General features: G+C 42.3%; 1 protein-coding gene across 2 annotated transcripts; it reads right to left on the reverse strand.

The window, feature by feature from the left end:
* Positions 1–6004: 6004 nt before the first annotated feature.
* LOC113565372 (NPC intracellular cholesterol transporter 1) lies at positions 6005–242794 on the reverse strand. 2 transcript variants are annotated; one of them, XM_026987126.1, is made up of 12 exons: positions 242726–242794; positions 224971–225090; positions 208576–208746; positions 195463–195619; positions 168172–168248; positions 159460–159678; positions 117899–118091; positions 95783–96102; positions 89577–89867; positions 43677–45066; positions 24143–25009; positions 6005–6235 (listed from the first exon to the last, which is right to left on the reverse strand). In XM_026987126.1, exons 1-12 carry the CDS (start codon positions 242777–242779, stop codon positions 6153–6155), a joined length of 3942 nt encoding a protein of 1313 aa, XP_026842927.1. In that variant the 5' UTR covers positions 242780–242794; the 3' UTR covers positions 6005–6152. The 2 variants fall into 2 exon arrangements, with proteins under 2 accessions (XP_026842927.1, XP_026842928.1); XM_026987127.1 differs by lacking the exon at positions 242726–242794 and adding an exon at positions 242130–242159.
* Positions 242795–267623: the final 24829 nt, after the last annotated feature.

Below are 267623 nucleotides of genomic sequence, written 5' to 3' on the forward strand. Positions count from 1 at the left end.
AAGATTCCCAGTTAGTGGCTTTTTGTCCAGTGTGAATCAGTTGAGCAGGGATAATGCCATCTTTCCCCGCAGACTTGTATGGTTTGAAGCTTTTGATTGCCCAGGAAATGGCTTAGCAGGTTCGTGATATCACTTGAGGGATCGGAAGGACCCCCGAAGTAGTGTGGTCTGTTTTCATCGCAGCTGGGAATCTGAAAAGTTACTCACCGTAACTCACACTTACATTTGTGTCCGTGTTCCCCCATTGGGTGTGGTGAGCGTTGGCATCGCAACCAATTAGCAGGCTGTCCTACCTTTCGTTGTCGCTGGCTAGGTTGCGAACAAGGTCGTTGGTCCTTATGGGTCATATGGGATGACATCAGCCTGAGATTAATCCCTTTTATCTCCAGGCTTGCCGCCATGTTGTCGCCATCGCTATAATTATAAAGCAGAAAGATATTTAAGTGCTTTCTTGCAAGTATGCAGGTACGGGTTTTACCTTCATTTTCCTTCGTCGACCAAACCCCTTGTTTCCTACCACCCAAGGCGTCCAAGCGGAGTATGAGGGCAGTCGATGCTGCTTTTCAGTAGTGAAGATTGATTTGAAGAATCCTTAGGACCATCATCAATACTCTCCACCACGGTTATATCTGCGTCCGAGTCGTCTGATACCCTCTCTCGGCACATCGATTCGAAGTCGAACATCAGCTCCGTCTCCGAAGAGAAGACTTCTTGGTCCGGCGCTTTGGAGCGCTCTGCCATCACCCAGGCGTCTCCTGCGAGCGCTGCCTATTAGATTGGGGAACCACATTTTTCTGCTCTAAGGTGAGCTCCGGGAGCACAGGGAGTATTGCTTGGCTGCCTCTCCAAGGTGTCAGCTTTGGGTGTTGCCTTGCCACCCACTCCGTATTCGGGATGGGACCCCCCCCCAGGTTCGCACAGGCACCTTCCACCGTGCGGGTATTCCCTGATGTACAGCTGGTAGGGCCAGGTCTTTGGGCCGATGCCTTCCCATGCTTGGAATTGCTCACAGCTGGGGTTTGGGGAGTGCCACCCTAATTTTTTTTTTTTGTGATTTTTTTTGTTTTGATTTTTATTATTGTACATCTTCTTCCAACGAGATGCAGAGAAGGGGTCAGCTCGGGCAGATATCCACGTTACCCGGGTAAGGCATCTGTTTGAGATGCCAAGCTTTTTTGGCACCTATGTATTTCAAAATAAAAAGAGATTTTGGGTTAAACTTTATAATTCGTATTTAATCTCGGTGGCTTAGCGGAAGCCGATTGCTTGCTATTGCCAGATGAACCTTATGCGAGATCGATATGCAACCAATGCGCAGAGGGGTTAGCATAGAACTAAAACTATAGACGACGGCGTTAGATCAAAGTGACTGCCGAAGTGGCGGCAGCAGATCAAAGTAGTTGCCGAAGTGGCGGCGGCAGAGAGCCCCTTTAGCGGGAGAGCGCAGCAGCTCTGCAGAAAGTCAATGCTTTACAACATATGTAGGCGGCTCTCTATGCTCATACAATAATAATAATTTTAAAGTTACGGTTATTCTTCAGCGGCTGGCCCGAACAGCATCATTAGAACAGGTGGCTGCCAAGTCCCTGAGCCCTCCGTTAGCGACTGGGCTAGTTTTTATACCGGGCGGCCCCCAGACAGGCTGTCTCTCTTCACGGGTCGAGTAACACAGCACCACTTAGTGTGGGGGTTAGGGTGTGGGTAGGTAGTGTGTAGGGATGGGCGTGTGTGAGCTACTTATTGAGGCGGCACCACAAGCTCATCGTCAGTGTTGCTTCTTTGCGAACGCCCGCTGGCTGTCCGGGACTGCCGTAAGGGATGCCCGCTTATTCGCAGCTGACATACCGAGGTAGGCCGTTCGCTATCCGCAAATCGCGACCCATCCGGTTGCCTCAGCTAAGCCCCCTTTGAGCCACCTCACGAGCTCATCAGGCCAGATACTTGGGGCTTTAAAATTGTTTAATAATTTTTGTTCAAGGATTATATTATTTTAAAAAACTTGTTGAAATCTGTTATCTGTTATCTGTTAAGTATCTGGCGCCTGATTGAATTCGCCTTTGGAATTCATAAAAGCTGATTGATTTAGCTATAAATCCTATCCAAACTATCCGGAAAATTCAATTCAAATTTTGACTTTAAAAACTCGGGAAAAGCCGAAATAAATTCATTCCGAGTGTTTTGTATTTGTTGTTTATGTATGTAAATAAATTAATCTTCGTTTGTTGAAATTAAGGGATAAACGGTTAAGGTACAGCAAACAAAAAACAAAAACAAATTAATAAACAATTTCAAAGAACCAAATCTATCCGAAAAATTCGGTTTGGTTCACAGCGTCGCAAAAAAGTTAAATTTTGTTGAGTATTGTAAGCGGCGAGGTTCTACTCCGAACACCTTTTTTTAAATAAATTGACTGCTTTCGTGTATTCTGTGCCGTTTCGCATTTTACTAGATTAAGCCAAAGTGTACCTATATTTTGCGTACGTTCGCGACCACATGTTTATTAAAAATCTTTAATGAACTATGATTTGATAATTCAACGGTAAAATGTATGTTCAGTGGGTTCCGATCGGTATTTAACGTTAATACGCGGCACTAGGAGGTTTAGTTAAACGGCTCACCGTAGCCTAATAGCCGCTAGTATTCAGCGACACGACAAAGAGTGCGTACGAGAGAGACAGAAAATCACTCTGAGCGTGACGTCGGGCGCTGCGTAGCCACTGCAAATTGATTTGTTCCTTTTGTCTATACAAATTATCCGATCTGATCCAGATTTAGCAACCGGATAGATATGGTCATTCTCTATGATTGTGCGTTTTTAGTTTTCTCGAATCTGCAATCTGCAATCTTTGTGGGGGCGGAAGGGTGTGGGGAGAAATTTCGAGATATACGTTTTATAGTGAGATCTAACAAGAGTGCGGATACAAAATTTGGTTGCTCTAGCTTTAATAGTTTCTGAGATTTGTGGATGCCCCAGATTTTCGTCCTTTGCGGTGGCGGAAGGGGGTATGGCGAAATTTTGACACGAGACGGTCAAGTTCCGATATCACAGGAGTGTGGATACCAAATTTGGTTGCTCTAGCTCTTATAGGTTCTGAGATCCTTGAACTCACATTTTGCAATTGGCAAAACCGACCATGAAACCTGTGTGTTAGAGAGAGACAGAGCGAGAATGAATTGGTTTTCTTGATTCTGGTTATAATAATTATACGATCTGTTTCAGATTTTGCATTCTAAAAGTCTAAAAAAGTCATCCTCTACGATTCTGCGTTTTCTGTTTTCTCGTATCTTTGAAATTGTAGATGCCACAGATTTTCGACCTTTCTGGGGGCGGAAGTGAGCGGCGCTAATAGGGACGGACAGAGAGACGGGGCTCAATGGACTCGGCTATTGATGCTGATCAAGAATATATATACTTTATGGAGTCGGAAACTTCGGGACTTTACACACATCCACTTTCCCCACAAATCTAATATACCCCTATACTCTTTTTGAGTATCTGGTATAAATATAGGTATTAGATTGAATTCGAAAAAACCCCTTATTATCACTAGTTCTATTCGTTCCTCTTCGCTAAGACGATGTGAGTTCGTTTCGTGTGTGAGGGCACGCAGTGAACCAGTCGGTCTACTCTTACATACATAGTGACCGTTGGTATCCAATTCTAGAAAAACACAAAAGTGTCACGTTTAAAACAAAGTACACTGGTCTGTGATTTTTTCATTTCCGTGGTACTGTTTTTTTTTCTATTGCAAAAGTCGATTTTTTGTTTCATTGAATTCCTCATATATTTTAGTTTGTAAATATATTTGTTGTTAACTTACATATGGAATAATTATATATAACCTATAAGTGTATGTATACATATTCGACAATTTTACACCTTAACCAATTAACTTTAAAAATAATCCACTGTTTATTGCAAGTATGGTATAAAATTATAAAATTCCAGAAAGTACTGTATCGTGTTCAGTTGGATGTTCACATTGACGTCTGAGCCTGGCTTGATTCAACGGAGCACCTACAAAAATGTGTATTTTGTATTTAATAATTAAATTTAATATAACAATTTAAATTAAATAGAAAAATATCAAAAATATATCAATAGCACAGTGGGACAAAATTAACAATATTTGGTTATAGGCCCGTTTAAATACCACCGCGTTTTGAGGGTTTTCTGAACTTTCATAATTTTCCCTCGCCATCTATTTCAGCGACATCCGAAATAAAGACGATTTAAAAATATAGATTGTTTATTTATAAGCAAATTTTATATGATTTTTAATTTGTGTCCATACAGCGGGTATATATATAAAGCCAAAGTTAAAGATTTGTACCATTTTTAAAGTTCCTTAAATTTGATCATTTTTAAACAAATTTTGTTTGTGTTGTTCTTTTAAAACTTTATTTTCTTAGTGACTTTAGCTCTAAACTAAACTCTTAAACTTAAAATTTTCCAATAAATGAGAGAACTCGGGAAAAGTCAAAAAAAATGTATTTCTTGTGCTTTATTTTTCTTGTATTGTATATTAATTGGGCGTCGTTTGTAAAAATTTATGTGTAGTTTTTACATATTCTTGCATGTGTAAGTGACCAGCTGTGAATTGTAAGTGAATTGCTTGGGCAGTGTGAATTTGATATTCAAGTGAGGGGGTCACGCACCAGAAACGTTTTGCCTGTGAAATGACAAAAGAGGCAGAAGACGGTGCAGAAAATTACTCAATTTAAACATCATATATTTCAATATTGACTAATTCAGGTGATCTCTTTTCTCTAAACCATTTTAGTGTCAGACTTTTCTTTACACCAAGTAACCCTAATATTACTCAAATTAATCATCAGATATTCCAATATTAAATCGGTTGACTAATTCAATTGTTTTCTTTTCTCCAATCCGTTTTAGTTCAGACTTGCCTTTAGATCAAATAAACTTAACTCGTCTGCTAAGGTTTCATTCATGCTAGTGACCGCAGAACCTTCGTTCAGAAAGGCAGAACAAAACCATAGAGCTCTGCTCATGCGCCTTTTATATAGAAGCCGGTGAATACATTAGGTACAACCAATTGAAGCAAAGTTTGCTTTCCCTCACATGCTATCATTCATTTTTAAGCTCTAACTGGGCGACTGTACTGTACCCGGACTCATGCTGTAGGCGGCAGTGTTAGGAATTCTTCTGAGGAAGCCCAAGTTCTATGTGGTCCGACTATAAGACTGTGTTAGCTAGGATCAAATCAGTTCAAGTCAGTTCAGTCAAGTTCCGATATCACAGGAGTGTGGATACCAAATTTGGTTGCTCTAGCTCTTATAGGTTCTGAGATCCTTGAACTCACATTTTGCAATTGGCAAAACCGACCATGAAACCTGTGTGTTAGAGAGAGACAGAGCGAGAATGAATTGGTTTTCTTGATTCTGGTTATAATAATTATACGATCTGTTTCAGATTTTGCATTCTAAAAGTCTAAAAAAGTCATCCTCTACGATTCTGCGTTTTCTGTTTTCTCGTATCTTTGAAATTGTAGATGCCACAGATTTTCGACCTTTCTGGGGGCGGAAGTGAGCGGCGCTAATAGGGACGGACAGAGAGACGGGGCTCAATGGACTCGGCTATTGATGCTGATCAAGAATATATATACTTTATGGAGTCGGAAACTTCGGGACTTTACACACATCCACTTTCCCCACAAATCTAATATACCCCTATACTCTTTTTGAGTATCTGGTATAAATATAGGTATTAGATTGAATTCGAAAAAACCCCTTATTATCACTAGTTCTATTCGTTCCTCTTCGCTAAGACGATGTGAGTTCGTTTCGTGTGTGAGGGCACGCAGTGAACCAGTCGGTCTACTCTTACATACATAGTGACCGTTGGTATCCAATTCTAGAAAAACACAAAAGTGTCACGTTTAAAACAAAGTACACTGGTCTGTGATTTTTTCATTTCCGTGGTATTGTTTTTTTTTCTATTGCAAAAGTCGATTTTTTGTTTCATTGAATTCCTCATATATTTTAGTTTGTAAATATATTTGTTGTTAACTTACATATGGAATATTTATATATAACCTATAAGTGTATGTATACATATTCGACAATTTTACACCTTAACCAATTAACTTTAAAAATAATCCACTGTTTATTGCAAGTATGGTATAAAATTATAAAATTCCAGAAAGTACTGTATCGTGTTCAGTTGGATGTTCACATTGACGTCTGAGCCTGGCTTGATTCAACGGAGCACCTACAAAAATGTTTATTTTGTATTTAATAATTAAATTTAATATAACAATTTAAATTAAATAGAAAAATATCAAAAATATATCAATAGCACAGTGGGACAAAATTAACAATATTTGGTTATAGGCCCGTTTAAATACCACCGCGTTTTGAGGGTTTTCTGAACTTTCATAATTTTCCCTCGCCATCTATTTCAGCGACATCCGAAATAAAGACGATTTAAAAATATAGATTGTTTATTTATAAGCAAATTTTATATGATTCTTAATTTGTGTCCATACAGCGGGTATATATATAAAGCCAAAGTTAAAGATTTGTACCATTTTTAAAGTTCCTTAAATTTGATCATTTTTAAACAAATTTTGTTTGTGTTGTTCTTTTAAAACTTTATTTTCTTAGTGACTTTAGCTCTAAACTAAACTCTTAAACTTAAAATTTTCCAATAAATGAGAGAACTCGGGAAAAGTCAAAAAAAATGTATTTCTTGTGCTTTATTTTTCTTGTATTGTATATTAATTGGGCGTCGTTTGTAAAAATGTATGTGTAGTTTTTACATATTCTTGCATGTGTAAGTGACCAGCTGTGAATTGTAAGTGAATTGCTTGGGCAGTGTGAATTTGATATTCAAGTGAGGGGGTCACGCACCAGAAACGTTTTGCCTGTGAAATGACAAAAGAGGCAGAAGACGGTGCAGAAAATTACTCAATTTAAACATCATATATTTCAATATTGACTAATTCAGGTGATCTCTTTTCTCTAAACCATTTTAGTGTCAGACTTTTCTTTACACCAAGTAACCCTAATATTACTCAAATTAATCATCAGATATTCCAATATTAAATCGGTTGACTAATTCAATTGTTTTCTTTTTTCCAATCCGTTTTAGTTCAGACTTGCCTTTAGATCAAATAAACTTAACTCGTCTGCTAAGGTTTCATTCATGCTAGTGACCGCAGAACCTTCGTTCAGAAAGGCAGAACAAAACCATAGAGCTCTGCTCATGCGCCTTTTATATAGAAGCCGGTGAATACATTAGGTACAACCAATTGAAGCAAAGTTTGCTTTCCCTCACATGCTATCATTCATTTTTAAGCTCTAACTGGGCGACTGTACTGTACCCGGACTCATGCTGTAGGCGGCAGTGTTAGGAATTCTTCTGAGGAAGCCCAAGTTCTATGTGGTCCGACTATAAGACTGTGTTAGCTAGGATCAAATCAGTTCACAGAAAATTCAATCAAATGTAAGACACATAGTCGATGAGAAAATTGAAGCCAAAAGGCTGGAGGATTGGCATTGGGTGTCTATCAATGATAATCCTGGAAACTTTGGCACCAAACTCAGAGCTGGAACATGAGAATCCTCATTCAAGAGGACTAAAGCCATCTAAGAGGTGGATCTAGCAGCTGCAGATGGAGGAGTTACACAAGGTGTTTATTTATCAGCCAATGTGGTGTTCTGGTGTTCTCTCTGGCTTCATTTACGAGAAGTTGTCTACGATCATAGACAATAGTGGAATGATTCCCATGATGGGCGTATTAATATTGCATATGCAGTTGGAGAAGAAAATAGGCGTTCAAAATAAATGCCCCAGTAGAATTACGTCACAAAACTGCTTGTGCAACATTACCAGGAAATATAGACAAATCAAAAGCAAAATAAGATAATAGCAGAAATGCGAGGTCAGTATTACATACCGCACTGCCGACAGGAGAGTCGCCGCGTAACTTTGAATTTGAGGACTTGAAAAATACGAAGTGCTTGACATACTCTGTAAGTACGCCCATTATCGTATGTGGGAATCGACTTAATGGGTCGGTTGTAAGAGGCAGAAGTACCGAGAAACGCTTGATATGCTTATTTACATGCTTTGCAATAAGGGCAATTAACTTACAGATTGACAGTGTCCCGATACATGTATTCCGAACAGATAATGGTAATAATATGGTGGAAGCTGATGGGGTCCTATAATAACTGAAGGTCTAGATCCGAAAAGATCGAATGGCTGCTTAACTGCCCGTGCAGAAGGGTGTTGGAAACGATTGGTGCAAAACGTAAAAAGGGCCATCGGGCCTCATTGTTTAGAGAAAGATAAACTCTAGAGGAAGACATACTGTATAGCCTAATGTGCAACGATGAAAGCATAGTAAATTCCAGACCGCCAGACTTGTCTTTGGATCTACAGACCTACAAACGATCCCATAACCCCTAACGAAAGGACTGGCATATTGCTTAGCCGATGTCACTCAGTTTGGAGCAAGAAGCTCAATGAGTATCTACCGGACTTACGCAGACGGATGAAGTGGCATCAACCAGTGGCACCACTGGTACTTTTTTTCTTCCAGATCTTGGTAAATCTTGTGCACAGTTACAAACTTGATCTTCAATTTGAGGTATTGTTGAAACTAATAAGCGAATAGTGAAAAACAACATGCAAGCAACGCAGAATTTCTCAAGCTTTCTAACGGTGCATCGTTAGCATGATCAAAAGCTCGCACTGCAAGAAAATTATAAAAGTGTGCAGTTTCTTTTTTTAATATTCCTTATGACGAAATCGAAATCCAATTTAAAAGATTGTTTTGAAATCTTAATAAAGATAGTATATGAAATAGCTTCTGCTATGGTAGAGAGAATCTGAAGCCTTACTAAAATCCATCAAAATTAAGTCCATTTGCAAGCAGCTTTGAAAGTCTCGGTTGATTGAAGACGGAAACTTGAGAAGGTTAGTCCATATTAATTAATAAATGTCCACCACGAGCAGAATAAATCCTAAAAGCGGAGGTAAGGAGGGAACGCGTTTGACGTACGTTTTGATTTAATTTTTGGGATCGTTACGGAAATTATTATTACATCGGGAAAGATATTAATAATGACTATGAACGGTGAGGAATGGAGAACGAACAGAAGAATATTGAGCGAAGACAGATAGAGAGCCAGTTTTTAAATACTTTTTATAGAGCCAAGTTTTTTGTATTTTGAAGGTAGAAAAAATACTTTGACAGATAGGAAATTTTAGACCATACAGGTACAGTGAATTCAGGAACATATGTTTAAAGGTCTGACAATCGGAAAAAACTGAACAACTGACCAATCAACTGGCGAGAGATGTAAATGTGCATCATGTGCAATGTGATTGGTAAAATTTGATTTTCAAAAACACTTTATTCGACTTGATGCAGTTAAATTGGTATTGATAATATAATTATGATCTTCTCAGCGCAACGTAGAGAAGATACAAAAGCATTAATGGCAGAGAGGTAGTTTAAATAGACCTCATTCCATGGATGTTACTAAAAGGGAACGAACTGGACGAAAAATCTGTTTTTACTGCAATCAGAAAATGAAGGACAGTCCATTCTATATGTCAAGCGTTAAAATCAAAAGAGACACTATCAGCATGTATTTGGGTCAATTTACCATAAGACTGCGCATGTTCTGATATTGAATATAGAAAAGAAAATTTAGTTATTCTGGCTTAAATAGAGCTGCTAGCTATTGCATAAGCCGGTCGTATTTTTCTCGCTCCTTCTCTGACCTCTGTTGAAATATCATTCAACATTGTAGTCATTTTGTTTTGGTATATCATCTAATCTCTTTAATATTGATTATCAATTGTGTTGATCAAATACAAAATTGACTCATGAACACCTGTTAGCCTATTTTTGGAAAAATGTAAAATGAACGAATTTGTCTAACAGCAGCTATTAAACAGCAGAACTGAAGGCCCTAGTTGCTAGTGCTCGAATAGTTTTTTAAGTTAATATTTTATATTAGCTTTAAATTTAATAAATAAATAAATAAATACAATATTGCTATTGCTTAATTATTTCAAGCAATTTTTTATTGCTTTTATCCAATCTGTTTTTGATTATAGTTTCTTCGGTGTGCACAGTTCTCATGCATCAGCTTTTGCACCGCCTACACTCTCTCTTGAAAGCATAAAAGCGGGCTTGCTGCTCGCATTCTTGCTCTCACCCTCTTTGGATTGCCTATATTCTCCCTCTTTATGGACTATTCTTTTGTTGTCTCTGCATTAGTGAGTTTACTGCTCGTTCCATACACTTCGTTGGTTCGTCTGCTCTGAAATATTGCCGCTGCTGCTGATTGTCGGGCTCGCTCTGCTGTCTGCTCTCTCATTTCGCTTGCGCTCTCACTCTGTGCTTTTATTATTCGGCCATTATTAAAATGGCAGTGCAAAGAAATGCGAATTCGGTGGTGTAATTATTGGCGATTCATTCCTTAGCTGTTGGCTGTGTGACAATTTTGGCCACATAAAATGTGCTTGTGGTGGAAATTTTAGCCGGCTAAACGATCTGATCTCGAAACGTATGGGTATGTCTTGGTCATGTTTGGCTTGCCGGGAGATGGAGAACAAAATTCGCACTTTCATGAGACAGACTCGAGCTGGATTTCTGGATGTCCGAAAATAATTCGTGGCTCCCAACGAGAAATTTCTAGCCCAAGAATTGCAGTTTTTTGTGCTCAATCTCTTGAGCGAATCGCTTAGACGGAAAATTCCGCCTAATGATACCAATCCCTTGCAACCTTATCTGAATGGTACGCCTGCTTCCCACCTCCAGCCATCGCAACCATTTTTTACTCCGTGTGGTTATGCCTCGCCGTTAGCAGTAAATCCGCCGAGTACATGTACCGAGTACCGAGTAATGTACATGCTTCGAGTATCCAAGTTCCCATCAGCATCAATCCCATCCCTGCAGTTTCTGCTGCCGTCACTTCTGACGTGGTGAGTGCTCCTAGTGCGGGTGTGTTGGTTGCTGGGGATGTCCTGCCAATTCCTGCTCCACCCGTTGCTGCCAATGCTCCAGCCCCAGGGCCAAGATCTCTTTTAGGAGTGGCTCCACTATCACATTCTCGCTCTTCAACTTAGAGCACTGTCCCTCGGAAAGCAATATTTGTTTCACGTCTTATTCCTGAGGCTACAACGGAGGATGTTAAGCAACATCTTTCCTCTAAATTTAACGCTTCACCTGATAATATAGTTGTGACTAAATTTACATTTAAACATAAGCGCAACAAATTATCCTTTGAAATTCTTCTCCCTGATTCTTTAGTATTTAAATCTCTTGAATAGTCAATGGCCTGAGCATACAATTATGCATAAGTTCCTTCACAAAGATTCGAACCCGAGTAACAGAATTACCGAGCCTGCTGCTCCAAAAAACTGATATACCATTTTTCTTTTCACTATCAGAACGTTTGATGCCATCGCTTTTACCGAAACCTGACTTAGCTCTTCTATCATTGATCACAAAATTTGCATTGATAGTTACACTATTTATATAATGGACCGCCCATATTTCGCTGGTTGGGTTCTGATTGAAGTCAAATCTGATTTCTCATCTGAGCTATTCCCATTCAATAATATCCATGGAATTGAATTATTTGCAGTCAAAGTTCGTGTTAGTTCGGTATTTTTCTATTTAACCTGCTCCTACATTCCTCCCAGGTCTGATGGGTGCATTGCGATGACGATAACCTGCTGTCTCCGGCTCTGATGCACTGGATTTACATCTCGGTGGCACGACCAACTCTGCTGTATGGAGTCTTAGTGTGGTGGCAAGCTATCAAGCGTTGGTCCAAGGAGTTTGACGACCCGTACGTTATGAAACAACTGTATATCTCGTTAGTACGTCCGATATTGAAGTATTGTTCTTGTGAATGGAGCCCCCAGTATAAAGAGCAGCAGTTTATTATTGAATACGTGCAAAAGAAATTTGTAATTTTTGCTCTTCGTAACTTAAACTGGGACTCGGGTAGAATCTTGCCACCCTACCGATCTAGACTAAATCGTCGTTGCACCATCGCAAAATATGTAATGGGGTAATGTTCGTGCACAAGCTCCTTCTCGGGATTGTTGACTCCCAAACTCTCTTGGGTCAGATTGACTTAGCCGTTCCATTTAGACCTACCCGTACTTTTAGGCCAAGCCGCTTACCCATATGTAGGTCTAATTATGCCCAACATCAACCTTTTAGGGTTATATGCCACAACTATAACTCCGTCTGTCACACCTTATCCCCTAAACTATCCCTTAAGCTAATAGCATTTAATATTTATAATCACTTAAATTCAACTAACTTTTAACTTCAACTAAATTTGACAAACTTTTAACTTCTCTTCTTTCCTTCTTTTGTAACTAAGATCCATTATTAGCAGGTAATTGTTTATTTTATTAAATAAATAAATAAAATTCTTGGAAGAAATTCGTACATAATGGTATGGTCAGGGTCGAAGTCGGGTAGAAGAATTTTAAAGGAGACACTACGCTTATGTTTAAAACTAAACTTAGTTAGAATGAAGTCATCAGGGGTACTTTGAGATAGATTTTGGACGTTGATATTCAATGACTGCATCTTTCAAGTGGCGATGCAATTACTGCACCATAAAGTGTCCCGTGTTTCACCAGCAGGAGGCTGTTACGTGCGGATCCCAGGCAAAACGCAGCCCTCCTCCCGCCCAACCGACCGTATTAGCCGAACCAAAGGCGAAAATGCAGGAAAGATAGCTGGTAGACTAATATGCAAGGAAAATTAAAACTAAACTTTTTAAGAGAACTACAAATACAATTACTAATTACAAGACAGGTACGTGAGTATTAGTATTTTAATAAGAGTAAGGGAATTAATGGTGCTTATAATTTGGTTGAGAGAATTATAATCCGCGCATAAGACCCTAATCGGTTCACGCAAGGAATAATTCTATCTAAGTGGAAGGGACAACGATAGTTTCTTGTAAATTTAATAGGAATCGTGAAGTTTATGCGGCTCAACAGATCAGGGCTATCTACTTAAACCTTGATCGAGTTACGACTACGATTAACTAAGGATGGAATGTTTATTATTAGCAATCTACTAGGGTAAAATGGCAATCTCAGGCTCGCATCCCAGTTAAGGGATGACGACTAAAGGTCGTCAAATTCCTTCCTCCTTTCTGTTTATAAACCCAAGGCCTTATTTACCATGGTAGAAATGTGTTCAGTAATATAACACGAAGATCATCCACCAGGATAATTCTCTCAAGAGAACCACTGCATAGTGTATAGGGAGCCAAAAAGGAGCTACAACGATGAAATGTCATTACTGTGCGCTTCGAGACATGACTGACACCATGACACCATGACTGAAAGTTATTGAGATTGGAATCAAAGCGGGAATGAAATGATATGTCCCTGTACAGGACACAGAGTTTAACATCATCCGCATACATGAACACTCGAGAGTATTTTAATACCGAAGAAAAGTCATTCATAAAGAGTGTGAAAAGTAAATGGCCTGTGGTACTCTTTCAGACCTGAAACATATGTAGGTGGCTGGAAATCGACCTCAGGAGGTTGCAGAGTCGAATGTTTTACTATAGTCGGTGTAAATAATATAACCTTAACATACTGTTTACATTACCTTAAAAACCTTTAATGATGAAAGAGGTAAACTCTAACAAATTCGTGGTGGTTGGTGGAGTTGGTTGGTGCTGAGTTGGAGATAGAAGTGACTTGCAGAAAATTTGCCGGTGCCGAGTTAGAAAGTTCTCAAACATTTAAGGAATACCGGATAACTTCGATATACCTCGATAGTTCTTTGAATCAGACTTGCTACCTTCAAGTTTAAGCGATTTCTTCCAGATCGGGGGGAATCATGAATAATCGATGAACAGGGTAAATAGTTTAAGCAAGGATACACACAGAACCTCGGGACAGTACTTGAGTACACAGCTGAGAATTCCGTCAGGACCCGGTGAAAAAAATGGCTTGCTTTCATTTAGCAAGGAACTGAAAATGCCGTTCGACCTCGGTAAAGCGTATGAGTACCAGAGTGAGAGTGCTGGGAAATCGGGAATTTTTAAAAAATTTGTCAAAGAGATCGCCGATTGCGTGATTAATTTTTGCTGTTTACGAAGCTGTAAAACTGTTTGGGGTCCTGAGAAAAACGTAATCTGCACCGAAATCGAGGTAAGAGAACCAACTTCTTGGAATTTTTTAGTAAGTCTTGATTTTAAATTTTTTTAGACTGGATAAGTCTTTGGTAAACCAAGGGCGGTCCCAGATTCTATCGGACAAGAAAGCGGGACACAAGAATTTAAATAGCTGTCAAATGTATTGTACAAAATTTGTTTGCCCTTTATAAGATCAGTGCACAAGTACAAGGCGGACCAACAAAAGTTCCTAATGTGATCCAATACAGTTGGTCCTCTATCGAAAATCGTTTACCGAACATCAAACAGGTCCTGGCAAATTAAATTGAAAGTCCACTGCAAACAGAACCCCTACTGATCGTCGAGACGTACGGTGTTTTTTAAAATTTTTGTATCGAGCTGTGAGAGCCTCGGAACTAAGAATGTCCGGCTTTAACCAGGTTTTGATGAACACAATACCGTGGGTAAAATGCTACTACAACAGAAGAAGTAAGTTTTTGAAATGGTTGGAAATATAACGAAAAGATGAGGATGGCACATTTGGCTGATTTTAATTTGGAAGAGTTAGGGGTAAACTATTAGTCTTCTCAACTTTAAACTCTTTCACCACTAAATGCAAAAGGCAAAACAATTGTCAAATTGAGTTGGGGAAACGCTTATCTTAAATGAAGCTATCTCCTTGGCTTAAGAGAAGTTAAACTTCCCTACCTTTAAAACAGTGCTCGGCACGCAGATATTCAGATGTTGTTCAGTGAGCTTTTTTGCGGGTGAAACCGGTTTATTGCATCACACTGTGAAAAATTATTCGTTCTTTGCAATTATTTCGTGCCAAAACTTTCGTGTTAAATAAAAATTGAAATTTTGTATTATAATGCCTTTCAATTAAAAATATATTACATTTACATGGAATAACAAAACATATTATGCAGTGCTAATCGCCATCCATATTTTCCATTTTCCAAAATATGTTCTTCCCATTTTTCGTTAACAATTTTTTCTCCCAGTGTGGTATCAAAAAGTTGCGCAGTGTGTTGTTCACGCTCTACTAAAAAAGCCAGACAACAATAGCCGAAGCCGCATTGCCGAGGCCAAACGAAGACTTGCTGCTTTTTTCTACTGTTCGCGAGCGGCAACGCAGCTGTAGACACTTTTTCCTATGCACAATAAGTAGGGGCGTGCTTTAAATTGACGACTTTTATTTTGCTTTGCATAAAGGCAGTAACATCATTAGAGGTGAGGTCAGGGGCCAGTCGTGAGACAAAAACTTGCCGCTTTGATGGGATCCCCACTAGTGGTTTTGGGACCACAGGCCTGGTATCTGGAATGGCAGTATCCGGTGGTCTGGGACGTCTATTTACTGGTGGGATCGAAATGGATGTAATAGGTAATGAGTTTGCAGACTTGACGTACACGGACGCTACTGACTTTTCTGGCTGCATTTTCACCGAAATGATAAATTCGGCTACCAAATCTGCATCGCCAGCAGCTGTCGGTGCCCTGGAAGTGGGAAACAAAATCAACTGCTGCACACTTGGAGTGGTCGGGGTCAGTTTTTCGGAAACGAGCCGCTGAGCCACTTGCTAATCGGAGACTCCATGGCTAACAATCGATCGTATTGCTTTTCTAAACCAACGGTCAGCTCCTTAAAGCCATTCCGCTTCTGCTTCATAAAAATATTATGTCTTTCTCAACCGCACGGCATGCCTCGCAACTGCAGTGCAAACCATTAAGTGCACTACGCTGTCATGCACGGCATGCCTCGCAACTGCAGTGCAAACCATTACGTGCACTACGATGTCGCATAGCCACAGGCACACTCGGCTTATCAAGGGTAATCTCATTTTTATAAGTTTATTTTGCTGCTTTTGCAGATCACAGAGAATTCCATTAAAATATTTTTTTGTGTTAGGCAGCTTTAAAATTTAGATGCCACATCAATTAACCAGATAAAATCATTCAGCGAAATTAGTAAAATGAGAGTAAAGAGCAGAGCGGTTATAGTAAAAGCTAATAACATAGTGCTACTACTTAGATAGTTTTAAGAGCGAGAGAGGAAGAACAGTTATTTGGGTTCGGATGATAGGGAAAGAGTGATGACTAAAGCAAGCGCTAAGCTGATCCGTTAATCCGTCATCCTCCGTTAAGTCCGTTGTGGCTTCAAACTTGAGACGGAAAGATAGGTTTGCAAAGAAGCACTGCCAAGAATGGTACCACAAATTTCAGTTCTATCGGCCAGAAATACTATAACAACAAAGTACGTGAGACTGCGTGTGCACCCATACAATAAAATACGCTGGAACCACAAAAGAAAACAGAAGAAAACTCTGAAAACGAAAAAGCATGCAATCACATATTTTTGTGAGAATATATTCGGCCAAGCTCCGTTTTTCACTTTTACAAAAGTTTTCCGATTTACTTTTGAAATCCTATAAATTGCGGATTTTTATACAACAAAACGAACCTTAATTGCAAAAGGAAAAAAATATATATAACCTAATATATATAAATATATATAATATAAATATATAATAAATAATATAAATATATATAACCAAAGACTATACAATACCAAGATGTTGCAAGAGGAACAAATTCTTTGTCAATTTTCGTTTGACGCTTCATGGTACGGGCGCGCGGGGCTATTACTTCAATTCTCTTTTACGCTAGCTTCGCCTCCGAAATGCTACTCGGCTTCGTCAATGCCTCGGTCAGCGTCGAGTCGGTGTGTCTCGAGAGAAAGAATACAAAAACCAAATATGAATCGTCTGCTTGCCGAAACCGTAGGGCAGCGTGGTCGCTGATGTCTTTGGGGCGGCACAGTGGAGCGGAAATAGTAAAAAAAAATTGTATGAGTGCTTTAGATAAATTTAATGTACGCATCTAATAGCGAATTTTCCAATCGAATTTTCAAGATAGTTTTAGTTTAGGAGATATAAGCACTCAAAGTTTAACATTTTTTCAGTGTGCAAATATTTATTGAACTCATATTCACTAATTCAACTAATTTAGCAAGCTGAGACGGCCAAAGGTCCCACTGTGCCGCTCCAAAGACGGCGATCCGCGACCACCGCTTCGACGGTGCTGAGGCTCGAGAGTCCAGAATTGCCGAACAGACGAAACCGATGGGCAGCGGGTTCGCGGTAGAGACGAAGTACAGGCGAAAAGGGAATTGAAACCCCGCGCGCTCCCTCGTGCCTTTTGGGCTCTAATGTTAGGACCCGCCATAGAACAGCTTTTTGGTCGCTCATGCAACATCTTGGTATTGTATAGTCTTTGATATAACTTAATGATACACTCACGTTCGTTCTCTTTCGTAGATCAGACCCGTTTTTTTTTGCGCTCCGCATATTTTCCCTTAATTTTGCATACACAGCCGGTGTTTTCATAAATAAACTTTAATTAACTTCCTAACCAGCCTACAATCTGGAAATCTGTTCTATTCCGCGAGTGAATGCCATTTGATTTGGGTTTAAACATTATTTATTTAACTTCTTATTTTTCGGCGTCGGCTTGTCGTGTTTTGTTGTTGCCGTGAGTACGCATTACATTGCATTACAGCTCTCGTCTCTCGTTTATCACCTCAACATCAATAACTGTTCTTTCTCTCTCGCTCTCCTACCTTTCTGTTCAGTAGCTCTCTCTCTCTCTCTCGCTCTCATTAGCTGCTGCTGCAACTGTTCTCCTCTCCTCCTATTAGTGTTTGTCTGGCACACTTGTTTGGTAGCCATTTGTTTTAAAATATTATTGGAATTTAACTTTGTTCAAATTTGTTGTTATGGAGTTTTCTGTGGTATGTGCCAAAAAATCCTGTCGGAAAGTGGTCACCCATGATCAGCCGAGTATCCCCTGCTGCCTCTGCGATAGCGTAGTGCACGTAAAATGCGCTGGGCTTACGGGCCTCGTGGGCGATGCCATATCGAAACGTAATGGCTTGCACTACAGTTGTGAGGCATGCCGTGCGGTTGAGACTGACATGGTCATATTTATGAGGCAGACGCGGAAGGGTTTTAAGGAGCTGACCGCATAACTAGGAGGAGGCCTAGGCCTCCCATAACTCTTACAAATCATAACAGTGTGCCACCCTCAACCTCAACTTCCTCTTCCTCATCGTCCCGTCCTGTTTCCACCTTTTCAAAAAAACTAACTTCTCTTTTAGTAACGTATCAGAATGTTGGAGGCTCACGTAGTGAGCTCAGCATTCTTTTCCGGGATAGTGTTGCATTTGTTTCCCACGTTATTGTGTTTACTGAAACCTGGTTAAGCCCGGACATTCTTAGTTCCGAGGTTTTGGCAGGTCGGTACACAACTTTTAGAAAGGACCGTTCGTCTCTACGTGCAGGAGGGGTTCTGATTGCAGTGGACTCTATCTTCACGTCGGAGCACTTCACAGCAGGGACCGTAAATAATCATTATTTTCTTTTTTTTTTAATAAAAAAATCTCTTATTTTTAATGGACCTAGAAAAACACTATTTACACCAAAATCTTTATTTTTGTACAATCTCTGCATTGCCGCCATGATTTGTAAACTTTTGATTTTTTACGATTTTCTTCACAGATAATCATTATTTTTGAGTAATTTGATAAAACTTAGGATTAATCATTATTCTTGATCAAAAAAAATAAAACTCAAAAATAATGATTATCAATGATTTTTATTTTTTTCGCTTAAAATAAAACTCAACAGGAATTTCCCCCCTCAGGTACGACTATGAGCAACTAGCTTTCCTTATCTTTTATTTGTTATTGATACATAAATGCAGTAGTAACGTAGTTTAAATAAATACAAATATATATATTTACATAAATAACACAAATAAATGCTGAGATTTATTTTGAGCGAAATATAATATATAAAAATTAATATAATATATTAATTTATTATTTTTTAAATTTATTTTCAAAAAGAAAATTTTAGCGCAGGGTGTAGCTTTGTGGTCCTTTGACAAGGATATGCAATAATATTGGCGAACATTCTAACACAGAGGCCGTAAATTCCTGTTGAGTTTTATTTTAAGCGAAAAAAATAAAAATCATTGATAATCATTAATTTTGAGTTTTATTTTTTTTGATCAAGAATAATGATTAATCCTAAGTTCTATCAAATTACTCAAAAATAATGATTATCTGTGAAGAAAATCGTAAAAAATTGAAATATGATCATTACCAAGTAATTTTTATTATATAACTTATAATGATTACGGTCCCTGCTTCACAGTCCAGGTTCAACCGGAACTGGAATTCCTGTGTGTAAAACTGATTCTTCCCGCTTTCACTATATTCATTACTTGCTAGTATGTTCCATCATCTTCGGATATCTCTATTTATGAGCAGCATTTGTCCGCTTTAACTGCTGTCTCTTCATCGGTTTCAGATAAAGATCATATGATAGTTCTTGGTGACTTCAACTTGCCAAGAACAGTTTGGTCTTCGATAAACGAGTCCAACTGTATTGGATCGGTCGAGTAGGCTACCTGAACGTGTCCGTTGCTTTCGTAAAGAGTCTACGAAGCTTAATAATCTAATTAGGGATTTTGATTGGTCCGCTTTGTACTTGTGCACTGATGTCATAAAAGGAACAAACATTTTTTACAATGCTCTTGGCACGTTTTGGATTCCTGTGTCATACTTTTTTGTCCGATTAGATCTGGAAAACCACCTTGGTTTACCAAAGAGTTATCCTGTCTAAAAAAATTAAAATCAAGACTTTATAAAAAATTTAAAGAAGTTGGTTCTCCTACTTCTCACTGTCGCTATGTAACAGCTCGGTCAAACTTTTCAGTTTTTAATGCACAATGCTATAAGAACTACCTATCTCGATGCAGGATACGTTTTTCTCAGGACCCTAAACAGTTTTACTGTTTCGTAAACAGTAAGCGTAAAACGTCCGCACACCCATCCTCGCTATAATTTTGTAATACGTCGTCAAATAATGATCAGGCAATTGCCGATCTTTTTGCCCAATTTTTCAAAACCACCTATTCTGAGGAAATCTACTCTGGTCATCCGTACCCATACGGTTTACCGAGGTCGAACAGCATTTTCAGTCCATTGTTAAGTGAATGTTCTTTACTTCATGATCTTCGACTAGTTAAGCCGGTGTTTTCAACGGGTCCAGACGGGGTTCCAGATTGTGTACTCAGGTACTGCACCGAGGCTCTGTGTGGACCATTATATCTCCAACTTAGCATGGATTTATAAAGCGGCGATCAACCACCACGAACTTGTAAGAGGTTACCTCTTTCATTATTAAAGGCTTTCAAAGTAACTTACAGACGGATGTTATTTACACCGACTTATGACATTTCATCGTTTTAGCCCGTTGTTGGCTCCCTATACCCTATTTGGTGGTTCTCTTGAGAGAATTACCCTGGTGGATGATCTTGGTGTTATGTTAGACCCCAAGTTAAAGTTTTCTGAACACATTTCTACCATGGTAAATAAGGCCATGGGCGTGCTTGGGTTTATAAAGATGTGGTCAAAGGAATTTGACGACCCCTATATGACAAAGACTCTCTATACCTCGTCTGATCTTAGAATATGGCTCTTAACGGGGGCCTTAACTGGGATGAAGGTGTGAGACTCCCATCTTACTCTAGTGGACTGCTATTAGTAAACCTCCCATCCTTAGTTAACCACAGAAAAATGCTTGGTGTGATTTTTATGCTCAACTTGATCAGGGGTGACATAGACAGCCGCATAAACTTCACGATTCCTATTAGACTTACTAGAAATTTAATACCGTTGTTCCTTCCACTTTGTAGATCGGATTATTCCTTGCATGAGCCGTTTATTAAATTACTAATCCTTACACACCTTTCTAGTAATTAGTAGTTGTAGTGCTATTTTAATTTTTTTGTTTATTTTGAATGCAAAGTTCTCTTAGTAACTTTAGTGCTAATTTTCCTCGAATTTTAGTCTATCAGCTATCTTTCCTGCATGCTCGCGTAACAGCCTTCTGCTGGTTTCGGACGGGCCACTTGACGGTGCAGTAATTGCATCGCCTCTTGTAAGATGCAGTTATTGCATGTCAACGTCCAAGCATTAACATAAACTTAACACCTATATCGAGGTAATTTAGCTAGTGCTTTCTTTATAAATAATTTTATTTTAACCCAACCTCAAATTTTGGCTCGGGAAAAATTGGCCAGGACAACAAAAATGTTCGTTTTGATGCAAAAACAGCTGATTTGGTTGGCATGAAATAAATTTTTGCGCATAACAGGACCAATTTCCATGTAACAGCTCAGACTGTGCTTGTAGAATGCGCTTAACAGAGCATTTGGGTAAGCACAGTTGTTTCCCGCCCCATTTAATTCGGACTTAAAAATGTAAGTGCAGAAAATTAATTTTGTATTCTAAAATTACCGAAATGACTTCACAAATCTGAAATCTTGATCATCGGCAATTTAATTTTCAATTTGCATGCTGTTACTCACAGCTCGTCAGACATGTTAGATACGCAAATGTTGCATCTAAGATGTCTAGGTCTTCTTAGATCACGTCATTTCTGCAGTCGTTTTGCAAGCAAAAATAAAAGACATTTTAATCACGCTGTATTTTTACAAAAGCAGCTAGGTCAGCTGTTTTTGTTTGCCAGAAACGATGAAAAATGAAACATATCGAGCACCTTAAAACGAAAACGAAACGTTTTGGCTGAAAACAGCAGTACGACCATAAAACAAGGGTGAATTCTAATCGTTTCCACAGGAATATAATTCTTGATTTGACTAGTCAATATTTTCGCTCGTCTGAAAATTATTACAAATTATACTTTTTAGAACGCTAACAGTGAATTGAAAAAGAGCAATCTTACCTAATTTTTTTAAAAACCATTCTTATTGTTGCGCGTGAGTTCCGAGAATTGTCCGAACAATAAAGCCTCCTCAGATCGGGATTTTTCGGGGGATTTGGCAAACCACTAGAGTAAAAAAGTCTAGAGTTTTCTGTGGCAACCCGGTTTATAACCTTTGATAAAGTTATTGTTAGATTAAATAAGAAATAAATAAAAGCCACTCAGAAAATTTAAATCGAAGTCTGCGGTATTCGAGTTCAGAACAGTGGGTGAAGAAGTGGGAACTGAAACCTCTTCTTCCTCGGCCCGACAACTTCATCAGAGTCTGCTGAGTCGGTATAACATTGCCAATAGTTTCTTTGTTCAGTTTCCACTATCGCATATTTATGTATATCTCTAATATTTCATACGTGAGAAATGAGTTTCGTGCCTGCCTTGCTAGTTCGTCTGCGGGACAACTCTTATCAATGTAACTGTGTCCGAGCACCCATATTAGGCAAAGACCGAACTTGTCTGTGATCTTGGTTAGAGATGTTTACTTAATCGCTACTTGAGCCTATATAGAGGTAGGTTTGAAGACAATGGGAATGGATTATCTGATTGCTACAACATCTGCTTGAAACACACTCAAGTACTCCGATCTCAAGGTCTAGTAGATAAGATCATTTATTATTATTATACTGTATTTTCAATTTGTAAGGGCGGTAAGCGCAAAGAACAAAAAAAATTATATGCAGATAAAACTGAAGTAACCAAAGTATTTTTTTAATTTATTTGAGATTTCTTAATGAATCTTTTGAAACTAGACTTTAAGGCTTAAAACCAACCATTCGATTTCTTAAATTTTTAATTGTATCAGTCGGATAATCCGAAACATATATATATATAGGTATTTAGAAAATTGGTTAGCACGAAAGGTTACCACTTTAGTAACCAAGCCAACTTTTTTCTAGTTGATTAGGGGCTTTAAAAATGTTTAATGAATTTGGTTTTATAAGAGCTACTACTTCTTTCTTTTCACATAGCATAATTATATGACATCTGGTTGTAATTAACTTTGCAATTCCGAAAAGCTGACATTTGAACTGCATAGTTTGGAACTTCAGCTTATAGTCTGTGAAATATTAAGCTTTCAAATGCAAAATTTAAAATTTTAAGCGATATTTTTTTGGAAATTTTAAGAAAAGCCAAACAAAATGGGTTTAATTTTTATATAAGCGAACTCGCCACGTTTCGCTGTGGCGCACATTGTGTATGCACGGATAAGAAATGAGAAACAAAACAAAGCAAACCTTTTATATAAGTTTAATTTTCGAAAACTTATAGGTATAAAATTTGTTTGGTTGTCCAACACGGAAACACGCAATATTCCGTTCCACCTTGCAGTCCGAAACGATGTTTTACGGCACGTGTTACGCACGTGACTACCGCTACCGTTTGCGAGTAAACTCGTAAACTTTAATGCACCACAATACTCACAAGCAACGTCCATATAATTAATGCGTAGATTCTGCACCTTATCCGTACATCCAAATTTTTTAAACCGATACCTTTAACGCATATAATCGTGCAACACTATATATACGCTTCAAGCCAAACCGAATTTTTCCGATAAATGTTGGGCTTTTAAAATGTTAAATGAATTTTGGTTATAGGTGTGGGTTGTTTAAATTTGTAAGCTGGTTTTCTAACTTTTTGTTCAGATGTTTTGTGGTATTCAAATAACCTAAGTACAATCAAGTAATTAAGTACCTATACAGCCTCTTGTATATAGCATCTGGCTATATAAAAAGATAAGGCACAACCACAAAACAAAATTTTAATTTTAACAATGTAAAAAAAAAACACCATCTAAAAAACTTTAATTCATTAAACATTTTAAAGCTCAAAATCCATCAGATTTCGGTTTGGTTCGAAGTTTAAACACAAAGTTCAACGCACCTGTACAAATAAAATATAAAAGCACAAGAAATTCCTAAGTTTCTTAAGTCAAAGTTCAAAAAAAAAATACCGCAATCTAAATAGTTAAAAAAACATTTTTTGAAAAAAATAACTAAAGCATTAAAAATGTTTAAAACTTTTAAACTATCAGAAAAGTCTTTTGGTTCCTTGAGTAAATAAAAAGTTAGACTTTGTTGCCTAGTTTAATATGGAAATAACATATTTCGAAATTGCTTAAACAAAGAACTTACCGATATAGCTCAATAAAACCGGCAAGAAGATAAGACCATGAGCTGCTCCAATTACAACAATTCCAAAATACATACGAAAATAGAAAACTTGAAAGATTTGACTTTTAGCAAACGCCAGCACTAAAATGCCTGCAAACTTGGTAAGAGTTATACCAGAAAAAATTGAACTACCCATTTTCGTTAAACTATCAGAAGCTCGACTTATTTGAGTTGTATCTTTGGAAAGAGAAAAACTGTGCACTAAGTGCGAACAAAATTCTACTGATATTCCAACTGCCATAACAAGATTAACTAATGATACAGCATTCAGAGATATTTTCCAATAATACATTAAGCCTCCTAGATCAATGACAATCATGGTTATCGTGATAACAACCACCAAAGCGGAATGTATGTCAAAACCCATTAATATGAATGTAACTATAAAAATAGATAGAACAGAAATTCCCATGCTTTTCAGTGTATCAGCCCACATTGTTAAATATTGTTCATAAAAAACATAAAATACTGAGTACGGAAAAACTTCGACATTTAGAGCTGATTCGATAGGTACACCAAAGGAGATTAATCTGCCTTGCAACATTTGTGTTATATTTTTCGAAATCTTTCTAGCTGACTGTAATGCTAAGAAATAGTCTTCGGAGCTTTTAAGTATGGTATGGTAAGCCATAAAATAGGAGGCATCAACTTGTAGCTTTTTATGATCAATCGAATATCTAATAGCTCCGTTATATGCAGCATGACCAGCTTTGGCACATGAGTCGTCCGGATTATCCTTTAAAAAAAATGGCAAGTACTCTCCAAAATCATGTTCGTCTGGCCGTTGAAGAGAATTTTTTCTTATTTCGCAAGGTGTACACGAAGTATCTGAAATTAAAAAGTTATTTTGAATTAAATACCAAATAATTTTCTTATCAATGTTGTGTACAATTTAAATATATAACTAATTGATATCTGTAAAACGATTTTTTTTAGGTTCTTACCTTACTTGCATTACATTACATTATTTACATTAAAAGGAACGATACTCCGGTTACATATGCATAATATAGCCCTGCATGAATCCGCAGAATCACAGCTATATTCATTCCCCTTTAATGCGTTCGATCATTATCATATCATTATCCTGCCCTCAGATTCGAGTCAAATTCGAATCCCCCCGAATTCATGAAAACCGAATCCGATCACTGCGGATTAATATCAGCACGTTTCGAAATGAAATGAAATGACTCAAAACTACGGTAATAGCCTCTTGTAAATGCGTGGACACGTTGTAACGATTTTACGCAGAATATTTTCATTTTTTGTATCGAAATATAGGAAAAAATTTAAATCGGTTGAGGTTAGAATCCAAAGTGGAGAGGCGAAACGGATGTTTCAGCCTCCATAATTTCTGCTGCTGCTGGGAAAAAGGAGAAAGTAAGGACGTGTAATCTATAAAGAAGTCTTCATTTTCTTTAGTCTTCGAGCTTGACGAAAAGAAATCAGATGCAACAAACTTCAAATTTTAGAATCGGAAGCAAAATGGAGAGTTTATTCAAATTGTTGAAAGATGCATCTGCCTGTATTTATTCATTTTTTATTTTCTTATTTATTTTTTCTTAGAAGAGTCTGGCAGCACTGGATGGCTGACAACAGCAGGATCAGCATCAGCAGAGAACTTGGCCGAGCGAAAGGTTGAGTCAGCGGATGTATTGCCAACACCGCAAACCGGGACAGAGCATATATCCTCTGGATGATATATGTCGTTCTCTTTCGTTGTGATCAGACGTGTTTTTGTTTTGCGCTCCGCATTTTTTCCTTTTTTTTTGAATAAACAGCCGGTGTTTTCCTAACTAAATTCTAATTATACTTCCTAACCAGACAACGATCTGGAAACCTATTCTATTACGCGAGTGCATGCCTTTTGATTTGTGTTAAAACATTATTTAACTTTTTATTTTTCGGCGTCGGCTTGTGTTGTGTTGTGTTGTTGCAGTGAGTGAGTATTGCATTGCAGTCCGCTCTCGTCTGGTAGCTTTTGTTGTTTTATCTCTCTCTCGCTATCACCTTAACTTCAATAACTGTTCTTTCTCTCTCGCTCTTTAAACTTTCTGAGCAATAGCGCTCTCTGTTTAGTAGCTCTCGCTATAACCGCTCTCCACTCTGCTCTCTTTTTTTTACCAAATCCGCTTTGAGCGTTGTCTGGCACATTGGACTGATACCAATTTGTTTTGCAAATAATTGTAAATTGTACTTGTGTCATTGGACTGAAAACAGTTTGTTTTGCAAGTAATTGTAAATAAATAAATAAAGTTCCAACCGTCACTCAGCCGCGCGCCGCCGAAAAACTGGCTCCGACCACTCCAAGTGTGCAGCAGTTGATCTCGTTTGCCACTCCAAAGGCAACGACAGCTGCTGGCGATGCAGATTCGGTAGCCGAATTCATCGCCTCGGAGAATGTGCAGCCAAGTACGTCTGCAGCGTCCGTGTCCGTGGTGTCCGCAAGTTCGCTAGTTGTCCCGTCCATCCCGATCCCACCAGTAAATAGACGTTCCGGACCTCCGGATATTGCCACCACAGGTACTAGACCTGTGGTGACTAAACCACTGGTGGGAGTCCCACCAAAACGACCAGTTTTTGTTTCACGGCTGGCCCCTGACCTCACATCTAATGATGTAATTGCTTTTATTCAAAGCTAAATAAAAGCCGTGGGTTTAAAGGTGGAGAAATTTAACTTCTCTTATGCCAGGGAGATAGCCTCGTTTAAGATAAGCATCTCCCAACTCAATTTGACACCATTTGCTCCGCCAAATTTTGGCCGGAGCATTTGGTGCTGAAGGAGTTTAAGGCTAAGAAGAAGAATAGGCCCCCCATATCGCTTCCAAATCTTTCCAGTGTGCCACCCTCAACCTCAACTTCCTCTTCCTCAACTTCCCGTCTTGCTTCCACCTTTCCAAAAAACTAACTTCTCTTTTAGTAACCTATCAGAATGTAAGAGGCTTGCGTAGTAAGCTCAGCATTCTTTTCCGGGATAGTGTTGCATTTGCTTCCCATGTTATTGTGTTTACTGAAACCTGGTTAAAGCCGGACATTCTTAGTTCCGAGGTTTTGGCAGGTCGGTACACAACTTTTAGAAAGGACCGTTCGTCTCGACGTGCAGGAGGGGTTCTAATTGCAGTGGACTCTTACTTCACGTCAGAACACTTCACAGTCCAAGTCCAACAGGAACTGGAATTCCTGTGTGTAAAACTGATTCTTCCCGCTTTCGCTATATTCATTACTTGCTCGTATATCCCACCTTCTTCGGATATTTCAATTTATGAGCAGCACTTGTCCGCTTTAACCGCTGTTTCTTCCTCGCTATCTGATAAAGATCGTATGATAGTTCTTGGTGACTTCAACTTGCCAGGAACTGTTTGGTCTTCGGTAAACGAGTCTAGTATCCTAGTGCCCATGTCACGACATGACTTTGTTGACGGCTTGCTTGACCTGTCCCTGTCTCAAGTCAATCATGTGAAAAATTCCTTGGGTCGATTGCTTGATCTATGCTTTGTATCGGATCCGACCATAGTGTTGTTAACCCGAGCCCTTCCGCTCACTATACCTGAAGACGCCTACCACCCTACTTTCGAGGTGTCGCTAGAAATAGGACCAACTGTATTGGATCGGTCGAGTAGACTACCTGAAGGTGTCCGCTGCTTTCGTAAAGCCGAGTTTGCGAAGCTTAATAACCTAATTAAGGATTTTGATTGGTCCGCTTTGTACTTGTGCACTGATGTCACAAAAGGCACAAACATTTTTTACAATGCTCTTGGCACATTTTTTGATTCTTGTGTCCCGCTTTCTTGTCCGATTAGATCTGGCAAACCCCCTTGGTTTACCAAAGAGTTATCCTGTCTAAAAAAATTAAAATCAAGACTTTATAAAAAATTTCAAGAAGTGGGCTCTCCTACTTCTCACTGTCGCTATGTAACAGCTCGGTAAAACTTTTCAGTTCTTAATGCACAATGCTATAAGAACTACCTATCTCGATGCAGGATAAGTTTTTCTCAGGACCCTAAACAGTTTTACTGTTTCGTTCTCTTTCGTAGTGATCAGACGTGTTTTTGTTTTGCGCTCCGCATTTTTTCCTTTTGTTTCGAATAAACAGCCGGAGTTTTCCTAACTAAATTCTAAATATACTTTCTAACCAGACAACAATCTGGAAACCTATTCATTTACGCGAGTGCATGCCTTTTGATTTGTGTTAAAATATTATTTAACTTTTTATTTTTCGGCGTCGGCTTGTGTTGTGTTGTGTTGTTGCAGTGAGTGAGTATTGCATTGCAGTCCGCTCTCGTCTGGTAGCTTTTGTTGTCTTATCACTCTCTCGCTATCACCTCAACCTCAATAACTGTTCTTTCTCTCTCGCTCTTTCAACTTTCTGAGCAATAGCGCTCTCTGTCTAGTAGCTCTCGCTATAACCGCTCTCCACTCTGCTCTTTTTGTTTTTCTTACCAATTCCGTTTTGAGCGTTGTCTGGCACATTGGTCTGATACCAATTTGTTTTGGAAATTTTTAATTTTTTTTGATTTTAATTTTTCTTTGCAAATTTTCTTAAGAAAATATTTAAATAATAAAAATAAAATGGAATTCGCTGTGGTCTGCGCCAAAAAACCTGCAAGAAGCAGATCACTCACGATCAGCCGAATGTCCCCTGCTGGCTCTGCGACAGCGTAGTCCACGCAAAATGCGCGGGATTTTCTGGCCTCGTGAGCGATGCTATAGCCAAACGTAATGGCTTGCCAGTTTACCAGTAAAGGTTTCTTCGGGAGTACCACAGGGCAGCCATCTAGGCTCCACACTCTTTATTAATGACTTGCCTTCAGTATTAACATACTCTCGAGTACTTATGTATGCGGATGATGTTAAACTCTGTGTCCAGTACAAGGACATTTCATTTCATTCTCGCTTGCAATCCGATCTCAATAGCTTTCAGTCATGGTGTTGTGCAAACTTGTTACACCTTAATGCCTCGAAATGCAAAGTTATGACATTTCATCGTTCTAACCCTTTGTTGGCTCCCTACACTCTAATTGGGGGTTCTCTTGAGAGAATTACCCTGGTGGATGATCTGGGTGTTATGTTAGACCCCAAGTTAAAGTTTTCCGAACACATTTCTACCATGGTAAATAAGGCCATGGGCGTGCTTGGGTTTATAAAGAGGTGGTCAAAGGAATTTGACGACCCCTATATAACAAAGACTCTCTATACCTCGCTTGTTCGTCCGATCTTAGAATACGGCTCCTGTGTATGGTGCCCTCAGTACAAAGTACACCAGGACCGTATAGAATCAGTACAGAAAAACTTTTTACTCTTTGCTCTGCGGGGCCTTAACTGGGATGCGGGTGTAAGACTCCCATCTTACACTAGTAGACTATTATTAGTAAACCTCCCATCCTTAGTTAACCGTAGAAAAATGCTTGGTGTGATATTTATGCACAACTTGATCAGGGGTGACATAGACAGCCCTGATCTGTTGAGCCGCATAAACTTCACGATTCCTGTTAGACTGACTAGAAATTTTATACCGTTGTTCCTTCCACTTTGTAGATCGAATTATTCCTTGCATGAACCGTTTAGGGTCTTATGCTCGGATTATAATTCCCTCTACCATATTATATCCTCCACTAATTCTCTTCCTCTTATTAAATTACTAATCCTTACACACCTTTCTAGTAATTAGTAATTGTAGTGGTATTTGTATTTTGTATTTTATTGCATGCTTAATTTCTTAATAAGTTTAGTGCTAATTTTCCTCGAATGTTAGTCTAATATCTATCTTTCTTGCATGCTCGCGTTTGGTTCGGCTACGCACCGCGCGTCATGCGGCAGCGCCCCTCGGTCGGTTGGGCGGGAGGAGGGCTGCGTTTTGCCTGGGATCCGCGCGTAACAGCCTTCTGCTGGTGTCACACGGGCCACTTGACGGTGCAGTAATTGCATCGCCTCTTGATAGATGCAGTCATTGCATGTCAACGTCCAATAAACAGTAAGCGTAAAACGTCCGCACACCCATCCTCGCGATCATTTTGTAATACGTCGGCAAATAATGATCAGGCAATTGCCGATCTTTTTGCCCAGTTTTTCCACCACCTATTCTGAGGAAAGCTACTCTGGTCAACCGTACCCATACGGATTACCGAGGTCGAACGGCATTTTCATCCCCTTGTTAAATGAATATTCCCTACATCATGATCTCCGACTAGTTAAGCCGGTGTTTTCACCGGGTCCAGACGGGGTTCCAGGTTGTGTACTCAGGTACTGCGCCGAGGCTCTGTGTGGACCTTTGCTTAAACTATTCACCCTGTCCATTGATTCCTCTTGCTTCCCCCTGATCTGGAAGGAATCGTTTATTATTCCTCTCCATAAAAAGGTAGCAAGTCTGATGCAAAAATCTATAAAGCTATAGCAAAGTTATCCGCTATTCCTAAAATGTTTGAGAAAGTCTTAACTTCGCACTTGCAACACCTTTGCAAGTCACTTATATCTCCAACTCATCATGGATTTATAAGGCGGCGATCAACCACCACGAACTTGTTTGAGTTTACCTCTTTCATTATTAAAGGCTTTCAAGGTAACTTACAGACGGATGTTATTTACACCGACTTTAGTAAAGCGCTCGACTCTGTAAACCATTCCCTTTTAGCACATAAACTTGACCTTTTAGGGTTTCCGCCCAACCTCCTGAGATGGATTTCTAGCTATCTTTGTTCTAGGTCTCAAAGAGTCCTCTTCAAAAACTCCCTCTCTTTACCAGTAAAGGTTTCTTCGGGAGTACCACAGGGCAGCCATCTAGGCCCCTTACTCTTCACACTCTTTATTAATGACTTGCCTTCAGTATTAACATACTCTCGAGTACTTATGTATGCGGATGATGTTAAACTCTGTGTCCAGTACAAGGACATTTCATTTCATTCTCGCTTGCAATCCGATCTCAATAGCTTTCAGTCATGGTGTTGTGCAAACTTGTTACACCTTAATGCCTCGAAATGCAAAGTTATGACATTTCATCGTTCTAGCCCTTTGTTGGCTCCCTACAGCCTATTTGGTGGTTCTCTTGAGAGAATTACCCTGGTGGATGATCTGGGTGTTATGTTAGACCCCAAGTTAAAGTTTTCCGAACACATTTCTACCATGGTAAATAAGGCCAGGGCGTGCTTGGGTTTATAAAGAGGTGGTCAACGGAATTTGACGACCCCTATATAACAAAGACTCTCTATACCTCGCTTCTTCGTCCGATCTTAGAATACGGCTCCTGTGTATGGTGCCCTCAGTACAAAGTACACCAGGACCGTATAGAATTAGTACAGAAAAACTTTTTACTCTTTTCTCTGCGGGGCCTTAACTGGGATGCGGGTGTGAGACTCCCATCTTACTCTAGTAGACTACTATTAGTAAACCTCCCATCCTTAGTTAACCGTAGAAAAATGCTTGGTGTGATATTTATGCACAACTTGATCAGGGGTGACATAGACAGCCCTGATCTGATGAGATCGTAGATGTAGATCGGGGCTATAGTGAACGTCGCTCGTCGTGTATACGAAACGGCGTGCGTGGACTCGGGGTGGGGTAGTGTCGGTGCCTCGGCTAGTTGGAGTGAACTTACGCAATCGGGTGTTACTTTGATAATTTGACACTTTATTATAATTCTTAGCACTTTAAATGAACTTAGTTTAATTGGTCGCTGGTGTGTCTTGTAGGTTCCGGGTACAACGTCTGTACTCCGAACCAGGTCTCTGCGCAAGCTTTTTGTACAACGTCTGTACTCTGAGCCGGGTTTCTGCGTAAGCTTTGGTACAACGTCTGTACTCTGAGCCGGGTTTCTGCGTAAGCTGATTCTTGGTTCTCGTCGTCATCTTTTTATAGGCCCGTATTGCTGGGTCTGCGGGTTTGAAAGTACACTTCCGCGTCGGGGTGCACTTTGCCGTTCTTGGTGATCGTCGCAGACTTTCGCCGTGTCATCTTTGTGCAGTTGATGAACCCGGAAGACCGCACTTGGCCGATGGCTTGACCTGGAATGGGGAAAGTCTTCGCGTGACCTGCTGTCTTTGGTCAGCGTTATGGAGTTGGCGCGTGTTGATCGGTGGTTGCATGTGGAGAGGGGGTGTTGGTTGCGGGGTGTGGTGCGATACGCTCATTATAAGTCGGGGGACGGATTGTATCGAACCCTTTTAGGTTCGTTACACGTTTTTGTGGAATTACACTCCTTTACCTGATGAGATCAGCTTAGATAATTGAATCTCAACATCCAGAGCATTGAATTGAGTGCACGCATGAAGACTGTGTTGCTCGTGACAATATACACAATAACGAATAGGTGTGTTTGGCACGTCAACATGATGAGAAACTGCACGACGTTTATTCAGCACCATGTGTGTATCATGTATTAGCTTTGGATCTTGACAAGACTCAGGCGTATTTAGAACGTCAACATGATGAGAAACTGCACGAGGTTTATTCAGGCGACTTATCTCTGCTGACGAAATACGACTCTCCGCTGGCGGAAAACTTATTTCCAGTGGCGGGAATTCTATATCCGCTTGCGGAAACCTTTTCTCCGCTGAAAGACATCTTATCTCCGCTGGCAGACAATTTATCTCTGCTGACAAAATACGTCTTTCCGCTGGCGGAAAACTTATCTCCGGTGGCGGGAAATTTATATCCGCAGCCGGAAAACTTTTCTCCGCTGATAGACATCTTATCTCCGCTGGCAGACAATTTATCTCCGCTGACGAAAAAAGATTTTTCCGCTGGCAGAAAACTTATCTCCAGAGAGGGAAATTTATATCCCCTGCCGGACAACTTATCTACGCTGACGAAATACTTGTTTCCGGTGGCGGGAAACGTATATCCGCTGGCGGACATCTTATCTCCGCTGGCGGCAATTTATTTCCGCTGACGAACTACGTTTCTCCACTGACAAGCTTCGTTTCTCCGCTGACGAACTGCGTTTCTCCGATGGCAGAAAACTTAGCTCCGGGGTCGGGAAATTTGTCGCTAGCCCAAGCTTCCTTGCATTCAGGTTCTAGCTTTGAGAGCGAGATATGGACCAGCCACACATCGCGGCTGTCGCATTTCAGCGCATGTAGACCACGTTTACTTTCGTCGGCAGAGTCGACTATTTTACGCAATTAGGTTATGCTTGAAGTCTTTGCGGCAACGAAAGAAAGTTTTGGATGAACGAGCGAGCAATCAGTGACTTTTTGGCATCAGAGACAGCGTTGCACCATGCAGACAGGATTTCAAATAATGAATCTTTTGGCACTTGGAAACTCTACTCTTCTTGTCGACTGAGCCTAAGAACAAGTCACTAAACTGACACTAATCCTCGTATCTACCCGAAAACGTCGGAATGCCAATTTATTTGCAATGCAGCTCGACAAGTCCCGAATCTTCTCCAGAAGTACAGTTTGTCCCTCAAGTAGCAGTAGATGTAAGTTGTCGTGCTCATTATCGTGACTGCTCCGGTAACGTATGGCTTCAGTGAAAAGACTATGCGAGCTAAAGAACTTTTTCTCATATTCGGGGATATCCAAATCCGGATCCACGTATGCATCTTCATCATTATATTGGACCATATTACAACCGGTCGGTCCAACATGTGCTCTAATGTTTGCACAGAAGCACATTAATGTAGAAACTCTTGAGCCTTCGTAGCTATGCGAGTTATTTGAGATTTTCAGGCACCACGTTGCTGAAGTATACTGCACGGGGGCCTTCATGACGAACAGCGGTCAACGATATCACTCAATAGATAAAATAAAATCAGACGCGGAGATCCGGCCCGAAGCACCAAAATTTGCTAAGGTAATGAATTAGTGGAATGCAGTCCACAGTCCAGTATAATTGTTAATAGTTTTTATTCAATAAATTTACAGGTTTATAGGTTATATGAATAGCGGGGGTTTTTTTGCAGCGGTACAGCGATATGCAGGCAGTTGGTTGTGACTTAAAAGGGAAGAAAGTCAAAGGGAATTAAAAGATCATGCGATGCGACGGTCCAGTTCAAAGCGGTACGCATCGTTGTATGCGTGTGCAGCTGCGGGCTTTAGCTATACGTGTGATAACATTACAGCTATGTTTTGGACATGAGCAATAACAACACAGCTATGCGCGTAAAAATATTTACCTAAGCGGTGCAATACACTCATGAGCGTATGAATAGGGCAGTTGTAGTATACATGAACATTGAACTACAAAACTACGAGGTTCATTTCTCAACAATCACTATATTTGACTTCTGCTATTTTTGGGGAGAGTACCTAAGTCTAGTAATAGCATTGAAAAGCTGGCTATGATAATTTTCGCAGGTGATTTTCGGGGCTTTTAAGATTTCGGTTGTCCGAAATTTAATGGGCTCTGAAGGTACTTGTAAAGTTTCACATAATGACGATGCGAGCACAAATGCGTCAGTGTGTTAGTGGCAGGTTTAAGCTAAACACATTTAGCAAATTAGCTGCAAACGTACTTTATATATCTTCATCACTGCGGAACCAGTTTTGTGGTTGGTGACAGTTTCTCTATGTAGCGACGTTGGGCGTCTTCTTCTTTTCTTTTTAGAGCATTGGTGAAATTGCCTGTACCATCTTTTGGCAGTTGCTTTGAAGATAGCGATCTGTACGACTTTCGCAATCGTCGCTTTTTATATAAGTACCTTTCATATAAGTGTAACTTTTCAATACTTGGCGGTATAAAATGTGTTTTTGTTTGTTGGTGCGATTCTACTATGTTGCTGGTTTGGATCTATGGGCTGATGCGCAGGAGGAGGACTTTTTTAAAAAGCTTTGAAAGACAAGTAAGCAGGCTCATCACTGGTTATGAATTAGTGGACTGTATAATCTTTTAATATATTGAGCTTATTTATTTTCATATATTGGTTATTTAATATGGGTGATTATTATTATTAATAATCACTGATTATGTTACACATGTATATGAATAGCGGGGGGTGTCTATGATGAGGCGGTATAAACTATGCGTGCGGTTGGGTTCATCTAGAGATTTCGACTAACTTCCACTCCACAAAAGAAGTCGAGCCAAAAGAGAATTGAAAGACCAGGCGATGCGACGGTCCAATGCAAAACGGTACACATCGTTGTATGCGTGTGCAGCTGCGGGCTTTGGCTATACGTGTGATAACATTACAGCTATGTTTTGGACACGAGCAATAACAACACAGCTATGCGCGTAAAAATAATTACCTAAGCGGTGCAATACACTCATGTCCGTATGAATAGGGCAGTTGTAGTATACATGAACTTTGAACTACAAAACTACGAGGCTCATTTCTCAACATACCGGCCCCCCTAAACGACTGTAATAGATCTCTTCTAAGCACCTCGGGCTGTTTTGACGGCTCGAACCCTCTCGTCTTGGCCAGGATGAATTTCGGTGATTCGCCCAAGCAGCCACTTGCTATGCGGTTGATTCGGCTCCTTCAGTACCACGAGAGTGTCCACGGTTATGTCGTTGGATTCCTGCTACCATTTCGTGCGAGGTTGCAAGGAAGTAAGGTATTACAGACTCCAACGTTTCCAGAATCCTTGAACCTTGGCTTGCAGTTGTCTCCAACGCTGCAGTCTATTAATGTTGACGTCTAACAAGGACGGCTCCGGCACCGACATGTGAGGTTGACCTGTAAGAAAATGAGCGGGGGTAAGGGGATCCAAGCTGTGATCGCTGGGCGCGCACAGTGGGCGAGAGTTGACTAAACCTTCGCTTTGAGATACAGCTATCCGTTGCATTTCCGTTAGTTCCTTTCTGGCTCCATGGAATGTTGTGCCAAAGATGGCAAACCAAGCTTTGCCAAACTTCGACCTGCTGATGTCTTGATGTTAACTGGGCCAGCGTAATCCAATCCAGAATATAGAAAGCAGCGGGTGGGCTGAACGCGAAAGGCGGGAAGATCAGCCATGAGTTGTGTGTTCGTTCCTTTGCGCTGGAGGAAACAGTTGAATACAATTTTGCCTACTATGATACAGGCTCCAAGGATCCAATACTTCTGTCTTAGCGTGTGGAACATAAATTCGACTCCAGCGTGTAAGGATGTGACGTGCTGGTGTCTAGCTAATAAAACAGCGACTGGTTATTTCTTTGGAAGAAGTATGGGATGTTTTGCATCATAGGTTGCCATCGAATTTCCAATTCGTCCTCCTACGCGCAGAATTCCTTGGTCGTCAACAAATGGAGTGTAGTGAATCAACTTGGATTTTTGAGAAAGGGCTTGTCCAGTGCTCAGCTGTCTGTACTTTACTTGGAAGAACTCCATCGGGACATGTTTGATTACCCTAGAGCGGGCATATTCAAGCTCCCATGACGATAAAAACGATGTCAGGCGGTCCTTGCAACGAAGTCGATGTACAAAACAAAAGCAATAGCTAATTGTCCGCAAGAGATGTGACCAGGAGGAAGCTTTGTTGATCATACAATTAAGATCATTTCCTTCATCGGAAATGTGTAGATTAACTTGGGGCTTGACCTTTACTTCCATCCGCTTAGCGTCCTCAGTCGACAGTGCGAACTTTGTGTTAGCAGGTGGCCAAGTGCGATGTTCTACCAGATCCTTTAGTAGAAGTCCGCGTGATGCACGGCATTGTCCTCAGTGCGAATGTGTTGCCAGCAGCTACGTGGGCAAGCTTCCAGAATCCCAGCAGTGCGATTGCCAACCTAAGTGTTCCAGGTCCGTGGGGGTGATGAGAGCCAATGCAGTCCAATTTCTGAGTCGGACCAACACGATATACTGGAAATAGCAAGAGTTAGAGCTTGCGGCAATGTGGGCCCCATCGGCGGAGCACAATCCTTTCTCTGATGTTGGACGATGTACACGCCATCGTTTCTGCGGGTGTGCGTATGAACGAAGTATTTCTCAGCGTGCTCACTAGCATCGATGGTAGCGTTACTTGGTTTAACTTGTTCCTTATCCATGATCGTTCGAACTAAAGAGTCCAGATCCTCGTGAGCTTGATGTGCTAGTGCGTGGGTGTAAGCATCACTAATGAAATGGTAGCTGCCTGTAATGACCCTACCAAAATTAGTATGAAGTGCAATAGCATATTCTAAGCCAAACTCTTCTCGTTGTCCAGTTTAAATGTTCCAAAGCTGATCAGCTCCTAAAATCACGTCGATTTCGCCTGGTTTACCAAATTTAGGGTCCGCTAAGAGTAGATCACGAATCCTTTTCCACATCGGTGTGTTCGACTCGATCCGCTAGGCTGGAATCGAGGAGGTTAAAGTGTTCATAATCAGACCTGTGACCACCACTGAGGCTGAGCTTGTGCGGGAGAGCAACGTGAATGTGGTGCGACCTCCCTGTAACCCCAGCAGGGTTTTGCGCCTAGACCAACCACTGGTATATGAGCATGCGTGCGCGGCAATCCGATTCGTTGAATAAATGATTCGGCGACCATCGTTATAGTTGAACCAGTATCCAGCAGTATCCTGCAGGTTGTCTCGTTGCCCCTGGAGTCGACTATAGTGGCCAAAATCGTTGGCAATATAGCGTGACCATTGGCACCGAATTCCCTCTCCAATGTATGGTGGCTGACCACGGCAGGATCAGCATCCGCAGCGAACTTGGACGAGCGGAAGGTTGAGTCAGCGGATGTATTGACAGCAGCGGAAACCGGGACAGAGCGTATATCCTCAGGATGGACAAGAGTGTGGTTCCTCAACTTACACAGACGGCACATGTTTATGGAATTACACCTATTTAATTGATGAGATCGGCTTAGACAATTGAAGCACAAATTATTATCCATTGCGAACGTGCGGCAATCCACAACATCAAGAGCCTTGAATTGAGTACACGCATAAATAATGTGTTGCCCGTGACAATATACACAATCGCGAACATGCGTCTTTGGCTATACATACATAAAAAGTCCCAATCCATTATGGATATTTCCAATGGATCGCGCTACCCAAGTTCAGCGGAGACTATACATTCCATGTTCACAGCTGTTATTGATAGTGAAGCTGAGCTGACTTCTATCGAGAAGTTACAGCATTTGCGGGTGCCATCTCACATCTTCGCGTGTTGTAAACGCTGGCTACTAAGGAGGTAATATTTGATTGCATCATCGTCCACGCACTCTGGAAGAATTTGGACAGGCAGAGATGTCGTACCCTTGAAGGAATTCATCACTCCATGCAATGGCAAGATGGTCAGGTTGGAAAGTCGAGGAAAACCGTGAGTACGCATCATCGAAAATCGTTTGTAGCATCCTGCGCTCGTGTTTCCTGTGTGTTGTGTGAGGGCACGCATCATATGATTGCCAATAATCAACGGTTCAAAACTCTATCGCCGAATGATCGTCACCAGGAAGCGAAGAGGCTCTTGTTATGCGTCAATTGCGTACTGTTTCTTCAATTGAGCCGCAGCCAAATCATACCGCCATGGTTGCATTGTCGCCCTCCTCGCAGCAAGCTAATATATTCCAGCATCCATCTGATCATGTTCTGTTAGCCACCGTCGTCGTTCTCGTACTCTCGACGTATCATGCTCCATTCCGACAGCATGCGTTCCCAAAACTCATCCAATCGCTCTGGAGCAGACTCGTTTTTTTTAGATCTGGGCTATTGAGACGATTTTTGACGATTTTAGCCGTGAGCTTCGGGTTACCGTCTTGCTTGAAAGTAATCTCCAATATGGGTCAACAATATTACATATTTGTCTATAAAATTTGACAAATTGTTTTCCAAAATATGAAGACAATATTCTTTCATCAATATACCATCGATTTAACCAATTGGACAACGTTCCATGAGTGGACGCTCTGCACACTACCGGTCTGACAGCGGTTGTTAACCAGAAAAAACCTACCCTGTCTGACAAAAAGTACAGCGTGTCTTAAATTTAGCGAGGGGCACAGCAACTGGACTAGGGAAGATTGGAAGAAGGTAATTTGGTCAGATGATACCAAAACAAACCGTTTCCAGCCTGATGGAAATGAATACCACTGGAACCGCCCAAGTGGAAAGCTAAAATATCATCAGTTCAAGGAAACAATAAAGCACTAGGTGGAAGCCCGACAGTGTTGGGCTGCTCCAATTGGTGGAAAGTTGAACATGTATCTATACGTGCTCGCCACTGTATATATAGGCGGACCATAGGAGATATTTCGGATCAAATTGAGCTTTCAGGAGGCCACAACAGTTGGCAGAAACAAATATTATTTAATTCGGATCTAGAGGTAGAGCTTGGAGGCGACCACTCGCACAAATAACTGCACACAAGTTGGAACACCGAAGAGTTGTACTTATCTATGGAAATTGGACTGAGGTTGACTTCTCCTTTTTATACCCGATACTCAAAATGAGCATTTGGGTACATTAGTTTTGTGGTGTAAATGGATGTGTGTAACGTCCAGAAGGAATCGTTTCTGACCCCATAAAGTATGTATTTTCTTGATCAGCATCAATAGCCGAGTCCATTGAGCCCTGTCTGTCTGACCGTCCCTATCAGCGCTTAGTGCTCAAAGACGTCAAGAGCTAGAGCAACGACATTTTATATCCGGACTTCTGTGATATGTCACTGTTACAAGTATATTTCAAACCTTTGCCCCGCCCACTTCCGCACCCACAAAGTTCGAAAATCTGTAGCATCCACAATTTTGAAGATACGAGAATGACAATATCTTCTAGACTGAAGAATCTGAACCAGCCCGAATGAATACCAAATTCATTCTCTCTCGCTCTGTCTCCTGATCCACACTTTTTATGGTCGGCTTTGCCTATTGTTAAAAATGAGCGCCTAGATCTCAGAGACTATTAAGGCTAGAGTAACCAAAGTAAAGTAACCACACATTGTCGCTCAATGTAGCCATACTGACTATGTATCGGGTATAAATGTAGAGTTGCGGTCGCCGCAGCATCTCACAACGTTCCCCCTCGTTTATAATGCGAAGACCCGGCTCGAAGGACCTACGCTAATATCGAGCCGTAGTTATCCAACGAAGAGTATGGGCGGTATTGTAGAATAACTCCAAGCAGTCGTCGTATTAAGAATTGCAGGTAGTGTCGATAAGTGCATATATATGTCGTATATTTCTGTGATTCGTGTAGTATATAGGGCGGTTGAAACGGGGAACTTAACTGCCTCTAGCTTAAATGCTAAGAAAATATCGAGCGCCGTGCGGATAGCAAGAGCGCACAAAGCCGAGAAAACGAGAGCGGGTCAGAGGGCGATGTAACTGGCGCAAATAGCGGTACCCAGCAGCGATAACAGGCTGTTAACATAGAATACTAAAAGCGCGGTTGCCCTGTTACAGCTGTTCCCCACTTATAAAAATGTACTAATGCTAAGTGTTTGACAGTCCAGGTTCAACCGGAACTGGAATTCCTGTGTGTAAAACGGATTCTTCCCGCTTTCACTATATTCATTACTTGCTCGTATATTCCACCTTCTTCGGCTATCTCTATTTATGAGCAGCATTAGTCCGCTTTAACCGCTGTTTCATCTGCGCTATCAGATAAAGATCATATGATAGTTCTTGGTGACTTCAACTTGCCAGGAACTGTTTGGTCTTCGGTAAACGAGTATAGTAACCTAGTGTCCATGTCACGACATGACTTTGTTGACGGCTTGCTTAACCTGTCCTTGTCTCAAGTCAACCATGTGAAAAATTCCTTGGGTCGATTGCTTGATCTGTGCTTTGTATTGGATCCGACCTTAGTGTTGTTAACCCGAGCCCTTCCGCTTACTATACCTGAAGACGCCTACCATCCTAATTTCGAAGTGTCGCTAGATATAGCACCAACTGTATTTAATCGGTCGAGTAGGCCACTTGAAAAAAGAGTTATCCAGCTTAAAAAAATTAAAATCAAGACTTTATACAAAATTTCACGAAGTTGGTTCTCACTCTCGCTATGTAACAGCTCTGTCAAACTTTTCAGTTCTTAATGCACAATGCTATAAGAACTACCTATCTCGATGCAGGATACGTTTTTCTCAGGACCCTAAACAGTTTTACTGCTTCGTAACCAGTAAGCGTACAATGTCCGCACACACATCCTCGCGATCATTTTGTAATACGTCGGCAAATAATGATCAGGCAATTGCCGATCTTTTTGCCCAATTTTTCAAAACCACCTATTCTGAGGAAAGCTTCTCTGGTCATCCGTACCCATACGGTTTACCGAGGTCGAACGGCATTTTCAGTCCCTTGTTAAATGAATGTTCTTTACTTCATGATCTTTGACTAGTTAAGCCGGTATTTTCACCGGGTCCAGACGGGGTTCCTGGTTGTGTTCTCAGGTACTGCTACTCTTCACGATTTTAGCCGTGAGCTTCGGGTTAACGTCTTGCTTGAAAGTAATCTCCAATATGGGTCAACAGTATTACATATTTGGCTATAAAATTTGACAAATTGTTTTCCAAAATATGAAGACAATATTCTTTCATCATTATACCATCGATTTAACCAATTGGACAACGTTCCAATAATTGGACGCTCTGCACACTACCGGTGTGATAGCGGCTGTTAACCAGAAAAAACCTACCCTGTCTGACAAAAAGTGCTGCGTGTCTTAAATTTGGCGAGGGGCACAGCAACTGGACTAGGGAAGATTGGAAGAAGGTTATTTGGTCAGATGATACCAAAACAAACCGTTTCCAGCCTGATGGAAATGAATACCACTGGAACCGCCCAAGTGGAAAGCTAAAATATCATCAGTTCAAGGAAACAATAAAGCACTAGGTGGAAGCCCGACAGTGTTGGGCTGCTCCAATTGGTGGAAAGTTGAACATGTATCTATACGTGCTCGCCACTGTATATATAGGCGGACCATAGGAGATATTTCGGATCAAATTGAGCTTTTAGGAGGCCCCAACAGTTGGCAGAAACAAATATTATTTAATTCGGATCTAGAGGTAGAGCTTGGAGGCGACCACTCGCACAAATAACTGCACACAAGTTGGGACACCGACACCACTTGACGGTGCAGTAACTGCATCGCCCCTTGAAAGATGCAGTCATTGCATGTCAACGTCCAAGAAAAAAAATTGGACTGGGGTTGACTTCTCCTTTTTATACCCGATACTCAAAATGAGTATTTGGGTATATTAGTTTTGTGGTGTAAATGGATGTGTGTAACGTCCAGAAGGAATCGTTTCTGACCCCATAAAGTATGTATTTTCTTGATCAGCATCAATAGCCGAGTCCATTGAGCCCTGTCTGTCTGACCGTCCCTATCAGCGCTTAGTGCTCAAAGACGTCAAGAGCTAGAGCAACGACATTTTATATCCGGACTTCTGTGATATGTCACTGTTACAAGTATATTTCAAACCTTTGCCCCGCCCACTTCCGCACCCACAAAGTTCGAAAATCTGTAGCATCCACAATTTTAAAGATACGAGAATGACAATATCTTCTAGACTGAAGAATCTGAACCAGACCTGATCATTATTATAGCCCGAATGAATACCAAATTCATTCTCTCTCGCTTTGTCTCCTGATCCACACTTTTTATGGTCGGCTTTGCCTATTTGTAAAAAATGAGCGCCTAGATCTCAGAGACTATAAGAGCTCGAGTAACCAAATTTGGTATCCACACTCCTGTGATATCGAACCTGCTCAAGTGTATTTCAGAATGTTGCCCCACCACCTTCTGCCCCCGCAAAGGACGAAAATCTGTCGTATCCACAGAACTCAGAGACTATTAAGGCTAGAGCAACCAAATTTGGTACCCACACTCCTGTTAGATCTCACTGTTACAAGTTTATTTCAAAATTTCGCCCCACCCCTTCCGCCCCACAAAGAACGATAATTTTTGGCATTCACAATTTAGAAGATACGAGAAAATTAAAAACGCACAATCATAGAGAATGACCATATCTACCAGCTTGTCGAATCTGGGTTCGATCGTACCATTATTACAACCAAAAGGAAGAAATCAGTTTTCAGTGGCTACGCAGCGCCCGACGACACGATCTGACTGATTTTCTGTTTCTCTCGCACGCACTCTTTGTCGTGTCGTTCAATATAAGTGCCGTCTGGTGGCATACTGGAGGATAGGCATACTGACTATGTATCGGGTATAAATGTAGAGTTGCGGTCGCAGCAGCAGCTAACGTTCCCCCTCGTTTAGCTTAAAGTTATCATTGAAGAATATTCTTACAACTGCATTTTGGCAGATATGCATTTTTCCTATAGTACCAATATATGGAATATTTAGTTCTGCTATGCGGGTGATTTGGTCGGCTTTAAAAACGCAGTATCTCTGATCCCATGAAGAACCCCGTGTATACATATTATTGAACAGCAGAATCGATATAGCGGTGCCCGTCAGTCCGCATGTTTCTACGCAAACTAGTCCCTCAGTTTTTCAGCTTTATATCTACAACTTTTCATAGATGCTTCGTTTTCATTAATATCTATCGGAACACCCACGATCTGATCGTTTAATCAGATTGATAATCGTATGCATTTGACAGTCAATATAAAATAAGTAGAATTTCAATTTTAATATATATTTTATGTGTGTACATAGTATATGAAGTCGTTAAATAACTTACCTTGATGAGGACAGAAGTCTCCATTTTGTGGGCTATATTTGCAGCACGTAGATGATAAAGACCAATCAAAATAATCATCAATCCAACTAGATGCAGGTCGAGCAATATATGTTGCGTTTGACTGTCTGCTCGCTAAATAAATTTGAGTTAAAACGCTATCATCATTGCAAAATCGACCTGAACAAACTGAATTTTGAACCAAACTTTTTTCATATGTTAAGTTACCTTTAAGGACAAAATACACTGGTGGACCAATGTTAAGATGCTTATTCAATGATTTAAAATAATGAAGAACAAAGCTGTCTTCAGGCATAGCCAGTTCCTGATCTAGCCCAATATCAATCCTAGGGGCAATGGCAATACTAACACATAGCCAGGCAAAAAATATAATCATTACAAGAACTCTAACAATCTTTTTCATTAGAAATGGAACATAGACACTTTTAAAAAATTTGTACAGAAGCCCTTCGCTGTTATTAATAATATCAGATTTTTTTCCTTTCAAAAAACAACATATGTCTAAACGATTTTCTTCTTTTCGTTTAGTATCCAAAGTAAATAAACTAACAAAGCAAGTAATTTGTAATAGGAAATCAATTATTAAGGCGATACCTGCATATAAAGCAAAAGCCTTTACAGCAGGCATATCAGATAGGCCACCAAGAAAAAAACAAAAGCTTTCACTTAGAGAAGTTAGAAGCATACTTGGTCCAACACGACCCAAAATTCGTCCTATTTGCTGTTCATGCAGCTCATTGAGTTTTCGATGGTCTCTTTGATGAGTTTGAACAAGAATAAAAATGTTGTCGACTCCGACAGCTAATACTAAAAATGGTATTACTTCTACAATAATTAGGGTAGCAGGAATACCCGCATATCCAAATATTCCAACAGAAGAAACTACTGAAGCTAATACTATAATAACACCACCTAAACCAAGTGTTATTTTACTATCAATAAAAGTTCTATTAAATTCTTTAACATGGCCGAGCGATATTGCAATATACATAAACATAATTAAATATGAAACTAAAATTGTTAAAACATCTGATCGGGATTCTCTATTTAACTCGTCTTCTATTGACCTCTCAGTTGTAAAAGCTATATCCATGAAGTCACTTATGTTGTTTTTTTTATAATTACTCATAAACTCAACAAAAAAAGTCTCCCACCGCAGCGCATTTTGTAAATCTGTTCGTTTGTGATGATTTTTTACTAAAAACGTCAAAATTAAAGCATTTGCTAATTCGTATTTTGTGTTTCCGGAAAGTTGCTCTCCGGGTCTTAAAAATCCACCTAAAGCAATTGCAGGATCTACAGGCCCACCATAAGGAGCCAAGCATAAATATGGATTATTCGTGCATTGATATATCGCATCCAAATAAGTTACCTGGAAATAAACAAAAATATTCCTATTAAACATTTCGTGAGATCTTTCTTTTTTTATTTAGAGTTGTATTTTATTTATAAAATAATAATAATAACAAAATTTGATGTTTACTATTACTTTTGGAGCAACTTATACAACAGTCAACAGTCAGGAAAAATTATGATGATTTAAAAAAACAATAAAAATAAATGCGTGTTATCAAGGTTGAAGAATTTGGAGGGGGAAATTATTTGGTTCAATTATCAGTTCAGGTTTCTAGAGGTAGAGGTCCTATTAGATCATCCTGTTGTGCAGGTCGACTGGGTGTATTCTGGCCAGCCTACGACGGTATCTTGTTCTCGCAAGACGCCTCGCCAGTATATTAGGGTGGCTTCAGAGCTTACAAATATGGTTCTTGATTGTTGATAACATCACCAACAAGTGGTACGTTAAGGTCCTTGGGAATGTCCCGGTTACGGATATACTACTCAGCTCCGGAGATCGTACGCAGAAATTTACTCTGGAATGTCATGATCCTCGCAAGGTTAGTTTTATCGGCAATCCCATATACCTGAATGCCGTACTTCCAGGCAGGTGCTAGTATGGCTTTGTATATCATAACTTTGTTTTTTAATCTGAGATTGTTGCTTTGTTTAAATAGCCAGAACATTTTCTGGGCCTTACCCACCAACTTGCTCCTCCTGACTGTCGAAAGTTAAACTGAATGCACTTCAGTGTAACTCCGAAGTATGTGTGATTCCTACGCTGCTCCACGAGTTTCCCAAGCATGAAGACACTAGGGCTAGAGCCCATTCTTAAAGTGTGCGACACCGCTGCACACTTATCAGGCTTCATGGAGATGTTCCATCGGCAGGCCCAGTTTTCAAATAGCTTGACGTATTGCTGTAGATTGTCTGTGGCATCATAATCACAGCTAGCCCTCGAGAGTACTGCTGTGTCGTCAGGAAATGTTGCCACCTTGAGGGTCTGCCCTGGTTGCCTTCAGACTGTAGAGGGATTTGGCATGTTGTGGGTAAATAAGCAGTACAGTGTCGGCCCAAGCACGCTGCCTTGCGGTGCTCCTACCATGATGGTCTTGGTCAAAGAAGTTACACCATCCTAGACTACACGGAACGTCCTCTCCGTCAGAAAGCTTTTGATAACTTCATACAACTGAGGCTTGAGCATCTCTTTGATTTTAGCGAGTCGTCTCTCGTGACAAACTCGGTCGAAAGCCTGCGAAATATCCAGGTAAACAGCTACTGTGTACAGCTTGTTTTGGAAGCCGTCTAGTCTGTGTTCCACTATCCTGTGTAGCTGTTTGGGTGTGCCGTGCTAAAGTCTGTACCCAAATTGGTAGTTTGGCAGGGCTGTTTTTACCAGCGGCGACAGTACCCTTCGTAGGATGCAGCGCTCAAACATTTTGCCAAAATTCGAAAAGATACTAATTGGTCTATGGTTACCTAGGTCTTCTTGTGGCTTTCCTGCGAAAGTATGCGAAAGTATGCTAATCTCAGCGACGCGTTAAAGATTAGCAACAGATACAGAATCGCTGTTTGGTAGCGCCTTTGCCACAACATTGTCAATCCTATCGTCGCCAGGGACCTTCTTGGACTTGAGTTTCTTTATGTCTTTCGAGATTTCTTGAAAAGTGATTGGCGCCACAGGGACCTCCATCTGGTGGGTCTCATTCAGCCTCTCAGAGACCATCATTGCTCTTCTACTAGATGTCGTCCGGAATGGTGTTATTCTTTCTTCCAAGTTCGTCGCAAAAGCCTCCACTCTGTCCATTGCTGTTCTTGCCTATGAGCCGTCAGCCTTCCTTACCAGAAAGCGAGGTGTAGGTTGCCGCTTGTAGCGTCCGGTGGTCGATGTTTTTTCTGAAACATCCATGTTTTTGCAAGACACCCCACATTTTGTTTGAGAGAGGCTCTTGAATTTTTAATTAAACGACTACCTGACAGATTCTCGAGCTACGAAACCAGAACTGTTGCAAGAGTTGCCAGAGCTAAAAAACTTGTACCGCTTCATAACTTTTTCCGCTGCCTTCTTTTCGTTCTTCCTCTTCCTGGCCTATAGCTGCCGTTCGCCCTGATTAACCCTTTGCTCGGCGCTGTTAATGTTTGTGCTGTTAACGTCTGTGCTGTTAGGCGCAGTGATATTTAGAGCTGTTAGACGCAGTGATATTTAGAGCTGGCACTGCGGTTTCTGCCGTAACATTCCCCCCTTCGCAAACTTCGTCGCTTGTGGTGATGTTTGCCAAACTTCTGGTTACGCCTTGATCCATTAGTGGGTTCGTTGTCCTCACGTCTAACTTGGCCAGTTTAGCTATTGGCCGAGTTATCAGTCCAGATGCAGTGCGGATCACCGCGCTTCGGGCGATCCCGTCCTTGGCTACTCGAAGGTCCATGATGACGCCTTTCCTCCACTGCACCTTGGGGCTTGTTTCGTCCGCTAGAACCACGACGTCTCCGAGTTGGATAGGGTTGATTGGGGGTCCATGCCATTTGGTTCGTGGCGTCAGGCACGGTAGGTACTCCTTCAGCCATCGTTTTCTAAAGCTGTCCACGATCAAGCATAGCTCCTATTGCGCTGCTGTCGCTCTTTGCTGCCATCGAGCTGGTCTCTGCTCTCAGAAAGTGATTCGGTGTAAGTACGTCGGCTTCCGGACACTCCAACGGCACGTAAGTCAGGGGTCGGGAATTTAGCATATTTTCTATCCTTGCTAGTGCTGTTCTCAGCACTGGTTCTTGTACGTGTGTCTCCTCTAATATTTCGGCTAGTATGGATTTCACCGATCTGATCATCCTTTCCCACGCACCTCCCATGTGGGGTGCTCCTGGGGGTATGAAGGACCATTCTATTTGCGGGTACTTGGTTTCCAGTTCGTTCGGTAGAATTCTTTCAATTTCTTCTCGTAGTAGGCGGCTGGCTCCTCGGAAGTTCGTCCCGTTGTCCGACACGATTCTCTTGGGGACTCCTCGACGGGCTACGAACATTTCCAACGTTAGCATGAAGGCGTCTGTTGACAGGGAGTTTGCCAGCTCGATGTGTACTGCTCGCACGGTGAGGCACGTGAATAGTACTCCCCATCGTTTCTCGCGTCGTCTTCCTACGTTTACCTCCAGTGGTCCGAAGTAGTCGATACCTGTGTTTGTGAATGGCAATTCGTTGATTGCTAGCCTCTCTGGTGGTAGGCTTCCCATCTCCGGCGCCTCTGGAAGCGCTCTTTTATTGCGGCATCTTTGGCAGGTTTTCGCTACGGCGCGAACTCTTGCTCGCAGTCCTGGTATGTGGTACAATTGTCGCATCTCGTTGACGACGATCTCGGTAAGCTGATGCTGAAACTTCCGATGGAAATAATCAATGAGAAGATTAGTGACGTTATGTCCTCCGGGTAGAATTACTGGCCGTTTCAGGTTCCTCGTTATGCCGTACGCCTGTTTCATCGAGGTACGGCGATAATTTGTAGATCGAACTTTTCTTACTCACGATTCTTCCTTGTCGTAGAAGAGCCGTTCGCTTTCTTCGACCTGTTCATCCCAGCCTACGCCCGACCTCCACACGTCCTGCAGTATTATCTTTGCCTGTATAATATAGAACCCCAATAGTCCTAAGGGATCGAAGATGGTCATGACTGTACGTAGAATTGACCGCTTCGTCACAGTTTTCGTTTCGTCGTATATGTCATTCCGAAACTTATTGACGAAGGTGAAGTAATCATTCCTTGGATGCCACCACATACCAAGCACTCGTTCTCGTCTTGTCGAGTCCGTCATCTCGATGGGTCGTTCTTGATGATCTCCATCTCCTGAGAGCGCTCTCATCACGGTGCTCGAGTAAGATATCCATCCTCTCATCTCGAAGCCTCCTTCTTTGTGTATGTTCCTCACTGCCAGCGCTAGATGGACCATTTCGTCTTCTGAGTCACAGCTTTAGAGCCAGTCATCTATAAAGGTGTTGCGAAATATGGCCTCTACTTCCTCTCTTTGTTCCTTGATGAACCTTTCTGCGTTCCTATCTCTCACGTAGGTCGTTGCTGCTGGGGAACAAGAAGCACCAAAGGTCATTACGCTCATTACGTACCTATCCGGTTCTCGACTGGTGTGACCATATCTCCAGAGAAACTGCTGTGAGCTTTGATCCTCCGAACGTATCCTAACCTGGTGAAACATTTCTCTAATATCTCCACAGATGCCAATAGACTTCTCTCGAAAGCGCGATATTACTCCTACCAGCGATGGCAATTGGTCGGGGCCCTTTAGTAGCATTGAATTTAGAGCGATGCCTTCCACTTTGGCTGCTGCATCCCACACGAGTCATAATTTGCCTTTGTTCGGGTTCTTACTCACGAATACGGGCAGATACCAGGAGCGTTTGCCTTCGACCATTTCATCTTTTTTGAGTTTTCGGACGTAGCCGATGTCTTCGTACCTCTTAATCTGTTCGTTTACGAACTCTCGTAGCACTTTATCGCGTGTCATACGAGATTCTAGGCACCGAAGTCGTCGCATTGCCATCTCTCTGGAAGAAGGAAGTTCCACGTTGTCGTACCGCCAGAGAAGTCCTGTCTCCCATCTCTTCATTTCGCTGCTAAACCTCGTGGAATTTTCCAGTATTGTTTTTGCTCTTTCGTCCTCTTTGGACCTGAGTGTGCCCTTCGCCATGTTTATGCCAACCGCGTCTAATGAGAAACTCTCTTTTACAAGAATGTCCAGCTGTGGGTGTTTATTACATTCGCATACGTGCATTACCCGCGGACTCGCTGGCCCGTCGCCCTTTCTGCGGCCATAAACAGACCACCCCAACCTTGACTTGGCGGCGATAAGTTCGGAATTCTCGCGTTCTTTGACAGTCAGTGGCACTCCAAGTTTCACGTTGTCCAATCCGATGATCAATGACGCTCTCACGTCCTTGTAGCTGACTATCGGTAGCTTTTCCAGGTGCGAATGGGATCTTAGGATTGAGTCGTCCAGCGTCTGCTTCGGCAGATCCAGGTTTTTTTACTGTTCTCACGTTTTGAAGCGTGAATCTGCGAGCCACATTGTCCCTTGGAGAGATCGCTAGGCTTATCCATTTGGATTGAGATTCTCTCTGCGTGATGTCTCCAGTCCAGCGTAGGCATAGCTCGTCCGAGGGGCCATCGATACCTAGTTTTTCCGTTATCTCCGTCTCGATTAGGGTACAGGCGCATCCTTCGTCTATCAGTGCGAACACTTGCATTTGGCCGTTCGGTCCATACAATGTTAAGGGGACATATCTAAACAACGCAGCTTCGTTCTGCATCGTGTGCAGTACCGTAGTGCTTTCCTTCGGCCTATTCTCTACCCTAGAGCTTTGCTGGTTACTGTTGTGGAGGAGGAAATGGTGCTTTCTCGAGCATCCGTCGACGGAACATACTCTTGTTGACTTACAGTGCCTTATAAAGTGTTTGCCAAGGCACCTCCAGCATAGCTTATTTTCTCTGACGAAGTTCCATCTACCTGGCCCTTCTAGCTCCAGGAACTGCTTACAGTCCACAGTGGGCCAGCGATCCCATTTTTTGACGTAAATTAAAATAATAAAGCTGGAGACTTCAAATTTTGTACACAAAATATTATCGACGTGTATATATATATATCTTAATTTTAGACCGATCCGACCACGCCCACACCAAACGCCCATAAAAGAAAAGATTCGCTGATATTGATTTTTAACACGTAGTCCATTATAATAGAATATGTTATTAAAATTCTTAAAAATTAATATTTTTACACTTAAACTTAATACTTAGAGGGGGATGAATGTTGAAGTTTTTCAAAGTACAACGAATTTATAATTAATCTTCTCCTACATCCATTTCTATTGAAAATGAATTTTCATTATCGTAATCCGATTCGTCACTTTCACACATACCAGAATAAGTATCAGTTTCTAGGGAAGCATTATTGTTATAATAAATATTTTCTCTTACTTTGTTGTAAGCTGGAAGAAGATCACACGATTTGCTATTGCTGAGATTGCGAAAGTTGTTATATTGGCTTTTAGTTAATGAATTTTCAAGCAGATATGCTAAAGCCTCATCCGCCGTTAGTGTTACCGACTCATTTTTTACGGTAAAAAGATTTTTCTTTACCGTATTGGGGTTTCTCGGAGTAAGAAATGTGTCTTTCAACGGGGTCCAGCATTTACATATTCAATTGGTGGGCGTCCAACTGATCTTGATGTTGAAGTCATGGAATTCGATGACGACGTTCTTTCAACTTTGATAACCATCTTGGACAAAAGCGATGAGTTATGCTTTTTCTTAAATGCTTCTCCCGCATTTTGCCAAATACTTTTTCTCCGTGCTTATTTTGTATGCCTTCAGTTCTTCGAAAATCCAACTCGAAAGTGCTGCGGCGATTCGATTATTCTCAATGTAAATACTGAGCAGCTTTTCATAAGTGAACTCCACCTCACCTACAAATAAATTAAAATACGCACACCGGCGCAAAATGGCGCAAAAACGAGTTTTAGGATTATTTTATACACAGTTTGCACTACAATATTACATAATTACTTTCTCGCACAATTGCGCACAAAATTAGTTATTGACCATAAAAGACGGGCACATTGGTTAAGTATTCTCTACCTTTGGACGACACAAATTAATAAAAACAAAAACATATTCAAAAACATGAGCACAAATGTGTTTAATATAAAAACTCTACATACCCTGGCCTTTCTTTTCCATTAATTTGATTTCAGTTTTTGAACTTAGTTTCAATTTGGTAAGCTCTCAAAGTAAACAAACAGTTTCCAGCGTTTTTTACTATCGATTGCAGGTTATCAAACAGCTGACTTTAAAACATTGCAAAAGGGCCAGAGATGCATTAAAACAAAAAAGATTTTTGATTTTTTTTAATTAATGTATATACTAATTAAATGTAAAATTAAAATTAAGTTTCATTGACATGCATTTTTTCGAATTAACGTCGAAAAATGGGGTCGCTGGCCCACAGTGCAGTACTCCAATTTGTGGGCCCCATTGCACCTACGGCAGGGCGGTTGTGCGCTGCTATCATTGTGCACCATAAGCCGGACTCTTGGGTTCTTCTCCTTCGTGCAGACTTCTTTCTCGGATGCTACTGGCATCACGGTGCTTGCGCACGATGTGACTCGGAATAGCCAATCGTCGAAAACAGCGATATTTACCCTCGGAAGTCCAGCGCTTTGTCTGGCCCAATCCAGTTTTAAGTCGAATGGGAGTTTCTCCACAAGGTCACGAAGTAACATTGGGTCGTTCAGATAGGCGGACAGTCCTATCGCGTCAACAGTAGCGCGATAGTTTTCACCGACAGCGCCAGGCGCACTAGGCTTTCGATGCTGCTCGATTTCACAGACGGCTCCATTCTTAGCTTCGTCTGTAGGGTGTGATATATGGCCTCTGGTCGGCCATATAGCATTCGAAGAGTCTCGATGGCTAGTCGAACTGTTGCGGGCATCATTAATTTTCCTCGTACTGCTTCCAAAGCGGCACCTTTCAGGCACTTTTGCAGCCTCATGAGATTCTCTTGATCGCTGAGTCCGAAGCGTTATGTAGATTGCTCGAAGTTTACTATGAACATGTGCCATTCCTCGGGGTTTCCAGAAAAGCATGGTAGATCCTTGTTGATGACTTGTCTTGTGGCTATCTGGGATGCTGTCAAGCATCTCTCCGCCCCCGCTGGCGCGACCGCTTGATTACTCCCGTACGCGTACGGGTCCGAATATTTCGACTCGTACTTGGGTAATACTGTGCAGTCGGGGCGTGAATGAAGGGGTTTTGCCCATGCAGGTTGGTACCCGGCGCCGGTGCGGCCATTGGATGCCACATAGCGCCGACTGGCATTGTCTCGTTCGGATTCAGCCCAGTAGGCATTCCAATCCGCGTTGCTTCCGTGGGTCCTGGCATGTGGACTCCGGTCCAGTTGGGAACTGCTCTGTCCCAGCCTCCGTTGGTTACCGTGGAGCTCATGAGGGCTCCTGCTTCCTCCAGGCAGTCTGGAATGCGTCGGGATGGAGCGCGTTCCCTCGAAGGCCGCGTACGTCGGCCTTCCTAATGCATCCGCTCTCTGCTGAGCGAACGTTTCCCAGTTATCTAAAAGGCTCGTTCTTGGTGAAAAGGCTTGATCCACCCCTCCTCCTTGGTTGGTATGCTCTGGTGCTTGATGGCTCGTCGGGGCTGTGGTGGACACGTTAGGTGTGGCCGTTGTTGCCGCCGAGATCACATCTATATATGTATCCCTAACGCGATGAGTTTCCCTTGCACCTCCCTCAGTCTCAGAACACGCACCAAGCATCTTTTCCGGCACATATATTTCTCCTAATCCACACGGGGTCTCACCGCCAGATTCCGACTGCTGACCTTTGACGCCGTCCATTTTACTCCGGTGTCTTTTTTTGTACAGTCCTGGTTTGTGGTTATACACGAACCTCGTGTCGCTCGAATGTAAGAGATTAGCCTTTCTGCCCAACTGTATGAGGATATCTCACCTGCAAAGTCGAATCCCTCGTGACGCAGCTGACTGCGTCGCACGCCGATCTTCTTTCTGTCGGTCGTGATTATTCGACTTGCTCTCCGTTGAGCAGGAAAAGTTTTTTAGAATATTGCCGCGCCGGGCAACGCCTCCAAATCTGGGGCCGTACGTTTGATAAGCCTCCCGCGTTCAATAGGCCTCCCGTGGTTTGTTCTTCAAGTTGGTTTTATTCAGGTGTTTCATTTACAATATCGGGGCGGGGTGTTAAACTATGGGAGCTAGAGCTAAAAAACTTGTACCGCTTCAGTAAACTTTTTCCGCTGCCTTTCTTTTCGTTCTTCCTCTTCCTGGCCTATAGCTGCCGTTCGCCCTGATTAACCCTTTGCTCGGCGCTGTTAATGTTTGTGCTGTTAACGTCTGTGCTGTTAGGCGCAGTGATATTTAGAGCTGTTAGGCGCAGTGATGTTTAGAGCTGCCACTGCGGTTTCTGCCGTAACATCTATAAACATCTCCATCTATAAAAAGCCAACAACACCGCATTCTCCTATAGATTCGACAAAATTAAACTTTTCATTTCTGTAAACGAAAATAGCAACTAAACCCAAGACAAGCAGGTCTGATGCAATAATTTTCTTAAGACAATACCTGGAAAAATGCTATCTTTCAGAGAAAGAGGATCCTCTAATCTGCTGGAAGGTATCAATAGATTTTTAATAAGTAACAATAATATAATAATATATGCTTAATATATACACAAGTAATAATAATATTGTTTTTTTATTTAGATGACCACAGATGATGAAATGACCGCCCTACAAGAGGTGGCTAAAAAATTCTTATGCGTTCCGGCCACATACACTGCGTCGGAGAATACATTTAGCAAAGCTGGGCAGACCGTGTCGGACAGACGCTGCTGTTTAAACCCAAGGGTTTTGGAAAAGTTTATGTTCTAAATGTTGGCTCTAAAATCAGACTAACGAAACCTTTGTAAAAACTTGTATTTGTTAGCCACCATTGTAACCATTGAAAGTTTGATCTCGACTTTGATTTTTATAACGATTGAAAATTTGATATAAGTGATATATAAGCCCTCAAAAGAATCCTTTGTAAAAACTTGTATTTGTTAGCCACCATTGTAACAATTTAAGTTTTGATCTCGACTTTGATTTCTATAACGATTGAAAATTTGTTTAGTAGTTATAAGTGATATAAACATTTGTATATTTAACAAACCTTGTCTATACTTTTCTTTTTTAGTTACCTATACCTACATATCATAAAACAAATAAATATTTCGAAAACTAAACAATCAGCCAGGCTCCGTTTTTCACATTCACAAAAGTTTTCCGATTTACTTTTGAAATCACATAAATTGGGGCTCTCTTTTTCCCATTCCGCAAGATTTCATCGTTTTCAAAACGAAAACATTTTCGTTGACGAAATGAAAAGTAAACGGCTTTTTATACAACAAAACGAACCTTAATTGCAAAAGGAAAAAAATAGATGACTTATTGATGCATTAACATAAACTTGATACCTATATCAGGGTAATTTAACTTGTGCTTTCTTTATAAATAATTTTATTTTAACCCAACCTAAAATTTGGCTCGGAAAAAACTGGCCACAGCAACAACAAATTTCGTTTTGGTGTAAGCAGCTGACGCATTCCGATTTGGTTATCGGAACGTTGGCAATTATTAAATTTTTGCGTATAACAGCACAAATGTGCATGTAACAGCTCAGACTGTGCTTGTAACATGCGCTTAACAGAACATCTGGGTGAGCACAGCTGTTTCCCGCCCAATTTAATTCGGACTTCAAAATGTAACATATCGATAAAAAAAAATATGTGAAAAATGGAACACCTTAAAACGAAAACGAAACGTTTTGGCTGAAAACGTAATCCGCAAAAGTAAATGAAAAACGGAGCCTGCCTGAATGTATGGACTTTTTATATACATAAATTTAACCTAATAAGGCCCGCTTAGTGACATTCTTGCCAATTTATATGTATCTATCATGGGCTTTTAAACACCCATCGGTCGTTAATGGGTTAATTTCATTTGCTCTCAAAACATCGAAAACATCGATGCTCGCAACCATCGATGTTTCTCCAGCTCTAGATTGCTGAGGATAGATCAATATATGAAGAAGTCTAGGCAGGAGAGCATGGATTTTCGAAAAGGTGGGTAGTAGGTGGGGAGCAGCAATGAGCATCTGAATTGGCCCCAATTGCACAGCGTGATGTTGGTAGTGGGAAATATCCTTCTGAACAAGTACAGCTGCTCCTCCTCTGGCCTTGTTGGATGGGTGGTCGAATCTGTAAAACTCGTATCCGTAGAGCGTGTAGTTTTTTTCTTTTTCGTTACGGCGGAAAGCATCCGCGAAGGATATCCCGCGCTGTACTGCCATTGATGGGACATTTCTCACCTTTTTGGCATCTTGGTGTTTGCGTAGAGACTTTCACGGCGGATTGGCGATTTTCAAGCATCATGACGTAGATCTTGCAGGATCTATCATATGCTGCATGCTTTTCACTGCAGTTTGAGCATGAGAGGTCGTCCTCGGTCATGGCGTTGCATTAGGGGCTACCTCTCCAGTGGTCCTCGGCGCATCTGCCACACACTGGTCGCTTTAGACAATAGTTTTTCGTGTGAGTAAATTCAAAGCAACGGAAGCACTGCCTCACGCTGTTGTTTTTGTGGGACAGCTCCATTTGCAACCGTTGTCTGCCGATTCTAGCGATCTTAAGAGCTTCCTTGTTGTTAGAGGTCTCGGCGAGGTCAATAAACCAGACGTTTTGGTTGGGTGGTTCCTGCTTGACTCCATCAGCGCTGATGAAAGGGCTCTTTCTGGACTTTGGGTGTGCAAGTTGACCACTCGATGTCCCAACTTCTCAAATGTAGATGCTGCAAGATTTTTTGCCGCCACCCCGAAGTTTCTGTCCTCGGACAGGCAGAAATGGGTGTACTGCACCCGCAGTGAATTTAGGATCCTAATTATCATTCTATGGGTGTCAACGTCCTTTGCGTAAATACGGAGGTCCCCTAAGGGTGCCGTGCGGAAGTTTTGGCGAAGTTTTACCTTTTTGTGTGAATAGATTAAAAGCTCAGATCCACGACGTTTCTTGGACGACAATAAGAGGCTGATGTTGTGGTTGACGTGATAGCTGTCGTGACGGTCGAAATGGTAGTGGTTGGTGGTCCAAACCCTTGCAATTTTCTTTGTTTTGTTCTACATATTTTGATACGTTGTATACACGTGCAATAAAAATTATGTACCTTAAAAAAATATTCACTGAAGAAAATGTTGAAAAATACGAAGAAAAATCTGACGTTTCTATTATTTTTCCATAATTGTACAAAGAGAATAAAGAGGATATTTTATTCGTGTCGACGCAATGGTATTCCTGTGCAAATACCTAAGAATAATTAAACGCCAAACAACTAATTTTTAAAACAAAATTTTTCACAAAATATTCATGTTTTCATATGGTTGTTACGCTGATGATGCTTTAAAATGTGTTAAAATATTGCTGTTAATTTTTATTGCTTGAAACACACCCGGAACTTTGTGAAACGATTAAAAATTCTCTTTGTAGGTGCACTGACGTTATGAACGGCATTTTAAACAAAGTATTTGACACACTTTTTAATGCATGTGATCCGCTCTCTTGTCCGATTCGATCTGAATGGTCATTTCTAAGAGATGTGTCCCGAACTAGGGGTGGGGTTGCTCATGTCACATCGTGACAAAAAACGGTTAAGCCGTTTTGGAAATTTTTTAGTTTGTTTAGGAGTGCATAAAAATGAACCAAAATAGTTTTCGGTTTAATACGATTTTTTGTGGGGGATGGTATATACTGTGATACAGATTCGAAGGGATAGCGAAAGGTTCGAGTTATGTTTACGAGCCCGAGTTTTAAATTAATAAAACCAGAAAACGCCACAACCAGTGTGTGGCAGATATTTTCGCTTATTGAAAAGGATGAAGAGCTTATCAACTACGTGTGCTTGGTGTAGAGAGCAAATCAAAAAACCTTTGAAACCTATGTCAACAAACAATTGAACGAATTTGTAACAATTTGTCGAGAAAGGGAGCAGCATTTAGGGAAAAGATCTGCTGCCATTAAATGTATTTGTCGATTCCGCGGTCAATGCTGCAGTTCAAATTATAAATATATTGAATTTAAAAATAAATTGAAATTAACTAAGAAGAGGCCGTCAGCCATCGGGTGCTACAAGGAGATAAACGGATGACGTGTCGGCTTGTCACAACTGTAAGCTCGGAATGGGACACAGGCGTCTCGGGTTCGTGGCTTGCCCTGAATCAGAGACGACTGTGCCGCACCCGCCGTAACTGTACACACCGGTGGAAGTGCGACTATACTCTCCTCGTGAGGGCGTCTGGAAACAGGTCCTGGTATGGTCATGTCTCTGCCAGGCTGCTGGCTAATTGTAGTCGGGCGGAGAAAAGAAAACTTTCAGTGAAATAACCCCAATCAAAGGTGACACTGTCATATGCCGAGGGATGCATGGCCGAGGAGTGCTCGGTCGCTAATATGTGGTCTCTGGATACCTGCCGACCTCCAGTTTAAATAGAGCTTCCCGGGGCACGGGGTGACTAACTCCTTCCCACCTACTCGTGGGACCAACAATGCCAAAATCAAAAATAAATACCAAAAACACCGCAAAGGAGCTCGGTACTCCTCTTAAAGTGCCGGATGGAAATACCATCCCTCTTCAACCGCATCTGGGAAACCAGAAGTGGAGCCCCGGAAGACTCCTAGCATTGAGACCAAGCCTGCGGTGTCGGACGTAGCATCAGTGGTGTCGGATGACATCCTGGATGGCTCTGTGTCTGACGTGAGCGACTTTGCTAGGGATCTCAACCACATCGAGGTCGGGAAGGAACTGGACTCCTCGACCACGACAAACCAATGGTGGAGCCATTGCGTTGCTCTCTTGCTCCACCTAGCGAGAGATGGAGCCGACATAGTCCTCATTCAGTAGCCCTGGATCCTCGGAAACAGAGTCTCCGGTCTGGGGACTCCTGACTATAAGCTATAGTACGTAGCTGACACCGCAGGTAAAATTCATACCTGCATTCTAGCAAGAAGAGAGTTTCACTTATTTTCGATCCCAAATTTCAACAAAGAAGACTAAACAGTGGTGAGCCTCGAAGGCCAGGGGCGCTCCCTGCGGATCTACTCCACGTACATGGGTCACGACCAACCCAACCCCCTCCACATGCGCTCCAGACGATAATCGCAGATTGTGATGCCAAGGACACCGGCCTGATCGTAGAGTGCGACGCCAACGAACATCACTACCAGTGGAGAAGCACTGACACAAACGAAAGGCGTGCGTATCTTTTCAGTTACCATCTGACCAAGGCAGGCAAGCCCTCGCACACTGCGCCAAGAGATTTCAGAACCATTAGTCTATCGTCTTTCCTTCTAAAGGCGATGGAACGGCTCCTATGGCTGCACAGTCTGATCTCAGAGTCCCAACATGCCTATCGGAAAGGAAGATCCACCGAAACGGCCCTACACTCGATCACATCGATCATCGAAGCGTCCCTTAACTTTAAGGAGGACAACTTGGTGGCCTTCTTCGACATAGAAGGCGCCTTTAATAACATCCTTCCGACCGCCATCACTGGCGGACTGACGGGCCTGGGGGATGATTTCCGGACGGTGAGCCTTATCGATCAAATGCTACAATGCAGGACGGTTGAGGCATCACTTGGGACGTCAACGTCCACCAGATTTGTCAGCAGAGCCACACCACAGGGCGGAGTCCTCTCGGCCCTCCTATGGAACGCGCCAGTTAACGAACTGCTGCGGGAGATAGAGGGGCGTGGCTGACGCGTTGTGGCGTATGCGGACGATGTTGCCATAGCATTCTCCGGTCAATTTTCGCAGACGTTGTGTGAGTGCATGACAAGTACTCTCACGAAGATGTCGAGATGGGCAGATAAATGCGGGTTGGGAGTCAACCCGTCTAAACCGCAACTTCTGCTCTTCACTAAGAAGTACCAAGTTCCGGTACTGACTCCCCCAAAACTCTGTGTGGGGAACCGCTAGCCTTTAGCAAAAATGCCAAGTATGTTGGCCTAATCTTCGACAGTAAGCTCGATTGGATACTGAGCATAGAGGCTAGAGTAAAGAAGGCCACAGTGGCCCTCTATACATGGAGGAAAGTGGCTATACACCGCCATCATACGACCAATCATGCTATATGGAGTGGTAGTATGGTGGCCAGCCCTAATGAACTTGTCTCAACATACTCAGTAGAGTTCAACGCATGTCAGAGCTATGCATAACTGGATACCGTGCTGGACCTCCTCCCCGTAGATCTCATGGGAAAGAAGGTGGGAACACTTTCCGCCCTCAGAATGAAATAAGCTAAAGAAGCGGCTTAAATAATAGCGAAAATACCTATCGGCTGGGCTCGCTCAGCTTGCGTTTCGTTCGTGTGTCGTTCGTGCCCCTATTATAATAGGGGAGTTAATTAAAACATTGGAGCATCGTTCGTCTTCGTCGTCGCTCAGTTTGCTTACCCAGTTCGTTCGTGTGAAAGACTTCTCAAACGTCATTCTCTTAAATTTGTGGAATTTTTTTCTGGACGTTGACATGCAATGAATGCATCTTGCAAGAGGCGATGCAATTACTGCAGTCAAGTGGCAGTCTGAAACCAGCAGAAGACTGTTACTCACGCATGCAGGAAAGATAGCTTTTAGACTAATAATCGAGGAAAATTAGCACTAAATTTACTAAGAGAACTAGGCATGCATTCAAAATACAAATATCACTAAAATTACTAATTACTCTAAAGGTGTGTAAGGATTAGTAATTTAATAACAGGAAGAGAATTAAATGAAACATTGTTTGCCGCTTTGTCTTCGGGTCAAAAGTTGTTTTAACTGGCATTATTCTGCGCGCGATTAGCATTTGTTTGCCGTACGCATCGTACGCTTTTTATCGTGGTTCGAACTTGATACGTCGAGCCAAAGCTTGGCTGTTTGTGGCGTGTGCTTAGAACCGTTCAAAGTGCTTTCGGTCAAGTGTTTTGAGTCAAACCTAATCCGTTTATGCGTTGATATTGTTAAAGAATTTATGCGCTCTAAGTTCGAAATTATTCTGTTTGATCGCAGTGCATTTAATTCCAGCATTTTATTGCCGCAAAAGCTCTTAATTACCTCTGCCCTCAATTGGAATAAAACTAGAAATAAACTGAGCCAACGTTTATTTAAGTTAATCAAAGCCAAAGCCGGACAGAAGTGATCAACACACGTGTCTCCGTGGAAAAGTAGGAAAAACGGTAGTTTCAAGAGTTCCTCTATGGGTAAAAATTTGTTTTTTTCTTAGCCCTTGTGATTTTGTTTCTGTTTCGCCCATAGGGCCCTGGCCACGATCGGCAGCCCACCCTCCAAAGTTCTGCACCCATACCATTGCGGTGCATAGGGGTCATAGAGAAAAAAAATTAATAGTAGAAAAACGAAACCTTCCGAATATTAATTTCATTATTTCTTATATTCTATTTCCTATTCATATACACTCTCGTTTATATAAACATACATGTATCTATAACTTTTCTCTCTATCCTTTATAGATTAAGCCACATTTTTCAATTCCATTAATTTTGTTTGCTCTCATTGATTTGCCTACTGGTTAAAATTAAATACTTTTGTTAATTTGGTAGGAAAACTTGTGTTTGCTAGTTGTTTCCTGATTATGTGGTAGAATACATAGTTTTGAGTACCAAAAAATATACTGAAGTTATGTTAGCAATAAATACGGAATAGATTTATAATTTCTTAGTGACATGGTGACGTAATGGGGTAGGGTGAGAAGTATAAGGATTTCTAGAACCTTCTCACAACTGAAAATAATGGTAATTGGGTAAAGAATCGTGTGGGTCGACTACCAACTCCAAACTTCACGCCACCGACCTTTTTGAAACTGACATACGAAAGCCCCTAGTACCTTCTGGTACGCCCTATGTATAATTGTGCCGTTTACTTTCCGTGTATGATAGGAATAGGCATATTGTTGTCTTCGGAGTTAGCTCCCTGTAGAGTCACGGGATTCTGTTTTTTTAAGTTTATGTAGTAGGAGTCGACACGCGGTCAAACGAGCCCATTCCCCAAGTTACCGAATGAGCACGGAACCAGAGAATACCAACCGGCAGGGATTTCGACATCACCTCCGATCCATGCCCTACTGACATATATATCTAACGTTATATTACACAGCTTCAAAGAAATAGGAAAACCAAAGTTCAACATGTCTTCGACCAGCAATAAAAACACCAGGTCGTCTATGGATGGATACCAATGTGCATATATTGGGGCCATACCTGTGGTGGAGCGGTTCGACTTCGCAAGGGACACACTATTGCACAGATATGGCGCTTCGAATGCAAATCAGAGTTCAGACTCTCAAGGTCAGGACAATATTTTTGGGTTCTCAGGAGCATTACGAACCAGCAGCCTGATAACAAGTGGACAATTTCGGTGAACGTAGAGTTGGCAGATCCAGCGTTCCATCGACCTCAATAGATCGATATGTTGCTTGGCGCAGACTCATTTTTCGAGTTGTTGTGCAACGGGCAACTCAGACTCAATAATGGAGTGAAAACTCTCCTGGGATGGGTAGTTTCTGGACGAAGCAAGCAACAACAATAAGAAGCTGCGTGTTATCTCGCAGCTTCGTCAAAAGAAGACATGGAGTTGGGAGGCCTTGTTAGATACTGTTCCAGAAAATAAAAACATAGTAAAATATTCAGCAGAACAAATTGCTTGTCAGGACCATTTTGTAAAAAACGTGTCCAATTTGAGTTCAGGGCATTTAGAAGTTCGCCGGCACTTCAAATCTGATCCCATATGCGTGGATCTTCGAAGTGGCTAAGTGCCGATTCTTATCGTTAGAGCTTAGAAGTCTGAAAGAACGTCAAGCTCGGTCATACGTCTCCAACAGCCTATATTATTCCACCAGGACCGCACTATTTCATACCACATCAATGCGTTCTGAAGTGTGATAGTACCTCAACCCAACTTCGAGGCGTTTGATGATGTACAGATTTTTCGTTTAGGTACTGTCACGTACGGAACGGCTTCAGTTCCATTTCTTGCCATCCGTTGCTTGCAAGAACTTAGAGTTCGTCATAGAGGCAAACATGAGATCGGTTCCGTCCAAGTTTTAATGGGTGTTGAGGATTCATTGCCCAATCAGATATCTTTTCATTTTTCGTCGTACACTAAATTTGAGTATTTGCCTATGTGTACCGGTTTTTGAACATCGGCAGGGAAAAAGAGCGCTCCAGGGAGGTAACTGTAAAGGAGTTGCAGAAATCGTCCCTCAAATTGATGGAGATGGTTCAACGAAAAAGGCGCATGCTCCTCTACCTCTCGATGCCAAGTTTCCAATTCTACTGCCCGCCAAGAGTCACTTAGTTAAACTTTTTTTGAGAAATTTGAACTTAAAAAATTGTCATGCCAATCCAAAGACACTAGTTAGTCTGCTAAGACAGAAGATTTGGGTCGTAAATGCACGTCAGGAATGCACTCAGCTAGTTAGAGATGCATCCACTCTTTTCGCTACAAAGCGAAATTGATGAGTCAGATCATGGGAAATCTGCCGGCAGACAGGTTTAGAAAAGATCGTCCATTCCTGATTTGTGGCGTGGACTTCTGTGACCCTACTATCGTCTCGCTTCAGATTCGAGGACGTCCGCGCATCAAAATGTATATCGCGGTATTTGTTTGTTTCCCTTCCAAGGCCGTCCATTTATAACTTGTCCCGGAACTGTCAACTAATTGTTTTTTTCTGTCGTTTAAAAGCTTCGTCGCAAGATTTTTTTGTTTGCGCTCCGCATATTTTCATTTTGTTTTGCATAAACAACCGGTGTTTTCATAAATTAACTTTAATTAACTTCCTAACCAACCTACAATCTGGAAATCTGTTCTATTCCGCGAGTGAATGCCATTTGATTTGGGTTTAAACATTATTTATTTAACTTCTTATTTTTCGGCGTCGGCTTGTCGTGTTTTGTTGTTGCCGTGAGTACGCATTACATTGCATTACAGCTCTCGTCTCTCGTTTATCACCTCAACATCAATAACTGTTCTTTCTCTCTCGCTCTCGTAACTTTCTGTTCAGTAGCTCTCTCTCTCTCTCGCTCTCATTAGCTGCTGCTGCAACTGTTCTCCTCTCCTCCTATTAGTGTTTGTCTGGCACACTTGTTTGGTAGCCATTTGTTTTGAAATATTATTGGAATTTAATTTTGTTCAAATTTGTTGTTATGGAGTTTTCTGTGGTATGTGCCAAAAAATCCTGTCGGAAAGAGGTCACCCATGATCAGCCGAGTATCCCCTGCTGGCTCTGCGATAGCGTAGTGCACGTAAAATGCGCTGGGTTAACGGGCCTCGTGGGCGATGCCATATCAAAACGTAATGGCTTGCACTACAGTTGTGAGGCATGCCGTGCGGTTGAGACTGACATGGTCATATTTATGAGGCAGACGCGGAAGGGCTTTAAGGAGCTGACCGCATAACTAGGAGGAGGCCTAGGCCCCCCATAACTCTTACAAATCATACCAGTGTGCCACCCTCAACCTCAACTTTCTCTTATTCATCGTCCCGTCCTGTTTCACCCTTTTCAAAAAAACTAACTTCTCTTTTAGTAACGTATCAGAATGTTGGAGGCTCACGTAGTGAGCTCAGCATTCTTTTCCGGGATAGTGTTGCATTTGTTTCCCACGTTATTGTGTTTACTGAAACCTGGTTAAGCCCGGACATTCTTAGTTCCGAGGTTTTGTCAGGTCGGTACACAACTTTTAGAAAGGACCGTTCGTCTCTACGTGCAGGAGGGGTTCTGATTGCAGTGGACTCTATCTTCACGTCGGAACACTTCACAGTCCAGGTTCAACCGGAACTGGAATTCCTGTGTGTAAAACTGATTCTTCCCGCTTTCACTATATTCATTACTTGCTAGTATGTTCCATCATCTTCGGATATCTCTATTTATGAGCAGCATTTGTCCGCTTTAACTGCTGTCTCTTCATCGGTTTCAGATAAAGATCATATGATAGTTCTTGGTGACTTCAACTTGCCAAGAACAGTTTGGTCTTCGGTAAACGAGTCTAGTAACCTAGTGCCCATGTCACGACATGACTTTGTTGACGGCTTGCTTGACCTGTCCCTGTCTCAAGTCAACCATGTGAAAAATTCCTTGGGTCGATTGCTTGATCTATGCTTCGTATCGGATCCGACCATAGTGTTGTTAACCCGAGCCCTTCCGCTCACTATACCTGAAGACGCCTACCACCCTACTTTCGAGGTGTCGCTAGATATAGGATGTATTGGATTCGCAATACTTTTAGAGGGCCAAAAACATAATAGGAGGCCAACTTGGGAAGATGACAAATAAAAGTCCTGTCGCAAAGGCATACTGGGCTCAGTTGCAAAACTTACACCTCAAACACGGATGTCTATACCGAGCATGGGAGATTGAGGGTGGGATAACCTTCTTTTGGTATCCAAAAAAACGAATCAGATATTTCAATAAAAAGTAGTAAAATGGATGCAGAACCGGAAACTTAAGCATCAACAGAATAATCAATAAGATTAAAAAACGATTCTTTTGGGGTGGTTGTCAGGAGTCGTCGATGTGACCGTTGTGCTATGGCAAAAGGAGCATCTACTAGAGCCGTTTGAGAGTAGTGCAATGGATATAGTAGACCCATTCCCAGCCAGTGACAGTGCAAATAAATATGTGCTCGTGGTAATTGATTATTTTAGCAAGTGGTCAAAAGTATATCCGAGCCTAAATCAGGAAGCATCGACAGTGACGAACGTGTTTTTTAATTGGCAAGTGGAGATGGATAACGAAGATAAAGAAAAACTGCGTTCCCCATTGGTGATGGGCTATGGCAATTTTCAATAACAAAATTCGGAGTACTAATGGAATTATATTCTGACCAAGGTAGTAATTTTGAATCTTACACATTCAAAGAACGTTTTAACAGAACTTTATAGGAGTATCTTAGGAAAGTCGTCGACGCAAATCTGAAAAATTTGGTGAGCTAATTTCAATATTATATTATTTTATTATTTTTATTATTTTATCCTCCGATGTCACCGACGACGTCGGCGGCTGCATTATTTGGGAACGATTTAAGGCTTCCGGCTGGTTTGAAATTCGGCGTAACCACAACATTTAATGAAACAATCAATAATGGAGATAGAAGGGACCAGTCGAACGAGATTCAAAAATTCATAAAAAGTCACATCCAATTAATGAATGAAAGAACAGATGCCCGATATGATCTGAAGGCTAACACTGAAGAGTTTCACGTTCGTAATTCTCTCAGTTAGTGCGCAACTATTCGATCCGTTGGGATTGCTGATCCCCATTGGCATGACGTCCAAAATTCTCCTCCGAAGACTTTGGCACTCTAATTGGAATGGGATGAAGCGATGGTGCTCAGCTGTTCAAGTTAACGGTTTAGAATAATCGAAAACAGTCAAGTCTGTTGTCGATTGCTGGAAGCAAACGCTAAAGACGCTACCAAGGCTTGAACTATACGCCGCCACTCTCTTGGCTCAGTTTCGGTCATAAGTCAAACAAGTTCTTGACAAATGCAGAACCGAGAGCGTGTATTTCTGGAAAGACTCGTGCCTTCGCTGTATAATCCAGCGGACTAGGCGTCTCGTGGATGCGACGTCCCTGAACTCCTTGAATCATTTTGGCAAAAAGGTCCGAAACTTTTATGTTAGCCTGAGCTTTTTTGGATGCAAGGGACTCGGAGGTAAAAAAGTCCGCCCAAGTTTTAATTGTACTGATTTCCAAATCAGATCTTTTCTCGTTTTTCATCGTTCATTAAATTAGTTTGAGTATTTGCGAGTATTGTGTACCGGTTTTTGAACATCGGCAGGGAAAATGAGCGCTTTACGGAAGTAACTGTAAAGGAGTTGCAGAAATCGTCCCTCAAATTGATGGAGATGGTTCAACGAACACTTGAAAAAGGAATCGGCTCTGTCGCCAAGCCTGCAAATGATGGCCCCATTTGTCCAAAAGATGTCAGAAAAAAGGCGAACGTTTTCACTTATCAAGGTGGGAGGCAGGTTGTTGCATGCTCCTGTGCCTCTTGATGCCAAGTTTCCAATTCTACTGCCCGCCAAGAGTCACTTAGTTAAACTTTTTTTGAGAAATTTGAACTTAAAAAATTGTCATGCCAATCCAAAGACACTAGTTAGTTTGCTAAGACAGAAGATTTGGGTCGTAAATGCACGTCAGGAATGCACTCAGATAATTAGGAGATGCATCCACTCTTTTCGCTACAAAGCGAAATTGATGAGGCAGATCATGGGAAATCTGCCGGCAGACAGGTTTAGAAAAGGTCGTCCATTCCTGATTTGTGGCGTGGACTTCTGTGACCCTACTATCGTCTCGCTTCAGATTCCAGGACGTCCGCCCATCAAAGTGTATATTTGTTTGTTTCCCTTCCAAGGCCGTCAATTTAGAACTTGTCCCGGAACTGTCAACTAATTGTTTTTAAAGCTGTCGTTTTAAAGCTTCATCGCAAGACATGGCCTTTCGCATAGGATGTATTCCGACAGCGGCACCAACTTCGTCGGAGCCTGAAACGAGCTGAGGAAGCTGCAGAAAGCATTCGAGGTACAGCACCCCAGCCTGCGGACGTTCGCAGCGGAGCAAGGGGTGGACTGGAAGGTCATCCCCCCCACGAGCACCGCACTTCGGTGGTTTGTGGGAGGCGGCGAAGCAAATCGTCGTCCGGCAGATCGCCGACACCGCGTGCACGGATGACGAGACTCGGACGGTGTTAGCCAAGGCAGAGGCCATTTTGAGAGGTGCTCACGCCAGGCCATTGTTTGATCGGCCAGGCCGTTCGCTCGCTGCCGCAAGGGTTCGAGCCAGACGCACTGAGCAGCGGTACCACCCTTACCCAGAGGTGGCAACTGCTTTCAGAGCTCAAACGTCGGTTCTGGCAGTCCTGGTCCAAGGACTACGTCCACAGTCCAACGACAGGCGTCGTCGAAAAAACGGATGGAAAGGTCAGGGTAGCCGAGGTGCGGATAGGAGGGGACGTAATTAAGCGCCCAATTCACAAGTTGGCTTAGCTGCCAATAGGTTGAAGTCCGGTCATTCAAAGCCGCCAGAATGTCGACAAAATTTGAAATAAATTTAAATTAGAATAATTTAAAATTAACTAAGAAGAGACAATGAAGTCGTTACATCAGTACACATGTATATTGTTTAGAGTTTATCGTTAAAGCATGAAGTTTGAACCATCCCCTAGATGGTTACCATCGATCCTAACTCTGGGAAAGCTTATTGGGTGGGTTATTCCTGATCTTGTGGACATGTTTCCGCCCGTGTCGCTTGGTAATTTAGTAAAACCAGCCTGTAAAAGAGTCTTAGGATTAAAAAATGCCGCCAACTTTTATTGTTTATTGTTTCGAGTTTATAGTTCAACTATGACCAGCTAAACTGTGTAGAAAGAAGAATGTAAAAATCGTCAAATTATCTGCTTCTGGAAAGTTAGCTAACACAATTCAAGGCTGAAGAAAGTTGACTTAAATTATTCATCAAAGAAGATTTGACGTTGGAAGAGCAAGTATCAAAGGAAAAAAGATGGAAAAATATATTTTAATAGCGGCAAACGCTACGGAAAGATTCATGGTCGGAGTAGTTTGAAGGACAGGGAGAAAGACGGAGAGGAAAGTAATACCTAGTCGAGCGGGATGGAACAGCAATACTGATAAGGCCAATGAGGGCCGAGGATTTAACCTCATCTAGCAGAAGTTTATGGAGAAAAAGAATTCCCTGACAAGTCCTACGGCTTTCAAGAGAGTGCAAGTTAATAAGACGCAGCCGACTCTTATAAGAAAGAAGATGACGAGAGGGGCCCCAATTAAGACCGCGCCGGGCAAAGATAAGGAATTCTTTTTGAACGGACTCAAGCATATCTTGATATTTTTAGTAGTGGGGTCACCAGATACAGGAACCACATTCCAAAATAGGCCGGGCAAGAGAAACGTAGAGTAGTTTAGTGGTATTGGGGTCAGAAAATTTTTCGACCATCTTTTCCCAGGAAATGTTATTAATTTTAAAGTGAAAATGGTAAGGCCTATTGCGATGGAAGGTCACGACGTTGCATTTGAAAATTTTAAGAGGAAAGAGCGTAGAGATCCGATTGAAGGAATAACGGGGACACAGGATCGACATTAGGACTCCTGAATTAGTTAAAACCAATTAGTTAATAAGGGCCCGATATTTACACCAACATAACTTATTCACGCAAAATTCTACAGTATTCGTAGGTAAGAAACACCTAAAATATAAAAGTTGAGATCTATTTATTTATTTATTTTAATTAACAATTATCTGCTAATAATGGAGCTAAGGAGGAAAGAAGATAAGTTAAAAGTTTGTTAAATTTTGGTGATTGTAAATATTACATTCTATTAGCTTCGGGGATAGTTCTGACATAGGGGGGAATAGATATGACAGAGAAGTTATAGCTGTCGTTTATAAAATATGTTACGTATGGGTAAGCGGATTGGCCTATAAGTACGGTTAGGTCTAGATGGAACGGCAAAGTCAATCTGGCCCAAGAGAGTTTGGCAGTCAACAATCCCGAGAAGGAGCTATAATCAGCAACATTTTCCATCGGTTTGCCGGCATTAGCAACCTACTCATCGATATTACGTGTGTTTTTCTTTGAAATCGTCGTCCCGCTTTTAGGTGTTTGCAAACATTGACGTTATTGCGGACTCTGTAAACGACATTGCACTGCCCGCAGATAAAAACAGGGTTTATTTGGAGTGTAGTAGTGTCACTACTATATGCTATTAGGAGGGCTTGAGCAGATCGAGTACTTGTACGGCTTTTGTAAGACAGTGAACAACGATCGCGATGGTTTGAAGATCATGTCCTGACCCTGAAGACTTGGATATATTCGTAAAACACTAGATTTGGTAACCGTACTGCAAACACAGAAATGGCATGAGAGACACAATGATAAATTGCTGTTGGTACCGTCTCGTCTTTCAGCTTTCAGTCGAAGAGTTTCATCTAAAGAGTCGAAAAATCGATCATCTCTGTCGCTTTGATGATCTCAGGTCAACTGGAAAGCCAAGCAAATGCATTTATTTATCTCGCACTCAATGCATGCTCTTCTCGTAAGACTTTCTGTGTTTTTGCAGTTGAGCAGTTAGTACCGTGTACTGCATTAATAACCATAGGTGTTCAAACGTGCCTGCTGTGCCTGATGAAGCTTCAACTTCGCCAAACCATTAGGTCACTGGGTGCGGATTAGAGGTCTGCATGAATGGCAAAAAATCAGAATTCGAATTTACAATAGGCAAAATTACTTCAACATTCAAACGACTTGGCACGAATTTAATGCATTGAGGGAGGAGCTCTTTTCGAACTCATTCGAATACATTCTATTTTTTTGCAGTTACTTTTGGGGCTCACCCAGTGGTTTAAACTTTTGAGAAGAAAAATAGATATATTTGTGGTTAAATGATAAAATAGCTTTTTTGTGCAAGTTTTGCTTAAGGTTTCAATTTTAATTTTAATTTAATTGTTTAATTTAATGATTTTTTAATTTAAATATTCAGATTTCCGGCTAAAATCAGTTTTTTAGAGCTACATAGCTGTTCGGGCCAGCCGCCGTCACTTGTCATTGTCACTTTAGACAATAGACGAATAAGCAGAGTGAGCCGCCTATGCATTGCGCTGCTGCGCTCTCTCGCTAAAAGGACTCTCTGCAGCCGCCACTTCGGCAATTACTTTGATCTGCCGCCGTCGTCTATTTTTAGTTCTATGCTAATCTCTCGCTGGATTGGTTGCATATCGACCTATCTCCTAAACATTTATCCGGCCGGGCAAAAGAGCAAGCAATCGGCTTCAGCTAAGCCGCTTGTATAAATAAATATTATAAAGTTTAACGAAGTTTTGTTGTTTTAATTTGGAAATAAATAGGTGGCAAAAAAGCTTGGCATCTCAAACACCAGCTATAATATAGCTGTTTTGAAAACAGTGCCAGCAAAGTCCTTTAAAGAAAAGAAGAACATGTCCCAGCGACGAATGAATGAGCAGTCAAAAATTTGGGTAATTGGAATGCTATGTTATACGCATTCATTTCGTTTTGCTTACTCCTTCATTCTAACTCGGACAACTGAATGCTGAAAACAACGAAGCCAACATGCAGTCGCATTGATATATATACATACATATATATTCATTCATATTCGCAGTCATTCAACTCAATTTAATTCTAATGCATTATGTTTTGAATGAGCCATGCATTTTTCTAGAGCATCGTCGATTCCCTGCAAACGCTCTGCAAAGATTATTTCGCCAGGGGATTTAATAATTTCCTGAGCATATCTTAATAGATCCGAGCTCTGCTCAGACTTAAGTCAACCCCCTTCTTCATTTGCTAAGTCTAACATTATATGGCTTGACTTCCACCGATTAGATCTCGAGCAAGGCGTTGCATACCTTCAGGATGGAGCATATAAATAAATAAATTCACCAGAACTACTGGTCCCTATGGAAAGAAGAACGATATTAGAACTTAATTCCATAAATCATAGCTAGTGGTGCAGCTTAATGTAATTCTTCATTATAGTTTGCTAATTGCACTGCCCACTGTACGAAACGTTAATGCATATGCTTACATATACATATGAAAGCAATATTTGTTTCTCGTCTTATTCCTGAGGCTACAACAGAGGATGTTAAACAACATCTTTTCTCTAAACTTAACACTTCGCCTGTTGATATAGTTGTGACTAAATTTACATTTAAACATAAGCGCAACATATCATCATTTAAAATTCTTCTCCCTGATTCTTTACTATCCAGTTCTCTAGAACCGTCAATATGGCCTGAGCACACAATTGTGCATGAGTTCCTTCTCAAAGATTCGAACTCGAATCCAAGAATAACCGAACATGCTCCAAAAAACTGATGTACTATTTTTCCATGCACTATCAGAACGTTCGCAGTTTGCTGGGAAAATTGCGTCAAATTCATACTAATAGCGCGTCCTTTGATTTCGATGCCATCGCGTTTACCGAAACCTGGCTTAACTCCTCTGTCAATGATCATGAAATTTTCATTGATAGTTACACTATTTATAGAATGGACCGCCCATCTTTTGCAGGTGGGGTTCTGATTGCAGTTAAATATGTTTTCTCATCTGAGTTATTCCCATTTAATAACATTCACGGAATTGAATTTGTTGCAGTCAAAGTTCGTGTTGGCTCCGCATTTTTCTATTTAACCTGCTCTTACATTCCTCCCAGGTCTGATGCTGCGCTTTACTTACACCACCTCTCAGCAATTAATATTGTTGTTTCTGCATTAGGGTGCCATGATCGAATTATTGTCATGGGGGACTTTAACCTCCCATTTCTTTCTTGGCTGCCTTGTGATGACGCTAACCTGTTGTTTCCCAATTGCCATAATGACTTTATCAATGGGCTAACGGATAGTTCCCTTGTCCAAATTAATGCCGTTAAAAACATGAGGGACAGACTTCTTGACCTCGTTTTTGTTAACGATGGTTCTCTTGCTACGGTATCTAGAGCAAGTCTAATATCTCTCCCTGAAGATTCTTACCATCCAACTTTGTTGATATCACTAGAGTGTACACAATCTGGATGTGTTGACAGTTCCATGGCTCCTTGTCACATGAAGTGTTTTCGCAAAACAAACTTTATCGATTTAGATCTACATCTCTCGCGTGTTGATTGGTCGTTTCTTTATTCATTACCGAACATAGATGCAACTGTTAACTCGTTTTATAGTTCTATTTACTCCGCCCTAAATACGTTTGTTCCAGATATCACTGTACCTGTATCGTCCAAGCCTCCTTGGTTCTCCAAGTATTTATCATACTTAAAAAATAATAAATCCCGGCTCTATAAAAAGTACCAGAAGTCGGGCTCCACGTTGACTTTAGCTCTATACTCCTCCGCTCGCTCTCTGTTCCTTGCCGTCAATAGTCAGTGTTATAATCATTACCTTTCACAATGTAGTAGAAACTTTCGTAGTGACCCTAAAAAATTCTATTCGTTCGTTAACTCTAAGCGCAAGTCAAACGTTTTTCCTCCGTCCCTTCATTACCAGAACAAAACAGAAGCTTCTGCTGTTGGTATTGCAAATTTATTCGCTAACTTTTTCCAAACAACGTACTCGTCTCATATTTACAACGCATCCACTCCCTATCCGTACCAGCTACCTCAAGCTAACAGCATTTTTCTGCCCTTTTTCGAGGAAAGCGTTGTTCTGGAAGGTTTGTCATCTATGGACAACATTCAAACGACTTGGCACGAATTTAATGCATTGAGGGAGGAGCTCTTTTCGAACTCATTCGAATACATTCTATTTTTTTGCAGTTACTTTTGGGGCTCACCCAGTGGTTTAAACTTTTGAGAAGAAAAATAGATATATTTGTGGTTAAATGATAAAATAGCTTTTTTGTGCAAGTTTTGCTTAAGGTTTCAATTTTAATTTTAATTTAATTGTTTAATTTAATGATTTTTTAATTTAAATATTCAGATTTCCGGCTAAAATCAGTTTTTTAGAGCTACATAGCTGTTCGGGCCAGCCGCCGTCACTTGTCATTGTCACTTTAGACAATAGACGAATAAGCAGAGTGAGCCGCCTATGCATTGCGCTGCTGCGCTCTCTCGCTAAAAGGACTCTCTGCAGCCGCCACTTCGGCAATTACTTTGATCTGCCGCCGTCGTCTATTTTTAGTTCTATGCTAATCTCTCGCTGGATTGGTTGCATATCGACCTATCTCCTAAACATTTATCCGGCCGGGCAAAAGAGCAAGCAATCGGCTTCAGCTAAGCCGCTTGTATAAATAAATATTATAAAGTTTAACGAAGTTTTGTTGTTTTAATTTGGAAATAAATAGGTGGCAAAAAAGCTTGGCATCTCAAACACCAGCTATAATATAGCTGTTTTGAAAACAGTGCCAGCAAAGTCCTTTAAAGAAAAGAAGAACATGTCCCAGCGACGAATGAATGAGCAGTCAAAAATTTGGGTAATTGGAATGCTATGTTATACGCATTCATTTCGTTTTGCTTACTCCTTCATTCTAACTCGGACAACTGAATGCTGAAAACAACGAAGCCAACATGCAGTCGCATTGATATATATACATACATATATATTCATTCATATTCGCAGTCATTCAACTCAATTTAATTCTAATGCATTATGTTTTGAATGAGCCATGCATTTTTCTAGAGCATCGTCGATTCCCTGCAAACGCTCTGCAAAGATTATTTCGCCAGGGGATTTAATAATTTCCTGAGCATATCTTAATAGATCCGAGCTCTGCTCAGACTTAAGTCAACCCCCTTCTTCATTTGCTAAGTCTAACATTATATGGCTTGACTTCCACCGATTAGATCTCGAGCAAGGCGTTGCATACCTTCAGGATGGAGCATATAAATAAATAAATTCACCAGAACTACTGGTCCCTATGGAAAGAAGAACGATATTAGAACTTAATTCCATAAATCATAGCTAGTGGTGCAGCTTAATGTAATTCTTCATTATAGTTTGCTAATTGCACTGCCCACTGTACGAAACGTTAATGCATATGCTTACATATACATATGAAAGCAATATTTGTTTCTCGTCTTATTCCTGAGGCTACAACAGAGGATGTTAAACAACATCTTTTCTCTAAACTTAACACTTCGCCTGTTGATATAGTTGTGACTAAATTTACATTTAAACATAAGCGCAACATATCATCATTTAAAATTCTTCTCCCTGATTCTTTACTATACAATTCTCTAGAACCGTCAATATGGCCTGAGCACACAATTGTGCATGAGTTCCTTCTCAAAGATTCGAACTCGAATCCAAGAATAACCGAACATGCTCCAAAAAACTGATGTACTATTTTTCCATGCACTATCAGAACGTTCGCAGTTTGCTGGGAAAATTGCGTCAAATTCATACTAATAGCGCGTCCTTTGATTTCGATGCCATCGCGTTTACCGAAACCTGGCTTAACTCCTCTGTCAATGATCATGAAATTTTCATTGATAGTTACACTATTTATAGAATGGACCGCCCATCTTTTGCAGGTGGGGTTCTGATTGCAGTTAAATCTGTTTTCTCATATGAGTTATTCCCATTTAATAACATTCACGGAATTGAATTTGTTGCAGTCAAAGTTCGTGTTGGCTCCGCATTTTTCTATTTAACCTGCTCTTACATTCCTCCCAGGTCTGATGCTGAGCTTTACTTACACCACCTCTCAGCAATTAATATTGTTGTTTCTGCATTAGGGTGCCATGATCGAATTATTGTCATGGGGGACTTTAACCTCCCATTTCTTTCTTGGCTGCCTTGTGATGACGCTAACCTGTTGTTTCCCAATTGCCATAATGACTTTATCAATGGGCTAACGGATAGTTCCCTTGTCCAAATTAATGCCGTTAAAAACATGAGGGACAGACTTCTTGACCTCGTTTTTGTTAACGATGGTTCTCTTGCTACGGTATCTAGAGCAAGTCTAATATCTCTCCCTGAAGATTCTTACCATCCAACTTTGTTGATATCACTAGAGTGTACACAATCTGGATGTGTTGACAGTTCCATGGCTCCTTGTCACATGAAGTGTTTTCGCAAAACAAACTTTATCGATTTAGATCTACATCTCTCGCGTGTTGATTGGTCGTTTCTTTATTCATTACCGAACATAGATGCAACTGTTAACTCGTTTTATAGTTCTATTTACTCCGCCCTAAATACGTTTGTTCCAGATATCACTGTACCTGTATCGTCCAAGCCTCCTTGGTTCTCCAAGTATTTATCATACTTAAAAAATAATAAATCCCGGCTCTATAAAAAGTACCAGAAGTCGGGCTCCACGTTGGCTTTAGCTCTATACTCCTCCGCTCGCTCTCTGTTCCTTGCCGTCAATAGTCAGTGTTATAATCATTACCTTTCACAATGTAGTAGAAACTTTCGTAGTGACCCTAAAAAATTCTATTCGTTCGTTAACTCTAAGCGCAAGTCAAACGTTTTTCCTCCGTCCCTTCATTACCAGAACAAAACAGAAGCTTCTGCTGTTGGTATTGCAAATTTATTCGCTAACTTTTTCCAAACAACGTACTCGTCTCATATTTACAACGCATCCACTCCCTATCCGTACCAGCTACCTCAAGCTAACAGCATTTTTCTGCCCTTTTTCGAGGAAAGCGTTGTTCTGGAAGGTTTGTCATCTATGGACAACATTCAAACGACTTGGCACGAATTTAATGCATTGAGGGAGGAGCTCTTTTCGAACTCATTCGAATACATTCTATTTTTTTGCAGTTACTTTTGGGGCTCACCCAGTGGTTTAAACTTTTGAGAAGAAAAATAGATATATTTGTGGTTAAATGATAAAATAGCTTTTTTGTGCAAGTTTTGCTTAAGGTTTCAATTTTAATTTTAATTTAATTGTTTAATTTAATGATTTTTTAATTTAAATATTCAGATTTCCGGCTAAAATCAGTTTTTTAGAGCTACATAGCTGTTCGGGCCAGCCGCCGTCACTTGTCATTGTCACTTTAGACAATAAACGAATAAGCAGAGTGAGCCGCCTATGCATTGCGCTGCTGCGCTCTCTCGCTAAAAGGACTCTCTGCAGCCGCCACTTCGGCAATTACTTTGATCTGCCGCCGTCGTCTATTTTTAGTTCTATGCTAATCTCTCGCTGGATTGGTTGCATATCGACCTATCTCCTAAACATTTATCCGGCCGGGCAAAAGAGCAAGCAATCGGCTTCAGCTAAGCCGCTTGTATAAATAAATATTATAAAGTTTAACGAAGTTTTGTTGTTTTAATTTGGAAATAAATAGGTGGCAAAAAAGCTTGGCATCTCAAACACCAGCTATAATATAGCTGTTTTGAAAACAGTGCCAGCAAAGTCCTTTAAAGAAAAGAAGAACATGTCCCAGCGACGAATGAATGAGCAGTCAAAAATTTGGGTAATTGGAATGCTATGTTATACGCATTCATTTCGTTTTGCTTACTCCTTCATTCTAACTCGGACAACTGAATGCTGAAAACAACGAAGCCAACATGCAGTCGCATTGATATATATACATACATATATATTCATTCATATTCGCAGTCATTCAACTCAATTTAATTCTAATGCATTATGTTTTGAATGAGCCATGCATTTTTCTAGAGCATCGTCGATTCCCTGCAAACGCTCTGCAAAGATTATTTCGCCAGGGGATTTAATAATTTCCTGAGCATATCTTAATGGATCCGAGCTCTGCTCAGACTTAAGTCAACCCCCTTCTTCATTTGCTAAGTCTAACATTATATGGCTTGACTTCCACCGATTAGATCTCGAGCAAGGCGTTGCATACCTTCAGGATGGAGCATATAAATAAATAAATTCACCAGAACTACTGGTCCCTATGGAAAGAAGAACGATATTAGAACTTAATTCCATAAATCATAGCTAGTGGTGCAGCTTAATGTAATTCTTCATTATAGTTTGCTAATTGCACTGCCCACTGTACGAAACGTTAATGCATATGCTTACATATACATATGAAAGCAATATTTGTTTCTCGTCTTATTCCTGAGGCTACAACAGAGGATGTTAAACAACATCTTTTCTCTAAACTTAACACTTCGCCTGTTGATATAGTTGTGACTAAATTTACATTTAAACATAAGCGCAACATATCATCATTTAAAATTCTTCTCCCTGATTCTTTACTATCCAGTTCTCTAGAACCGTCAATATGGCCTGAGCACACAATTGTGCATGAGTTCCTTCTCAAAGATTCGAACTCGAATCCAAGAATAACCGAACATGCTCCAAAAAACTGATGTACTATTTTTCCATGCACTATCAGAACGTTCGCAGTTTGCTGGGAAAATTGCGTCAAATTCATACTAATAGCGCGTCCTTTGATTTCGATGCCATCGCGTTTACCGAAACCTGGCTTAACTCCTCTGTCAATGATCATGAAATTTTCATTGATAGTTACACTATTTATAGAATGGACCGCCCATCTTTTGCAGGTGGGGTTCTGATTGCAGTTAAATATGTTTTCTCATCTGAGTTATTCCCATTTAATAACATTCACGGAATTGAATTTGTTGCAGTCAAAGTTCGTGTTGGCTCCGAATTTTTCTATTTAACCTGCTCTTACATTCCTCCCAGGTCTGATGCTGCGCTTTACTTACACCACCTCTCAGCAATTAATATTGTTGTTTCTGCATTAGGGTGCCATGATCGAATTATTGTCATGGGGGACTTTAACCTCCCATTTCTTTCTTGGCTGCCTTGTGATGACGCTAACCTGTTGTTTCCCAATTGCCATAATGACTTTATCAATGGGCTAACGGATAGTTCCCTTGTCCAAATTAATGCCGTTAAAAACATGAGGGACAGACTTCTTGACCTCGTTTTTGTTAACGATGGTTCTCTTGCTACGGTATCTAGAGCAAGTCTAATATCTCTCCCTGAAGATTCTTACCATCCAACTTTGTTGATATCACTAGAGTGTACACAATCTGGATGTGTTGACAGTTCCATGGCTCCTTGTCACATGAAGTGTTTTCGCAAAACAAACTTTATCGATTTAGATCTACATCTCTCGCGTGTTGATTGGTCGTTTCTTTATTCATTACCGAACATAGATGCAACTGTTAACTCGTTTTATAGTTCTATTTACTCCGCCCTAAATACGTTTGTTCCAGATATCACTGTACCTGTATCGTCCAAGCCTCCTTGGTTCTCCAAGTATTTATCATACTTAAAAAATAATAAATCCCGGCTCTATAAAAAGTACCAGAAGTCGGGCTCCACGTTGACTTTAGCTCTATACTCCTCCGCTCGCTCTCTGTTCCTTGCCGTCAATAGTCAGTGTTATAATCATTACCTTTCACAATGTAGTAGAAACTTTCGTAGTGACCCTAAAAAATTCTATTCGTTCGTTAACTCTAAGCGCAAGTCAAACGTTTTTCCTCCGTCCCTTCATTACCAGAACAAAACAGAAGCTTCTGCTGTTGGTATTGCAAATTTATTCGCTAACTTTTTCCAAACAACGTACTCGTCTCATATTTACAACGCATCCACTCCCTATCCGTACCAGCTACCTCAAGCTAACAGCATTTTTCTGCCCTTTTTCGAGGAAAGCGTTGTTCTGGAAGGTTTGTCATCTATGGACAACATTCAAACGACTTGGCACGAATTTAATGCATTGAGGGAGGAGCTCTTTTCGAACTCATTCGAATACATTCTATTTTTTTGCAGTTACTTTTGGGGCTCACCCAGTGGTTTAAACTTTTGAGAAGAAAAATAGATATATTTGTGGTTAAATGATAAAATAGCTTTTTTGTGCAAGTTTTGCTTAAGGTTTCAATTTTAATTTTAATTTAATTGTTTAATTTAATGATTTTTTAATTTAAATATTCAGATTTCCGGCTAAAATCAGTTTTTTAGAGCTACATAGCTGTTCGGGCCAGCCGCCGTCACTTGTCATTGTCACTTTAGACAATAAACGAATAAGCAGAGTGAGCCGCCTATGCATTGCGCTGCTGCGCTCTCTCGCTAAAAGGACTCTCTGCAGCCGCCACTTCGGCAATTACTTTGATCTGCCGCCGTCGTCTATTTTTAGTTCTATGCTAATCTCTCGCTGGATTGGTTGCATATCGACCTATCTCCTAAACATTTATCCGGCCGGGCAAAAGAGCAAGCAATCGGCTTCAGCTAAGCCGCTTGTATAAATAAATATTATAAAGTTTAACGAAGTTTTGTTGTTTTAATTTGGAAATAAATAGGTGGCAAAAAAGCTTGGCATCTCAAACACCAGCTATAATATAGCTGTTTTGAAAACAGTGCCAGCAAAGTCCTTTAAAGAAAAGAAGAACATGTCCCAGCGACGAATGAATGAGCAGTCAAAAATTTGGGTAATTGGAATGCTATGTTATACGCATTCATTTCGTTTTGCGTACTCCTTCATTCTAACTCGGACAACTGAATGCTGAAAACAACGAAGCCAACATGCAGTCGCATTGATATATATACATACATATATATTCATTCATATTCGCAGTCATTCAACTCAATTTAATTCTAATGCATTATGTTTTGAATGAGCCATGCATTTTTCTAGAGCATCGTCGATTCCCTGCAAACGCTCTGCAAAGATTATTTCGCCAGGGGATTTAATAATTTCCTGAGCATATCTTAATGGATCCGAGCTCTGCTCAGACTTAAGTCAACCCCCTTCTTCATTTGCTAAGTCTAACATTATATGGCTTGACTTCCACCGATTAGATCTCGAGCAAGGCGTTGCATACCTTCAGGATGGAGCATATAAATAAATAAATTCACCAGAACTACTGGTCCCTATGGAAAGAAGAACGATATTAGAACTTAATTCCATAAATCATAGCTAGTGGTGCAGCTTAATGTAATTCTTCATTATAGTTTGCTAATTGCACTGCCCACTGTACGAAACGTTAATGCATATGCTTACATATACATATGAATGCAATATTTGTTTCTCGTCTTATTCCTGAGGCTACAACAGAGGATGTTAAACAACATCTTTTCTCTAAACTTAACACTTCGCCTGTTGATATAGTTGTGACTAAATTTACATTTAAACATAAGCGCAACATATCATCATTTAAAATTCTTCTCCCTGATTCTTTACTATCCAGTTCTCTAGAACCGTCAATATGGCCTGAGCACACAATTGTGCATGAGTTCCTTCTCAAAGATTCGAACTCGAATCCAAGAATAACCGAACATGCTCCAAAAAACTGATGTACTATTCCATGCACTATCAGAACGTTCGCAGTTTGCTGGGAAAATTGCGTCAAATTCATACTAATAGCGCGTCCTTTGATTTCGATGCCATCGCGTTTACCGAAACCTGGCTTAACTCCTCTGTCAATGATCATGAAATTTTCATTGATAGTTACACTATTTATAGAATGGACCGCCCATCTTTTGCAGGTGGGGTTCTGATTGCAGTTAAATATGTTTTCTCATCTGAGTTATTCCCATTTAATAACATTCACGGAATTGAATTTGTTGCAGTCAAAGTTCGTGTTGGCTCCGCATTTTTCTATTTAACCTGCTCTTACATTCCTCCCAGGTCTGATGCTGAGCTTTACTTACACCACCTCTCAGCAATTAATATTGTTGTTTCTGCATTAGGGTGCCATGATCGAATTATTGTCATGGGGGACTTTAACCTCCCATTTCTTTCTTGGCTGCCTTGTGATGACGCTAACCTGTTGTTTCCCAATTGCCATAATGACTTTATCAATGGGCTAACGGATAGTTCCCTTGTCCAAATTAATGCCGTTAAAAACATGAGGGACAGACTTCTTGACCTCGTTTTTGTTAACGATGGTTCTATTGCTACGGTATCTAGAGCAAGTCTAATATCTCTCCCTGAAGATCCTTACCATCCAACTTTGTTGATATCACTAGAGTGTACACAATCTGGATGTGTTGACAGTTCCATGGCTCCTTGTCACATGAAGTGTTTTCGCAAAACAAACTGTATCGATTTAGATCTACATCTCTCGCGTGTTGATTGGTCGTTTCTTTATTCATTACCGAACATAGATGCAACTGTTAACTCGTTTTATAGTTCTATTTACTCCGCCCTAAATACGTTTGTTCCAGATATCACTGTACCTGTATCGTCCAAGCCTCCTTGGTTCTCCAAGTATTTATCATACTTAAAAAATAATAAATCCCGGCTCTATAAAAAGTACCAGAAGTCGGGCTCCACGTTGGCTTTAGCTCTATACTCCTCCGCTCGCTCTCTGTTCCTTGCCGTCAATAGTCAGTGTTATAATCATTACCTTTCACAATGTAGTAGAAACTTTCGTAGTGACCCTAAAAAATTCTATTCGTTCGTTAACTCTAAGCGCAAGTCAAACGTTTTTCCTCCGTCCCTTCATTACCAGAACAAAACAGAAGCTTCTGCTGTTGGTATTGCAAATTTATTCGCTAACTTTTTCCAAACAACGTACTCGTCTCATATTTACAACGCATCCACTCCCTATCCGTACCAGCTACCTCAAGCTAACAGCATTTTTCTGCCCTTTTTCGAGGAAAGCGTTGTTCTGGAAGGTTTGTCATCTATGGACAACATTCAAACGACTTGGCACGAATTTAATGCATTGAGGGAGGAGCTCTTTTCGAACTCATTTGAATACATTCTATTTTTTTGCAGTTACTTTTGGGGCTCACCTAGTGGTTTAAACTTTTGAGAAGAAAAATAGATATATTTGTGGTTAAATGATAAAATAGCTTTTTTGTGCAAGTTTTGCTTAAGGTTTCAATTTTAATTTTAATTTAATTGTTTAATTTAATGATTTTTTAATTTAAATATTCAGATTTCCGGCTAAAATCAGTTTTTTAGAGCTACATAGCTGTTCGGGCCAGCCGCCGTCACTTGTCATTGTCACTTTAGACAATAGACGAATAAGCAGAGTGAGCCGCCTATGCATTGCGCTGCTGCGCTCTCTCGCTAAAAGGACTCTCTGCAGCCGCCACTTCGGCAATTACTTTGATCTGCCGCCGTCGTCTATTTTTAGTTCTATGCTAATCTCTCGCTGGATTGGTTGCATATCGACCTATCTCCTAAACATTTATCCGGCCGGGCAAAAGAGCAAGCAATCGGCTTCAGCTAAGCCGCTTGTATAAATAAATATTATAAAGTTTAACGAAGTTTTGTTGTTTTAATTTGGAAATAAATAGGTGGCAAAAAAGCTTGGCATCTCAAACACCAGCTATAATATAGCTGTTTTGAAAACAGTGCCAGCAAAGTCCTTTAAAGAAAAGAAGAACATGTCCCAGCGACGAATGAATGAGCAGTCAAAAATTTGGGTAATTGGAATGCTATGTTATACGCATTCATTTCGTTTTGCTTACTCCTTCATTCTAACTCGGACAACTGAATGCTGAAAACAACGAAGCCAACATGCAGTCGCATTGATATATATACATACATATATATTCATTCATATTCGCAGTCATTCAACTCAATTTAATTCTAATGCATTATGTTTTGAATGAGCCATGCATTTTTCTAGAGCATCGTCGATTCCCTGCAAACGCTCTGCAAAGATTATTTCGCCAGGGGATTTAATAATTTCCTGAGCATATCTTAATGGATCCGAGCTCTGCTCAGACTTAAGTCAACCCCCTTCTTCATTTGCTAAGTCTAACATTATATGGCTTGACTTCCACCGATTAGATCTCGAGCAAGGCGTTGCATACCTTCAGGATGGAGCATATAAATAAATAAATTCACCAGAACTACTGGTCCCTATGGAAAGAAGAACGATATTAGAACTTAATTCCATAAATCATAGCTAGTGGTGCAGATTAGTGTAATTCTTCATTATAGTTTGCTAATTGCACTGCCCACTGTACGAAACGTTAATGCATATGCTTACATATACATATGAAAGCAATATTTGTTTCTCGTCTTATTCCTGAGGCTACAACAGAGGATGTTAAACAACATCTTTTCTCTAAACTTAACACTTCGCCTGTTGATATAGTTGTGACTAAATTTACATTTAAACATAAGCGCAACATATCATCATTTAAAATTCTTCTCCCTGATTCTTTACTATCCAGTTCTCTAGAACCGTCAATATGGCCTGAGCACACAATTGTGCATGAGTTCCTTCTCAAAGATTCGAACTCGAATCCAAGAATAACCGAACATGCTCCAAAAAACTGATGTACTATTCCATGCACTATCAGAACGTTCGCAGTTTGCTGGGAAAATTGCGTCAAATTCATACTAATAGCGCGTCCTTTGATTTCGATGCCATCGCGTTTACCGAAACCTGGCTTAACTCCTCTGTCAATGATCATGAAATTTTCATTGATAGTTACACTATTTATAGAATGGACCGCCCATCTTTTGCAGGTGGGGTTCTGATTGCAGTTAAATATGTTTTCTCATCTGAGTTATTCCCATTTAATAACATTCACGGAATTGAATTTGTTGCAGTCAAAGTTCGTGTTGGCTCCGCATTTTTCTATTTAACCTGCTCTTACATTCCTCCCAGGTCTGATGCTGAGCTTTACTTACACCACCTCTCAGCAATTAATATTGTTGTTTCTGCATTAGGGTGCCATGATCGAATTATTGTCATGGGGGACTTTAACCTCCCATTTCTTTCTTGGCTGCCTTGTGATGACGCTAACCTGTTGTTTCCCAATTGCCATAATGACTTTATCAATGGGCTAACGGATAGTTCCCTTGTCCAAATTAATGCCGTTAAAAACATGAGGGACAGACTTCTTGACCTCGTTTTTGTTAACGATGGTTCTATTGCTACGGTATCTAGAGCAAGTCTAATATCTCTCCCTGAAGATCCTTACCATCCAACTTTGTTGATATCACTAGAGTGTACACAATCTGGATGTGTTGACAGTTCCATGGCTCCTTGTCACATGAAGTGTTTTCGCAAAACAAACTGTATCGATTTAGATCTACATCTCTCGCGTGTTGATTGGTCGTTTCTTTATTCATTACCGAACATAGATGCAACTGTTAACTCGTTTTATAGTTCTATTTACTCCGCCCTAAATACGTTTGTTCCAGATATCACTGTACCTGTATCGTCCAAGCCTCCTTGGTTCTCCAAGTATTTATCATACTTAAAAAATAATAAATCCCGGCTCTATAAAAAGTACCAGAAGTCGGGCTCCACGTTGGCTTTAGCTCTATACTCCTCCGCTCGCTCTCTGTTCCTTGCCGTCAATAGTCAGTGTTATAATCATTACCTTTCACAATGTAGTAGAAACTTTCGTAGTGACCCTAAAAAATTCTATTCGTTCGTTAACTCTAAGCGCAAGTCAAACGTTTTTCCTCCGTCCCTTCATTACCAGAACAAAACAGAAGCTTCTGCTGTTGGTATTGCAAATTTATTCGCTAACTTTTTCCAAACAACGTACTCGTCTCATATTTACAACGCATCCACTCCCTATCCGTACCAGCTACCTCAAGCTAACAGCATTTTTCTGCCCTTTTTCGAGGAAAGCGTTGTTCTGGAAGGTTTGTCATCTATGGACAACATTCAAACGACTTGGCACGAATTTAATGCATTGAGGGAGGAGCTCTTTTCGAACTCATTCGAATACATTCTATTTTTTTGCAGTTACTTTTGGGGCTCACCCAGTGGTTTAAACTTTTGAGAAGAAAAATAGATATATTTATGGTTAAATGATAAAATAGCTTTTTTGTGCAAGTTTTGCTTAAGGTTTCAATTTTAATTTTAATTTAATTGTTTAATTTAATGATTTTTTAATTTAAATATTCAGATTTCCGGCTAAAATCAGTTTTTTAGAGCTACATAGCTGTTCGGGCCAGCCGCCGTCACTTGTCATTGTCACTTTAGACAATAGACGAATAAGCAGAGTGAGCCGCCTATGCATTGCGCTGCTGCGCTCTCTCGCTAAAAGGACTCTCTGCAGCCGCCACTTCGGCAATTACTTTGATCTGCCGCCGTCGTCTATTTTTAGTTCTATGCTAATCTCTCGCTGGATTGGTTGCATATCGACCTATCTCCTAAACATTTATCCGGCCGGGCAAAAGAGCAAGCAATCGGCTTCAGCTAAGCCGCTTGTATAAATAAATATTATAAAGTTTAACGAAGTTTTGTTGTTTTAATTTGGAAATAAATAGGTGGCAAAAAAGCTTGGCATCTCAAACACCAGCTATAATATAGCTGTTTTGAAAACAGTGCCAGCAAAGTCCTTTAAAGAAAAGAAGAACATGTCCCAGCGACGAATGAATGAGCAGTCAAAAATTTGGGTAATTGGAATGCTATGTTATACGCATTCATTTCGTTTTGCTTACTCCTTCATTCTAACTCGGACAACTGAATGCTGAAAACAACGAAGCCAACATGCAGTCGCATTGATATATATACATACATATATATTCATTCATATTCGCAGTCATTCAACTCAATTTAATTCTAATGCATTATGTTTTGAATGAGCCATGCATTTTTCTAGAGCATCGTCGATTCCCTGCAAACGCTCTGCAAAGATTATTTCGCCAGGGGATTTAATAATTTCCTGAGCATATCTTAATGGATCCGAGCTCTGCTCAGACTTAAGTCAACCCCCTTCTTCATTTGCTAAGTCTAACATTATATGGCTTGACTTCCACCGATTAGATCTCGAGCAAGGCGTTGCATACCTTCAGGATGGAGCATATAAATAAATAAATTCACCAGAACTACTGGTCCCTATGGAAAGAAGAACGATATTAGAACTTAATTCCATAAATCATAGCTAGTGGTGCAGATTAGTGTAATTCTTCATTATAGTTTGCTAATTGCACTGCCCACTGTACGAAACGTTAATGCATATGCTTACATATACATATGAAAGCAATATTTGTTTCTCGTCTTATTCCTGAGGCTACAACAGAGGATGTTAAACAACATCTTTTCTCTAAACTTAACACTTCGCCTGTTGATATAGTTGTGACTAAATTTACATTTAAACATAAGCGCAACATATCATCATTTAAAATTCTTCTCCCTGATTCTTTACTATCCAGTTCTCTAGAACCGTCAATATGGCCTGAGCACACAATTGTGCATGAGTTCCTTCTCAAAGATTCGAACTCGAATCCAAGAATAACCGAACATGCTCCAAAAAACTGATGTACTATTCCATGCACTATCAGAACGTTCGCAGTTTGCTGGGAAAATTGCGTCAAATTCATACTAATAGCGCGTCCTTTGATTTCGATGCCATCGCGTTTACCGAAACCTGGCTTAACTCCTCTGTCAATGATCATGAAATTTTCATTGATAGTTACACTATTTATAGAATGGACCGCCCATCTTTTGCAGGTGGGGTTCTGATTGCAGTTAAATATGTTTTCTCATCTGAGTTATTCCCATTTAATAACATTCACGGAATTGAATTTGTTGCAGTCAAAGTTCGTGTTGGCTCCGCATTTTTCTATTTAACCTGCTCTTACATTCCTCCCAGGTCTGATGCTGAGCTTTACTTACACCACCTCTCAGCAATTAATATTGTTGTTTCTGCATTAGGGTGCCATGATCGAATTATTGTCATGGGGGACTTTAACCTCCCATTTCTTTCTTGGCTGCCTTGTGATGACGCTAACCTGTTGTTTCCCAATTGCCATAATGACTTTATCAATGGGCTAACGGATAGTTCCCTTGTCCAAATTAATGCCGTTAAAAACATGAGGGACAGACTTCTTGACCTCGTTTTTGTTAACGATGGTTCTCTTGCTACGGTATCTAGAGCAAGTCCAATATCTCTCCCTGAAGATCCTTACCATCCAACTTTGTTGATATCACTAGAGTGTACACAATCTGGATGTGTTGACAGTTCCATGGCTCCTTGTCACATGAAGTGTTTTCGCAAAACAAACTTTATCGATTTAGATCTACATCTCTCGCGTGTTGATTGGTCGTTTCTTTATTCATTACCGAACATAGATGCAACTGTTAACTCGTTTTATAGTTCTATTTACTCCGCCCTAAATACGTTTGTTCCAGATATCACTGTACCTGTATCGTCCAAGCCTCCTTGGTTCTCCAAGTATTTATCATACTTAAAAAATAATAAATCCCGGCTCTATAAAAAGTACCAGAAGTCGGGCTCCACGTTGGCTTTAGCTCTATACTCCTCCGCTCGCTCTCTGTTCCTTGCCGTCAATAGTCAGTGTTATAATCATTACCTTTCACAATGTAGTAGAAACTTTCGTAGTGACCCTAAAAAATTCTATTCGTTCGTTAACTCTAAGCGCAAGTCAAACGTTTTTCCTCCGTCCCTTCATTACCAGAACAAAACAGAAGCTTCTGCTGTTGGTATTGCAAATTTATTCGCTAACTTTTTCCGCTAACACTCCGCATCCGTACCAGCTACCTCAAGCTAACAGCATTTTTCTGCCCTTTTTCGAGAAAAGCGTTGTTCTGGAAGGTTTGTCATCTATGGACATATCGTTTTCTGCGGGTCCAGATAAGGCACCAAGTTGCATCTTAAAACACTGTGCCCAGTCCCTTTGCAAACCCTTGACCTTTGTCTTCAATCTCTCTTTGGAACAGTCTTGTCTCCCAGTAATTTGGAATGAGTCCTATATCATTCCGCTTCACAAAAAAGGTTCAAGATCAAACATTGAAAACTATCGAGGTATCGCAAAGCTTTCCGCCATCCCGAAACTTCTTGAGTTCCTGGTCACCTGGCAACTGCAACATCTTTGTTGCAGCTTGATATCTCCGTCGCAACACGGTTTTTTCAGACATCGTTCAACATCGACTAACCTTCTTGAGTTTTCTAACCTAATCCACCGTGGTTTTCAAATTGGTTTGCAGACGGATGTAGTTTTTACTGACTTCAGCAAGGCATTCGATTCTGTGAACCATGCTCTGCTTATTCACAAGCTCTCTCTATTAGGGTTCCCAACGAATCTTCTAGATTGGATTTTGTCCTATCTCTCTAACCGTACTCAACGTGTTTTGTTTTCTAACGTGTTGTCAAATACTGTTAATGTTACTTCAGGTGTGCCACAGGGAAGTCATCTGGGCCCGCTTCTGTTTATTTTATTTGTGAATGACCTTCCTCAAGTTATAACATACTCTACTACACTTATGTATGCTGATGATGTCAAAATCTGTCTTTCTTACTCTGATTGGTATTTGCACACACGCCTTCAACTTGATCTAAGTGAACTACTATTGTGGTGTTCAACTAATCTTCTTTTTCTGAACCTTTCCAAATGCAAACTTATGACATTTTACCGTCGCGCTCCTCATTTTGTCCCATATGTTCTAGGAAATCATGTCCTTGAGCGAATTTCGAGTTCAAATGACCTCGGAGTCCTTTTTGATCATAAGATGTGTTTTAACACCCATATAGCTGCAACTGTAAATAAAGCCAAGGGTGTTTTAGCGTTCATCAAGCGTTGGTCCAAGGAGTTTGACGACCCGTACGTTACGAAACAACTGTACATCTCGTTAGTACGTCCTATATTGGAGTATTGTTCTTGTGTGTGGAGCCCGCAGTATAAAGAACAGCAGGCTGTTATTGAATCCGTGCAAAAGCAATTTTTAATTTTTGCCCTTCGGAACTTAAACTGGGACTCAGGTAGAATCTTTCCACCCTACCGGTCTAGGCTAAATCTTATTGACCTGCCGTCGTTGCACCATCGCAGAATATGCAATGGCGTAATGTTCGTGCACAAGCTCCTTCTTGGGACTGTTGACTCCCAAACTCTCTTGGGTCAGATTGACTTGGCCGTTCCATCTAGACCTACCCGTACTTTTAGGCCTATCCGTCTACCCATATGTAGAACTAATTATGCTGATTATGCCATAATTATAACTCCCTCTGTCAAACCCTATCCCCTGAACTGTCTCTTAAACTAATTGCATGCAATATTTATAATCATTTAAATTTAGCTAACTTTTAACTTATCTTTTTCCGCCTTTAGTAACTAAGTACCATTATTAACAGATAATTGTTAATTTAATAAATAAATAAAAAAAAAAAAAATGCATGGCAGTAGCCTATGTTATGCCGTTCTTTCGAATCTTTATCTCCCCGTTTTTCGTTTTCTTCTCACAGCAGAATTTAAGCTGTTCTCTCGTTCTTTCATTTTTGGATCTTATTCACAATTCAAGGGCACAAAATACTATAGCTCTTATAATCTGAGATATATGGGCCAAACAGGACGAACGGACTGATTCGGATATTGATGTTTGATCAAATATATATATTTTTTATGGGGCTGCATATACCAAAACAAATTTAATAAGATCAGATAATTTGTATAGCCAGACTGATAGTCTTTATCTTCCTTTCATCATACCGTGCTTAGCGAGATTTAAAATTGTTCATAGAGAAACACGCATGAAAAGAAACGGAGTACCTTGTATTTTAGTTTTCGTCATTATGTACTTACATTGAACCCATTATCTTCCTCTGTTTCTTCTAATCGACTTAAATCATCTTGAAAATATCCCCATATAGACTGAATAATGCAATCTGAGGTATTAATATCACTTTTCTCATCTGATAATGGAGCATAGCATATATCATTTAGAAATGTTCCATTTGCATTTATATTTTTGATCTCTTCTTGAAGATTAAAAACCACAGTAAGGAAATCTTTATGAAACACTGGGCCAAATGTAATAGGTCCGTTTGATGTTTTATGTATTATGTTTGGTAGGTTTACAGCTTTGATTATAATCTGAAAAAAAACCATAATTTAGTCAGTATGTTATATCGGAATTAAGTTATTGTATATAATATACATATATCGAATGCGAAGAAAGAAAGATTATATAAACTTTATGAGGTCGGATATGGTAGAGATATATTTTTAAATTCGAAGATAATAGGTCGTTAGGTGGAAAGATGATAAACAAAGTTCAAGAATTATAATTTATAATTAACATTAGAACATGAACATGACTAGCGGTGTGGTTCCTCTTTTTCCTATCTCCATGACAAGTAACCAATTGAACTCTCTCACTCTCCCCTCCCTGCATTATCCAATAAAAACAGTTGCCCGGAACAGAGCACCGCAAATTAGCTGCTTGCCAAATAGCAGCTTGTCCTGCTAAGCGTTTTCTCGAAGCTCTCTCTTCGTCATCTGCGCTGGGTTTTATTTAATCGAAGTAATTAGTCGTCCGATTGGGGATAAAAACCAGTATCTCCACACCAGTGCTGGCATAATTTCCGAGCCAATATAAGCTAGATTCAAAAAATATATTCCACAACTGGCTAAAACCGAAAATAAATAAGCTACAAATTAGGCTAAAGACTAAATAGACTTTAAAAATAATTTTGTGGTTTTAGTGTTTTGATTTCAATAAGCAATAAATTAAGAACATCGTCAACTTCGATATTATATCCTATCCTCTTTTGAAAACGAAATAAAATGGTATTTGGTAAATAGTAAAATCTCTTCGCTCGTGCGTCAACCATATCTCACATGCTTCAGAAGATAAAAATACGACGATGACGACCGAAACGTATTTTATAAAATACCCATATGTATACATGTAGGTTTGGCAGCCCTTTAACCAGCTGATGAGTACCGATCTATCGCTTGGGATAGTGAAAGCTCACCGAGGATCCCTACAATTTGCGGGCTCGTCTTGGTTAAAATCACAAGTGAATTTTTATTTGTGTAAAAGTTGCCAATACCATCAAGTTTTGAGCATTGTGAAATTACGACGAACGAAGCAACGAAGATCAGGCGAAAGTAGTTTCCGAGAAGCTGTAGTGAGAAACGCAGTAAAGAGGATGAAGAACGCAAAACGACTCCATTCGTTTTCGTCCAAAGTGCAGAGAGCAGATTACCTCTGCTCGACGAAGAGCTACAAAACTACAAAACGACGAGGCTACAGAACGACGCAGAGACGAAAACGACGCAGACGACAACGACAAAAAGAAGGCAAAGACGAAGATCAAATCGTTTGTCTTCGTGTATTGGAAAATCTCACACATGATGTCTGTATACGCAAGTATAGAATTGATTCAACGAAAACTATATTTTAGCTATATATGCATATATGTTATATATGAGAATAAGCGGTGCGCGCTATTATTATTTTTTGTACCTATGATAGGTTCTCTCTTCTTCTTTTTAACTTGCTCTCGACTTCTATTGGATTCTCTCGCAACTTTATTCTGTACTTTCGGGAAAATTCTCTTTATTTTGCTCTATAATCCATCATTTGTTGTTCGTTATTTTTATACCCGATACTCAAAATGAGTATTGGGGTATATTAGATTTGTGGTAAAAGTGGATGTGTGTAACGTCCAGAAGGAATCGTTTCCGACCCCATAAAGTATATATATTCTTGATCAGCATCAATAGCCGAGTCGATTGAGCCATGTCTGTCTGTCCGTCTGTCCGTCCCCTTCAGCGCCTAATGCTCAAAGACTATAAGAGCTAGAGCAACGATGTTTTGGATCCAGACTTCTGTGATATGTCACTGCTACAAAAATATTTCAAAACTTTGCCCCGCCCACTTCCGCCCCCACAAAGGGCGAAAATCTGTGGCATCCACAATTTTAAAGATACGAGAAAACAAAAAACGCAGAATCGTAGAGAATGACCATATCTTTTAGACTGCAGAATCTTTGTCCATGTACCGCAGTTGCTTTTTAATTTTATTATTAATACTTTGTTGTTCCATCTCAATTTTAATTGAAACGAAGGGGAACGTTATGAATTGCTGCGGACACCGCAACTCTACAGTTATACCCGATACTAAGTCAGTATGGCTCTCCTCCGGCAGACGCCGCTAATATTAAACGACACGACAAAGAGTGCGTGCGAGAGAGACAGAAAATCAGTCTGAGCGTGACGTCACGCGCTGCGTAGCCACTGCAAATTGATTTGTTTCCTTTGGCTATAAAAATGATCTGATCTGATCCAGATTCAGCAATCTGATAGATATGGTTGTTATCTATGATTCTGCGTTTTTAGTTTTCTCAAATCTGCAATATTGTGGATGCAACAGATTTTCGTTCTTTGTGTGGGCGGAAGGGGGTGGGGCGAAATTTTGAGATAAAGGTTTTATAGTGAGATCTAACAGAAGTGCGGATACCAAATTTGGTTACTCTAGCTTTAATAGTCTCTGAGATTTGTGAATATCCCCAGATTTGCATCCTTTGCGGGGGCGGAAGGGGGTGTGGCGAAATTTTGAAACAAACTCGTCTCGGTCTGATATATTAGGAGTGTGGATACCAAATTTGGTTGCTCTAGCTTTTATAGTCTCTGAGATCTAGGCGCTAATGTTTTACTCTAAGCAAAGCCGCCTATGCTACGTGTGTGTTAGAGAGAGACAGGGCGAGAAAAAATGAAATTGTTTTCTTGATGCTGGCTATAATAATAATACGATCCAGTTCAGATTCTGCAGTCTAAAAGATATGGTCATTCTCTACGATTCTTCGTTTTTGGTTTTCTCGTATCGTCGAAATTGTGGATGCCACAGATTTTCGCCCTTTGTGGGGGCGGAAGTGGGCGGGGCAAAGTTTTGAAATATTTTTGTAGCAGTGACATATCACAGAAATCTGGATCTAAAACATCGTTGCTCTAGCTCTTATAGTCTTTGAGCATTAGGCGCTGAAGGGGACGGACAGACGGACGGACGGACAGACGGACAGACAGACATGGCTCAATCGACTCGGCTATTGATGCTGATCAAGAATATATATACTTTATGGGGTCGGAAACGATTCCTTCTGGACGTTACACACATCCACTTTTACCACTAATCTAATATACCCCAATACTCATTTTGAGTATCGGGTATACAAATCTATATACGAAGAAACGATCAATATAACTGGGGAAGAACAGACCAAGCAAACAATTTTAAAGAATTTCGTGAAAAAATTAAGATTTTTGAAAAGTTCAGTGCGAATCAGGTACGCTAAGGGAAAACCAAAGTATGAGTTCGGTAAAAATCAAGGCATCAAGTTTTAATCGGGCTTTTAAGAATATCGAAATTGGTAGTTATTGAGAAATTAGCCACTTAGTTTACTTAAATGTTCATTTATATTACGACTGCCTTAATCATATACTCATGATTGTATTGTCCCGCTTAAGTAACTATTTTTACACGCATAGCTGTGTTGTTATTGCTTATGGACTGCGGACTGTAATCTACTAACTCATAACCTTAGCAAATTTTGGTCCTTCATACCGGATCCCCGAGTCTGATCCCCGCTGAACCCCGGCGCTACTCGACCCAGCAGGACTACTACACCCAAGATTCTCCTCCTGAACCGCAGATGGATAAGAGCTCACTAGTTTTTATGGAACTGCAGAGTTCTGTAACTGGCCTCATAACGGCAGTATCAGGTATCCAGCAATCCCTCGACCAATTGTGTAATCGCAAACCTTTAGAAGACCATAACGCTGTCAGACCAAAGGATTGGATTCTGGAACGTAGCCGTAGTCTGGCTCAGTTTTTACAGCGGCCTAACATTGACATTGACAGAGCCGACTACTCAAGCAGTAGGGCCACAGGAGGCTGTACTCATTCGGAAGGATATCTCCCACTACCACCAACACGCGACGGTCATGTTTTCAACACTGCGCGGAGAGATTCTCATTGCCATAGTCTATCTGCCCCCTTCGATTCCCTGGTCAAGAACTGATTTCGACAATCTTCTGGCACAACTGGGTTAGAAATGTATCATTGGTGGAGACTTTAATGCGAAGCACACGCTTTGAGACAGTCACAGAGGAGACCGCAGAGGGATGACCTATTGCTCGGCACAAATTCTGGCGACAGGAAGACCTACCTACTACGCACCGATTCGGATATCCATACCCTCCCGCTTAGACTTATTCATATATCGATATATTCCCAGCAATCAGCTCACTACCCGTGAAGAGCATGTCCTCAGATCCAACTACCTGCCTCTCATTGCTTCATTATCGAGCACTCCGCAGACGATCCCAGCCATGGGAGGCAGTTGAAGCTTAACTTAAACGTTCCCCTGATCAAGGAAATTCTAGGCAGCTCAGGATGCAGATGTTGCAATGGACACTCTTGTGGCCAAAGTCTGTGACGCTTCTGCAGCTGATGCTACGTCGAAAATCGCAGAATGGAAGCCAATGAGGCAGCACTTCCAGTGAGATTGAAGGGCTGCTCCTACTCAAGAAACGACTCAGACGCGAGTATATAAGCACCAATAACCCACAAGAGTTTTCACGAGAGTGGCAAACCGAGTAAGAATGGCAAACTAGCAATACAGAAGACCAAGATCATGGACTGCTAACGGAGGCGACAGCAGACGCAAGCTCCAAGTACGCTCCCTGGAAGCTGACGGCACATGGGCGAGATCAGCAATGGACAGAGTAGAGGCCTTTGCGGCGAATTTTGAAGAAAGGTTCACATCTTTCTGTACGAGAGACTTAATGGGACCAGATGAAGCTCCCTGTGGCGCCTATTACTTTCCAATCGACATTATCGTTCCAAAGGTACACAGGGTGATTGTTTACCTTTTGATGATCTTCAACGCATCATTAAGCCTAGCTTACTTCCCCAAAGCCTGGAAATGTGTTTGTTATTACATCCAGAAAAGCCACCGGAGGACCTCAAAAACTATACACAAATCAGCCTCCTCTCGACTTTTGGCAAAACACTTGAGCGTTGCATCCTGGAAAGGGTTCTGGAATCTTCGCAAGTCAAAAGAGTCATCCCAAACGACCAATTTGAGTTCAGACTCAAGCATGGAACACTGGATAGAGACCGAGTAGGGCACGACTAGGGCACGAGGAGTTGCTCGCAAAGCTCAAAGTGCTGTGCCCCCAACTGTTCGAATACAAGATGATGATAGTTCTTCGACGAGAGGCAGAGGCAGTATTAGTGCCAACTCTATACAACCTATTTACACATGATAGCAACTTTTGCGGACGGCACTGCAGTTCCATCCAGGGCTAACTGTGTTTATGATGACACCAATAACCTTCAACGATACTTAAAAAGGTTTGAAAATTGGGCTTGCCGCTCCATAAGAGAGCGGTGGTGATCCGCACCTTAAAAAGAGGAATGTGCCCTGCAGTTTTTTTTTCGGGGAAGGCTGCTAGACCAACGAAGACAATATAAACACCTAGGAGTCGATTGGTACATTAGTAACTATGAAAAAGCCAAGGACCTCAGTGTCCCCCCAGTTGACGATGTTATAAACGCTAAAGCTACTAGATACACATCGAAATTACGTAATCACCCAAATGTCTTGGCTCGAAGACTATTAAGATTCAGAATCAGGCGTAGACTTAAACGTACCACCTACCATCCAATTTGATGTCTACCTTAACGGCCCGCATTTTCGTTTGAATAATCCTTGTAACTGAATTTTTTCCTTGACTGTTTCATAAGTTGCTTCAGAAGCAACAGTCCACAACATAATTGTATTTTTTCTGTTAAAAGTTCACCAGATGGGATAATTGTTTTTTTTTACTGGGCACTCTGTGCACTGTTCAGGGCTCTAGTAATTAAGTGTCGTTTAAGTTTTGTATAAATCAATGAATAAGCGACTGCAGCTTAGCCAAACCTTCTAATGCCGCATTTTACCAATAAGTTAAAAGGGTATACAAATATAGGTGCAAAAATAAAAACGAAAATTACTTACTTGTTCTATCCTAAAGAATGGTTCGAATTTGGTGTCAAAAAAATCTCTTTCAATTCTAGATTTGGAATTTGGTGAAGCCCAAAGTTGAACTGGATCTGTTGTAATTTGTATAAACGTTATGCCATATCCCAGGATTGAAACTAGAAAAGCACCGGCAAATAAGGTTATCCATGGATAGCTTGCAAAAAACGTTCCCCATTTGGTAAATACTTTTTCCAAGAAATGTTCTGTTTTATCGCCCAGATTTTCAAAAAATGACGTATTCTTTCGGAAATTTGTCCTATTAGAAACTTCGTTAACATCGATTGTCAGGTTTTCATCTAAAATGATAGAGAAATAAAATCAAACAAATTAAAGAGTTGCGGTAAAATAGGCACAGTGTCGCTCAACTCAATAGGTTCAGCAATTTTTAAAAGTAAAGTCGCTATATATTTTCAACCAACTTTTCTATTTATATAAAATACATTTTTTTATAGATTGATTCATTGTTAATAAAAAAGAAACTTTGAAAACATTACAAAAAATGCCTAATTATTTTAGCTTAACTGAATAGGCTCAAGAATTTAAAAATTGAATTTTAAATTAAGAAATAAAAATTTGGTTATTTTTTACATAAATATATACCTATTAAGTATAAGTTAGTATTTAGTAGTACCAATTTGACTTGATACTACTTCATATACGTAGTCGAAAATGTAAAGCATGGAACCTATGCAGACGAAGCTCATTGAGGCTATTGACCCTTTCTGCTGGCTAAATTTTTAACTTCTGAACGAAATAAGATATCTTCATAAAATAAACTGCATTTGAAACGCCATTAAAATTATGTAAAGGAATATTCTAAGAACATAAACAAAAGTATCTCAGTATTATTCAGGAATATATTTTTCTAAAGTCAGGTCCAAGCTCAAAAACAACACAAAAACGAGGGGGAACGTTGTGAGTTGCTGCGTACACCGCAACTCTACATTTATACCCGATACTTAGTCAGTATGGTTCTCCTCCGGCAGATGCCGCTAATATTAAAAGACACGACAAAGAGTGCGTGCGAGAGAGACAGAAAATCAGTCTGAGCATGACGTCGGGCGCTGCGTAGCCAGTGCAAATTGATTTCTTGCTTTTGGCTATAAAAATGATCCGATCTGATCCGGATTTAGCAACCGGATAGATATAGTCATTCTCTATGATTCTGCGTTTTTAGTTTTCTCGAATCTGCAATATTGTGGATGCAACAGATTTTCGTCCTTTGTGGAGGCGGATGGGGGTGAGGCGAAATTTTGAGATATACGTTTGATAGTGAGATCCAACAGAAGTCCGGATACCAAATTTGGTTACTCTTGCGTTAATAGTCTCTGAGATTTGTAGAAACAAACTCGTCTCGGTCCGATATCTTAGGAGTGTGGATACCAAATTTGGTTGCTCTAGCTTTTATAGTCTCTGAGATCTAGGCGCTAATGTTTTACTCTAAGCAAAGCCGGCTATGCTACGTGTGTATTAGAGAGAGAAAGTGCGAGGAAAAATGAAATTGTTTTCTTGATGCTGGCTATAATAATAATACGATCCAATTCTGCAGTCTAAAAGATATGGTCATTCTCTACGATTCTGCGTTTTTGGTTTTCATATATCTTTAAAATTGTGGATGCCACAGATTTTCGTCCTTTGTGGGGGCGGAAGTGGGCGGGGCGAAGTTTTGAAATATTTTTGTAGCAGTGACATATCACAGAAGTCTGGATCCAAAACATCGTTGCTCTAGCTCTTATAGTCTTTGAGCACTAGGCGCTAATAGGGACGGACAGACGGACGGACGGACAGACGGACAGACAGACATGGCTCAATCGACTCGGCTATTGATGCTGATCAAGAATATATATACTTTATGGGGTCGGAAACGATTCCTTCTGGACGTTACACACATCCATTTTCACCACAAACCTAATATACCCCAATACTCATTTTGAGTATCGGGTATAACAAGAGGGAACGTTGGGAGTTGCTGCTGCGACCGCAACTCTACATAGTCGATACACAGTCAGTATGGCTCTCCTCCGCCAGACTACGCTAACATTGAACGACACTACAAGGAGTGCGTGAGCGAGAGATAGAAAATCAGTCAAAACGTGTCGTCGGGCGCTGCCAAGCCACTGCAAATTAATTTGCTTTTTTGGTGATAATAATGTTCCGATCTGATCCAGATTCGGCAATTTGGTAGATTGGTGATTCTGCGTTTTTAATTTTCTCGTATTTTCCACAGAAGATGTCCCAGATTTTCGACCTTTGTGGAGCGGAAGGGGCTGGGGCGAAAGGTTTTTTTTTAGACCAGTACAAGAGATCAGTTTTTAATTGAGTATTGATAACAATGAATACCTAACAATAGATACTTAAATCTCATACGTCAACTTCCACCTGAAAGTTGCAGAATGTCAATAAAAGTTAAATATATTTCTGCACCCTGAAACAATTCTCGACTTTGAAAGGTCTGGAATATTCTCTCATTTGCGTTTTTATATTTATATTATTCTAAGCGTTTACAAAATTCTGTGACCTTTGTCACCTCTTTTCGACTGAGGCGACGATATAGCATTTTATAGATATACACCAAATAGTTATCATTCTTGACAGTGAAAAATTTTGATTCGATGATCCTAGTACACGCGGATCCCCAGCCACAATGCTCGCAGACCGCCGAGTCAATTATCTCGTTGTGCTTCTTGATAAGATGGCGTCTGATCCTGATACGGTGGAATGTTAATGGGGCGTTGAAATAGAGGAGAAAGTGCTGTAGATATTGGGAATTAATGAAGATCAGTTAAATAATTTAACTTGTTTTAAACTTTCATAAAGAACTGCACTTCAGTCAGAAGTCTTGGCTGTCTTCCTTTGTCAGATTCTGTTATAAGACTTTACACGTTGTGATTTCAAACCACCAGCAAACTGCCGAACGAGCCTTTTGCGAGAATCTCGTACTATGCTCTTAAACGAGCACGCATGTAAGCTTGTGTACGAGTGATACATTTTTCCTTTCGTAAAACCATCGCAAAACATCTCTCAAGGGAGCAAAAAATTAGTGATACCGATTGTACCGCAAACGAGCTTTCTAGCGAGTGGTTAAGTGGGCGGTTAAAATTCCGAAACTGTATGATAGCTGGGTTATAACAGTAGCAGCGCCACGTCTGAATTAGTTTGTCTTATTTTCTGTTCGTGCCTTGATAGTGTGCCTTGCGTTATGTGTTGATTTAATTTTTTGAATTAAGTTTTATCAAAGAAGGTTCGGAGACGCCCGTAAACAAAAATTGACAGTGCCACTTTTTCTAGCTAATAATTTCGACTTGAAGGCATTTCATAAAGAAGAGCGGTCTTTTAAGCATTTGGTGATAACTCTATGACATTCGACTTTGCTACGAAGAGAGAGAACGCCAGAACCGAAGATCCTTGGATCACTCGCATAAAATTCGTTTGCGACACGTTCGTTGCATGCCACATCTAAGTATATACTGTATGGTTATTGTCCCAGCTCAACTGGAAAGCCACTGCTCTAACGAATATCTGTAGCAGCCACAATTTTGAAGATACGAGAAAACCAAAACGAATCAAAGAGAATGACCATATCAAGCAGACTGCCGAATCTGGATCAGATGGGGTTATTATTATAGCCAGACGAAACAAATGAAATTTATGTGGCTACGTAGCGTGGCCACGCTTACTCATTTTCTGTAGGTATCTTTCTCACGCACTATTTTTCGAGCATTATATGCGCTCCCTGGCGGAGGGGAGCCATAGTGATTGAGTATCGGGTATAAATGTAACTGCGACTCACAACGTTCCCCCTTGTTTTTATACCCGATACTCAAAATGAGTATTGGGGTATATTAGATTTGTGGTAAAAGTGGATGTGTGTAACGTCCAGAAGGAATCGTTTCCGACCCCATAAAGTATATATATTCTTGATCAGCATCAATAGCCGAGTCGATTGAGCCCTGTCTGTCTGTCCGTCCGTCCGTCTGTCCGTCTGTCCATCCCCTTCAGCGCCTAGTGCTCAAAGACTATAAGAGCTAGAGCAACGATGTTTTGGATCCAGACTTCTGTGATATGTCACTGCTACAAAAATATTTCAAAACTTTGCCCCGCCCACTTCCGCCCCCACAAAGGGCGAAAATCTGTGGCATCCACAATTTTCAAGATACGATAAAACCAAAAACCAGAATCGTAGAGAATGATCATGTCTTTTAGACTGCAGAATCTGAATTGGATCGTATTATTATTATAGCCAGCATCAAGAAAACAATTTCATTTTTTCTCGTCCTGTCTCTCTCTAACACACACGTAGCATAGGCGGCTTTCCTTAGAGTAAAACATTAGCGCCTAGATCTCAGAGACTATAAAAGCTAGAGCAACCAAATTTGGTATCCACACTCCTAATATATCAGACCGAGACGAGTTTGTTTCAAAATTTCGCCACACCCCCTTCCGCCCCCGCAAAGGATGCAAATCTGGGGATATTCACAAATCTCAGAGAGTATTAAGGCTAGAGTAACCAAATTTAGTGTCCGTACTCCTGTTAGATCTCACTATAAAACGTATATCTCAGAATTTCGCCCCACCCCCTTCCGCCCCCGCAAAGGACGAAAAACTGTTGCATCCATAATATTGCAGATTTGAGAAAACTAAAAACGCAGAATCATAGATAACGACCATATCTATCAGATTGCTGAATCTGGATCAGATCAGATAATTTTTATAGCCAAAGGAAACAAATCAATTTGCAGTGGCTACGCAGCGCGTGACGTCACGCTCAGACTGATTTTCTGTCTCTCTCGCACGCACTCTTTGTCGTGTCGTTTAATATTAGCGGCGTCTGCCGGAGGAGAGCCATACTGACTTAGTATCGGGTATAACTGTAGAGTTGCGGTGTCCGCAGCAACTCACAACGTTCCCCCTCGTTTTGTCTATAACAAAGCTTTTTTTCTTTGTAAACCGAAAAAATTTTTAACGGCGAAATGAAAAGTAAACGGCTGTTTATACAGCAAAACGAATGTTAAGAAAAAATAGATGACTTATTGATTCATTAACATACAATTGACATCATTACCAGGGCAATTTTGGGTAGGAAATAATTGGTCAGGGAGCTGAGAAACTGCCTTTTGTGGTTGGAATTTTAATGGGCATTGTAAAGGTCGTTGTTGTTGCCCGTCAGTGGTAGGGCCCTGGGCACTCCCCGAATTACTTTGCAATGTGCGGCTTGAGCATAATATTGCAGAGAGTGTGCTCTGGCAGTTTTTTTATACCCGATACTCAAAATGAGTATTGGGGTATATTAGATTTGTGGTAAAAGTGGATGTGTGTAACGTCCAGAAGGAATCGTTTCCAACCACATAAAGTATATATATTCTTGATCAGCATCAATAGCCGATTCGATTTAGCCCTGTCTGTCTGTCCGTGACGTCCTCAAATACTATAAGATCTAGAGCAACGACATTTTATATCCGGACTTCTGTGATATGTCACTGCTACAAGTATATTTCAAAACATTACCCCGCCCACTTCCGCCCCCACAAAGGGCGAAAATCTGTGGCATCCACTAATTCTAAGATTCGAGAAAACTGAAAACGCAGAATCGTAGAAGATGACTATATCTTCGAGAGTTAAAATCTGAACCAGATCGTTAATTATTATAGCCAGAATCAAGAAAACAATTTCATTCTTTCTCGCTCTGTCTCTCTCTCTAACACACAGGTTTCATGGTCGGCTTTGCCAATTGCAAAATTTGAGTTCAAGGATCTCAGAACCTATAAGAGCAAGAGCATCTAAATTTGGTAACCACACTCCTGTAAAATCGGACCTTGACCGTTTCGTGTCAAAATTTCGCCACACCCCCTTCCGCCCCCGCAAAGGACGAAAATCTGGGGCATCCACAAATCTCAGAGACTATTAACGCTAGAGTAACCAAATTTAGTATCCGTACTCCTGTTAGATCTCACTATTTGGACGTTGACATGCCATGACTGCATCTTTCAAGAGGCGATGCAGTTACTGCACCGTCAAGTGGCCCGTGTGACACCAGCAGAAGGCTGTTACGCGCGGATCCCAGGCAAAACGCAGCCCTCCTCCCGCCCAACCGACCGAGGGGCGCTGCCGCATGACGCGCGGTGCGTAGCCGAACCAAACGCGAACATGCAAGAAGGATAGCTATTAGACTAACATTCGAGGAAAATTAGCACTAAACTTACTAAGAAGCTAAGCATGCAATCAAAATACAAATACAAATACAAGTTGTGCATAAATATCACACCAAACATTTTTCTACGGTTAACTAAGGATGGGAGGTTTACTAATAATAGTCTACTAGAGTAAGATGGGAGTCTTACACCCGCATCCTAGTTAAGGCCCCGCAGAGCAAAGAGTAAAAAATTTTTCTGTACTGATTCTATACGGTCCTGGTGTACTTTGTACTGAGGGCACCATACACAGGAGCCGTATTCTAAGATCGGACGAAGAAGCGAGGTATAGAGAGCCTTTGTTATATAGGGGTCGTCAAATTCCTTTGACCACCTCTTTATAAACCCAAGCACGCCCATGGCCTTATTTACCATGGTAGAAATGTGTTCGGAAAACTTTAACTTGGGGTTTAACATAACACCCAGATCATCCACCAGGGTAATTCTCTCAAGAGAACCCCCAAATAGGGTGTAGGGAGCCAACAAAGGGCTAGAACGATGAAATGTCATAACTTTGCATTTCGAGGCATTAAGGTGTAACAAGTTTGCACAACACCATGACTGAAAGCTATTGAGATCGGATTGCAAGCGAGAATGAAATGAAATGTCCTTGTACTGGACACAGAGTTTAACATCATCCGCATACATAAGTACTCGAGAGTATGTTAATACTGAAGGCAAGTCATTAATAAAGAGTGTGAAGAGTAAGGGGCCTAGATGGCTGCCCTGTGGTACTCCCGAAGAAACCTTTACTGGTAAAGAGAGGGAGTTTTTGAAGAGGCCTCTTTGAGACCTAGAACAAAGATACCCTAAAAGGTCAAGTTTATGTGCTAAAAGGGAATGGTTTACAGAGTCGAATGCTTTACTAAAGTCGGTGTAAATAACATCCGTCTGTAAGTTACCTTGAAAGCCTTTAATAATGAAAGAGGTAAACTCTAACAAGTTCGTGGTGGTTGATCGCCGCCTTATAAATCCATGCTGAGTTGGAGATATAAGTAACTTGCAGAGATGTTGCAAGTGCGGAGTTAAAACCTTCTCAAACATTTTGGGAATAGCGGATAACTTTGCTATACCTCCATAATTTTTTGTGTGGACCCGGTGAAAACACCGGCTTAACAAGTCGAAGATCATGAAGTAAAGAACATTTATTTAACAAGGGACTGAAAAACTGTTTAGGGTCCTGAGAAAAACGTATCCTGCAACGAGATAGGTAGTTCTTATAGCATTGAGCATTAAGAACTGAAAAGTTTGACCGAGCTATTACATAACGAGAGTGAGAAGTAGGAGAACCCACTTCTTGAAATTTTTTATAAAGTCTTGATTTTAAGTTTTTTAGACTGGATAACTCTTTGGTAAACCAAGGGGGTTTTCCAGATCTAATCGGACAAGAAAGCGGGACACAATAATCAAAAAATGTGCCAAGAGCATTGTAAAAAATGTTTGTGCCTTTTGTGACATCAGTGCACAAGTACAAAGCGGACCAATCAAAATCCCTAATTAGGTTATTAAGCTTCGCAAACTCGGCTTTACGAAAGCAGCGGACACCTTCAGGTAGTCTACTCGACCGATCCAATACAGTTGGTCCTATTTCTAGCGACACCTCGAAAGTAGGGTGGTAGGCGTCTTCAGGTATAGTGAGCGGAAGGGCTCGGGTTAACAACACTATGGTCGGATCCGATACAAAGCTTAGATCAAGCAATCGACCCAAGGGACGGTCCTTTCTAAAAGTCGTGTACCGACCTGCCAAAACCTCGGAACTAAGAATGTCCGGCTTTAACCAGGTTTCAGTAAACACAATAACGTGGGAAGCAAATGCAACACTATCCCGGAAAAGAGTGCTGAGCTTATTACGCAAGCCTCTTACATTCTGATAGGTTACTAAAAGAGAAGTTAGTTTTTTGGAAAGGTGGAAGCAAGACGGGAAGTTGAGGAAGAGGAAGTTGATGTTGAGGGTGGCACCCTGGAAAGATTTGGAAGTGATATGGGGGGCCTATTCTTCTTCTTAGCCTTAAACTCCTTCACCACCAAATGCTCCGGCCAAAATTTGGCGGAGCAAATGGTGTCAAATTGAGTTGGGAGATGCTTATCTTAAACGAGGCTATCTCCTTGGCATAAGAGAAGTTAAATTTCTCCACTTTTAAACCCACGGCTTTTATTTTGCTTTGAATAAAAGCAATTACATCATTAGATGTGAGGTCAGGGGCCAGCCGTGAAACAAAAACTTGTCGTTTTGGTGGGACTCCCACCAGTGGTTTGGGCACCACAGGCCTAGTACCTGTGGCGGCAATACCCGGAGGTCCGGAACGTCTATTTACTGGTGGGATCGGGATGGACCGGACAACTAGTGAGCTTGCGGACACTACGGACTCGGACGCTGCAGACGTACTTGGCTGCACATTCTCCGAGGCGATGAATTCGGCTACCGAATCTGCATCGCCAGCAGCTGTCGTTGCCCTTGGAGTGGCAAACGAGATCAACCGCTGCACACTTGGAGTGGTCGGAGTCAGTTTTTCGGCGGCGCACGGCTGAGTGACGGGTGGCACTTGCAGATCCCGCTGAGTGGTCTTTTTACGCCTCGGAGACTCATTCAGCAGTTGCAGACTGACAAATTGAGACTCCTTGGCTTGGAGCCGATCGTATTGGTTTTTAAAGCCAACGGTCAGCTCCTTAAATCCCTTCCGCGTCTGCCTCATAAATGCCACAATGTCATTCTCCATCGCACGGCATGCCTCGCAACTGTAATGCAACCCATTACGTTTGGCTATTGCATCACTCACGAGGCCACAAAATCCAGCGCATTTTGCGTGCACTACGCTGTCGCAGAGCCAGCAGGGGACAGTCGGCTGATCGTGGGTGATCTGCTTCTTACAGGTTTTTTTGGCGCAGACCACAGCGTATTCCCTTTTTATTATTAATTTAATTAATAAAGAAAATTTGCGAAAAAAAGAAAATTTCCAAAACAAATTGGTATTATACCAATGTACCAGACAACGCTCAAAGCGGAATTGGTAAAAAAAAGAGAGCAGAGTGGAGAGCGGTTATAGCGAGAGGTACTGAGTAGAGAGCGCTATTGCGAAAGTTTAAAGAGTGAGAGGTAAAGAGCAGTTATTGAAGTTGAGGTGATAGCGAGAGTGATAAAACAACAAAAGCTACCAGACGAGAGACGAGAGCTGTAATGCAATGTAATTTACTCACGGCAACAACACAAACACAATAAGCCGACGCCGAAAAATTTTAAGTTCAATAAATAATAATTAAACACAAATCAAAAGGCATGAACTCGCGGAATAGAATAGATTTCCAGATAGTAGGTGAGTTAGGAAGGTATTTAATGTTTATTTAAGAACACACCGGTTTTTTATGTAAAACAAAGGGAAAATATGCGGAGCGCAAAACAAAAACGCGTCTGATCTACGAAAGAGAACGAACGAACTTTGATGGGTGCAGCTCTTACAAGCAGCTGGGAGACAAGTACAAAATCTACGAAAGAACGCTCGCAGATGATGGCGGTTTGGCCCCGAAACAAAAAGACTCACAGCCATTCGGAAAGAGGTCCAATTTCACCAAATATTAAAGGAAGCAACACTGCTACAATTGTGGATCCCAGGAGCATCTACGCAATGATTGCCGAGATGCATTAAAGTGTTTCCGCTGCAATCAGACTGGACACTTGTCTAAGGATTGCCCGAGTGCTGCTGCCGTAAACGTTGCATACGAGGACAAACGCCTGAAGTCTCTCAAAATTAACGACGTGCAAGTCAAGGGGCTCCCTATTAAATATGTCTGTGTTCGGGAAACTGAGTGGTGTCCATCTGCAAGCCAGTTTATCAACTTTGAGGGGACTTGGAAACAACATCACACGCTCCGCTGGGCAGTTTATGGCAGAAGTGGAGATCGACGGAATGCGTCTGGCACAAAAATTCCTTGTGGTGGCCAATCATGCCGTCGGATGCGAATTGTTGCTTGGACACGACTTTATATCCAAGTTCACAATTACATCAACGGCAGGAGGATATAAGTTTTCTCCCCTGCCAGGGAAAGAAACTGTGGACACCAAACAGATAAGTATTTACAATGTGGTCGAAGCAAATAATGATATACACGTTCCATCGCAGTTCAGAGACGACGTCCAATCAATGATTCAGGAAACTTTACTGAAAAGAAGCAGACTGCAGAGTGCCCGATCATGCTGAAGATCGTGCTGGACGAGAAAATAGCGCCGTTTCGACATTCGCCAAGTCGAGTGGCCATCAGCGAAGCCGACGTTGTCAAGCAGCAGATCGATGAATGGGCCAACGCTGGGATAATACGACGCTCATCATCAAATTTCGCCAGTCGGACTGTAATTGTCAAGAAAAAGGATGGGAGCAGCCGGGTCTGCGTGGACTATCGTCAGTTGAACAAGATGGTCTTGAAAGATTGCTTTCCCGTTCCAATCGTTGAAGAGGTGCTGGAAAAACTGGAAAATGCGAAGGTGTTCACCATCATGGACTTAGAAAATGGGTTCTTACAAGTTCCTTTGTATAACGAAGTAAGACTTCTTTGAGTTCAACCGTGCACAATTCGCAGTTCGGTTTGTGCAATTCGCCAGCAGTTTTTATCCGTTTAATATGCTTTGTATTTCAAAACCTTATAAATGAAAACGTTCTTGACCTGTACATGGACGATATCGTTATACACGCTGAAACTGACGAATGCCTGGGAAATCTGAAGAAGGTTTTTGATGCAACAGCTGAATACGGGCTGAAGATGAAGTGGAAGAAGTGCCGATTTCTGCAGTCGACCAATACATTTTTGGGTCATCAAGTTGGAGTAGGTGAAATCAAGCCTGGATTGGAGAAAACCGACAACAAGTTCCCGATGCCGAAAAACATAAAGGCTGCGCAGCCGTTTTTAGGATTAACTGGGTTTTTCCGTAAATTCATAAAAACCTATTCGCTAATCGCCAAACCACTGACCAATCTGCTGCGAAAAGATGTCCCGTTTAAATTGAGTCTGGAGGAGCAGCAGGCGTTTTCTACATTAAAAGAAGCATTGGTGAAAGAGCACTTTATCGGAGAAATGCAAGAACCGAGATACACACTGATCAAAGGACGGGTTTGCAGCGGCGTTGTTAGTATTCGTCAGTACAAACTTGGAACCAACTTTAAGCTCGTAACGGATTGCGCTGCTTTCAAGCAAACGTTGAGCAAGAAGGACGTTCCGCGGGAGGTAGCCCAATAGGTCCTGTACCTGCAGGACGAGGACTTCGAGGTGGAACACAGACCAGGAGAACGGCTGAAGCATATGGATTGCCTGAGTAGGTACCCAATTGATGTAATGATGGAATCTTCGGAAGTCAATCCTATGACAACTTTAAGTTGAAAGCTGGTCTCGTATACAAGGTGGTGCAAGGCACGGACTTGTTGGCAATACCGAAGTCATTAGAAAAAGAAATAATAAACGACGCTCACAACGCAGGACTTTTCGCCGCACAAAAAAAATGCATACCGTACAGCAGAGCTATTGGATTCCACATCTGGAAGGAAAAGTAATACAGATCATAGGAAACTGTATGAAATGTATAATCTACAACAAAAAGCTTGGCAAAAAAGAGGGATTTCTGCATCAAATCGACAAAGGATCACAGCCGCTGTATACTATACACGTGGATCACCTTGGGCCTATGGATGCTACTTCAAAGCAGTACAAGTACATCTTCGCAATGGTTGATAGCTTCAGTAAGTTCGTATGGATGTATCCCACAAAAACAACAGGAGCAGACGAAGTTCTCAAGAGTTAAGGGAGTGGTCTGATGTATTTGGTAATCCGGCACGCATAGTAAGCGATCGTGGAGCAACATTTACATCTTCAAGCTTTGAGGAGTTTGTCAAGGAAAAGAACATCGAACACATATGGAGCACCACAGGGGTACCAAGAGGAAACGGACAAATTGAACGCGTAAACCGATCTATTCTGAGCATCATTTCCAAATCGTCGTCGGAGGAACCTGGAAGATGGTATAAGTTCGTACCGCGAGTTCAGAGGGCTATTAACAGCACTGTTCATGTGTCTACAAAGCGTTGTCCATTTGAGCTGATGATCGGGGTAAAAATACGTTGTGGACCGGATAGCGACATACTTCAGCTAATATAAAAAGAGATGGTTGATAATTTTGAAGACGAGAGACAAAAGATGCGACAAGAGGCAAAAGAAAATATTCAGCAGGCCCAGGACAGATACAAGGAACAATTCGATAAAAAGCGGAAATGCGAATACGGATACAAGGTCGGAGATCTCGTAGCCATACGTAGAACACAATTTGTAACCGGAAGAAAGATGGCCAGCGAATTCTTAGGACCATACGAAATAACCAACGTGAAACGAGGCGGACGCTATAATGTTCGGAAAGCAGCAGACGTCGAAGGACCAAGCAATACGACCACAACCAACGATAACATGAAACTATGGAGATTTTCTGTAGAAAACGAGGACGCATGGTCATCAGGGACTGATGGCTAATCAGGAAAGAGAAGGCCAGCTGGCTTATTGAGGGGGCAGCGGGGTTAAGCAACAGCAGTAATAACAGCAGCAGAGGAACAGCTGATGAACAGGAACCGCAGTAGTAACAGCAGCAGATCAACAACGGACAGCGAAGAAGATAGAGTCGCAGCAGCAGAAATCAGCCGAGATTAAGCAGTAGCCCTAAAAATTGTTGTTCTCACACTACCACTGCTCAGACTACCGCGTTTAATAATATCAATAAGCTATTTCTAAATAATATTTTACATACATACATACATATGTTTACTTATTACCACCAATTTCAGGTCTCTCCATTGTGTATTGTGTCTGTTGTATTTTTTTCTTTTTTTAGCCTTAAGCGATTTAAAATTCGAATTAAGATTTAAAATATGTATCTCTAGGTGCGAACTCTTTTTATTTCCCGTCATTGCTTGTTAGTGGTTCATTTGAAAAACATCAGCTAACTATCGCATAGAAACGTGCGGTTTAGGAATCCAAAATGGATGGTGGACTAACAATGAAATTTCCGGAACGACGAAATCATACGGACCATCCCCGAAAAGGATGGTGAATAGTTGTATTTTGGTTGCATTTGCAGTTTGGTTGTATTTTTATACCCGATACTCAAAATGAGTATAGATTTGTGGTGAAAGTGGATGTGTGTAACATCTAGACGGAAGCGTTTCCGACCTTATGAAGTATATATATTCTTGATCAGCATCAGCCGAGTCGATTGACCCTTGTCTGTCTGTACGTTCCTATGAGCGCCTAGTGCTCCGAGACTACAAGAGCTCGAGAAACGACATTTTGTAACCAGACTAATTGACTTGTAATTCTATGGAGACAGGCACAGTGTCCAGGCGACTGAACTTGTACTTGCGATGACGATCGGAGTAGATGCGATTTCTGCTATGCAGACGAGCCTCTTTCGCAGCTCTCGCCGGTGAAGAACGATGAGAAAAGAGGGATGCAGCGACTAAAAGCGTTGGAAGAAGTAACCAACCAACATAGCTGCGCTAGGTTCAGAAATTTATTCCCTGGCATTGTCATAGGGCATTGCCGAAAAATCCTGCGTTTAATAAGCGATGATTTCGTTCCTTTCGTAGTGATCAGACGTGTTTTTGTTTTGCGCTCCGCATTTTTTCCTTTTGTTTTGAATAAACAGCCGGTGTTTTCCTAACTAAATTCTAATTATACTTCCTAACCAGACAACGATCTGGAAACCTATTCTATTACGCGAGTGCATGCCTTCTGATTTGTGTTAAAACATTATTTAACTTTTTATTTTTCGGCGTCGACTTGTGTTTGTGTTGTTGCAGTGAGTGAGTATTGCATTGCAGTCCGCTCTCGTCTGGTAGCTTTTGTTGTTTTATCTCTCTCTCGCTATCACCTCAACTTCAATAACTGTTCTTTCTCTCTCGCTCTTTAAACTTTCTGAGCAATAGCGCTCTCTGCTTAGAAGCTCTCGCTATACTCTGCTCTTATTTTTTACCAATTCCGCTTTGAGCGTTGTCTGGCACATTGGTCTGATACCAATTTGTTTTGCAAATAATAGTAAATAAATAAAAATTAAAAATGGAATACACTGTGGTCTGTGCCAAAAAAACCTGTAAGAAGCAGATCACCCACGATCAGCCGAATGTCCCCTGCTGGCTCTGCGACAGCGTAGTGCACGCAAAATGCGCTGGATTTTCTGGCCTCGTGAGTGATGCTATAGCCAAACGTAATGGCTTGCATTACAGTTGCGAGGCATGCCGTGCGGTGGAGAAAGACATGGTAACTTTTATGAGGCAGACGCGGAGTGGCTTTAAGGAGCTGACCGTTGGTTTTAAAAACCAATACGATCGGCTCCTAGCCATGGAGGCTCAGTTTAGCGGTTTAAAACTGCTGAATGAGTCTCCGAGGCGCAAAAAGGTCACTCCGCGGGATCTGCAAGTGCCAACCGTCACTCAGCCGTGCGCCGCCGAAAAACTGACTCCGACCACTCCAAGTGTGCAGCGGTTGATCTCGTTTGCCACTCCAAGGGCAACGACAGCTGCTGGCGATGCAGATTCGGTAGCCGAATTCATCGCCTCGGAGAATGTGCAGCCAAGTACGTCCGCACCGTCCGAGTCCGTAGTGTCCGCAAGCTCACTAGTTGTCCGGTCCATCCCGATCCCACCAGTAAATAGACGTTCCGGACCTCCGGGTATTGCCGCCACAGGTACTAGGCCTGTGGTGACTAAACCACTGGTGGGAGTCCCACCAAAACGACAAGTTTTTGTTTCACGGCTGGCCCCTGACCTCACATCTAATGATGTAATTGCTTTTATTCAAAGCAAAATAAAAGCCGTGGGTTTAAAGGTGGAGAAATTTAACTTCTCTTATGCCAGGGAGATATCTTCGTTCAAGATAAGTGTCTCCCCAACTCACTTCGACACCATTTGCTCTGCCAAATTTTGGCCAGAACATTTGGTGGTGCAGGAGTTCAAGGATAAGAAGAAAAATAGGCCCCCCATAACTCTTAGAAATCATTCCATTGTGCCACCCTAAACTTCCTCTTCCGTCTTCTCGTCCTGCTTCCACCTCTCCAAAAAACTAACTTAAATTTTAATAGCTTGTCAGGATGTTAGAGGCTTACGTAGCAAACTCAGCATTGTTTTCCGGGATAGTGTTGCATTTGCTTCCCACGTTATTGTTATTACTGAAACATGGTTAAAGCCGGACATTCTTCGTTCCGAAGTTTTGGCAGGTCGGTACACAACTTTTAGAAAGGACCGTTCGTCTCGACGTGCAGGAGGGGTTCTGATTGCAGTGGACTCTATCTTCACGTCGGAACACTTCAAAGTCCAGGTTCAACAGGAACTGGAATTCCTGTGTGTAAAACTGATTCTTCCCGCTTTCGCTATATTCATTACTTGCTCGTATATCCCACCTTCTTCGGATATTTCAATTTATGAGCAGCACTTGTCCGCTTTAACCGCTGTTTCTTCCTCGCTATCAGATAAAGATCATATGATAGTTCTTGGTGACTTCAACTTGCCAAGAACAGTTTGGTCTTCGGTAAACGAGTCTAGTAACCTAGTGCCCATGTCACGACATGACTTTGTTGACGGCTTGCTTGAACTGTCCCTGTCTCAAGTCAACCATGTGAAAAATTCCTTGGGTCGATTGCTTAATCTGTGCTTTGTATCGGATCCGACCTTACTGTTGTTAACCCGAGCCCTTCCGCTCACTATACCTGAAGATGCCTACCATTATACTTTCGAAGTGTCGCTAGATATAGGACCAACTGTATTGGATCGGTCGAGTAGGCTACCTGAACGTGTCCGTTGCTTTCGTAAAGCTGAGTTTACGAAGCTTAATAATCTAATTAGGGATTTTTATTGGTCCGCTTTGTACTTGTGCACTGATGTCATAAAAGGCACAAACATTTTTTACAATGCTCTTGGCACATTTTGGAGATTCCTGTGTCCCACTTTCTTGTCCGATTAGATCTGGAAAACCCCCTTGGTTTACTAAAGAGTTATCCAGACTAAAAACTTAAAATCAAGACTTTTTAAAAAATTTCACGCGCTATGTGCTATGTAATAGCACAATGATATAAGAACTACCAATCTCGATGCAGGATACGTTTTTCTCAGGACCCTAAAAAGTTTTTCAGTCCCTTGTTAAATAAATGTTCTTTACTTCATGATCTTCGACTTGTTAAGTCGGTGTTTTCACCGGGTCCACACAAAAAATTATAGAGGTATAGCAAAGTTATCCGCTATTCCCAAAATGTTTGAGAAGGTATTAACTCCGAACTTTCAACATCTTTGAAAGTCACTTTTATCTCCAACTCAGCATGGATTTATAAGGCGGCGATCAACCACCACGAACTTGTTAGAGTTTACCTCTTTCATTATTAAAGGCTTTCAAGGTAACTTACAGACGGATGTTATTTACACCGACTTTAGTAAAGCATTCGACTCTGTAAACCATTCCCTTTTAGCACATAAACTTGACCTTTTAGGGTTTCCGCCCAACCTCCTGAGATGGATTTCTAGCTATCTTTGTTCTAGGTCTCAAAGAGTCCTCTTCAAAAACTCCCTCTCTTTACCAGTAAAGGTTTCTTCGGGAGTACCACAGGGCAGCCATCTAGGCCCCTTACTCTTCACACTCTTTATTAATGACTTGCCTTCAGTATTAACATACTCTCGAGTACTTATGTATGCGGATGATGTTAAACTCTGTGTCCAGTACAAGGACATTTCATTTCATTCTCGCTTGCAATCCGATCTCAATAGCTTTCAGTCATGGTGTTGTGCAAACTTGTTACACCTTAATGCCTCGAAATGCAAAGTTATGACATTTCATCGTTTTAGCCCTTTGTTGGCTCCCTACACCCTATTTGGTGGTTCACTTGAGAGAATTACACTGGTGGATGATCTGGGTGTTATGTTAGACCCCAAGTTAAAGTTTTCCGAACACATTTCTACCATGGTAAATAAGGCCATGGGCGTGCTTGGGTTTATAAAGAGGTGGTCAAAGGAATTTTACGGCCCCTATATAACAAAGGCTCTCTATACCTCGCTTCTTCGTCCGATCTTGGAATACGGCTCCTGTGTATGGTGCCCTCAGTACAAAGTACACCAGGACCGTATAGAATCAGTACAGAAAAACTTTTTACTCTTTGCTCTGCGGGGCCTTAACTGGGATGCGGGTGTGAGACTCCCATCTTACTCTAGTAGACTACTATTAGTAAACCTCCTATCCTTAGTTAACCGTAGAAAAATGTTTGGTGTGATATTTATGCACAACTTGATCAGGGGTGACATAGACAGCCCTGATCTGTTGAGCCGCATAAACTTCACGATTCCTATTAGACTGACTAGAAATTTTATACCGTTGTTCCTTCCACTTTGTAGATCGAATTATTCCTTGCATGAACCGTTTAGGGTCTTATGCTCGGATTATAATTCCCTCTACCAACACTAATTCTCTTCCTCTTATTAAATTACTAATCCTTACACACCTTTCTAGTAATTAGTAATTAGTAATTGTAGTGGTATTTTCATGTTTATTTTGAATGCATGTCTAGTTCTCTTAGAAACTTTCGTGATAATCTTCCTCGAATATTAGTCTAACAGCTATCTTTCCTGCATGCTCGCGTAACAGCCTACTGCTGGTGTCGCACGGGCCACTTGACGGTGCAGTAATTGCATTGCCTCTTGAAAGATGCAGTCATTTGGTCAACGTCCAAATAAAATTTTTGCCGAAATATCATGCATTTTATTAGTAATGATTTTTCCCGAAAAATCATGCATTTTATAAGTGATGATTTTTCCCGAAAAATCATGCACTTAATAAGCGATGCTTTTTTGAAGAATCATGCATTTGATATACAAAAGTTAGCTTTAATCCAAAAAATTAAAATTATTCCATTTCCTTTTCCATTTATTTTCTTTTATATTTTTTTAAGGTACTACTAAGCTAAAAATAACAATGTTTACTGTAGGTCAGCGGTGGCCTGTTCATTTACTCCAACAACAAAAACACGCGCAAAAATACGTCCCTGCTCGAGCCAAGCCGCACAAATAAGGGTTAATTTTGTTGCTTTTGTTTTATTGTGTGTTTTGCTGCTGGACTGCTCACAAATGTCGTGCCACCGTAGATTATAACAATTTATTTCGCTAATACCAAAGACTATACAATACCAAGATGTTGCATGAGGAACAAATTCTTTTTCAATTTTCGTTTGACGCTTCATGGAACGGGCGCGCGGGGCTATTACTTCAATTCTCTTTTACGCTACCTTCGCCTCCGAAATGCTACTCGGCTTCGTCAATGCCTCGGTCAGCGTCGAGTCGGTGTGTCTCAAGAGAAAGAATACAAACACATAATATGAATCGTCTGCGTGCCGAAACCGTAGGGCAGCGTGGTCGCTGATGTCTTTGGCGCGGCACAGTGGGGACTCAGCCGAAATAGTAAAAAAAATTTTATGAGTGCTTTATATAAATTCTAATAGAGAATCTTCCAATCGAATTTTCCCACTGTGCCGCTCCAAAGACATCGGCGATCCGCGACCACCGCTTCGACGGTGCTGAGGCTCGAGATTCCAGAATTGCGGAACAGACGAAACCGATGGGCAGCGGGGTCGCGGTAGAGACGAAAAGGGAATTGAAACCCCGCGCGCTCCCTCGTGCCTTTTGGGTTCCAATGTTAGGACCCGCCATAGAACAGCTTTTTGGTCGCTCATGCAACATCTTGGTATTGTATAGTCTTTGCTAATACGGATTTACATTCTATTTCTTTATTCTTTGTTTATTCCCGAGCATAAGAGAAGAATAAAGTATAATGTGAATGCAGCGAAACATTAATATAATTTGAACACAGTTTTTCACAAATTTGATTTTTTATACAATTGAGATTTTCTTTATTTACCACGTGCACAACACATATTATTAATTATTTAAACACTGAACTTACCTGATAATAGTAACAATCACAAAACTTGTGCGCACTTTGCGCATAATATGACGATTGCAAATAGCAAATGCAAAGCGAACAAAGAAAAAGAGTTCTGACGACGCAGGAGCAAAAGAGAAGAAAAGAAAAAACGAAGTTCTCTTCTTCTGCGCACGGTCGGCAGAACCGAATAACGTTCGGCACGCGCGGAAAAGAAAGAAACAAAAGAGCAATCAAAGGGTTTGATTTGGCTGGCTTCAACGCCTAGATGACATTGTAGATTACATTCGTCATCGCTCACTGCTGGTACTGCAGGGTTTTGTGCTGCAATGGGCAGGCGCTTAACCGAACAGACATTCTACATACCCCGGCCTTTCGGATACATTTTTTACATTCACTTTTTTTTAATTTACATCGTTTATAAGCTAACAAACTCAGAAAAGTTTATTTTTTTGTTTATTCTTAGGAGACCAAAATGATTAGCTAACCTTAAAGCTGTGCACATTTTTAACGGACTGCTCTATGGGAGAATGCTATAGTTGGGATTCGAACATGTTCCTACTCTTTTTTTTATACCCAATACTCAAAATGAGTAAACTAAGCTTCTTCTTTGGACTAATGCGTACCTTTGCAATCGTTCTCAGCGTGTGTGCTCCCAATCTTCTCTTTCTAAACCAGTTTTTGTCTCTTCGGGTGTGCCGCAAGGTAGCCAACTCGCGCCCTTATTATATAACCTCTTAACCAACGATCTTCCCCAAGTTTTAACTAATTCACGAGTCCTAATGTACGCTGATGATGTCAAGCTTGTTTTTCCTACTGCGACCCGGTGTCACCGTTATTTCTTTAATTGGATCTCGACGCTCTCAACAATTGGTGTATTATTAATGCTCTTCCTCTTAACATTTCTAAATGTAACGTCATGACCTTCATTCGCAACAAGCGTTACCTTTTTGATTTCACAATTAACAAGATTTCCTTGGAACGCCTGTACAAAGTTAATGACTTAGGCATTATTTTCGTACCTAACTTATGTTTTAATCCGATATATCCGCTATTTCACACAAAGCCAAAGGAGTCCTTGGTTTTATCAAAATATGGTCGAAGGAATTCTCTGAACCCTATAAGTACTACTAAACTACTCTACATTTCTCTTGTAAACGTTTCACGGTCGGCTTTGCCTATCGCAAAAAAGTGCGTAGATCTCAGAGACTACAAGAGCATGAGCAACTAAATTTGGTATCCACACTCCTGTGATACCGAACCTGCAAAAGTATATTTCAAAATTTTGCCCCACTCCTTTCCGCCCCCGCAAAAGACGAAAATGTGTGGCATCCACAGATCTCAGAGCCTATTAAGGCTAGAGCAACAAAATTTGGTATCTACACTCCTGTTTGATCTAACTGCTACATGTGCATTTCCAAATTTCGCCCCATCCCCTTCCACCCCTACAAAGTACGGAAATCTGTGGCATCCACAACATTAAAGATACGAGAAAACTAAAGACGCACAATCAAACTACCGTTTTATCTCCAATTTATCTTCCATTTTTGAACTCTTCGAAAAATTATTACTTCTCAGCTTCAACACTTTTGTAGTTTTCTGTTATCAGAATCACAGTACGGATTTGTAAAACGTCGGTAAATTTCGTCTAACCTCCTTGAAATTTCGTGCCCACCGTAGATTATACAAATTTATTTCGATAATACGGATTTATATTTTCCTCCTATGTAACTGCCAGATTTGCAAAGCAATGTCAAACTGGCGCAGTTTATACTGATTTTAGTAAATTTTTTGACTCAGTTAATCACAATCTCCTCATCCACAAACTATCTCTACTAGGATTTCCGACTAAACTTCTTCTCTGGAGTAATGCGTACCTTTGCAACCGTTCTCAGCGTGTCTGCTTCCAATCTTCTCTTTCTAAACCATCTCTCTTTCTAGCCATCTCAGTCCCTTAATATTAAACCACTTTATCAATGATCTTCCCTAAGTTTTACCTAATTCACGAGTCCTAATGTATGCTGATGATGTCAAGCTATGTTTTTGATACAGCGATCCTGTGACCCCGTTATTTCTTCAATCGAATCTCGACGCTCTCAAAAATTGGTGTCATGACCTTCCATCGCAACAAGTCTTACCTTTTTGACTTCACAATTAATAAAATTTCCTTGGAACTCCGGTACTCCGGGGACTTAGGTATTATCTTCGTACCTAACTCATGTTTTAATTCTCATATATCCGCTATTTCAAATTAAGCCAAAGGAGTCCTTGGCTTTATCAAAATATGGTCGAAGGAATTCTCTGAATCCTATACTAGTAAACTACTCTACGTTTCTCTTGTACACGTTTCGTGGTCGGCTTTGCCTATCGCAAAAAGCGCCTAGATCTCAGAGACTACATGAGCATGAGCAACTAAATTTGGTATCCACACTCCTGTGAATTTCAACCTGAACAAGTGTTTTTCAAATTTTCGCCCCACTCCTTTCCGCCCCCGCAGAGGGCTAAAATCTTTGGCATCCACAAATCGCAAAGACTATTAGAGCTAGAGCAATCAAATTTTGTCTCCATACATCTGTTAGATCTAACTGTTATAAGTGTATTTCAAATTTCCGGCCCAGCCCCTTCCGCTCCACAAAAGAAGAAAATCTGTAGCATCCTTAACATTGCAGATACGAGAAAACTAAAAACGCACAATTATAAAGAATGACTATATCTACCAGATGGCCGAATCTGGATCAGATCGGATCATTCTTATAGCCAAAAGTAACAAATCAATTTGCAGTGGCTGGCTACGCAGCGATTGACGACATGTTCAGTCATGTTTTCTGTCTCACCCGCACTCTTTGTAGTTCAATGTAGCCATACTAACTATGTATCGGGTATAAATGTAGAGTTGCGGTCGCAGCAGCAACTCAACGTTCCCCCTCGTTTTAGTCCATGGATCAAGCCAATAAAAATAAAAAATACTTACCTATTATCGAATCTTGAGTAAATACAAATGATCCCATGAGGAAAATAAAAACTCCTACAAAATAAACTGATGACATTATTACGACATAGGCATCAAATCCGGCTATTTTAAATTGCTCGGGAAATTCGGTTTTTGGTGGGGCTTTCGGGCAAGATAATTCACAGTCACTGCACGAGCAAGCAGGTAATAAGCTCTAGAAAGAAATTATAAAATATACTAATTATATTTTTTCATTATTATTATATAAAGCTAATAAATAGTTAAAACTAGGTATTAACAAGGTATAGGGCTATAGCTACTGAGGTCTTAAGCTCGCTATGGTATTATTATACACTTGAGTATGTATGAACTTATATACATATGTACAGGGTTGGTTTTATACGATATTGCGTTGGAGGATGTTTTATCCATGTAGTGGGCATTGGTGGATCTTGTGTGCCCTAGTCTCAGTCTGTTTACGATGACTTGGTGTCTTCTGTTAAGGTTGTTTAGGTTTTTGGAGAGAGGATGAGTGGAAGATAGATTGATAACTTTTTGGTGCCAGGGGGATGTCTTAGTGAGGAGGTTTGTTTGTTTCGATAGGAGGATTTTCATAAGGAATAGTGAGATGTCGTTAGAATTATGATTGGGGGTATATATGAGGGGTTGTTTGAAGGTAGTTTTGGCTGCGGTGTCAGCAATTTCGTTCCCTTTTATGCCAATGTGACTAGGTATCCAGATAATTGTTATTTTTGGGAATAGTTTGGTGACGAGGTTACGGATTGTGGTGGGGTAGTACGAGGAATTGTTGGGATTGGTAATTGCGGAAATAGAGGAGAGTGAATTTGTGCAGATAGCGTATCTTCCGCGTTTGTTGCGGATTAATAAAATGGCTTCGTGGATAGCTATAATTTCGCTGGAAAGTACTGAGGAGTACTGTGGAAGTAGTCCGGATTGTATGGTTGATGTCTCACTGCAGATCCTAGCTAGTAATGCCTGCTGCTTTGGACCCGTCTGTGTATAGGAAGGTGTGTTGATGGAGCTCGGATTTGGGGGGTGGTGTTTTTATCGTGTTTGGATAGGGTGATGTTGATTGATTTAAGGATGGTTGTCATGTTGAATTTATTGGTGTTGGAGGTTTTAATCAGGGAGAACGGTATGGGAAATTTGTTTGGCTCTGTCAATATTGCTTAGCAGTCTGTGTTTTTCTTAGGTTTTTTGGGAGTGAGTTTAGGGGGGTGTCTTTAGAGTGGATGAGGTTTTTGAATATTTTGCCTTTTAGAAAATCTCGCTTGTTTTCCAAGGTGTGTATGTTGGCTTCGGATAAAAGGTTGTTAGTGAATGTGGTGCGGAATGCACCCAGGGCGGCTCTTGTTGCTGCATTAATCATAGTTTTCAGGCGGTTAAGCCGGCTTTTTGGTGCGTAACCGTATATGGGGAGGCAGAAGTCTACTCTGGATATGATTAGCGATTTCATAATTTGTACAAGTGTTGAGGTGTGACAGTTGTATTTTAAGGACGAGAGGTGTTTGATAATGCCCAGTGACTTGGCAAGGTCTATTTTGAGTTTATTGATGTGCGAATTCCAGTTGTATCTGGAGTTGAGTGTGAGGCCTAGTAGTCTAAGTGAGCTGTTTTGGTTGATGGATGTGTTGCCAGTAAGGAATTTTGGTTTGCAGTTATGTTTCCGACATATGTGTAGGAGTTGACTTTTGTCTTTGGAGAGGTCTGCTCCTGACTGAGTGCACCAGTTGTTTATTTGGTTGAGGATTGTTTGGATGTCGGTTGTGGGGCTTTTCCTTTTGCTGTGTTGGATGATAAGGAGGAAGTCGTCGGCGTATGCACTGAATTTGATCTGCTTGTGAAAGGATAAGATTTCGGAGAGTGGGTTGTACGCTATAAGAATTATTTTATTGTTCAAAACAAACCACCATAACCTTTTTGCCACTATCTTATCGAGCATTTAGGCTAGGCATGAGTTAAGTGATATAGGTCTGTAGGATTTTATGTCTGTTAGTGGTTTTTGTGGTTTCAGAATCGAGAGGACTAGGCTGAGTTTGAGCGATTGAGGGATGTATGAGTCGAGTATTCTGTTAAAGTGGTTTATTATTCTGATTTAAAGGGTGGGGGTGCGTTTTTTAACATTCAGTAGGAGATTCGGTCGTGACCCGGGGTGTTTCCTTTCAGGGACTACAGAGAGTGAGAGAATTCTATAAGGTTAATTTCCTTTTCGAATTTAAAGTGCTGATGGAGTTGGAGTATAGTTAATAGGGGCTGTGTGAGCGATAGTGAGCTTCTTCTGACCACGTGTGGGCGAAGGATTTGGCTATTTCGGTTTGGTTGGTTGTGTTTGTTTGGGTGTGTGGGTTAAAGATACTGTGAATGTTTTTGACAGGGTAGAGTCCGCAAAGTCGTGTGCTGTTAGACCATATTGTGGATGCATCTGAGTTAGGGTGTCTATATATCTGGTCTGATGAGCTCGTGAGGTAGCTCAAAGGGGGCCTAGCTGAGGCCACCGGACGGTTCGCGGGTTGCGGATGGCGAACGGCCTACCTCGGTAGGTCAGCTGCGAATAAGCGGGCATCCCTCACGGGAGAGTACCGAAATAAGCAGTCCCGGACAGCCAGCGGGTGTTATCTAGGTAGCAGCACTGACGATGCGCTTGTTCTAATGATGCCTTACCCGGGCAACGTGGATCTCTGTCCGGGCTCACCCCTCCCTTTCTCTGCATCTCGTGGGAACAAGATGTACAACAACAAAAGTAAAAACCAAAAAAAACATTAAAAAAAACAAATGAGTGCGGCGCTCCCCAAACGCCCACCGGGAGCAATCCAAAGCACGGAACGGTAGCGGCCCAAAGGCCTGGCCCAACCTGATCTACAGCAGGGAATACCTGTAAGGTGGAAGGGGCCTATGCGAACCCGAGGGGGTCCCATCCCGAATCCGGAGTGGGTGGCAAGGCAACTCCCGAAGCTGACACCATGGAAGGAAAGCTAAGCAATACTGCGGCCGCCCGACCTTCTGGTAAAGCGGAGGCGGTTGACCTTCCGTCGACAAGCGCCCAAGCCAAACGATACACCTATGCCGAAAAGAGGAGTACAGGGCACATACTCCGTCGGCAACACGCCAGCAGTGAAGCCAGCCCATAAGCCGACTGGCTGAAGAAGGTGGAATGGGAGAGGAAAGAGGGAAGAATCCCAAGGAGTCAGTGGAAGTGGGTGGAAGCGGCACTGGCCGACCGCTGCTTCGACCTCCTCGACAAAGACCCAGGACCACCGCCAGTTTGCATGGACATGGGGTGGTTCCAGGGCAACGTCAAGATAATTGCCTGCGAAGGCGAGCGCTCCGTACAGCTTTATAAAGCGGCGGTGGCGCAGGTCGGCGATGTCTATGCTGGGGCGAAACTCGTCGCAGTCGACTGGAGCGAGGTGCCCAGAGTTTGGGCCAGAATTTGGGTGCCGGCTACCTTCAAGGAGCCAGAACGCATCCTCAAGATGTTGCAAAGATGCAACCCAGGACTACCGGATTTTAAAATCCGTACCTGCATACTTGCGAGAAAGCACTGAATTATCTTTCTGCTCCATAATTATAGCGATGGCGATAACACGGCGGCAAGCCTAGAGCTAAACGGGAATCATCTCAGGCTGGTGGCGTCCTATATGGCCCACGAGGAGAATGATCCTCCCAACGACCTTGTTCGCAAAATAACCAGCGACAGCGAAAGGACGGACAAAGATCTACTTATAGGTTGCGATGCCAACGCCCACCACACCCAATGGGGGAACAAGGACACGAATGTAAGGGGTGAGTCACTGTTCAGCTGCATCCTGACCTCAAATTTATTCATTTGCAATAGGGGCAACAGCCCCACGTCTATAATTAAAAAGCGGCAGGAGGTCATTGACCTCACGCTAGTGTCAAACAAACTGCTAGACACAATCAAGAACTGCAAAGTCCTAGGAGACCACTCTTTCTCAGACCACAGGTATATCGAGACGATATTATCCTTCGAGATCCCCAAACCCACCGACTATAACAACCCCAGAAAAGCCTACTGGGAAAAATATAGCATAACCCTGGAGAAACTACTCCCTCCTAACGCCCCTAATTGCCCGAACACGGAAGACAGCCTAAACCGTCTTGTGAACAGGTTTACGGATGCGTGCAACAAAGCCTTCAAGGCAGCATGCCCTTCTACCAGACCAAGGAGGAAAAAGAAACCCCCCTGGTGGTCTAAGCAACTAGACACCCTTTGTAGAACTTGTAGGACTCTATTCAATAGAGCCACAAGTGCTAAGGAGGATATTCACTTGGCAGACTATAAAACCAGTCTATACAAAAAGGAAACGAGGAAGGCTAAAAGAGCCTCCTGGTAAAAATTTTGCTCCGAAATCGAGAAAACTTCGGAGGCTGCAAGACTCCGGAAAGTTCTCTCAGAAACTACCCCTTCGGTTGGTTACCTCAAAAATAATGATGGTACGTGGACCAACTCCAGTGAGGAGTCCCTACACATTCTGCTCGACACGCACTTCCCCGGATGCACAGCCACCGAGCCGACGTACCTCCTAGGAGAGCGATCGGTAGAATCGATGGTCCATATTCTTACAAAACGGGACATGAGTTGGGCAGTAAACAGCTTCAACCCGTTTAAATAGCCAGGCCCGGACCAGGTAATCCCGGCCCAACTTTAGAAGGCCGGGGATACGGCCATCAACTGGCATAGTATCTTCAGGAAGATACTGGCGGTAAGCACAATACCGCAAGCATGGCTTAAGGCTAGGATAGTTTTTATCCCTAAAGCAGGCAAAGCCTCACACTCAACCCCGAAAAACTTTAGACCAATCAGTTTATCGTCTTTCCTACTCAAAACCTTTGAGAGACTTATCGGGTTACAATTACGGACAACCATAAGTCCCCAGCTGTACTCAAGCGCGCAGCATGCCTACCGGAAAGGAAAATCCACGGAAACGGCACTTCATGAAGTGATCTCGAGTGTAGAAAAATCGCTGCATCTCAAAGAATACTCACCAAGAGCTTTTCTCGATATCGAGGAAGCCTTCAACAACGTCACACCGGGCGCCATTACAGAAGCCCTGACTGACCTGGGGGTGGACCGTCACTTGGTGAAGCTCATTGATCAATTGCTCATACGCAGGACTGTGGCATCATCGATGGGATCGTCCACCCAGTCAAGGTATGTCAACAGAGGAACCCCGCAAGGGGGAGTTGTGTCTCCTCTTCTGTGGAACATGGCAGTCAATAAGATTCTATGCGACCTGGAAGAGGGGGGCAGTAAAGTAGTGGCATACACGGACGACGTTGCAATTATCTTCGAAGGGAAATACCACCAAACACTATGCGACCTAATGACCGCAAAGCTTACTCGATTGTCCGGATGGACAGAATCGGGCGGATTGGGACTAAATCCCTCGAAAACGGAACTCGTGTTATTCACAAAAAAATACAAGGTCCCGCCCCTCAACACCCCAATACTAAATGGATACAGGCTCTCCTTCAGCGACAGTGCCAGTTATTTAGGGTTGGTAATTGACAAAAAGCTTAACTGGAACCTGAATGTCAAGGATATGGTGAAGAAGGCAACGACAGCACTCTACACTTGCAAAAAAGCTATTGGCCTAAAGTGGGGCATGAACCCAAGCATAGTCCTATGGATATATCTGACAATAGTCAGACCAATAATACACTACGGAGTTACAGTCTGGTGGCCTGCCCTAACAAAAAAGACGATCACCAATCAGCTAGGCAAGGTTCAGCGAACGGCCGCCCTCTGCATCAGTGGAGCTCTTCGAACTATACCAAATGATGCGCTAAACGCCATGTTATGCCTCCAGAGCCTTGACCTTGCAGGAAAGGAGCGGGCAGAAATGGCAGCAATACGTCTTAGGGACTCTGAACAATGGGTACCTGAACACATAGGTCACTCATCTATACTATATAAAAACAACATGGTCCCAGTAAGAACGGATGGCTCAAAGCTGGACGGCAGGGTTGGAGGAGGAATCTACTCTGAACAGCTAAACATAAGGCAATCTTTCAGGCTTCCGGATCACTGTAGCGTCTTCCAAGCGGAAGTTACAGCAATCAGGGAGGCTCTGTACTCCCTTCACACGGTTACCACCACGGCAACCAATCTAAACATCTACAGTGATAGCCAAGCTGCGATCAGATCACTTAACGCGATCTCCTGAACTCAGCTACTGTGGCGAAGTGCCGCAGATCTCTTCACGAGATGGCTCAGCAATATGGGTCAGCCTTATATGGGTCCCAGGCCACCGGAACACCGAGGACAACTGCATAGCGGACGAGCTGGCCAGATCTGGTACTACGACCCTCTTCTCCATGATAAGGACGATATTTGTATGCCTATGGCCACCTGCAATCTCATCATAAAAGAGCAGTACATGCGACTAACAGACAACAAGTGGCAAATAGGGCCAAATAGGGTCTATGGCCGACCATAGATAAGAAGCGCACCTCAGAGCTCTGCAAACTAGTCAGGGAAAGGTGCAGCGCAGTCATACGTTCCCTCACAGGACACTGGCTAGTAGGCACCCACGCAAGTAGGCTGGGTGCCCCATACAATGATTTCTGCCGCAGCTGCAGAGACGAGGACGATGAGGAGACAGTGGAACACCTGTTCTGTTCCTGTCCAGCTCTCAGCAGATGGAGGCTGCATCACTTGGGCTCCGCCTTTCTAAACGACATCTCGGAGATGTCCACGCTATGTCCCAGAAAGATCGCAAACTTTATAAGAGCATCTGGATGGGACAACTGTTGACATGAAATCTCACTGCAGGGAGGGAATCACAACGGTCCGAAACCGGTGACCCTGGCAGCCACCTCTACCTAACCTAACCTAAATTATAAACGATTCCTTCCAGATCGGGGGGAAGCAAGAAGAATCAAAGGTCCACACAGAGCCTCGGCGCAGTACCTAAGTACACAACCTGGAACCCCGTCTGGACCCGGTGTAAACACCGGCTTAACTAGACGAAGATCATGAAGTAGGTAACATTCATTTAACAAGGGACTAAAAATGCCGTTCGACCTTGGTAAACCGTATGGGTACGGATGACCAGAGTAGCTTTCCTCAGAATAGGGGGTTTGAAAGCAATCGGCAATTGCCTGATCATTATTTGCCGACGTATTACAAAATGATAGCGAGGATGGGTGTGCGGACTAATCGGACAAAAAAGCGGAACACAATAATCAAACAAGGGGGAACATTGTAAGTTATTGCGGAGACTGCAACTCCACATATATACCTGATACGAAGTCAGTATGGCTCTCCCCCGGCAGACGCCGCTTATATTAAGCCACGCGACAAAGAGTGCGTGCAAGAGAGACATAAAATCAGTCTGAGCGTGACGTCGGACGCTGCGTAGCCACTGCAAATTGAAATACAGCTATTAAAAAGCCCGTTTAGCTCGTATTTTTCCAAATTATTAATTGAAACTTACGTTTCATAAATTTATTTTATACTCTGTTCCTTCCTATAGGGGGGAAATCAGAATTTTGTTTTCGCTACCTTTAGCTGTCAGTGAACTAGACACTTGTTCAGTCTCAAAGAAGCTGGTTTAACTCCGTGCTCTTACCACAGAGGGGGAAACAACGGAGAGTCTCGAAGGAACAAAATGTTAATGAGGGAAGCCAAACTATGGAAAGCATCCACGTTTGCTCACTCGGGAATCCTGACAAGACTTTCGCAATTACCACAGATTTTGGTGGCCAAAATACTTCCCGTGCGAATATCAATACGAAATTTTGAAATCAGCTTTCTGTTCTGTGGACGTTAACAAGCAATGACTGCATCTTTCAAGAGGCATTTTGGGAATAGCGGATAACTTTGTTATACCTCTGTAATTTTTTTGCGTCAGACTTGCTACCTTTTTTATGGAGAGGAATTAAAAACGATCTGGTCTGATGAGCTTGTGAGGTAGCTCAAAGGGGGCCTAGCTGAGGCCTCCGGACGGGTCGCGGGTTGCGGATAGCGAACGGCCTACCTCGGTAGGCCTCAGCTGCGAATAAGCGGGCATCCCTCACGGGAGAGTACCGAAATAAGCAGTCCCGGACAGCCAGCGGGTGTTAGCTAGGTATCAGCACTGACGATGTCCTTTAGTCGAGGAATCCAACTTCATCTAGGGTAGGTATCGTGTATGGATGGGAGTGTGTGAGCTACTTATTGAGGCGGCACCACAAGGCAACGATGATCTTTGCTCGGGCTGACCTTTCCCTTTCTCTGCATCTCGTGGGAACAAGATGTACAACAACAAAAATAAAAACCAAAAAAACAAATGAGTGTGGCGCTCCCCAAATGCCAACCGGGAGCAATCCCAAGCACGGAAAGGCAGCGGCCCAAAGGCCTGGCCCAACCGGCTCTACAGCAGGGAAAACCTGTAAGGTGGAAGGTGCCTGTGCCTACCCGAGGGGGTCCCATCCCAAATCCGGAGTGGGTGGCCAGGCAACTCCCGAAGCTGACACCTTGGAAGGAAAGCTAATCAATACTGCGGCTGCCCGACCTTCTGGTAAAGCGGAGGGGGCTGACTTGCTGTCGAAAAGCGCCCAAGCCAAACAATACACCTATGCCGAAAAGAGGAGTGACGGGCACATACTCCGTCGGCAACACGCCAGCAGTGAAGCCAGCCCATTAGCCGACTGGCTGAAAAAGGTGGAATGGGCTTCGGCCGTGCTCCCGGAGTTCACATTGGAACAGAAAAAGGTGGCTCCCCAAGCCAAGAGGCAGCGCTCGCAGGAGACACCGGGACCGGCAGCAAAGCGCTCCAGAGTGCTGCCAAATGTCTCTTTTGTTCAGATTGCCAAGGTGGCTTTCGATATGACCCACGAGGAGGATGATCCTCCCAACGACCTTGTTCGCAAAATAGCCAGCGACAGCGAAAGGACGGACAAAGACCTACTTATATGTTGCGATGCCAACGCCCACCACACCCAATGAGAGAGCAAGGACACGAACGTAAGGCGTAAGTCACTGTTCAGCTTCATCCTGAACTCAAATTTATTCATTTGCAATCGGGGCAACGACCCCACGTTTATAATTAAAAATCCCCAAGAGATCCCCAAACCCACCGACTATATCAACCCCAGAAAAGCCTACTGGGAAAAATGTAGCACAACCCTGGAGAAACTACTCCCTCCTAACGACCCTAATTGCCCGAACACGGAAGACAACCTAAACCGTCTTGTGAACAGGATTACGGATGCGTTCAACAAAGCCTTCAAGGCAGCATGCCCTTATACCAGACCAAGGGGGAAAAAGAAACTCCCCTGGTGGTCTAAGCAACTAGACACCCTTCGTAGAACTTGTAGGACTCTATTCAATAGAGCCACAAGAGCAAATGAGGATACTCACTGGGCAGACTATAAAACCAGTCTAGCACTATACAAAAAGGAAACGAGGAAGGCTAAAAGAGCCTCCTGGCAAAAATTTTGACCGAAATCGAGAAAACTTCGGAGGCTGCAAGACTCCGGAAAGTTCTCTCAGAAACTACCCCTTCGGTTGGTTACCTCAAAAATAATGATGGTACGTGGACCAACTCCAGTGAGGAGTCCCTACACATTCTGCTCGACACGCACTTCCCCGGATGCACAGCCACCGAGCCGACGTACCTCCTAGGAGAGCGATCGGTAGAATCGATGGTCCATATTCTTACAAAACGGGACATGAGTTGGGCAGTAAACAGCTTCAACCCGTTTAAATAGCCAGGCCCGGACCAGGTAATCCCGGCCCAACTTTAGAAGGCCGGGGATACGGCCATCAACTGGCATAGTATCTTCAGGAAGATACTGGCGGTATGCACAATACCGCAAGCATGGCTTAAGGCTAGGATAGTTTTTATCCCTAAAGCAGGCAAAGCCTCACACTCAACCCCGAAAAACTTTAGACCAATCAGTTTATCGTCTTTCCTACTCAAAACCTTTGAGAGACTTATCGGGTTACAATTACGGACAACCATAAGTCCCCAGCTGTACTCAAGCGCGCAGCATGCCTACCGGAAAGGAAAATCCACGGAAACGGCACTTCATGAAGTGATCTCGAGTGTAGAAAAATCGCTGCATCTCAAAGAATACTCACTAAGAGCTTTTCTCGATATCGAGGAAGCCTTCAACAACGTCACACCGGGCGCCATTACAGAAGCCCTGACTGACCTGGGGGTGGACCGTCACTTGGTGAAGCTCATTGATCAATTGCTCATACGCAGGACTGTGGCATCATCGATGGGATCGTCCACCCAGTCAAGGTATGTCAACAGAGGAACCCCGCAAGGGGGAGTTGTGTCTCCTCTTCTGTGGAACATGGCAGTCAATAAGATTCTATGCGACCTGGAAGAGGGGGGCAGTAAAGTAGTGGCATACGCGGACGACGTTGCAATTATCTTCGAAGGGAAATACCACCAAACACTATGCGACCTAATGACCGCAAAGCTTACTCGATTGTCCGGATGGACAGAATCGGGCGGATTGGGACTAAATCCCTCGAAAACGGAACTCGTGTTATTCACAAAAAAATACAAGGTCCCGCCCCTCAACACCCCAATACTAAATGGATACAGGCTCTCCTTCAGCGACAGTGCCAGTTATTTAGGGTTGGTAATTGACAAAAAGCTTAACTGGAACCTGAATGTCAAGGATATGGTGAAGAAGGCAACGACAGCACTCTACACTTGCAAAAAAGCTATTGGCCTAAAGTGGGGCATGAACCCAAGCATAGTCCTATGGATATATCTGACAATAGTCAGACCAATAATACACTACGGAGTTACAGTCTGGTGGCCTGCCCTAACAAAAAAGACGATCACCAATCAGCTAGGCAAGGTTCAGCGAACGGCCGCCCTCTGCATCAGTGGAGCTCTTCGAACTATTCCAAATGATGCGCTAAACGCCATGTTATGCCTCCAGAGCCTTGACCTTGCAGGAAAGGAGCGGGCAGAAATGGCAGCAATACGTCTTAGGGACTCTGAACAATGGGTACCTGAACACATAGGTCACTCATCTATACTATATAAAAACAACATGGTCCCAGTAAGAACGGATGGCTCAAAGCTGGACGGCAGGGTTGGAGGAGGAATCTACTCTGAACAGCTAAACATAAGGCAATCTTTCAGGCTTCCGGATCACTGTAGCGTCTTCCAAGCGGAAGTTACAGCAATCAGGGAGGCTCTGTACTGCCTTCACACGGTTACCACCACGGCAACCAATCTAAACATCTACAGTGATAGCCAAGCTGCGATCAGATCACTTAACGCGATCTCCTGAACTCAGCTACTGTGGCGAAGTGCCGCAGATCTCTTCACGAGATGGCTCAGCAATATGGGTCAGCCTTATATGGGTCCCAGGCCACCGGAACACCGAGGGCAACTGCATAGCGGACGAGCTGGCCAGATCTGGTACTACGACCCTCTTCTCCAAGATAAGGACGATATTTGTATGCCTATGGCCACCTGCAATCTCATCATAAAAGAGCAGTACATGCGACTAACAGACAACAAGTGGCAAATAGGGCCAAATAGGGTCTATGGCCGACCATAGATAAGAAACGCACCTCAGAGCTCTGCAAACTAGTCAGGGAAAGGTGCAGCGCAGTCATACGTTCCCTCACAGGACACTGGCTAGTAGGCACCCACGCAAGTAGGCTGGGTGCCCCATACAATGATTTCTGCCGCAGCTGCAGAGACGAGGACGATGAGGAGACAGTGGAACACCTGTTCTGTTCCTGTCCAGCTCTCAGCAGATGGAGGCTGCATCACTTGGGCTCCGCCTTTCTAAACGACATCTCGGAGATGTCCACGCTATGTCCCAGAAAGATCGCAAACTTTATAAGAGCATCTGGATGGGACAACTGTTGACATGAAATCTCACTGCAGGGAGGGAATCACAACGGTCCGAAACCGGTGACCCTGGCAGCCACCTCTACCTAACCTAACCTAAATTATAAACGATTCCTTCCAGATCTGGGGGAAGCAAGAAGAATCAAAGGTCCACACAGAGCCTCGGCGCAGTACCTAAGTACTCAACCTGGAACCCCGTCTGGACCCGGTGTAAACACCGGCTTAACTAGACGAAGATCATGAAGTAGGTAACATTCATTTAACAAGGGACTAAAAATGCCGTTCGACCTTGGTAAACCGTATGGGTACGGATGACCAGAGTAGCTTTCCTCAGTATAGGGGGTTTGAAAGCAATCGGCAATTGCCTGATCATTATTTGCCGACGTATTACAAAATGATAGCGAGGATGGGTGTGCGGACTAATCGGACAAAAAAGCGGAACACAATAATCAAACAAGGGGGAACATTGTAAGTTATTGCGGAGACTGCAACTCCACATATATACCTGATACGAAGTCAGTATGGCTCTCCCCCGGCAGACGCCGCTTATATTAAGCCACGCGACAAAGAGTGCGTGCAAGAGAGACATAAAATCAGTCTGAGCGTGACGTCGGACGCTGCGTAGCCACTGCAAATTGAAATACAGCTATTAAAAAGCCCGTTTAGCTCGTATTTTTCCAAATTATTAATTGAAACTTACGTTTCATAAATTTATTTTATACTCTGTTCCTTCCTATAGGGGGGAAATCAGAATTTTGTTTTCGCTACCTTTAGCTGTCAGTGAACTAGACACTTGTTCAGTCTCAAAGAAGCTGGTTTAACTCCGTGCTCTTACCACAGAGGGGGAAACAACGGAGAGTCTCGAAGGAACAAAATGTTAATGAGGGAAGCCAAACTATGGAAAGCATCCACGTTTGCTCACTCGGGAATCCTGACAAGACTTCCGCAATTACCACAGATTTTGGTGGCCAAAATACTTCCCGTGCGAATATCAATACGAAATTTTGAAATCAGCTTTCTGTTCTGTGGACGTTAACAAGCAATGACTGCATCTTTCAAGAGGCATTTTGGGAATAGCGGATAACTTTGTTATACCTCTGTAATTTTTTTGCGTCAGACTTGTTACCTTTTTTATGGAGAGGAATTAAAAACGATCTGGTCTGATGAGCTTGTGAGGTAGCTCAAAGGGGGCCTAGCTGAGGCCTCCGGACGGGTCGCGGGTTGCGGATAGCGAACGGCCTACCTCGGTAGGCCTCAGCTGCGAATAAGCGGGCATCCCTCACGGGAGAGTACCGAAATAAGCAGTCCCGGACAGCCAGCGGGTGTTAGCTAGGTATCAGCACTGACGATGTCCTTTAGTCGAGGAATCCAACTTCATCTAGGGTAGGTATCGTGTATGGATGGGAGTGTGTGAGCTACTTATTGAGGCGGCACCACAAGGCAACGATGATCTTTGCTCGGGCTGACCTTTCCCTTTCTCTGCATCTCGTGGGAACAAGATGTACAACAACAAAAATAAAAACCAAAAAAACAAATGAGTGTGGCGCTCCCCAAATGCCAACCGGGAGCAATCCCAAGCACGGAAAGGCAGCGGCCCAAAGGCCTGGCCCAACCGGCTCTACAGCAGGGAAAACCTGTAAGGTGGAAGGTGCCTGTGCCTACCCGAGGGGGTCCCATCCCAAATCCGGAGTGGGTGGCCAGGTAACTCCCGAAGCTGACACCTTGGAAGGAAAGCTAATCAATACTGCGGCTGCCCGACCTTCTGGTAAAGCGGAGGGGGCTGACTTGCTGTCGAAAAGCGCCCAAGCCAAACAATACACCTATGCCGAAAAGAGGAGTGACGGGCACATACTCCGTCGGCAACACGCCAGCAGTGAAGCCAGCCCATTAGCCGACTGGCTGAAAAAGGTGGAATGGGCTTCGGCCGTGCTCCCGGAGTTCACATTGGAACAGAAAAAGGTGGCTCCCCAAGCCAAGAGGCATCGCTCGCAGGAGACACCGGGACCGGCAGCAAAGCGCTCCAGAGTGCTGCCAAATGTCTCTTTTGTTCAGATTGCCAAGGTGGCTTTCGATATGACCCACGAGGAGGATGATCCTCCCAACGACCTTGTTCGCAAAATAGCCAGCGACAGCGAAAGGACGGACAAAGACCTACTTATATGTTGCGATGCCAACGCCCACCACACCCAATGAGAGAGCAAGGACACGAACGTAAGGCGTAAGTCACTGTTCAGCTTCATCCTGAACTCAAATTTATTCATTTGCAATCGGGGCAACGACCCCACGTTTATAATTAAAAATCCCCAAGAGATCCCCAAACCCACCGACTATATCAACCCCAGAAAAGCCAACTGGGAAAAATGTAGCACAACCCTGGAGAAACTACTCCCTCCTAACGACCCTAATTGCCCGAACACGGAAGACAACCTAAACCGTCTTGTGAACAGGATTACGGATGCGTTCAACAAAGCCTTCAAGGCAGCATGCCCTTATACCAGACCAAGGGGGAAAAAGAAACTCCCCTGGTGGTCTAAGCAACTAGACACCCTTCGTAGAACTTGTAGGACTCTATTCAATAGAGCCACAAGAGCAAATGAGGATACTCACTGGGCAGACTATAAAACCAGTCTAGCACTATACAAAAAGGAAACGAGGAAGGCTAAAAGAGCCTCCTGGCAAAAATTTTGACCGAAATCGAGGAAACTTCGGAGGCCGCAAGACTCCGGAAAGTTCTCTCAAAAACTACTCCTTCGGTAGGTTACCTTAAAAAGAATGATGGTACGTGGACCAACTCCAGCGAGGAGTCCCTACACATTCTGCTCGACACGCATTTACCCGGATGCACAACCACCGAGCCGACATACCTCCCAGGAGAGGGATCGGTAGAATTGATGGAACATAAGTTGGGCAGTAAACAGCTTCAACCCGTTTAAATCGCCAGGCCCGGACCAGGTAATCCCGGCCCAACTACAGAAGGCCGGGGATACGGTTATCAACTGGCTACATAGTATCTTCAGGAAGATACTGTCGGTATGCACAATACCGCAAGCATGGCTTAAGGCTAGGATAGTTTTTATCCCTAAAGCAGGCAAAGCCTCACACTCAACCCCGAAAAACTTTAGACCAATCAGTTTATCGTCTTTCCTACTCAAAACCTTTGAGAGACTTATCGGGCAATTTACAATTACGGACAACCATAAGTCCCCAGCTGTACTCAAGTGCGCAGCATGCCTACCGGAAAGGAAAATCCACGGAAACGGCACTTCATGAAGTGATCTCGAGTGTAGAAAAATCGCTGCATCTCAAAGAATACTCACTAATAGCTTTTCTCAATATCGCAACCCCGCAAGGGCAGTTCTGTCTCCTCTTCTGTGGTACATGGCAGTCAATAAGATTCTATGCGACCTGGAAGAGGGGGCTGTAAAGTAGTGGCAAACGCGGACGACGTTGCAATTATCTTCGCGGGGAAATACCCCCAAACACTATGCGACCTAATGACCGCAAAGCTTGCTCGATTGTTCGGATGGACAGAATCGCGCGGATTGGGACTGAATCCCTCGAAAACGGAACTCGTGTTATTCACAAAAAAATACAAGGTCCCGCCCCTCAACCCACCAATACTAAATTGTTACAGACTCTCCTTTAGCGAAAGTGCCAACTACTTAGGGTTGGTAATTGACAAAAGGCTTAACTGGAACCTGAATGTCAAAGACAGAGTGGAGAAGGCAACGACAGCACTCTACACTTGCAAGAAAGCTATTGGCCTAAAGTGGGGCATGAACCCAAGCATAGTCCTATGGATATATCTGGCAATAGTCAGACCTATATTACTGTACTGAGTTACTGTCTGGTTGCCTGCCCTAACAAAAAGGACGATCACCAATCAGCTGGGCAAGGTTCAGCGAACGGCCGCCCTCTGCATCAGTGGAGCTCTTCGAACCACACCAAATGATGCGCAAAACGCCATGTTATGCCTCTAGAGCCTTGACCTTGCAGGAAAGGAGCGGGTAAAAATGGCAGCAATACGTCTTAGGGACTCTGAACAATGGGTACCTCAACACATAGATCACTCATCTATACTAAATAAAAACAACATGGTCCCAGCAAGAACGGACTATCAAGTTCCAAGAGAGCACACGGAGACTCTATTCAGCATAATCATCCCTCATAGAGCCGAATGGCTCGAGGGACTCTTCGGCCCAGACGGGGCCATAAGCATCTTCACGGATGGCTCAAAGCTGGACGGCAGGGTTGGAGGAGGAATCTACTCTGAACAGCTAAACATCAGGCCATCTTTCAAGCTGTAGCGTCTTCCAACCGGAAGTTACAGCAATCAGGGAGGCTCTGTACTGCCTCCACACGGTAACCGCCACGGCAACCAATCTAAACATCTACAGCGATCGCCAAGCTGCGATCAGACACTTAACGCGCTCTCCTCGAACTCGGCTACTGTGGCGAAGTGCCGCAGATCTCTTCACGAGATGGTTCAGCAATTTGCTATCAGCCTTATATGGGTCCCGGGACATCGAGGGCAACTGCATAGCGGACGAGATGGCCAGATCTGGTACTATGACCCTCCTTCTCCAAGATAATGAGGATATTTGTATGACTATGTCCACCTGCAAGCTCATCATAAAAGAGCAGTACATGCGACTAACAGACAATAAGTGACAAATAGGGCCACGTTGTCGCACAGCTCGGCAAACATGGCCGACCATAGATAAGAAGCGCACCGCAGAGCTCTGCAAACTAGGCAGGGAAAGGTGCAGCGCAGTCATACGTTCCCTCACAGGGCACTGGCTAGTAGGCACCCACGCAAGTAGGCTGGGTGCCCCATACATAATTTCTGCCGCAGCTGCAGAGATGAGGACGAGGAGGAGACAGTGGAACACCTCTTTTGTTCCTGTCCAGCTCTCAGCAGAAGGAGGATGCATCACTTGGCCTCCGCCTTTTTGAACGACATCTCGGAGATGTCCACGGTATGTCCCAGAAAGATCGATAACTTTATAAGAGCATCTGGATGGGACAACTGTTGACATGAAATCTCACTGCAGGGAGGGAATGATAAGTGTGCCGGGCTCCGAGCGAGCTTGGCAGACGCCTCTACCTAACCTAACCTAGAGTGTATATGGGTTGTAATTGCTTTTTTAAATTTTGCATTTGCTTTTTATACCCGATACTCAAAATGAGTATTGGGGTATATTAGATTTGTGGTAAAAGTGGATGTGTGTAACGTCCAGAAGGAATCGTTTCCGACCCTATAAAGTATATATATTCTTAATCAGCATCAATAGCCGAGTCGATTGAGCCCTGTTTGTCTGTCCGTCTGTCCGTCCGCCCGTCCGTCCGTCTGTCTGTCCGTCCCCTTCTGTGATATGTCACTGCTACAAAAATATTTCAAAACTTCGCCCCGCCCACTTCCGCCCCCACAAAGGACGAAAATCTGTGACAGCCACATTTTTAAAGATACGATAAAACCAAAAACCAAACGCAGAATCGTAGAGAATGACCACATGTTCTAGAGTTCAAAATCTCAACCAGATCGTATAATTATTATAGCCAGAATCAAGAAAACAATTTCATTCTTTCTCGCTCTGTCTCTCTCTAACACACAGGTTTCATTGTCGGTTTTGCCAATTGCAAAATATGAGTTCAAGGATCTCAGAACCTATAAGAGCCAGAGCAACCAAATTTGGTATCCGCACTCCTGTGATATCGGACCTTGACCGTTTTATGTCAAAATTTCGCCACACCCCCTTCCCCCCCCGCAAAGGACGAAAATCTGGGGCATCCACAAATCTCAGAGACTATTAAGGCTAGAGTAACCAAATTTGGTATCCGGACTTCTGTTAGATCTCACTATCAAACGTATATCTCAGAATTTTGCCCCACCCCCTTCCGCCCCCACAAAGGACGAAAATCTGTTGCATACACAATATTGAGGATACGAGAAAACTAAAAACGCAGAATCATAGATAATGACCATTTCTATCCGGTTGCTGAATCCGGATCAGATCGGATCATTTTTATAGCCAAAAGGAAGAAATCAATTTGCACTGGCTACGCAGCGCCCGACGTCATGCTCAGACTGATTTTCTGTCTCTCTCGCACGCACTCTTTGTCGTGTCTTTTAATATTAGCGGCATCTGCCGGAGGAGAGCCATACTGACTTAGTATCGGGTATAACTGTAGAGTTGCGGTGTCCGCAGCAACTCACAACGTTCCCCCTCTTTTTATACCCGATACTCAAAATGAGTATTGGGGTATATTAGATTTGTGGTAAAAGTGGTAAAAATGTGTGTAACGTCCAGAAGGAATCGTTTCCGACCCTATAAAGTATATATATTCTTGATCAGCATCAATAGCCGAGTCGATTGAGCCCTGTCTGTCTGTCCGTCCGTCCGTCTGTCCGTCTGTCCGTCCCCTTCAGCGCCTAATGCTCAAAGACTATAAGAGCTAGAGCAACGATGTTTTGGATCCAGACTTCTGTGATATGTCACTGCTCCAAAAATATTTCAAAACTTTGCCCCGCCCACTTCCGCCCCCACAAAGGGCGAAAATCTGTGGCATCCACAATTTCGACGATACGAGAAAACTAAAAACGCAGAATCGTAGAAGATGACTATATCTTCTAGAGTGCAAAATCTGAACCAGATCGTATAATTATTACAGCCAGAATCACGAAAACAATTTCACTCTTTCTCGCTCTGTCTCACTCCAACACACAGGTTTCATGGTCGGTTTTGCCAATTGCAAAATATGAGTTCAAGGATCTCAGAACCTATAAAAGCCAGAGCAACCAAATTTGGTATCCACACTCCTGTGATATCGGACCTTGACCGTTTCCTGTCCAAATTTCGCCACACCCCCTTCCGCCCCCGCAAAGGACGAAAATCTGAGGCAACCGCAAATCTCAGAGACTATTAAGGCTAGAGTAACCAAATTTGGTGCACACACTCCTTTAAGATGTCACTATAAAACGTATATCTCAGAATTTCGCCCCACCCCCATCCGCCCACACAAAGGACGAAAATCTGTTGCATCCACAATATTGCAGATTTGAGAAAACTAAAAACGCAGAATCATAGATAATGACCATATCTATTAGATTGCTGAATCTGGATCAGATCAGACCATTTTTTTAGCCAAAAGGAACAAATCAATTTGCAGTGGCTACGCAGCGCCCGACGTCGCGCTCAGACTGATTTTCTGTCTTTCTCGCACGCACTCTTTGTCGTGTCGTTAAATATTAGCGGCGTCTGCCGGAGGAGAGCCATACTGACTTAGTATCGGGTATAACCTTAGAGTTGCGGTGTCCGCAGCAACTCACAACGTTCCCCCTCGTTTATTCTATGTTGGTGGTGTAGAGTTTGAGTTTATTCCATTTAGTGACTTTTTCTCTTTTAAGAACTGTTAGCTCTTTGTTCTACCAGGGAACGGTACGGGGTAGAGAGAAAGTGGTGTTTTGAGGGATGGAAGATGGGTGCTTTGGATTATGATTTTTTTAATTTGTGCGTTTTCCCTTTTAACGTTGTCGCTTGTTTGGGTAGTGGAGTTGAATTTATGGGTGTGTTTTTGGTAAAGATCCCAGTCGGCACTTTTTAGTTTGAAGGACTGTTGAAAATTCGGAAGAATTTTTCCAAGTTAAACTTTATGATGACTCCGGTCCAGCGGGCTATAGTTGCGACTTTTACTTTAAATTGTCAGGTAATTTCTGAAGAAATAAAATAAGTGCTCGACTTCAAAGCATTTATTCGACTGGTCGCAGCCAGAGATAACAATAACTCCCCGACTCCAAAGCCGTGCCGATCTTGCATGCTCAGAGAGCAGTACAAGAGCGCGGCGTGTGAAAGCAAAAGCTCTGCTCACAACATCGCACACGCTAAGGTAGGGTAATTAAGATAGTCTGCTGCAACAACTATTTTGAGATAAATTTTGGGAGGGATGGGTTGTTGTAAAGAGAGATTAGTATGGGGAAGTGGTCGCCACCGTGGAGGTCGTCTATTACTTCCCAGAGGAGCTCTGGGTGAATTTAGGTGAATGTTTTATGTGTTTAGAAGTGCGCGGCGGATTTTTCGTTTAAGAGAATATAATTGGAATGGTCTAGAAAAGATGCTAAGGTTTTCCCTCTTAGGTTGGCCTTAGGTGAGCCCCAGTAGGGGTTCCATTAAAGTCTATTAGGTTGCGGGCGTAGAAGTGTATGTTTGGAGAGATGTAGGAGGATATGATGTTGGCTTTGGATTTGATGTTGACACCTACTGCGTCAAAGTCGGAGTTGAGAGGAATTTTGGTGTGGAGTTGTGAATGAGGATGGCTGTGCCTCCAAATGCATTAATGTGGTTACTGCTGCAGTATAGTGAATAGTTGGTTGGGATAGGGAGAGAGTTGGGGTTGGATATGTGAATAGTTGGTTGGGATAGGGAGAGAGTTGGGGTTGGATATGTGGGTTTCTTGTAGGACTACAATTACGCGGTTGTATTATTTCATAAGTCTTTGCAGTTCTATGTAGTTTTTTTTTGTAGCAGTGCATGTTCCATTGGATTATTTTAAGTTGCATAGTAGTGTTTGTATTTACTTAAAGAGGCTTGAAATTAATATTTATACTATTACTATTATTTAGAGTTCTTCTTCGCTGTATTAGGTTAGTAAGAGTGTAGCTGGATAATGAAGCTAGGCTTGCAGTTTTTGTTTTTCCCGACTTATCTTTAGCCTTGAGTGGCTTGGTAACTAGGTTAAGTTTATCCTTATCTTTAGTTTGGCTACGGAGCTTTCGGTCAGTATCTGGGATAATTTTGTAGTTTATGGTTTTCGTAATTTCCTCGAAGTCTGTGTTCATAGCCATTTCTTTTTGGGTGGGTTGCTGGGTTGGTTTGGTTAGGTGTGTGTTTGAGTCTGAGATGTCTGCGTAGTTAGTAGTTAGCCTTTTTTTCTGTGTTCTGAGTGTTGTGTGATGATAAAGGATGGTTCGGGATCGATACTACTGCGGTTTGTGGTTTTGGTTGTTGATGATATGCAGCTATCTCGGCGTATGCTGTGGATTGGTGTGTGTTCCGCTGAAAATATATTTTTTTCCAGTTATGAAGTCCACATTCTCGGGAGGAATTCAGGGCATTTGGGGTCTAGTAGGCTGTGGTTATTTTGGTGGTGTTGTGTTTGCAGTTGCTGCAGAATTTCGGCTTGGAGCATAAATCGTCCTCAGCGGGGTGCACTTCAGAGCAGTTTTTGCAGATTTTGGTGGTTGTGCAGTATTTAGTTGGGTGACCAAATTTCTGACAATTATTGTATTTGAGGGGGCGTAGTGTTTGGGGGCGAACTTTTACTTTTAATCTTTGAAGATTATAAGTCCGGTTTCTTGAAGCAAGTCGTCTTTGAGTTTGAGAAATTTGGTTGCGTCGATGACCTTTTGTGCTTTGAGTTAGATTTTGAGGGTTTTTTTTTTTTGAGTCTTCGGCAGAAATTTTATTTGTCCGAAATTTATTTTATTCTTTCTCTCACTTTCTCTCTCACACACTTTTAATCATGCAGTGTGCGCCCTCTGTCCTTTAGTGTTTTTTGCAAAAAGCGCTTGTCAAGGTGGATTTAGTGTTTTGTGAGTTCGTTTAAACATTTTCATAAGTCGCACTAATAGTTGTACTTCCTTGATTACCAGCAATCCCGGCCTTATATTTGCAATCTGATTCTTAATATCTTTACAGTGGACTTTATTAAAGCCGATGCTTCCTTGGCATATTTAAATAACATCCTGCGGCAATGGTGTAACAGTGTTATCGTCTATCCCTATTGTTTGCTTATATGCACTATGTCCAGAATACCCATCACAGCCTCATTTGCTGATCAATGTGAGATTTTGCGGCGACTCTCAATCTAATGTGATCCACCAAATTTTGAAGTTTTACTTCCGCTGATACCTCCGTTACTTTTCTGGGGTATGGTACTCCTTCTGTTTAGCTTCTCCGTTTCTCAAGGTCTCCACATACTGCGAGTTTGCTGACTCGAGAGTACACCGATTAGCAGTTTTAAACAATCTAATCTGCTTAATAAATGGTTATTCAAAGACCTAATTTTGGCTGACTTATTTGGATTTAGTGAAATTAAATTTCATGGTCACTGGAGGTTAGACGTACATTGGCTCCCACGCCTAAAATCACCACCGCAACCTATAGTGTCTTTCTTTTTGGCAGCTTTAAAATACCAGTAGGTGCAGTTTGTACTTATGGCCTGCATCGATCATTGAATACCCTATAATCTTATCAAGCTGAGCTATAACTGAGCATCGATACAGTGTCAAAACCAGGGACCGTAATCATTATATGTTATATAATACAAATTACTTGTTAATAAGTTCAATATTTCAATTTTTACGTTTTTCTTCAATGATAACCATAAATTTGGGTAATTTAATAAAACATAGACTTAATTATTACTTTGTAACAAAAAAAAAAATAAAACAAACAAATAAAATTTCCCTCAACAAATTTTCCCTCAAAATGTATGGGTGCACACTAGGTTTCCACTTATTCGTATGGGCGAAAAAAATGTGTCGGAATCAAAGGAATCAGGGTCTAAAAACGTACCTTTTGGTACAAAACAATAAATATAAAGTTTTAGCCCACTTATATATATATATATTAGTATATACTATATCGCTATACTCAGATTGAATTTTTTGTGATTTAAAATATTAAAGTATAATTCACCTAAAATTCCAGCTTGTTTGGTTTACATTTAAGCCAGCAATAAATAGTTATCATTCTAAAATACCTTTGGAAATATTAAACCGATCAACAAATTTAGAAGAATTAGGTCATCACAAAATCAGATAGCCTCTATATAATAAACGCTGGAATCAAATTCTTTAAAAATAAGGCGTTTTGGAGATGTTTGTTTTATACCAAAAGGAAAATATGTAGATCCTGAGACCATTGAAAATTACACTTTTATAAATAAGCGCAACATTCGTTATGTATATATTTTATTTTTCATTTTGAATATTAAACTAGCTCTTCTGATATTAGGTGTCTACCCTAAAACTGCTAAGGTAAAGGGCATGTGACCCCAGAAATCGAAAATAAAATAGTCCACAAACGCCTGCATTTCTTAAACCTATAATTACAGAATATTAAAATACGCTCGAACTACAATAGAAAACAGAAACCAAAAAATATTCAGTTCTTTCCATACATTCGTCGAAGACGGAGGTGTCGCGCATTGAAGTTTCCAAATAATCACAAAGTGCATTCTGTGTGCTTATCTCGCACGAGAATCTATTTTTAGACACTGCCTAGCGGTGTCGGTAACACGAGATCAACAAAGAACAGTAAGCGAAGTAAGCTGTCGTACAGCGGGCAAGCTTTTGCCCTCGACCTGCGCGCAGCCGCAAACGAAGGGCAACAAAAGCTCAACTTTTCTTAGCAGCAAGAATTCTTGATGCTAGGCAATCACAAATTTGTAACAAGCAAATTTCGTGAAGTGCCAAAAAATGGACGTAGACTCACCTGATCATTCCCAGCTTAGTGATAAGCTTTCAGCGACTGATAAGATGAGGAAAATAGCTGGTGCACCTGCAGAATTGCGTGCCAGCTTGGCTAAAGATCTATATAAGGCAATTGGAACGCCTAACTACAATAGTAGCTTGATCTCAACGATTACAAGCACTCTTACCACGAGCACACTATCTTTTTCAACATGGAACTGTCAAGCGAATTACTCAATGGCAAATACCGTAACTGGCAGCATATGTTCTGTACCGAGCACCTCGAGGGCTGAGGCGTCTACTTCAGGCTTAGCCAAAAAAGTATCCCAAGGAAAAGATTGTACCTTTCAGATGCCGATGGTCTCTATTAGTAAAAAGCAAAAAAGAGCTGATAAAGTTTCAAAAACAATTCAAAAAACTACACACCCAGATATTCCAAAAAATCACCCATTCAAGGGCCGCCAAAATTTTACACCTGTTACTACCCCTTCAGTAGCACTTCTAAATAATCGCTATGCTGCGCTATCTAAAGAAGCTGAATCTGTCATGGAACTGGACGAAGAAGAGCAACATGGGCTAGTAGCAAACGAAGCTAGCAATGAGCAGCAGCCAAGCATAGTGCCTAAGCCTCCAGCTATTTGCGTGCCGCAAGTGAATAAAATGGACAAACTCGAAGACGCCCTCAATTCTGTAATTCCAGCTGATATAACATTCGCACATCCAGATTTGGAGTTTCGCGTATATATGCAAAAAATTCCCAAGCTTTTCGAACAGTTATTGATATGCTGACGAAGCAAAACTGTGAATTCTGGCACCATCAGTTGGGAGAGGATACGCCGTACAGATTGATTATTCGAGATATCTATCCAAATGTACCAAAACACTTAATTGAGCACACGTTCACCGACAAGGGCTTCACAGTCATGAACATCTACTGCCCCAGGAAGCCAAACTGGCGTAATATTGAAATAAATGAAGAGGATTATCATGAAATAAATAACTTAAAAACAAGACAGAGTATGTTCTACGTGAACCTAAAGAAAACATCAAATATTGCAGAGGCACCTAAGATTACTCAAATTGGAAGGCACAGAGTAACAGTAATTAAAGCAAAGCACAGTAAAGAATTGGTGCAGTGCTTTAGATGCCAAGATTTTGGACATACGCGAAACTACTGCCTTAAAAAGACAGTCTGTGGAAAATGCTCTGGCGACCACTATACTGGATCAAAATCATGCGAACTAAGTCCTAGTAACAAATCCATTTGTGCAAACTGCGGCGAAGATCACCTATCTAGCTATAAAAGTTGTTCAGTCAGAATTGAACTGAGCAAGAAGCTTAAGCCGACAGCCAGACTACCAGAAGATGGAGTGCCTGCCAGTAGCAAAAATAAAAATCACCCAGTCAGATCGCAAGTCATCTCAAATGCCAATGTGAGGAGTGGGTTCTCCTATGCAGACATAACAAGACCGCGTGCAGAGAAAAATATTAACGTAAACACATTACCTGACAGCTCCCGGTTGTTTAATGGTGCTGAATATCAACATTTTAGTAGCAAATTCAAAATATTAGAAAAAGCTATAAACGACCTTAATAGTAGAATGGATCAAATGTTCAAACTAATACAGGATACAGGAGGCAAACAAAGCCTTCCGCGACCTGGTACAGAAGCTTATTTCAAAATGAACAAGCTTCAATTAAAAATCGGATTATGGAATGCACGAGGTCTAGTCAAGAACATTGAACAACTTTGACTTTTCCTTAATGCTAATAAAATCGATGTAATGTTGATAACAGAGACACATTTGCGCCCTGGTCTGAGAGCATTCGTACCAGGATACGACCAATATTACGCTGATCATCCCAGTGGAACATCGAAAAGTGGCTCTGCTCTGTTCATACGATCGTCCATTGCCCATGCTTAGAACGAACCTACGTCCAGGATAAACATACAAGTTGCCAGCGTGAGTGTGCCGACTAATGTTGGATGCATCAAGATCTCCTCAATATACCTGCCACCCAACCAACCTTGGAGTACAACTGATTTTGAACAACTTTTTCTTAGCCTGGGGAACAGATTCATAGCAGGCGGTGACTTTAACGCAAAGCACCCATGGTGGGGTAACGTCAGATCATGCTGTCGAGGGAAGCGATTGCAAGAGGCCATCGTCAGTAGCACATGCGAAATCCTTGCCACTGGCGAGACAACTTTCTTCTCATACAACACTCGCCTTACACCTTCTGCTCTCGACTTTTTCATTGTCAACGGGATTGCGTAGCTGCGGCTGTCAGTCGAAATTAAATATGAACTCTCCTCGGATCACCTGCCAATTGTAGCATCAGTGCATCATTCTCCTCAAATCAAAACTATGAAGCAACAAATTCTCCCTCGAGGCTATTGCGTTGAAGTATTTCAAGCCGAACTAGATAGTTGAATCAACCTCAACACGGAAAAAAAAAGTCCCGATGATATAGAAGATGCAATCTCGATATTTATGAGAAACGTAATATTGGCTGCATCTTCTGCTGCGCCTGTAAACCAATGTTCACCAAGCCAAAGACGACAAGATACTCTTCCCCCGAGTGCCGTTGCACTCCTGCGCCTGAAAAGAAGAGTAAGAAGAGAGTATGCGAGAACGGGTGATACTCGAGTTCATCACATCTACTTGAGACTATCAAACCGATTGCAAAAGGTTCTTGCAAAAGTCAAGCAGACGAGCATTGATAACATTTTAGAAAAAGCTGGCCCCGATGCATCTTTCAACTATATACTCTGGAAGCTTACAAGCCGATTTAAAAGAGTAGTCATGCCTAAATCGCCAATTAAAAATCCAGCAGGCGGTTGGTGCTACTCCAGTCAGCAAAAGGCTGATATTTTCGCAGACAGTTTAGAGCAAAGATTTAAGCCATTTAATCTTACGTCTGCTGTTACACGAATGGCCGTCGAGCTACAATGGAAATGCCATTTCAAATGTCCTTGCCAGCAAGCCCAGTCCAAGAGGTGGTGCAGCAAATTAAGAAGCTGAAGGCAAAAAAATCCCCTGGTGAGGACCTGCTGGACAACAGGACTTTAAAACTCCTGCCTAAAAAAGCCCTGCTATTTATAGTGCTGCTCCTCAACAGCATTCTTAGGATAGGACACTTTCCTACCTGCTGGAAGACGGTGCTAATCTCCATGGTACCTAAGCCAGAAAAACAACACACAGAAGTCGATGGCTACAGACCAATTAGCCTGCTTTCAGCGCTAGGGAAGATGACGGAAAGAATGATACTGAGCCGCATCATGCAGCTTGAACCTGTAAAGCAAAGAATTCCAAAGTGGCAGTTTGGAGTTAGAAAAGGTCACGGCACGCCAGAACAACTTCATCGTGTGGTCCACTTCGCGCTTGATGCAATGGAGCAAAAAATGTATTCGGTAGCTGTGTTTATGGACATTCAACAAGCGTTTGACAGGGTGTGGCATGATGGCCTCCTCTTTAAGCTGAGAAACATATTGCCGCCGCAGCTATTCCAGCTGGTGAGTAGCTTTCTAATGGACAGAAGTTTTAGTGTTGTTGTAAATGGGGCAAAATCATCGAAGAGCCCAATCTGTGCAGGCGTCCCACAAGGCAGCGTTCTTGGACCAACGTTATATACCCTATATACAGCCGATATGCCTTCCCCAATGGTAATAACTGGGTTGGACGAGGACGATGTGTTGATAGCAACCTACGCGGATGACACTGCAGTGCTGACCAGAAGTCCAAGCATAAATCTAGCTACGGAAGCTCTGCAACAATATGTGAGCAGCTTTGAGGTCTGGGCTCAGAAATGGACCATAGGCATCAACAGCAGCAAATGTGCTAATGTTACTTTTGCTACGAGAACACTTTCTTGCGGAGGCATTAATATGCTGGGCTCCACACTTACGCACAAGAGCTCGTACAAATACCTAGGTGTTGTACTCGACAGGTCACTAAATTTCAAAACCCATACTACCATGGTTCGACAGTCGGTGATGGCGAAAGCGGGAAAGATGGCGTGGCTACTTGCACCAAGAAATAAGCTGTCGCTGTCACGATATACAAGTCCATCCTCAGCCCCATATGGAAATACGCACTTCAAGTTTACGGCATCGCGGCAAAAACCAACTTAAATAAAATTAGAGTTGCTCAGTCAAAAATTCTACGACGAATATGCAATGCTCCATGGTAAATGCGAAACAGCGACATCGAGAGGGACCTAAAGGTTTCCAAAGTGGGCGATGTTATACAATTACATGCAGCAAGGTACTTGCAACGACTTGGTGGTCACCCTAATGCGCTAGCCAGACGTTTAATTAACCCGCCAAGGAAAAGAAGACTCAAAAGGTGTCATCCACTGGATCTCCCTACTAGATCCCTCCTATAACATCTCATTAACTTTTTGTAAATATTGTAAATCATGTATGTACCTACTCCATATATGTAACATTAAGTTTATGTATGTATCTCTTGTGATCAATTGTTTTTCCCCTTAAATGTAAAACTAGATTAAGTTGCCACAAAAGGTAGCAGTAGTCTTGTTAAAAAAACAAATTTTCCACTTTAAAAAAAAAAAAAATATTCCAACCTTTGAAAACGAAAAAAGCATACAAGCACATATTTTTTTGAGAACATATTTAACCAGGCTCGGTTTTCACATTCACAAAAGTTTTCCGATTTACTTTAAGTGTAAATTGGGGATCCCGTTTTCACATTCCGCAAGATTTATTCGTTTCGTCAAGGAAAATGTTTTCGTTTTGAAAAGTAAGAAATCTTGCGGATTTGAGAACGGGATTTTACTAAGTGTTGCTGGGCTGGCTGGCTCATGATGACGCGGCGGGAGACAAACCCCAGAGCCGCAAACACTGTAAGACAACGCAGAAAGTTCGTTTGCGACATGTTCGGTGTATGAACTGACACATCTAAATACTGTATGGTGAGTGGTGAAATGCTCAGTTTTCTATGAATTGTATTGTATATTCTTATACTATGTGTGTTTTCTGTTATTCTGTTTTTATTTTTTTAGTTTTCTCGTATTTTTTTAATTGTGCATGCCACAGATTTTATTCTTGAGGGGCGTGGCATAATTTTGAAAAGGTAAAAATCGATGGATAAAATGTTAAGGTGCTTTTTAAGAATTCCACAGTTTAATAAAAACAGGTGTAAGATACTTAAGTTAACTGAAATATCAGTTTTGAAAAATTAAAGAAAAAAAACCTCGAAAAACAAAAACAAAATCATTAAAGTTTTTAAAGCGCCAAATCTATCCGAAAAAGTCGATTTGGTTTCAGCGTATTTTGAGTCGAGAACACCAAAATGCCTGCTACATTTCCTATGATGTCCATCCGTGATCTGCGTTTTTGTGAATTTTTCATTAAAACGTTTCCTGTTTTTAGATCGTTATACACATATTCGAAGTGTTGAACCATGGAGTTGCATGCCGGAACATTTTTTAGTTCAGGGCACATGTGTCGTAACTCTGACACTCCAACAGACATTAGTTGCACATCCTCCCAATATGGGTCCATGTCGTAGTATACGATCATGGTCAACACAGGAGTTGCTATTCTTGATGTTCCATGCTTCTCATAGAATATTCCAGGCTTGTTTGCGTATGTCACATTTATTGACTGTGACATTGCTAATGGAAGCATGAGCAACAGAACTAATAATCTTTATGTTAGGTAACAATATTCTTGCTTATCCTTGCTTATCCTAATCTGGTCTTTTGACTCGGATCTTATGGTGGATCGAAATTGGTCCACAGTAGTCGACGCCTGCATTGAAAAATGGGCGGGCTTGTGTGACTCTTTGTGCTGGAAGATTGCCCATGATCTGGTGCATCAGCTTTGGGCTAGCCTTGGTGCATCTAACAAGTGAATGATGCTTCTAGCCATTGTTTTGTCATTGATGATCCAATATTGTTGTCGTGCAATCGCCTTTAATGCTTGAGCAGCATAATGCATGTTCTCCTCATAGAGTTCACGCAAATGATTTTGACGATTGGGTCATTGTATGGTAGCAAAACTGGGTGTTTTGCGTTGTATGGAAGTAGAGCTTCTTCAAGTCTACCACCAACTGGGATGAGCTCATCGTCTCCCAGAAAAGGAAATAAGGATATGATCGAGCTCTTTCTATCCACAGTCTTATAGCGTTGTAACTGATTTAACTCTGCTGTAAATTCGATGGATGTTGGATGGTTCGCAGGATTATATTGCGGGCATGATTTGTAGCATTGGCATGTAGTTGTAGCAGAAGCGTAACATACATGCTACAATGAGTTGCAGCTTATAAAACGAGTTGCTTTGTCTGCATGAATATAATTCGACCCAAAGTGCGTTGATGCGGTTGGCATCTGGCTCTTATGTGCTCGTCCACACAATTTGTCCTTCTTCGGCATCTAAATGAGTATTCACGCTGTGGTGCACCTAGAGCCTCACTAGTGTCTCTCCTAGCTTGACATCGCTTACAATGTCTTCTTTGGGGATTCCTTGAAGAAGTTGCTCATTGTTAGAGCACCACTTTGGCAATTCGAATCTGGATGGTAGCAATATCTTATTTAGTTCGAATATTCTATGAGAAGCATGGAACATCAAGAATAGCAACTTCTGTGTTGACCATGATCGTATACTACGACTTGGACCCATATTGGGAGGATATGCAACCAATGTCTGTTGGAATGTCAGAGTTACGACACATGTGCCCTGAACTAAAAAATGTTCCGGCATGCAACTCCATGGTTCAACACTTCGAATATGTGTATAACGATCTACAAACAGGAAACGTTTTAATGAAAAATTCACAAAAACGCAGATCACGGATGGACATCATAGGAAATGTAGCAGGCATTTTGGTGTTCTCGACTCAAAATACGCTGAGGAGATGACTCAAGTAATTAAAAAGGGAAAACCAAAAGTTTGGGAACGGCAATTGACTACTATCAACGGAGAAAGAGGGTCATATCACAGTGATCATCAGACTCAAGCGTATTTAGGAGTATTAGCAAAATTAACCCAGCTCACGACTATTGTATAACGAATGCAGTCCGACATATCTGATGTCCTAATCGGTATTCATCATCGGAAAATAAGCCCCACGCTGGTGTGTCTGAGCTGGTGTCTGGTGTCTCCCGACCAACAAAGAGACTAACTAGACTAGATATGGGATCATTTGCCACAGGTTCAAATGCTGCCGGTAACAACGAAAGAGGTGATTTAATTATACAGAATCATGTGAGTCGAAGGCATCCCGACTGCAACACACGTCATCTTCAAGGTTACGATACCTCTGGTTTCAACAGTTCAGCTCGAAGTCATCAGCATCATACCAATTCTTTTCTGGGATTCAACAAGTTGGAGTCTGTTTGACCTCAGAACTACCATAGTAACTGTGAACATCCACCGAGACCAGTTCATGGGCACTACTTAAGAGGAATTCCGACGTTGTCCTAAAATACACAACGAGGAGATCATCTGTTTTGACCACCAGACGATCTTCAATGTTGACAATCGCTGCGAGTCTCAACTGCTTAACAATAAAACAGCAACAATATGTCAGGTAACACACACAAAGGCTGGCATGGAAAACTCAGCATCCAAATAAATTGATCTTCGCAACGCATTCTAAAACTAACCTTCAAGCAGTATGCAACGAAGTTGTCAACCATAACACTGGAATGAACTGGCCTACTCACCCTGTAGCACCACCTTCAGCACCACAATCAACGAAGTAAAACCGACTTGCACTCGGTTTGGTAACATACGCCCATCGAAAACATCATCCTCGCCACCAATGTGGCAACTGAAGAATCAGACATCAGACTATCTTCAAGAACTTGATGATCTACGTCAGCAACTATCATCAGCACCATCAAATCACTGCCTATGCAATACTAGCAATATCAATTCTATTGATTACTGCCTACATTTTCCAAAAGAAGTATCCACTATGGAAACCAAGACCATCAAATCACGATCCAGCCATGTCATCACTCCCTATTCCCCGTACAGGCCGATTTGCCATCAGCCTTGGGGATTGTTGAACACCAGTTCAAAGGCCGGGAGAATGTTCAGTCACAGACATATACTTACTTACTATTACAGAATATATAGTGCTCTCTCATACGCAAATACTCATAAATAACAAGGAACCTGTGCGTTCGTTCCCATACAATAAGAGTACCTTTGCCAGCTATATAAGGATATGCATTTATTCAATAAAATTCAGTATAAGAAACAGTACCACAACTGCCTATCACTCATTTTCCATCACATCTTTAGGCCCTCCTTTGCGCACTGTAGACGGTTTATGTACCGTATGAAACCCAGGTTCCTTCACACATATACACATTAACACAGCATATGCACTTATTTAAGGCACACGAGGATTCAGTAATGTTAAGTTTTGTTATATTGCGATGATAATAAAACCATTGTAGAAATTTGAAAAAGGACATCGCTTTTCAAAACACCGCATGCATAAAAGCTTTCCAAAGCACCCAGATCATATGATCATACGACATAAAATCTTATGTGGATGCTAAATACTGTGGAGTTGGAAATAATGCGTTCAGTGCCTGATAAACTCTTCCATATTAATTTGATAGAAATCGAAACGTTAAGTTTCTAGTTGCTTACGTTTCTACGCATTGAAATTAGTGGAAGCATTGTAAAATCTATGCCTAAATGCAAGAAAAATGTTCTGCCAAGAGATCTCTTGGAATTGCCGGAACCAATCGTCTCCTTTTTCGGATAACGATCGTAAACTAGATAGAAATTGTTTCCAGTGGACTGCTCCTCCGAACAACAATAAGTGAAAACGAGGAGCAACGTTGTGAGTCGCCGCAACGGCCTGGACTCTACATTTATATCCGATACTCAGTCAGTATGCCTCCCCTATTATTCGACCGACAAAGAGTGTGAGGGAGAGACAGAAAATGAGTAAGCGACGTCGATCTGATCCACATCTGCAATCTGAAAGATATGATCATTCTCTATGATTCTGCGTTTTGGTTTTCCGGTATCTTCAAAATTGTGGATGAGGTCTGAAGATGGCGTGGCAAAATTTTAAAGCAAACTTTATTCAGTGTAATATTACAGAAGTCTTATAGTCTCTGAGAACTAGGCGTCAAATAAGACGGACGGACAGACGAACAGACACACATGGCTCTATCGACTCGTCTATATATCGACTCGTCTGATCAAGAATATATATACTTTATGGAATCGGAAACGCTTGCTACTTTCCCCACAAATCTAATATACCCCTATACTCTTCTTGATTGTCGGATATAATTATATAAAACTAGCTGGAAATTGTTTCCTATAGTCTGTGCAGTCAAAGAACGGAACCAGTAAATAAATTCAGTAAATAAATTACTATCATCAATTCTACTTTTCAATCCTGAATAACATGTCCTACTTTATCTTGTCAAATCGAATCTGACGAACGATTGCTGGTATTCTTTAATTTTATTATTATGATTATTCGGAACCCGCTCCGCACCTCCCAATCTCAATTATAAAGAACTCAGCTGATTACACTATGAAACACCACATTTTCGCTTTAAACCAAATCGACTTTTTCGGATAGATTTCGCGCTTTAAAAACTTTAATGATTTTGTTTTTGTTTTTCGAGGTTTTTTTCTTTAATTTTTCAAAACTGATATTTCAGTTAACTTAAGTATCTTACACCTGTTTTTATTAAACTGTGGAATTCTTAAAAAGCACCTTAACATTTTATCCATCGATTTTTACCTTTTCAAAATTATGCCACGCCCCTCAAGAACAAAATCTGTGGCATGCACAATTAAAAAAATACGAGAAAACTAAAAAAATATAAACAGAATAACAGAAAACACACATAGTATAAGAATATACAATACAATTCATAGAAAACTGAGCATTTCACCACTCACCATACAGTATTTAGATGTGTCAGTTCATACACCGAACATGTCGCAAACGAACTTTCTGCGTTGTCTTACAGTATTTGCGGCTCTGGGGTTTGTCTCCCGCCGCGTCATCATGAGCCAGCCAGCCCAGCAACACTTAGTAAAATCCCGTTCTCAAATCCGCAAGATTTCTTACTTTTCAAAACGAAAACATTTTCCTTGACGAAACGAATAAATCTTGCGGAATGTGAAAACGGGATCCCCAATTTACACTTAAAGTAAATCGGAAAACTTTTGTGAATGTGAAAACCGAGCCTGGTTAAATATGTTCTCAAAAAAATATGTGCTTGTATGCTTTTTTCGTTTTCAAAGGTTGGAATATTTTTTTTTTTTTTAAAGTGGAAAATTTGTTTTTTTAACAAGACTACTGCTACCTTTTGTGGCAACTTAATCTAGTTTTACATTTAAGGGGAAAAACAATTGATCACAAGAGATACATAAATAAACTTAATGTTACATATATGGAGTAGGTACATACATGATTTACAATATTTACAAAAAGTTAATGAGATGTTATAGGAGGGATCTAGTAGGGAGATCCAGTGGATGACACCTTTTGAGTCTTCTTTTCCTTGGCGGGTTAATTAAACGTCTGGCTAGCGCATTAGGGTGACCACCAAGTCGTTGCAAGTACCTTGCTGCATGTAATTGTATAACATCGCCCACTTTGGAAACCTTTAGGTCCCTCTCGATGTCGCTGTTTCGCATTTACCATGGAGCATTGCATATTCGTCGTAGAATTTTTGACTGAGCAACTCTAATTTTATTTAAGTTGGTTTTTGCCGCGATGCCGTAAACTTGAAGTGCGTATTTCCATATGGGGCTGAGGATGGACTTGTATATCGTGACAGCGACAGCTTATTTCTTGGTGCAAGTAGCCACGCCATCTTTCCCGCTTTCGCCATCACCGACTGTCGAACCATGGTAGTATGGGTTTTGAAATTTAGTGACCTGTCGAGTACAACACCTAGGTATTTGTACGAGCTCTTGTGCGTAAGTGTGGAGCCCAGCATATTAATGCCTCCGCAAGAAAGTGTTCTCGTAGCAAAAGTAACATTAGCACATTTGCTGCTGTTGATGCCTATGGTCCATTTCTGAGCCCAGACCTCAAAGCTGCTCACATATTGTTGCAGAGCTTCCGTAGCTAGATTTATGCTTGGACTTCTGGTCAGCACTGCAGTGTCATCCGCGTAGGTTGCTATCAACACATCGTCCTCGTCCAACCCAGTTATTACCATTGGGGAAGGCATATCGGCTGTATATAGGGTATATAACGTTGGTCCAAGAACGCTGCCTTGTGGGACGCCTGCACAGATTGGGCTCTTCGATGATTTTGCCCCATTTACAACAACACTAAAACTTCTGTCCATTAGAAAGCTACTCACCAGCTGGAATAGCTGCGGCGGCAATATGTTTCTCAGCTTAAAGAGGAGGCCATCATGCCACACCCTGTCAAACGCTTGTTGAATGTCCATAAACACAGCTACCGAATACATTTTTTGCTCCATTGCATCAAGCGCGAAGTGGACCACACGATGAAGTTGTTCTGGCGTGCCGTGACCTTTTCTAACTCCAAACTGCCACTTTGGAATTCTTTGCTTTACAGGTTCAAGCTGCATGATGCGGCTCAGTATCATTCTTTCCGTCATCTTCCCTAGCGCTGAAAGCAGGCTAATTGGTCTGTAGCCATCGACTTCTGTGTGTTGTTTTTCTGGCTTAGGTACCATGGAGATTAGCACCGTCTTCCAGCAGGTAGGAAAGTGTCCTATCCTAAGAATGCTGTTGAGGAGCAGCACTATAAATAGCAGGGCTTTTTTAGGCAGCAGGTCCTCACCAGGGGATTTTTTGGCCTTCAGCTTCTTAATTTGCTGCACCACCTCTTGGACTGGGCTTGCTGGCAAGGACATTTGAAATGGCATTTCCATTGTAGCTCGACGGCCCTTCGTGTAACAGCAGACGTAAGATTAAATGGCTTAAATCTTTGCTCTAAACTGTCTGCGAAGATATCAGCCTTTTGCTGACTGGAGTAGCACCAACCGCCTGCTGGATTTTTAATTGGCGATTTAGGCATGACTACTCTTTTAAATCGGCTTGTAAGCTTCCAGAGGGTATAGTTGAAAGATGCAATGGGTAGGGAATGGGATACATTCCTTAGTAGTATTAATAGCTACCACTCGTTTCAGTGGCTCCACCATATTTTACAAAATTTGGCCAAAAAATGATTTCCCATAGTAAAGACTATAATCTGTTGTGATGACTCGAATTGCTAACCAAGGGCACAGCGAACCAGATGACTTCCAAAGAATATGAGTGGATGTTCATAAACATCTGAGAAAGGCATATGATAGAAACCAAAGCACGTATAACCGTATAATGTATAACGGTAGAAGATACGACCGTTCTAGATTGGGCAAGAGGTTATCAAAAGAAGTTTTAGTTGAGTATAGCTACAGATAACTTGAATGCTAAGTTAGCTCCAATTGGTACCAAAACGAGTTATCAAGGATCTGGGTCGATCGATTTACCTTCTGGAAGATGTGAATGGCAAAGAGTTGTAAAACCATTTCCTTTTTATACCCGGTAATCGAAAAGTATTGGGGTGTATTCGATTTGTGGGAAAAGTGGATGAGTGTAACGCCCAGAAGGAAGAGTTTCCGACCCCATAAAATATATATATTCTTGATCAACATCACTAGCCGAGTCGATATAGCCATATCGGTCGATCCGTCATCATGAGTGTCTAGATCTCAGAGACTATAAGATTTAGAGCAACTGAAATTTCGCATTTCGTTTTTCTTAAACAAATTTGTTGGAAATGAACGGCTGCGCACTATACGCTTTATTTAATAAGCTCATATGATCTGGGTGCTTTAGAAAGCTTTTATGCATGTGGTGTTTTGAAAAGCGATGTCCTTTTTCAACTATCTACAATGGTTTTATTATCATCGCACTATAACAAAACCTAACACTACTGAAGCCTCGTGTGCCTTACATAAAGTGCATATGCTGAAAATGTAATGTAAGTGTCGTTCGCCCAAATAATACCATCCGTTTAAATATAAACGTACATGCATACGAAAGGCGCTCCAATACACTTAAGCCACAAGAACTACACCAAGAATTTATGCGAAATAAAGAAAAGGTTTTATTTTACAGCTCCCATTTTTTGTCTCAAATTAGTTCTATATGTCAGTGTTTTAATACAACAACAACCAAGCTATGAAAATATATAGTCAGCGAAATAATTTTAAAATCTGAAATCATCTCCAAAATGTCCTGCTCATATACTTAAGCCACCTCAAAAAAAAATGGTTAAAAAAGTTCAAATTTGCCCACTATTCCTAGTATTTTTAATAAAACTACTTTAATATTTAGTAGGATGACCTTTCTGCTTAAGAAAAATGGAGCAACGCCTTGGTATTGAATCTACAGGACGTGCGCACTGATGAGGGGTGATTTTCATCCATTCTTCCTGTAAAATTCGGCACAAATCCTTTTAATTGCTGTTTTTTTTGCGCAACGACTTGGTTTAGAATTCCCCACAAGTTCTCTATAGGGTTCTAGTCGGAACTCTGCGGAGACCATTACAAAACATTGATTCCCTCTTGGTTAAGCCACGACTTGACTATCCTGCAGCAATGTATCGCAGCAATGCAGCAATGATGTTAAACTCTGTGTCCAGTACAAGGACATTTCATTTCATTCTCGTTTGCAATCCGATCTCAATAGCTTTCAGTCATGGTGTTGTGCAAACTTGTTACACCTTAATGCCTCGAAATGCAAAGTTATGACATTTCATCGTTTTAGCCCTTTGTTGGCTCCCTACACCCTATTTGGGGGTTCTCTTGAGAGAATTACCCTGGTGGATGATCTGGGTGTTTTGTTGGACCCCAAGTTAAAGTTTTCCGAACACATTTCTACCATGGTAAATAAGGCCATGGGAGTGCTTGGGTTTATAAAGAGGTGGTCAAAGGAATTTGACGACCCCTATATAACAAAGACTCTCTATTTCTCGCTTGTTCGTCCGATCTTAGAATACGGCTCCTGTGTATGGTGCCCTCAGTACAAAGTACACCAGGACCGTATAGAATCAGTACAGAAAAACTTTTTACTCTTTGCTCTGCTGGGCCTTAACTGGGATGCGGGTGTAAGACTCCCATTTTACTCTAGTAGACTACTTTTAGTAAACCTCCCATCCTTAATTACCCGTTGATAAATGCTTGGTGTGATATTTATGCACAACTTGATCAGGGGTGACATAGACAGCCCTGATCTGTTGAGCCGCATAAACTTCACGATTCCTATTAGACTGACTAGAAATTTTATACCGTTGTTCCTTCCACTTTGTAGATCGAATTATTCCTTGCATGAACCGTTTAGGGTCTTATGCTCGGATTATAATTCCCTCTACCAACACTAATTCTCTTCCTCTTATTAAATTATTAATCCTTACACACCTTTCTATTAATTAGTAACTGTAGTGGTATTTGTATTTTGATTGCATGATTAGTTTCTTAGTAAGTTTAGTGCTAATTTTCCTCGATTGTTAGTCTAATAGCTATCTTTCTTGCATGTTCGCGTTTGGTTCAGCTACGCACCGCGCGTCATGCGGCAGCGCCCCTCGGTCGGTTGGGCGGGAGGAGGGCTGCGTTTTGCCTGGGATCCGCGCGTAACAGCTGCTGGTGTCACACGGGCCACTTGACGGTGCAGTAACTGCATCGCCTCTTGAAAGATGCAGTCATTGCATGTCAACGTCAAAATATACCGTAAAGAGAAGGTACGTACGAATGTTATGCTAAAACTTGGTCTTACAGATATGTACCAGAGTGTCCTTCCTTAGAGTTCCCGTAAACCCTTTGCTTATTTTGTTTGTTAGTGTAATTCCACTGCTAGACTTACGAATTGATCATGATAACGGAGCCGCCACCCGGTGCTGCTTTGAGATTGTTGTACCCACAAGATAAATCCGTCTTTAGCCTTATCATCGTCAACGGGCCTGCTGACTTCGATGAACTCAGCGAATACGGCTCAGACATGTCTTCAACGTTCAATGCGTTAACTCAGCTTTGAGCAAAAATTCCAATCCTTCCATGGTCCCAGCCGATCTGTAAAGCTTTAATGATGAGCATATGTACTGCCCATAATTACGTAAATTGATGCGACGACTTTCTCAAAGAATTAAAAAAAAAGCAAATGGGAGCTTGCGTCTGTAGGGAAAACATTAACTTAAGGGAACAAATCCGAAAAGTTCTCATTCGATGGTTGCAGTTGAAGGCAGCAATTCGAGAGAACAGATTCTGCATGGTTGTCCATTATTTTTAGGTTTAGGACAGGTTTGCAAAGGCCATCTTTTGTAAAAGCTAAATATCTCTGCTATAACTGTTTGAAATGCGGTTACTTGAGCAACAAGTGTAAGTCCCCATGTAAACAATACAAAGGTGATCAACACTCACTACTCCATTTACAAGGTACTATCGGGACCTTTGCGCACAGAATGGGGAGAATAAGAGCTCTTCCAACGACCATGATAACACCGCGGTGACTTGAAATAACATTGCCCAAGCAGAGTCCGCCAGAGGAAGAGCGAAGAGGAGGAGACATCGGGGGCACATGTTTTGCATGATGAACGTAAAGTGGTAGTTTTGGCGTAAGTCCATAGTCCATAGGACCAATGTCCTATAAGAGCTAGAGCAACGACATTTTGTATCCAGACTTCTGTGATATGTCCCTGTAACAAGTGTTTTTCAAAACATCGGGCCCACAAAGGACGAAAATCTGTGGCATCCACAATTTTAAAGATACGAGAAAGCCAAAAACGCAGAATCAAATGAGAATGATCGATATTTTCTGGACTGCAGAATCTGAACCAGATCGTATCATTATTATAGCCAGAATGATGAAAACAATAAAATTTGGCATCCACACTCCTGTGATATCGGACCTTGACCGTTTTGTGGGGGGCTATTGTCTCGAAAAGTATATGAGGGCGGAAGGCAATTTCATGACACTGAGACCCTAATTGACGCCATTAAATCAGAACATTTTTACAAGTCCTTAACAGATCGAATATATGCAGTAATATAACACCAAGGTGGGACTTCCAAATACTAACTTATACTTCATGGTTATTTTTGTATGTTAGAAACAGCCAAAGATGTGCTTTTTGAATTTTTTAATTCCTGAACCTATTCAGTTGAGCTAGAATAAATAGGCATTTTTATACCCGATACTCAAAATGAGTATTGGGGTATATTAGATTTGTGGTAAAAGTGGATGTGTGTAACGTCCAGAAGGAATCGTTTCCGACCCTATAAAGTATATATATTCTTGATCAGCATCAATAGCCGAGTCGATTGAGCCCTGTCTGTCTGTCCGTCCGTCCGTCTGTCCGTCTGTCCGTCTGTCCGTCTGTCCGTCCCCTTCAGCGCCTAATGCTCAAAGACTATAAGAGCTAGAGCAACGATGTTTTGGATCCAGACTTCTGTGATATGTCACTGCTACAAAAATATTTCAAAACTTTGCCCCGCCCACTTCCGCCCCCACAAAGGGCGAAAATCTGTGGCATCCACAATTTTAAAGATACGAGAAAACAAAAAACGCAGAATCGTAGAAAATGACCATATCTTTTAGACTGCAGAATCTGAATTGGATCGTATTACTATTATAGCCAGCATCAAGAAAACAATTTCATTTTTTCTCGCCCTGTCTCTCTCTAACACACAGGTAGCATAGGCGGCTTTGCTTAGAGTAAAACATTAGCGCCTAGATCTCAGAGACTATAAAAGCTAGAGCAACCAAATTTGGTATCCACACTCCTAATATATCAGACCGAGACGAGTTTGTTTCAAAATTTCGCCACACCCCCTTCCGCCCCCGCAAAGGATGCAAATCTGGGGATATTCACAAATCTCAAAGACTATTAACGCTAGAGTAACGAAATTTGGAATCCGCACTTCTCTTAGATCTCACTATAAAACGTGTATCTCAAAATTTCGCCCCACCCCCTTCCGCCCACACAAAGGACGAAAATCTGTTGCATCCACAATATTGCAGATTCGAGAAAACTAAAAACGGGGAATCATAGATAACGACCATATCTATCAGATTGCTGAATCTGGATCAGATCAGATAATTTTTGTAGCCAAAAGGAACAAATCAATTTGCAGTGGCTACGCAGCGCCCGACGTCACGCTCAGACTGATTTTCTGTCTCTCTCGCACGCACTCTTTGTCGTGTCGTTAAATATTAGCGGCGTCTGCCGGAGGAAAGCCATACTGACTTAGTATCGGGTATAACTGTAGAGTTGCGGTGTCCGCAGCAACTCACAACGTTCCCCCTCGTTTGTAATGTTTTTGAAAAAATTAATAAATAGCCTTTAAAAACGTGTCCGGGATACCACAAACTTTCTTGCTATATTTACAATGAATAAATCTATAAAAAAAAAATGGTTTCATATAAATCGGTAAGTTGGTTAAAAAGATAAAGCGGTTTGTCTTTTGAAAATTATTGTACCTATTCAGTTGAGCGGCACTGTATGTATATATGTAGATAAGTAGAAAGTTAGATAAGAAAATGATTGCTGCAGTTTGGAATTGGCCTCGTCCACAAAATAAACTCGAACTACAAATGTTTTGGGACTACCACATGGTTGAATAGGTCGCCAAATTTATACAGCAAAGTTGTGCAATTGATGATGACAAAAATTTTCAGAAACGGGTAGTGCTTAAAATTAAAACAAACCGTTGTGGTTGAAAACGTAAAACGCAAAAGTAAGTGAAAAAGTAAGTACGCCCTCCTGATACACAAATTAGCACAGATTTGTTTACGGATTCGCATGTTTCAATTAATCTACATAAAAGTAATTGGAGGTAATTGTCGAAGGCAAAAAAATCGACTTTTCTAATCGAAGAGAGCTGTTAATAGTCGTACACAGACTCAAACACTTACACAAGTTATTTGTACGAGCAACAATTTCAGGCAGTGTTTGGATGGCTAGTAAATGTAAAGGATTCCGAAGGACAGTTCCTCCAATAGATCTTATAAAACTTAAAACAAGGTGAATAATTCCGAACGACAGTTCTCCTTATAGTTGCTATAAAACTTAGCCACTCTTATAAAAATGTTCATACTGTATCTGATAAAATGGAGATTTTAATGGAGATTTTTCATCACCTAGCTCTTAAAGCAGCTGTAGACTAAAAAGTAGTTTTTGCGCGTATACTTACTACTCGCAATACTCATGACTGCATAATTAGGTAGACGTGGGGTTCTGTGTAATAATACAACTTACATTTATCGCTTTGTTACAGGGAAAAGTGTGTGGGTTTAATGGCACAGTTCCATTTATTGAAGCATTTGTTGGGTGTTGAATATATGTTATTTGAAATGGAACATATATGTTGTTTACATCTCCCATATAATTAAACCACTTTGAAGGACTACAGCGTGATGCAGGATAAGCTCCACACATTAGATCAAGTGCTAATTGACCGGTTTGTGGCACAGAAACCTAGGAACAGAGAAATAAATAATTAACAATTGACCACCAAAACTATCCCGATTAAAATAATATACATATAATCCTCTTTTTGCTTAAGTTACCCATAAGATTTTCTTGATACAGTCATACATGTTTTTTTTTTTTTTACTATTTTTCATGAACTATTTATTAATCTTTATATGAATAAGTCAAAAATGTATTCCCACAAGATTCTATGTTTTAGCGAGGCTAACACTGAGCTTGACCCTGTAACACATATTTATCCGTTTTCATATTCCGCAAGATTTCTTCGTTTCCTCGACGAAATTAAAAGAAAACGGCTTTTTATACAACAAAGCGAAATAATTGCAGGAGGAAAAATATATAACTTATTGATGCATTAACGTAAATTTGACACCATTGCCAGGACAATTTAGCTTGTGCCTAACCTCAAATTTGGCTGACACTATCCCGGTAGAGAGTTCCAAGCTTACTGCGTAAGCCCCCAACACTCTGATAGGTTGCTAAAAAAAAAGTTAGTAGTAGTAGAAGTCAGTAGTATTAGGACGGGAAGATGAGGATGAAACATTGCTCTGATTTTGATTTGAGAGAGCTATGGGGGGCCTCTTCTTCTTAGCCTTGTATTCTATTACAACCAAATGATCTGGCCAAAATTTGTTTCAACAAATGGTAACGAATTGAATTGGTAGACGCTTATCTTAAGGGAGGCTGGCTATCTCCCTGTCCTTAGAGAAGTTAAATTTCTCCACATTTAAGCCGACGGCTTTTGTTTTCGTTTATATAAATGCAGTTACATCCTTAGATGTGAAGTCTAGATTAGGCTAGCCATGGTGGGATACCCAACAGTGGTTTTGGCACCACAGGCCTGGTTCCTGTGATGGCAATATCCGGTGGTCCGGGAAGTCTGAATTTGCGGACTCGACGGACACGGACGCTACTGACGTTTCTGGCTGCATGCTATCCGATGTGATAAATTCGGCTGCCGCATTTGCATCACCAGCAGCTGTTGCAGATCTTGCGGAGCTACCTTTTTGCGCCTAGACTCATTCAAACCCCTAAATTGATACTGAATGGCTAAGAGCCGATTGTACCGCTGCTTGAAGCAAACCATCAGATCCTTAAATCACTAGCGCGTTTGCCTCATGTATATAATCATGTCCTTAAGGCACAGTCCGCGGCCTTATTTACCCGGTAATCAGTCAGAATATATGTGATCTTATAATTTATGCAATTTAAACAGCATATTTTATCGTTTGCTATCGTTATTTGCAGAGGGCAAAAATTTTTGAGCAAACAAAAAAATGCATTAATAACGATCGAACGGTTTGGGAGATGTTTATAAATTATACTAGCTGGCTCTGCGCAGACGTTTTTCTGCCACGCAACAAAAAAAATTTGCCTAATTAAATGTTGGTAATTTACAGCGAACAATTTTTAGATGACCCGGTGAACTTTTTTCCGCCTTAGACGTAATAAATAAGCAGATTCTTGATTTTATCATGTTTATTATATCCGATACTGAAAATGAGTATTGTGGTATATTAGATTTGTGGTAAAAGTGGATGTGTGTAACGTCCAGAAGGAATCGTTTCCGACCCCATAAAGTATATATATTCTTGATCAGCATCAATAGCCGAGTCGATTGAGCCCTGTCTGTCTTTCTGTCTGTCCGTCCCTATCAGCGCCCAGTGCTCAAAGACTACAAGAGCTAGAGCAACGAAATTATACATACGGACTTCTGTGATATGTCACTGTTACAAGAATGTTTCAAAACTTTGCCCAGCCCACTTCCGCCCCCACAAAGGGCGAAAATCTGTGGCATCCACAATTTCGACGATACGAGAAAACTAAAAACGCACGATGATAGAGAATGACAATATTACAAGATTGCCGAATCTGGATCAAATCGGATCATTTATATAGCCAAAAGGAACAAATCTATTTGCAGTGGTTACGCAGCGCCCGACGACACGTTCAGACTGATTTTCTGTCTTTCTCGCACGCACTCTTTGTCGTGTCGTTCAATATTAGCGGCGTCTGCCGAAGGAGAGCCATACTGACTAAGTATCGGGTATTAATGTACCAACGTTCCCCTTCGTTATATTTAGTATTACATTTTTTTCTTATATATATATTAGCTTTTTTTCTGTTACCTATCCATTGTTTTATCTTTTTGATACACCAAACACCTTGATACGGGTTACGGTATAATTGAAAACCTTCTACATCTTTTAACAAAAAATCTGTAATTTTTTAAATTTTAAATTGAAAGATCAGGCGATGCGACGGTACAATGAAAAACGGTACACATCGTTGTATGCGTGTGCAGCTGCGGGCTTTAGCTATACGTGTGATAACATTAGATCTATGTTTTGGACACGAGCAATACCAACACAGCTATGCGCGAACTTTGTGTTAGCAGGTGGCCAAGTGCGATGTGATTGGGAAAGCCACGGTGGTCCATTCCACCCCAGTTGATGTTCTACCAGATCCTTTGGTAGAAGTCCGCGTGATGCACGGCATTGTCCTCAGTGCGAATGTGTTGCCAGCAGCTACGTGGGCAAGCTTCCAGAATCCCAGCAGTGCGATTGCCAAACTAAGTGTTCCAGGTCCGTGGGGGTGATGAGAGCCAATGCAGTCCAATTTCTGAGTCGGACCAACACGATATACTGGAAATAGCAAGAGTTAGAGCTTACGGCAATGTGGGCCCCATCGGCGGAGCACAATCCTTTCTCTGATGTTGGACGATGTACACGCCATCGTTTCTGCGGGTGTGCGTATGAACGAAGTATTTCTCAGCGTGCTCACTAGCATCGATGGTAGCGTTACTTGGTTTAACTTGTTCCTTATCCATGATCGTTCGAACTAAAGAGTCCAGATCCTCGTGAGCTTGATGTGCTAGTGCGTGGGTGTAAGCATCACTACTGAAATGGTAGCTGCCTGTAATGACCCAACCAAAATTAGTATGAAGTGCAATAGCATATTCTAGGCCAAACTCTTTGCGTTGTCCAGTGTAAATGTTCCAAAGCTGATCAGCTCCTAAAATCACGTCGATTTCGCCTGGTTTACCAAATGTAGGGTCCGCTAAGAGTAGATCACGAATCCTTTTCCACATCGGTGTGTTCGACTCGATCCGCTAGGCTGGAATCGAGGAGGTTAAAGTGTTCATAATCAGACCTGTGACCACCACTGAGGCTGAGCTTGTGCGGGAGAGCAACGTGAATGTGGCGCGACCTCCCTGTAACCCCAGCAGGGTTTTGCGCCTAGACCAACCACTGGTATATGAGCATGCGTGCGCGGCAATCCGATTCGTTGAATAAATGATTCGGCGACCATCGTTATAGTTGAACCAGTATCCAGCAGTATCCTGCAGGTTGTCTCGTTGCCCCTGGAGTCGACTATAGTGGCCAAAATCGTTGGCAATATAGCGTGACCATTGGCACCGAATTCCCTCTCCAATGCATGGTGGCTGACCACGGCAGGATCAGCATCCGCAGCGAACTTGGACGAGCGGAAGGTTGAGTCAGCGGATGTATTGACAGCAGCGGAAACCGGGACAGAGCGTATATCCTCAGGATGGACAAGAGTGTGGTTCCTCAACTTACACAGACGGCACATGTTTATGGAATTACACCTATTTAATTGATGAGATCGGCTTAGACAATTGAAGCACAAATTATTATCCATTGCGAACGTGCGGCAATCCACAACATCAAGAGCCTTGAATTGAGTACACGCATAAATAATGTGTTGCCCGTGACAATATACACAATCGCGAGCATGCGTCTTTGGCTATACATACATAAAAAGTCCCAATCCATTATGGATATTTCCAATGGATCGCGCTACCCAAGTTCAGCGGAGACTATACATTCCATGTTCACAGCTGTTATTGATAGTGAAGCTGAGCTGACTTCTATCGAGAAGTTACAGCATTTGCGGGTGCCATCTCACATCTTCGCGCGTTGTAAACGATGGCTACTAAGGAGGTAATATTTGATTGCATCATTGTCCACGCACTCTGGAAGAATTTGGACAGGCAGAGATGTCGTACCCTTGAAGGAATTCATCACTCCATGCAATGGCAAGATGGTCAGGTTGGAAAGTCGAGGAAAACCGTGAGTACGCATCATCGAAAATAGTTTGTATCGTTCCTGCGCTCGTGTTTCCTGTGTGTTGTGTGAGGGCACGAATCATATGATTACCAATAATCAACGGTTCAAAACTCTATCGCCGAATGATCGTCACAAGGAAGCGAAGAGGCTCTTGTTATGCGTCAATTGCCAACGAAAGGGTCATCACGTGAAAGATTGTAAATCAGGTCTCTGCCTTACTTGCAAATCGAAGCACCACACTCTTCTGCATTTCCTGCGTACTGTTTCTTCAATTGAGCCGCAGCCAAATCATACCGCCATGGTTGCATTGTCGCCCTCCTCGCAGCAAGCTAATATATTCCAGCATCCATCTGATCATGTTCTGTTAGCCACCGTCGTCGTTCTCGTACTCTCGACGTATCATGCTCCACTCCGACAGCATGCGTTCCCAAAACTCATCCAATCGCTCTGGAGCAGACTCGTACTTTTTCAATGTTTTTTTTTAGATCTGCGCTATTGAGACGATTTTTCACGATTTTAGCCGTGAGCTTCGGGTTACCGTCTTGCTTGAAAGTATTCTCCAATATGGGTCAACAATATTACATATTTGTCTATAAAATTTGACAAATTGTTTTCCAAAATATGAAGACAATATTCTTTCATCATTATACCATCGATTTAACCAATTGGACAACGTTCCATGAGTGGACGCTCTGCACACTACCGGTCTGACAGCGGCTGTTAACCAGAAAAAACCTACCCTGTCTGACAGAAATTGCTGCGTGTCTTAAATTTAGCGAGGGGCACAGCAACTGGACTAGGGAAGATTGGAAGAAGGTAATTTGGTCAGATGATACCAAAAGAAACCGTTTCCAGCCTGATAGAAATGAAAACCACTGGAACCGCCCAAGTGGAAAGCTAAAATATCATCAGTTCAAGGAAACAATAAAGCACTAGGTGGAAGCCCGACAGTGTTTGGCTGCTCCAATTGGTGGAAAGTTGAACATGTATCTATACGTGCTCGCCACTGTATATATAGGCGGACCATAGGAGATATTTCGGATCAAATTGAGCTTTTAGGAGGCCACAACAGTTGGCAGAAACAAATATTATTTAATTCGGATCTAGAGGTAGAGCTTGGAGGCGACCACTCGCACAAATAACTGCACACAAGTTGGCACACCGAAGAGTCGTACTTATCTATGGAAATTGGACTGAGGTTGACTTCTCCTTTTTATACCCGATACTCAAAATGAGCATTTGGGTATATTAGTTTTGTGGTGTAAATGGATGTGTGTAACGTCCAGAAGGAATCGTTTCTGACCCCATAATGTATATATATTCTTGATCAGCATCAATAGCCGAGTCGATTGAGCCTTGTCTGTCTGTCCGTCCCTATCAGCGCCCAGTGCTCAAAGACTACAAGAGCTAGAGCAACGACATTTTATATCCGGACTTCTGTGATATGTCACTGTTACAGGTATATTTCAAGACTTTGCCCCGCCCACTTCCGCACCCACAAAGTTCGAAAATCTGTAGCATCCACAATTTTAAAGATACGAGAAAACAGAAAACGCAGAATCGTAGAGGTTGACTATATCTTCTAGAATGCAAAATCTGAACCAGATCGTATAATTATAATAGCCAGAATCGAGAAAAAAATTTCATTCTCTCTCGCTCTGTCTCTCTTTATTGCAAAATATGAGTTCAAGGATCTCAGAGACTATAAAAGCTAGAGCAACCAAATTTGGTATCCACACTCCTGTGATATCGGACCTTGACCGTTTTGTGTCCAAATTTCGCCACACCCCCTTCCGCCCCCGCAAAGGACGATAATCTGAGGCATCCACAAATCTCAGAGACTATTAAGGCTAGAGTAACCAAATTTGGTATCCACACTCTTGTTTGATCTCACTATAAAACGTATATCTCAAAATTTGGCCCTGCCCCTTTCCGCCCCCTTAAAGGACGAAAATCTGTGGCATACACAATATCGAAGGTTCGAGAAAACTAAAAACGCACAATCGACCAGAGAACGACCATATCTACCAGATTGCCGAATCTGGATCAGATCGGATAATTTTTATACCCAAACGAAACAAATAAATTTTCAGTGGCTACGCAGCGCCCGACGACACGTTCAGACACGTTTTCTGTCTCTCTCCCACGCACTCTTTGTCGCTCAATGTAGCCACGCTGACTATGTATCGGGTATAAATGTAGAGTTGCGGGGGCAGCAGCAACTCACAACGTTTTCCCTCGTTTTTTATAGATTTACTAGGTGACCCGGCAAACGTTGTATATTATTTCTAGGAAAAATTTTTTCAGTTCAGTGCAAATAATTATATACTATAAGTATGGGAGGATTTAAGTATCAATTATAATATTACTTAAGAGTAAAGATTGATCTCTCAGCGCAATAGAGTGTACAATATTCTTGGTTAATCCGGATCTCAGAATGATCGCAGATCCAACCTTCAATTGTAAATGTTGTGGTTTGCCTGGCACATCTAATGAATTTATAAACTCATTTGGAAACAGGAATTGAATGTGCGAATTAACTTCAAAAACATGCTAGAATCTGGATCTGTACCGGCAAGTAAACTATGGTGAACTATGGTTCAGATGGTGTTTCAATTTTGGTTGTTTGTACTGTTCCTGATGAACAACACACCCCAAGCGTAATATTTAAAATCAGGCTCCTAGTGGAATGCTAGTCGAAAAAATAAATTGTATGTAAATGCTCGATGAAATTGTTTGCGTTGTTGGTCTACGTCTTTCGATTATGTATCTGCGCGTTACTCTCCGTTCATTTGCCTTTGTTGATTTTGCTCATTTCGGGCCTCTTGCGATTGTGATTCACGTAACAGCGCCAGCTCACCTGAAATTTTTAATTTTATATCTCGCATTTTTCCAGACTTGATCGTTTGACGACTGAAATTGGCCCCTCTGCGTCTTATTGACATTGCTCAAATATATTGAATTCTCGGGTTACAATGTTTGTTATTGAACTTCTCCGAAATGACTCGACCGATTTTCTTGAAATTTTATGTGCTTTCGATTAACATTCTTTTAGATGTTTTCGCTTCCAATATTCAAACCCCAGGACCAAATTTTTGTTTCGGCCTACTGGGATTTCATATGTGTAAGAAAAACTTGTATTCAATTAAATATTTTTCTTTGAATTTTATGTGTCCACATTTACATTACATTGCTATTGGCTCAGATTGGCGCGATAAGCACACAAAATTAACACAAAATCGGTAAGGCCATTACGAAGGAGTTTAGCAATAAAGCTTGTGACACGAGAATTGTATATATTTTTTACTTTTTTTTTTTAAATTGATTGTTAACGTTGACAGTTGCTGATACATAGTCAGTAAAGCTCTCCTCCGCCAGACACGACAAAGAGAGCGTGTGCGAGAGAGAAAAAAAATCAGTCAGCACGTGTTGCCGAGCCAAAAATTGATTTGTTACTTTTGGCTAAAAAAAATTATCCGATCTGATCCAGATTCTGCAATCTGGTAGATATGGTTATTCTTTATGATTGTGCGTTTTTAATTTTCTAGTATCTTCAATTGTGGGTGCCACAGATTTTCGTCTTTTGTTGGGGCGGGGCGAAGTTTTGAAATACACTTGTAGCAGTGACATATCACAGAAGTGTGGATGCATAGTGTCTTTTCTCTAGCGCTTATAGTCTCTGAGCACTACGCGCTCATAGGGACGGATAGACAGACAGCTATTAAGCGTTTTTAATAACTGTTGCAATTTGAATTTAATGAAAGTCGAAAGGTTGTATGTATATAATTCAAAATTTATTTGCATATGTAAACCAACTTATTGCGTATGTACATATGGGGGTGATTGGGCGAACGAATGATGCGAGGATGTTAATCTAATAGCTGCGACGATTAGCTCAAGACTTTAAAAAAAATGGCGGGCCCTATGCAGCAAGAATAGACGCGAGCGAGAGAGTAGGATAGCCCGAGAGCGTTAGAGCTGCTAAGCCGAGTACGAGATATTGAGATATAAGGAGACGAAAGAATTCTGCTTCATATGCATATGCGGTAACAAATGATCTTTACAGTGGGTAGTGATCTTTAACAAAAAATGCTGCTTGACCCGACACGCCCTATTCATCCCATCTATTTTCACCAAATAAAAAACAATACGCAAACAACGAATATAACAATTTAAAAAATTTTTTAGAAAGAAACACCCTTGAAAAACAAAAAAAAAAAAATTATGAATTATTTTTAAAGTCGCAAATCTATCAGAAAAAGTCGGTTGGGTATACAGCGGAAATGTAGTGAAATCCATCACTAAGTACTGAAAAAGTTTTTCTGGTGAACATACTTCATTGATCCAATGATTTAAGCGTTCAATAATTTTCTTGGTTTTAACATACCTGGGAGCACGATTTATAAGTTTTGTTCATATATTCTGTCGTAATATGCAAGTCCAAAGAACTGACATAGGGAACACCTAAAATAAAAATTATACAGTTATTTTGAAATATTTATTATTTTTTAGGAGCAATGAAGGATCACTAAAGAAGCAGTCTTATAAATGAACCTTCACTTACAAACAAAAATTTCGAATAAATGAGGGGAACGTTGAGTTGCTGCTACGGTCACAACTCTACATTCCTACCCAATACTTATTCAATGTGGCTACTATAAAGACTGTATGAGAAAGAGACAGAAAATCAGTCAGAATTTGTAGGGTACTGATTGGTTCCTTTTAGTTATACTGATGATTCGATATGATCCAGATTCGGCAATCTGATATATATGGTCATTCTTCAAAATTGTTGATGACATAGATTTTCATCATTAATACGGGAGTGGCGAAATTTTGAAATACACTTGTGACGGTGCGATATCACAGGAGTGTGGATGAAAAATTTGGTTTCTCTAGATTTTATAGTCTCTGAGATCTAGGCGCTAATGTTTTGCGCTAAGCAAAGTCAGCTATGATACGTGTGTGTTAGAGAGAGACAGGGCGAGGAAAAATGATATTGTTTTCTTAATTCTGACTATAATAATGATACGATCCAACTCAGATTCTGCAGTCTAGAAGATATGGACAGTCTCTACGATTCTGGTTTTCTCGTATCTTTGAAATTGTGGATGCCACAGATTTTCGCCCTTTGTGAGGGCGGAAGTGGGCGGGGTTTTGAAATATACTTGTAACAGTGACATATCCGGATATAAAATGTCGTTGCTCTAGCTCTTATAGTCTTTGACTATATGCGCTATGCGCTTATAGGGACGGACAGACACGGGTATTGACTCTGATCACAATAGATGTTTATACTTTATGGAGCCGGAAACTCATTTTGAGTATTGGGTATAAAAAAATTTAAAGGAACGTAAAAGATCGTAAAAAAATGGCTCGATATATCTACAGGTATAACTGACTTTTTTCCTAGACTGTTGTACATATTTGTATTTTTTTTTGTCTGTAATCATGTAAGCTAAAATAATATTAAACTTAAAAAAAAAATTGTACGCATATTTTTTTAACCGAATAATTTTTTAAATATTGGCACTGTAGATGCCCAGTGCGCAATCACTACAACGCAGTTTTATACGCTATTCTAAAAGAGCATAGGAGTACTTTAGATTTGTGCTGCAAGTGGATGTGTATAAGACCAAGGTATATATTTTATTGATCAGAATTACTGGCCGAGTCGATATAGCCATTGTTCGGTCAAACTTCTTTAAGGAACAAGTATTCAAATGACTTTCGTAAAATAGAGAGCCTACGTTCACTTTTTGTATTTACTCTCACCATAATTGTACTAAATTCACCACTGTATTCTCTCTCTTATGCCCAGTACTCAAGCACTAAGATTTTTAATAAATAGTTATTCCCTAATACTCAACTGGATCGATCGACTTTTCTCTTTCTTGTATAGACTTTGATTCGTTTGCAGAAAAAACTAACACACCCCCATCCGTGAATTAACATTAATGCGGAAAACGCTCCGTGTACAAACATTTTGGCGCCCAACATGGGGCATGTGTGTTATGTTAATTCTTCTGTGAACAATTAAACTAATCGCAATCTACAAAGGCAACAATTACAACATTCGCTCGTCTCGCAGCTGCAATCGAAAGTTCCGAAAACCGTATCAGAATTGTTCGTCTAGATCGCGGGATCGTTGTCCTCGCCTTGCTCTCGCCGTTCTCGATTAATTTTATCATTCGCTTGTCACCCACAACGCATTCAACGGCGCTTGCATTCTCGGTTCGTTCGCTTTGCAGCTACCTGCTTTGGTCCATCGATCAACGCATTCTTTCTATTGGAATTCCACCGCTTCACTTTCGTTTTGCTTTCGTTGCCGCTGCTGGAACTTTTGCTTTTGCTTTCACCGTTGGATTTGTGCTCTAGCTGCTGCTGCTTGCTGCGTTTTTTGTTGTTGTTATTTTTGGAAGCTCTAGTTCTGTGTCAGCGTAATTACACTACACAACAAAATGACGACGCTCGAAGACTTAAAACGCCAACGGAGCAATATAAAACGAAATATAACTCGGATCAAATCTGTGGTAGATGCTAAATCGGAAACCCCGATATGCAATGATGAGCTTCGCTATCGGTTGAACATCTTAGAAACGTATTTCAAGAATGTTTTAAATGTCCAAGCTAATATTGAAGACCTTAGTCCGAATGATGAAGGACGGGCAGATTTGGAGGATACATACACAGCAATCAAGCTAGCCATAAAGGAAAAAATGGGAGGAGATCTGATCGCCAGCGTTGTTGCGCCGGACTACCACCCACCGCCAGTGAAGTCATCGTTACCAAGGTTGTCGCTACCCACTTTCGACGGAACATATTGTAGGGGGCATGAATCGACTTTGTAAGTGTTGGGAGGTGCCTGCCGATCAGCTGCCTGGGCAGCTGACCGCAAGATTGACAATTATCGAAATCAGCCGAGGTCAGGGTTGCTCCAATTTGACAACCTAGAGGGCGTAACCTCCCCATGCAAAAGTGCATGCAAATGTCAAGTGGCCAGAGCAGGTTTCCGGCTTCGATCTTTTCCTGTGCGATAATCAAGCCGACGAGTCGTGTTTTCCCAATCAGTGAAAAGTTTGCCATCCGCGCCTAATTCCACTAAATAAAGTCGAAAGTGTGTACAGTACCGGAAGGTTTATAAGTGTAGCCGTTTTCTGCGGGAGCAACCTCTTCTGTGGGCGTTCTAACCCAGAGAACCGCCAGAGGCTGGATTAATCTGTGTACATCCACGGATACCGCTGCCACTGCGGTAAGATAAATGTCGATCCCCGTTCTCCGGGCGAATATCTAATAGAGGTAACTCGTATTTTCCGCAGCAAAAGATTTCCTGCGGAAATTGTGGACCAGCTCCTCGGGAAGACGCCGCCTTACGCGCCCCAGCCTAGCGCGACCCGTGCTAAGGCGCCGTAAGGCACCCCACGTTTGCGGCACCAAAAAGTGACCAGCAAAGTGGAGTACTTCGACCCGCCTGGAAATCGCAGGCGTCAGCATACTGGTTTATCGTTTTCCCGGATCCGCCGAGAGGCTCCGTAGATTCCACGTGCCGCATCAACAAGCGATCCGTAACCGAGACCGCGTCCACTGCTCGTGGGCTGAGATTCTCGTTCCGTCGGCCGCTCCCCGTCCCCAACCGGCGCCCATGTCGCCCGGCGAGGAGTTTGTGCTGGCAAAACCAGGCGCATTCGAGCCCTGCAACGGTTAATGTTCTAAAGACTTTCAAAGAAAATACAATCTACCGTTCCCGCTTCAACAGACCCCTGTATTAATAGAGTTTTGTCGATGTAGAATCCAGATCTCGGTCCGTGTTTCAAAAATGGCGCAGTAAAGCCGGTGTTAAAGAAAGTTACGGCCCGAGAGCAGCCCAGCAGAATTAAAATTAATAAATACGCTCTTCGGACACCTGATTTCAGTTCCGCCTATCCTCTCCTTGGCAGGCAGTCCGATGCGATTCGCCAAACCCAGTTAGAAAAGTAATTGAGCTGCAGGCCATCCGGTCGAATCCGCCAGAGACTCGAACCAATGAACAAGACTATAGAATCGCTCCTTTGAGCAAACAAATGAAGTTCCTAAAATTTAGCTTAAATATTAGTTAGGCCATTCCGTCGAATCCGACAGAGACTCGAACCCATGAATAAGACTCTAGAATCGTTTCTTTGAACAAACAAATGAAGTTCCTAAGATTTAGCTTTAAATACTAGTTGTACCCGTTCGAATTAAGAATTTATATGAAATATTGGAAAGAATTTAGAGGAAATTGTAAGAAATCTAAAAAGCACCCGAAACAAAACAGAAATTTATTGGATTTAGAACTAACCCCGCCTGAGGGAAATCAAAGGTCTCGAAAGCACTAATGTAAACGAAAGAAAAAGGATAACGTTCTATTTCAGCAGTCGCCGGAAGATCGATCTTTCGCCGATGGAGAAACCTAACTGCGTGAGTAAAATCCTGCGACTTTCGTTTGGTTCTAGTGGGCGCGCCCAATCCTAAGCTCTCGAAAAGAAAATAAGAAACGAATTTACGATAAAATCGCTAATGAATAGCAACAATCTTACACTTTCCTCACTATATCCTATACTGCCAGTTGTATACAAGCAACCGAATTAAAAGAAAATTTAAATGAATTTGTGCCAGGAATAACCTGCTAACCTTAAGATACACCTTAATTATTAACTCCACCTCATATCACTTTATATACGCCTCAGAATCTCTCATATACATATACTCGCTGTAGATCTCTAGAATTAGAAAAATATTCCATCGCTGAATATATTAGTTTTAACCGTTTTTCGAACAAATATATAATGGAATTTAGATAAAGATACAAAAGGATGAACTCTGTGCCGGCGTGCGTGTAACCGCGATCTAGCTAAAGGGGCCATCTGAACCTTCCGGTTTTGAGGAAGATGGTCATAGGTTGGGTGGGCAAAATAAGCTACCACACTGACATCCGTGGGATAGCAACCGATATCTCCTCCTCTTTCCCTCACTCTTCACTCTCTTTCTACTTTCTCTCTCTCTCTCTCTCCCTCATCTTCTCCTCCCTTCTCTTCTGCACTCTCCCCTATTCTTTACAGAGTGTTTCTTTTATCTTTTTGTCGTTCTACCGGTAGTTCTAGCACCGTATAGTCGCAGCACGCTCAATTCTTAGGAAAATAAATCGTTAAAATTATCGCGTGATAGTGTTGCTAAATGGAGACGATCTGTACGCGCAAGAACCACCACCCCAAAGCCGACGAGCTAGAGCCGGAACATTTAAAGCGTGCCCCGCCTTTGCAGATCGCCCCTCCTGTCCGTCTAGCGTAGACGAGCGTTACACGTTACAGTTATAATAATATTATAATTAAAAAGATAATTTTATTAAATGATTAAAGAAATTTTCATAAGTGGCGCCCAACGTGGGGCCCGACAGGGTAGATTCAAATACTCGGTTGGACCCGTGGATGATTAGATAGAAATTTTCTTTTCCGCTTTTACAAAAATTTCCTTTTCCGTTAAAGTTCTTTCGCTACCCCTTGCGGACTAGTCATCTGAAGTGGAAACCAGATAAAGGAGCAGAGTTATTCCTTTCTGACCCCAGATGACAGTCAGCAAGAAGAGGCTCAATTAACTAGAAGCGACGTAGGCTAAATCCTTCAGTGGAATTGCAGAGCGAGAATGACGAATGTCGACCGCCTGACCCTGCGGGAAATACCGCGTTAGTGTTCACACCATCTTATTAAGTAAAAGGTTTCTTCGACTCCAGCGCATTGGAACATAGATATTCTGCTTTCGAGCGTTACTCTATCCACGATGGAGGGAAGAGATTTATTCCAGAATTACTGACGGTGGTCTCAGAGTTAGCTGTCGGAAGCTGGAAAACAGATAGATCAGGTTTTATTATCGGTTACTGTCCGCTGCCTGCGGCGAACAATCTGGGTACCCACAGTCGAAATCAGTGTCGATCCGTAGATGCGAGTCGCGTTCGAACTAAACGTAAACCTTTCAAAGGAGATATCGAAAAAGAGTAGAATGTAGATTGTGGTGCGCGAGCGTCGGTCATAGAGTTCATTATTGGTATCAAAACTAAGTATCGAAATTTTAGTTGAATAAAACAAAGTTAGGACGAATTATAGTCACGACTTTCAGAGTAGTATTGCTGATTGGTTTACGACATAGATGATAGGAAACGACCGAGATAAGTAGCATTTTCTTGCCATGGGTTTGGACAGATCTCCCGGAAAGGAAGCCCAAGGGGCAGGTGAAGGTGTAAGACCTGTGTGCGCGCTGTGCCAGAAAGCCATACAGACCACGGATGAGGTATTCCGATCGGTTTGCGAGCACGAGTTCCATCTTCCCTGTATGACCACATATTTAAAGACTAGCAATGTTTGCCCGGTATGTAAAAGCAGGTGTAGAACTGCAAGCGGGGCTGTGCCGAAGGTAGTAGCGCAAAATACTCGCGCTCAGTCCAAGGAAGGTGCAAAAGGGGGAGAAGAAGCGAGTTCTTCTAAAAATATAGATCTATTGGCAATGGAACAGAGATTGCTCGCTTCGCTAAGTAAACGAATGGCAGAGCTGATTCAAAGCTCGGTAGTTGATTCAATGCAACAGGTAACCCGAACCTCAAGTCAGTCCACTGTCACCGCAGCGTTAGACCGTTCTCCAACGCCGTTGTCCGAGCAGTTGCAAGCCACTAACTATGGAGAGGGAACTGGTCCTGGCCATAGACAAGCGAAGCGGTTTCTCTGATTTATCCCAGAGACCGGACAAAGTGGTCCATATACTCAATGGATGGAAAATTAAGTTCTCGGGAGTCGGGGTATCGATAGATAACTTCATATATAGAGTAGAGGCATTGACCCATCAAACTTTGGAAGGAAATTTTTCCGTGCTTTGCCGGAATGTGAGTGTTTTGTTTGAAGGAAAAGCTAACGAGTTCTACTGGCGACATCACAATGCAGTAGTTGAAGTTCAATGGGATACTTTATGTGCTGCCTTACGACTGCAATTTCGCCAAGAAAAAGATGACGTTGACATCGAAGAACTGATCCGAAACCGGAAGCAGAAGGCAAGCGAGACTTTCGATGGGTTTTACGATAGCATCTCTAGCTTGACCGATCAGTTGGAAGTACCCTGGACCATTCGGAAGTTGGTTCGGGTATTGAAGAATAACCTGCGTCCGGAGATTCGCCATGAACTGTTGAACGTAGAAATCAGAACGGTACAGGAGCTCAGGGAAATTTGTCGAAGACGCGAAATCTTCTTAGAGGACGTTAAAACTTCGCATGGGTATGCGAAAACAATGCCTTTTCGTCGGGACATATCGGAGCTAAAACAGAACATGGAGGATCAAGAATATTCAGAGAGTGAAAGGGAGATGGAAGTAGACGCAATTGCATTGATCTGTTGGAATTGTCGGAAGACGGGACACAGATATCAAGATTGTGTGTCTGAACGGGGAATTTTCTGCTATGGCTGTGGTGCTTCTAATACATACAAGCCCAGTTGCGAGAAATGTTCAAAAAACTCCAAGCTCAGCACGCCGAAGTTGCCGTTCAAACAGAAGACTTCGTGTGTGCTGCGCCATCAAGGCACCAATACCGATTAGATGCACTTCCACTACCAGTAGTGACCACGACTTACCCAGACCTACAAAAAAGCAACGACAGCTCACTGTTGAATTGCACAGACCCAACCAGATTGGACGATTCAAATACCGGAAATGAGTTTTATATAGGGAAAGGGGCTACAAGATCGCGTAAAGGGAAGCAAATGACTCGGTTTTGGCAAAATGTAAAGAAATGCCGGTCAGGAATTAAGTATCTGAGCGCTCTCTCCGACATAAAGAGGGATCCTCGTCCGTTCTTACCAATCCGTTTGTTCAATCGAACCGTCTATGGCTTGTTAGACTCCGGAGCCTCTATCAGTTGTGTTGGAGGCGAGTTGGCTAAGGAATTAGTTCTTGCCGATGCACCATACAAACGTATCAATGATAAAGCCAAAACGGCGGATGGTAAGGCTCAAGAGATAGTGGGAATTATGAGAGTGGACGTGGAATATGGAGACGAGAAGAAGTCTCTTGATTTATACTTAATTCCTTCGCTCAAACATGATCTATACCTAGGAATTGACTTTTGGGAGCTGTATGACCTGTTGCCCAGTCAGTTGCGAGTGTCCGAAATAGAGATGTTGACCCAAGAAGGTTTAGGAAAAACCGACTTGATAACACATGTTATCGACGTGGGGAACGCTAGGCCAGTGAAACAAAGACATTTCCCTGTTTCACCAGCTGTAGAAAAGGCAATGTACTCGGAAATAGACCGGATGATCCAATTGGGAGTAATAGAGGAGTCAGACAGCGCTTGGTCCTCGCCAATAGTGTTGGTCTCCAAGCCGGGAAAAATCCGCATCTGTTTGGATTGTCGGAAAGTAAACAGTTTCACGGAAAAGGATGCTTATCCCTTGCCTCAGATTAACGGGATCCTGAGCCGTTTGCCGAAAGCAGAATTCATCTCCAGTCTTGATTTGAAGGATGCGTACTGGCAAGTACCGTTGGATGTAAAGTCCCGGGATAAGACGGCCTTTACAGTCCCTGGGCGTCCCCTTTACCAATTCAAGACGATGCCTTTCGGGCTGTGCAACGCCACCAGTACCATGTCACGATTAATGGACAAAATAGTTCCTTGTAACCTTCGAAACGAAGTGTTCATCTACTTAGATGATCTGTTGATAGTTTCTTCAAATTTCGAACGACATCTAGAAGTACTATTAGAGATGGCTAAGCAACTCAGGCGTGGGAAATTAACGATCAACATCAGTAAAAGCCATTTCTGCATGCGCCGTGTAAAGTATTTGGGGCACATAATAGGAGACGGAGGAGTCCGAACCGATCCCGACAAGATAAAGGCTATTGCCGAGTTCCCAGTTCCGAAAAACCTGAGGGGACTGAGAAGCTTCATAGGAATGTGTGGGTGGTATCGCAAGTTCGTACCAAATTTTGCGTCACTCGCCTCGCCCTTGACCGACGTCATGACAACCAAAAGGAAGTTTGTGTTTCCAAAGGAAGCCATAGAAGCCTTCAATGAATTGAAGCGGTGCCTTTGCGAAGCCCCGGTATTAAGGAGCCCTGATTTCACGAAACCGTTTTACATCCACTGTGATGCTAGCAAAACAGGAGTAGGGGGAGTTCTGGTGCAGCTGTCTGAAGAAGGGGACGAATGTCCGATCGCTTATGTCTCAAAAAAGCTAAACAAAGCTCAACGAAATTATACAGTAACGGAGCAAGAATGTTTAGCCGCCATAGTATCACTGAAGAATTTCAGAGCGTACGTAGAAGGGCACGAATTCACCGTGATAACGGATCACGCGTCCTTAAAATGGCTCATGTCTAATACCGACCTCAGTTCTCGGCTAGCTCGATGGGCACTGGGATTGCAAAGATACCGATTCAAAATTGAGCATGGTAAAGGTACTCAGAACGTGGTTCCCGATGCCTTGTCGCGGGTTAATGAAGAGATGGTGGCTGCTTTGGAATCACCCGAAGGATCGCTGGTTGATCTGGAATCGGCAGAATTCAAGTCACCCGAGTACACCGAGTTAGTTAGTCGAGTAGAAACCAATAGGGATAAGCTGCCTGATTTGAAAACTGACGGCGTCTTCGTATTCCGTCGTGCAGAGCACCTGTCTGGAGAGCAAATCCACGACGAGTATGCTTGGAAGCTCTGGGTGCCAAAGAGTTTGGTTCCGGATATCCTAGTTCGAGCTCATGATAGATCGCTAGCTGCTCATGGAGGAATCCACAAAACGATCGAACGCATAAGGCGTCACTACTTTTGGCCAGGTTTGGTTTCGGATGTCAAGGCGTATATCAACTCCTGTGACGTGTGTAAAATGACTAAGGCTCCGAATCGCATTCTCCGACCTCCGTTGGGGAAAGCACCAGAAACCCACCGGTTTTTCCAAAGGCTATTCGTTGATTTTTTGGGGCCCTATCCCCGGTCCAGAAGCGGGAATATTGGCATTTTTATTGTGCTCGATCATTTCTCAAAATACGTATTTCTGAAACCGGTGAAGAAAATTAGCGCAGATGTGGTGGTCAAGTACCTCGATGAAGAGTTGTTCATGACATTTGGTGTACCCGAAACTATCGTGTCCGATAATGGATCGCAGTTTCGATCTGAAACGTTCCGAAAACTCTTGACTCAGTTCAAAGTAACGCACACCCTGACGGCAGTCCATTCACCTCAGGCGAACGCCTCCGAACGGGTAAACCGTTCCGTGATTGCTGGTATCCGGGCTTACATACGACCCGACCAGAAAGACTGGGACGAGTGCTTAAACAGAATAGCGTGTGCGTTAAGATCGGCGAGACATGCCAGCGTAGGAACGACTCCGTATTATTTAGCTTTCGGTCAACACATGATTACGAGTGGTTCGACATATTCGTTATTAAGAAAATTGAACATGCTAGAGGATCGATCGATGTTGTTCGATAAGCAAGATTCCTTTGAAATAGTACGCCAGAGCGCTGGAAAGCAAATGCAACGAAGTCACAAGCTGAACGAGCAGCGATACAATTTACGGTCCAGCGAAGTAACGTTCGCAGTAGGTCAAGAAGTGTTTAGAAGAAATTTTAAACAAAGTTGTTTTCAGTCCGGCTACAACGCCAAGTTTGGGCCTGCCTTTGTGAAAGCCCGTGTCCTTAGGAAGATAGGTAATTCCTACTACGAATTGGAAGATCTGCAAGGACGCCTGCTGGGTAACTACCACGCAAAGGACATACGACAATGACAAGTCGCTTCATGCGGTATCAGTCTAGGAGATGTAACCACCCCTAGTCTGATCTGGTGGGGGGGCTTTGTAGGGGGCATGAATCGACTTTGTAAGTGTTGGGAGGTGCCTGCCGATCAGCTGCCTGGGCAGCTGACCGCAAGATTGACAATTATCGAAATCAGCCGAGGTCAGGGTTGCTCCAATTTGACAACCTAGAGGGCGTAACCTCCCCATGCAAAAGTGCATGCAAATGTCAAGTGGCCAGAGCAGGTTTCCGGCTTCGATCTTTTCCTGTGCGATAATCAAGCCGACGAGTCGTGTTTTCCCAATCAGTGAAAAGTTTGCCATCCGCGCCTAATTCCACTAAATAAAGTCGAAAGTGTGTACAGTACCGGAAGGTTTATAAGTGTAGCCGTTTTCTGCGGGAGCAACCTCTTCTGTGGGCGTTCTAACCCAGAGAACCGCCAGAGGCTGGATTAATCTGTGTACATCCACGGATACCGCTGCCACTGCGGTAAGATAAATGTCGATCCCCGTTCTCCGGGCGAATATCTAATAGAGGTAACTCGTATTTTCCGCAGCAAAAGATTTCCTGCGGAAATTGTGGACCAGCTCCTCGGGAAGACGCCGCCTTACGCGCCCCAGCCTAGCGCGACCCGTGCTAAGGCGCCGTAAGGCACCCCACGTTTGCGGCACCAAAAAGTGACCAGCAAAGTGGAGTACTTCGACCCGCCTGGAAATCGCAGGCGTCAGCATACTGGTTTATCGTTTTCCCGGATCCGCCGAGAGGCTCCGTAGATTCCACGTGCCGCATCAACAAGCGATCCGTAACCGAGACCGCGTCCACTGCTCGTGGGCTGAGATTCTCGTTCCGTCGGCCGCTCCCCGTCCCCAACCGGCGCTCATGTCGCCCGGCGAGGAGTTTGTGCTGGCAAAACCAGGCGCATTCGAGCCCTGCAACGGTTAATGTTCTAAAGACTTTCAAAGAAAATACAATCTACCGTTCCCGCTTCAACAGACCCCTGTATTAATAGAGTTTTGTCGATGTAGAATCCAGATCTCGGTCCGTGTTTCAAAAATGGCGCAGTAAAGCCGGTGTTAAAGAAAGTTACGGCCCGAGAGCAGCCCAGCAGAATTAAAATTAATAAATACGCTCTTCGGACACCTGATTTCAGTTCCGCCTATCCTCTCCTTGGCAGGCAGTCCGATGCGATTCGCCAAACCCAGTTAGAAAAGTAATTGAGCTGCAGGCCATCCGGTCGAATCCGCCAGAGACTCGAACCAATGAACAAGACTATAGAATCGCTCCTTTGAGCAAACAAATGAAGTTCCTAAAATTTAGCTTAAATATTAGTTAGGCCATTCCGTCGAATCCGACAGAGACTCGAACCCATGAATAAGACTCTAGAATCGTTCCTTTGAACAAACAAATGAAGTTCCTAAGATTTAGCTTTAAATACTAGTTGTACCCGTTCGAATTAAGAATTTATATGAAATATTGGAAAGAATTTAGAGGAAATTGTAAGAAATCTAAAAAGCACCCGAAACAAAACAGAAATTTATTGGATTTAGAACTAACCCCGCCTGAGGGAAATCAAAGGTCTCGAAAGCACTAATGTAAACGAAAGAAAAAGGATAACGTTCTAGAAAATCGTTCTCTTTCGTAGTGATCAGACGTGTTTTTGTTTTGCGCTCCGCATTTTTCCTTTTGTTTCGAATAAACAGCCGGAGTTTTCCTAACTAAATTCTAAATATACATACGTTCTAACCAGACAACAATCTGGAAACCTATTCATTTACGCGAGTGCATGCCTTTTGATTTGTGTTAAAATATTATTTAACTTTTTATTTTTCGGCGTCGGCTTGTGTTGTGTTGTGTTGTTGCAGTGAGTGAGTATTGCATTGCAGTCCGCTCTCGTCTGGTAGCTTTTGTTGTCTTATCACTCTCTCGCTATCACCTCAACCTCAATAACTGTTCTTTCTCTCTCGCTCTTTCAACTTTCTGAGCAATAGCGCTCTCTGCCTAGTAGCTCTCGCTATAACCGCTCTCCACTCTGCTCTCTTTTTTTTCTTACCAATTCCGCTTTGAGCGTTGTCTGGCACATTGGTCTGATACCAATTTGTTTTGGAAATTTTTAATTTTTTTTGATTTTAATTTTTCTTTGCAAATTTTCTTAAGAAAATATTTGAATAATAAAAATAAAATGGAATTCGCTGTGGTCTGCGCCAAAAAAACCTGCAAGAAGCAGATCACTCACGATCAGCCAAATGTCCCCTGCTGGCTCTGCGACAGCGTAGTCCACGCAAAATGCGCGGGATTTTCTGGCCTCGTGAGCGATGCCATAGCCAAACGTAATGGCTTGCATTACAGTTGCGAGGCATGCCGTGCGGTGGAGAAAGACATGGTGGCTTTCATGAGGCAGACGCGGAGTGGCTTTAAGGAGCTGACCGTTGGTTTCAAAAACCAATACGATCGGCTCCTAGCCATGGAGGCTCAGTTTAGCGGTTTAAAACTGCTGAATGAGTCTCCGAGGCGCAAAAAGGTCACTCCGCGGGACCTGCAAGTGCCAACCGTCACTCAGCCGTGCGCCGCCGAAAAATTGACTCCGACCACTCCAAGTGTGCAGCAGTTGATCTCGTTTGCCACTCCAAAGGCAACGAAAGCTGCTGGCGATGCAGATTCGGTAGCCGAATTCATCGCCTCGGAGAATGTGCAGCCAAGTACGTCTGCTGCGTCCGCGTCCGTGGTGTCCGCAAGTTCACTAGTTGTCCCGTCTATCCCGATCCCACCAGTAAATAGACGTTCCGGACCTCCGGATATTGCCACCACAGGTACTAGACCTGCGGTGACTAAACCACTGGTGGGAGTCCCACCAAAACGACAAGTTTTTGTTTCACGGCTGGCCCCTGACCTCACATCTAATGATGTAACTGCTTTCATTCAAAGCAAAATAAAAGCCGTGGGTTTAAAGGTGGAGAAATTTAACTTCTCTTATGCCAGGGAGATAGCGTCGTTTAAGATAAGCATCTCCCCAACTCAATTTTACACCATTTGCTCCACCAAATTTTGGCCGGAGCATTTGGTGCTGAAGGAGTTTAAGGCTAAGAAGAAGAATAGGCCCCCCATATCGCTTCCAAATCTTTCCAGCGTGCCACCCTCAACCTCAACTTCCTCTTCCTCAACTTCCCGTCTTGCTCCAACCTTTCCAAAAAACTAACTTCTCTTTTAGTAACCTATCAGAATGTAAGAGGCTTGCGTAGTAAGCTCAGCATTCTTTTCCGGGATAGTGTTGCATTTGCTTCCCACGTTATTGTGTTTACTGAAACCTGGTTAAAGCCGGACATTCTTAGTTCCGAGGTTTTGGCAGGTCGGTACACAACTTTTAGAAAGGACCGTTCGTCTCGACGTGCAGGAGGGGTTCTAATTGCAGTGGACTCTTACTTCACGTCAGAACACTTCACAGTCCAAGTTCAACAGGAACTGGAATTCCTGTGTGTAAAACTGATTCTTCCCGCTTTCGCTATATTCATTACTTGCTCGTATATCCCACCTTCTTCGGATATTTCAATTTATGAGCAGCACTTGTCCGCTTTAACCGCTGTTGCTTCCTCGCTATCTGATAAAGATCGTATGATAGTTCTTGGTGACTTCAACTTGCCAGGAACTGTTTGGTCTTCGGTAAACGAGTCTAGTATCCTAGTGCCCATGTCACGACATGACTTTGTTGACGGCTTGCTTGACCTGTCCCTGTCTCAAGTCAATCATGTGAAAAATTCCTTGGGTCGATTGCTTGATCTATGCTTTGTATCGGATCCGACCATAGTGTTGTTAACCCGAGCCCTTCCGCTCACTATACCTGAAGACGCCTACCACCCTACTTTCGAGGTGTCGCTAGACATAGGACCAACTGTATTGGATCGGTCGAGTAGACTACCTGAACGTGTCCGCTGCTTTCGTAAAGCCGAGTTTGCGAAGCTTAATAACCTAATTAGGGATTTTGATTGGTCCGCTTTGTACTTGTGCACTGATGTCACAAAAGCCACAAACATTTTTTACAATGCTCTTGGCACATTTTTTGATTCTTGTGTCCCGCTTTCTTGTCCGATTAGATCTGGAAAACCCCCTTGGTTTACCAAAGAGTTATCCAGTCTAAAAAACTTAAAATCAAGACTTTATAAAAAATTTCAAGAAGTGGGTTCTCCTACTTCTCACTCTCGTTATGTAATAGCTCGGTCAAACTTTTCAGTTCTTAATGCTCAATGCTACAAGAACTACCTATCTCGTTGCAGGATACGTTTTTCTCAGGACCCTAAACAGTTTTACTGCTTCGTAAACAGTAAGCGTAGAACGTCCGCACACCCATCCTCGCTATCATTTTGTAATACGTCGGCAAATAATGATCAGGCAATTGCCGATCTTTTTGCCCAGTTTTTCCAAACCACCTATTCTGAGGAACGCTACTCTGGTCAACCGTACCCATACGGATTACCGAGGTCGAACGGCATTTTCAGTCCCTTGTTAAATGAGTATTCCCTACTTCAAGATCTTCGACTAGTTAAGCCGGTGTTTTCACCGGGTCCAGACGGGGTTCCAGGTTGTGTACTCAGGTACTGCGCCGAGGCTCTGTGTGGACCATTGCTTAAACTATTCACCATGTCCATTGATTCCTCTTGCTTCCCCCCAATCTGGAAGGAATCGTTTATAATTCCTCTCCATAAAAAAGGTAGTAAGTCTGATGCAAAAAATTATAGAGGTATAGCAAAGTTATCCGCTACTCCCAAATTGTTTGAGAAGGTTTTAACTCCGCACTTGCAACATCTCTGCAAGTCACTTATAGCTCCAACTCAGCATGGATTTATAAGGCGGCGATCAACCACCACGAACTTGTTAGAGTTTACCTCTTTCATTATTAAAGGCTTTCAAGGTAACTTACAGACGGATGTTATTTACACCGACTTTAGTAAAGCATTCGACTCTGTAAACCATTCCCTTTTAGCACATAAACTTGACCTTTTAGGGTTTCCGCCCAACCTCCTGAGATGGATTTCTAGCTATCTTTGTTCTAGGTCTCAAAGAGTCCTCTTCAAAAACTCCCTCTCTTTACCAGTAAAGGTTTCTTCGGGAGTACCACAGGGCAGCCATCTAGGCCCCTTACTCTTCACACTCTTTATTAATGACTTGCCTTCAGTAATAACATACTCTCGAGTACTTATGTATGCGGATGATGTTAAACTCTGTGTCCAGTACAAGGACATTTCATTTCATTCTCGCTTGCAATCCGATCTCAATAGCTTTCAATCATGGTGTTGTGCAAACTTGTTACACCTTAATGCCTCGAAATGCAAAGTTATGACATTTCATCGTTCTAACCCTTTGTTGGCTCCCTACACCCTATTTGGGGGTTCTCTTGAGAGAATTACCCTGGTGGATGATCTGGGTGTTATGTTAGATCCCAAGTTAAAGTTTTCCGAACACATTTCTACCATGGTAAATAAGGCCATGGGCGTGCTTGGGTTTATAAAGAGGTGGTCAAAGGAATTTGACGACCCCTATATAACAAAGACTCTCTATACCTCGCTTGTTCGTCCGATCTTAGAATACGGCTCCTGTGTATGGTGCCTTCAGTACAAAGTACACCAGGACCGTATAGAATCAGTACAGAAAAACTTTTTACTCTTTGCTCTGCGGGGCCTTAACTGGGATGCGGGTGTAAGACTCCCATCTTACTCTAGTAGACTATTATTAGTAAACCTCCCATCCTTAGTTAACCGTAGAAAAATGCTTGGTGTGATATTTATGCACAACTTGATCAGGGGTGACATAGACAGCCCTGATCTGTTGAGCCGCATAAACTTCACGATTCCTATTAGACTGACTAGAAACTTTATACCGTTGTTCCTTCCACTTTGTAGATCGAATTATTCCTTGCATGAACCGTTTAGGGTCTTATGCTCGGATTATAATTCCCTCTACCATATTATATCCTCCACTAATTCTCTTCCTCTTATTAAATTACTAATCCTTACACACCTTTCTAGTAATTAGTAATTGTAGTGGTACTTGTATTTTGTATTTTATTGCATGCTTAATTTCTTAATAAGTTTAGTGCTAATTTTCCTCGAATGTTAGTCTAATATCTATCTTTCTTGCATGCTCGCGTTTGGTTCGGCTACGCACCGCGCGTCATGCGGCAGCGCCCCTCGGTCGGTTGGGCGGGAGGAGGGCTGCGTTTTGCCTGGGATCCGCGCGTAACAGCCTTCTGCTGGTGTCACACGGGCCACTTGACGGTGCAGTAATTGCATCGCCTCTTGATAGATGCAGTCATTGCATGTCAACGTCCAATCGAGAAAAATTTCAGCAGTCGCCGGAAGATCGATCTTTCGCCGATGGAGAAACCTAACTGCGTGAGTAAAATCCTGCGACTTTCGTTTGGTTCTAGTGGGCGCGCCCAATCCTAAGCTCTCGAAAAGAAAATAAGAAACGAATTTACGATAAAATCGCTAATGAATAGCAACAATCTTACACTTTCCTCACTATATCCTATACTGACAGTTGTATACAAGCAACCGAATTAAAAGAAAATTTAAATGAATTTGTGCCAGGAATAACCTGCTAACCTTAAGATACACCTTAATTATTAACTCCACCTCATATCACTTTATATACGCCTCAGAATCTCTCATATACATATACTCGCTGTAGATCTCTAGAATTAGAAAAATATGCCATCGCTGAATATATTAGTTTTAACCGTTTTTCGAACAAATATATAATGGAATTTAGATAAAGATACAAAAGGATGAACTCTGTGCCGGCGTGCGTGTAACCGCGATCTAGCTAAAGGGGCCATCTGAACCTTCCGGTTTTGAGGAAAATGGTCATAGGTTGGGTGGGCAAAATAAGCTACCACACTGACATCCGTGGGATAGCAACCGATATCTCCTCCTCTTTCCCTCACTCTTCACTCTCTTTCTACTTTCTCTCTCTCTCTCTCTCCCTCATCTTCTCCTCCCTTCTCTTCTGCACTCTCCCCTATTCTTTACAGAGTGTTTCTTTTATCTTTTTGTCGTTCTACCGGTAGTTCTAGCACCGTATAGTCGCAGCACGCTCAATTCTTAGGAAAATAAATCGTTAAAATTATCGCGTGATAGTGTTGCTAAATGGAGACGATCTGTACGCGCAAGAACCACCACCCCAAAGCCGACGAGCTAGAGCCGGAACATTTAAAGCGTGCCCCGCCTTTGCAGATCGCCCCTCCTGTCCGTCTAGCGTAGACGAGCGTTACACGTTACAATATGCAAACTATAAGAATTTCATTCACTCGTTTAAGCAAATTGTTGTGCGTGAGTCTGGATTGTCTAATATAGAAAAGTTTAATTATTTGCTGACCTGCCTCACGGGGCCGGCATTAGATACAATTCAGGCATTCCAGGTTACAAGCGAAAACTATCCGAAGGCCCTAGCAAAACTCAAAAGCCGTTTTGATAATCCTACTCTTATATTTTTAGAAGGTATTGAGGCATTGTTTGCACTACAACCTGTGGAAAGGTCAAACAGTCAGCAGCTTCACAGCCTAGTGGATAAGGCATCCGCTATATTAAGCTCGCTGGAGTCCATCGGCAAACCTGAGAACATTGTTCACGCTATGGTTATATATATTATAATGGAAAAGTGTGATCAGCAAACTCGGAACAAGTGGAAGGAATCGCAGGACTACAAAACTCTGCCAACCTGGCTAGCATGCACGCAGCTTTTGGAACGCCACTGTCAGTTTCTCCATTCGTCTGGAAACTCGGCTGCTACTTCGTCACAACGAAAGGCTGAATCCAATAAGTCAAATCGTCATTCTAATCACCAAATAAACTCGTCGTTTGCTATCACTAATCCGTCTTGTACACTTTGTTCTAGTTCTGGCCATAAGATCTCCAATTGCGCTCAGTTCAAGGCTATGAACAGCAACCAACGGTACGACAATGCAAAACGCCTCGGTCTCTGCATCAATTGTCTTGGAAATGGTCATAGAGTGGCGCAATGTTCATCGACTCATCGTTGCCGATCCTGTAATCGGAATCATCATTCATCTTTGCATCACTCTCAGCCGCAACAGCCACCCCAATCATCAGCAGGACAATCTTCAACTACTGAACCGGTACTCCAACCAGCGCAACCCTCCTGGCAAACGGCTCATCAAGCTGCTTCACACTCTCATATGGAGATCGCAGCAGATGATCAAATTTTGTTGGCAACAGCTATGGTTTTGGTAAAGGATGCCACAGGTGAATACAAACTCGGTAGAGCGTTGCTTGATTCATGTTCTCAGGTTAATTTTGTAACCGAAACCTTTGCACAAAAGCTTCGCCTTCGTCGTGAAAAACACCACATTGGAATTCGCAGTATAGGAGACTCCCTTACTAGTTTGAAGGCTCGTACGACTACCTCTATTAAGTCACGTACTTCCGGCTATCAGCTCACTCTCCAGTTTGGAATCACATCCCATATTGCCTACCAGCCAGATAGTGAGATCGACATATCGAATTGGAACCTACCAGCTAACACTCCATTGGCTGACGAATCGTTCTATAGGACTAACCGTATTGATTTGTTACTGGGGACCGAAGCCTTCTATGGAGCTCTAGCTGTTGGCCAGATTCGCATTGGTCCAAATCTTCCCACTTTGCAGAAGACTCTTTTTGGTTGGGTTGTTGCTGGGAGGTACCAGCGGCAATATAACAGACAGCCACCATTGTGCTTGGCGACTGTAGAAGAGTCGATCGACAAGAATTTGCAGCAATTATGGAAAGTGGACTCATTTGTCGATCCAAGCGCTAGAATGCTCCCAAATCATCGTCGCTGTGAGGACCATTTCAGGGACACAACACATCAGGATGCCAGTGGGCGGATTGTCGTTCGCTTGCCATTTCAAGTAGATCCAAGTTGTCTTGGAAGTTCCTTCGATACAGCTCGAACTCGATTTTTTGCCATTGAGAGACGTCTCGCTCGTCTACCGGAAATTCGCTCGCAGTATATCTCGTTCATGCAGGAATATGAAAGTCTCGGCCATATGTCCCTCGTACTGAATCCTAACTTGGAAGAACCGCATTATTATATACCTCACCATTTCGCTCTGAAACCAAGCATTACCTCGACGAAGCTCAGAGTTTTCTTTGACGCCTCTTGCCGTACAACATCTCAAAGGTCACTTAACGATCTACTTTTAGTCGGCCCTACCATTCAGGATGAGTTGTACTTGCAATTGCTGCGGTTCCGCATGCATAGGTTCGGCATCACAGCCGACGTCACAAAAATGTACAGGCAGGTACTTGTGAGTGAGAAGGATAGAAAATTCCAGTACATCTTGTGGCGAGCATCTCCAAATACGGATCTTCAAACCTACCAACTCAATACAGTGACATATGGGACTGCGTCTGCCCCATTTCTCGCAACTCGTAGTTTGCATTACTTGGCTGAGGATTGTAAGGATGCATGGCCATTAGGGGCTGCTGCTGTTAAAACTGCATTTTATGTTGATGACCTTTTGTGTGGGGCTGATGATATAGATACACTCTTCAAACTAAAAACTGAAATCACATCAACTCTCGCTCGTGGTCAGTTTCCATTATGCAAGTGGCATTCAAATCATCCAGGCGTGATGGAAGACGAATCTACCAAGGAATTAAAAATTTCAGAAAACTCAGTCAGCAGCACACTCGGCGTTACTTGGCATCAACGAAGTGATGCATTTAGTTTCACATTTAATCCAAAGGAAGTCTATCCCACTACCACAAAACGAACAATTTTGTCTACTGCGTCGTCGCTATTCGATCCAATCGGTTTGCTATCACCGTTAGTCATTGTCTCTAAGATCATTCTTCAGGAGTTGTGGCTTTTGAAACTCGACTGGGACGAGTCTGTCCCCCAGAATTTAAGCCACGCATGGAGCAAGTGTTTGGAATCGCTGAATTCACTGTCGTCACTAGCGGTACCTCGTTTTTGTTTGCAGCCTGATACTAGGAGCATTCAAATACATGGATTTTGCGACGCATCGATTCGGGCATACGGCTGCTGTGTTTATGTGCGCACGGAGAATTCGCTTGGACAGGTCACAGTGAAATTGTTCACTTCTAAGTCTAGAGTAGCACCAGTGAAGAAACAGTCTCTTCCGAAGCTTGAACTATGCGGCGCACATCTACTTTCCCAGTTGTATAACAAAGTCAAGGCCATATTCAGTAAACACACTATCACATCTTATTTTTGGAGCGACTTACAGCTCGTATTGCATTGGCTGCAACAACACTCAGTCACCTTATCGATCTTTGTTGGAAATGGAGTGTCCGATATTCAGGATTTAACGTCTGATGGAAAATGGCGCTATGTGCCAACACATCAAAACCCTGCGGATATTCTGTCGCGAGGCTGTAACGTGAGCGAGTTGATTAAGTCTCCATGGTTTTCGGGTCCTACGTTTCTAGTCGAAGATTCACTAAACTGGCCCGCCACTGGTGGAAAACTTGATATTGACATGGACGTGGTTAACTCGGAGAATCGGAAAAGTTTGTTTGCTGCCGTACACGCGACAAATAATATCCTCAACATCGTCAATAATATCAGCTCGTACACTCACAGTCTGCGTCTCATTGCTTGGATGATTAGGTTCATAAGGAGATGTCGGAAGCAATCGACGTTTACCACAACCTCACCGACGCCAGATGAACTTCGTTTTGCTTCATATTGCCTTATTTGGAATATTCAACAAACTCATTTTGTGGAGGACATCCGTTTACTTCAGAAGCAAAAACCATTAAAAAGCAGCTTAAAGTTTCTTACTCCCTTTTTAGAAGTCGTGAACGGATTCGAACTTATCAAGGTTGGTGGACGTTTGGAATACTCAGACCTACAAGACGGTCAAAAACATCCGTTGCTGCTGCCTAGTCAGTCCAAATTTGTATGGAACTATATTCGCCATTTGCATCTTCGGAACTATCACGCTGGACCTAAAGCCCTAGTCGCTCTCATTCGTTTGGAGTATTGGATCGTTAACGCCAGAGACTTGGCACGTAGAATTGTTCGCTCCTGTGTACACTGCGTTCGCTACAGACCGAAGCTGCTACAACAACTCATGGGCTCATTACCGCCTACGCGACTCGCTCCGGCTCGACCCTTTGAACGCTGTGGAGTTGACTTTTGTGGACCCATCAACACATATCTACGCATTCGAGGAAAGGGACCTACAAAAGCATACATAGCCGTGTTCGTTTGCCTTCTCACCAAGGCCGTTCACATCGAAGTAGTCTCTGATTTGTCAACAAAGGCGTTCTTAAACGCATTGAAACGGATGGGAGGTCGTCGCAAGCTGCCGACAGACATCTTCTGCGATAATGCCACTAACTTTGTAGGGGCATCGAATCAACTGCAGGAACTAAAGTTTATGTTTTTAAAGCAGACCCAAGATGAAATCTATAAATGTTGCGCATCTGACTTTATTAATTTCCATTTTGTTCCCCCCAGGGCACCTCATTTCGGAGGCCTTTGGGAAGCGGCAGTCAAGAGTGCAAAGGGGCTGTTAAATAGTACGCTGGCCAACACCAGGTTCACCTTCGAAGAGTTCAGCACTGTCGTCGTCGAGATAGAATCGATCCTCAACTCGCGCCCGCTATCGCCGCTTTCGTCAGACCCAAATGACTATAGCACTCTCACGGCTGGTCATCTCTTGGTTGGCGAATCATTGCGATCACTACCTGAAAGGTCCGTCGAGAATATCAAGCTGTCAAGTATGGACCGCTACGATGCGATTACGGCCGTCAAGCAACGGTTTTGGAAGCAATGGTCTGCTGACTATGTCAACGAATTGCGATCGCGCACGAAGTGGACAGCACCCTCAACGAACCTCACCGAGGGCACGTTGGTCATCATCCATGAGGACAACCTGCCACCGCTACGCTGGAAACTAGGCCGAGTGCAGTCTACTGTGCTTGGGAAGGATGGACTTGTACGGGTGGTGCACCTCCGCACTGCAAATGGAACATGTTGCAGGCCAATACACAAGTTGGCAATTCTTCCGGTGGGTTGAAAGCAGTCCTTTCAACGGGGCCGGGATGTTCGGTCAAACTCCTTTAAGGAACAAGTATTCAAATGACCCTCGTAAAATAGAGAGCCTACGCTCACTTTTTGTATTTACTCTCACCATAATTGTACTAAATTCACCACTGTATTCTCTCTCTTATGCCCAGTACTCAAGCACTAAGATTTTTAATAAATAGTTATTCCCTAATACTCAACTGGATCGATCGACTTTTCTCTTTCTTGTATAGACTTTGATTCGTTTGCAGAAAAAACTAACACACCCCCATCCGTGAATTAACATTAATGCGGAAAACGCTCCGTGTACAAACAGCCATGTCTGTCTGTCCGTCGGTCTGGATGAGCACCTAAGTCTCAGAGACTATAAGAGCTAGATCAACCAAATTTGTGATATCAGTCTATTACAAGTATAATTCCAAATTTTGGCCCAACACCTTCCGATCCCACAAAAGTCGAAAATCTGTGGCATCCTAAATTTTAAAAATACGATAGTACCGAAAACGCAGAATCAGAGAAATTGAGGATATCTAGCAGAAATTGCAAGTTCTAAGGATGGGTATGTGATCTATTTTAACATTCATACAACCCAATTTTTGTGCAAAGTAGAAAATCACATCCGTACACTGCTATTAAACTTCCAGCAGGCAAGGTGTATGTTATAATGTATGTATATGTATATATGTATATTTAATTTATTGTTAATTAGATATATCGTAGGTAGCGATATTTTTGCGCTGTTGGGAGACTTTGCAATCGGTCGAGAAAATCAATAAGTGTTATGAAGACCTATAAACCGAAATTTTTTGTGTCTTTTATATATTAAACAGGCCGGAAAAAACCCACCAGCTGAACCCTCCACTGCAGACACTGCATTATCCCGGGAAAGGGTAATGCACTGTCGCTTGCTTTGTCCGGGGTTATGCCGTGTCTAGCTAAGGCAATGGTCCAGCGTCTTCCCGATCTAAAGTCGGGGAAACTGAGCCAGGGCCAAGGCTAGAGGTGCCTGGCCAGGCCAGGCATAAAACGCTTGGGGGCGGTCCGCCCGAAAAATATTAACTGGTAAGGACCTTCGGGCCAGTCATGGAGGCTGATAGAGATCAAGCACGGGTTGGGATGTCAACCCAAACGTCGGTGGAAAGCGTGACTGCTACCAGCGGGCACGGTGAGAATCAATCCTCTATGCGTATCGCCAGCGGACACACCTCGGGCACGGCGGGAGCAGGCCATGTCAGTTGCAATACTTCTGCTACAAAAACGACGCGTTGCAGGGTGAGACGCGCGGGTGCCGCTGTCGACACAGGATCGGACCCGGAGAGCGTCTATCCATTAGCAAGGCAGAAGAGGAAAGCCTTCTCCGGGTACCAGATACCAGCTCCCTGAGTAGGGAAGGGCCGAAGCGTTCCAGGGAGGGGATGAAGGCAAAAGCTCAGTATAAGGCGGCCCTCAAGTTACTGAGCCGGCTCCAGGGCAACGCGGATATCTTCCAATAGGAGCAATCCAAGCTAGCCTGGGCTGAGAAACAGGTACAGGAGGGCCGCAAACGCTACGCGCAGCTGCCCCAGATGAAGGCAGTAAACGGTGGATTCGCTAACAAGGTGGAACGCCCGATCGAGAGTGCTGCCAAAGACGCTCCCGCAAGCAAGCGGCAATGCGGGCCCAAGGTGGCCACCCCCCAGCCGAAGACGAGGATGCCTAGACAGAAGGCAATGAGCGAAGTGTCCAAGAGATATATCATTGTGGCTTTGATCGACCGCAGCGACGGGACTCTTCGAGTCGCTCTTCTCGCGAATGGAGGAGGACCACAGCGCTCCCATGCCCACTTTCGATGGAGCGGGATGGCTGAACGGGGTCAAGATCCTCAAGTGCAATGACGACCCAATGCGGCAGTGGCTGGTGCAGAAGCTGGAGGTGGTAGACAGGGAGTTGATCCCGTCTATACCAAAGGCGAAGGTGCTCTTCCCCATTGCTGTCCAAGAATCCGGTCGTGCCAACGGCTGACTGCAAGGTTCTACATGGGTTACCCCATTACCCAACGAGGGGGGCCAGCATGCGATCCTCCAGATCAGCAAGGAGGCAGAGGATATTCTGTATCCCAAGTTCGGGAAGATGGCGTGGGTCGTAGGTAGAGTATACCTATGGTTGAAAAAGCGCCACCCCGAGGATAAAGATGCGCACACCCTTCAGACAAGAGGGGTCCAAAGACCCCTTGCCTTGTGCTGGACGACTCGGAGGAAGAGGAGGACGGTGACCTGACAATCATATTCAACCAGTCGTGCGAGGTTGAGTTAGCCACCCATGACGTTAAGGGTGCTGCAGCTCGACCTCCATAAGAGCAAAATAGCGTCGGCGGAGCTCCTCATTGCCATGGAACAAGGGCCCGCTGATACAGCTTTAGTCCAGGAGCCGTGGATTGCGTCAGGCAACTCTGTGGCCGGACTAAAGTCCTCAAATTACATCCTTCTCTACTCAACATCGGTAACCAGGAACAGAACCGCCGTACTCGTACGGAAGGGAATCCATGCTTATCTTATGTCTCATTACGACACGGATGACCTGACGGTATTGTTGCTGCAGAGCGAGGAAAAGCGCCTTATGGCAGCTTCCTGTTACATGGCACACGACAGGCCCGCATCACCGGAAGAGCTTAGGAGTCTGGTGACCGAAGCCGGATCCAAAAATCTTCAACTTCTCATTGGCGCAGACGCCAACGCCCATCACAATGTGTGGGGAAGAGTTGAGTCACTCCTTGACTTTATATTATCTACTAACTTAAACGTAGCAAACGTGGGGGAGGAACACACCTTCGTAGGTCCCATCTCATCAAACGTGCTAGGCCTAACTCTTGTCACGGGAAAGAGTACTTTGGTATCTGGCTGGAGAGTCCTCGAAAGACCATCCTTCTCAGACCATAAGTACATTCAGTTCAAGTACAAATTCGAACATTCTTCGAAGATAACAGTCTATAGAAGCTCGCGAATCCGGGCTCAGTGAAATCCGCGGAAGATATAAAGAAGTCCCTAAACACCCTACCCAATGAGTTACTGAACGCCTACCACACATCGTGCAAGCCCTCGAGAACAAAGAAGAAGTCCAAGCCACTCTGGTGGAACCGGGATCTTTCTTTCCAAAGGAAAAACCTCAAGGAACTTTTTAAAATCGCCAAACAAGCGAACGAAGATATTGTCAATGAGGAATATAAAATCCTACTTAGGAGCTACAAAAGGAAATACTTAAGGCACAAAGGAACTCGCGGAGGAACTTCTTCTCCAACATCGAGAAAGTGCAGCTAGGCTCCGGAAGCTACTTTCAAAGCAGTCCACAGTACAGAGTCAATTAAAACTAGATAACGGACAGTGGACAGAGGGCAGTAAAGAAGCCCTAACAGCACTAATGGAGGCGCATTTCCCTGGATGCACCGAGGTCACTGACGCCAAAGAGCATCAGGACCTAGGAACCGAGGAACAACACCCCCCAATAGGTCTGTTAACCATTAAGAGAATCCACTGGGCCATAGACTCCTTCCGGGGCCTAAAAGCACCAGGACTGGACGGGATATTCCCAGCCATGATGCAGTTGACCAAAGAGGTTTTCACCCTATGGCTCTCAGCAATATACTCAGCATGCTGAGTCAGCATGTCTAAGTATGGGCTATATCCCTATCCAATGGAGAAGCTCGAGAGTTGTCTTCCTCCCAAAAGCAGGAAAGTGTAGCCACGTGAGTCCCAAGTATTACAGACCGATAAGCCTTACCTCCACTGAAAAACACTGAAAAAGCTGTTGGATTTACACATCCGGAATGAGGGGGGACTGATGTCAACAAACCAACATGCCTACACCAAAGGGAAATCGGTGGAGACGGCACTACACTCGTTAGTAGCCACCATCGAGAGCGCCCTTCACAATAAAAAGTATGCACTGGGAGCATATGTTGACATCTCTGCAGCATTCAATAACGTGGCCACAACCACAATAACAAGTCGCCTAGAAGCAAGTAACATACACCCAGCAATCAACCTTTGGATCAAGAACCTCCTAAGTTGTGGACGGGTGCAATCGGATTGGGGCACCGCTTCCATGGTAAAGGGCACACACAAAGGCACACCTCAGGGTGGAGTCCACTACTGTGGAATCTGGTGGTCGCACTACCCTAAGCACTACAACGTCAGTGCGGATCTATTGGGTTCCCAGCCACAAAGGCATCAAAGGAAACTAGGCGGCGGACGTACTAGCCAAGGAAGGCGTCGGGCTGGCGAATAGGAGAACCGAGAACTTGCCTGTCTCCCTTAGAATGCATCAAAGTGATCTGGAGAAGGAGGTCAGATCACAAACCGAAAGTAGGTGGAGCAACACCACCACCTGCAGAACCTCGAAAAGGTTGCAAGGACCGCAACGAGAAACTCAGCCACTACGTACTGCACTTACCACAAAAGGACTGTAGATTGTTAGTGGGAATTCTAACAGGTCACTGTCTGGCTGCTGCACATGCAACAAAGTTAGGCATCACCAACAGAGACAGTTGTAGGAAATGTGATGAACCTGGGGCAATCGAAACCCTGGAACATCTCATCTGCAACTGTCCGTCTCTCAAGGGCAAGGAGGAAATATCTGGGCGCCCCGGTGCTGGCATCGCTGGACGATGCCTCCAAGAGGACGCCACAGGAACTGCTGGCCTATGCTAAAAACACTTCGGGCTTTAAAACCACATAAACATTCCCGCGATGGTTCAAACAACATATTGATATGAAAATGCTACATATCTTAATAAGAAGACATTTGTATACATATATGCTATATATAATTTATGAATGTACGATATTTAAGTATTTTAACAGTTCTATATATTACCTTCTGTATTCTTTTGCGTGGCAGCCACATGTGCAAATTGGGATTGATTCGCAGAGCAAGTGAACTCGCATATGTGTCGAACTAAGTTAGACATACAAGATGGGCATCGATCTAGTATTGCAGCGGCTAATTTTACATTTTCATTTAGTATTTTCACCTAAAAGACAACAAAGTTAATGTTTATTTAATTTTATATAATATTTATGTGATTATTATTATGTATCATTGTCACGGTATGTGGTATGTGTGATTACGAAAGTTATAATATCTGCTAATTTTCTTTCTGCTGCTTGTGTCGCGTCCGTATGCTGCTGTTCCCTCTTTCGACTGCATTTTCCTTCCTCTCTGCTGGTACTGCTTATCAGCTGTTAATCTGCTGTTGATCCGCCGTTACTGCTGTTAACCACTGCTCTCTGATTGGGTCAGCTTTCCCACTCCTTTTTACATACATATATAATATATTAATATTTTTTATATTAAGACTAAAAATATGATTCATAAAAATAAACCACGTTTTCAACGTTGTAACATATTTTCGCCGCACGTTTGGCACTCAGAAGGTAGGATCTCTAAAAAATGATTTGACTTTAAAAACATAACAATATAAAAGTAAAACTTTTTGTGCATAATACCCGCCATTAATGCCAACTCGAATTCACCTGCAAAAGACATCCCTCCATTTTCACGAAAATCTTTTTGAGCGTTTCGAACTTTATGGCTTTTAAGCTTTTTGAACCGTTAAACGATGTGCCGAAGAAAAGTCGGTACCTCTCTTTGTAATTTACACACGTTTCCCATTGGTATGGGTTGGGCGCCGGTTTTCGCTTTAACAAAACTTTTCCAATATACTTCTGGGGCTCTTGTTATTACATTGCGCAAGATTTTTTCGTTTTCAAAACGAAAACATTTTCCTCAACGAAATGAAATTAACCAGCTTTTTATAAAAAAACAACTCTACATTTATTCCCGATACTTAGTCAGTATGGCTGCATTAAACGACAAAGAGTGCGTGCGAGAGAGACAGAAAATCAGTCAGAACGTCGACGGACGCTGCGTAGCCACTGCTAATTTATTTGTTTCTTTTGGCTATAATAATAATCCGATCTGATTCGGATTCGGCAAGATTCGGCAATCTGGTTGATATGGCCATTCTCTATGATTGTGTGTTTTTAATTTACTCCTATCTTTAAAATTGTGGTTGCCACAGATTTTCGTCTTTTGCATGGGCGCAAGGGGGTGGGCGAAATTTTGAAACACACTTGTAGCAGTGAGCTCTCTACAGTGAGCAACAAGAAATACACTTGTAACAGTGAGTTTTGCAGTGAAAAATTACAAATAGTTGTGTAGCAGTGAGAGCTCTACAGTCAGTTCTAAAAGTCTCTGAGATTAGTGGATGCCCAGATTTTCATCCTTCACGGGGGCGGAAGGTGTGGCGAAATTTTGAAACAAACTCGTCAAGGTCCGATATCACAGGAGTGTGGATGAAAAATTTGGTTGCTCTAGCTTTTATAGTCTCTGAGATCTAGGCGCTAATGTTTTGCGCTAAGCAAAGCCAGCTATGATACGTGTGTGTTCGAGAGAGACAGGGCGAGAAAAAATGATATTGTTTTCTTGATTCTGACTAAAATAATGATACGATCCAACTCAGATTCTGCAGTCTAGAAGAAGTCTCTACGATTCTGGTTTTCTCGTATCTTTGAAATTGTGGATGCCACAGATTTTCGCCCTTTGTGGGGGCGGAAGTGGGCGGGGTTTTGAAATATACTTGTAACAGTGACATATCACAGAAGTCCGGATAAAAAATGTCGTTACTCTAGCTCTTATAGTCTTTGAGCGTCCCCTTCAGCGCCTAGTGCTCAAAGACTATAAGAGCTAGAGCAACGATGTTTTGGATCCAGACTTCTGTGATATGTCACTGCTACAAGAATATTTAAAAACTTTGCCCCGCCCACTTCCGCCCCCACAAAAGGCGAAAATGTGTGGCATCCACAATTTTGACGATACGAGAAAACTAAAAACGCAGAATCGTAGAAGATGACTATATCTTCTAGAGTGCAAAATCTGAACCAGATCGAATAATTATTATAGCCAGAATCAAGAAAACAATTTCATTCTTTCTCGCTCTGTCTCTCTCTAACACACAGGTTTCATGGTCGGTTTTGCCAATTGCAAAATATGATTTCAAAGATCTCAGAACCCATAAGATCTAGAGCAACCAAATTTGGTATCCATACTCCTGTGATATCGGACCTTGACCGTTTTGTGTCCAAATTTCGCCACACCCCCTTCCGCCCCCGCAAAGGACGAAAATCTGAGGCATCCACAAATCTCAGAGAATATTAAGGCTAGAGTAACCAAATTTGGTACACACACTCCTTTAAGATGTCATTATAAAACGTATATCTCAAAATTTCGCCCCACCCCCTTCCGCCCCCACAAAGGACGAAAATCTGTTGCATCCACAATATTGCAGATTCGAGAAAACTAAAAACGCAGAATCACAGATAATGACCATATCTATCAAAAGGAACAAATCAATTTGCACTGGCTACGCAGCGCCCGACGTCACGCTCAGACTGATTTTCTGTCTCTCTCGCACGCACTCTTTGTCGTGTCGTTTAATTTTAGCGGCGTCTGCCGGAGGAGAGCCATACTGACTTAGTATCGGGTATAACTGTAGAGTTGCGGTATCCGCAGCAACTCACAACGTTCCCCCTCGTTTTTTAGATAGGGTGCACTTACTCTGTGCGGGTGTTACATTTCAGGGTGGGATAGTTGTCCTTAATCAAAGTCTTGTAATGTTGGTATGATCGATTAAATTTTTAGTAACTGCTTCACTACCTATTTGCTAACAGCTTTATTAATAATTTCACTATCATCGTTACTAACGGTATAACTAACAATTTTATCAATCTCTTTACTACGGTATCACTAGCAATTTCATCAATCTCTTTACTAATTGCGTCACTAACAATTGCATCAATCACTTTACTAACTGTTTCACTAACAATGACTATTTTACTGGCGTTTTCACAAAACGTTTCATTTTTTTCTATACTCATACGTTTACCCATTGTTTTAATTTGCATTTTATTACTTACAATCGGTATTGCTGAATAATTACATAATTGATTACTACCTTGCTCAGTTGTAGCGTCTAACGTAACCATTTTCAAAGTGTTTAGGTCCAAATTTAACTCGCATGCATTCATAAAACTACTGCCAAGAACCAAGACTCATAGACTCGTTCGATATCACGTTCAACTGAAAAAAAACATTCTATGTTATTCCTTCTTTCAAAACATAAAATAAAATGTTTCCAAATGTTTTCAATTGGCTTCGATTCAGTCCAAAATATGACACAGGAACTGGCTCCAAGATGGTTTTCGTAGTGATTAAACTATTCGTAACGAACAATATTGGACTCCCAGAGTCTATGAGGCATGCTGCACTTAATGGTGTTGCAATATTATTGCATAAGAAAATCTTACAGTATCTTACATAATTGTTGTTGATTAGGCTTTTTCTCTCAGTGCATTGTCCGACTAGGTGGCTAAATGCCCCATATGCGTAGCATGATCCAGGCACCCTTTTTGGATTGAAGCAGTCCTTGTCGAAATGACGTCGTGAGTTGTAGTTGGCGCAACATGGGGTTAAATGTTAGCTGCAGTATCTGCCGAGACTTGCGGTTGTGTGGCATACGGCTTCCGCTGCGGAAGACGGATTTGCGAGAATGCACGTAGAATTTCCTTCGTATCCGAGAACCACTGAATGCAAGCCTGATCTCGTGAGCCCGAAGCCGGAATTCCATCGATTATCTTTTCCTTCAACTCCTCTGTGTTTATGTTGATGTTTCTAGCCAGCATAATTATACCCGATACTCAAAATGAGTATTGGGGTATATTAGATTTGTGGTGAAAATGGATGTGTGTAACGTCCAGAAGCAATCGTTTCCGACCCCATAAAGTACATATATATATTCTTCATCATCATCAATAGCCGACTCGATTGAGCCCTGTCTGTCTGTCCGTCCCTATCAGCGCCCAGTGCTCAAAGACTACAAGAGCTAGAGCAACGACATTTTATATACGGACTTCTGTAATATGTCACTGTTACAAGAATGTTTCAAAACTTTGCCCAGCCCACTTCCGCCCCCACAAGGGGCGAAAATCTGGGGCATCCACAAATCTCAGAGACTATTAAGGCTAGAGTAACCAAATTTGGTATCCACACTCTTGTTTGATCTCACTATAAAACGTATATCTCAAAATTTGGCCCTGCCCCTTTCCGCCCCCTTAAAGGACGAAAATCTGTGGCATACACAATATTGAAGATTCGAGAAAACTAAAAACGCACGATGATAGAGAATGACAATATTACAAGATTGCCGAATCTGGATCAAATCGGATCATTTATATAGCCAAAAGGAACAAATCTATTTGCAGTGGTTACGCAGCGCCCGACGACACGTTCAGACTGATTTTCTGTCTTTCTCGCACGCACTCTTTGTCGTGTCGTTCAATATTAGCGGCGTCTGCCGAAGGAGAGCCATACTGACTAAGTATCGGGTATTAATGTACCAACGTTCCCCTTCGTTATATTTAGTATTACATTTTTTTCTTATATATATATTAGCTTTTTTTCTGTTACCTATCCATTGTTTTATCTTTTTGATACACCAAACACCTTGATACGGGTTACGGTATAATTGAAAACCTTCTACATCTTTTAACAAAAAATCTGTAATTTTTTAAATTTTAAATTGAAAGATCAGGCGATGCGACGGTACAATGAAAAACGGTACACATCGTTGTATGCGTGTGCAGCTGCGGGCTTTAGCTATACGTGTGATAACATTAGATCTATGTTTTGGACACGAGCAATACCAACACAGCTATGCGCGAACTTTGTGTTAGCAGGTGGCCAAGTGCGATGTGATTGGGAAAGCCACGGTGGTCCATTCCACCCCAGTTGATGTTCTACCAGATCCTTTGGTAGAAGTCCGCGTGATGCACGGCATTGTCCTCAGTGCGAATGTGTTGCCAGCAGCTACGTGGGCAAGCTTCCAGAATCCCAGCAGTGCGATTGCCAAACTAAGTGTTCCAGGTCCGTGGGGGTGATGAGAGCCAATGCAGTCCAATTTCTGAGTCGGACCAACACGATATACTGGAAATAGCAAGAGTTAGAGCTTACGGCAATGTGGGCCCCATCGGCGGAGCACAATCCTTTCTCTGATGTTGGACGATGTACACGCCATCGTTTCTGCGGGTGTGCGTATGAACGAAGTATTTCTCAGCGTGCTCACTAGCATCGATGGTAGCGTTACTTGGTTTAACTTGTTCCTTATCCATGATCGTTCGAACTAAAGAGTCCAGATCCTCGTGAGCTTGATGTGCTAGTGCGTGGGTGTAAGCATCACTACTGAAATGGTAGCTGCCTGTAATGATCCAACCAAAATTAGTATGAAGTGCAATAGCATATTCTAGGCCAAACTCTTTGCGTTGTCCAGTGTAAATGTTCCAAAGCTGATCAGCTCCTAAAATCACGTCGATTTCGCCTGGTTTACCAAATGTAGGGTCCGCTAAGAGTAGATCAAGAATCCTTTTCCACATCGGTGTGTTCGACTCGATCCGCTAGGCTGGAATCGAGGAGGTTAAAGTGTTCATAATCAGACCTGTGACCACCACTGAGGCTGAGCTTGTGCGGGAGAGCAACGTGAATGTGGCGCGACCTCCCTGTAACCCCAGCAGGGTTTTGCGCCTAGACCAACCACTGGTATATGAGCATGCGTGCGCGGCAATCCGATTCGTTGAATAAATGATTCGGCGACCATCGTTATAGTTGAACCAGTATCCAGCAGTATCCTGCAGGTTGTCTCGTTGCCCCTGGAGTCGACTATAGTGGCCAAAATCGTTGGCAATATAGCGTGACCATTGGCACCGAATTCCCTCTCCAATGTATGGTGGCTGACCACGGCAGGATCAGCATCCGCAGCGAACTTGGACGAGCGGAAGGTTGAGTCAGCGGATGTATTGACAGCAGCGGAAACCGGGACAGAGCGTATATCCCCAGGATGGACAAGAGTGTGGTTCCTCAACTTACACAGACGGCACATGTTTATGGAATTACACCTATTTAATTGATGAGATCGGCTTAGACAATTGAAGCACAAATTATTATCCATTGCGAACGTGCGGCAATCCACAACATCAAGAGCCTTGAATTGAGTACACGCATAAATAATGTGTTGCCCGTGACAATATACACAATCGCGAACATGCGTCTTTGGCTATACATACATAAAAAGTCCCAATCCATTATGGATATTTCCAATGGATCGCGCTACCCAAGTTCAGCGGAGACTATACATTCCATGTTCACAGCTGTTATTGATAGTGAAGCTGAGCTGACTTCTATCGAGAAGTTACAGCATTTGCGGGTGCCATCTCACATCTTCGCGCGTTGTAAACGATGGCTACTAAGGAGGTAATATTTGATTGCATCATTGTCCACGCACTCTGGAAGAATTTGGACAGGCAGAGATGTCGTACCCTTGAAGGAATTCATCACTCCATGCAATGGCAAGATGGTCAGGTTGGAAAGTCGAGGAAAACCGTGAGTACGCATCATCGAAAATAGTTTGTATCGTTCCTGCGCTCGTGTTTCCTGTGTGTTGTGTGAGGGCACGAATCATATGATTACCAATAATCAACGGTTCAAAACTCTATCGCCGAATGATCGTCACAAGGAAGCGAAGAGGCTCTTGTTATGCGTCAATTGCCAACGAAAGGGTCATCACGTGAAAGATTGTAAATCAAGTCTCTGCCTTACTTGCAAATCGAAGCACCACACTCTTCTGCATTTCCTGCGTACTGTTTCTTCAATTGAGCCGCAGCCAAATCATACCGCCATGGTTGCATTGTCGCCCTCCTCGCAGCAAGCTAATATATTCCATCCATCTGATCATGTTCTGTTAGCCACCGTCGTCGTTCTCGTACTCTCGACGTATCATGCTCCACTCCAACAGCATGCGTTCCCAAAACTCATCCAATCGCTCTGGAGCAGACTCGTACTTTTTCAATGTTTTTTTTTAGATCTGCGCTATTGAGACGATTTTTCACGATTTTAGCCGTGAGCTTCGGGTTACCGTCTTGCTTGAAAGTATTCTCCAATATGGGTCAACAATATTACATATTTGTCTATAAAATTTGACAAATTGTTTTCCAAAATATGAAGACAATATTCTTTCATCATTATACCATCGATTTAACCAATTGGACAACGTTCCATGAGTGGACGCTCTGCACACTACCGGTCTGACAGCGGCTGTTAACCAGAAAAAACCTACCCTGTCTGACAGAAATTGCTGATCAAATTGAGCAACAGTTGGCAGAAACAAATATTATTCAATTCGGATCTAGAGGTAGAGCTTGGAGGCGACCACTCGCACAAATAACTGCACACAAGTTGGCACACCGAAGAGTCGTACTTATCTATGGAAATTGGACTGAGGTTGACTTCTCCTTTTTATACCCGATACTCAAAATGAGCATTTGGGTATATTAGTTTTGTGGTGTAAATGGATGTGTGTAACGTCCAGAAGGAATCGTTTCTGACCCCATAATGTATATATATTCTTGATCAGCATCAATAGCCGAGTCGATTGAGCCCTGTCTGTCTGTCCGTCCCTATCAGCGCACAGTGCTCAAAGACTACAAGAGCTAGAGCAACGACATTTTATATCCGGACTTCTGTGATATGTCACTGTTACAGGTATATTTCAAAACTTTGCCCCGCCCACTTCCGCACCCACAAAGTTCGAAAATCTGTAGCATCCACAATTTTAAAGATACGAGAAAACAGAAGACGCAGAATCGTAGAGGTTGACTATATCTTCTAGAATGCAAAATCTGAACCAGATCGTATAATTATAATAGCCAGAATCGAGAAAAAAATTTCATTCTCTCTCGCTCTGTCTCTCTTTATTGCAAAATATGAGTTCAAGGATCTCAGAGACTATAAAAGCTAGAGCAACCAAATTTGGTATCCACACTCCTGTGATATCGGACCTTGACCGTTTTGTGTCCAAATTTCGCCACACCCCCTTCCGACCCCGCGAAGGACGAAAATCTGAGGCATCCACAAATCTCAGAGACTATTAAGGCTAGAGTAACCAAATTTGGTATCCACACTCTTGTTTGATCTCACTATAAAAAGTATATCTCAAAATTTGGCCCTGCCCCTTTCCGCCCCCTTAAAGGACGAAAATCTGTGGCATACACAATATTAAAGATTCGAGAAAACTAAAAACGCACAATCGACCAGAGAACGACCATATCTACCAGATTGCCGAATCTGGATCAGATCGGATAATTTTTATACCCAAACGAAACAAATAAATTTTCAGTGGCTACGCAGCGCCCGACGACACGTTCAGACACGTTTTCTGTCTCTCTCCCACGCACTCTTTGTCGCTCAATGTAGCCACGCTGACTATGTATCGGGTATAAATGTAGAGTTGCGGGGGCAGCAGCAACTCACAACGTTTTCCCTCGTTTTTTATAGATTTACTAGGTGACCCGGCAAACGTTGTATATTATTTCTAGGAAAAATTTTTTCAGTTCAGTGCAAATAATTATATACTATAAGTATGGGAGGATTTAAGTATCAATTATAATATTACTTAAGAGTAAAGATTGAATTGATTGTGCGAATTAACTTCAAAAACATGCTAGAATCTGGATCTGTACCGGCAAGTAAACTATGGTGAACTATGGTTCAGGTGGTGTCTCAATTTTTGTTGTTTGTACTGTTCCTGATGAACAACGCACCCCAACTGGCTCATTTTTAAATTTGAGTACATGACAATGCGGGCATTCCTTTTCCAAAGTACCAATAATCACTTTAGAATAAACGTAATATTTAAAATCAGGCTCCTAGTGGAATGCTAGTCGAAAAAATAAATTGTATGTATGGTCTACGTCTTTCGATTATGTATCTGCGCGTTACTCTCCGTTCATTTGCCTTTGTTGATTTCGCTCATTTCGGACCTCTTGCGATTGTGATTCACGTAACAGCGCCAGCTCACCTGAAATTTTTAATTTTATATCTCGCATTTTTCCAGACTTGATCGTTTGACGACTGAAATTGGCCCCTCTGCGTCTTAGTGGCATTGCTCAAATATATTGAATTCTCGGGTTACAATGTTTGTTATTGAACTTCTCCGAAATGACTCGACCGATTTTCTTGAAATTTTATGTGCTTTCGATTAACATTCTTTTAGATGTTTTCGCTTCCAATATTCAAACCCCAGGACCAAATTTTTGTTTCGGCCTACTGGGATTTCATATGTGTAAGAAAAACTTGTATTCAATTTAATATTTTTCTTTGAATTTTATGTGTCCACATTTACATTACATTGCTATTGGCTCAGATTGGCGCGATAAGCACACAAAATTAACACAAAATAAGAGCTAGAGCAACGATGTTTTGGATCCAGACTTCTGTGATATGTCACTGCTACAAGAATATTTAAAAACTTTGCCCCGCCCACTTCCGCCCCCACAAAAGGCGAAAATCTGTGGCATCCACAATTTTGACGATACGAGAAAACTAAAAACGCAGAATCGTAGAAGATGACTATATCTTCTAGAGTGCAAAATCTGAACCAGATCGAATAATTATTATAGCCAGAATCAAGAAAACAATTTCATTCTTTCTCGCTCTGTCTCTCGCCACACCCCCTTCCGCCCCCGCAAAGGACGAAAATCTGGGGCATCCACAAATCTCAGAGACTATTAAGGCTAGAGTAACCAAATTTGGTATCTACACTCCTGTTAGATCTCACTATAAAACGTAAATCTCAAAACTTCGGCTCAACCCCTTCCAAAAGAAACAAATCAATTTGCAGTGGCTACGCAGCGCCCGACGATATGTTCAGACACGTTTTCTGTCTCTCCCGCACGCACACATTGTCGCTCAATGTAGCCATACTGACTATGTATCGGGTATAAATGTAGAGTTGCGGTCGCCGCAGCATCTCACAACGTTCCCCCTCGTTTATACTGCGAAGACCCGGCTCGAAGGACCTACGCTAATATCGAGCCGTAGTTATCCAACGAAGAGTATGGGCGGTATTGTAGAATAACTCCAAGCAGTCGTCGTATTAAGAATTGCAGGTAGTGTCGATAAGTGCATATATATGTCGTATATTTCTGTGATTCGTGTAGTATATAGGGCGGTTGAAACGGGGAACTTAACTGCCTCTAGCTTAAATGCTAAGAAAATATCGAGCGCCGTGCGGATAGCAAGAGCGCACAAAGCCGAGAAAACGAGAGCGAGCCAGAGGGCGATGTAACTGGCGCTAATAGCGGTACCCAGCAGCGATAACAGGCTTTTAACATAGAATACTAAAAGCGCGGTTGCCCTGTTACAGCTGTTCCCCACTTATAAAAATGTACTAATACTAAGTGTTCGACAGTCCAGGTTCAACCGGAACTGGAATTCCTGTGTGTAAAACGGATTCTTCCCGCTTTTACTATATTCATTACTTGCTCGTATATTCCACCTTCTTCGGCTATCTCTATTTATGAGCAGCATTAGCCCGCTTTAACCGCTGTTTCATCTGCGCTATCAGATAAAGATCATATGATAGTTCTTGGTGACTTCAACTTGCCAGGAACTGTTTGGTCTTCGGTAAACGAGTATAGTAACCTAGTGCCCATGTCACGACATGACTTTGTTGACGGCTTACTTAACCTGTCCTTGTCTCAAGTCAACCATGTGAAAAATTCCTTGGGTCGATTGCTTGATCTGTGCTTTGTATCGGATCCAACCTTAGTGTTGTTAACCCGAGCCCTTCCGCTCACTATACCTGAAGACGCCTACCATCCTACTTTCGAAGTGTCGCTAGATATAGGACCAACTGTATTTGATCGGTCGAGTAGGCCACTTGGACGATTCCGTTGCTTTCGTAAAGCCGAGTTTACGAAGCTTAATAATCTAATTAGGGATTTTGATTGGTCCACTTTGTTCTTGTGCACTGATGTCATAAAGGGCACAAACATTTTTTACAATGATCTTGGCACATTTTTTGATTCTTGTGTCCCGCTTTCTTGCCCGATTAAATCTGAAAAACCCCCTTAGTTTACCAAAGAGTTATCCAGCCTAAAAAAATTAAAATCAAGACTTTATAAAAAATTTCACGAAGTTGGTTCTCACTCTCGCTATGTAACAGCTCGGTCAAACTTTTCAGTTCTCAGTGCACAATGCTATAAGAACTACCTATCTCGATGGAGGATACGTTTTTCTCAGGACCCTAAACAGTTTTACTGCTTCGTAACCAGTAAGCGTACAATGTCCGCACACACATCCTCGCGATCATTTTGTAATACGTCGGCAAATAATGATCAGGCAATTGCCGATCTTTTTGCCCAATTTTTTAAAACCACCTATTCTGAGGAAAGCTTCTCTGGTCATCCGTACCCATACGGTTTACCGAGGTCGAACGGCATTTTTAGTCCCTTGTTAAATGAATGTTCTTTACTTCATGATCTTCGACTAGTAAAGCCGGTGTTTTCACCGGGTCCAGACGGGGTTCCAGGTTGTGTATTTAGGTACTGCTACTCTTCACCCTGTCCATCGATTCTTCTTGCTTCCCCCCGATCTGGAAATAATCGTTTATAATTCCTCTCCATAAAAAAGGTAGCAAGTCTGACGCAAAAAATTATAGAGGTATATCAAAGTTATCCACTGTTCCCAAAATGTTTGAGAAGGTTCTAACGCCGCACTTGCAACATCTCTGCAAGTTATTTATATCTCCAACTCAGCATGGATTTATAAGGCGGCGATCAACCACCACGAACTTTTCAGAGTTGACCTCTTTCATTATTAAAAGCTTTCAAGGTAACTTACAGACGGATGTTATTTACACCGACTTTAGTAAAGCATTCGGCTCTGTAAACCATTCCCTTTTAGCGCATAAACTTGACCTTATAAGATTTCCGCCCAACCTCCTGAGACGGATTACTTGCTATCTTTGTCCCAGGTCTCAAAGAGTCCTCTTCAAAAACTCCTTCTCTTTGCCACTAAATGTTTCTTCGGGAGTACCACAGGGCAGCAATCTAGGCCCCTTACTCTTCACACTCCTTATTAATGACCTGCCTTCTGTATTAACATACTCTCGAGTACTTATGTATGCGGATGATGTTAAACTCTGTGTCCAGTACAAGGACATTTCATTTCATTCTCGCTTGCAATCCGATCTCAATAGCTTTCAGTCATGGTGTTGTGCAAACTTGTTACACCTTAATGCCTCGAAAGGCAAAGTTATGACATTTCATCGTTCTAGCCCTTTGTTGGCTCCCTACACCCTATTTGGTGGTTCTCTTGAGAGAATTACCCTGGTGGATGATCTGGGTGTTATGTTAGACCCCAAGTTAAAGTTTTCCGAACACATTTCTACCATGGTAAATAAGGCCATGGGCGTGCTTGGGTTTATAAAGAGGTGGTCAAAGGAATTTGACGACCCCTATATAACAAAGACTCTCTATACCTCGCCCTGATCTGTTGAGACGCATAAACTTCACGATTCCTATTAGACTGACTAAAAATTTTATACCGTTTTTCCTTCCACTTTGTAGATCGAATTATTCCTTGCATGAACCGTCTAGGGTCTTATGCTCGGATTATAATTCCCTCTACCATATTATCTCCACTACTAATTCTCTTCCTCTTATTAAATCATTAATCCTTACACACCTTTCTAGTAATTAGTAATTGTAGTGGTATTGTATTTTGAATGCATGCCTGGTTCTCTCAGTAACTTTAATGCTAATTTTCCTCGAATATTAGTCTAACAGCTATCTTGCCTGCATGCTCGCGTAACAGCTTTCTGCTGGTTTCAGACGGGCCACTTGACGGTGTAGTAATTGCATCGCCTCTTGCAAGATGCAGTCATTGCATGTCAACGTCCAAGATAGAAAACAGTATTAAACTGAAATGTTATTACTGTGCCATTGAAGGTCATCACTGTATATTAAAAGTAGGTTTGATTCTTGATTTTAACATGTTTTCAAATTCGCAAACTAGTGGTTTACCATATGTTGTACGTACCTGATTAATATCGCAGCAGAACTCCGTTTGACTTTCATCAAGTAGAAAGCTGCAACGCTCTTTTAACAAATTTAAGCCATCGTTAGGCATTGCTTTCGCTGTCCCATTATAGGAACAGTATTGATTATGATTAAAGGCATCAGTATTACATACTCCAAACCATACACAGTCCTAGAAGGAAAACATTAAAAAAAAAACCAAAATTAAAAAGAGCATACCTAAAAAAATATATTACATTATTTAATTACTAAATTAATTAATTAATTAATTGCTTACACAGTGCTTACTTCCCTGCGACCAGGTCGGCCTGTCCCGAGGTTCAGTCAGGCATGTGGGCTCAAAAAAATGTTTATAGGGCACAGACTCTTACGTAGAGCTAAGACCCTTGATATTTTTATGATTGATTTCAACTAAAACGTCCATTATTACCGGAAAATTAAAAGTTATATATAACTATATAACTATAATACTAGCTTTAACATGTCTCTGTCTCGATTTGTCGAGATTTTGTCGAAGCCTCGCTTACAGAAGCACACAAGCCAGCCCATCAGCCAATTGGCTGAAGAAGGTAAAGTTGGCCTCGGCAGTGCTACCTGATTTCACATTGGAGCAGAAAAAGGCTCGTCAAACAAAAAGGCAGCGCTCGCAAGAGACGCCTGGACCAGCTGTAAAACGCTCCATAGTACGTGTGCTTTGCGCAGATAACCAAGGAGAGGACGCTGAGAGGCGTACTCGACAGAGGCAGCGCTGATGGGAAGATACCCAGGAGCCAGTGCGTGAACCCCTGCTTCGAGCTCATTGAAAAAGATCCCGCCACCGCAATATCACAATTATAGCCTGCGAAGACTAGAAGCTCGTCGCAATGGACTGGAGCGGGGTGCCCAATAGACCGAGGGCGAGACCGAGGCTAGAGCGCATCCTCAATATGTTGCACAGGTGCAACTGGAAGGTAGTCAAAGTTGAGACGACGCAATTTCCGACTAACCAGGCTGTGCTCGTGCTCAACAAAGAGTCACTAGCCCCGATAGAGGAAGCAAAAATCGAGCTGACCTTCGACTTCAGCTCAGTCACCATCAAGGTGTACAAGTCGGACGCAGCGACCAAGGCACGTCCTGTCGACAACCCAGTCGAGCAGGACGTTCCCTCGGAGATCGAAGCTCTCGATGACCAGCTAGAGCCGGCCCAAGAAGGCTACTCTTCGGACACGGAGCTAATGCTGGACTTCGAGTCCATGTGCCGAACGAGGGTCTCTCTCGACATTACAGTAGTGGAGAACTTTGAAGATGTTCCTAATAGTACTTCAAACCAATCGCCACTACTGTAAAGCAGCATCTGCTGGCCTTATACTCCGCTTGGATGCGAGCAGAGCCGGCGTAGTCCTAATCTAGGAGCCTTGCGTAGTGGGAAGCAAGATCTGTGGATTACCGACAAAGGAGTACAAGCTATTGTAGGCCAAAACGAAGGTAAAATCCGTACCTGCATTCTTCTTCCATAACTTTAGAAACTGTGACACCTGTGTGGCGTGCCTTGAGGTGTAAAGGATACACCTAAGACTGATGTCATCCTATATGGATCAGGATGAATGGGCTCCTCCAAGATACCTCGTTCGCAAGCTATAGCGAGAGATCAGACATAGGCCTATTGGGGGAGCTCGGACACAAATGTATGGGTGAGTCACTCTTCAGCTTTATCCTTAACTCTAATCCAACGATTTGTAATCGGGACAACGATTCATTGTACTCACCGTAGTGTCTCACACTCACTGTCAGACATTGGTCAAGAATTGAAAAGTCCATGAGGACCACTGATTCTCTGACCACAGGTACATTGAGACAATACTATCTCTGGAGAGCCCAAAACCAACTGACTATATCAACCCCAGGAAAGCCAACTGGGACAAATATAATACAGCCCTGGAGAAACTACTCCCCTCTTAAGCCCCAATATGCCCGGAAGATGCAGAACTATCTTTGTTCGGATCACCAGCCGTTAATAGCTCATAAGTCACTTCTCTCTTAAGGTTTCTGTTATCGCGCTCATTCTATGTACGCACTCAGTGCAAACACGCACACACTTATGTAATCTTATCTTATGGGTCACTGCTTTGACCCTTCCTCTTCGTTCCTCTTCGAGGGAAACGCCTAGAGGCCATGACCTCTAACTAAAACACAAAAACAATAACAATGTCATTTCTCCGGGTGCACAATCATCGAGCCGGCACATCTCCCCAGAGAAGGCTCGGTAACCTCGATGGAATTCTCACAAAACGGAACATAATCTGGGCAGGAAACCGCTTCAATCCGTTCAAGCCGTCAGGTCCGGACTGCGGACCAGGTACTTCTTCAGGCTCCCTGATCACTGTAGTGTCTTCTAATCGGAGGTCAGATCAATCAAGGAACCTCTGAAATGCTTTCATTTCAGTTGCCGTTATGTCAGCTCGTATAAACATTTATAGCGACAGCCAAGCTGCGATCAAATCGCTAAATGCCACTTCCTTGCAGTCGGTCACCGTGCCAGACTGCCACTGATTTCTTTACGAGATGGCTCAGCAATTTGCTATCAGCTTTATATAGGTCCTAGGCCACCAGGAGGGCAATTGTATAGCAGACGAGTAGGCCAGATCTGGTACTACAACCCAACTTCTTCAAGACAAGGAGTATACAAGAGTCTACAGGACCAATACAAGCGACTAAAAGACGATAGGTTGCAATTAGAACCACGATTTCGCATAACTCTGCAAACATGGCGGCTTTAGACACCATGTCTCACAATGCAGGAAAGGGAAGATCCCCAGCGGTCTATTGACGGGCTTATAAGAAATCTGGACTGGCTGATCGTTTCGCTGCAGTCGGCTGGGTCTACAAACTCTGAGTAGCGACCTTGCAAAAGAATGGTAGCCGAGCTTAGCTTGATGTTTTGCCTTTTATTTTAGTATCGCAGCTTTTAAAAGTTTGATGGTTAAGTCTCTTTGGATATTCTCATTACGGAGGTGCCATTCTGGACTGTGCTCGCTGGATAATGTCCACGTTGCTTCTGCTTGCGTTGCCCCATAGCTCTGAGTCAAAGTCTAGATAGGTTTCAGCACGTAGTTTTCAGGAGGACTTTATAGTCTAAGATTAAGGGAAAGCGAGCGATTAGTGGACAAGTAGTAAAAGAGTAAAAGTAATATGATTGCATTTTTTTTTCCTTGTATGCGCCGATCTGATGGTGTGTCTTTACTGGTGCATCTGGAGCGATTAAGAATCGCGGTGTCATCGGTAAGCGTGGGAGTTTTTACCTGTTTATTTATAGGGATATTAGCCGCGTACAAGACGGTTAAGAGACAAGAGAGGAGGATGTTTTTTGGTACATAAGATCTCTTAGCTAGACTCAGTCAGTTCCCGTTCTTCAAATGCAGTACGCATTTCTGATGTGATGCGGCTGACCTGCTTAACCATGCTTTTCTCGAAAGACGAGCTGGTGCGATTCTACTATGTTGCTGGTTTGGATGTATGGGCTGATGCGCAGGAGGAGGACTTTTTTAAAAAGCTTTGAAAGACAAGTAAGCAGGCTTATTGGTCTGTACGACGATGACTTTTACCGGCTTAGTAATCATCACTGGTTATGAATTATTGGACTGTATAATCTTTTAATATATTGTGCTTATTTCTTTTCATATATTGGTTATTTAATATGGGTGGTTATGTTAGACATGTATATGAATGATGAGGCGGTATAAACTATGCGTGCGGTTGGGTTCATCTAGAGATTTCGACTAACTTCCACTCCACAAAAGAAGTCGATCCAAAAGGGAATTGAAAGATCAGGCGGTGCGACGGTCCAATGCAAAACGGTACACATCGTTGTATGCGTGTGCAGCTGCGGGCTTTAGCTATACGTGTGATAACATTACAGCTATGTTTTGGACACGAGCAATAACAACACAGCTATGCGCGTAAAAATAGTTACCTAAGCGGTGCAATACACTCATGAGCGTATGAATAGGGCAGTTGTAGTATACATGAACATTGAACTACAAAACTACGAGGCTCATTTCTCAACAATCACTATAATTGACTTCTGCTATTTTTGGGGAGAGTACCTAAGTCTAGTAATAGCATTGAAAAGCTGGCTATGATAATTTTCGCAGGTGATTTTCGGGGCTTTTAAGATTTCGGTTGTCCGAAATTTAATGGGCTCTGAAGGTACTTGTAAAGTTTCACATAATGACGATGCGAGCACAAATGCGTGAGTGTGTTAGTGGCAGGTTTAAGCTAAACACATTTAGCAAATTAGCTGCAAACGTACTTTATATATCTTCATCACTGCGGAACCAGTTTTGTGGTTGGTGACAGTTTCTCTATGTAGCGACGTTGGGCGTCTTCTTCTTTTCTTTTTAGAGCATTGGTAAAATTCCCGTTTTCACCACCAACTTTTAGCAGTTGCTTTGAAGATAGCGATCTGTACGACTTTCGCAATCGTCGCTTTTTATATAAGTACCTTTCATATAAGTGTAATTTTTCAATACTTGGCGGTATAAAATGTGTTTTTGTTTGTTGACACGGAAACACTCAATATTCCGTTCCCGCTCTTACCATCTTCAGTTGATCTTAACCCCCTGTCGATGTTGCCCAATTCCCACCATATCCGTCTTCTGCTACGTCCAGCTATTCGAAAGCAGTCTTCCGATTCTTCTCTTTTGATGTACCCTGAAAGCGAATGAAAGGATGCAATTCGTATTCAATACAGCAATTGTATTGAAACGCTGCTCGATCTAAATCAACGCTTTAAGAAGTAAAGCTTCTTGCGCGTCGAATGTTATCTTGTTTTTGAACTCTATGTTGAGCTTGAAGATTTCTTCCGCTCTTGTGTTTGAAAGGCACGAACGCGAAAAATGTTCTTAAATGTCGCTAATTTATAGCGAACAAATTTTAGATGACTCTGTGAACTTTTCTCCGCTTCTAATGCACGTACATATATGCGCCAGTGTGCATTCGTCCCAAATGATGATTTTCGATGCTGAAAATATTACATGAAGGTTCCTCAATATTTTGAAGATTTAACGGTAATGTTAATGCTGAATGAGCCGTACGGCATCCGTCTAACAATGTGGCTGCTATTCCAGACGAAGCAACTGCAGTGGCTAAAACTATTCACATGAGGAATATCTTACCAGTTCCACCAGGGGCATCCCGGAAATATAAACCCCCATTTAATCATCAATATATATCGCGAGAGAGCAGAGAGCGAAGTACGAGAGCGAGAGAGCCGTCAAGTGTCCGAAAGGGCACTCCCATAACCCAGTTGTTAGCTGGCGTTTTAATAAGTCGTCTCATCCGTTGTCCGTCGCTAAAGTCGTAGTCAAGCAATTAAAAACTATCACAGAACTATTATAAAACTGAAACTAAATATTAATAACGTTATATTAATTTAAATTCTTACATTTGGGGGCTCGCCCAGACGTGAATGCGCGGAATTTATGAATAGCAGAACAATCTCGGCCGTCAAAATTGGATGGTGCAATTTTATTGTAATTTCAACAAAAAATATGTAATGTTGTGCAGTCGGACAGTCGTGAAATTACAGTAATTTTACCAAAAAACAAAAAGTTGTTGCGAAATTCGGTTATGTTGCTGTTGGTTATATTGCTGTGTGCATATACAGAGGAAAACGAAAAGAGCGAAAGAGAACGTTTTGCTCGACGTTGCTGTTATGGTGAAAGTGGATGTGTGAAACGCCCAGAAGGAATCTTGAATACCACCATATTTATTCTTGATCAGCGTCAATAGCCGTCTGTCCGTCTATCCGTCCCTATGAGCGCGTACTGCTCAAAAACTATAAGAGCTAAAGCAACGACATTTTGTTTCCAGACTTCTGTGATATGTCACTGCTACAAGTGTATTTCAAAACTTCGCCCCGCCCTCTTCCACCCCTATAAAAAAAGAAAATCTGTGGCATCCGCAATTTTAAAGATACGAGAACAAGATCGTATCATTATTATTGCCAGAACTGAAAACAATTTTATTTTTTCTCGCTCTGTCTCTCTTTACCAAACACGTTTCATTGTCGGCTTTGCCCATTGCAAAAAGTCAGCGCCCCGATCTCAGAGACTATAAGAGCTAGAGCAACCAAATTTGGAATCCACACTCCACGCTCCAGCAAAGGACGAAAACCTGTAGCATCCACAGATCTCAGAGACTAATAAAGCTAGAGCAATCAGATTTGGTATCCGCACTCCTGTTAGATCGCCCCTCAAAGGACGAAAATCTGTGGCATCAACAATTTTGAAGATATGGGAAATTTAACGCACAATCATAGAGAATGACAATATTGACCAGATTGCCGAATTTAGATCAGATCGGATTATTATTATAGCCAAAAGTAACAAATCAATTTTCGGTCACTACGCAGTGCCCGACGACACGTTCAGACTGATTTTCTGTCGCTCTCAATGTACGCATCGTCTGCCGGGAGAGAGTCTAAGTATCGGGTATAATAGTAGAGTTGCGGTCGCAGCAGCAACTCACAACTTTCTCCCTCGTTATTATGTCAAACGGTGGTGGCGCCACTCTATAGTATATTTTGTCTTTTAAAGGATTCAGTTGCGTATAAACCAACATCAGTGAATACAATTTTTATATATAATTCAAGAATCTTATTTTCGTTAAAATGGCTATGAATAATACAAAGTTATTCGAGATAATTAAAAATTAATATTAAAAAAAAAATAGGTGATCTTACACCGTAAGCCTGATTTGGTGAATAGCAAATACGCAAGCTGGCTCATTAGAAACAGCTTGCTATATGATGGGCCCTCCACGTCCACAGAACGAGCAATAGGAAAAACAACAAACCCTGAACCCTAGATAGGTGTTCAGATTATACTAGAAAGCGAAAACTTGTAGATGCAACATGTCATATAGGTATGGATCATTTATCGAAGGCACTGTCAACTAAATATCTCATATCTCTGCACCTCTTGTACCCCTGAGGCTTAGGTCGGATACATCGGGGTATGGGAAAAATTCTCGATCCTTCGTCTGCTCATTATTGCTGCCCTATATTATTCAAATACGCCAAGGAATCTTCGGAACTAATGTCCACTGTAAGTGATGTTAAGGATCAGATTTCAATATAAGACCGGTTGCACATAAAATCAACGAAGAAAAAAACAATAGTGTAAATTTTGAATTTTTCCTTACTATGATTGATGGAAAAGTTCTTAACAAACTTACAAATACCAATTCGACCTTGAAATGCTTATTTTGCAAAAACACACAGACGGAATTTCAAAATTTAGATGATTCCATAATTGAAGATGAAAATTTAGAATATGAAATTTGCTCATTACATGCAAGAATTAGATGTATGGAGATCATTTTAAAACTTGCACATACTATTCCGCGAGAATCCGAAGAATCTTTTGACAACAGCACGCCGCACAGTGGCGAATTTCGCCGTTTTAGCTTGCTAAATTAATAACTTCTGAACAAATAGAGATAACTTCATGAAACAAACTGCATTTGAAAGAAAAATCTTTCAAAATTGTATCTGCTTAAGTACATTGTGCTACAGTGTCTAAAAGCTTCACAATAATGGGTTAAAGTAGAACTTTGTTGCCGGTGCATATTTTCCAATGTACAATGCTCAATTTGTATTTTTGTTTTTATCGAAAATAATGTTGTTTTTTACTATAAAATATTATTTTTTATTTAATTTTCAAATAAACCTAATAATAAATATTAAGTTAAATTTTTTTTTTAATCTGAAAGTTGGTTTAATTTTGTTGTTTCTGTAAAATAGCCCTCCACTTCCTGTTTAGTGGGAGGAATATCTAATAAACTTATCATTTCTGAAGAATTGCCGATTTAATTTGTGATCTCACATATCTAATGGATGAAATATATGGATCTGAAGAGGCTGCCAACATGTTGAAAAGGTCTTGGTTTTGCTTAATTCGTGATGTCTTGCACGTATTCATATTCATGTATTTTTTGTATTCTTTGTTTCTTGTTTCCTGGGCTTCCACTGACATCTCTCCAATTGGTAGGCTCTGATGTTCAATTAAAATTTGACTATGTGCCAGAATTTTATGAAGCATGGGAGTTACCTTCTTTTCAGGATATTTTTCCAGTAACAGCTCTGCAGTCTTCGAGGCATATTCACCAAATTAGCGGGTATTTATTTTTTCTTTGCAGCTTAAAATATTCAAAATGACACCTAAGCTTTTGATGTCATTATCCACCCCATTTATTTCTGCAGTAATTTCGTTTTTCTCAAGTAAGTAAATTGTGCGCACTGAAACAATTTTCAACTTTGAGTGCTCATATCTTCTAAACTAAAAGTATGAATTTTGAGGGTTTGATTTTTGAAAGCTCTGGAAAATTCTCTATTAAATGCGTATATTCATTGTATCCAAAGCGCTAAAAAATTTCTCCGACTTTTGCCACCTCTTTTCGTCGAAATCGCCACTGTGCGCCGTAGACAAGCTATCTCTAAAGGTTTACTGCCCCAGGCAAGGATTTGGAAACAAAAGCGATATCAACTCATCACGGACATTGTTTGAGAATAACGAAATTACTGCAGAAATAATTGGGGTGTATATTGACACTATCAAAAGATTGTTATTTTGAATATTTTAAACTGCAAAGAAAAAATATATATCGGCAAGCAATTATTCTTCAGAAATGATAAGTCTGATCCAGATTCGGCAATCTGGTAGACATGATAATTTTCTATTATTGTTCGTTTTTAGTTTCCTCGTATTCGGCAATCTGGTAGACATGATCATTTTCTATTATTGTGCGTTCTTAGTTTTCTCGTATCTTTAATATTGTGTATGCCACAGATTTTCGTCCTTTGTGGGGGGGAAGATGGTGGGACGAAATTTTGATATACACGTGTTATAGTAAGATCTAACAGGAGCTATCGGGAGTGTGGATACCAAATTGGGTTACTCCAGCCTTAATAGTCACTGAGATTTGTGGATGCCCCAGATTTTCGTCCTTTTCGGGGGCGGAAGGGGATGTGGCAAAATTTTGAAACAAACTTGTCAAGGTCCGATATCACAGGAGTGTGGATACCAAATTTGGTTGCTCTAGCTTTTAAAGTCTCTGAGATCCTTGAACTCATATTTTGCAATAGGTCAAACCGACCATGAAACCTCCTATTAGACTGACTAGAAATTTTATACCATTGTTCCTTCCACTTTGTAGATCGAATTATTCCTTACATGAACCGTTTAGGGTCTTATGCTCGGATTATAATTCCCTCTACCATATAATATCCAACACTAATTCTCTTCCTCTTATTAAATTATTAATCCTTACACACCTTTCTATTAATTAGTAACTGTAGTGGTATTTGTATTTTGATTGCATGCTTAGTTTCTTAGTAAGTTTAGTGCTAATTTTCCTCGAATGTTAGTCTAATAGCTATCTTTCTTGCATGTTCGCGTTTGGTTCGGCTACGGTCCGCGCGTCATGCGGCAGCGCGCCTCGGTCGGTTGGGCGGGAGGAGGGCTGTGTTTTGCCTGGGATCCGTAACAGCCTTCTGCTGGTGTCACACGGGCCACTTGACGGTGCAGTAACTGCATCGCCTCTTGAAAGATGCAGTCATTGCATGTCAATGTCCAAATATTAGAAAAAAAAAACCTGTGTGCTAGAGAGAGACAGAGCGAGAAAGAATGAAATTGTTTTCTTGATTCTGGCTATTATAATTATACGATCTGGTTAAGATGCATTCTAGAAGATATGGTCAACATCTACGATTCTGCGTTTTCTGTTTTCGCGTATCTTTGAAATTGGGGATGCCACAGATTTTCGCCCTTTGTGGGGACGGAAGTTGGCAAAGTTTTGAAATATATTTGTAACAGTGACATATCACAAAAGTCCGTATATAAAATGCCGTTGCTCTAGCTCTTGTAGTCTTTGAGCACTAGGCGCTGATAGGGACGGACAGACAGACAGGGCTCAATCGAGTCGGCTACTGATGACCAAGAATATATATACTTTATAGGGTATAATTGTGCTGGCTAGAAACATCAACATAAACACAGAGGAGTTGAAGGAAAAGATAATCGATGGAACTCCGGCTTCGGGCTCACGAGATCAGGCTTGCATTCAGTGGTTCTCGGATACGAAGGAAATTCTACGTGCATTCTCGCAAATCCGTCTTCCGCAGCGGAAGCCGTATGCCACACAACCGCAAGTCTCGGCAGATACTGCAGCTAACATTTAACCCCATGTTGCGCCAACTACAACTCACGACGTCATTTCGACAAGGACTGCTTCAATCCAAAAAGGGTGCCTGGATCATGCTACGCATATCGGGCATGTAGCCACCTAGTCGGACAATGCACTGAGAGAAAAAGCCTAATCAACAACAATTATGTAAGATACTGTAAGATTTTCTTATGCAATAATATTGCAACACCATTAAGTGCAGCATGCCTCATAGACTCTGGGAGTCCAATATTGTTCGTTACGAATAGTTTAATCACTACGAAAACCATCTTGGAGCCAGTTCCTGTGTCATATTTTGGACTGAATCGAAGCCAATTGAAAACATTTGGAAACATTTTATTTTATGTTTTGAAAGGTGGAATAACATAGAATGTTTTTTTTCAGTTGAACGTGATATCGAACGAGTCTATGAGTCTTGGTTCTTGGCAGTAGTTTTATGAATGCATGCGAGTTAAATTTGGACCTAAACACTTTGAAAATGGTTACGTTAGACGCTACAACTGAGCAAGGTAGTAATCAATTATGTAATTATTCAGCAATACCGATTGTAAGTAATAAAATGCAAATTAAAACAATGGGTAAACGTATGAGTATAGAAAAAAATGAAACGTTTTGTGAAAACGCCAGTAAAATAGTCAAAAAAACAGAAGCTGATGACATTGTTAGTGAAACAGTTAGTAAAGTGATTGATGCAATTGTTAGTGACGCAATTAGTAAAGAGATTGATGAAATTGCTAGTGATACCGTAGTAAAGAGATTGATAAAATTGTTAGTTATACCGTTAGTAACGATGATAGTGAAATTATTAATAAAGCTGTTAGCAAATAGGTAGTGAAGCAGTTACTAAAAATTTAATCGATCATACCAACATTACAAGACTTTGATTAAGGACAACTATCCCACCCTGAAATGTAACACCCGCACAGAGTAAGTGCACCCTATCTAAAAAACGAGGGGGAACGTTGTGAGTTGCTGCGGATACCGCAACTCTACAGTTATACCCGATACTAAGTCAGTATGGCTCTCCTCCGGCAGACGCCGCTAAAATTAAACGACACGACAAAGAGTGCGTGCGAGAGAGACAGAAAATCAGTCTGAGCGTGACGTCGGGCGCTGCGTAGCCAGTGCAAATTGATTTGTTCCTTTTGATAGATATGGTCATTATCTGTGATTCTGCGTTTTTAGTTTTCTCGAATCTGCAATATTGTGGATGCAACAGATTTTCGTCCTTTGTGGGGGCGGAAGGGGGTGGGGCGAAATTTTGACACAAAAGGGTCAAATTTGGGATACCAAATTTGGTTGCTCTGGCTCTTATAGGTTCTGAAATCCTTGAACTCATATTTTGCAATTGGCAAAACCATGAAACCTGTGTGTTAGAGAGAGACAGAGCGAGAAAGAATGAAATTGTTTTCTTGATTATGGCTCTAATAATTATAAGATCTGGGTCAGATTTTACACTCTATAACATATAGTCGTCCTCTACCATTCTATGTTTTCAGTTTTCAGAAATTGTGGATGCCTCAGATTTTCGCCCTTTGTGGGGGCGGAAGTGGGCGGGGCAAAGTTTTGAAATATTCTTGTAGCAGTGACATATCACAGAAGTCTGAATCCAAAACATCGTTGCTCTAGCTCTTATAGTCTTTGAGCACTAGGCGCTGAAGGGGACGGACAGACGGACAGACAGACATGGCTCAATCGACTCGGCTATTGATGCTGATCAAGAATATATATACTTTATGGGGTCGGAAACGATTCCTTCTGGACGTTACACACATACACTTTTACCAGAAATCTAATATACCCAAATACTCATTTTGAGTATCGGGTATAAAAACACTCACAAGAAACATCTGCGTTCCTTCCCATACAATAAGAGTACCACTGCTAGCTATATAAGGATATGCATTTGTTTCATAAACTTCTGTATCAGAAATAGTACCCCAACTGCCTGTCACTCATTTCCCATCGCAATCATCAGAGGCTGTCGCCGTGTCTTTAGATCCTCCTTTGCGAACCGTAGGATACCAACTCCGCAGTCCAACTGGTTCAAGTTCTAGTTGCGACGACAAACTGTAGACGATTTATGTAGAAATGCACTGTGATGCAAGCGCTTTTGGCTTCGAGGCACTGTTACTTCAAAAGAAAGACGACGGAAAACTGCATCCAATTTTTTATTTTTCTGAGCGAACAACTGAAGCGGAATCAAAATATCACAGCTTTGAGCTGGAAACAATGGCCATTATTTACGCATTACGCAGGTTTCGCATATATTTATAAAGAAAACGGTTCAAGACTCAACAATAAGAGCAATGATTACACGAGAGTTCACGTTTCGTTAAAAGACTGCTCTAAAGTCATACAGCAAACCCAAATGCATTATTTTCAGATCGAGGGAGTTGCTTCAAACGAATGCGACGAGTTCATGACAGAGACTAACAAACACATTAAAATTGCTATAGGATCGCCTCAAGCAAATGGTCAGGTGGAAAGAGTCAATAGAAGCTTTCGGTCAATGATAGCGAAATTAGGAGAACCAGAAAAGGGTATACATTGGGATGCAGTGATAGACAGAGTAGAACATGCTATAAAGAACACACAGCACAGGAGCACAAAGCAAGTGCCTTGTAAACATTTACTTGACAAAGAACAGAGAGGAAAAGTTGTAGACGAATTTAAAGAAAAACTAGAAGAGTTAAATTAAGTACAAGAAAACAAAGATTTAACAGAATTAAGAGATAAAGCGGCGAAAAATAGCTCAAGAGTTCAAAATAAGCAATATGACAAGGGCTTAAAGAAACCTAAGGAGTACAAGGAAGGAGACTATGTGATGGCTAAAAATTGTGATTGCACAGTGGCAGTATCTAAAAAATTAATCCCCAAAAAACAAAGACCTCTATGTAATCGAAAAATATTTAAAAAATTACAGATTTTTTGTTAAAAGATGTAGAAGGTTTTCAAGTATACCGTAACCCGTATCAAGATGTTTGGTGTATCAAAAACATAAAACAATGGATAGGTAACAGAAAAAAGGCTAATATATATATAAGAAAAAAATTTAATACTAAATATAACACAACAACGTTGTGAGTTGCTGCGGAGACCGCGAATCTACATTTATACCCGATACTTAGTCAGTATGGTTCTGATAGGGACGGACGGACGGACAGACAGAAAGACAGACAGGGCTCAATCGACTCGGCTATTGATGCTGATCAAGAATATATATACTTTATGGGGTCGGAAAACGATTCCTTCTGGACGTTACACACATCCATTTTCACCACAAATCTAATATACCCCAATACTCATTTTGAGTATCGGGTATAAAAATTGTAAGCCCCAATAGAATTCCCTTCCCTGTATAGTCGAATGAAGAAAGCTCGCTTGAATTGGTGTAAAGACCAATTGGGGTGAATCTGAGTAGTCTCGAATCATTTTCTCGGACAAGTCCAAATTAAATCTCATTAGACCCTATGCTTCGCGCAAAGTTCGCAGTAGAAGAGGAGAAAGCTATTCCAAAACTTGATAAGTGATAAATAAGTCATTCTTTTACGTTTTGTTATTTTTAAAAATGTATTCAACTAGTTGGGACTATTTTCAACGACAGATTCAACTTTTGAAGGCGGAATGATTGAGGTAGCGGAAGTTATAGAAGAATTTTGGTGGGAGGATATAACTGATGTATATCTGAAGGCTTTTTACGATTCGATGCCCAATAGGTTAAAATGTGTAATAAAAACCAAGGGGTACCACAAAATATTAATTAATTTCTAATATTTCTAATGTTTCTAAGTTATTATAATTTTACTGCATTTTTTGTCCTTTGTTTGGTCAAATTATAAAATAACCGTTGAAAAAAGTGTTATTTGGAAAATTATTTGTTTTTAATAATATGAATATGACATACAAAAATGTAGTATATACTTTTGTAAGAAGTTGATTTATTGACACAAAAAAAATTTAGACGAATCGAATAACATTTAGGGAAACCCCAGGCTAGATAAGTCGAAAATATATAAAATTTCAGAGTGCTTTTTTTTTGTCGCTAGGTGTAAGTGGCCCATGCGACACTAAACCGAAGCCTATTACGAGCGGATCCCAGACGAGACGCAGCCCTCCTCCTTTCTAATCAACCGAGGGGCGCTGTCGCATAACGCGTATAAAGGAACCGGTCTCTTATTTACAGGAAAGATAGATATTAATCTAATATTCAACGATAATTATAACGAAATTTTCAAAAGAGCTAAGCATGCATTCAAAATACAAATATTTATACCAATTACCACAATGCTAGAATAAGTAATTTAGGACGAGGTAATTAGTAGTATATATATTGTAATATGGTAAAAAGAATTCTAATCCGAGCCTAAACGGTTTATGCTAGGAATAATTCTATCAACAAAACGGAAGGGACAACGATATATAGTAGTTTTTAGCCTAGATAACTCTTTGGTAAACCAAAGTTTTTCAGATCTAATCAAACAAGAAAGCGGGACACAGTGATCAAAAAATGTGCCAAGTGCATTATAAAAAATGTTTGTGCCTTTTATAACCAATCAAAATCCCTAATGTAGTTATGAACCTTCGCAAACTCGGCTATACGACAGCAGCGAACACGTTTAGATAGACTACCCGACCGATCCAATTCAGTCGGTCCTATATCGAGCTTCACTTCGAAAGTAGGATTGTAGACGTCATCAGTTATACTGAGCGGAATAGCTCGGGTTAGCATAGATCAAGCAATCGACCCAAGGTTTTCAAAGGGTTGACGTGAGACAGTGACAGGTCAAGCAAACCGTCAATAAAATCATGTCGTGACATGAGCACTAGGTTACTAGACTATTTTACCGTTGACTAGTACCTGGCAAATTTAACTCACTAACTAACTTAACTATTATATGAGCTTTATCTGATAGCGAAATTAACAAAGTTTTTATAGCGGACAGGTGCTGCTCGTATAATAAGATTTCCTAAAACAGCGGAATATACAAGCATATAATGAAGGTGGAAAAACTACGAAGAATCAGTCTTACACAGAAATTCCAGTTATTGTCGAACATGGACTGTGAAATGTCCCGACGTAAAGTTCTGTAGTCGGAACAACGTCGATAGAAACGGTCATTTATAAAAGTTGCAAAAACTTTGGAACGAAGGATGTCCGGCTTCGGTCTAGGTAAACAAAATAACGTGGAATGAAATTGCGACACTATCCGGGAAGAGAAGGTTGAGCTTACTGCGTAAGCCTGAAAGCACGGAAAGATGAGGATGTCACATTTGACTGATTTTGATTAGGGAGATTTATTGGGGCCCTCTGAGCCAACAAATAGCATCGAATTGAGCTGGAGAGACGACTTTTAAGCTTAATAATTATTATTATTATTAATATTAAAAATCATATAGAAAATCAAACTGTTTTTTGCTTAAATTTTTTTATACCCGATACTCAAAATGAGTATTGGGGTATATTATACTTGTGGTAAAAGTGTATGTGTGTAACGTCCAGAAGGAATCGTTTCCGACCCCATAAAGTATATATATTCTTGATCAGCATCAATAGCCGAGTCGATTGAGCCATGTCTGTCTGTCCGTCCGTCCGTCTGTCCGTCTGTCCGTCCCCTTCAGCGCCTAATGCTCAAAGACTATAAGAGCTAGAGCAACGATGTTTTGGATCCAGACTTCTGTGATATGTCACTGCTCCAAAAATATTTCAAAACTTTGCCCCGCCCACTTCCGCCCCCACAAAGGGCGAAAATCTGTGGCATCCACAATTTCGACGATACGAGAAAACTAAAAACGCAGAATCATAGAGAATGACAATATCTATCCGGTTGCTGAATTTGGATCAGATCAGATAATTTTTGTAGCCAAAAGGAACAAATCAATTTGCATTGGCTACGCAGCGCCCGACGTCACGCTCAGACTGATTTTCTTTCTCTCTCGCACGCATTCTTTGTCATGTCGTTTAATATTAGCGGCGTCTGCCGGAGGAGAGCCATACTGACTTAGTATCGGGTATAACTGTAGAGTTGCGGTGACCGCAGCAACTCACAACGTTCCCCCTCGTTTTTTGTATACACTTGTGTAACAGTGCGTGGTGCCATTACAATGTTCCGTTTTGCTTTCTGTCTATGCAATCAATGACTACATTTTAAAACAGGAACTGGTTACGTACCTGTTTTGATAATTGGAAAACACTAAGGAGTGCCGCAATAAAGAGGGTCCGGACTCCAAGTGCACAACTGCTGCGGGGGATTGATGAACACATCCTTTTTATAAAACTCAAATCGCATATCTGTAAATGAAATTGGGATGTTAGCCAATTTTACGATTTATTTATAATATATTTATACTGTACTTAACAAACTTTATTTTCTCCGATATCACAGAATATCGTAAAATTATCGAGCAGACGGACATGTGTATTTCGACTCGACTTCACTACTGATCAAGAATATAAATGCTTTAAGGTTGTTTGTACAATTACATACCTCTGGTTGAGAATGTATTCTGAGAACCATTTATAAAAAAGGACAAACAGACAAAAATTAATGTTACACAGAAGTTATGTCTAGTTAGAAGTACATATGTTAAAACATATTCACAGTACCTCAGTAAAATTAATAAATGGGCCAGATTTGTTTTCGATGCTACCGTTATGTTAATAGCTGTTTTTTCTTTTCAGGTATACACTTTTTATCTCTTATCCTTTGTGATGCTATTAAGTTTTTACAAGCTAATGATCCTGTTCGGAGCAGCAGCCGTTAATAGCTCTTAAGTCACGTCTCTCTAAAGTTTTCTGTTATCGCGCTCAGCCTATGTACACTCTCAGTGCATACACGCACACACCTACATATTTAAAGTTATTACTTATTATAAGCCACTGCTTCGACCCTGCCTTCTCGCTAGTCGATCGTTCCTATTCGAGGCAGTCGGTCTGTAGTAGTCTTTGTCGCCCAAAACGCCTAATACCTAAATATAAGACCACGGCCACGGCCTCGAACAAAAAAACACACGAACAATACCAAACAAGAAACGTCGAATTGTAACCTTAAAAACGGAGCAATTATTTTCTTGTAAATTTTGGAGACAGAGTTGCCGAAAAAGCTCGACAGCTTCCAACAGATCCCGTGGAATAAGTAATTAAATGGTTAAGTGCATTTAGTAATTTGTAAAGGTTTTCATTTAAAATGCGCGCGGGAACCAACTATCTAAGAAGGAGCAGACTAATTTCAAATTGTATTATCAAAGTCGATTTGCTAAAGCAATCTTCGGAATCGTCAGCAATTTTATAGCAATCGTCTGAATATTATATTATATATGTTCAGGAAAAATGATTATAAACGTTATAAAATGATTTTATATAAAATTATACTCTCTTACATATCACATCTCTTACACGCTGTTAACGAACGAAGCTTATACAAGAAGAGGGTGGCGCTGGAGAATAAAATCACTTATATTTTGATGTTGAATCTGCACAACATTTTTTTCCCCGTGTGAATCAAATAAACGAACATCGTTGTACAAACAACCCTCAACAAGTGCAACAGGAAAAGTAAAGTGCCCAAATACTCAACAATTAACTACCCGAACCAATATAACATAAATAATAACACATAAAACCCACGGCCTGCGAATAAAATATTTAATAAATGTCATACTATGCCTAAGGATGCATGTCCGAGGCGGTGCTCGGTAGCTAATATCCGGACTCTGGATACTTGTCGACCTCCAGTTTCAAATAAGGCTTCCCGGGACAAGCGGGCTATGCCAAACCAGTGCCCAAAGCGACGGGAGGAGACTAGGTCCACCGTCTCGAGGCTTCAAGCGCTGCGAGGAGGGGTCCGAAAAGCCAGGCGGGCCAATCCACGTCGGGGGGCCGCAAGGGCGACCCAGTTACCATGGTGGCTGCCTTGCATAGCGATATGGCGGCTGGTAGACGCCCTGAGACCGGGAAACCCTTGACAACCCAGGTAGGTGACGCTTCTGCCTCGAAAGACAGGCCCAAGTTTCAGGACAAGAGACGTGCGGCATTCATCTTGGGCAACGATGACACGGTGTTCCTGACGTCTGCCGTCTGAAGCGCGGTGATGGGCCAAAACAGCTCTGTCAGACTACCAGCCAGCCAAAGCAGCCAAGGGCGCAGCCAAGTCGCCAGCAAGCGACAATGCTCGTCGGAAGGCACCACCAGCAAGTTCAACAGGCCAAAAGGACGAAAACCCAGAGCAATCGTTCGATTGCCGAGATTGCGAAAGAAAAAACCCACATGGGAGTCCTATACAGTTGCTCCAAAGCCGACAGGTTCCTCGGGACAAATGGCACCTCGTAGAAAACGAGCTCCATGACCGCTTCCTTCAGAAGTTGGAGAACGGAGGACCACCGCCCAAATGTGAGGACGCCGGGTGGCAGAGTGAAAGCCATGCTCGCTCGGCGGCCCTCTATATAAAGGCGATCGCGTCGCTCAAAGAGGTCTACCCAGGAGACAAGCTGGAAGCCCTTAAATAGGAGCCCTTAAATCTCCAGCCAACCGAGGGCCAGAGCATGCGTCTCGGCGAAGCCAGTGAGGCTTCTCAGCGATAAGGAAGGTATTTTTGACTATGGCTACAAAAAGGTCGTAGTCAGCAGCATCCTTGCAAAAAAAAAGATTTGCACTTATTCTTTCACCCAAATTTCAGCAATGAAGACCAAACAGCCGGGAGCCTCGAAGGCCAGGAGCGCCAACTGAGGATCTGCCCCACGTACATGGGTCACGACCCTTGGAGCCCTGGTCTTGGTATAAGTTCTGTAGCGAAATCGGGAACAACTCAGAGCTTTCGCGCCTGCGCAGAGTTCTGTTGAAGACTACTCCCACCGTGTGCTACTTGAAGAACGCCAACCAGTCTTGGACTACGTCCAGCAATGAGTCGCCAAATTTTCTCCTTAATTAAGTATTACTTCCCTGAAATGCGATGAAAACAGACCCAACTACTTCGAGCCTCCGTCTGTCGTCTTAAATGCCATCCTGATCCTGCTAAACCAGGAGAACATTTCCTGGGCGATCAGAAGCTTTAAACCTTACAAGTCCGCGGGGCCAGACGGCATTTTCCCTGCCCAACTGATTCACGCGGTACATAAAGCCATTCATTGGCTCAAAATAATTTACGAGGGAATCTTCTCCCACGGGTGCATCCCTGAAACCTTGCTTCAGAACAAAGTCGTTTTCATTCCCAAGGCAGGCAAGTCCTCCCGCACTGCCCCAAAAGATTTCAGACCCATTAGTCTATCGTCTTTGCTTCTGAAGGCGATGGAACGGCTCCTGGGGCTGCATTTCACGGCGTGTATTCCGCACAGTCTGATCTCAGACTCCCAGCATGCCTATCGGAAGGGAAGATCTACCGAAACGGCCCCACAATCAATCACATCGATCATCGAAGCGTCCCTTAACTTTAAGGAGTACAACTTAGTAGCCTTCCTCGACATAGAAGGCGCCTTTAATAACATCCTTCCGACCGCCATCACTGGCGCACTGACGGACCTAGGGGATGACTTCAGGACGGTGAGCCTTATCGATCAGATGCTACAATGCAGGACGGTTGAGGCATCACTGGGGACGTCAACGTCCACCAGATTTGTCAGCAGAGGCACACTGCAGGGCGGAGTCCTCTCGGCCCTCCTATGGAACGCGCCAGTCAACGAACTGCTGCGGGAGATAGAGGGGGGTGGCTGACGCGTTGTGGCGTATGCGGACGATGTTGCCATAACATTCTCCGGTCAATTTTCGCAGACGTTGTGTGAGTGCATGACAAGTACTCTCACGAAGATGTCGAGATGGGCAGACAAATGCGGGTTGGGAGTCAACCCGTCTAAAACGGAACTTCTGCTCTTCACTAAGAAGTACAAAGTCCCGGTACTGACTCCCCCAAAACTCTATGGGGAAGCGCTAGCCTTTAGCAACAATGCCAAGTATGTTGGCCTAAACCTCGACAGAAAGCTCGATTGGATACTGAGCATAGAGGGTAGAGTAAAGAAGGCCACAGTGGCCCTCCATACAATCATGCTCTATGGAGTGGTAGTCTGGTGGCCAGCCCTAATGAACTTGTCTGAACAGACTCAGTAGAGCTATGTAGAGCTTCTCTGTATCGTTCCAATTTTAGTATATGTTCTGCCGAAGCAAGAGCATAAATGGACCGCGTCCGCGGTTGAGCACTCGGGAATCCTGACCAGACTCCCGCAATTATCGGAGAGGACAGATTATTGTATCCCCAGTGATCACCTCTCGACGCCTTTCTAGGTATCAATCCCACCTAGGGAGGACTGGTAGATGGGCGAACCAGGACCTGCAAATGTCCACCTCTACACTGATGGCTCAAAGTTAGACGGCCGCGTGGGAGGCGGAGTCTGTAGTGTGTTCCAAGCGGAGGTTGTGGCCATCAAGGAGGCCATTCCTATCGTCTCCAAACTACTTCTAGACACGCACTTAGAGTCCGTCTTCTCGGACAGCCAAGCAGCTATTAAAGCTTTAGGCTCAATATAGTAGAGCTCAGTGACTGTAAACGACTGCCGCAGGTCTCTACACGAGATCGAAGAGAAGTTAGATCTCTTTCTTAAATGGGTCCCCGGACATAGGGACATCGCGGGGAATAATGCCGCCGACGAGCTAGCCAGGCAAGGCACTACAAATCCTCTCCTATTAGAGAGGGAGCAAGTAACGATGCCCTTAGCTACGTGTAGATGGCAGCGGGAGATGGCAGCAAACCATCTCCTGTAAAGTCTCGAGATCGATATGGCCATATTGCTCCCCCAGATCCCACCTTTACTTAACCTAACTTTACTTGCATAGTGGATCTTTAATGAGTATGGATCTATCGCTAGGGATAGTCCAGGGTATATCAATAGGAGGAGGAGTAAGAGTTTGACTGCAGGAGCAAGTAGACGTGCGTTGAGAACGAAGAAAAAGACACTTATCTGTAACCACTCGAAGTTAAAACAAATACGATAAAACGACGTGTGGCGTATATTTTATGGAGTTTCTGGAGCGGATTCTTATTCACTTGTGGGGAGCCCACCAAGGATCCCTACAATTAGCGACCCCACATTAAGCAATGTAGAGAAGTTTAATCTTATTAGCTTGCTTAGAAAAAGAAGCGCAGGAGTAGTAGTAGGCTTACCAAGTCAACGAGCAGAATTATCCTTAGTGCCAAGAAGGAAGTGTATGATGACGATTGCTTAATATTTTAAAATAAATATTTACAAAACATGCAAGCTTTCAGTCGCAACCCGCTTTCAGTTTGAAAGTTGCCGCAAAAGGGCACATTGTTTAAAAGTGAAAATCTTCACATTGCAGAGTCTGTTCAAAACCGCATCTTACTTTGTTATCATTCACAAGCCCAGCTGCGTTGAACAATTAGCCTGTAAGTACTTCGAATGTAGTTTCCACTAGTTTCTAATCATGCAGTGGCACTCGACAATGATCAAGTTATTTTACCCACAGCCAGCCATAGTATTGCTCGACTCCGGATCTCAAGTAAACTTTATCAGGATGAATTGCCAAAAAGTTTACAGCTAAAGATAACTCGAAGGATATTAGCTTGTGAGGTATTGGGAATCTGCTCTCGTATACACCCAATTGAAATGGTGGTTTTGTGATCATTAAATCAATTTACTCGCCACCCAGAACAGGCTGTTCCTCCTACATACCTGGTACTGAGAACTCTCCAAATAAGTAACTAGAAATTAATTTGTTATTAGGTGGAGACACCTTTTCGATATTTAAAGTAATGGTCAAGTCTATGGTGTCTGGACGTTGCAAGTCCAAAGGCCCTCCAGCTACATTAACTTGCTCTATGGTGAGCACAGTTAAAGAAGCCTGCCGGCTCGACAGCTTGCTCAAATTTTTCTGGGTGTTAGAAAATGTTCCAAATGCATCTTATGAAATTTTTACCCCGAAGAAATGATGCGTGTAAAATCCTTTATTGACACCATCACACGATTACCCTCCGGTCGATTGCAAGCTTCGTTGCCTTTTAGGTCAAGCTCGACAATTCTCGGTTCATCTTTTGAGACAGCTAGATGGAGCCACATGGTTTCATATCGTATTTATATATAGTTATATATAGTTGGAGCGGCTGGATGGGTAGCCGTTCCTATAGGCCACTTTGCTGAGATTTCGCTGTCGCAAACCCGAAAACAAATGTTCCCCAGGTTTTTAGTCGGTTTAATAGAATTTTGTTAGATCTATATTTATTACAAAAGGTGGGGTTAATCCAATTCCTAGTTTTTATAATGATAACAATAACTGTAGCGCCATTTGGCTTATAATTTGTATTAGAATAAGATTAGGATCGAATTTGATTAAGTCTAGTATAAGTTAGGCTGGGGTAAAGCGGGAGCGCAATAAAAGCTCGGTCTCTCGCTCTTGGCGAATTCGCCCCGCTTTGCCACCGTAGGTACGATAGGCTTAAAAGAAATTGTTTGAATATAGGGAGTCGACAAAATCTATTGAAAACGAACGCACGCACCATAATTTTTTCGTCGTAAAATACATTAATTTGCAGCCACCCAAAGTTTTCGGTATTTCATATTTAGAAAAACTATGCAAACTACGCATATTAAAAGTATTAATTAAAAGTGGAAGGCAAAAGTGACAGTGACACGAGTGAAAAATAAATAATATTTATCAACCTAAATATGTATGTATGGACATATGTATGTACATATGCCCAAATCTAAATTGCCAAATTGACCGCGACGTGTGTGCAAGAGAACAGCAAATAAACTGAAAATCACCGCGTCGGTCGTGCAATACCCTGTCTGCAGCTACATACATACATACATATACCAAAGGAGAGCCAAGTGGGAGCATCCAGCACCTGGATTTTCCGATCTGATAAAGAGGTATCTGTGCAAAAAATTGAAAGCTCGAGTGAAGATGCAAAGATTAAAAAACTCGCAATTAGTGTCTTGTGCTGAAACAATTGCACCTCGCTTTCAATTCTTGGCACATACGTATGACATAGTAGAGCTAGATTTGCATGCTGTAGTTAGAGTTGAGCATACATATATTAATACATATACATACACCGAACCATCGTGGACGCAACACATATATGTAACTCATTTAACTGCAATCGCTGTCACCACTTCCCCCTTTCTCGTTTTCGTTGTGACAAATATACATATTTATAGTTGGGTCGTTGGCCACGCAAGCATACCAATACGCAGCTGCAGCGGTGAATTTTTCGTTTCGCTCATCACTGTTGCTTATTGCTGTTCTTTTTCTTTGGAGAGCTTGATCCAAACCAAACACCAAGTGACGCGCTACCCTGTTTTCGTCTGGTATATTCGTTTGGTGTCAGTAGGATCCAACTATCAATTAAGACAAAGTCGTGCTTCGCAAATCAATTTAGCGTCGATCGTCGTCGGTGCATACGTATAAACAACATCCAGTTTTCAGAACTACAGCGGTGAATTTTTCGTTTCGCTTTCGCTCCTCACCATTTCTTATCGCTGCTCTTTTTGTTTGGGTTTCGTTTACGCGCCAGCCAAGCGACGCTCTACTCTAAATTGGTCGGGTATATTGATTTTTAGCTCGTTGGGTACAACCACAAACTGGATACGTAAGCACTTGAGCTAAGTGACGCAATACCCCAAATTTTTCGGGTATATTGGTTTTTTACCTCGTTTGGGTACAATTACCCATTATTTCATTGAGTGACTCGGCATTGAATACGATTATTAGAAACGACCTTTCATCTTCAGTTGCTTGTATTGAGAATCAATTTGACCTCAAAAGCCAACAATATCGCCCTTGAAGAGCTGAAGAAAAAGCGCAGTTGCCGTGTCAAAGGCATTCGTTTATTAGCGGATCGTTTAGAAGCGGGGGATATTCCGCTGGTATTGACGGAGCTCGAGTGCAGACTCGAAACGCTGATGCGTAGCATTGACACGGCACGCGAACTTCAGGAGAAGATTGAAGATATAGACATTGACGATGAATTTGGAGTCGAGTTGGAAGAACTCTCAATTGTCACAAAGGCAAAATTAATGTCTCTCATTTGCGCATTGAAGACAGCTGCTGAGACAAAACCGGCAGTACCAGCTTATGGTGGCCCAACTCGTGCTCGCCGAAGTTAGCTCTGCCGCAGTTCAGCGGCAACTTTTCGGACTTTAAAAACTTCATAGGTTTATTTGAGACTCTAGTTTACAATGACGAAAGCATTCCAATTATCGAAAGGTTCAACCATTTGCTTTCGTGTCTCTCCGGTGAAGCGTTGGGAATAGTTAGGGCTTTCCAAGTAACCGAGACCAGCTACGAGAAAGCAATGGCTAGCTTAAAACGGGTGTACGATAATGATTGTCTGATCTTTAAAAATCACATTGATGCCCTATTTAGTCTTCCCAAAATGACCCAGCAATCAGCATCGTTCTTAAGGAACCTTATCGATACCGCCTCATCCATATATGGTTCGTTGTTGTCGATAGGCGATGATTATTCATCTCGTCTTGAGCAGAGTCGATCCGGTGACCAAAGAGAAATGGGAAGAACAGCTCGATTATGAGAAGCTGCGTTTTGGACTGTCTGTGATAAGTTGCTTAATTGCAGACATCAGCATCTTTCGACCGAAAATTCGGACAAACCAAAGCAGGAGCAGAAAGCTGTGCCAAGCAAGCCGCATAATCGGAGCTCATTCGCGTGTTCCACCGCGAATACCAAAAATCAACAATGCAGCTACTGCAATGCGAAAGGCCATTTGATGACAGATTGCAGTCCATTTGGTCGGCTGGCAGTAATGCAAAGGTTCGAATTCGCAAAAACTGCATCCCTGTGCATCAATTGTCTGCAACAAGGCCACTCTGTAGTACGATGCAAAGCTAAGAAGTGTCGAGTGTGTGGCTGCTCACACCATACCTTATTGCATAGGTACACAGTGGCGAATAAAAGTCTGGCGTTACCATCACCCCCAGAGAATTCTTCTCCTCCTTTCAATCAGAATCAACCTTCCACTTCGCATGCTCTCCATGCGACAGCTATGGATAGAGTTATTCTGGCTACGTCGATCGTAAGCGTCCGAACAAATAATGGTGAACATGTTTTGGCCCGAGCTCTGCTTGACTCGGGGTCTCAAACCAATTTTATAACTGAGGACTTAGCACAGCGCTTACAGATCCGTAGGGAGGAGTCGTGTATCAACTTGCTTGGTATTGGTGAATCCAATTCACAAGTCAAGAAAAATATACACACGGTGGTGAAGTCGCGAATTACTGGTAGTGAGTTTTCGGTTGATTTCTGGATTTTAAGGTCCATTTCGGGGTATCACCCTGATCAAACACTTAACGTGAGTGACTGAAAATCCCGAAGAACTTACCACTTGCAGACCCATATTTCTTCAAGCCACAGAAGATAGATATGTTGATAGGTGCAGAAACATTTTTCGAACTTTTATCTGTTGGTCAGATTCGACAAGGTCCTGACTATCCAACTCTGCAGAAAACGCTTCTCGGCTGGATTGTGTCGGGCAGATACACTCCAAAGGTGACTGCCACCCAAGAAGCGAGGAATTGTTTGAGTTGTCGAGAAGAGTCAGTGATACACATCGACAGCACATTACAAAAGTTTTGGTCACTGGAAGAATTGCCGTCTTCTCAAAAGTCTTTATCTCCTGAACACAAGTTATGTGATAAGCATTATAGAAGGACTACTCAGGTCGTGCCTTCAGGTCGGTTTGAAGTAAAACTGCCGTTCAAATCAGATCCCAGTATCTTAGGCAACTCCTTTGAAGTGGCTAAACGGCGGTTTTTATCGCTTGAAAAAAGATTGTTCACGTGACCCCGAGTTACAGAAAATGTACTTGGAGTTCATGGAAGGGTACCTCTCCTTGGGTCACATGTCTACCACAGACAACACAATCCCCAAAACTCCACATTATTTCATTCCACATTAGTGTGTGTTGAGGCCCGAAAGCACGTTGACCAAGCTCCGCGTTGTTTTCGATGCGTCTTGTAAAACGTCCTCTCAGGTGGCCTTGAACGACATCTTGATGGTCTTTCCTACGATACAGGATGAGCTGTATTCGACCTTGCTCTGATTCAGACTACACAGGTACGCCTTGACAGCCGATGTCAAGAAGATGTATCGCCAAGTCTAGGTCGCTGATACGGATAGACAATACCAGCTCATAGTGTGGAGAAGAGACCTGTCTGAGTCCTTGAGAATATACCAGCTCAACACCGTAACATATGGGACTGGACCAGCCCCATTTTTGGCTATTCGGTGTTTGAAGAGGTTGAGTGAGTCTGCAAAACTCTCATTCCCTAAAGCTGCTGAAGTTATTGACTCCGACTTCTATGTCGATGACATGTTGACTGGTGCTGGTTGCGTAGAGGAGCTAAAGACAATTAAGTCTGATGTGGCTCAGGTTCTTCAAACTGCTGGGTTTGAATTGACTAAATGGTTTTCGAACTCACCTGAGGTCACCGCATCCGAGAGCACAGTTAAACCGATAACGATCTCGGACTCAAAATCAACTAAGGCGTTAGAAATATCGTGGCTGCCACACGAAGACGTCTTTTAGTTCAAAATTGACACGTCAGTTATGGGTCTCCGAGCGACAAAACGGAACATATTATCGGTGACATCAAAGCTGTTTGACCCCCTTAGCTTGTTAAGTCGTTTAGTAATTAAGGGAAAGATCCTACTGTAGGAGCTTTGGCTTAACAAGCTAGATTGGGATGAGTCAATTCCAATGAACTTGGAAACAGCATGGAACTTATTAAAAGAATCCTTGGGTTTGTTGGAGAAGATTACCATACCTCGAATTTTTCATACTGATCCCATGTCACCGATTCAAGTACATCCCTTTGCCGACGCATCCATGAGAGCTTATGGAGCCTGCGACCATATCCGTAGAAAGACTGCAGAAGGTTTCGAAGTCTCCTTGTTGACTGCAAAGTCGAAAGTAGCGCCGCTCAAGACGAAAACGCTCCCAAGGCTTGAGTTATGTGCCGCTCACCTTCTTGCATACCTTCTTGTCACCGAATCAAATCGCTACTCAAGGTTCCAATTGAAAAAATAATAATATACTGGTCAGATTCAGAAGTTACTTGAAGAAGAAAGCTGGCCCAGAAATCCACACTTCGAGCTTTCCGAAGAAGAGCTACAGATGGAAAGTCGGAAGAAATCGGTCGGATTTGGCCAAGCCAAATTATTTAGTGGATTTAATCGAGGTATGCTCATCACACATCAAACTGCTAAGAGTGTTCGTTTTCGTGTTCCGCTTTATCCGAAAATGCAAAGACAAAAGTCTCAACTTTGAGAAAATTCCGTCATCCGTAGAATACGACAAGGCGTTTCTAAAACTAGTCGAAATAACGCAGAAAAATGAGTCTCAAGAAGATATTGAAAGGGTTCGTAAAGGCACCAAGTTAGGCCCCAGTCTTCAGCGTTTGAATCCCTTCATCCATGAAGAGGCTGGGACTTGGTGCTCTTTTTCGTTGTTGCGAGTTGGTTGCGACTAGTTAACGCTCCTATGTCATATAATGCCAAGTTTGCCTTTTTATTGACAAAACGCTCGCAGTTTGTGCAGACATACGTTCGCTATCTGCATCAAACGAATTTTCATGCCGGCCCATTAGCACTCGTGAGTATCCTTATACAGCGCATTTGGATAGTGAATGCTCAGGCGGTCTACAGGGCGACAGTTAGGTCGTGTATTCGTTGCTTTAAATGAAAGCCACTACTCCACACCCAAATGATGGGCAACTTACCCGCAGACCGGCTCCGTGCTCTCCGCCCATTTTCAGTATGTGGCGTTGATTTTTGTGGCCCAGTCTATACGACTCTGAAAATTCGTGGAAGGTCCCCTTATTAGTCCTACATAGCGTTATTTGTCTGTTTTGCGTCCAAGGCGGTTCATTTAGAAATTGTCTCCGATTTTACGACTAATTCCTTCTTGTTGGCATTCCAAAGGTTCGTCGGTCGTCGAGGATGTCCGCAACGCGTGAACTGCGACAACGCGACAAATTTCGTCGGAGCAAGTCGCCACTTCAGCGAACTGCGGAGGAAGATAGAGGCCGAAGCGGACGCGATACGCGAATTCGCGTCAAGAAGCGGGTGCGAGTTTGCCTTCATACCGCCTTGAGCACCGCACATGGGCGGACTTTGGGAGTCCGGTGTGAAGTCTGGGGCCTACTCCTACGGGCAATCGGAAGCGCTCTCCTCATCGCAGAGGAGCTGGAGACCGTGCTGGTCGGGATCGAGGCGGTACTCAACTCGCGCCCGATAGGACCCCTAAGCCCAGACCTAAGCGACGGAGACGCGCTGACTCCCGGGCACCTGCTGACAGGCGGGCCCCTCATCGCACCCCCAGCACCCAGGACCCCGGACCATGAGGGTCTGAGCTGCTTAAAACGATGGCGGCTTGTCTCGTCAGCCAGGCAAATGTTCTGGCAGCGATGGTCCCGGGAGTATGTGCTGGGCTTGCAAATAAGATGCAAGTGGCACCAGGAGGAACCCAACATCAAGAAAGGCGACCTCGTAATCGTCGCCGAGGACAACCTGCCCCCTCAACAGTGGCTGCTCGGAAGAGTGGTCGGAACAACCGCAGGGCAGGACGGAAGGGTCAGAGTGGTCGACCTAAGGACAAGCAGCGGAGCCACGTTAAGGAGGCCAATCCACAAGTTGGTGCTTCTGCCACTGGCTTGAAGACTTCCAGGCCTTTAACGGTGGCGGTGTAGCGCCATTTGGCTTATAATTTGTATTCGAATAAGGTTAGGATCGAATTTGATGAAGTCTAGTGTAAGTTAGGCTAGGGAAAAGCGGGAGCGCAATAAAAGCTCGCTCTCTCGCTCTTGGCGAATTCGCCCCGCTTTGCCACCGTAGGTACGATAGACTTAAAAGAAATTGTTTGAATATAGGGAGTCGACAAAGTCTATTGAAAACGAACGCACGCACCATTATTTTTTCGTCATAAAATACATTAATTTGCAGCCACCCAAAGTTTTCGGTATTTCATATTTAGAAAAACTATTCTAAAATTTCAATAACCATGTCGCAAACGTACGCGAAATAGACGTAGAATTTGGCTTAATCTGGTCAAATCTGCGAAGCAGAACAGAATATTCTAAAGCAGTTAATTTATTTTAAAGAGTATTAATGTATGTGTTTAATCGAGGATTTACACAATAAATTATCTCTATTGGTGTTTTAATAATTGAATTAAGTAACGGTCGCGAATGTATGATCTTTCCAAGTGTTTGTTTTACTGCATCACCTCACATTCTCCCATAAATAACTTCATATTTTCTTAATAAACAACTTAGTTGGCTTTTAAGCGACTTTGAGCAAAAACTTGTATTAATAATCCAATTTCTTAGTAATAGTAAAGGTATTAGTAGAAAATAGTAAAGGAAAAAATAGCTATCGAAATACCTAAGAAGTGATCTTTTGCTTATTTAAACAGGTTTTCAGTTAATGAAAGTATATTCCAAATGGTTAAATTAGCTGAGTTTAAATCAATAAAAATTAATATCGATACCTCGGAACTTTTTTTATATTGACTTAATTTTTTGACTTTGGTTGACATTTCCGATGGAATCCATTTCTACTCCGTTGGATTCAAGCCTAAATGACGATGTTGAGTTAAGTTGCCTTCGTTAAAAATGACACTGCAGAATAAAACGAAGGGGAAAGTTGTGAATTGCTGCTACGCCCGAAATTAATACATTTATACCCGATACTTAGGCAATATGGCTCTCCTAAAGGAGTGTGTGCGACAGACACAGAAAATCAGTCAGCACGTGTCGGGCGCTGCATATTGATTTGCTCCTTTTGGTTATAATAATTCGTGGACGTTAACACGCAATGACTGCATCTTTCAAGAGGCGATGCAATTACTGCACCGTCAAGTGGCCCGTGTGACACCAGCAGAAGGCTGTTACGCGAGCATGCAGGGAAGATGGCTGTTAGACTAATATTCGAGGAAGATTAGCACTAAAGTTTCTATGAGAACTAGTCATGCATTCAAAATAAATATAAAAATACCACTACAATTACTAATTACTAGAAAGGTGTGTAAGGATTAATGATTTAATAAGAGGAAGATAATTAGTGGTGGATATAATATGGTAGAGGGAATTATAATCCGAGCATAAGACCCTAGACGGTTCATGCAAGGAATAATTCGATCTACAAAGTGGAAGGAAGAACGGTAACAAATTTCTAGTAAGTCTAATAGGAATCGTGAAGTTTATGCGGCTCAACAGATCAGGGCTGTCTATGTCACCCCTGATCAAGTTGTGCATAAAAATCACACCAAGCATTTTTCTACGGTTAACCAAGGATGGGAGGTTTACTAATAGCAGTCTACTAGAGTAAGATGGGAGTATCACACCTTCATCCCAGTTAAGGCCCCACAGAGCAAAGAGTAAAAAGTTTTTCTGTACTGATTCTATACGGTCCTGGTGTACTTTGTACTGACGGCACCATACACAGGAGCCGTATTCTAAGATGGGACGAACAAGCAAGGTGTAGAGAGTCTTTGTTATATAGGGGTCGTCCAATTCCTTTGACCACCTCTTTATACACCCAAGCACGCCCATGGCCTTATTTACCATGGTAGAAATGTGTTCGGAAAACTTGAACTTGGAGTCTAACATAACACCAAGATCATCCACCAGGGTAATTCTCTCAAGATAACCACCAAATGGGGAAAAGGGAGCCAACAAGGGGCTAGAACGGTGAAATGTCATAACTTTGCATTTCAAGGCACCTTAACACCGTAACAAGTTTGCACAACACCATGACTGAAAGTTATTGAGATCGGATTGCAAGCGAGAATGAAATGAAATGTCCTTATACTGGACACAGAGCTTAACATCATCCGCATACATATGTACTCGAGAGTATGTTAATACCGAAGGCAGGTCATTAATAGGGAGTGTGCAGAGTAAGGGGCCTAGATGGCTGCCCCGTGGTACCCCCGAAGAAACGTTTAGTGGTAAAGAGAGGGAGTTTTTGAAGAGGACTCTTTGAGACCTGGAACAAAGATAGCTAGAAATCCATCTCAGGATGTTGTGCGGAAACCCTAAAAGGTCAAGTTTATGCGCTAAAATGGAATGGTTTACAGAGTCGAATGCTTTACTAAAGTCGGTGTAAATAACATCCGTCTGTAAGTTACCTTGAAAGCCTTTAATAATGAAAAAGGTAAACTCTAACAAATTCGTGGTGGTTGATCGCTGACTTATAAATCCATGATGAGTTGGAGATATAAGTGACTTGCAAAGGTGTTGCAAGTGCGAAGTTAAGACTTTCTCAAACATTTTAGGAATAGCGGATAACTTTGCTATAGCTTTATAGATTTTTGCATCAGACTTGCTACCTTTTTATGGAGAGGAATAATAAACGATTCCTTCCAGATCAGGGGGAAGCAAGAAGAATCGATGGGCAGGGTGAATAGTTTAAGCAAGGATCCACACATAGCCTCGGCGCAGTACCTGAGTACACAAGCTGGAACCCCGTCTGGACCCGGTAAAAACACCGGCTTAACTAGTCGAAGATCATGAAGTAAAGAACATTCATTTAACAAGGGACTGAAAATGCCGTTCGACCCCAGTAAACCGTATGGGTAGCTTTCCTCAGAATAGGTGGCCAAAATTTGGCGGAGCAAATGGTGTTAAAATATAGTTGGGGAGATGCTTATCTTAAACGAGGCTATCTCCCTGGCATAAGAGAAGTTAAATTTCTCCACCTTTAAACCCACGGCTTTTAATTTGCTTTCAATAAAAGCAATTACATCATTAGATGTGAGGTCAGGAGCCAGCCGTGAAACAAAAACTTGTCGTTTTGGTGGGACTCCCACCAGTGGTTTAGTCACCACAGGCCTAGTACCTGTGGTGGCAATATCCGGAGGTCCGGAACGTCTATTTACTGGTGGGATCGGGATAGATGGGACAACTAGCGAACTTGCGGACAACAGGGACGCTGCAGACGTACTTGGCTGCCCATTCTCCGAGGCGATGAATTCGGCTACCGAATCTGCATCGCCATCAGCTGTCGTTGCCCTTGGAGTGGCAAACGAGATCAACTGCTGCACACTTGGAGTGGTCGGAGTCAGTTCTTCGGCGGCGCACGGCTGAGTGACGGTTGGCACTTGCAGATAATAATGATCCGATCTGATCCAGATTCGGCAATCTAATCGATATGGTAATTTTCTATGATTGTGCGGTTTGTAAACTTGTAACATAACAGTGAGATCTAAAAGAGGTGGGAGCTTCAAAAGATTTAATACTCTCTAAGGGCTCGCGCACACTGTAGCTGAAAGCGGAGCTGAAATCAAAGCTGAAAGCTCAGCTGATCTGAGAGCTTTTCTCAGGCAGAATCAGCTTGCAGGTGCGTACATTGTCGGCTGATCTGATTGCTGAAAGCTGAAAACCACTGCCTCCCTTTGTCTATCTCCTTAAGTGGCATCAATAGATATCATAATAATTATTATTATTATATTGTTAATGAATTATTACTTCACAGCACGTACAGTAGCCAGACGGAAGTTTTCTTCGTTTTTTTTTTTTTAATTACGTGTATTTTAACCACATTTCCGTTGAGTTTGTATTCGTATTACTTTTATTTTACGAATTATTATTACATTTTTACATTACATTGGTAATGGTAAATAATAAAACTTTTTTGCCCAATTTATCGCCTTCCAGAAATTATAGAAATAAAACTATTGTTCAAATATTTTTAATAGTCCCGCTTATTCCCCAGCGCTGGGTTAACCGTAATTTCGCTTAAAAATTTTTTGCAGCCCATTTTCGATCACTTATGAACCAATACAATGAACAAAATCAGCAATCAGCTTGCTGAAAAAACAAACATGCTTGATCGATCAAACTAAGCTGAGCTGATTTCAGCGAGCTTTTTCAGCTTTCAGCTCAGCTCAGTCTGCAATGTGCGCACTTGCACCGGTGCAGTGTGTTTGTTTTTTCAGAGCTTATAAATCAGCTATCAGCTCCGCTTTCAGCTACAGTGTGCGCGAGCCCTAAGATCTGTGGATGACCCAGATTTTCGCTTTCGGGCGAAATTTTGTATATACACTTGTAACATTGTGATATCACAGTAGTCTGCATACAAAGTTTGTTTGCTCGGATACAAAGCTTGGACGGTCAGACAGAAATGGCTATATCGACTTGGCTATTGATGTTGATCAAGAATATATGTACTTTATGGGGTCGGAAACGCTACGTTCTGTGTGTTACACACTTCCACTTTCACCTCAAAGCTAATATACTATAGGGGTAGTACATACTCTTTTTAAGATTTGGGTATAAAACCAAACTAGCAAGGGTTTCAAAACTTACATTAAACATCTATGCGCATTCAATGCATTTAATTACTGTAAAGACGCTGTGAGTATACATTAAGACAAATATATTGATTCGTACACCCGTATCATTAAAGTTTGGTCATCAATACATTGGCCTTGATGATGTCTAAAAGCCTTCGGTGAATACTTTTCACAAAGGTGTCCCATTCACTAATTGTGTCCCACTAAAAACCAGTGCCATTTTTAACGATTCTTTCGATATAATTTTGCTCTTCCGTTTTTTTTTTTTACAAAATTCCCCGAACATGCTTCGCGGAACCTAAGTCAGGTAACTGGGGTGGAGCCTGGGCTATGAGCCATGGCTATTAATTCTGACAACATTCAATACTTTAAGATAGTTTCTCCAGCTAAAGCCAGGAAAAGTGACTTGGATAATGGAGCACTCAACAAGCGATTCAATATTTTTACCATTTAAATCTTAATAAGACGTAAAATTTACTAAATATGTACATATGTATGTATGTACACATATATGCACATATGTATGTACGTCAATGCATCATGGATTTTTGTTTTGGAAAACCTCACAAATCTGAACGACTGCTTAATGTAAATAAAAGGTTTACATACCAAAATAACTGATAGGAAGAATATTTCTTTTGTTATGTTGATACAAACATGCATATATAAAAATTAAGACAGGGTGCTGTTTATTTAGACAATGCACTACAAAGGAGTGTAGATTTTTTATAGAAAGCTATGCACATTCATATGTAACTGTGTGCATATGGAAAAATGTTTTAATTTTTGTAAACACAATTCGAATCTATTTTCACTGACCCCTCTTTTTTAAAGCGAAATTCACCGATGTACAGTGAAAAGTATTATTTACAAGCAAGCACTATTCATTGTATTTTACTTGACAAACTGATCGAATATCTGTACTCGATAAAATGTAACTATTCTCTATTACTAATTTTTGTTAAACTATTTTCATACATACATATGTATGTATGTATATGTATCTATGAAGAAGTGTCATAATTGTAATATTTGTACACATTTTTAATTTTATAGGCCCTGTTCCTGCTTGGACGTTCATTAGAAATTGACCAATTCGATTTGACTTGTAATTCCGGTATGGGCACATCGAAAGATGTTTTTAAATTGATTCCAGCTGCTGAATTCATATGAAATAAAAATGTATCTACTGAACCTCTAATATATAGGTTATATATATATATATATATATATATATATATTTTCAATTTACATAATATCAAAAACCGTTCAAAATACTATTCGCTATCTGAATCTGCAATATTGTGGATGCAACAGATTCTCGTCCTTTGTGGGGGCGGAAGGGGGTGGGGCGAAATTCTGAGATATACGTTTTATAGTGAGATCTAACAGAAGTGCGGATACCAAATTTGGTTACTCTAGCCTTAATAGTCTCTGAGATTGAGAGGATGCCTCAGATTTTCGTCCTTTGCGGGGGCGGAAGGGGGTGTGGCGAAATTTGGACATAAAACGGTCAAGGTCCGATATCACAGGAGTGTGGATACCAAATTTGGTTGCTCTAGCTCTTATGGGTTCTGAGATCCTTGAACTCATATTTTGCAATTGCCAAAACCGACCATGAAACCTGTGTGTTAGAGTGAGACAGAGCGAGAAAGAGTGAAATTGTTTTCGTGATTCTGGCTATAATAATTATACGATCTGGTTCAGATTTTGCACTCTAGAAGATATAGTCATCTTCTACGATTCTGCGTTTTTAGTTTTCTCGTATCGTCGAAATTGTGGATGCCACAGATTTTCGCCCTTTGTGGGGGCGGAAGTGGGCGGGGCAAAGTTTTGAAATATTTTTGTAGCAGTGACATATCACAGAAGTCTGGATCCAAAACATCGTTGCTCTAGCTCTTATAGTCTTTGAGCACTAGTCGCTGAAGGGGACGGACAGACGGACAGACGGACGGACGGACAGACGGACAGACAGACATGGCTCAATCAACTCGGCTATTGATGCTGATCAAGAATATATATACTTTATGGGGTCGGAAACGATTCCTTCTGGACGTTACACACATCCACTTTTACCACAAATCTAATATACCCCAATACTCATTTTGAGTATCGGGTATAACAAGTGAATTTAGGTTTCGGATTCAGCCGTCTGTCCGAAGAACATCAACATCTTCAAGAGAACCAAGTGCTACATGGGCCGCGCCTCGTAACAGAACACCCAAGAGGAGCAGCTCCGGTTTGAATTATGTATGTTGGGGCTCAGCACCTGTGGCGTGGTAATGCGGCGTCAGCTGCGTAGCCGGCGCCGTAGACTGAGATAAATTTCAGAACGGCCTATATAAGGTGCAGTTATTAGTAGTTGTTTTTGTTGTTGCATTACATTACCACTGATGTGAATATTTTATGATATATTTTATTTACATATTTTTTCAATTCACGCTTATTTTAGATAATATGCATTCCAAATTCATACATACATATGTATCTATGTATAAATTTGCCATATATCTACCGCATTTCGGAAAGCTCGTACTTATTTCATCGTTGTTCTCATCGCTTGTTAAATACATGCATGTCTCTAGTTGGTCAAATATTAAGCTCAAAACAGTGGAATCATTTCTATCGTTATCAATCCAAATATTGAGAAATTTTTTTTTAGAAAAATTCAACATAACGTATAAAGTGAAAACATCCGTTAAATTTCAAGCCGCCGCAAATAATAGAAATTAGTAATAGCTATATGACATTAGACTTTTCTAAATGTTCTGCGAAGAGAGAGATGGTATGATAGTACGTAGCCTTCTATAAACACGTCTCCGGGCGGTCAGTCTATAAATGCGGAACTATTTGCGAAAAACTGATGTTATAGCCAGCCAGCAAAATTGGTTCTGAAAATTGCAATGATCGAAAATCGCTGCCTGCTTGCTTTTCTCATAGTCTAATGTCATAAAGGTATAAAAATACACTCTTTACATTAATTTAGTATACATACAGGCAGGCTCCGTTTTTCATTTACTTTTGCGGATCACGTTTTCAGCTAAAACGTTTCGTTTTCGTTTTAAGGCTCTCCAGTTTTCATATATTTTTACTGTTTGCAACAAAACGAAAATTGTTGTTGTTGTTGAAATAAAATGATTTATAAAGAAAGCAAAAGTTAAATTACGCTGATACAGGTGTCAAGTTTATGTTAATGCATCAATAAGTCATCTATTTTTTTGCAATTAAGGTTCGGTTCGTTGTTTTCATTTCGTCACCGAAAATGTTTTCGGTTTGAAAAAGAATAAATCGTGCAGAATGTGAAAACGGGAGCCCCAATTTATGTGTATTCAAAAGTAAATCGGAAAACTTTTGTGAATGTGAAAAACGGAGCCTAGCTGATAGTTACATTTTGAAAAAAGTTAGCACAAAATTTGGTGTTATCACTAACCATACAGTATATTGATGTGCCAGTTCATACCACGAAAGCGTCACACACTGGCTAGCGCGTTCAGTACCCCAGAGTACTGACGCGTCATCATGAGAGAGAACGCAGAGAGAACATCTTTGCGCACACGCAATATGTTTCGACAAAAATATGTGATTGTATGACTTTTCAGATTTTTTGAACTCTCTCAGGTCTGGATCTGTTTTGCCTCCAGCATGTTTTAGTGTATGGGTGCACATACATTCTCACGTACTTTGCGTGTGTGTGTGTAGTATTGCTGGCCGCTAGAACTAAAATTTGAGTTTGGTTCGTGTTTTGTGTCTTTTGATGGACTGACCTACCGCCACAAAATAAATAAAGAATGGGCAGGGGGTGGGGGTATGGTACACAAGTAGCTGTGTTTCGTGATATGTAGGTGTGTATTTTGTTCTGGGGCGCGGTAGGTTGGCCGTTCGAATCGGTGGTGGAAACGTAACTAACTTCTAAGGCTTATGATCTATGCTCTATGCTGGCTTGAGCGCCGTGTGGATCGTGACCTGTGGATCGTAGACCTCCCGAGCGCCCCTCCGAGTGCACGAGCCCAAGCTGGGACCGGAGCGCCCGGCGTTGGCACAGTGCGCGGCAATCATCTCCTGCTGGCCTGAACTCTTTTAAACGTATATCTCAGAATTTCGCCCCACCCGCTTCCGCCCCCACAAAAAACGAAAATCTGTGGCATCCACAATATTGAAGATTTGAGAAAACTAAAAACGCAGAATCATAGATAATGACCATATCTATCAAATTGCTGTATCTGGATCAGATCGGATCATTTTTGTAGCCAAAAGCAAGAAATCAATTTGCAGTGGCTACGCAGCGCTCGACGACATGTTTTCCGTTTTCCGTCTCAATGTAGCTATACTGACTATGTATCGGGTATAAATGTAGAGCTGCGGTTTGCGCTCTGGGTTTGGTTCTCTGACGTTATCGTTGTGCCTGCATTTTTTAAGAAATCTATTTCTAGTATGAGGTTGTCTGGTACTCCTATCATAATTAGGAACGATTGTGTGGTTTCTTTTCCCCACCGTTCTACTGTTGTTTTTATTCTGCATGTTGTTCTCCGAGTGCTTCCATCCTCGAGCCGGACGCGGATCCTCCAGCTGCGATCCAATGCTGGCCCGTCCTAGCAGTTCGTTCTTGTTGAATATTAATTGTGTGGTGTCCCAACCTGCTGGTTTTGAGCCCCGGGAGTTTCGAGGGTTTGTGCTGAGCCCTGTGCGTTTTCCTGTGGTTTTCTGCAGCAGTCTATCATGCGTACTCCTTTTTTGTTGCAAGTCCAGCAGTACAGTACATGTTCCCTGCTGCGTATTCGGGTTTTATGGCCATAGTTTCCACATCGGTGAATATCTTTTGTGGATATTGTCTCCTCTGCTATGATGGTTGGTCGTTTTGTTGGTTGTTCCATTGGCGACATGTAACCTTGGAGAGTGCTGCCTCCGTTTATATTTTTCCTCTTATATATGAATATGACCTCCGACAGCGTTGGAAATTCTCTTCTTTTCACGTATAGTTTCAGGGGCAGATGGCAGTTCTGGTATGTTATTTCCCGTTTTTCCTGCTCTGTGTATGTTCCGAACCTCATTAGTTTCCTTATCTCCTGGAGGTAGTCCCTCATGGTTTCTGTTTCCGCTTGTTTTCGCTCCGCCACTTGCTTTACTAGCTCCTCTTGGTATCTGGGGTATATGAAGTTCTCCTTTAGTACGGCCTTTGCTTCGTTCTATGATGTCACTGGCGTCTCTCTCTGTGTGCCACCAGTCCCGTGCGCTCTCCTCCAGGATTATCGGCACTGCGAATACCAGGTGGTCCAATTCTAATCAATAGGTCTCTGCTAATTCCTCCATCCTGATCAGGAATTCTAGCAGTTCTTCTTGCCAAATGAAGGACAGAAGGGAGCAGTCAAGAGACAGGAGTAGAAACGGAGTAAGCGGTATTGGAGTGAGCGGTTTGGCGAATACACTGGCATGTTTGAGAGAAGAACCAAGGCAGATATTGAGTGAAACACTGCCGCCAGATTTATCTGAGAGAGTGACGCCATTTTTAATTGAACACCTGCCGCTGCAATTGAGTTAACATTTGCTGCCACAATTGAATGAAAATTTGGTCACAAGTCACGCTGAGTACAAACTGTACAACGATAAGCTACTCCTCGCCTCGTGCAAATCTTACACAATGGTTGCACACTTGAGCATGTGGCTAATTGACCTCGCTAAACTGCACCATTACAGACGTCAGGAGAAAGGGTCTTAAGGGAAGATCATATATTCATATAGATCAGGAGCGGTATAACGACCGTATCAAGTTTTGCCCAATATGTGAAGGGCGGCACACGATCAAAGACTGCAAGACTGATGCGATAAATTTGGCGGGAAGGAGTTAAGTGCGACGAGCCGATGCCAAAGGAATTGGCCAAAACAGGGTGTAGGGATCAGCAGCTGCGTAGTCTGGACTGACTTAAAATCTGTGCTGCACTGCTTAAGCAGCACCCACCAGCGGTACAAACAGCTTGTCGGAAATCGGATGGCGGAGCTTTTAGAATCCCTTGAGGTATCCCAGTGGAGGTGGGTACCATCTGCAGAAAACGTGGCAGACGACTCAACGCGGACGCAACGCCATGTGGATCTTAGTCAAGGATCACGATGGCTGTGGACCCTTTTTTCTAAGTGAACCTGATGAAAATTGGCCGAAATCTTCTACAAGTGATGGTTCCTGCGCACAGACCATGTTCCATCGGAGTTTGCACTGTTCATGGTAATCATGTTCATATCTTTGCAGTGGTTTTCCAACTACAGCCGACTGGTCAAGACTGCTGCATGGGTCCGCAGATTCATCCTAGGACAGAACGGTGAGCTCAAGCGATACGGCCTCACTGCTACCGAGTGGGCCGATGCAGAGCGTATCTTGATCCAGCAGGCGCAATTTGAGGCGTTCGCTAAGGAGATCCAATAGATGACCGTCTCTAAAGGCCTTCAATTGCGAGAGATGACGACGACGATGCAATTATACGTTCCTGTGGAAGTATTGATGCCGCCGCGTGCATGCAATTCAGCGTGCGGCGCCCAATCGTAATATCGCCCGTCACTACCACGTAAAGATACGGTATCATAATCTTGATTTTAATATAAGCGATATCCTGATGAAGTTCTGGATAACTAATCTACGAAGGATGATAGCCAATTGTCACAGAACAGAGAGAGCGACCGATCCTACCTGTGATTGGTCCTTTGCCAGAGGGCGGGCCGGATGCCAACGAATGGCTATTGAAATATTCCGGCCTGGATTACTTGGGGCCGTTGCTCGTGATGACTGGACGTCGAACGTAGAAGAGGTGGGTCGCACTATTTACCTGCCTAAGTACAAGGGCCATCTACATGGAACTGCTTGCAGATTCGAACATCATCGCCATCAGAACCGATGGTCCGATAGAGAAGCGAGAACTTTGTCGGAGTCCATTAAGAAGCCAGGAATTTCGATGAAGCCTTCGATCTTAGATCTGGGAAAGAATGGTCCAGTGCGTCAAGAAGGTGATGGCGCGTACTATTGAGGTTACCTCAAAGGAGGTACAAGGAAGTTTCCTTATCGAGACGGAGAATAATGTCAAGCCAGTCACGGTTGGACAGTAGGCCCCTCTTACCCCGAACGACATGCTAAAAGGAGTAGCCGAGAGGAATAGAGGAGGAGTATAATAAAAAAAATTAAAATACACAATCACACAGCGCAACCACGCACTCTACCCTCATTATTATTTACGCAAAAAGATCTGGCTATTTCTTGTTTTGGTAACGAGCTGATATTTGTATGTGTTAAAGGCAATTCCATTTGGTCATAGTCGGTAGGCATCATCCGGATTTAACACTGATCTGTAGAATAGAAATCGCATCCACATTTGGTCCATTGAGCCTGTAACTAACCGTTTGATTCCGTCTGATTCAGCTGGGCTGGCTCAGCGGTCGGTGGGCTCACCGCAAAAAATTTTTAAGTTGCCCCGACGACAAGTAAAAAGGCACTGATTGTGTTTGATTATTTCTATATTTGTATCTTAAGTCTATCTTACGGGCTATCACACTGGGTATTCGTAAGCCTATCTTTCCCTCCCCTTGTTGGCTTTTCCTACGCTGGCCCCCGCTATTGCTACCGCTCGGGGTTCTGACTCGGCTCCGCCTCGTCCGCCCTCTCAACTCCGCTCACGGCTATTGCTCGCCTCTTGACAGTAGTCCTCGAGCAAGTGAGCTACCTGGATGCCTTCCGTAGCGACACGCACGCGGCATGTCTGTTTTTTCTCTGTTTTTCCCACAGTGGGAAGAAATTCAGAGATATCAGCAAACGAGCTCGCGAGCGAGCTTGTGTACGAGCGATATGGTTTTGTATCGCAAAACGCTCGCAAACGAGTTCGCAAGCTAGCCAAAAATGAGCTCTACTTCTTGTGTCGCAAAACGCTCGCAAACGAGCTCGCGAGCGGGAGTTTTACAATAGGAAAGTGCGCTGCGACTGTGCTGCCGGTCGAAAGCCAAAAAAAAAAGCAAGCCTTCGTGTGCCTTCGGTCCGGCAATTCTCCTTCGGCTTTGTGTAAACGTCTCGACGTCACGCAGCTAAACTTCGATCGCCTGGACGGCTGGCAGCGCGTTTCGTACCTGCAGCAGCTCTTTTGGTCCCGGTGGAAGGAGGAGTACATAACGTCACTGCAGCAGCGCTCAAAGTGGCGCACTGCGAAGCCTAGTTTAGCTGTCGCAGATTTGGTTCTTGTCAAGGATGAGAATCTTCCTCCCATGAAGTGGCCACTGGCGAGAGTGGTCGAGCTTTTGCCTGGACGAGATGACGTTTCCCGAGTTGCTGTGTTGAAGACGTCATCTGGAATCACCAAGCGCGCCGTCAACAAGCTGTGCCTGCTGCCCCTTAAAGATGCTGTTGAAAGTCAGGCTTCCAACGGGGGGAGTATGTCGGGTCAAGCAGCTTAAATATTTTAAATTATTGTCAGTGGTGCGGCCCAAAGGAAATGCATTTTGGTGTTGTCGTTTCCAATGCCCCCACTGCAAAGATCATTTGCTACCGCATATGCGCATGCAGCGGAATTCTTTCGTCTCCTTATGTCGCAATCTCTCGTACTCGGCTTAACAGCGTTCCCGAGCAGCTCTAACGCTCTCGGGCTATCATACGCTCTCGCTCGCGTCTAAGCTTGCTGCACAGGGCCCGGCAGATTGGCCCGTCAGCCCTTGCATGGACAGTCTTGAGCTAATCGTCGCAGCTATTAGACTAACATCCTCGCATCAATCGTTCGCCCCAATCATTCCCATATGTACATACGCGATAAGTTGAATTACATATGCAAATAAATTGTGAATTATAAACAGCCTCTCGACTTTCATTAACTTCAAATTGCAACAGTTGTTAAAAACGCTTAATAGCTTAACAATATGTATATTTCAAATCAATTGTCAATCGCGCGCTTTCCGACCTGAATCTGCAAAGCAAAAACTTAGATGACGGTCGCACCTTGAATACTCTCATGGACAATACCCATAAATTTTCTAATTCAATTATAAAGACAACATTAAGACAACAGTAATTTAACCCTCATGCAATATACGAATGCAATAAACTTTAATATTTATGTACATAAGCGGGAGGGAAGGGAGCTGGAAGGAAATTGCTGACCCCGAGCTTTCTACCAGTGTGATAGGTCGTCTGGAAATTTGACTCGAGAACGATGAGATTTGATTCATCACCTGAGGCACTGGACCTGTGAGTACCCAGCCGAAAATGGTCTCCTGCCCGAGGAGAGAGCCACAGATGTTGGTCAGTGAGCCACTTAAATGAATGGACGGAAGGATATCCGCTCCAATCAGGACATCTATTTGTGAACTCTCATAGAAGGTCGGTTCCGCCCATGAGAGGTTCGGCAGGTCTCTCAAGAACCCTTGCGAGATCGGATGCGATGGAATATTTTCGGCATTTAGTTGTAAGCCCGGCTTAGTCGGAGAACGGATGGAAAAACTGCAGAGCTTCTTTGACTGAGCGGATACGGCATTATTTAGGCCGGAGACCTGTGCCTGGATACGTTGGAATGGCAATTTGATCATGTCTACAAGACGTTCTGTAATGAACGTCGCCTCTGACCCAGAGTCGATCAGAGCGCGGGCGTGGAAAGTTTTTCCCAGATGGCAAATGTTAACGATGGCCGTGCCTAGAAGGACATCACTCGTGCCGGAGGCGAAATACGACTGAACGTTTGGCTGGGCTTCAGACGAACTTGGATTTTGTACGCTTGGTACTCGTAGATGTAGCTCGGGCCACGCTGAGGAATTTTGTGCCGTTGTGGAAATCGCCTCGCTGGAGTTTGCTGGATTGCTACGGTGTAGAAGCGTATGGTGCCGGTCTCCACAAATTATGCAATTGTGGGCGCTTTGGCATGCTCGTATCTGGTGGCCCCTTGCAAAGCAGTTCAAACAAAGTTGCATTTGCTTAATGTAGTCGGAGCGAGCGCCAGCGGGCATTTGAAGGATGTAAGGGCATAAACGGATTGGATGATACTCTTTGGAGCAGAGATCACACGTGCTCCTTGTTTGATTCACTGTGGTCTCGAGCGAGTGGGCACTCCTAGGATAAGGACTTCCTTGAGACCGAAACGGATTGCTTCTCGAATTGTCTGAAGTGCGTATGGAACTTGTCCATGGCGTGAGAGGTGGGAATTTCGGACTTGTGCGTCACGGAAAGCTATAAGGTCGTCTTTGGCAGCTTAGCGGAAATGAAGTACACTAAAACTCCGTCAGCGAAAACGCTGTTTGTGGAGACTTCGGAATGGGTGAGTGTCGTGAGTAACTTGTGGACGGCCCTCTGGAGCTCTTTTTGCGCTGCTGCTGACTCGGTACGGATTTGGGGCAGACTGAAAAAGATCTTCAGCTGGGCCTTGAGTATCAGCCTCTTGTTCTGGTCTAGGCGGGTCAGTCTGCTTGCAGCCAAGGCAAACTTAGACTGCGCGGAACTGGCGGCCATAGTGCTAGGAGCCGTGCGAGGGACTCCCGAGGGGAGCAACAAGGCCTCGAAGGCATGTAGTGCGTGAGCCCTGGACGTGGTCGGACCGCGCTCAGCTGGGGCCGGACGGGAAAATGTGGGCGTAGTGACTGAGCCGTTGGAGCTGGGTGGATGGGTCAAACCACTAACCATACAGTATATAGAGTACACACTGGCTAGCGCGTCCCGTACCCCAGAGTACTGACGCGCCTTTGACATCTTTGCATGTGCTATGCTAGTACACACGCAATATGTTTCGACAAAAATATGTGTTAAGACCTTAAAAGAAAAGTCTAGACATTTGCGAGTTGAGTTGTAAATTCAAACTAAACTTTATTCTTAAAATCAGAGCCTTATATGTGATTTGACAATGAGGTAGGAGGTAAAATTTGGTAGTCTATAATTATCGTTAGACCTACGCAGAGGATACACTTCACTGAGGGTGTCTATTTGAGTACATGCTTACATTAGTTTTATTTTAGGACCGCATTTGTTAAGTGTTTTCTCCACTTGTGTTTTGTTGTCGTATTAATGGGTTACAGATCTCTGTTTACACCAGTGTAGTCATAACTTGTCTACTTTATGTGATTTCTTTAGAGTTCGGTGTTGTTACATGAGTGGATGGGTACAATAATCTATTTATGTTTAAACATTCTGCAAGGGGCCGAAAGTGGCATTGTATTGACGATAATATGTTCATGTTTGAACATTCTGCAAAGGGCCAAAAGTGGCATTGTTTTGTATTTTGATTCTTGTCAACCTTTCTGTGTACATTTTCTTTATAGCTATAATTACAAGTACAGATAATCATTTACTGTCAATTACAGTGGGTAGGGAAGTGCTATCGTTTGCAGTCTTCGTGCTACTTTAATTCTTCTTATGGCATAGATTATTAATATTATCATTATTATGATTCCGATAATCAAGGCAGCATGTCCAGATATATGATGGAACTTCAGTCCTTTTAAGTCATGATGACTTTCTTTTAACAATTTTATTTCGTTTCTTAACTTATCCATTTCTTCTGTATGGTTAATTAATGGTACTGTTAATGGATTCCAAACAATTTTTGGTATTTTGCTTATATTACTTATATAAAAGGATGAAATTGGTTAGTAGCTTTCTGTTTGAATACTGTGATGAGGTACTAGTATTTTATCATCGGTTCGCACAGTACAACCATGTATTATTGTTAAAATTCCTTGATGCGGAAGATCAATTAGTTCTTGATTTGAGTTACTACATTGAATTCTAGCATTAGTGTTTACTGGAACTTTGAAGAGCCAACTACCCTGTCTTTCTAATTCGACCCAAAATGACCTTGTCTCTGCTATCTTCCTATAAACGCAATTTGAATTACCTTTTACTACTAATTTGAATTTTAGTTATAGGTCGTTTTATCAAACCGTCTTTATGTTTTATAGTTACTACTCTGACTCTATCGTCCCTACCTTTATGTTTTTCTTCTATTTTTCCCAAGGGCCATCTAGCTGGGTGACAGGTTTCATCTTTTATTAATACAATCTGTCCTGTTTTAATATTCTGCATTCCTATTTTCCATTTATTTCTTTGTTGCTGTGTTTAATCCATTTAATCCAAAATTCTCTTTTCATTTTCTGAATTAATCTCCATCTATCCAGATTCCCGATTTTTTTCCTCTGAAATTTTCTCAATCGGGCCAAATATTGGCCTTCCAATTATAAAATGACCTGGTGTTAATACAACCAGATCGTCAATATCATTTGTAGCTGTATACAAAGGGCGGGAATGATTTTACCCCAGCTTCCCAAATAGCTCCGAAGTGAGGTCCTGCTGGGGGAATAAAATGCCACTCGATCTGTTCTCTTTCTAATATTGGAACCACTTTTATGTTGTCTTTGAGGGCTTTTCGGTATTCCTCGTCTAATTTGCGCGAAGCTCCCACAAAGTTGGTTCCATTATCGGAAAACATTTTTGCACATTTTCCTCTTCTTGAAAAAAATCTTCTAAGTGCAGCTAGAAATGCATCTGAAGTAAGATCGCTGACTACTTCCAAATGAATAGCTTTTGTCGCCATGCATACGAATACGGCAATATATCCCTTATAGGATTTCTGCCCCCGGTTTTTAGAGCATCGGATATGGTAAGGCCCGGCGAAGTCTACACCTGTATTTGTAAACGGGTGCGACATTGTAGCTCTGTGTTTCGGCAGATTTCCCATAATTTTTTCTGCAGTATTCTGTCGATACCTAGCACAGGTGACACACTCTTTAAGTTTTTTCTTTAAGCAATTTCTTAGCCCAAATATCCAAAACTTTCGCTGGATATAGTTTTGCATCAGATTAATTCCACCGTGCAATGTTTTTTTATGTGCATTCTTGATAATTAAAGAAGTCAAGTGACACTTATCTAAAATCAAGGGATGTTTAACCTCAAATTCCGCGTTGGAGTTTTGCAATCTACCTCCAACTCGTAACAATCCGTCTTTATCTAAGAACGGATTTAAGCTTAATAGTTTATTTTTTGTTTCTATTTCGTTTTTATTAATTAGGCTAGCTATTTCGGAACCGAATTGGATAGCTTGTTGTTGTTTTTACTATTAATACTTTGGCGCTCTTAATCTCCTTCACTGTCAAAAATGAAGGAAATTCTTTCTTTTTGGTTTTGATTTGAATAAACCTCAATACATATGGAATGACTCTTTCTAGTTTATGCATACACGAATATTTTTGTAATAATTCACAAAAAATGTTATTTTTTGCTATTACCATTGTTGTGCTCACAACTAATTTTTCTTCAATTTCCTCTTTTGTCCGATGTTCCTTAGATTTCGCCAACCATTGAGGCCCTTTCCACCAAATCTTAAAATCTTTTAGCTTATCTGCACTAATGCCCCTTGATGCTACAGTTCTTCAGTTCTAACGTGTCCCCATTTAATATCCTTAATCTTTCTTACTTCGTCAGTTCGACGCCTGATAAACTTGTCTTTATTGTCTCTATTCTTTATCCAGGCTAGAGTAATAGTAGAATCACTCCAGGCATAACACTCTACATTACTTCCAACCGCTACTTTCACCCGTTGAATTAATTTTGCCAGAAGATGTGCTGCACAAAGTTCTAATTTTGGAATAGTTCTCCGATTCTTCTTTGGATTAACTTTGCCTTTGCTGGCTATTATAATTGTAGAACTATCTACCTTGGCATACACTACGGCAGCATAAGCCTTTTCGGATGCATCGGCAAACCCATGAATTTGCATCGACTTATTGTGCTGAGAATTTAGCCATCTCGGTATCCGAATGCTCTCTAACTCTGTTAAACTATTTTTAAACGAATTCCATTCCCGAGTATCGTGTTCTAATAATTCTTCATACCAATTTTTGTCTGCTAGCCAAAGTTTTTCAATAAACAATTTTCCGACGAGTGTCACTGGAGACAACCAGCCTAAGGGGTCATATATCTTGGCTAAAGTAGATAATACTATTCTTTTGTTATTTTTCTTAATTGGTTCATAGTGGAAACTGAACCTAAACTCGTCTTTATCCGGTTCCCATTGTAGTCCTAATGTTTTGACGGATTCATTCTCCTCAATGGTTAATACTTTATTTTCTTGGTCATCTCTAATGCCTTCTATAATTTCTGGGATATTTGTTATCCACTTTCTTAAGTTAAACCCAACCTTATTAAACTCCCGGGTAACTTCCTTTACATGCTTTTTAGCATCCAGTATCGTGACGGCACCATATAAAAATCATTCTTTATGATTTTCCTAATTGCTTGATTTTTGCAATTATCTGCTATTCCAACAAGCACCCTGGTTGCTAAGTAGGGTGCTGAAGCTGTACCGTACGTAACGGTTGTAAGTTTATAATCTTTTAACTTTTCGTTTGGATTATCTCTCCAAATTATATGCAAATATTGTTGATCGTCTTTATCAATATTAATTTGCCGGTACATTTTTTCAATGTCCGCAGATATTACAAATGGCCATTTACGCCATTTCACCATAATATCGAAGATATCTTTTTGGACCCTTGGTCCAACCCACATGATATCATTTAAACTTTTATTGTTTGGGGTTTTTGCTGAAGCATCGAAAACCACCCTCAGCTTTGTCTTTAGACTGGAATCTCTTATGACTCCTTGATGGGGTAAATAATATTTCCCATCTTCTTTGGACTCTACCATATGTCCTAAGTTTTTATATTCATGCATGAACTTTACATAATTTTCTTTTAATGTTTTATTATTGCTGAGCTTTCTTTTTAAACTATAAAATCGCGCTATAGCTTGGTGTTTTGAATCTCCTAGATCCTTTTCTTTTTTAAATGCTATTTTAACCACATACCTACCATTCTCATCTCTTCTTGTTGTTTCCAAGAAATGCTCCTCGCACACATCTTCTTCTACGTCATTCTTTTCACTTTTCAATTCCCAGAACCGCTCTAAGTCCCCAACTTCAATTGTTGTCGCCACAATAAATTTATCACCTTTTGATTTGGTGCAACCGGATATAATCCATCCGAATTCTGTATTTTGTCCAAGTAGTCGTAGTCCAAGTAGACTTGGAGGATTAATTGGAATTGGAGGAAGCCTAGACAGAAGGCCACAAGCGAAGTGTCCAAGAGAAATCTCACTGTGGCAAGTCTCTTTTCTCGCGAATGGAGGAGGGCCCAGGGACCCCAGAGAAAGACGTAGGTCTGGAGAGTCTGGACGATTTTGTGGAATATTAGGACGGTGACCTGACAATTATAGTCAGCACGTCGTGTGAGGTTGAGTTAGGCACCCATGACATGCTGCAGCTCAACGTAGACCGCTGACATAGCGTTAGTCCAGGAGCCGTGGATTGCGCCAGACAATTTTGTGGCCGGACTAAAATCATCAAATTACAACCTTCTCTACTTAACATCGGCTAGCAAGCAATATCGGTAACAGAACCGCCGTACTTGTACGGAATTGAATCCATGCGCACCTGATGTCTCATTACAGAGCGGATGAACTAACGTTAGTAATGCTGGAGAGTGAGAAAAAGACTCCTGCTACATGGCACATGGCAGGCCCGCACGACTAGAAGAACTAAGGAGACTGGTGACGTAGCAAACGAACACACACCTTCGTAGTACTTTGGTATCTGGCTGGAGAGTTCTCGAAAGACCAAGGAACGAAGGAGGAGAAACTTCTGCTCAACACCTCCAACAACAGATCTGTAAACTACTACGAGAATACACTGGGCTATAGACTCCTTCGCGGCCATGATGCAGGTGACCAACGAGGTTATCACCCCATGGTTCTCAGCAATATACTCAGCATGTCTAAGTACGGGCTATATCCCTATCCAATAGAGAACGTCGAGAGTTGTCTTCCTCCCAAAGGCAGGAAAGTGCAGCCACGTGAGTCCCAAGGATTACACACCGATAAGCCTGACCTCCGTTCTACTAAAAACACTGGAAAAGATGTTGGATTTTCACATGAAGAATGAGGTGGGAGACTGATGTCAACTATCCAACATGCCTACACCAAAGGGATCCACACCTCAGGGTGAAGTCCTGTCGCCACTACTGTGGAATCTGGTGGTCGACAACCTCATCAAGAGATTTGAAAGGAAGGCCCCAAAAATAACAGCTTATGCCGATGACATAAGCTTATAACGTGTGTATGCCCATCGTTTTAATGTTATTTTAAATAACATGGTAAACACTGTATTTATTTGTATGAGTTAATATAGAACATAAGAACAACAACAAAATATGTTGTGGCCACTCGGCTGGTCAATATAAAACTAAACTTATGATACCCAAACTCCCGATCTTGAGCACTCGCTCTGGTGTTCGATGCCGGCCAGCATCCGGCGGTCTCGGCGGCCGCGCCCACGGTCAGGAATCACTCTGCCCAATGGCTAATTTGGTTAACATTTGTTAACTTATACCACTAACCATACAGTATATATGTAGATGTGCCAGTTCATACAACGAAAGCGTCACACACTGGCTAGCGCGTTGCGTACCCCAGAGTGACGTCATCATGAGAGAGAGAGTGCAGAGAGAACATCTTTGCATGTGTTAGTACACACGCAATATGTTTCGACAAAAATATGTGATTGTATGTTTTTTCAGATTTTTTGAATTCTCTGAGGTCTGGTTCTGTTTTGCCACCAGCATGTTTTAGTGTATGGGTGCACATGCATTCTCACGCACTTTGCGTGTGTGTGTTTACTATTGCTGGCCGCTAGAACTGAAATTTGAGTTTGGTTCTTGTTTTGGGTCTTTTGATGGTCTGACCTACCGCCACAAAATAAATAAAGAATGGGCAGGGGGTGGGGTATGGTACACTAGGGCGCGGGAAATAAAGTAAACGCTGTTATTTGTTTGATTTATACCACAAAATATAAAATATTACAATAATATAATTACACATTTATTTCCTTATTTTAAACAGGTTGATTATAAATTATAAAAATTATGCAAACGCCGTCGGTTCTCGACTATATACAATAATGTAATTGCACATTTATTTCCTTATCTTAAGCAGGTTGATTATAAATTTTGAAATTATAAATTCGAAATTTTGAGATATACGTTTTATAGTGAGATCTAACAGGAGTGCGGATACTAAATTTGGTTACTCTAGCTTTAATAGTCTCTGAGATTTGTGAATATCCCCAGATTTGCATCCTTTGCGGGGGCGGAAGGGGGTGTGGCGAATTTTTGAAACAAACTCGTCTCGGTCCGATATATTAGGAGTGTGGATACCAAATTTGGTTGCTCTAGCTTTTATAGTCTCTGAGATCTAGGCGCTAATGTTTTACTCTAAGCAAAGACGGCTATGCTACGTGTGTGTTAAAGAGAGACAGGGCGAGAAAAAATGAAATTGTTTTCTTGATGCTGGCTATAATAATAATACGATCCAATTCAGATTCCGCAGTCTAAAAGATATCGTCATTCTCTAAGATTCTGCGTTTTTGGTTTTCTCGTATCTTTAAAATTGTGGATGCCACAGATTTTCGCTCTTTGTGGGGGCGGAAGTGGGCGGGGCAAAGTTTTGAAATATTTTTGTAGCAGTGACATATCACAGAAGTCTGGATCCAAAACATCGTTGCTCTAGCTCTTATAGTCTTTGAGCACTAGGTGCTGAAGGGGACGGACAGACGGACGGACGGACAGACGGACAGACAGACATGGCTCAATCGACTCGGCTATTGATGCTGATCAAGAATATATATACTTTATGGGGTCGGAAACGATTCCTTCTGGACGTTACACACATACACTTTTACCACAAATCTAATATACCCCAATACTCATTTTGAGCATCGGGTATAAATATATATACTTAAATAAATATGCATAAATATAGATGGAATTGGTTTTACGGGAATCTGCAAAGCAAAAATTTAGATGCCGGTCGCACCTTGAATTCTCTCATGGACAATACCCACAAATTTTCTAATTTAATTATAAAATATCTTATGTACATACATATGTACATAAATATTAAAGTTTATTACATTCGTATATTGCATGAGGGTTTTCAAAATTACTGTTGCTTTGATGTCTTGGTGGCAAGCTTCTTAGAAAAGTGTTAGTACTTTTAAAGGTCACGTAAGTGTGTGTGAGTATGAATGCGGGGAATGATGGATAGACAAAAAGCGCGCGCGAAGCTTGTGAGAAAGACAAGTGTTTCGTTTTTCCGCTGGTACGTTGCGTTTATTCCCCATTAATTACATTAGGCATATCCTCTATTTATAGAAAGAAATATATATATTTATGCATATTTATTTAAGTATGTGGGCTGGCAAAAACTCTCTAGCTGAACCCTCCACGATGCCGGCTGGGCAATGGACACTGCATTATCCCGGGCGAGGATAATGCACTGTCGCTTGCCCTGCCCGGGGTAATGCAGTGTCTAGCTAAGGCTATGGTCCATCGACCATGGCTAGAGGTGCCTGGCGGCCAGGCATAAAACGCTAGGGGGTGGTCCCCCCGAAAAACATTAACCGGTATGGACCTTCGGGCCAAATATGGAGGCAGATAAGGAGCAAGCACGGGTTGGGATGTCAACCCAAACGTCGGTGGAAAGCGTACCTGCTACCACCGGCGGGCACGGGGAGGAGCAATCCTCTCTGCGTGTCGCCAGCGGTCACACCTCGGGTATGGCGGGAGCAGGTCATGTCAGTTGTAACTACTGCGACTAAAACGACGCATTGCAGGGTGAGCCGCGCGGGTGCCGTTGTCGATGCAGACTGGAGAGCGTGCTATCCATTAGCAAGACCGAAGTGGAAAGCCTTCTCCGCTCGCCGGGAATACTTACAGGTCTGGCTGCTGCACATGCAGCTAAGCTAGGCATCACCAACAGAGACAGTTGTAGGAAATGTGATGAGCCTGGGGCTATCGAAACCCTGGAACATCTCAACTGCTACTGTCCGGCTCTCTCAAGGGCAAGGAGGAGATACCTGGGCGCCCCAGTGCTGGCATCACTGGAAGATGCCTCCAAAAGGACGCCACAGGAACTGCTGGCCTATGCTAAAAACACCTCGATTCTCGGGGACTTTAAAACCACCTAAACACTCCCCCGACGGTTCATACAGTTATAGTTTTAGTTATAATAAACAAAAAAGTCGAGAACCGACGGCGTATGCAACCTGTTTAAAATAAGGAAATAAATGTGTAATTACCAGCAATAGTAAACACACACACGCAAAGTACGTGCGAATGCATGTGCACACATACCACCGGCGGGCACGGGGAGGAGCAATCCTCTCTGCGTGTCGCCAGCGGTCACACCTCGGGTATGGCGGGAGCAGGTCATGTCAGTTGTAACTACTGCCACTAAAACGACGCGTTGCAGGGTGAGCCGCGCGGGTGCCGTTGTCGATGCAGACTCGGACCTGGAGAGCGTGCTATCCATTAGCAAGACCGAAGAGGAAAGCCTTCTCCGCTCGCCGGAACCAGGTACCAGCTCCCTGCGTAGGGAAGGGCCGAAGCGTTCCAGGGAGGGGATAAAGGCAAAAGCTCAGTATAAGGCGGCCCTCAAGTTACTGAGCCGGCTCCGGCAAGGCGGATATCTCCCAAGAGGAGAAGTCCAAGCTAGCCTGGGCTGAGCAACGGGTACAGTTGCCCCAGATGAAGGCAACAAACGGTGGATTCGCCAACAAGGTGGAGGAGATGTTGGCCACCAAGAGGCAACGCTCGATCGAGAGTACTGCCAAAGACACTCCGGCGAGCAAGCGGCAACGCGGGCCCAAGGTGGCCACCCCCAGCCGAAGACGAGGAAGCCGAGACAGAAGGCCATGAGCGAGGTGTCCAAGAGACATCTCATTGTGGCCTTGACGGGATATTCCCAGCCATGATGCAGTTGACCAAAGAGGTTATTACCCCATGGCTCTTCGCAATATACTCAGCATGCCTAAGTACGGGCTATATCCCCATCCAATGGAGAACCTCGAGAGTTGTCTTCCTCCCTAAGGCAGGAAAGTGCAGCCACGTGAGTCCCAAGGATTACAGACCGATAAGCCTTACCTCCACTGAAAAAACACTGAAAAAGCTGTTGGATTTACACATCAGGAATGAGGTAAGGGGACTGATGTCAACAAACTAACACGCCTACACCAAGGGGAAATCAGTGGAGACGGCACTACACTCGCTAGTAGCCACCATCGAGAGCGCCCTTCACAACAAAAAGTATGCTTTAGGAGCATTTGTGGACATCTCAGGAGCATTCAACAACGTGGCCACAACCGCAATAACAAGTCGCCTAGAAGCGAACAACATACACCCTGCAATCAACGTCTGGATCAAAAACCTCCTAAGTTGTAGACGGGTACAATCGGAGTGGGGCACTGCTTCCATGGTAAAGAGGTCATTAAGAGATTTGAAAGGAAGGCCCCAAAAATAACAGCTTATGCAGACGACATAAGCATACTTATTACGGGTGTATGTCCATCGACCATCAGCTCCATAATGGAACGTACACTCAGGGAGATACGTGAGTGGGCGGAAGAGGTAGGACTCAGTATCAACGCGGACAAGACGGACCTCATCCTCTTTACCAAGAGGTACAAGGTACCGATATGGACCCCGCCGAAGATCATTCAAACCCCAAAAACACAAGTCAAATACCTGGGCACTGTACTGGATAGTAAACTGGCATGGAAACCCAATGTATTGGAAAGGGTGAAGAAGGGCACCATTGCGCTTTACGCATCCAAGAAGATGCTCAGCAGCACATGGGGCCTGTCTCCGGCTCTGATTCATTGGATTTACATCTCGGTGGTGCGACCAACTCTGCTGTATGGAGTCTTAGTGTGGTGGCAAGCTACTGGAAAGAAAACGTATCATAAGCTTATGGAAAGGACTCAGCGACAGGCTCTGCTCTATATTACAGGGGCGCTGAGGTCAACCCCAACAAAAGCACTCGAAACTGTACTCGGAATCGACCCCCTGGACATTCACGCTCGCCTGATTGCGGGGAAGGCAGCACAACGCCTTATAGCATCAGGAAACCTATCGATACAAAGATACGGGCACAGTTGAATTGGCAGGGACATGACCAGATCAACTGATTACATGACCCCCCAAACTTGCCTTGACGTCAAATCAACCACATCTTTGGGACCTGAAGACTGGAAAATTGGAAGGGACCAAACTGAGCACCTCAATAAATACACAGATGGCTCCAAGATGGACGGAGGAGTAGGAGCGGGCCTATACTGTACAGACCCTGAGATAAGGCTGTCGTATAAGCTACCGGACCAATGCAGCATATTCCAGGCAGAAGTTTTTGCCATCGGGAAGGCAGCGGAGGTCGCTCTCCTAACAGAACGAGCATACGATGCGGTCAACCTATTCATCGACAGCCAAGCGGCGATAAGATCCATGCAGTCGTCCGCGGTCAGTTTCAGAAGTGTCTTGGCGAGCAGGGAGGCACTAGACATCCTAAGCACGACAAAGACAGTGCGGATCTATTGGGTTCCCAGCCACCAGGGCATCGAAGGAAACGAAGCGGCGGACGTACTAGCTAAGGAAGGCGTCGGGCTGGTGAATAGGAGAACCGAGAACGTGCCTGTCTCCCTTAGAACGCTGCTATGCGATCTAGAGAAGCAGGCTAGAACACAGACTGATAGCAGGTGGAACAGTACCACCACCTGCAGAACCTCGAAGATAATGTGCAAGGAACGCAACGAGAAACTTAGCCACTACCTACTGCACCTACCACGAAAAGACTGTAGATTGCTAGTGGGAATACTTACAGGTCTCTGTCTGGCTGCTGCACATGCAGCTAAGCTAGGCATCACCAACAGAGACAGTTGTAGGAAATGTGATGAGCCTGGGGCTATCGAAACCCTGGAACATCTCAACTGCTACTGTCCGGCTCTCTCAAGGGCAAGGAGGAGATACCTGGGCGCTCCAGTGCTGGCATCACTGGAAGATGCCTCCAAAAGGACGCCACAGGAACTGCTGGCCTATGCTAAAAATACCTCGATTCTCGGGGACTTTAAAACCACCTAAACACTCCCCCGACGGTTCATACAGTTATAGTTTTAGTTATAATAAACAAAAAAGTCGAGAACCGACGGCGTATGCAACCTGTTTAAAATAAGGAAATAAATGTGTAATTACCAGCAATAGTAAACACACACACGCAAAGTACGTGAGAATGCATGTGCACCCATACACTAAAACATGCTGGTGGCAAAACAGAACCAGACCTGAGAGAGTTCAGACAGAGTTTTTTCAGACATACAATCACATATTGTTCAAACATGAACATATTATCGTCAATACAATGCCACTTTCGGCCCCTTGCAGAATGTTTAAACATAAATAGATTATTGTACCCATCCACTCATGTAACAACACCGAACTCTAAAGAAATCACATAAAGTAGGCAAGTTATGACTACACTGGTGTAAACAGAGATCTGTAACCCATTAATACGACAACAAAACACAAGTGGAGAAAACACTTAACAAATGCGGTCCTAAAATAAAACTAATGTAAGCATGTACTCAAATTGACACCCTCAGTGAAGTGTATCATCTGCGTAGGTCTAACGATAATTATAGACTACCAAATTTTACCTCCTACCTCATTGTCAAATCACATATAAGGCTCTGATTTTAAGAATAAAATTTAGTTTGAATTTACAACTCAACTCGCAAATGTCTAGACTTTTCTTTTAAGGTCTTAACATTTTGGTCCTTCGAGACTGTCCGTTGTTTCCCCCCTGTGGTAAGAGCACGGAGTTAAACCATCTTCCTTGAGACTGAACAAGTGTCTAGTTCACTGACAGCTAAAGGTAGCAAAATAAAAAACTTTGATTTCCCTCCTATAGGAAGGAACAGAGTATAAAATAAATTAATGAAACGAGCATTAATGCTGAGCATCTTCTTGGATGCGTAAAGCGCAATGGTGCCCTTCTTCACCCTTTCCAATACATTGGGTTTCCATGCCAGTTTACTATCCAGTACAATGGAGCTGAGGGTCGATGGACATACACCCGTAATAAGTATGCTTATGTCGTCTGCATTTACTGTTATTTTTGGGGCCTTCCTTTCAAATCTCTTAATGAGGTCGTCGACCACCAAATTCCACAGTAGTGGCGACAGGACTCCACCCTGAGGTGTGCCTCTGTGTGCCCCCTTTACCATGGAAGCAGTGCCCCACTCCGATTGTACCCGTCTACAACTTAGGAGGTTTTTGATCCAGACGTTGATTGCAGGGTGTATGTTGTTCGCTTCTAGGCGACTTGTTATTGCGGTTGTGGCCACGTTGTTGAATGCTCCTGAGATGTCCACAAATGCTCCCAAAGCATACTTTTTGTTGTGAAGGGCGCTCTCGATGGTGGCTACTAGCGAGTGTAGTGCCGTCTCCACTGATTTCCCCTTGGTGTAGGCGTGTTGGTTTGTTGACATCAGTCCCCCTACCTCATTCCTGATGTGTAAATCCAACAGCTTTTTCAGTGTTTTTTCAGTGGAGGTAAGGCTTGGATAGGGATATAGCCCGTACTTAGACATGCTGAGTATACGCAACGCCTCTCCCAACGCCAAACATAAAAACCCGGCTACTAAATTGCAACACCTCGCCCAACGTAAATTGATTTACTATACGAACACCCCCCCTCCACACATAGCCGCCGATTGACACGCGCCGTCTTTATAACGCTGACCAAACACACCAGGTCACGCGGACTTCCACCACTCCAGACCAAGCAACCGGCCAGGCGCAGTCTTCCGGGTTCATCAACTACAAAACGATGACACAGCGGAAGCCCACGACAAGCACCCAACGGCAAACCCGCCAGCTCGCCAAAAACACGAAGGGACGGAACTAGGTCAACCCGCGATCGCCAGAATGGCGAAGTGCACCCCGACGCGGAAGTGCACTTCTGAACCCGCTGACACAGCGCCCATTGGCGTATAAATAGACGCCGACTGAAAACCAGAAAGCAACTTACGCAGAGATCCGGCTCGCAGTACGGTCGTTGTACCAAAACTTACGCGGAGACCCGGCCCGGAGTACAGACGCGGTACCCGGAACTTACCAGAAGACATCGGCGCCCAATTAAAAATAAGTCATTTAAACCGCTAAGAAATACAATAAAGTGTCAAACTTGCAAAGTAAAAACACCCGATTGCGTAAGTTCACCCCAATCAGCCGATGCACCGACGTCACCCCACTCCAAGCCCCCACGGTCGTTTCGTATACACGATGAGCGACCCCCATTCTAGCCCCGATCCACCTCTCTACGACAGGCCGCCCCCTGACGCCGCCCATAAGGTTCCATCACATTTCTACAAATTTCTTGTGAATTGAATCCTGGACGTGACTGAGCTTACCTCAGCCTGAAATAGGTCCATCACAGTGCCATGTAGCAGGAGTCTTTTTCTCACTCTCCAGCATTACTAACGTTAGTTCATCCGCTCTGTAATGAGACATCAGGTGCGCATGGATTCAATTCCTTACAAGTACGGCGGTTCTGTTACCGATATTGCTTGCTAGCCGATGTTAAGTAGAGAAGGTTGTAATTTGATGATTTTAGTCCGGCCACAAAATTGTCTGGCGCAATCCACGGCTCCTGGACTAACGCTATGTCAGCGGTCTACGTTGAGCTGCAGCACCCTTAGTGTCATGGGTGCCTAACTCAACCTCACACGACGTGCTGACTATAATTGTCAGGTCACCGTCCTAATATTCCACAAAATCGTCCAGACTCTCCAGACCTACGTCTTTCTCTGGGGTCCCTGGGGTCCTCCTCCATTCGCGAGAAAAGAGACTTGCCACAGTGAGATTTCTCTGGGACACTTCGCTTGTGGCCTTCTGTCCAGGCTTCCTCGTCTTCTCCTTGGGGGGTGGCTACCTTGGGCTCGCGTTGGCGCTGGAACCTGTTTCCAGCGAGCGGATAAGGCTTTCCTTTTCTGTCTATCTAATGGATAGCACGCTCTTCAGGACCGAGTAAGTATCAACAGCGCACAGTGTGGAAACTAGCTTGCTAAGCTTGCTAAACTAATACCTTCTGAGGAAATAAAGATGTCTTCATCAAACAAACTGCATTTGAAAAACGGTCAAAATATGATTTTGTATGGTATTTAAGAGCTGTGATATCCGTTTTTGACCGTTTTTCGTGCGAGGTTGTGACAGGTAAATCGGTATAGAACCCAAACGTCTCCGAAGCGCAGTAAGGGCTTTTAGACTTTGGTAATAAATATTTAAAAGAAAAATAAATAAAATTCTCGGGTAAATTTAAGGATATATTTTTAAAAAGTCCAGTCAAAGTTGAAAAATAGCCTAAATTTTAGATGGTATGCAAAACAAGTTTTTCTAAACAACTGCCTATGTAACTGACCATATTTTTAAAAAGTTGCAAACTCCCAATACTCATTAATTGCGCTGTTGTGCATATTTAATATATTGTGTAAAATACAACAGCACAATATTATGGCGCTATTATTTTTGTGTTGGCTATCAAGACCTTTTCCGATTAATGCTACATGCCGAAATATTTGCTATATCTTCATCATTCATTATTCGAAAAAAATGAATAATTCTTCTACTCAATTTA

Source organism: Drosophila persimilis, unplaced genomic scaffold (assembly GCF_003286085.1).
Source record: "Drosophila persimilis strain 14011-0111.01,24,50 unplaced genomic scaffold, DperRS2 tig00000124-arrow-pilon, whole genome shotgun sequence".
Lineage (NCBI taxonomy): Eukaryota > Metazoa > Arthropoda > Insecta > Diptera > Drosophilidae > Drosophila > Drosophila persimilis.

What these genes read in the sequence shown, in the direction of transcription:
- LOC113565372 (XM_026987126.1), bottom strand. Translation starts at nt 242,779, where the DNA reads ATGCATGTTTGTATCAACATAACAAAAGAAATATTCTTCCTATCAGTT. An exon ending in CATTCTTTAGGATAGAACAA is followed by an intron (nt 89,868 to 95,782) that starts GTAAGTAATTTT and finishes GTTTTTTTTCAG; the next exon opens with ATTATAATCAAAGCTGTAAA. An exon ending in AGGAAGATAATGGGTTCAAT is followed by an intron (nt 45,067 to 89,576) that starts GTAAGTACATAA and finishes GTTTATTTCCAG; the next exon opens with GTAACTTATTTGGATGCGAT.